We start from the raw sequence: 288,358 nt of genomic DNA on the forward strand, positions 1-288,358 counted from the left end.
CTTTATGTCTTCCGCTATGTTCGTATATACTTTATGTTCCCTTTCCTAGTGGGCTTTGGAGAACAAATGAAATATAATGTCCCCCCCAAGGCTCTTCGATATAAAGTGTCCAACTGCAATCAAAGTAAAATGAACCAAATTGAATAACACATTCGAGAAGTAGTTTGACATCAGGCATTTTAATAGGTAATAATATGTTACATATTGTATATACTTGCATTATGATTCCCCACAGCCTCTCCCAATAACAGCGAAAGCTGATACGATGCCTTCTCGGCGATACCCCATTAGAGTTAATCATCAGCCTGTTAGAGAAGGAAGTCATAATTCCCAGGATGATGAACTCACAAAGATTCACTGGAAAAATAAATATCCAACATAAGGCATTAATCAACAGAGCAGAACTTTTAACCTTTTATGCATACAACTTTCGGTAGGAACAAATTGCATTAGAAATCATTCAGTGGAGGTGATACAGCAAATTCCAACCCCCCACCCTCCAGGACACTCTCGCCCTAGGGAGAAATACATATCATTTTGTCAAATTGGCAAGGACCTTATGGCTCATCAATTTTTCAGATAGTATTAAATGATCAACCATGGAAACATGGACCATGAACAAATTGGGTGGGGTTTCCCGTGATTAGAGGGCAGGTTTGGCGCATCTTGCAGAATTCTGTTTCCCTGCGCCTGCTGCAAATCTCTCTAACTCTCTCTCTCTCTCTCTTTTTAAAGAAATGAATAACTGCGTCTGGGAACAGTGGATGAAGATTTGATTTTGAACTTTGTCAGGAATGTGTGTACGCCTGCCTGCATGGTTTTTTTTTATTTTTGTTTTAATTCTCTCAAGTATTGGCTGTTCCAAAAAGATACATAGCAGGCTTTAGCAACTAGAGGCTCCTGAGCCAAAGACTGGCTAGCCTCCCCCGCCAGCTGCCAACCTAGAGGAAAAATGGGATGAGGGGTAAAGGTGCCTGTGGCAAGGCCACAGAACTTGTTAGCAGGTCACTTTAGGGCAGGGGTGCTGAATCTGCCTCAAGGCTGAATTCAATTTCAGATAAGTTCATAGAGGCTGCATTCCAGTGGTGGCTATGGCCAAAATTAAAAACAAAACCACGAGGAGCATCTATACATTAAGGGAAATTGCGTTGTTTACCTGGGGCTTTTGTGCTTCCTCGTTCTTTGGCGCGATTGTTAAGGGCTGCATTACTTGGGAGAAAAAGGGTGACCAGGGGTTTGAATTGAGTACTTCTCCTCAGTTCCATTGAGACAGAGCCAAATAGTAGTGGAAAATCCTGTTGTTTCCCAGCTATTCCCACTTTAAAAGTGGTTCTTTTCATACCAGGATTTCCAGAGGATTCCTCAGGAGATGTCCTGGTCATTGACGACATCATGTAATTGACTCCAAAACTTCCATAAGTGGCCAGTCACAAGTATGGAATAAATCTCTCATTTAGAGGAGCGCCAAGGTATTTGAACTACCAATAAGCAAGCCTTAGGAGAGTCATTTCAATGATTTAGAATGGGAAGAAAACCACACAGAAGCCAAGATGCCACCAAACAGTCAGCGGTCTGGGGAAACTGGAGGGAGGGCAGGGAAGTAGGCATCACCATCTGGGGAAATCTAGAGGGCAGGTTGGGACATCAAGCAGGACAGATTTTTCCAGGGTGCTTGAGGTTTAACACCCGTGCTTTAGACTTAAGAGCATAGGATCCTGGCCCATACAGCATAAAAAGCTATTTTGTGACTTGTAGTAGCCACATTTTTGTTTAATCCACTTTTGGTCACCTTCCTCATCACACATTTTATCTCTTAGCCAAATTCCTTTGGGTTGTTGCAGATGGATCAAATATTTTACTCTAAAGTAGTCCTGTTGAATGAGCACTTACATTTATTTCACACCCTTCACAGAAATGTCGACAAGCACTTCACACGTCGGAACAAAACAAGTTAAATATAGCTGAACAAAAAAAAAGACTTCATGTTGGGATATCTTGACATGAGCAATCCGTAGGACCAGTCTAAGTAAAAGTGGTTTGTATTATGTATTTACATGTATTAATGCATGCCATAATATCTTCTGCTCTTATTTGTTGGTTGATGGATTTTTATTGCAAACCACCTAACAGATTACCCTCCAAAATGAGTTATGAATTTTAGGGTATGTATAAATAAATAAATAAATAAATAAATATTCTGTTCAACTAGTGGTTTTCATAACATTTCTGAGTATTTTTTATTTTTTTAACATTTCTGAGTATTATGGTGTGAGATAGGTGAGGTCTATTTTTATGTTCAAGGTTCTGCGGCAGGTGATCTCAAGGTAAATTTGGGTGGAATGGACAGTGTCGGAAGCTGACAGCCCACCAGCACCAATCAGGTTGTACTAGCAGGAATGCCTGCTAGCACAATGGGAAGGTAATGTTTCATACAGCAACCCTAGAAACTAGCGCAAAGTACTGGTTCCCTTCTGCAAGCTCCGCCCTCTTTTCCATTCTGGAAGCACTAGTTTGGGCTAGCTTCCTATTGCACTAGTGGCCATTCCCTATAGTGCAAGGGCAGTGTTGGAAACTGCTCAATGTTTCTGTAACTTGAGCTACCAGACCCCAACCCAGTGCTGGTCTTAGATATTTCATGCATGAAGCGAAAGGATATCCTTTCCTTGCTCTTTTCTCTAAATTATTATTACACATATGGGCAAGCTGGAGGCAGGAAAATGGTGTTCCTTCTGGAATCTCTTGCCTCAAGCACCAGATTTACCTTGTTTCATGGTAAGGCCAGTTTGTCCTGACCCAGAGACTGATCATTATTCTTTAATACCTCTGAATACTCAGAGCATATGTACACTGCAGACTTAACCCACTACTTTACCAATGTTTCTAGACTCTTTTCAGGATTAAGATCGGCTCCTTTACACGTGCTTTTTCTGGCAGTTTTTCTTTCTCTTCCTTTCCTTATGTCCTATTTCACAAGCACTAGGTGGCGCTGTGGTGTAGTTACATTGCGGAATACACTGGGCTTTAGCCCGCCATTCACAAATATTACCAGACTTTCCTCCTTAAAAAAAATGCTAAAATGATTGCAAAGTACGGGAGATGTCCTGGAGGAGGATGACATCTGCAAACTACTGCAAATGAAGAATCATGAGTGCACAATAAATGCCTCGTGCATTCCGATACCACGTGGAATGAACTTATTCTATTCTGGCTGGTCATTATAAGAAGTTCATATCTATTTTTATTTATTTATTTATTTATTACATTTTTATACCGCCCAATAGCCGAAGCTCTCTGGGCGGTTCACAAAAATTAAAACCACAATAAAACAACCAACAGGTTAAAAGCACAATTACAAAATACAGTATAAAAAGCACAACCAGGATAAAACCACACAGCAAAATTGATATAAGATTAAAATGCAGAGTTAAAACAGTAAGATTTAAATTTAAGTTAAAATTAAGTGTTAAAATATTGAGAGAATAAAAAGGTCTTCAGCTGGCGATGAAAGCGGTACAGTGTAGGTGCCAGGCGGACCTCTCTGGGGAGCTCATTCCACAACCGGGGTGCCACAGGGGAGAAAGCCCTCCTTCTAGTAGCCACCTTCTAGTCTAAGAACTAGTAACCGTGTTTCCTGTGTATCTAAGAACTAGTAACTGTGTTTCCTCCCCACCCAACCTGCCAATTCCCTTTTAAACCCATTTGTATAATGTCAGGGATCCATTTTGCTATTTTACCAGAACCCGGAGCTGCACCAACTGGAGCCTGGTGCAAAAAGAATACTCTTAGAATTAAAGTATTCTGAGCCCAGGAATTTGTTCTCAGTACCACAAATGAGCAGTGCTCATAGGCCTTCCACACAAAGATCAAGCTTTCTTCATTTGGTGCAGTGGCTAAGGTGTTGGAATGGGAGTTGGAAGATCTGGGTTCTAGTTCCAACTTGGCCATGGAAACCCACTGGGTGACTTTGGGCCAGTCAGATACTCTCAGCCCAACCTACCTCACAGGGTTGTTGTTGTGAGGATAACATGGAGAGGAGGAGGATTATGTATGACGCTTTGGGTTCATTGGAGGAAAAAAGGCGGGATATAAATGTAATAAATAAATAAATTTTAAGGGAGGAGGGTCATTTTGTTGCTGCTGCTGCTGTTAAATGATTGGGAGCCAGAAATCCTTGCCGATCTCCTGCAAATAACCCAGATATGTACCAGAAGATTCATATCTGCTTTCTGCCCTATCCTGTTTTAGATTATAAACCCAAGGGCAGGGAGCATCTTTTTATTGATCTTTGTTAGCCACTCTGGGAGACGTTTTGGCTGGATAAAACTGCTAATAATAATAATAATAATAATAATAATAATAATAACAACAAAAATAATGTAGAAATCTCCTTCTATGAAGTAAAATGGCAATCGTGTAGGAAATGAAGGCAGGAGACAAAACGGGGCGGAATGAGAGAGGAATAGGGGATAATTGCCTTAGCTTGCATCCCTTTGCATGTTTAGTCAGAAAAAAGGCCTACAACTCCCAGCATTCCCCAGGATTGCACAGGATTGCATCCTAAAATGGATTTTAGTGTTGGCATGAGGCAGAAAAATATGCATGAGGCATTCTCTATAAAACTGGCTGACAAGACTTCAGTCCTAAGAACACATACAAGGGAGTAAGCCCCATTGATTACAATCAGGCTCAAATGTAAGCTCCACTGTAATCAATGGGGCTTACTCCCCTGTATGTTTTCTTAGGACTGAAGACTTATTAGCTAGTTTTACAGAGAAGGCCTCATGCCTATTTCTCTGCCTCATGCCAACATATCTTTAGGATTGCAGTGTTGACGTTATGGAGTTGTCTTTTTCGGGGCGGGGAAAGTCCTTTTTCATTGCTATAAGATATCCTTGAGTAGAATATTATGATGTTGTTGTTTTGCAAATATAATACCCATGTTCTGCTGGGGGGGAAATGCTGGGAGTTGTTGTAAGACTTCTGTCTAAACACACATATGAGTATGCCATTAGAAATATTGTTTAAGGATGTGTAGTTTTCAGGTCAAGACCTTGTACCCCTAGTGATGGGCAGTCCACTAGATTGTGGGTGTCCTGGATGTTATTGATCATACATAGGCTTCAATGGGGCAAAAATCAGTGTAAATCTGGATAATTTAACAAGTTTGAGGATAGAGCTGGTCAAAAAGATTGAATAGAAATCAACAATCTTAAACCAACAAGGTGTCACTCATTAATTGTAAATAATCACTATATTGTAAATAGAGCTTTCAAACTGATTAAGCAATTTTAGCTAATAATTTTCCTTAACTGTTTATTTAATTAATAGATTACTTTTAAATATAATTCCGTATTATCCCAAGCCCAAATAGATTTTGCTGTTGATGGACATGTAAGCTAATTTACAATTCAATCAAGGGAAAAATCCCACTAATGGTTAGAAGGAAAGCTTATTTAACATTTCATTCCATTACAGTAATATGACGCAACCAAAATGCCTTTTAAAAAAGATAAAGTTTTAGTTGTCAAATTTATTGATGAATGAAATTAAGCTTTAGTAAATTAATCTACTAATTAAGCTAGTGAGTGGTTGCAGCCGTGATTGCAAATTGGTTGGAACACTGGGTTGTATGCAATGTTAGTCTTACTTAGAGTAGACCAATTGAAATTAGTGGGGCTTATGTTAGACTAACACTGGATACAGCCTACTCTCTTCTTGTTGTTTTGACAGACCAATTGTTCATGCCAGTCTTCTACCGGCTGTCCCTTTTCCATGTGATTAATAATACACATTCAAAACACCACATCATAGCCAAAGTCATTTCTCTTTGGTCAGATCCTTGTCTGATTTTGACTTCGCCCAGAACAAAATTATGCAGAGCTCTTTCATTAGTTCATGGCTTTCTTAAAATTTCCAGGCTATTCTTTCATGATTAATTCCAGGGGGAATAGTCTTTCCCAGGCTGAAGTTGCTCATTTATGGAACTCGTTTATGCCTTTTAAGATTAGTAGCAATGAGAATGTAAATCCGTCTCTCAGACTTTGTTCTTATTTCCCCCCCATTGATTTGTTCGAATGTGTGAAGTGTTCTTTGACATTTAATGAAAGGTATTATATAAAAGGAAGCAATCATTACTCTGCCTTGTTATGTATTACACAGAACTAGTGGCATTCTAAAGCATTCTCAATTATTTTCACTTATGACACTCATGACAAGCTTAGTGTGAGAACATGTTCATTAGTTAAAGGTGAACTTGAGAAGTGCACCCATTTCAAAATGTGCTCTGTGCTCCCGGTGAGCGTTTAATTTGTTTCTTGGGAAGGCTTTGGAGTGTGCATAATAACACTCCCTCCTCAGTGTTATTGTTATTCCACACAAATGTCATCAAGCAGAATCGATCTGGTGCTAAATATCATTATATAGCATTTCCAACTGCAAAAGTATCTTTAAGGTGGAAAGGTCATGGGAGAAAACTATTTAACTTAGGTATCATGCTAAGAACGATTTCATTCCTACAATTGAGCTTCAACTGAAAATAAAAATGGAAAATTGTGTCAGACTACACCGTACGGAACATCTTCAGCAGATACTTCTATTGTAAAAACAATCTCAAGTAACTTTCTTAAAGCTGTCAAAGCAATCTGAGGTTTTAATTGACAAACCATCTGCTTTTTAAAGGATTGGTAATTTACAATGCAATCCTACCTATTTATTGTTACTCAGAAGTAAGTCCCATTATGCTTGGTTTGACTTACTCCCAGGGGGCTGTCTTCACAGCACCATGTTGGCACCTCTCCACCACCAAACCCCACACTATCGCTGGTGTGGGGTGGCAGCAAGCAATCTAAATGAAGGGAAACAGTGCAGGCTTTCCGGCGGCCATTAGGATTAGGTTCACCGGATCCACTCCCTTTCCTCTGCCTGGGCAGATGGCAACCAATCATGGCTCGTCATCCACCCAGCCACGCCTCCACCACAAGTTCGTACTCACCTCACTCCGGAGAAAAAAATCAGAGAAAGTCCTGACTTTTTTCCTCCACAGCTTCACTGGAAAGCCCTGGGGTGGGTGCGTGGAAAACCCCAGGGCTTTCTGTGTGTTTAGACAGCTCCTAGGTGAACATAGGCTTGCAGCCTTCATTAATTTTTTAAAATTAAATAAATGCGCATATTTTCTCCTCTCTCAGAACTGTCATCTATTAGCAGCCATTTTCCCTGGCTGCAGCAAAGTGAGAGGTGAGTCATTTGGGCTGGTGAAACCAGCTGCCATTTGGGCGCCATGGCACCTAATTATTAAAAATGTGTGTGTGTTTATGAGGAATTAATATCTACATTTTCATGTTTTTGTTGCTCTGTTCCCTCCCATCATTTTTTTTTTCATTTTATCAAATCTATTAGATTGTAAGCCTGCAAGCAGAGAATGTGTTGTTGTTTTTCACCTTTGTACAGCACCTAGAAAATGTTAGGTGGTAATTATTCCTTATTATATTAGTAGCAGTTACTTATTATTGATACATAACATAAATATCTGCTCCTTTTTATGATCTTGGAAGAAGTATAAAATAACTTACCATTTATAAAACAAAAGTAATCATCATTCTTAGAAAGAAAGGCCGTCTTTGATATTTTCTATTTCATTCTTTAGTAACACACCCCACAGTCAAAACAGCCTGAAAAAGATGAACAAGCGCAACTCGCAGTCAAGGATTAAAAATGGCCACATCACTAGGGTGACCATATGAAAAGGAGGACAGGGCTCCTGTATCTTTAACAGTTGTATAGAAAAGGGAATTTCAGCAAGTGTCACTTGTATGCATGTTGCACCTGTTGAAATTCCCTCTTCCAACAGTTAAAGTGCAGGAGCTATACTAGAGTGACCAGATTTAAAAGAGGGCAGGGCACCTGCAGCTTTAACTGTTGTGATGAAGAGGAAATTTCACCAGGTTCTCCATATATACAAATGACACCTGCTGAAATTCCTTTTTGAATACAACTGTTAAAGATACAGGAGCCCCGTCCTCCTTTTCATATGGTCACCCAACACATCACCAACGAAATGAAAGCATTTTTGATGGACACATTGATTATGGCTTCAATCCTATGCACCCTTACCTAGAAGTAAGACCCATTGAAGACAGTGGAACTTACTTATGAGTAAACATGCATAGGATTGTGCTGTAAATCAATTAAATTTCATCCCTAGTGGCCATAGGCAAGGATTGGGTGTTTTGTTTTGTTTTTAAAAAAATGCATCCACATTTCACAGCGCTGGTTCTCATGTCATGGCTGCCACATGGAGTCACCTAATATCACTTTCCCCAAGTAGTGGCCCTCCCTGGGTGGTGAGGCATCCATGTGCAGAGGCTGATCACATCTATTGAACTTCTTTGCTCATGTCACTGCAAACATGCCAAAAAAAAAAAAGTATGTTCATGGTGGCATGAAGAAAATTATCTAAACTGTGTGGGTGAGTTGTTACACCTCAGTGGCTCACCATGGAGTGTCATCTTCTAGATGCAATGATTTAAACCAGTCTCCCACCACATGTGAAACATAATGAGCACTGGTGCTTAAACAGTACACCATGAATTCACCCTAATGTATTGAGAGAACTATGACGTTCAATAAATGTATTATATAATAAGTTTGGTATCTTAACTTACATTAGAATAGTCCACCCAGGGCTGTCCCTATCATCAGGCAGAGTGTGGCAGTTGCCTCAGGCGGTAGAAGCTGGGAGGCGGCAGCAAGGAGTTGGAGGACAGAGCTGGGGGCCATGCAGCCTTCCCTGTGCTGCCTAAACTAGTGTGCTGCTTTCAGAAGTGGTGGAAGATGCTGACCCATAGCCAGTATTTAAGAAAGATTCAACTCCTGTCAGCTTCTGTGCATAGAATTAGAGAGGGTGCCATTTTGTCCTTTACCTCAGGCAGTAAAATGTCTTGAGCTGGTCCTGAGCATGCTAGATGTGCTGAATGACAACTTCCATTATTTACAACGAGAAGGCCATGTTGATGGCATCATGGGAGTTGTAGTCCAACACATCTGGAGGGTCCCAGGTTGAGGAGGGCTGCATTAGAATGTCTCAGTCAAACGTCAGTGGAATTTACAATGTGAAAAAACCTGCATGTTTCAGATTAATGGACTCTTATCTACAGAGGTGATCTCCAACCTTAAGAATGCTGAACACCAGAGGCACAGTCTAGCCAGAGGGAAGCACTAAGTCCCATTGATTTCAATGGGGGCAGGGTTTTAGCACATGCTCAAATAACTCATTGGAAAACCAATGAAAATGACTCAATTTAGGCTCCACCTTGCCCTACAAAACTTTTTTGTTTATGGGATCAACATCTGCCAAGATTTAGCAGCACACCTAGGACTCCAGGAACGTTTTTGGAGGGGGAAGGGTGTCCAGAAGGAAATTAGGTGCCTCCTATTTACTCTACCATGGGTTATTTTGTTCTTGTCCTAGAGCCAACTATAGACAGTTTCAACCTTACATTTAAGGCCAAACTACACCTTACATATTGGCTTTGGGTAAAATTAGCTTCTCTGTTCCAAAGCATTCCCAGAAGGCGAAAGTTTACAGGACAGCAAGATGGGGGTGCTTAACCCTTTCCTTCCTGCTGTTTCCCTGCTAAAACTCCTTGAAGTTTCTTCTCTCTTGGCCCGCCTGCCACATGTTAGACCATGTTTGCGAATGTGAGGAAAACATGTGCAGGGCTGACCTAAGACATTTTGCTGCCTGGGGCAGAAGACAAGATGGCATCCCTCATTCCATGTACAGCAGCTAACTGGGCTGACAGTTGAATTTTACCTTCAACTCTGGCTGCCCCTGCTGCCCCTGTTCTCCAACATCTTTCCACCCTCCTAGAAATAGCTGCCAGAGGCAGCCACCTCACTTGGCGTAATGGTTGGGCCGGCCCTATAAACAGGGCTATGGAAGCTCACTGGGAATAAAAGCCAGCGGGGCTGGTTGTTAATTTGCTGCATCTCTTTGAAATATACTGAGCACTTTGTGGGAAAGACTCATCGGCTCCCACCCACCCATCTTTCTTCTATCACTGATCTGAAAAAAGTTTAACCCCGCTTTCAGAAACTGCTCACTAGTTTAACCTCTCTAACGTGTGTGTCTCTAGAGGCTTTCCAAACTAAGCATTCTAAGGGAAGGAAATACTTCCAGATGTGACTTTATTTGGGACAAGCTTTCCAATATTTTCCAGGGTTTCTTCCCATGTAACAGTTAGGAAACTGCAGCTCAGGGGTCATGATTGATTTAAATCAAGGATGGGAAATGCATACCCCTCCACATGTCTTTGGGACTGCAACTCCCATAATCCCTCACATTGGATATGCTGTTTAGGGCTGTTGGGATTTGCAATCCAACAACATCTGAATGGCCACACATTCGTCATCCCTGCTTTAAGTAAAACCAATTCCAAACCAGTGTATATCCATATTCTGGGTTCTGTGCTCTAATCCACAAACACAGTTGCTCTCCTCTGAATGGGAAGCAAAACCTACCCACCCCCATTGGATTAAGGTCAATGTCAGTGCCCTGTAGCAGTTTTAACATTTACAAAAGCAATAGAGTGATATGAAAACATTTCCTGGATTATCATGCTTACAGTTTGATGGAAAACGGTTTACAGGATTCTTCTGGGGGGGGGGGGGGAGATGTTGTAAATCTGCCTTCACTTCATACACATGAATAAAAATCTGGTGCCCTGAATTAGTATTTAAATTCAAACCAGATTTCTGAATATCATTAGTGTAAACCAAATCTCCTTAAATGGAGCTAGGGGCCAGAATAGGCTTTTAAACATTTAAATATGCAGATGTAGCTTCAGATTACCACTTTCCGTCTTTGTTCAAGAGATTTTCCTCTCCCACACCTCTCTTGTCACACATAAAGATAATGCATCCTAAAAGTAGCTGAGCAGCGATAAGGCAGAGCCATGGCACGCTGCAACACACACCGTGTTCCAAGTTTAAAACAAATCAAGGAAAGCTGCCAGAGATCAACCCTGACTTGTGCCCAGTCAGTTCTGGCAGCCTTTGTGGCTGTGCTTACTTTATTAATAAATCACATCTCGAGCACACAGCTGCCATGGGGTAACCTTGCCGCAGAGCCACTCAGAATTCAGAATCTGGGATCACATTGTCCTGAATGATCCCCCCAAATAAGAGACCTAGAGTGAGTGAAGGTCATCTTTTGGTTGAAAAAAATAGATACATGTGGGATCTGCAACAAAATGTTGCAGTGTGGAGTGCTCCTGTTCAGGGTTGTTATTATTATTATTATTATTATTATTATTATTATTATTTATTTATTTATTTATATAGCACCATCAGTGTACATGGTGCTGTACAGAGTAAAACAGTAAATAGCAAGACCCTGCCGCATAGGCTTACAATCTAATAATATCATAGTAAAACAATAAGGAGGGGAAGAGAATGCAAACAGGTACAGGGTAGGGTAAGCAGGCACAGGGTAGGGTAAAACTAACAGTAGAAAGTAACAGTAGAAGTCTGCACAACATCAAGTTTTAAAAGCTTTAGGAAAAAGAAAAGTTTTTAGTTGAGCTTTAAAAGCTGCGGTTGAACTTGTAGTTCCAGCCAGCCAGCCATCCTGTGCTTCTTCTAGGATATTCCATTCCCTCTCCCTAAAATTTTCCACCTTTCCCCCAACAATCAGTCACTACTACATGCCTACTGAGCATAGCATGCTGAGTCGGCATTGATTTGGTCTTGGAGTTTATGTCTTCCTTAGGGTTTTTTTGCCTAGAGGTTTTCTTGGGGTGTGTGTGTGTTACTTCTGTAAACTTGGTTCCCCCCCCCCCCACGAACCTTCTGATACCTCCCTTTTGTGCATGGATGGGCAATCCATCCATGCACAAGGGTGGCTCCTTAAAATAAAAATACAGAAAATTATGTTGGGAATACCAATCATGGAATACCAATGTAACAAGTCATTTGGCCCTTCATTCCAAGTAAGCAGCCAGAGGTCTGGGCTGCACATGGCATGCTTAAAGCTTTGTTCACTATGCCACGGGGGGGGGGGGGGAGGGGGGCATTCACAACCTGTTCCGGCCATTCGGCTTGGTAGTGCAAGTTCTAACTGCTAGACATCATTTCTGTTGACAGGCACACTCCTTCATTGCCACAAACTGCAAACAGTGAGTCATTCTCTTGAGATGAGTCAGCTTGAAAGTGATTAGAAACAGGAGACTCTCCCTCTTACTTGACAAGGAATTTGGATCTCATACTTATTTGAGTTTGAGATTATTTGGTGGCAATCACCCACCATTCCAAGTTAATGTTCTCCTAGGCACATTTAATACTGTCATATATTTCTTCTAGGGTTAGAGCTGGTGGTATGCAACCGTCTTGCTCAGGCTGTCTACTGCTTAAGATGTCTGCCCAGGGTCATGATACTGGTGAGCGGGTTGCGTGATGTGCTCACCTTGAGGAGAACTGCTCAATCCTGATTGAATGCTGGGGTGCAAATGGGGATCTCTTGTTTGCGATGAACAGGTAAAACAACCCAACACACTCCTAATGGCAGAACAGGCATGCCTCTTCTTTCAGAGTGTAGACAACCAATTTAGCTTTCACAAGTTGGCTTTCAGCATTAGATTTACAAAACGGGAAAGGAAGTGACAGTATGAGGTGTGCACACCAGTAAAATAAGAGCCATGCTGCCCTCTGAGAATAACAACCTCACTTCCTGTGTTACTTTTCTCAACGTGCATCCTTAATGGAGGAAAGTAGCAAGAAATATGTGCAAGTTCATAGTTTGCCACTGCCTGAATACCAGCTTATTTAACCCTGGTGTACACTGGGGAAATCCCTCCCCCACTGAAATTGTCCGGCTCAACCTGGAAGAAACTGACATAGGCCTGAGCTGTGCATCTTTGGGTGGCTGCCTGGCACAAATTTTAAGATGGAATATCAGGAGTGGGTAATATAAGGGCACCTTTTAGGAGCTCAATTTTCAGTATTTATTATTTTCTAGCATTTCAGTGCTAAACTTAAAAATGAAATGACAGGAAACAAGGAGACGGTTTTAATTCTGTACAATCAAGATTGTGCAAAAATCGCTTCAAAAGTTTCAGATTTTGGCTTCAAGATTGTAAAATGTAGGCAAGATGTTCACCAACTTTTCACAAGATATATTCAATATATGCCACTAAACATGCACTTTAGCTGTAGTTCGAAGCCTTCCCATGGTCGCAGCTAGACCTAAGGTTTATCCTGGGATCATCCAGGGTTTGCCCCTGCCTGAGCACTGGATCCCCTATGTGTCAACTAGATGAACAGGTTTGACCCCTGGACGATCCAGGGATAAACCTTAGGTCTAGCTATGACCCATGATGCAAAGTTTTGAAACCCGTATTAAGTATAGTCAAATTCTGCTGCCATTACTGATGCCACCTGCAGCAGAATTTGCTTCCAAGAACAGATTTTAAACTATACTATGAAATGTGGTTATCATGGAAGGGGAGCAACTCGAAGACATTTCTATGTATGTACATTGCATGCAGCTTTCCAAGAGTGCTATTCTAAGGCAATTCCGCCTTAGACCAGATGCTGGGCTCTCCACCCTGACTAGGTGTCCTAGGATGAATTTGCAGTGTGTATGCATGCCTGGTGCAATTGCTTCACTGCTGCTGGAAGGGGAGGCTTATTTATTTGGATTAACATGCATGAGTTGGTGCTATGAATGGGTATTGAAGACTGACCTTAACCAAATTCTCCTCCGCACAGAAGATGGAGCAGAGTTGTTTTCCATTGCTCCGGAGGGCAGAACTAGAACCAATTGGTGGAAATTGCAGGGAAGCAGATTTTTTGCTTGGATCAAGAAGCAAAGGAATGCATCACTCTTTTCATACCACAAATTTCCCTCAGCCCTTTTGCCACCCCAGAGTTCCAAATTCGGTTTGCAAAGCAGGCCGTATATATGGGCTATACTGGGCCGTAGTCTGTTTGCCTCTAGTGGTGAAAATTGCAATTAATACCTGATGTCTCTCTAGCTAAGTCTGTGTTGGACTAGTTTCCAGCATTCCTGACCATTGACCATGCTGACTGAGGCTGCTGGGAGTTGAAGTCCAAGACATCTGGCAGGCACCAGGTTGAATGAGGATGTTCTAGCTCAAGATAGTGATGAATCCAATCAGAACCAACAGTGGCAAATCAGCCATCTTGTGATACCTATTTATTTCATTTCTATCCGCGCAATAACCAAAGCTCTCTGGGCAGTTCACAAAAAATAAACCACAAGGTACAGCATAAAACATAAAATAGGGAAACTTAAAACCACAATATAAAAGTACAACCAGAATAAAACTGAGCAGTAATGCAGAGATTTAAAATACAGATTTAAAAACAGCAGAACTAAATAGGATGCTAAAATACTGGAAAAATAAAAAGGTCTTCACTTGGCTCTGAAAGGTGTACAACGTAGGGACCTGACGAACCTCTCTAGGGAGCTCATTCCACAGCCGGGGTGCCACAGTAGAAAAGGCCCTCTTCCTGGTAGCCACCTGCCTCATTTCCTTTGGCAGGGATTCCCAGAGAAGGGCCCCTGAAGATGAACTTAGGGTCCAGGCTGGTACATATGTTCTACTTGTTTTATCATGTTGCAAAAAATGCAGGGGTACAATTGAAATTAGGTCATCCACACTACATTTTGGCTTCATTTGTACAGGCTCTTCTAATTGAGGAAACTTTGTTTAAAATTGAATGTGGGGAGGGGAAATGTGGGGAATAAATCACTTTTTAAATACTTGCAGTCTCAGTTTTGCACGCTCATGTTACAATCCAGCTGTTAATGATTTCTATCCCTGTATGCAGTTCCTGTTTGAGGAGAGCTACGTAACTCGTTAGGATGAAAATCCTCTAGAATCTTGCTGGAACTAAAGTGCTGATTTTAAAACTGCAATCTTTACACATCCTCCCTAGCAAATTCTATTGAACTTAGTGAAACTTACTTCCGAGTAAAGATGTTCCTGCCAAAATTAAGCCATATTAAGTTTGTAGGCCAAGAAGAGTTAGATTATTGGGGTGTTATTTTTGGAGGTGGCAAGACGTGTGTGAAGACAGACATAAAAAGCAACTTCCCAGAGGAGTGGCCATATTGATCCATTACAGCAAGACCGACCCAGGAGAATTATTGCACCTTAAAGACTATCACATTTATTATGGTTTAAGCTTTTGTGGACCAGAGTTCACTTTATCAGATGCATAAAGTGTTATCCTCAGTTGGGCATATGTGTGATGGGGTCAAATGGAAAGGCAATGCAAAAAAGTAGGGTCTGCGTCAGTGCAATCAAAGCTTACATATATGGGGAAAGCAACATTAGAAAATAAGCAAACCACTATTACTTGCAAAACTTGAAATTCAGAAATACTGGGTAGGGAAAACCAGAAAACGTGCCAGTTCAGGGGGGAAAATACTGAACTGAATCGCTGTATAACGTGAAGAATGTCTGAGATCAAGAAAGGAGAGACGTCAAACTGCATCCAGTTCGTCGTTTCCCCAACGCCGCCGAAGGGATTCTTCTTCCAACTAAACCCACATTTCCTCCAGCACGGATGTGTCCGATCATCTCGCCCGCCGGGAGCCCGCGAGGAAACCACCTCTCCTCTCTCACGTGGGGAAGCGAAACGGGACCCAAGGGGCGCTCCGGACGCATCTAAGGAAGTCAAGCTTCGGGAGGCGAGAGAGAGAGGAAGGAGGAGTTTTCCTTGGCAAGGGCTCCCGATGCCCATCACCGCGCAAGCCCCGCCCTCCGCCCAATAGGAAGCCTCTGCGGCGCTGACTGATGGGCCCGAGCACGAGTCCCCCGCTGGGGATGTCTCTCTCTCTCGTTAGCGCGATGGGGTTAATCGCAGACTCCGGGCGCAGCAAGTTGGTGCGTCTTTCCTGACGCTCGCTCCGGACGGTGGCGGCTGGAGGCATCGGCTGGACTGAGCGCTTCTTCTGGGCAGCCGGGTTGGATCGCTGGCGCTTTCCCCAAGGCAGGCGAGCGGGATGCGGAGGGCGTAAGGCGGGACGCGGCTGCAAACTCGCGGGGCGGGTGTGGAAGTGCCGAGGCGAAGTTGCAGCCCCGCGGCGCTCTGCCTTGACAGATCTCCGGAGAGGTAAGCGTAGGAGCCCTGCACTTGGGGGGCTGCCCTCCAAGCGAGGGGATCCCCGCGGAGGAGGGAAGCGCTGGCGGGCTGGCCGCAGACGCGTGTTCGTCTGTGTGTGCGCTTGCGGGAGTTTTCCCTCTTGCTCCGGGACTCCCCCCTCCTCCACTCGCTGCTTGGGAACAGCCAAGAAGCTCGCCCGGGGTTGGACCGTGCCCACGCTTTGATCGAGGGCGGGGTGTGTATGTGTGTGTGTGTTTACAAACGCTAAGGCGCTTTGTAGTAAAGGCGAGCGGCTTTCCTGGCGGGGTTTGCCCGAGATGGGAGAGGGAGAGAGGCGCAGGCATTGTTTGGAATGGATTTCACAATGGATGTGCTCCAGCTGTGGGGCAGGCAGCTGGATTGGGCCCCTCCGGGATTTCCCCATCTCGAAGCGGTTAGTTTGAGACGACAATTCCCAGCGTTCTTGACCATTGGCCGTGCTGGCTGGGGATGATGGGGATTAAAATCCTACACATCTGGAGGTCACCAAAGTGGGGAAGGCTGGCATAGAACCTGACAGGAGATACTGACCTAAGGGTTGAGTAACTTCTCCAAGCACTTGAAAGCCTCTCGCAGGATGCCCGACAGATCTCTTGAGAGTAGGAATTACATTCCAGACAGATAACTTTGGAGTCGATGACCTCCCTGGATGGATGCCCCCAAAGCCCTTAACTCCAAATGTACCTCTTTAGTGGGGTAAACCTGAGTGAAAGCCTGCTCTGTTTACCCCAAAACAGCCCCAGTAGATCAACCCAGTGTAACGCCGCAATCACAGCTTTACCCTGACATCGAGAGTGAGGCTGCAAACCAAGCTAGAGTGGCAGAGTGCAAGCTGTTTACACCAGGGTCCTGCCACTGCGTTCTATTCTGCTATCCCAGAGTAAATGTTTTGTAGATGGCAGTAAAAGAAATCCTTTGCTCAAAAGTACACATTGATTCGGTTAGTGTTTGTATTGGAGTAATTAAATATAGAATTAATTCACGGTCCGGTGTGTAAACTGATCTTTGATTCCTTGCAGTTGTGGAGTTCAGGCAAGTGACCAAAGCAGTGATATTGTTCTCGATGTCTTGTTTACTATTACACAACTACTACTATTCCGTTCTTGAATTCTTGGCTCTGATTACAGGTTTGATTTGTAAAGCATCTGAACTATGTCACTCTTACTATGTTTAGATTTTGATAAATGCCTTTTAAGCTTCAGGGACCATAAGATCACTTAACAGTAATACTTCACTGTTTTTGAACTATGTAGCAAGAGTGCATAACTTTTACAATTTGGATTTGTTAGGTCATTCTGGTATTTTCTCTCTTCCTAATTTCCAATATTACGGGAATTCTGTTCACAGCTTGCTACAGGCTTCCTGTGTGTCCACAGGAAGGTTACTTAACTGTTTCTTAGGGCAGTTCTTCTTGTGTGGATGGATGTCAGGGGTAAACTAATTAAAGCGGATGACAAATACTATGAAAAACTTTTGAACAGAAGAACGCTGCAAACCTACGCATTCTTACTTGGGAGTATATCCAGATGAATTCAGTGGAACTCATTTTCAAATTGATCTGCATCAGATTGCATGGTTAAAAGTGTATTTTAGAATGGCTAGGAGAACTATGAGGTAGGAGTGAAATGACTTTTAAACCAATGTCTTCCAGAAGACTACACAAGTTGCACATAGCATGTAGAAAACAGCTGCAATCTCATGCACACATGTACCTCGGAGTAAGCTCCATCAAAGGCGGTAGCGGGAGAAACTTCTGAATAAATATGCATATAAGTCAGTGTCATTCCAGGACAGCAAGAGCAAGTTTGGTTTATGAATTTTTGGGTAGAGGTTTGCCATCTGTGGCTTTGTGGTATTAGCTGAATTGGATCTAGCAAAGGCCACTATAATATGTCCTTTGGACAGAAAGCTGTACAAAATGAGATCCTTCTGATTATTGCTCTTACATTCTTGTGGCTATACCTTTCATTGCAGAAGTATTACACTAAGACCCAGTTTGCAAGATCAAAACAAGCCATCGTGGCTTAAGCATGTCGCTTCTTTTAATTCCTGGTGCAGGCTGGGTGCCATCAGCCTTATTACCCGCTCAGGTGCAACTTGAATCTGGGCAGCATGGCTTGTTTGAAGAGGAGACAACCCTCAAACAACCCATGACCTATTGTAGGGTTGTTTCCCCCTCAAACAAGCCACGCTGCCTGGATTTGGACAACACGACAAGTGGGCAGGTAATTAGGCAAACGCTGCTGGGCATGCACCAGCACACACCAGGCTTGTTTGATCATTAAAGCTTTGCGTGGTAGTGTTCTTTTTATCAATAGGTTGTAGCCAAATTTGGGTTGTTGGATGTTATGTATTTAAAGGGCTGATTCTTTAAAAGGCTGTCCTTACTTTGGACCATTTGCAGAACAGAGATCCCTGTTTTAAAAAATAATTGATTTGACAGCTTAGTAGTCAAAGTCATCTGTGTAGCTGAAGCAGAGTCAAAGGAACTGTGTTAATAGCTCAGTCCTAAATGTAGCTTCAGTACCTTTTAATTTTTTTTGCGTCCCCTTGGGATCTTTTAAAACTTCAGTGAAGTTGAGAAATAAATAAATAGATTGCCTTGTTGACCATAAGAAACATTCCAAAATCCATACCTTTATTAGGCTTACTAAAGATCACAAAATGTGCAAGCTTTTGAGATCTCCAGATCTCTTCATCAGATAAGATGTTACAAATAGCAGGTTTGGCACGGTGGTAATGGGGAGGAGTGTCTGTACATCAAGGTTGCTGCCAAATGTCACCAGTTCTGCCCTTATGAATGAGAAGAGAGTATTTGGATCATTATTTGTTTCATGAACATAATACAGAACAGCTTGATTTCCTTCCTTTCTTTTCCTTTAGAAACAAACTGAACACTTCAATAAAAATCCTCTGTTGTGTTCTGGCCCTAAGACTTGCTGTGCCAGTAAAAAAAAAATGCTTAGGAATGGAGTATACCAGACCTTGTCCAGAATAAGTTATTTATCAGTGCAAGCCTATGCACATCTACTCAGAAGTCAGCCCTTTTGGGTTCAGCTAACTTCCAGTAAGTAGGATTACAATAAGGTTACAATACTATATACATTAAACCAGGAGTAAGTCCCATTCAGTTCAAGTGGGGCTGACTTCTCAGTAGATGTGCATAGGATAGTGCTGTATGGCTGTAATCGTGTACCCACCTACCTGGGAATAAGCCCCATGGAGTTCAGTGTGATGTACTACTGAGTAGACATGTATAGGATTGCACAGCAACTGTGGCATATCTGTATAATTGGAATATTGTTCACTGATGCATATGCAGAGTTCCAAGGTATCTGTTCAGTCGTAATATATTAGCAGATGTTAATAGAATTGCTCTGTGGAGATAAATGTGATATGGTGCTTTTTTCTACTATGAATCATAGAATAGCAGAGTTGGAAGGGGCCTACAAGGCCATCGAGTCCAACCCCCTGCTCAATGAATCTGGTTTTTTTTTTCCCCTTGGGGGTTAAAATGTGCTTTCTTATGTTATCTTGATTGCTGCTCCCTTATTGCTTGAATGTATGTTGGTAGGTTTAGGATGGAAATAATGCTGCTTCAAGATTAAAAGTAGGAGCCATGATTTACACATCGTTTGGCAAATGTTTGGCACTGAAGCCTCAATTCATTTTAGCTAAGATTGCCAGCTTTTTTTTTTTTTTATCGGACTGGGCTCCTGTGTCAGTATGTCAACTTTTGCAGTGCCTTGTTTCCTTTGCACATATTTCCCTCAAGCTTACAGAGTAATAACTGCATCTTTCATAACAATGCTTAAGTCTTCATGCATTTCGTTTGGGTCTGCTAACTTTTTTTAAAAAAGCAGGGCTCCTGTGTGTTTAACAGCTGCACAACAAGCAGAAATTCTGGAGCCTTTTCTAGTGATGGGCAGGTGGGGAGAAAAGGTTCACCCACCCATTTTTTTTTATTTTTGCTTGTCACACAGCTGTTAAGACTAAGAAGGCCTCCTGGGACAAATGTTGTGACAGCTCTAAAATGTATTGTAATTACATCTGCTGCTGGGGGCAGGATGGGGCAATCCTAGGTGCTCTTGAGTAGGTCCCATTCAACTCAGTGGGATTTGACGTTTCAAGAAGTATGCATAGGAGCTGTAAAGGTTTGGATGGAGAACAGCAGTTAGGTTGGCTCTTAAGATGCCTAAGGATGTTTAGTAGCCTACAAAATGTGCCTCCTGGCTTTTGTAGTTAAAGCAGTGAAGCCTTCATTTTTGTTATTCAAAATATGCTGCTGATCTGGGTTGATCCCAGTGCAAGATTGCCTAAGCAATCTGGGTCACCTAAGAAAATGCAATGAAGAAAATGTATTGCAAGGTGGTGTAGCTCTGTGAAAGAACACGTGATCTGAATGCAGAAAGTATCGGGTTCAATTCCTGGCATTGCCAAATGAAAACAGAACGGGGATCAGGTTCTGGAAAAGAGCGGTGCCTGAAACTCTGGAGAGCTGCTGCCCGTCTGAGAAGACCATATTGGGCTAGATCAAGGGTGAGCAAGAGTTTTGCAGCTCCTACAAGGTCCCCTGCCTCAGTGGCATGGCCCTCACCAGAGCTGTGCTGTTCAGTCAGGGCCGGACCTACCATGAGGCAGGGTGAGGCAGTTGCCTTGGGTTGCAGATGCTGAAAGGCAGCAGCAAGGTGTTCAAGAAGAAAACTGTACACCCTACTGTACACCCTCTTAGTAAGCCTGCTGCCTTCAAGTTCAGTGGAGAACATTGTCCCATCATTAGTGTTGCAGACAGATTCATCTTTTGTACATGGAATGGGAGGGGGTGCCATCTTGCCCTTTGCCTCAGGCAGCAAAATGTCTTGGGCTGGCACTGTCTTCAATTCCCAGCAATTCTCCTGGGCAACGTGGATTGTCGGTTCTGCAAAGAAACAAGGTGCACAAGGATCGTGTCTCCTGTTTCTCTGCAGGATCACACCGGCCCCCTCAGCCTTCTAAACAGCTGTGTGGTGGGCTGGGAGTGCGATTCTTCTAGAAAACAAAGCACATGTTCCCAGCATGCCTGGTTCCCCAGGAGAATTGCTGGGAATGCAATATTGTGGCAACTTCCGGTTGCAGCCGCAGTGGTGAAGGGGTGTGGCCCCTCAACCCTCTGAAGATGATCACCCTTGGGCTAGACAAACTGCCTGATCGGCCTGAGCAAGTTTTCTGTTTTCCCAAATCCAATTTTGCTTTTTAGGGTTGTCAAGGCCTTTGTCGAAATAAATCCAAATACCATTTGGATGGAGATCTCGATATCTTCATGGCCACTTGATTAAAAAGCCCTATTAGATTCTCAATTCAGTATTGGAATAAAACAGAATGGAGCAGATATCATTGTATGAACATAATAGTCTCAGTATTCCTGCCTTGGTCTTCTCCATTGACATTGTTTATTTTAGTCGTCGTTCCACACTTGACACCTCTTAGTTAATATGCAGTGGATTTACTAATAAGCATGCGGTCTTAGCTGTATTTAATGAAATCCCTTTAGAGAAAGTTTGAAAATCTCCAACATTATTTTTTTAAGTCATCTATGGGGAAACAATAATATCCTAATTATTTTGGCCAGCTGTAATTTAATCTCTCCCAAGTGCAAGGTATTGGGATAGTGGCTGTGGCAGAGAGTGCTCCTGTTCCTATGCTGCCACAGTCTGGGAGCAGTTGAGAAATTAGAGCCAGACATTTTCCTGGGTTCTTCAGGAGAGCCTTGCCAGGCAGAATTTTTGTAGCGAAGGGTTTTCCTATCCTATGGAACTTTCTTTCCCCAATTGGTTGCTAGAGAGTAAGGATATTGACCTTGAGGACATGCTGCAAAGTTTATCTTTTTCTCCCAGGCTTTCTCTGGGAAAAAAAGACTTTCTCTGAACAGTGGGAGAGTCTTTGGGCCAAGCTGGACATGACGGTGGCAGATCTGTGTGCTTAAACCCAGATTTGCTGTGATCGAAATTCTGGGGGTGGAGGTCCAGGTTTAACATCAAAAAGGGTGTGTGGGTGAGGAGTGCTGAGCTCTCTCCCGGCCCCGCTGTTTAATTCCCTGCACTTGCTCTCTAGTGCTATTCTCTCAGCCAGACTCAATTCTGACCCTTATATACACCCAGGTGACTTTTACGATCTTCGGAGGAGGCCCCGCTTGTCATTCTGAGATGAAAGAATGTTGTCATGAAGAACTTCGACGGCGGGCCTTCTCTGTAGTGGCACCCACCCTCTGTAAAACCCTCTCTTGTGCAGTTCGGGATGCGGAAAACGTAATGCCTTTTAAACGCCTCCTAAAAACGTATCTCTTTAAACGAGCCTTCCTTGGACTGTAACTTATTCTGGTTTTATGCGATTTTAAAATTTTAAATTGGATTTTATGATTTTAGTTGTAAACTGACCAGAGAGCCTAGGCTGTTGGGCAGTATAACTATGTAATAAATAAATACATAAATAAATATTGGTGCGTGGATGAGGGGAAAATGGCACTGGGAAGAGGAGAGGCTTTGACGCTGTAAGACTTTGAGGTCATGAGTGAGAGGGTGCAATGGCATCCCCCTTTTTCCTGTTAAGTGAGGCACTTTCTGTGTGGTTTTGCCAGAGCTGAGTTTGAAGTGTAGGACCTGCCACCATCCCATCTTGATTGGTTCTCAGTGTGTTTAGTACTAAACACTTATTCATTTTATGTCTTTCCCACTTGATTGTATCAGAATGTGTGTGGGTTTCTTCCGTGGCTACAGTCCATGGCTCTGCCTTGGGAGATGTGGCTTCAGATCAATATTCAGTAAGGGTGCATCCTGCCTAGCATTGTTTTATGTGGTAACTCTACAGGAAATCTTGCAAGGAGCTGGTGTGGACCGCACCCTGTATTCTGCCCCCGTTTGCATGTGATGCGTGTTTTGCACGCTTCATCTGGCTGAAAATCTTGTCCTGTCCTACTTCTCAGCCATCTGTTCCCTCTCTGTGATTGAAGCCTCTGTTTTCTTATTATTTTCTTTTAAAAAAGCAAACTTGCAGTATAGTGGACACCTTCATTTTGTCAGCTGATTTCTTTTAGAGAAAGCTGAACTTGGCTACTTTGCTTGCCCTCCTGAGCCAACGGCATCAGGTTTGTTCGCCAAATCTTTAGTCGCCTAGAGATAAGCACACATTGCAAGGATGGGGGAATGCTGTCCTCTTGCCACTTGAGGAACGGCCATGGCTCAGTGATAAGAGTCCCTTCTATGGATGCAGAGGGTCCCGGGTTCAATCCCTGACATCTCCAGGTAGGGTTAGAGAAACTCCTGCCTAAAACCCCATAGAGCTGCTGCCAGTCAGTGTCGACAATACTGGGTCAGATGGACCAGTGGTCTGACTCAGTACAAATGACCACTTCCTATATTTCTATGTTCACTCTAATCATATGGCAGGCTGTCAAAAGACTGGCAAATCTGTTTGCTAAGTACTCTTGTGTTTGAAACTTTAGATGTTCATCTGGAGCTGGAGTTCTTAAAACCTGTCCCAGCGCCTCTCTAAGCCAAGAAAAGCTACTACTCAAGCCTGCATAAGGTTTAGATAAAACAAATAACTTTTTCCTGGCAAAAGCTTTTTTTTTTGTCCTCACCCTTGGGGCAAGCAGGTCAAAGAAAGAGGGAGGAAGCAGGAAAATGCAGGCTTATATTTTAAGGTCTCCGGTGTAAGGGTTGTAAGGAAGTAAAAGTAGTAGAATAAGAGAGTGCTTCCATTGTTCCTTGGCACTCACAATAAACACAAGCTCAGAGGACTCCGCCTTGTTGTTGCATTGACTGGGAGGAGATGATGTGATTGGCAGTTTTTGACTCCGTCCAGTCACAAACTGCAGCAGACCAGGAAGGAGCTTCCGTCCTGCTGGCGGCTGCCCGTGCCTCCCGCAATAGCTCCGCTCTTGCTTTCAGAACATGTCTGATGTCTGGGCCCAACAATAAAAGGAGCACATTTCCCCCAGATTTCTGTGCTCCACTCTCAAGGCACCACTGAATGTAGTGAAAAAGTCCACATGATTTTATCGAGAGCCTTGTAAATCTCCCGAAGTACCCATGGTTTCCAAACGCTCGCTGAGAAAAAGAAGCAACAGTCTCTAAATGCCACAGTTCTGTTCATCGAGTGTTACTGAATTGACAAGATGTTGACTTTTAATGTGGCTATGTGTCAGTAGTAATTGTTTGCCACATAGATCTAAGCTGACCTGATACCCTGCCTTGCCTGTTTCGGCTTTAAAATATTGACTTGCTAGAAAATATGGCATTTTTGATCCCCTTTGCTGGAATATTTAGTTCTTATTCTTTGTCACTAGAATGGGGCGGGCTATAATACAGTAGTAGACCACGCTTTGCATGTGAAAGGTTTCAGATTCCAGCCCTTGCATCTCCAGTTAAAAGATATTTAAGGCTGATCGCTGCCTGGGACCTTGAAAAGCAGGGCAGCACACACTGTCCACATCCCTCAACCAGGGAACCAAGAACCACTGGGAGGCTGCATCCTCCAGTGTCCCAGGAAGAACATCACAGCAAGAGTGAGACCACCCTGGTTCCATACATCTGCTAGAGAAGGAACAGTTTCAGGGCACCTGCTTTACCCTTTCCTGCCCGAAAGAACATCTTTAAGAACTTTGTAACTAAGATCTAGCATCTGCTTTCTGTTTCTCCAACTCCCTCCTAACCCCTTTTTCTTTTGTGTCATGTCTTTTGGGTTGTAAGCCTGAGGGCAGGGACTTTATCTTTGTAAGTTGCTCTGGGAGCTTTTTGGGGCTGAAGAGCTGGGTAAAAATGCTCCTGGAAGTCAGAGAAGGCAATACTGGGCTAAGTGGACCAATGGTCTGACTCAACAGGGCTGTTCAAACAACATGCTAACCCCCACTCAGTGGTTGAGTGTGGGTTGTTGTTGAACAGTGTGTTGTTTGTTGAGCCACGCGTTAGCATGTTGTCTGAACCCAGGACATTTTCCAAAGATTGGCTTGTTAACCATGCAGTGTGGCTTGATAACCACCCTGAACAGCCCTACAGCAAACCATGGGTTCTCAAGGTGGCTTGTTCAAGAGAAATAAGACACAATGCGTGGTTAACAAACAAGACACAGTTCAACAACAACCTCATTCAACCACGGAGTGTGGGTTAGCGTGTTGTGCGAAACAGTCAACATAAGATAGTATATGTGATTATATGAAAGCAAACATTCAGTTAGTCACTGAATAATATGGTCCATGTATATTTGTAGATGACTACATTGTTAGATGAAGAGCATGTAGTTAGGCTAGAGTATAAACATGCATTCTACACCTTTAAAATGTGACAGCAAGGCAGTGTGATGATTCTGATTCGCTCGTGATTTGAAACATTATACATTTATTGTGCATTGACCCACATAACTTTTTCAACTTTATATATTAAGGCTGTGTACAGATAGTAATGTTTGAAGAGCCATGAGTGCAGTAGCTCTGATCCAGCTTTCATACCTTGAAAACTGTTCAAAGGTAACGGGAGGGCAGAGGCTGTAAATTCATTTCATCCTATCCTGATCACCGCATGATACCCCTAGCCCACCCCAGCAAGTGGATGAGGTCGTGAAACTGACGAGATTGAATGTCAGGAGTGAAATTGATTAGATTGGAAAGGCCTGGCCAAAGAGGAAAAACTTGCCTTTAATGACGGAGCAGTGCTTAAGGAAGATCATCTTGCTCTGCTTATTTGCCTCTTTTCTTTTAAAGAACTTCATGTGTGTATATGTGTAGAAGTTGGGCACAAGTGTTGAAAGTCTGCAGAAGGATAAAGAGCCTGTGTGTGTATGCGTGTGTGATGAGTGGGTGTGTTCGTCATGGGCAACATCCGTTTGCAATAAAAGGTGGATTGTCCATTCAACACATCTGTCTGGCCAAAATATACGGTAGGCATGCTGTGTTTGACAAGTTCACAAGCAGGGGAAGGTTGCTATGTTGCATCCTGTGCAACAAGGCAGGAAGATTTTAGTGTCACTAAACAGTCTGAGCGGTGCAAAAGTTTATTGCAGCAACTTCTTTGGAGTTGTTCTTCATAGTTACCGCCACAGAGTTGATGGTGCATATTTGTGTGCATTCTTATGTGTGGCTGGCGACCTCTGTGGGTAAGAGAGTGTATACGAGCGTGCGTGTGTGTGGGCTTGGATATGGCCTGCCAGTTATGGGGACCCTGGATTGGGGGGGAAAAAGAAAACACCTTCCCCTCCTTACTGTAGAATCCTATGTCTATATTGTGGCTATTATTCAGTGGTTCTACATTATGATGACTTCAGGGCAATTAGCTCTTTTATAGTTTCACTGGACCGAAAAGCAGCACAACTCTGAAAGCACTTTGGGGATTGCCTTTGGATCTGTTTCTTGGTCTCTTTCCATCCAAAATGTTCTTATTTTCTCCTTGGGAGCATCAAGTTTTCAAATGTATGTATTTGAGCTGAAAGCAGCATGTCTCTTCCTAATGTAGCCATATGCAAAGTCCCTGATTCATCGTTTAGGGGGTTGCTGCACCGAACCTTTTTGCAGCATAAGCAAAAAATCAACTGTATGTGGATCATGAATACCACTTGCATTTCTACATGTATATTGTGGGAACAATTCATCTCTGCACCATATGTATTTTTTCAATGCCAAATGGGCTTTGCTCTGATAAATGTTCTTTTCGATAGGAAGCATTTAACTAAAGCTTAAGCAGATGGCCTGAGCCAGTTTCTTTGCTTTTGCATGTAAGGAAGGTTTCATGATAAGAATTTGAGATTAAATTGGTTTTGCTGAGACCTTGAAAGAGACCTCTTTAGATTGAAAGAGAATAGTTTATCTGAAGGTCGTGATCTGCAGCTAGCTAGTTTTCTTTAAAGTAAAAAGAAAAATGCCTGTCTGTCAGATTGCGTCTTTGTGGTGCAATAAACAATGGCAGAGAAGGCTTTGGCTGTGAGTTAACTTGGGTTGATTTCATTACAACTTTGTAAATTTAATGAAAGCTAGATGCTGCAATATTCTTCCTGAACACAGTGGCAATTTCTTTGGAGGGCGGGGTGTGTACAATGAGTTACCATGCAGAAGTATACATGTGCAGTGCATAGTAGATGTTGGGCACTTTTTAATCAATAAAAGAAAGTATCTAGCAGCTTCATGGTATTCAAGTCAAAAAAGATTTTTCCTTGCTAATCCCTCAGTAATGGACTAGGGATTCAAATTGCTTTACTTTCTTCACTTCTTCTTTGAAAGTCGTTAGTTGATACACTCTAGTACCATACCATCTTGCATTTTCCATGGAACAACTACCAAAATAAATGCCAAAGAGTGACCTGATTCACACATAACACTAATCCATGGTTTGTTTAACCCATGGATTGTTGAATTCTGGGTTGTCATGATTAATGCGAATGCAGATGTGCTAACAAACCATGGTTTGTAGAGAAAGAAAACTCATGGATTGTGAACTCTGTGTTGTTTAAACTGACCTTGTTCGCATGTAACAGCAACCCATTGGTTAAAAAACTGCTGGGCTGTCATGTATGAGCAGAGATAAGTAGGCGTGCTGCCTGCTTTTACCAGGCAACCTAGCATGATATCCAAATCTGAATTGCTGGGTTGTTTAAGGGTTAAACAATCCTGTAGTTAACCCAGGCAAGGGAGAAGCATAAATTAATAAATTTAGCTGTTAAACAACCAGTGAACCAGGTTTGCGTATCACGCTCCAAAATCTATGAAAGAGCAGGTCATGCGTTGTGGGATGAAATCAGAAGTGGTGGACACGCTTGTCACTGTTCGTGCCCAACAACCCAGCATTATCTTTTAATGTGGTGGGTTGTCTTTATATGCTAATAGGCCCATTAAGTATGAACTCAGAACCATAGGTTGTTCATAGTATTTTACTCCAGGCTACGGAGACAGTGGGCAAGAGTGGTCAAAAAATTTAGCCACTCTACCTGCACTCTACAGGCATTTGGGATGTGGAGAGGGAGTGGGCAAAATAGGAGGAAAACGAACAACCCAGAGATGGAAAAAACTATGGTATGTTTGATTGTCTGCCAGATAAACCCTGGGGAGGTCAACAAATCGTGGGTTAAGTAAACCATGGTTTAGCGTTATGTGCAAACCAGGACACACTCTTTTATACTATAGAGCCAAATAAGGGCAAGTACACATATTAGAGCTGCCCTGCAAAGGCCCATAACTTGGCAGTCACCAAAGGGTGAGTAGTTTTGTGCAGAAAAATCATAACTGGTGGTAGGGAAAATAAATTACTTAAAAACATGTGTTTGTTGGAGGGAACATCTGACCTAGAGAGAATTGCCCAGTCTGCACTGCTGGGCCTGATTTACACCAAGCAGGATATAACCCTTTGAAAACAGTATCTGGAGTGTGTCCTGGGCCCCAACAGTTTTCACTACTGTTATAAACCTTTTCAAAGCAGCAGTGTAGATCCTGCCCTGCTCTACCTGTGGAGATGGAGGCTATTTTGAGCAATTTAAAGGAGCTTACAGGTAGTATGTGTAACAGGCATGTTATGCTACATCTTAATTCACCCCTGGGCATTGCTTGGGTATGAGCTGACACACATATTCAGCAGAAGAGTATGCAGGCGTGGAGGGGATTGGCATGTGTGCCCTTTCACAGGCAAGGGAGCAGCATAAATTAATAGCTCTTCAATCCGTTGGGGTATATGAATCAAAGATAGCAATTATAATAGGCTTGGAAGGTCAGAACAGCTAGGTATTGCAGCACTGAATGGTATTGCAGCATGAAAAGAACTTTGGGTCATATTTTCGTTGCAAGATCATTTGCCCCAGAGTGCTTGGAAAGACCTCAGTATGACACACAACTGTGTGAAACCTCCAAACGGCACAAAAATTATAGAGATCATGGCCCAATGAAGACGACGAAGACATGACTTGGCTAGCAGTTCTGCGACCTCAAGGAGGGAAAAAACTCCCTCTACATGAGGTCCCAGGGAAACTGACAGATGACCTTAGGGCTATGTAGGCAGTCAAAAACAGAATGTAACCAAAGAGTTTAAAATGGAGGACCTGGAGAATAGAAGTCGTTGCTTAAAGGTTCATATTTGAGGAGCTGCTGAGCAAGAGGAAGGCAGAAACATGGTAGAATTCTTAACTCCTGGCTCAGCAAGCTTCTCCCTGTTCTGCCTTTATTTGAAAGATCACATCATTCTCTAGAATGAGCCCACAGAAGGGTATACAGTTTAGAGACATTATGGTTAGATTGGCATGATACACCCCCAAAAGAAATAGTCTGCCTAGTCCTCCGCAGTTTCCAAGTTCTGGAATACAAATGTGAAACTGCTCGGTTATTCTAAGACACCTGCACCTTTAGACCATGAACGGAGCAGTTGAAAGAAATGGGCATAGGTTACCAGTGGAAATTCCCATTTGACTGCTCAAAATTGTTTTTTAGATACATGCTGTTTCCATAAATCCGGTTTGTTTGTGTGTTTTATGTCAGTTGTTTTAAACTCTGTATACAGTATTATAACGTTTGTTTGTTTTTATCTTTGAGCTTCGGCTCTGGGCTGCTACAGAAATATAATAAATAATAAAATGATAAACATAATTAAGCTGATGGATAAGCACCAGGGAAAAAATGCTGACACATTCCATTGCAACTAATGGGTATCCAAACTTGGGTCTCCCCAATTAACTTTGGATGCACAAGGCAAAGACTCAAGATTGTAGCAAGATACCCTTTTTGCTTGGACCTACAAGGTGAAAAAGAAAGCTGCATTCTCACATGATTATTTTGTATTTGTGTTCTCCAAACACCCACTTTCTCAATATGATTTGCTTATACATTGCGGAAGAATGGTGTCCACCTTGGACAGTTTTTGTTAAAGAATGAGCAATAACCTAACCAGGGAGAACGCTTTTTATCCAGCCCAGTCTTTTGTAAATCTTTGTCTTTCTGTGGCTCTAGATCCGGAGCTCCAGCGACCACTCATGAACGCCTCCTCCTCCTTTTCCTTCTTTTGCTTTCAAAAGCAAGTGTTTTGCTTTCAGGCTAATAGCAGGGATTAGCTCAAGGCGCTGTTGGAGGCAGGAGGAATGCCTCCTACGCAGAGGAAGCACCTTTTGACTCATTGTTTTTGGAGGTGTTGCACTTAAAAGCCTTTTCCACATGTGTGGGAGAAGTTTCCTAATTCAGAAATGTGCATCGAGAATCCGGGTGAGCATCCTTTTATTAAAAGTTGGTGGGATTGATTTTATTGTGTTTTAGCATTGTCTTCTTAATCCCAGAAAGAAAATGTAGCTTTAGTTCTTCCAGAGGTGTTCGCTTATGAAACAAAGACTACTCAGTGTGTGTGTGTGTGTTTGTGTTTCATGGAGCAGTTTTCTAATATTTAATATAGTACATGTTGCAATCTATTTCATGTTGTGAATGCTAATGTTCAAAACCAATTTGTAAGCCTCCTCCCCATCTGTGAACATCCGTTATTTGCAGATTTGCACAACCCTATATTATTCCTAAAGGGCCTCTCTCATTTCAATCTGGTAAAGATTAAAATGGTTTGTTTTTCTGATAGGGAGTTTCCCAATGAAACTTTATTTAGACAATCTGAGGAGCTTTTATTATCTCTAAAACTAATTGGATCAAAGGTTATGAGACCCTGCCTTAGATAAGCCCTTTTTACCCGGGTAAGAAAAATGTATCCTCCTGCTGTGGCTCTGTTGCTTTTCTTATTTATTATGGGATGGATAACCAGACCCCTTGCTGTAATTCTGCATATAAGTCATGTCTAGGTTTGAGTGAATTTGTAGAAAGTAGATTTATCATCTATTATATTTGGGAAGAATCTAATCTGCCAAAGCCAGGAATTTTATTTTCCTACTTTTAAACTAAATTTAGGCCTAAGAGAAAGCAAGAGAGGTGTGTGTGTGTCTCACACAATGCTTTTGAGGGGTTCTGTCAAGCCTAAATATTTATTTTTTTGCAGGGAACATGCAATTTAAATTAGGAAATGGTGACTGGTTATGTGAATAGGTTTGCCATGTACCAAGCATGATATCCCAACTGTGAGTTACTGAGTAATCATCCCCATGAAGTCTTACTGAACTGATCCTATATGAGTACCTGTATGCTTTGCCGCATGGAAGCAATTCAGACGTGGTAAACTGCATGGAGGGAAAGGGTTAACTTCCATCTGCTAATGCAATAGCCCTGATGCAAATCCCACCCACCCCACTATATTTTGCCCTTTAAAAATGTATGCAAGAGATCTGAACATGGACTTCTTGCTGTCTCATCAAGTTGTGCTCTTAGATTCATCTTATTGCATCACATGTAGCTAGGAACACGAGCCAGGCTTTCTCCCATAGTGAGAATATTCTCCATTTGTTTCAAAGGAATTGGGATGTAGTGGCACTGGGTGGGACAGTGCAAGGTGGTAGCAGTATGAAACTATGTGGGTTTTCCTCTTCCCATCTTGAAAGGCTCTACCTAAACAGGAAGTTATGGTATATGAGTTGGACCACCTACTCATATACCATAACTTTGGTATTCAGCTGGTAGGTTGGCACCCAAAACTGTGACTGAGACTGACCTAAAATTCATCACACCAACAGTGCTACTGCCATACACACACACCCATGGTCAAACATTAAGAAGTGGGTCTCATCACACATTTCTAGGCTAAGGTGGATTTTCAGATTTGAAAAACCTGAAGAATCTGTTGATAGCATCAGTATAAGAGGCGGTAAGTCTATATGCGCCAGTTGCTGGGGAACATGGGTGGGAGGGTACTGTTGCAACGTGTCCTGCTTGTGGGTCTCTGATGACCAGCTGGTTGGCCACTGTGTGAACAGAGTATTGGACTAGAAGGACCCTTGGTCTGATCCAGCATGGCCCTTCTTATGTTTTTAGTGACAGCTCCAAGTTCTCATAGGGCTTTCCCATCTTTGCTACCTGAAAAACATGGGTGCATGGGAAGTCATCTTGTACCAAGTCAGGCCATTGGTTCATCTACCTCAGCATTGTCTACACTAGCAGTTCTCTAGGGTTTCAGACAGGGGCTTTCCCCAACCCTACCTGGAGATGCCAGGGGATGAACTTCTTTCCAATGAGCTACAGCCTCTCCTCAGACTTTTAACTGTTGAACTTGGGATCTTCTGCTCGGGAAACATGTGCTCTATCCCTGAGATGAGGCCCCTTCAATATATTGGTCGAAGCAAATTTTGGACACTCTTCAATTAAACTGTTCTTGAGGCTGGCATATCAAATGATATGCAAAATGTGTGTGTGTGTGTCGCAGAACGGAATGGGAAAGATCAGGCAGAAAAAAAGGGAATGCCTCTATCCTTTTCAGGGTGTAATTATGTATATTTTGTGGCTTCCTGTAATTTGACAGAACCCACAGTATAAAAAGAGGCAAAAAGTTACAAGAGTCACGTGGGAGTAGAGGGGGGCATGACTGTGAGTGACATAACACATCTAATCTTGGCGCTCCTCCAGTTCCCATAGCCTTTAGCCGGGATTTGTGGAAATGTCCTATTACACATAGCAACATTTGAGTAACTCCCAGGCATCAGAGTAGCTCTCTTCTTGGGATTTTGATTGTAATACTAAAACTGAAACCTATTTCAGATCTCTAGGAATGAAATGTCTTCTGTTTTACAAAGTGAAACCTTTCCCCCAAGGGTTTAAGTGGTGTTTTAAGAGGTGGGGCTCATGGATAATTTGGAAAAGATTGTTATTATTCACTTAGAATGGTCCAGTAATATTTGATCATACCATCATTCTACTTCCCTAATGGGAAAAAGAGCAATCAGTATGCTTTAGATAGTACACTGATTGGACAATCTTTTGTGCATAACTGTTCAGTTGGGTGCTTGAACAGACGGAGGCTCTCTTCAGAAGCTTGGATGAATGGGTGGAGCTCAAAGGTGGATGTCTGCTGATGCAATCCTCCGCTCTTTCTAGTAGAGGCTGCTGGCTCAGATTTCAATAGGGCTGTGATTCCACTCTAGATCAGAACCAGCCAGAACTCTAAAGGAGCTATCCAAGGCCTAAACCTAATTTTAGGGGATGGGGTTCAGCACGTTGGATAGCTCTTTTAGAGTTCCGGCTGGTTCTGATTAAAACCTAAAATGGATTCACAGCCCCACTGAAATCGGAGCGATCAGCCTCTACTGGAAGGAGGGCACGGATTGCACCATTTGCCTGGGGCTTGATTTGCAGCAATGAGCCTCATGTGGCGCAGAGCGGTAAAGCAGCAGTTTCTGCAGCTGAAACTCTCCCCACAGCCTGAGTTCGATCCCAGCGGAAGCTGGTTCTCAGGCAGCCAGCTCGGGTCGACTCAGCCTTCCATCCTCCCGAGGTCGGTAAAATGAATACCTAGTTAGCTGGGGGAAAGGAAATCACGGCTGGGGAAGGCAACGGCAAACCACCCCTCTATAAGGCCTGCCAAGAAAACGTCAGCGAAAGCTGGCGTCCCTCCAAGAGTCAGTAATGACTCAGTGCTTGCACGAGAGGTTCCTTTCCTTTCCTTTCCCTGATTTGCAGCAACCTGAGAGAGAGCATTCTCAGTGTAGACCCTCCAATTGTGGAACGCCTCTCTTATATACTTTCAGCACCAAGCCTTACAAGCTTTTGGCATCAGCTACCGACCTATTTGTTCACCTAGGTTTTTTTTTTATTGAATCTGTGTTGCTGTGTCTTCAAAGCTCACATATCTGTATTTCTCTTCTCTCCTCTTTTACTGATTTATTGGTTGATGCAGTATGATATTGGTGTGTGTGTGTTTTGTCCCTGCTTTGGTAATTATTTTATAAAGAAAAGTGGGTAATATCTTTTATAAATGAATAAATAAAACAATGCCTCTCGAATTAATAGCAGTACGTTCAGTGGAACTGTTTCTGAGAGTCCGCAGAGTTTGATCTGAAGTGTTGTTATGGAATGCTGGTGGAGCAGGAAGGATCTTGTGTTGTGGTGCTTTCCCTGTTGAGGCTGAAGGTTTTGAACGCTGAAGGGAAGGGAGCCCTGAGGATCTGGGCTGCGATAAGGAGATGAGGAATGGGAAGCTGTTTTTCATGCAGCAAGGAAAAGGTTAGACAGAGAAGAGGACAGAAAGCAAATGGGTGGAAAGCAAAGCAGGAAAAAGAAATGGGAAGGAAAGGGGGATAATACGAGAAACAGATGGTGACATTTCTGGAAATGCACAGAAAGCGGAGAAGCAAGGTCACAGTTATGACAAAGGATGTACATTGGTCAGTGTTCTATCTAAAGCAGCCTTCCCTAACCTGGTGCCCTCCAGATGTGTTGGACTACAACTCCCATCATTACCTGTCAGCTCTGGAAGGATGGGAGTTTCAGTCCATGACATCTGGAGGCCAGCAGACTGGAGAAGGCTGGTCTAAAGTGAACGGATTCCCTTTTTTTGGAGAAATAGGGGGGGAAATAACCCTAAACACTAAAGGAAGGAGACTGTTTGGGGCCAGGGGACTTTCTCTATGAGAACAGAATGGAACATGCTGTTTAATGTTGGAGCTTGATGACACTGAGAAGGTAGACTGGCTGCCTTTCAGCATGTGTGCACTGGGACAGTACCTGATGCAAACCAGAGCCTGACCTTTCTGCACTCCCGACGGCTGCAGGACACACAGGAGGCGGTTTTCAGCATTGCACTTGTTCTATCTTGAGATTACAGGGAACAGAGGGTTGAAAAACTTGGCTTGTCTCTCAGTCCTACCTCCTCTATTGCCTGGAAGTGCAAAAGTCAGTGCCGTCAACGGGACTGAATTCCACACAGCGTGCAATGGGGTTGGGGTGTGGATTTCTTACTCTTAACCATTTAGGTTTTGCTTTGTAGGCTGGGATTGGATTTAAGAACATAAGAACCTAAGAATTGCCATGCTGGATCAGACCAAGGGTCCATCTAGTCCAGCACTCTGTTCACACAGTGGCCAACTAGCCATCAGCCAGGGATGAACAGGCAGGACATGGTGCAACAGCACCCTCCCAACCATGTTCCCTAGCAACTGGTGTACACAGGCTTATAGCCTCGAATACTGGAGATAGCACACAAACATCAGGGCTATTAGCCATTGATAGCCTTTGCCTCTAAAGAGAATCTCTCTTTAGGTCCGAGGAGAGGCTGTAAATCAATTGAAACGAATGGATCCTATTGAAAAAATGTGGTTGCGTGTGAACAGGTCAGACATGGGAGGGCTTGGCAGACCTTTCCTGCGTAACTGCCTCTCTCCCACCAAGCCCTCTCTTTCCTCTGCAGCTATGTACTGACTTAGCCTGGAGTCCTAAATCAATGGGGAAGTAAAAGTCCCATTGATGCTAACCACTGGTAGGGTTGTGCCCTTTGATTCTGAGAGCTAAAGTGGCTTTATCTCCCATGACCTCTTTTTTGTACACCATTCCATGTGCCACAAAGACCGGCATTGCTAGATTATACGCTGACCTTAAGGAAAGAGTGATCTAACCAACGGCTACAATTTTCCTATTCAGGGTGTTCTGTTTAGCGCTTCTGTATCTGCTAATTCTCGATTCTCGACACTCTTCTGTTCATTGTTTTGCGAAGTGGACATGGGTGTCAATTTTAAAGCTGCAAAATGCTTTATTCAGAGACTGAAGCAGGGATGATATTTGGCATTTGCATTATTGAAGAAACTGTGGAGGTTGTTCCGGGAATTCGTGTCACTGGGGCTCCTTCTCAGATGGTTGAAGTGGTCACTTCTTGGATCTGGAAGGCCTACTCCAAAGGGGACTTCAAGCCCATGAAAGCTTTTGCCATATTAAATGTATTTTAGTCTTTAAGATGCATGTGGGATTTTTTTTGGCTTTGCTCTAACATAGGAACAGCCATGTTGAATCAGGCCAAGGGTCTTTCTAATCTAACATTCTGTTCACACAGTGGACAACAGCTGCCTGTGAGACATGAGAGCAATAGCACCCTCCTGCTCAGTTCAGAGAACTGTGTTTGGTTCTTTTAATTCTAAGGCTGTTAATTTTTTTGCACCTGGCTCTGGTTGGTTGACCTTGGAGTGCTGGTAAAAAATAAAGTAGATGTTTTAAAAAGTTGTACTGTTGCAGTTTGTGGCTTGTGCCTGAAATGTCTGGCACAAGAGTGCCTCTATCAGTACCATAAATTGCAGGTCTTTCTTAAGAAATGACTTGATTTCTCTTTAAAATGCAGTGTGCACATGCTTTATACATTCTATAATGGTAGTTATAGCATTTCAGAATAATTTTTTGGAAACCTGCACCATAAATTTATGACCGCACATTAAAACCTTTGTGCATGTGAATGTAGGCTTGTTGATTTATTTCTTTAAAACATTAATATCGCACCCTTCATCCTATCAGGATTTCAGAGAGGTGTCCAATCAATTTACTGGATTTGTTGCTGATTCATTTAGTAGGATAACTGCAGTCTTGTTAGACGGAAAGGATTTTTTCCCCTTTTTATAAAAACACACACAACTGTATCTGGCCACATGTAGCTCACATGTTTTTACTTTTGGAAACCCATAGACGAACTTCCAGTAAATCTGCGGTTACGCATTGGAATGGATTGTAAAGAACACGTTATTTTGTTCCAAAGTCAACAGCAAAGTGTTCTTCTATAGAATACGTGCAGAACGATAGTTTTAATTTCTGTATGAGTGTGTAGGAAGGAGAGAGAAATTCTGGAGTCGTCAGTTAACACATCAGAAAGAAGTACAAGCACTTCTTCCTGGCTTATATTCTTTCCAAGGGCAGAGAGATTTTGGTGTGTGTGTGTGTGTGTGTGTGTGTGTGTGTGTGTATGTGTATGTGTGTCTATGGCTGAAACTTTTTTGTTTCAGCAGGCTTTTGGAACTATACTGGACCTCTGTTAATGTATTGGATCCCCTCCCTTTAACCTGTTACAGTTTTTTTTAAAAAAAATTAAACATTTTTTAAATTTTACTGTAGGTTTAATTCTATTTTAACTTTTGTAATTTATATTTATGTGTTTTAATTGTACATGTTTTAATCTGGTAAACCGCCTTGAGTCCCAGTACTGGGGAAAAGGCGGGATATAATAATAATAACAACAACAACAACAACAACAACAACAATAATAATAGGGCAGGGGCGGGGAACATGGACTGCAACTCCTATCAGCCCTAGTCAACATGGCCAGTGGTGAGGGATGATGGGAGTTGTAGTCCACAACATCTGGAGGGGCACAAGTTGCCCGCCCCTGGTGTAGAAGGAATACTTTCAAACATGACACATCCACATCAAGATAATATATATAATTCTGCTTATAATAGAGGTCAGACTCTGGGTACCTGAAGGCCTGTCCAATGTCCACATCCCGTCTAATTCCTTCTTGGTAGAGTTTTTAAGGCAGAGATGAAGACTCTCAGGCCTGTGAGCCTAATTCGGACCATGGAGCCTTCCTATCCGGCTCCCAGGTCCTCCTCCGACCTCGCCACCCCTTCCTGCTCAGCCCTGCCGTTGACTTACTTATTTACTTACAAAGCGGCTGCGCGTTTCCTGTCTTTCTCTTACTTTCGCCCCTACTGCCTCTCCTACCCACTGCTCCAGCTGAGGGCTTTCCTTACTCTGCAACCGTCTCTTCCACGTCCCCCTTTGGGCTGCTTTCTCCCGTTGCCAAGTTGGAAAAGAAAAAGAAAACAGACCCGAGGAGGCTTTCTTAAAAGGGAAACACTGTTTTAAAAGGGCAACACTAGTGCTGGAAGATAGTTATGATTTGGGAGAAGGCTAACAATGATTTGGGTTGTGAGTAGGTTTCAGTTTGTGGGGGGGATGTGTGAGAAAGAATGGCTGAATGGGCTTTTGTGTATGAATGGTGTGTGTGTGTGTGTGAGAGAGAGAGAGAGAGAGAGAGAAAGGTGGCCCCACCTACTTTTGGCCCCGACACAGTTCCCCAGAGTCAATGCAATTCTTGGGCGGAAAAAGATTCCCCACCCTTGTTTTAAGGAATGCCCTGTAAAATGTGCTGGGATAATAAGGGTAAAATCCAACCTAAGCCCTACTTACAGTAAACCCATTGAAGTGAATGGGGCTTGAGTTAATCATAACTAACTTAAGTCCCATTCATTTCAATGGGTCTACTCTAAGTAGGAGTTAGGTTGGATTTTGCCTTGAGAGGGGCTGATGCGTTGGTACAGGCTAGCATTCCCCAATCTGGTGCCTTCCAGATATGTTGCACTACAACTCCCATCACTCTGTCAGCATGACCACCCCCCACCAGTATGCTGGCTGGGGATCATGGCAGTTGTAGTCAAACACATCTGGAAGGCAGCAGGTTGGGGAGGGATGGAGAGACCTCCCTGGGGTCTTTGGGGTGCCGGCTGCCACTGTACTTGGTAGGCCAAGCTGGGCAGTGTCTTGTTGACACGTTGTTTAAAATTAGTACAGTCAAGGCCTAGCCAGAGTTTGTTTCAGAAGAAGGACTTAGCTCAAAGTCTGCTGGCAGTAATTTCGAATTGGTGTCTGGGGATTGTACTAAGAATTTGATCAATAGTTGCTCGCCACTGCTGGTCAGATTCATCCTGTCCCAGCATGTGCCTTTAAAAAACTGCATTTTAAAGGCACAGCATCTATATGCGTGTCCCTTTAAAAAACTGAAAGGAGGTTCTTGAGATTTTGTATGGGAGACAGTGGCTTGGATCCAATAGAGTGATATCATAGCACGAAGGGGAGGCACTTCCACTCAGCCAAGAGTAGGCCCTTCATTTACACTGATTTATTCCTTCGCAATGCAGCCATGCTTGTTCAGAGGGTCCCTTGACCTTCTGGAGTCCTTTCCTGGGGGCTGGGGAGGTGCAAGAAGCTGCGGCTGTTGGATCCAAGCCTATAGTTACAATTCTCTCTACTGCAAGGGAGTAAGGCCCACTCAGGTTGAGCCCAGTAAGGCGTTCTTCTAGGGAAATGAATTTGGGAAGACATAGTTTTCTACTCCACAGTTGGAACGTTATTTTAGCTTCCCAAAGGTCTTGTGCAGAGATTATAAAATGTTGCTCTGTACATTTTTACATGCTCTGCTATTGCAGCTTTACTGGATTTTCCACATTGTGTTAGAACTTCTTCAAAAGTACTGGAATCAGAATCACTTTGCAGGAATTAATATACTGATAAGCACACTGACCGTTGCACAATATCAGGCAGTTTCCAGACCTTGGGAAGCGTTCTTTACTCTCCCTGATAAAAACTATAAGATTTGGGGTATTGCACTAAGGCTTGAAGGACAAGCAAGTGAAGGACTTTGAATTACAGTAAGGAACTAGAGAAAATGAAACCTGTTCTCCTGTTCTCTTAGATTATACCTCAATAGAAAGGTGTTAAGAAAAGAAAAGAAGATGCTGGCTATCTCTGCTTTTGGTATTGTGTAAAAAGAGAGCCTAAAATGACTTCTCTTTATGACATAGCTTTTAAAAGGATTATTTTTACTTCTCTTCACAGGTAATTACAAGTCTGGAAGACTCTTTCAAAGCATCTGCAATAGATCCTTTTCTTCTTTTTTCAATTGACAAAGAACTGTAAAGGAAGTCGGTCCGAGGAACCCTGGTGTGGCAAAAATGAATTCGAGTTGCATCATTCCAGTGTTTGCTTTGATGATTGGGTGTTTAGCATCTGCAGGTAAGTGGAGTTAAGTTAATAAAGACTACACTGTAATTCATACTGTGAACCACTGCCAGCTCCAGGTTTTTGAGGGCCCTTGGGAAAGATCCCCACAATGGGGCCCCACTTTCAGCGGGCCCGTTCAGAATACACCTTAAACAATGGCTTTAACCATAGTGAATAAGGCTTTTTGCTTTATGCAGCATGGTTAAAACTGTGGTTTAAGGTGTCTTCTGAACACAGCCTGGCTTTCTGGCTTAACCACCATGGTTAAAGTCATGGTTTAAAGTGTCTTCTGAATGGGGCCAATGAGTCTACTTTCTCACCACCGTTGTCCCCAGCTGCTCTTGCTCCTCATCCTCTTTCTTCTCATGGCTACCTCTTGCCAGGCAGAGAATTAGGCAGCAAGTAGGCAGTGGCATCTGCTCCTCCTCCTCCTCACCACCACTGTTGTCTGGGCCAGAGCAAGGGGCAGGTGAGCAAGTAGGTTGCCATGGTGAAGGGGAGGAGCAACTCCAAGAGGCTCTTGTCATTGGGGCCCTGCTGGGATATAGCCCCTCACAGGATGCCCAACCATGCTTACCTTTGACACTAGCCCTGTTGCAAACACTTGGAATTAATTGCATTTTTGTTTTAAACCAATAAGAAGTATTTAGATCAACTGTCTTGTATGCCCGGCTGTGGAACACCACTGGACTTCTTTGGATTGAAGGAGGCCCGTGTGGCTGCAGACCGTCTCTGGCTGGGACAATTGTGTGAGCGCCAAGGGCTCGTAGGCCAGCCTGGCTTGACAGAAAAGCTGCACCTGCAGGCAATTAGGGTAGACAGTGCCATAGCCCAGGAAGTTAAGACACAGGCAGGAAAAGATGCCAGCGGAACCAATAGTAGCAAAGATGGAGGCAGAAAGCAGATTGAGGAAGAACAGGGAAGGACTGAGAGGAAAAGCAAGGCAGTGAGTGGACAGGTGAAGAAGGCTGGCGAACAGACTGGCAGCCGGGTTGATGCCTTTTTGCAAACAACTGTCATGCATAGAACTGCCAGGACTTTCAAATGCCAACAGATGGTGGAGATACTGGTAAACATCCTCTTAGAGCAGTGGTTCTCAAACCCTTTTTTCACAGATCACTTGAACATTGCTGAGGGTCTTGGGAGACCACTTAGTAAACATTAGTTTTTTTGATTCTACAAATCAACTGCATACAGAGCTTCTATTTTAATAGCATTTTTCTTCAGCACCAGCTTCATTATCAAAGCCAGTGTCATTTTATGAAAAACATGGGCCTGTGGCCAGGGTCTTGTTAGCCTGTTTGATCATCTGGCCCTGGTGAAAATGACCTCAATCTCTTTGGACAGGATAAGATAAATCAAGTGCATGGTCAAGTATAGATGTTCTTGACTCTTCTGCAACCTTTCTGTGGACCACCTAAATGGAGCTTGCAGACCACCAATGGTCTGTGGACCACAGTTTGAGAACCTCTGCCCTAGAATCTATCGTTAGCATTTGCCTAGATTCCTTTCTTTCTCTGCCTGGACTGATGATGGAGTAATGGCTTTTGTAGGACAGTTTTTGCACTGGCTTTTAGTGTGAACATTGTCTTAATGCTGGAAAGGGCCATGGTTCAGTGGTAGAGCATCTGCTTTGCATGCCGAAGGTCCCAGTTTCAATCCCTGGCACCTCCTGGTAGAGCTACAATAGAATCCTGCTTGAATGACTGGAGAGCCAGTGCCAGTCAGTGTTGACAATACTGGGCTAGATGGACCAATGGTCTGACTCAGTATAAGGCAGCTTCCAATGTTCTTGTTTTGGTAGAAAACAGAAAGGCAGATAATTAAGAGGCAAGGCTTATGGATTTGCTGTGTCATGGTACCTTTGGATGAAGATATGAAGATACATATCGGCTGAGATACATAAATACCAGCATCAAGCTTCGTACAGCTTTCCTAATCAATGGCATTCTGAAAATGATTCTGTAGCAGCCAAGTTGTGACAGCAGCCTTTGGGCTTTCGTTCTGGCACAAAAGTATAGAGGCCAGAAATGGTCATCAGGGAAGTGGCCAAGTGGAGATGATGTAGTGGGGAGACTGGACAGCGGACACATGACTTGTTTAAATCTGAGTTGTTCTCATTGTGGAAATGATGACCAACGGCAATGGGAGACTTGTCTGAGCAATAAAGTGCATTACAAGCTGGCCTCTTTTCTTTATTTTCATCAATTACATGGAAAATAATGCTCTTTTTCAAGAATGTGTTTAAACCTTCTGGGACTTTCTCCAGGGTTGAACTTCATTGAAGGCATACAGCCAGTGCTCACTCCGATTCAGTCACGCTGCGTGATGGTTGGATGTTGTAATGGTCTTATTTTGTGGCAAATAAACATGTAAAAATAGGGTAAGTGTGTCTGGAGGCAAGGGTGGTGTTCTGCAAGGCAGGATATTGATTATTAACAACAATACTTAGGCTGTATTTCGCTCTTCAGAGTGTTCAGAGCATGTCATATGCATTATCTCAGTTATCCTTACAACAAAACTGGAAGGTGGGTCAGAATTATTGTCCCCATATTTCAGAGGGGTGGAAGGAGATCAGGTTGAGCGACAGTGGCTTGCTTAAGGCCAAAGTGAGATTTAAACAAGAGACATATTAGGCTGCATTCTTGTATACACTTACCTGGGACTAGCCTCCAGTGGGTTTTACATTTGAGTAAATATATTCATTCATTTGTTTAATTTCTATACCACCTCATAGTCAAAGCTCTCTGGGCAGTTCACAAAAATTACAGCCCTAAAGTACAATAAAAACATAATATAAAAGCTTTAGCATGCTTTAAAACACACACACAACATCACGATTTTAAATGACTAAAACCAGCTATTTTTAAATGACTAAAAACAGTGAACCGCCCAGAGAGCTTTGGCTATTGGGAGGTATAGAAATGTAATAAATAAATAAATAAATAAATATAATAACATACTGGGACCTGATAAAACAACTCACATTTAAAAACCCATCATATGACATCAAATCCCTGGAAGTAAAGAGAAGTCTAAACCTGGCACTAAAAAGATGACAAAGATGGTGCCAGGCAGAGAACATTCCACAATTGGGGCTACCACTGAAAAGGTCCTATAATTATTGTTTTGTTCTTGCAATGCTATCAAAGAATTGTTTAATTTTATCCAAACAGGAACCTACTCCATGATTTTGGCAAAGAAAACCTGTGTTACCTCATGACAAATAAATTAGTGGCATAAAAAGTAGAAATAAATCTGGGCTTTAAATCTCTCTCTCTCTCTCTCTCTCTCTCTCTCTCTCTCTCTCTCTCTCTCTCTCTCTCTCTCTCTCCAGGGTTATATCTCAGATGCAGACTGAGAAGTTTTGTCCTTTCTAGAACTATATTGGAGGTTGTTTACCTCATTGACTGAGTTCTAGAGAAGGATGTGGCAGGTCGTGTTTTAAAAAATTACTACCTGACCTGATCAGTCTAAAGGCCTTGTTCTGTCTTGCCAATCACAGGTCCCAATCTTCCACATTTCTATATCTATCCTGCTCTGAGACCTCAAAACTTGCACTCCTAAGAAGTTTGCTTGGATAGTTTCTGATCATGATATTCCTGGTTAAAGCCCCACATGTCCAACAGCTTTGTAGCACTTGCTCAGATTAGAACAGATTCCCCAAACCTCTCATAGTAAATATAATACTGAATAGTAATACTTTACATTTACGTACCAGTTGAGTACTGTACTCCTGCCTTCAAATGTTAACAAGTCCTCATAGTTAGTTTATTGTGTTTCGTTTTTAATTTTGTGTGGGGCATATTATCACAGCTGTTGTAGCAGGATTCCCTGAGGAATGGGCAGTAATAATTCTGCTTTATTTGTCTTTTACTTTTTCATCCCATTTGTTACTTCATCCTGATAAGAACACTGTGTTGTATCTCACTTCTGAGTCATGCAGCACTATGGTGATCGTTTGTATGGAAATGGAACAATAAAAACAAACAATTCATTTACCGCTCTTCCTTTTTTTTTGGTGGGGGAAAAGAAAATCCTCATGGGCCTTCTACACTAGAGTTGCAAAATTAAATTAGAAATCAAGTCACAAGAAATCCCTTGAGCAGCGTAGCGAACTGCATCTTGGGACCTGAATAAAAATAAGCACTTGGATGTTTCCCCCCCCTTGCTGACTACCCTCCACTTTCATTAAGGCTGAAATTATATTTCATTTTCTTTCGAAATACATGGTCAGTTTTTTTTGGGGGGGGAGCAGTAAGACACAGGCATGAACGCGGTTTCTTTTCCTGAGAGCGGAAGTAATAACATTTATTTATTTATTTATTACATTTTTATACCGCCCAATAGCCGAAGCTCTCTGGGCAGTTCACAAAAGTTAAAACCATAATAAAACAACCAACATGTTAAAAGCGCAATTACAAAATACAGTATAAAAAGCACAACCAGGATAAAACCATGCAACAAAATTGATATAAGATTAAAATACAGAGTTAGAACAGTAAAATTTAAATTTAAGTTAAAATTAAGTGTTAAAATACTGAGAAAATAAAAAGGTCTTCAGCTGGCGACGAAAGCAGTACAGTGTAGGCGCCAGGTGGACCTCTCTGGGGAGCTCATTCCACAACCAGGGTGCCACAGCGGAGAAAGCCCTCCTTCTAGTAGCCACCTGCCTCACTTCCTTTGGCAGGGGCTCACGGAGAAGGGCCCCTGTAGATGATCTTAAGGTCCGGGCAGGTACATATGGGAGGAGGCGTTCCTTCAAATAACCTGGCCCCAAACCGCTTAGGGCTTTAAATGTCAATACCAGCACTTTGAATTGGGCCCGGACCTGGACTGGCAGCCAATGAAGTTGTAAAAGGACTGGCGTAATGTGATCTCGCCGGCCAGTCGCTGTTAGTAAACAGGCTGCCCTGTTTTGTACCAGCTGAAGCTTCCGGACCGTTTTCAAAGGCAGCCCCACGTATAACGCATTGCAGTAATCCAAGCGAGAGGTTATCAGAGCATGGATAACTGTAGCTAGGCTATCTCTGTCCAGATAAGGTATATCAACCTAAGCTGATAAAAGGTGCTCTTTGCCACTGAGTTCACCTGTGCCTCAAGTGACAGTTCTGGATCCAAGAGCACCCCCAAACTACGGACCCGATCCTTTAGGGAGAGTGCAACCCCGTCCAGGACAGGGCAAACATCACCTCGCCGGACAGATGAACCACCTGCTAACAGTACCTCCGTCTTGTCTGGATTGAGTCTCAGTTTGTTAGCCGTCATCCAGTCCATTACCGTGCCCAGGCACTGGTTCAGAACAGTCACTGCCTCACCTGGGTTTGATGAAAAGGAAAGGTAGAGCTGGGTATCATCCGCATATTGATGACACCTCAGTCCACATCTCTGGATAACCTCCCCCAGCGGCTTCATGTATATGTTAAACAGCATAGGGGATAAGATAGAGCCCTGTGGAACCCCATGGTTTAGGAGCCACGGCACAGAGCAATAACCCCCCAGCACCACCTTCTGGAATCGGCCACCCAAGTAGGAGCGGAACCACTGCAACGCAGTACCTCCCACTCCCAACTCAGACAACCTATCCAGAAGGATACCATGGTCGATGGTATCGAAGGCCGCTGAGAGGTCCAGGAGAACCAACAGGGTCGCACTCCCCCTGTCTCTCTCCCGGCAGAGGTCATCCCACAGGGCGACCAAGGCAGTTTCCGTTCCAAAACCAGGCCATGTGGATTAACTTTCATTTGAAATGCTTACTTAATTTCTACAACTGCAAAGGTTTTAGGAAATACTAATGGCTTTGAACTTTACTGAAATCAGGAATGTTGAGAAGTTGGAGGTGTGTTATAAAATAATAATAATAATAATAATAATAATAATAATAATAATTTATTTCTTATCTGCCTCTCCACTTGGATCAAGGTGGGGAACAACAGTGAATATCAAACACATAAAAACTGATTAAAAACATAGTATACATGACTACCTTAAGAAGACTGGGGGTGGGAGAGGCAGGGCCAGGCCTACCATTAGACAGAGGGCAGATGATGGGTAGTGTGGTGGGGTCAGTAACCATTTGGCTGTTTCCCTCTCTTGAAGGATGGTGGCATGTGTTCCAGGCAGCCTGTCCTGCACTCCTTAAGGTAGTCTGTTGTCTCTCAAGTGAGGTGGAGGAGGATGTCCCATTACCGTTGTTGAAGTAGGATTCAGTTGCCATCTGGTGATCTTCTGTAGGTGGCATGGGAAGTGTCTGTCTGGTCTTTTGCCTCAATCAGCGATGTCTTGGGCCAGCCCTAGAGAGACAGAGAGTTTTAAAGGTGATGAAACTGATGGTCACAGATGCTTGGCTCAAACTGGACCAGTTTGGGTATGTAAAGTTATCAAATATACAAATGAAAAGCCTCCCTTTGAGCTCTTGCTTTTCTCGAACCAGGGCAGGATCCACACTACTGCTTTAAAATGGTTTATAACAGTAGTGACGACTGTTGAGGTCCAAGACACACTGCATATACAGTTTTCAAAGTGTCATATCCTGCTTGGTGTAGATCTGGCCCTGGTGCATCAAACGGTTAGAAGATCAATATAGGACTCGAAGAGCCTTGAAGGCCATTGAATCCAGTCCCTTGGAGATCTGAAGACCTGTATCTAACCTGCCCAATAATCACTCCAATTATTTCCTCTTCTAAATTTTTAAAGATATGAATGTCATCTGAAGTTATCTCCAGAAATTAAAAGGAAACTCAGAAATGTCACGAAGAAGTTTTTGTTTGTTTATTATCTGTGGAATTCTGTACTTACAAATCTCAAGTCTGCATTCCCCAAGGTTTTCTGATATTGGTCACCTCCTCTTACCCTGGGGTTGTGTGACTCCCCTCCCTTTATAATTTATGTTTTATTTTTATTTGCTTTTCTCTCGTTTTGCTTTGCTCAGTTGATTGATGTTTTACTAAGCTTACATTGCCATGGAAACCCACTGGGTGACTTTGGGCCAGTCACAGACTCTCAGCTCAGCCTACCTCACAGGGTTGTTGTTGTGAGGACAAAATGGAGAGGAGGAGGGTTATGTACACACCTTGGGTTCCTTGGAGGAAAAAAGGCGGGATAGAAATGCAATAATAAATAAAAATAAATACGAAGAGTAAAAAGTTAGATTTGCCAAGTGCTGAAATACTGAATTTATTTGACAGCGATAAAAGCATGTATGTACTTTGAAGTTTGATTGTTTAATTCAGGGGTGGAGAACCTCAGACCCTGGGGCCAAATCTGGCCTTCCAAGTATTCCTAGATGGCCACGCCCCCTTCTTTTGGCTATGTGCCCTTTCCCCCATACACTGATCAATTTTGTGATTTCTCGGGTTTTGTGTACTTTTTCTCCCATTCTAAAAAGTTGAAATGCCTCTCCTGAGGCTTGGTTACTGTTAGTAAGAATTTTAAACTACAATATGCAGGTATTTTTGCCTCACTCCTTTTGCCTTTGACCCCACCCCTTTCACTTTAGCAACACCCACCACTAGAACATGGCCCCCAAGATGGAATTCAGCCTTTGGGCTGAAAGGGGTTCTCCATTCCTGTTTTAATTGGTAGTTAACTGTTAATGATAAAAGTTTGCATTCACAAAATGCAGATATTTCCGATGGAATAAACTTCTGCAAATTTGGGAACTTTTCATATCTACTTAATGTGTATGCTTCACACAACTGGTGTCATGGCACAATTTTAAAGCCACGAGTACAAATCTCGTCAACCATGGAGTTCATTAGGTCAGTGGTCTTCAGCTGGTCCAGACTCGAGACCCACCTCGGAACATGGGACCAACTTTCACAATATCACAATTGCCCAACATGGTAGCAACAGCTTTACTGTGACCCATCTGGACTGATCTCGTGATCTACTTTAGGGTCATGACCCACCTGTTCAAGACCACTGCACTAGGTGACCTTGGGCCAGTCACTCCATTTCAACCTGACCTACCTCATAAGGGGGTTGTGAAGATAAAATGGGGGAGAGCCATGTTCTCCTCCTTGAGCTTCTTGGAGGACAGGCAGGATATGAAAACAACAAGAAAATACATAAAATGGCTGGAAGCCATGGAGAACTTTGGAAGTCGGTAAAAGAGTCCAGAACCATCTCCCTTAGTGATCTGGGCTACATGTAGAAGGTCCAATCGCTAATGACTGGAATCCCTTCCTAGAGAATTGTTATGTTCTCTGTCTTTAGTGAAGCTGCTAACAGATTTTTAGATGTTTGCTAGATTCATGTGTACTCAAAAATTGTTTGGTTGTTTTTCTAAGAAAGTAATCTGAAATTCTGTTCAGCACAGTTGCTTGATTCTCTATTACAGGGTGGGCAAAAGGTAGATATATACTAGGGTAGCACAGCTTTCCTTAATCTGGTGCACTCTAGATGTGTTGGATTGCATCTGGGTGGGTGGGGATGCTGGGAGTTGTAGTCCAACTCATCTGGAGGGTTGGGGGCCGACTGGTGTAGCAGATCTATATTCCTTTTTTAAAAAATTAGGCAGCATCACTTGCTTAAAGTGCTTCCCTAAAATGTAATACTTAGATCTTATTGTGCCATCCAAAATGTAGGGGGCAATGAAGTCCTCACTGACCATATGACAAGTGGTATGTTTGGCTTTTGCTTCAATGAAACACTGGTTCAGTGCTGGGTATTGGCTTGATTCTAGGCAATAATTTGTATTCTTCCATAGCTTGCCTGTAGCTTTGTTTCCCTATGCCTTCTATGCAGCGGAGAAAGAACAGGAAGGCTCACTGATTAAACATGGAAATTGGGCATTTAATTAAATCTGACTCTAGATGATGCCAGAGGAATTCTCAGAAGCACCAAATTGGTGTTGCACATGCCTAGAGCTGTGGTCTCCCTCTTCAGTTGAACTTCCACAGGGGGAAATGTCTGCAGCATTGGAATACTTCAAAAATGCTTTTTCAGTTTTGTGTCCTAGTGAAGTAATACCTGTCGTTCATTGTATCCAAAACACTGAGCCAAAAAGGTGTTCTGTACCACATTCCTATGCATCCCATTTCCTCTTTCCTCCTTTCATTCTGTTCTACTTCTTTACTGTGTGAACTATGATTTTTGTACCAGAACTAAACCTATCCAGGAACACTACTGAGAGCTGGGGGTGGCCATGTGTCTTACTTTACAGAGGACAGTCCTCTATTTGATGGTATCTTCTATTTGAAATGCTGTCCAGTCCAAATCCAGGGAGAGGAAGGACATTGAAGTTGCTCCTCAACAATCTCACCTGGAGCAGTTTCACAGGTCTCTCTGTCACAGTCTTGTCCAATATGGTGAGATGCGCTGCATTAGCGTATGCACATTTTATGCAAATCTGCATTCTCTCCTCTTTTTTGTTGGTGCATTTCCTGTTTTTGGTGATCTTTAAGTAGCCACCATAACAAACTCAAGCCAGACGTGACTGCCACTGAGGAAAAAGGTCGTGAAGACTTACAAGTCTTTGTACTATGTCATTTCCTCCATTTTGAACCTCCATTTTACAGACAGAAAATTCTGATGCTTATAATGTTTTCTTCATTATGAGTAAAATCCTTGTTTGTTCTTATAGAGCTATTGGTTATTAAGTATTTATTTTTATTTTGATACATACAGAATATTTCCCTCCATAAAAAACAGTATCCAGAAGATAATGGATTTCTCTCATTAATAAGGATGCCATTATGTTAAGTAACTTTAGTAATGTAAGTTGGCAGAACATTTGCATGCATCTAAACTAGGAGCCCATACTGCTAAAAGAGCACGTATTAGCACTTTCCAACCTTAAGTTCCCATATGTTGTCAGATGACTACTCTCACCAGCCCTGGTCCTCAGACGTTATTGGATTACATTGTCTCTGAGTGCTGGCTGTGCTTGCTGAGGATGATAGAAACTGTAGTCCGACAACATCTTGGTACCCATGATCAGCACTTCTAGCCAGTAATATGGATGAATATGGTTTAATGTTTAAATAGGTTTTACATCCGTGTATGAATGGATTTTAAAATTTTGATAGTTGAAAAAGAATATTTTTTAAAAGAAACACATCTGGTGTCTTTGTGCTTGATGCCATTTACACATGTAATCAAAACCTTGAGCCGTGTTAACAACAGTGTTGGCACATGCAAATATATTCCAGTGGAAAAGTTTATCATGTACAAGGACTGTGGGAGTTCAATCACATTTTTAATGAGCACATCAGGACAGCAATTGTTTTTCCAACAGCAGATGCTTCATTTCTATCCAAGACACTTGGGGCTATATTTTTTACACTACTTCATGTGTAACGTAATTCCTCCTGCAGACAATCCAGCTGTTTGATAGGTGTGCGAATTCCCCATGTAGTAACTGGTGTTTTACAAGCTGTCAGTTGTTTGGGTATATACAGTCCCTAAGCCAGTCTCTTAAGCATTTGTCTCCCAAGCTGTTTGTTGATCACTTTCTAAGCGGAATGTTCCATTCTTGCTGTAGTATTCCGTCAAGGGTTTATGACTGCAAAAAAAGTATTTGTACCCAAAAAAGAAGAAAAAAGAAGGGAAAAAGCTGTCATTTCTAATTCTTTCTAGAATGTAGAAGCACCATCTGTGTGGCTTACCAGAAACTCCATCCAGGGCGCCTAACCTTGTGATGAGATGTACCATTGCTCATTCATAGAAATTGACGTAAATGACAAATAGGGGCATAAATAAGAATATAAAAGCCATGCTGGATCAGATCAAGGGTCCATCTAGTCCAGCACTCTGTTCACACAGTGACCAACCAGCTGTTGACCAGGGACCCACAAGCAGGACACAGTGCAACAGCACCCTGCCACCAATGTTCCCCAGTAACTGGTGCATATAGGCTTACTACCTCTGATACTGCCAGTGGTGGAAGGACTTAATCCCAGCACCTTGCCAAGGCTCAGCAGTGGAACACGTGAAACAAGGAAGAGAAGAGGGTGCCTGTGCATGTGCGGAGTATCTTCAAAACACTTCTGAATTTAGGGAGTGGGGCTTTGGTGTCGAGGTTTTAGACAGGCGCAAGACAGTGCACTATTAGAAATAGATGCAATCTATATCCTACTGAAGTTGGGGAAAGCTCTCATTTAATCTAAAGCAGTTGTATCATGATCAAGGAGTGACTTGCCTTTGAAACATGGCATGCTATCTGAAGATGATGGGTTTATAGTCCAACACATCTGGAGGGCACCAGGTTGAGGAAGATTGCTTTAGGCTGATCTTCAAGAGAAGATGAATTCAGTGCTATCCTAGCTTCCTCTTTTCTTTCGACACAATAGACTTGATTCATTAAGTAGGGAAACATTTCCCATTTCTAAGGGACCTTGGTGACCTTCCTCCTTTTTCTTGGCCTTGTTACCAACCAAAGATTTGGAGGCAAGCTGCATTTAGATTTGGACAGGGAAAACCTTTAAGCTTTTGAATGCAATGTGAATAAGTGAAAAGTCAGTCGCTGCCATTAGGAAGAGAAGGCTGGGCTTGGTAGACCGTGGCCTGCTTCAGCAAGGCAATTCTCACATTCCGATATATTGCATACACTTGCCGTTTTTTATGAAGTTCTGTTTACACATGACCTGATCTTCTATTTTAATGGGCAAAAGAGGGAGAGAAACACACCAAACTAGGGATCATAAATGCCATAAGAAGCTATCTATTTGTATTAATGGACACATTTTCCACGTGGAATGACTTCTTCAGATTTTTGTAACTGACTTGGCACATTACAAAGCTGAAATGCATCCCAGTGCCTTTGCTTTATGTTACCCCCCACCCACCCAACTCCCCATCACAGCCTCAGCTTCATATTAAAAACTCTGATGAGGACTTAGTTGTCTGGGCCATCCATCTGCTTGTGAATAAATGTCACTGTTAGGAGAGAACAGGACATCTGAGTATTTATTAGTGGAACATTTTCCAAAAGATTTATCCTAGGACTGCAGTTACCTCATTTAATTAAAACTTTGAAGCTTTGTTTTGGAGGTAGTCTATTTAATGGTTCATGCTGGAAGCTAATGCATTGTAAAGCAGCAGTGAATAATTTTGGGGTTTTCCTTCCTGTCACTGAAATTTCATCTTTTAAAAAAGTGGTATTTGATTTGACGCTGCTCTGTGTCATTTACTTTTTGGACTGGTCCTGTTAACATTTTTTTCTGTTTAATGTTCCTAGACCAAAGTGTTGTCATGGCTTATGACCACCACTGAAATGACTCTTCTTCTGGGAACTTCATGTGGTGTGACTTGTCACTTTCATGGAAATGATTTGGCTTGGAGTTTGCCAAACTCTAGAAGAGCCATAATCAGGCACAAGACTGTCTAATGGGGGAACACAAATTCCAGACAATACCTGTTGGTTTTCTATCCCTACTTCATGACCTTGATTCTCTCCCTCATTATGGCGTCAAGAGTTTCCTAATCCAATCTTGTGCTCTTTAGTCCAGTTGGACATGAGAATGATGATCCCTCTGTTGGTCTACTGAGAACAAAGCTTACGTCTTCTCTCTGATCGTGCATTGGATCTCTCTCGGAACCCTTTCCTTCATTAGAACTTCAGCTTTAGCGTGTTAGCTAATGGCAGCTCGTCTTCTTCTTTTCCCCTTTCAGTAGGGGTTCCGCAAGGCTCGGTGCTTGGTCCGTTGTTGTTTTCTTTATACATGTTGCCCTTGGGTAATCTCATTCAATCTCATGGCCTCCAATATCATCTGTATGCCGATGATACACAATTATATCTTTCATCTCCGGATCTTTCTCCTGATGTTCACGATCGTATCTCGGCATGTCTTTCAGATATCTCAGCTTGGCTGCTGCATCGTCGTTTGAAACTTAATATGGCAAAGACCGAATTGCTTGTTTTTCCTCCTAAACCTTCTCCTCATCTCTCATTCTCTCTTACTGTCAGTGATGTTACACTTACTCCAGTCAAGGAAGCTCGTAGTCTTGGCTTTATATTTGATTCCTCACTCTCCTTTATTCCTCATATTGAGGCAGTAGCTAAATCCTGTCGTTTTTTCCTGTATAATATTGCCAGGATTTGATCATTTTTGTCTGTTTCTTCTGCCAAGACTCTTGTTCATGCATTGGTTATTTCTCGGTTGGACTACTGCAACCTTCTTCTCACTGGCCTTCCTTCTTCTCACATCAGTCCGTTGGTTTCTGTCCACCACTCTGCTGCTAAGATCATCTTCTTGGCTCGCCGCTCTGACCATGTAACTCCACTTCTGAAATCTCTTCATTGGCTTCCAATTCACTTCAGAATCCAATATAAACTTCTCCTGTTGACCTACAAAGCTTTTCACTGTCTAGCTCCTTCCTATCTCTCCTCTCTCATCTCACACTGTTGCCCCGCTCATGCTCTTCGCTCCTCTGATGCCATGTTTCTCGCCTGCCCAAGGGTCTCTACTTCCCTTGCTCGGCTTCGTCCATTTTCTTCTGCTGCCCCTTATGCCTGGAACGCTCTTCCAGAACATTTGAGAACTACAAGTTCAACCGCAGCTTTTAAAGCTCAGCTAAAAACTTTTCTTTTTCCTAAAGCTTTTAAAACTTGATTTTGTTCTGACTTTATACTGTTAGTTTTACCCTACCCTGTGCCTGTTTGCATTCTCTTCCCCTCCTTATTGTTTTATTATGATTTTATTAGAATGTAAGCCTACGCGGCAGGGTCTTGCTATTTACTGTTTTACTCTGTACAGCACCATGTACATTGATGGTGCTATATAAATAAATAAATAAATAATAATAATAATTTAGCATCTGCCTAGTTGTTATATCTGCTCTGACAGAATCTCCACCTTCAGGCTTCCTGTTTCTTTGCTACTGTTTTAGAGCAGGCTTTGTCAGCATGTCACTCCAGACTGGGCTGTCATACAGCAATAATGGTAATAGTAACAATGTTGTTTTGGTTTTTGCAGTGTTAAAAAAAATATGAAGGACTTCATATAAAATAAAGGATAGGCCATGGCCTCAGGGTCAGTTTAAACATTATCTAAAAGAGCCACAACTCCCACTGTCCAGGGATGAATGTTTTGGGGTTGGGCACTTCCTGATGCAAAAACATTGGAAGAATGAATGTGGCCTGTTCCACTGAGTTGCCACAGCTCTTCTCACAGCAGGGGGCTTCACCCCAATTCACCTCTATTCAGTTGTTCAGCCCTCAATATTTTATCTCCTCACTCCAGTTACCTTGCAAAGTTTTGGAGCAGCTTTAAACTGTTTTGTGAATTTGAGAAAGACACACACACACATACACACACTGGTTAATTTTAAAAAAATGGTTAGGCATGATTTTGTTATGTAGCCAGTCAATTAAGAATGTTTGTCCTCCCTCTTTAGCGCTACCTCGTTCAGTGTTGCTACACTCCTATTAATTTAAAAGATTCAGAGGCACAGGAAAGGGTGGCTGCTAAATAACATGAAAAATGGCACCAGCAAACTGCCTATTAGCATTATCTCTTAGCTCAGAGTCAGCACAGAAATCAAAATAATACCATATCTTAAGCCATTTTTCAAGCTGTTGATGGAATAACATTCTGGTCTTTTCAGTAGTTGAGTTTATTATATTTTATCCTCCTTATTCCAAAGGCACAGCTCCATTTCCTTCATTTTATCCACACTGTAACCCTGTTGTGTAGGCTAGCCTGAGAGACAGAGGTTTGTCCAAGGCTACCCATTGAGCCTCATGGCTTAATAGGGATTTAGACCTACATCTCCCCAAACAGACTAATCCAATACACGACACCAGCTGAAATAGGCTGTTTTGACAGCTTCCACTTCCATCCTTCTGTTATGTTTACAAGATCTAAACTCTACATCTGCAGCAAGAAGCATGCAAGTAAGTCAACACATGAATACCAGTCCAAGCCTAGATTTTATTGATATGATTCAGAAGAAAAGAATTCTAATGAAACCTTTCTGCGCGCTGCACCATTTAATGACGTTGTTAAATCTTCTTGTATGTAGAAAAGGCGTAACAGGCTCTAGTGTTTCTTCTTTTTGTCCATTTGAAATATCACAGATAAACACTCTACTTATGACCTACCTGCCAGGAATAATTTTATTCCTACCTAGATGTATCCCACTATGCATGAGCATTTATGTACTTAAAGGAATGAATTGGTTATGTACTTAAAGGAATGAATTGTCTTTAAAAAAAGAAAAAGAAAAGAAAAGGCATTCTCAAGAATGTGTAACCTGTGATTCAGTGTCCAATGGACAGCACTCTTAAACTCTATAACACCAAAGTTAGCATTTGTTGTAGTGGTCCTTTCCTGTGATTTTTACTTACTTTCTTTAGTGAGTACAGGGCAGTAGAGAATAGGGTTAATCTCTCTGGTGTCCTGTTCTGAAGATGGAGTTCTGAGTTCTTCAAGATGGCTGGTCTGCAGCCACAGGAAGTTAACTTGATGACAAAACATAACAGGTCTGCAGAGATTGCCTTTCTACTGGGAAAAAACAACAAAGAGTCTTGTGGCATCTTAAAGACACATTTATTCTAGCATAGACTTCTGTGGATGCTGTCCACTTGATCAGACACAATCTGATGTAGCATCTCATGTGGACATTCATCTGATTCATTTTTCTGGACACTTAGCTGATGAAGTGGACAGTGTCCACGAAAACATGCCAGAATAAATTTATTGGTATTTATGGAGCTGCAAGGCTTTTTGTTATTTTTGCTTTAATAGACTAACATGCCTAACCCTCTGGAAATTCTCTCCTAGTAGTTTCTCTCTCGCCCATACTCCCTGGGCAGAGGGGTCAGGTTGAGCGAGAAGTTAATATTTTTCACAGTTTTACAATCTCCTCTTCCCAGTGTTAAATGTATTTGTAAATAGTGTCGGTAAGATAGATATCTAGCAATACTGATTTTTAATAGAACTCTGTTCATAATTCTGTTTTTTTATGCCCAGTAGTAATGCTTCTAAAATTAATTCGTGAATCTAAATGAATGTCAAATGAGACTGACTTTAAAAGCAATTGGCCTTGTAACCTCTTAGATAATCTCATGGAATATTCTAGTTAAAGCACAGTCTTCTGATATCAATATAAATAGGCTGTTTTGCATGCAGTGAAAAAGGGATTACTTTGTATTTAGTTTGGATGCCTGTTTCCAGTCAATATGAGTGAAAATGACACTTGGCTTTGTTAAGTTTGGGTTGACTGTTAGTGGTTTATATGCGCTTTTGGCTGAGGACTTTGTACAATTAATACACTTCATTTCTCCATTAGCAGAGGAAATATGCCTTTGTACACCAGTTGCTGGGGAACATGATCATCAGGGTATAATTGCACTCATGTCCTACTTGAGGATTTTCCACAGGCAGCTGGTTGGCCACTGGACTAGATGGATCCTCTATCTGATTCACTGTGGGTCTTCTTATATTCCAACTATTTTGTAACAAAGATTTCCTCAGTGTGGAATAAATGTAATTGTCACTTCTTAGTTTACCAGAAGAGATTCAGTAGTTCATAATTACCTTCTTACCCATTAAAAAGTACTACTAATATGAGTTGGTAATACTAGTACTACTAATACTAATACTACTAATACTTGTAAAGCACTTCCAGAATTCAAAGCACTTCACATGCATTATGTTTTTTTTAATATATATATATATATATATATATATATATATATATATTTAACAAAGCTGTTTAAAAAAGTTAAAAATATATATAAAAACATACAAGTCAGACAGCGTTTCTAATAAATACATAAACACGATTTCTGTAGATGCTGAACCGAGCTTGTTTCCTTCAATTTACTGTGGTCAGAGGAAGATTTGTTAAACCAGAGTTGGATGCCACATCTGTACCATTGATGTAATCGAGAAAAGGAGACCATATTTCATTGAATGGGTCATAGCTAACTTGGCCGGACGAGACTCTGCGGTGGTAGGTTAATTTTTCAGAGCAGGCTATATCCCACACTTTCCCTTTCCATCCAGTGAGTGTAGGGCCCTTCGGATCCTTCCAATGTTTGGCGATTTCTAAACGAGCTGCCGTAAGGAGGATAAATACCAATTCTTTATGGGTAAGGGAGTTCACATGCATTATCTAACTGTAATTTTTACTACAACTGTGTAAAGTAAGTCATTGTCCTCCATACTGCAACAACAGGAGAATTATTATTATTATTATTATTATTATTTATTTATATAGCACCATCAATGTACATGGTGCTGTTTGATGACATACTGATCCTTCTGCGTGTCTCCCGCTCTAATTTTAGCATTGTAAATTAATCCAGAGAAAAGCTGATTTTTTAAAAATAAGACTGTATTTCCTGCCATGTGCAGGAAAGTTGTACTATAAAATGCCCACTAGAAGGCGTAGTTCCCATTGATCTGTATGGGCCACATGGTCTCTGCTCTCTTTCCCCGTGTAATTTCAACTCGATCCCAACGCGCAAGAAAGCAAGAAGCAAGAGCGACGGTATGCGACTGGTAAGGAAACACGATTTCCCCCATCTGAAGACACTCATATTTTAGTAAGTTTCCACTCTCAAAATTACTACATGAATCGGCCTTGACTTAAATGAAACAGTATGGAAAGAAGTATTTACCCCCTTTTGGTTGCAAAGAATATCTGAGTACACTTGACATGACAATTAATGACCAAGTATTTAAAACTTTATTTGAACAGAACTCTGTGTGTGTGTGTGTGTGTGTGTGTGTGAGAGAGAGAGAGAGAGAGAGAGAGAGAGAGAGAATGCTAATTACAAAAATCTAAGGTTTTTCACTCCTGTGCGCACTTACCTGGAAGTTCAACAGGACTTACTTCTGAGTAGACATGGGTCCCTTCTAAGAAGTCAGGGTCATGTTAAATTAATATTTGGCTCCAGAATTATCACTGGTTTGTTCTCTCTTCTTGGTCACCCTCTTTGTGACAATTCATATTTTGTAGAACAACTGTGTCGAAATTTAGATGAGGAATAAGTAATACATTTTTCTCCTTGTTGTGCTGGGGGAAGAGAAGTTTTGAAGGAGAAATATTGGTAAAAGTTTTTTGGTGTTCTGTTTTTCTAAAAAAGCAAACAAACACCCATCCTGTTACTTGTGTGCTGGCTTGAGAGTGGCAAACTGATTTTTATGGTTTAAATAATTCTGAAAAATGGAATGTGACTGGATAACCATAAATGTTTATGATCTCCTCGGCTACACTTAAGCAAAGAGAACAGCTGGCCATTAAATTAACAAATTACAGATTGAATTAACTTCTGTTGAAGCTGTATTTTTGTCTTCTAAAAATATCTTCATCTTGAAGCAATACAAATTCACGGGTGATGGAAACTGCATTTTAAAATATGTATCAAGAAGGGTAGGAGAAGGAGATAAAGATTCTCTTTCATATGTACTTAATTGTTGTGGAGTTGGGAAGTACTAGCAGCACGGAGTGAGAACTAAAATTGATGTTTTAGCGATTTATAAACAAAACATAAATCAAGGAAGATGGAAAGAGTGTGCTGGTTTATTCCTTACATGGCTTGTTTTTCAAAGATTTGACTTCCTTGATAACTTTTAAAAACTAGTTTGTGTTGGAGGGAGTCGCATCCCCAAACAGGAAAATTTTACTTGCATGATTTCAGTATCAATCCCCAAAAGGATTGCTGAGAGATAATTACAAGTTAAGCTGTGTTTTTAATGGTTAGGATTTCCTTTTTGGTTCCTCCCGGTTGTATAAAGGCACCATTTTCTGGAAGAGCTTGGAACTGAATATAAACCCATTATGTCTGCACCTGCATGAATTACAAGACCTTTGGGAGATGTCCAAATCCTATACATGGTGTTGGGAAATTGGGGCAACCTGATATTCATTCATAGGACTTTACATGTGCAAGGCCATTTGCAAATGTGGTGCCCAAGATGCATAGGCCATATACATGAAATTTACACATTGGAGTGTACCAGTTGCGTGATTAGCACCTATGTGTATTTGGCTCTAAGGTACAAGCTCTTTGAAGATGTGAAGTCCAATGAGTTAGCAGTAGCTGAGGCTTAGACAGCCCAGTGGAATCCCAATTTCCCCTCTATAAATAGGATTAAACATAGGATATTGATCTTATATCCCATTTCTATTCTATCAAATCTGCAATTAAATTGTGTAGGAATATATTCTGAAAGCCTTATTTGATTTTAGTTTGGCCCGTCCTCCTGTCTTTCATTTAGGGTGAAGACCAGTCTTCAAATGTCTACATTTAAGGAACCTGGTTCAAGGTGGGAGCTAAATAGGAAACAGAGTGTAGGAATAAACAGATAATTCTCATATTGGGGAAACGTAAACAGTGTGATCCCCCAAGGATCTACATTGGGATTGGTGAGTTTGAACAGGATTATAATTGATCTAGAGTTAAGGTCAATCAGCAGGCAGCATCAAAATATTCAGTGGTTAAAACAAAGTGGCAGCAAAGAGCCTCAAAAGGAACCTCTCAAAACTGGGGGAATTGGCATTATATAACTTAATGCAACCAAGTCTAAAGCGATGCACATTGGGGCCAAAACCCCAAAGTCAACCCATATGCTGATGCAGGCTGAGCTGGAAAGGGATCTTCATGGTGGCTAACTTAATGAAAATGTGTGTGAAAAAAGACAAATTCCATGTGTAGGGTCATTGAGAAAAGAATCAAAAATAAAGCTGACAATATCATCATTCCTTTATATTTATTTATTTATTGCATTTCTATACCGCCCAGTAGTCAAAGCTATACAAATCTATAGTGCGACCACACTTGGAATTCTGTGCAAAGTTCTGATCACTGCACCTCAAAAAGAATATTGTAGAGCTGGAAAAGGTGCAGAAAAGGAGAGCCAAAATGATCAAGGGTCGGGAGCAAAGTTCCTGTGAGGAAAGGTTAACTTGCAACATTTCGGGCTTTTTAGCTTAGAAAAAAGGAAAGTAGGGGGAGATATGATAAGAGGATCTGTAAAATATCCATGGAGAAAGGGGATAGGCCTCTCTCATGCTAGGACCCAGGGCCGTCCCATGGAGCTGAATGGTGGGAGACTCAACAGATAAATGGAAATACTTTTCCACATAGCACATAGTTAACCTATGGAATTCAATACATACAATGTTGTGATAGTTGCTAAGCTGGATGGCTTTAAAAGGGCACTAGACAAATTTTGGGAGAATAAGGCTATCAATGGCTTTTAGTCATGATGCTATATATTCCATCCAGTATCAGAGGCCGTAAACCTCTCAAAACCAGTTGCATGGGAACATAAACAGAAGGGTGCTGTTATGGTCATGCCCTGCTGTGGATTTCCGATAGGCATCTGGTTTGGTTGGCCACTGTGGGAACAGTATGCTAGACTAGTTAGGCCTTTTGTCTGATCCAGCCCAGCTCTTCTTATGTTCTTATGATGGAACTCATGGGCTTCCCAGGTGGTCTTCAATCCAGGCATTGAGCAGGTTTGGTCTTGGATAGCTTCATCGAGGTTGCTGCATCATGTGGCTTCAGGCAAGCCCTGGGATGGATTGGGTTGAAGGAGTCTTTTCTTGGAGTCCATTTAGAGGGGAGGCTAGTTCTGTGGTCACAGTGGTAGAAGTGAAGGTTGACATCCAGAGTGATCTGTATCCTGGGATGCAAGGATATTGAGATGGGGTATGAAAGCTGATTGAAGTAGAGAAGGGCTGACTTTCTGGGCTTTAAGTACTTAAGAGCCATGCTGGATCAGACGAAGGGTCCATCTAGTCCAGCACTCTGTTCACACAGTGGCCAATCAGCTGTAAACCAGGGACCCATAAACAGGACATGGTGCAACAGCACCCTCTCACCTATGTTCCCCAGCATGTGGTGTACATAAGCATGTTGCCTCTGATACTGGAGGTAGCACATAGCCATCAGTTCTAGTAGCGATTGATAGCCTTCTCCGGGAATTTAACCAACCTATTTTTAAAGCCTTCCAAATTGGTGGCCAATCACTACATCTTGTGGTAGATAATTCCATAGTTTAGCTTTAGTTACAGAATATCCAGATCTAGGGCTTCCCTCGTGCATGGAAGACTTTACATTGGAAGGCCTTGCTGAAGCAGTTGTGGAATGAGCTTCCCAGAGCAGTTTGCCTGGCACACATTGAGCTAGTTTTGCTGCCAGGTAAAGACCATTTTATTCTCCCCGGCATTTTAGTTTTTCAATTTGTTTTTATCTGGTATTGTATTTTTTATTATTATTGCTGCTTGCTCTTGTTTGGCTATTTTTATTTTTCTATTGTAGTTTTAAACTTTTAAACTTTTATATTGCATTTTATCATTTGTGTTTTATTGTCTGGTATTTTATGGTATTAATTGTTGTGAACCACCCGGAGAGCTTCAGCTATTGGGCAGTATAAAAATGTAATACATAAATAAAATAATAAAGTTCTAACTTTTCCCAAGTCCTGAAGTGCTGGCTTCAGAACAAAATATCTTTTGAGGACAGTATCTTCCTATAAGGTGTTTGGGGATATCAGCCAAAAACATCCAGAAAATGGGAGAAAAATACACACTGTCTCTAGCAATAAGGGTTGGAACTGAGGTTATAAAAGTTTTCTTTTGAGGTATTTTCAGTATTACTTTGGATGCAGTGATTTGGTTTGAAATTATACCTAACTTTAATTTTCTGTGACGATAATTAGATAATGTAGATGTTGCGTAAAAACAATGCTGTGTCCCTATGAGAGCTCAGAGATGGGTTTTCCTCATGTCACAGTAGGGTCTTGCTACACTGTTTGAGCCCAAGCAAGGGGAGAATGATGGGGTTGCAAGCTAACCTCTTGAAACCTTCATGGGTTCATACTTGACTCCAGTTCATGCTGGTGGAAGCTTGAAGGATTCTCTTCTCCATAAGTAGGAGAGAGGAACTTGGTTTCTTTTGCCTACCCATTGTGACTAGCTTTTATCAAAGTATTAGATTCTTTCTCTGAAAAGAGGACCAAAGTCAGGATATAATTCCTGCACTTGTACTGCTGTTCCTTCAGCAATTCCCTCTCTGAGAAGCTGCTTCAAAGCTAAGAAGCACTCACAAGTGAGGTAGGTAAAGGCTGTGGTTCCCCCATGCTGGTCTCATGAGGTCTCATGAGCTCAGTCACAGCCCTTGGCTCTCTGGCACACTCTGCAGTAAGTAATATTTCTTATTTGTCCATTATATTTTATGAGCTCAGTATTGCATTCATAATGGTGTAAGGCAGGAATGGGCAGAAAGTAAATCTCCAGATGTTTTGGACTTCAGCTCCCAGCATTCTTAACCATTAATGGGCTTCTGGGAGTTGACATCTAAAACATCTGGAGATCTACCTTCTGCCTACCACTGGTGTAGGGGACTTAGAGGAAAGATTTCCATGTGAAATTGTCTGTGTAACTAGCATTTAGTAATTGTCACTCTAGGGCTGTCTGCTATAAGATTCTGCTTTCAGTTTTATTGAGATATTTGCATATGGTTTAGAATGTGACAAAATGTGTATGCATAGCCAATTCTGACACGTTGCATTATTTCTCATATATCCTTATAGCTAATGACACTTCAACTGCACATGTGAAAAAGACTTTGGCCTAATAGCACTCTTGATGTTTCAGCAAAACCACCCTGGTATGGATAAGATACGTAAAATAAGCCATAAACACTGAGTAAAATTTAACAGAAATATTTATATATAATGCCATAACAGATGGTTCTACAGCTTTTACATTTCCTCATCCTGTTGTAAAACATTCCAGTTGTTTTGCATACAGTATATGCAACCCCTTCAGAAAGGAAAGGAGTTCAACTTGTGCTTAGGCATTTTTATTTATTTATTTTGATATTTTTTATATAATGTCTTTTCAAAGCTCAAGGTGGTTTACATCAAAATAGTATGGAACACTATGAAGCCATAATATAAACATAATAATAATAAAATTTTATTAATTAATAAAATAATAAAAAAGCTCTACCTTTCCTTTTCATCAAACCCAGGTGAGGCAGTGACTGTTCTGAACCAGTGCCTGGGCACGGTAATGGACTGGATGAGGGCTAACAAACTGAGACTCAATCCAGACAAGACGGAGGTACTGTTAGCGGGTGGTTCATTTGTCCGGCGAGGTGATGTTTGCCCTGTCCTGGACGGGGTTGCACTCTCCCTAAAGGATCGGGTCCGTAGTTTGGGGGTGCTCTTCGATCCAGAACTGTCACTTGAGGCACAGGTGAACTCAGTGGCAAAGAGCACCTTTTATCAGCTTAGGCTGATATACCAACTGCGCCCTTATCTGGACAGTGATAGCCTAGCTACAGTTATCCATGCTCTGATAACCTCTCGTTTGGATTACTGCAATGCGTTATACGTGGGGCTGCCTTTGAAAACGGTCCGGAAGCTTCAGCTGGTACAAAACAGGGCAGCCCGTTTACTAACAGGGACTGGCTGGCGAGATCACATTACGCCAGTCCTTTTACAACTTCATTGGCTGCCAGTCCAGGTCCGGGCCCGATTCAAAGTGCTGGTATTGACATTTAAAGCCCTAAACGGTTTGGGGCCAGGTTATTTGAAGGAACGCCTCCTCCCATATGTACCTACCCGGACCTTAAGATCATCTACAGGGGCCCTTCTCCGTGAGCCCCTGCCAAAGGAAGTGAGGCAGGTGGCTACTAGGAGGAGGGCTTTCTCCGCTGTGGCACCCCGGTTGTGGAATGAGCTCCCCAGAGAGGTCCGCCTGGCACCTACACTGTACTCCTTTCGTCGCCAGCTGAAGACCTTTTTATTCACTCAGTATTTTAACACTTAATTTTAACTTAAATTTAAATTATACTGTTTTAACTCTGTATTTTAACCTTATATCAATTTTGCTGCGTGGTTTTATCCTGGTTGTGCTTTTTATATTGTATTTTGTATTTGTATTTTTAACTTGTTGGTTGTTTTATGATGATTTTAATTTTTGTGAACCGCCCAGAGAGCTTCGGCTATTGGGCGGTATAAAAATGTAATAAATAAATAAAATAAATTCTGTGACAAACCAGCTTGTTCAGCAGCCAATAATAATAATACAAGACAGCCCCTTGTTACTTGCAAGATGTAGCAGCTGCAATCTGGGTTAACTTTGCCCGCTTTTTCATTTTAATTTGGATTTATGGAAGCACTTCTGGTTGATCTCTGAAGGAAGTATCGGTGGTCATGGTCAAATATTTGTGCTCGCCTCCTATTCAAATGTTTCTATCTAGGCCCTCCCTAAAATCATATCTGGATTTCCACCAGCCTGCATCTCTCAGACGCACATCCCTGCTAATGTCTAGTAAAAATAAATAAATGGTTACATCATCACCTTCCTGTCATCAGTTCAATTAAATGGCTGCCACTAGGGTGACCATATGAAAAGGGGGACAGGGCTCCTGCAGCTTTAACTGTTGGATGAAGAGGAAATTTCACCAGGTTCTCCATATATACAAATGACACCTGCTGAACTTCGCTTTTCTATACAACTGTTAAAGATACAGGAGCCCTGTCCTCCTTTTCATATGGTCACCCTACCTGCCGCTAACAGGAGGCAGGAAAATCTGAATGCAATGGCGTTATCAGAGAGATGTAGAATTGACAGCAACCATGATTCCCTTCAAATATCCACTTATTTATTTTTTATTTACATGACGATTTATATTTGCACCTTCCATTGTATGAGACCTTAAATCAATACAATGATGAAACCATAAAACAATAATCAGAGCAGCAGCAGTAGCAATTACACCCTAATAATACTGAAATTAAGCATTCCATGCGCCTTTCTGTGATTTATTCAAAGATTTATTCTGTTGTGCATGTTTCTTTGCCAGCATTGATCCTTTTATATAAGTAAGGGGTAGATTTGGCTGCTAGTCGTGATTGGAGCAGCGCTCAAAAGATGGAAATGCCACATTAGGGACAACAGAGTAGTGGTGAAACAGCTATCTTAATTGTTTTCCAATGAAATAATATAGCAAACCATGCAATAAGCAATGAGCATGAGCTTCTTCCTTCTTAAAACATAGTTTTTCATGGCTGTGTCATTATTTTCAGCAATGTGAATGGGCAACCGGTGAATGCCCTGAGGTTATAAACTGTACACATTCCATAATCCATCAAACTCTATGTGTTCCAGCAGAGTTGGATTACACTACTGTATAACTCCTACTAATTTCACCTGCCATTTCTTAGCTACATGATGTATTTAAGAGTATGCAGCCTGCCTTTTTTAATGGAGAGGTAATTAATTTTGAAAGTTTATTATACACACACACACACAAAGTAAAAAGAAAAACACCCTTTTAGGTAAACAGAATTTTAATTTGATGCCTTTAAATGTAAAACCATTGAAGTAGTTGCCTAAGGAGAGACCACTCTCATTTTGGGATTAGTTTTGCTTCATAAATCACAAGCTTATAGCAGCAGGCAGTCACTCCAAGAGGCTGTTAAAGAAGCAAAAGTTGTATGTGCAAAACCTTAAAGCGTGACTTTTTTTTTTAATGGCATTAATGGCTTTAAAGAAGCCTTTGGCCATTATGAAAAACAGAAATAATAACCAAGTTAATAAGAAGCCAACCACTTTCTTTTCTTCTTTTTTCTTTTTAAAGTCATTTAATGTAGGTTTTGACTCTCAGTAAAATTGGCCATGTGTGAATGATACAGAAGCATCAAACAGTAATTGTTGATGTACATATGTAGATGCATCTTGTGGCATAGAGTTCCTGAACATGTACTACTTCAGACAGCAGGTGGTGGTGGGGTGCACTTTGAATGTCCATACGGATATACACATATACTCATCAAAAGCTTCCTGCAGGTGGAATACTGGGATATCATGGAGAAGGGTATTACAGAGCTAGTAGAGTGTAGTGGTTAAGAGAGATGAATCAGGAAGTCCCGACTTTGAACACATTAGGAGGTCTTAAGCAAACTGCTCTTTCTCAGCCTCAGCCCTCCATCTACAGTATGGAGGAACTTGCCTTATAGGGTCATTGCAAGGATTACAGCTAGATAATGTGTGTAAAATGCTTTGCACACTTGAAAGCACTATACAAGTGTTAAGTATTGTTGTTGCTATTGTTATTATTTCCCCATAATTTAACTCCCTGTATGTATTTTATTATTTATTTATTTATTTATTACATTTCTATACCGCCCAATAGCCGAAGCTCTCTGGGCGGTTCACAAAAATTAAAATCATAGTAAAACAATCAACAGGTATCAACCCGAAGTCAGAGTATCTCAAAGTTTTTGAACTCCAGGCCTTAACTTACTCTACCTTTTGAGCTTTCTGACCCTTTAGCAACCATATATTTAGTAGGGAAGAACACAGGGTCATTCCACAGCAGCTTTATTTGGCCCAGTGCTGTGTACATAAGAATCTGTGGACTGGGACATTAATCCAACCCTGCCATTTTTTATTTTATTTAATTTATACATTCTGCTCTGTCAGGAAAAAGCCTCTCAGAGCAGCTTATACATTATTTAAAAGCGATGATAATACATAAAAACAGAGCAGCAGGATAAGCCTGGTTAAAACAGATGTTACCATATGTGCTGAGCACATGTATGTTTATACATATCTGCAGAGTGCAACCTGGTTTGCACATCACGCCAGGAATTGATGAGGCAATGCAGCAGCGAGTATGTGTGCTTTCTCTTGCGCACTTGTTTCTGCTTTCAATCATCTTTAATCAACAACCTATTATCATGACATCTGAACCCAGAACTCTGGGTTGTTTAGGGGGTAAACAACCAGAGTTTAATCCAACAACAAACTATGAGTCATGACAACAATCCAGGAAGACCCCACTTTGTCCAGCAAAGTGGAAGTAGATGAGCGGTTGAGAGCCAGTATGCTCACTCCTGTACACTCACAAAGAACCCACGGTTTGTTAACCATAGGTTGTTTGATTGTGCAAACTGGGACTTCTTCTCCATGTTCAGGAAACAATCCCTTCCAGAGCACAAATCTGTTCAATTAAGTTTGCTAGGGAAACCATTTCCTACTCTAGCTCTGTTCTGCTGGTGTATAGGCTACTGTCTGTTCAATAGAGCTGGCTCAGAGACTGCTGTGTTTTCCAATTAAAAAGGAGCACTGCAAGAGTAACTTAGGATCATTTAGTCAAGGTAGTAGAGTGTCCTCATAAGGTACTTTAGAAGAAGCAATGGAGGAAGCATCAGAGCTTTTCAAGAAATAGTTTTATTGATAAAGTCTAATCATAAGAACAGCTGTTGACTAGGGAGCCACAAGCAGGACATGGTGCAACAGCACCCTCCCACCCATGTTTCCCATCAACTAGTGTATACAGGCTTACTGCCTCTGATACTGGAGGTTGCACTTAGCCATCAAGACCAGTAACCATTCATAGCCTTCTCCTCCAGGAATTTATCCAACCCCTTTTAAAGCTATCCAAGTTGGTGGCCATCACCATATCGTGTGATAGTGCATTCCACCATTAAACTATGTGCTGTGTGAAGAAGTACTTCCTTTTATCTGTTCTGAATCTCCTACCAATCAGCTTCGTGGGATGACCCTGGGTTCTAGTATTATGGGAGAGGGAGAAAAATGTCTTTGTATCCACATTCTCCACACCATGCATAATGGCAACAATGGATAATTATGGAACGCTGTTCCAGAGAGAGAGAGAGAGTTATGCTGCCAAGTAGGCTGTGCTATGACTGCTTTGGTTCCAATGAAGGATTTGAAGGGCTGTAGGGAGACTTTGATTATAGGGATGTGCTCCGCTCCGATTAGGAGCGTAGAAGCAGTAGCGGATTGGCCTGCTCCGCCTTACCCAGAGGCGGAGTAGGAGCGGACCGCGGACCCCCTAGAAGCAAGGCGAAGAGAAGCGACCATTTTTCGGAGCTCCGAGTTCAGTCGGAGCGCTCCGGTCGCCATCTTGAAAACATTTCGCCATAGGATTGCATTGCGGCAAATAATCGCGCATAACTACGTTGTTTTTGAAGCTATCGTTCTGGAAATTCTTGTGCACAGAGAGTCGTGGATGGGGGTCATTTTGAGACCACTCTCACCTCTCTGCGTGCTGTGGTTCACGTGCAATATTTTTTTAAAAATCGGGTCAACCGCGGGGCTCAAACTGCGTTTCGGCTTTTCGCCCATAGGATTGCATTGAGGGAAAGAATCGGGGATAACTGGGGGGGGGTTTAAGCTATCGTTCTGAAAATTCTTGTGCACAGAGAGTCGTGGATGGGGGTCATTTTGAGACCACTCTCAACTTTCTGCGTGCTGTGGTTCACGTGCAATATTTTTTTAAAAATCGGGTCAACCGCAGGGCTCAAACGGCGTTTCGGCTTTTCGCCCATAGGATTGCATTGAGGGAAAGAATCGGGGATAACTGGGGGGGGGTTTAAGCTATCGTTCTGAAAATTCTTGTGCACAGAGAGTCGTGGATGGGGGTCATTTTGAGACCACTCTCAACTTTCTGCGTGCTGTGGTTCACGTGCAATATTTTTTTAAAAATCGGGGTTTGGGTTTTTTTTTTTTATTATTATTATTTTTTTGGAAGCGATGACAGGCACATTCAACTCCCAATCCTGATGAGAATTCATCTCCTCAGAAAGCATCCTCCTCCAATCCCAGCGTTGGAGGGGGGACTAAGGCAGACCCACCCTGAGAACTTTCTGTTTTGTGTCTCTTTGTGGGTTGGCGTTCGTGGAGGGAACACTTACTTAGCTAGTGCTCCTGCTTTGGAGATAGATTAATTTAATATAGGTTTAGTTTGGCGCGTGTGTGTGTTTGTTTGCTTCTTTCTGACTTGTAGCTTAGTTTGCCCTGTGTTTTCCCCTTACTTTGATTTAATATAAACTTTATTTTTGAATTTTGGAGTGTGTGGTTGGGTTGGTTGCCCCCCCCTTCCCTGTATTAAAGCCTGACTGTTCTGCTTTTGTGAAAGCTTTCTTTTGAAAGCATACACACACTTTTTGTCCCATTTCCCTACATTTATATTCTTAAACATATTTTATTATATTCTTTCACATAGTCCATTAGTATATATTCTCATACATATTATATTAGTATTCATATTTTGTTCTTCTTATAGTAGTGGTTGGTTCTTTTTCCCCCTCCCCTCTCTTAAATCCTGATTGTGTTTCCTTCTATCTTCTATATACCAAATATACCAAAAAAATTGGATTCTCTTTTTCTTCTCTGTGTAACTTCGACGGAGTGGGCTGCTTTTGTCAAGTTCAACAGGCAGCCACAGATTGAGCATTTTGGGGAAAGCATACGCACACCATTTCCCTATTCTTAAACATATTATTATTATATTCTTTGACATAGTCTTAGTAGTCTATTAGTATACATTCTCATACATATTAGTAGTAGTATTCATATTTTGTTCTTCTTATAGTAGTGGTTGTCCCATTTCTTGTCCCATTTCCCTACATTTATTAGTAATATTCTAAAACATATTATTATATTCTTGTAGATATTCTTAGTAGTATATTCTCATACATATTAGTAGTAGTATATTTTATTGTTCTTGTCCCATTTCCCTACATTTAAACATATTATATTCTTCTTATACATATTCTTAGTAGTACCTTATACATAGTATTAGTAGTATTAATATTTTGTTAGTCATCATGAAAAGAGAAAGCAGGCGTGCTGAAAGCAGCAAGGCTCAGTCTGCCAGCAGGGCTTCCTCTCCTCCTGTGAAACTCAAACGGGCAACTCCTTGGCTGACTGCTCCAAAACAGAAGCAGGACAAGCAGCAGGCAGAGCCACTCTCTTCTGCAACTTGTGCCCGGCGTTCTCTTTTTGAGGGTGGGAATGGGAAAAGTGCCCGTTTGCAAGAGGCACGTGGCAGCAGTGCCATTAGAGGAGGAGGAGTATCCCCAACTCCTTCATTCTCCTTTCAGCCCACGAGCCCGCTGATGGACCTAGACGAGGTCCTCAGCACAGTGGAGGGGGGGGAGGAGGAGGAGGCGGTGGGCCTCCAGGATGTGGGGGCTGAGGAGGAGCAGCAGCAGGCCGAGGCTCTCTCCCCAGTCTCATCCCACACCCCTGTTTCTGTGGCAACACCAGAGAGCTCAGGCGGGCAATTGGTGGTGTCACCACAGAAACGAAAGACAAGCATCGTGTGGGACCACTTTGAGTTGGGAGCGGATCCCCGCTTTGCTGTCTGTCGCCACTGCAAACTCAGCCTAAGCAGGGGTTCATCGACAGGGCATTATGGAACCAGCAGCATGAAGATGCATCTTCATAGGCAGCACCAGGCGATCTTGCTGGGGAAAGAGGCGGGCAAGGCGACTGGTTCCAGGGGAAAGCCGAAGGCTGCTGCTGGCACTGCCACTCTAAGCTCTCCATCTCCCATCCCCACAAGGGTTAGGCAGGCAACCCTGCAGGACATGGGGTGGGGGAAGTATTGACCCACAAGATGGCGTTTTCCAATGCCCACCCAGGGTGCTACTGTGTTGGGGCATCTGCCGGGACTGACTCCTCCCCAATACTAGATCTATGACATGTCACTCTGCCTGCCCCTCTGCTAGCCTGTCCTCCTCGGTGACCGACTCGCTGGGATGGTTTGCGTTTGCAATGCGTGACTAACTGCAATGCTGGCTTAGAAACCAGCCATCACTTCCTTGTGCCCCCAGAAATGCCCGCAGCCTGCCTGCCTGCCTGCCCGCCTCCCCCGGGGTGCTGCTGTGGTGGGGCATCTGCCAGGACTGACTCCTCGCCTACTCTGCCTGCCTCTCTGCCCGCCTGGTGCCTGGTTTGCTCCCAATCGTCCTCCTCTGTGCCCCTCAAGGCGTAACTGCTGGCTTAGAAAGAAACAACCAGCCATCTTTGCCTCACTTTGCGCCCACTTATGGGTTGGTTTGCTATGCGTTAGTGCTCAAGCCATCCTTGCGGCACTACAATGCATGCTGCCTGCCTGCTTTCCATTGATGGTGCTATATAAATAAATAATAATAATAATAATAATTCTCCCCTTCCCGCCTTGCAGCGATGGTGTATGTGTCTTGCTTTGACTCAGGGGAGAAGTCCTTCCTGCGCTCACTTAGACTTTATCAAATTCAATAATCCCTTTTTCAAATGTGCCAGAAGATTTAGGGTTATCTCGTGGCATGTTGGGATTGCCTTGGAACTGGCCCCATTGAGCTGTCTGCAATTGCAACTTTAAATCCCTGACATACTGGAGTGTTCAAATTTCAAAAGTTCCCCTAACATCAGGGGATGATGGGATTGCCTTGAAACTTGGTGTCCATGGGGACACATGGGTAAGCTGTCATGGGACCAAAGGATAGGTTTCTAACGTGCAAATTGACGTAGTTGTAGAATGGGACTTGATTTGGGGTGAGTTAAAAAGTTTAAGCCGCGCCAAAAATCAGGGGATGATGGGATTTGCTTGCAACTTGGCGTGCATGTGGACACATGGATAAGCTCTCCTGGTGCCGAGTTTGAGGTTTCTAACATGCAAATTGACGGAGCTATCCCAAGGGGTGTGAATGGGGTGCCCGATTTTCATAAATTCCCCAAAAATCAGGGGATGATGGGATTGCCTTGAAACTTGGCGTGCATGTGGACACGTGGATAAGCTATCATGGTGCTGAGTTTGAGGTTTCTAACGTGCAAATTGACGTAGTTGTAGAATGGGACAATTTGGGGTGAGTTAAGCCATGCCAAAAATCAGGGGATGATGGGATTTGCTTGCAACTTGGCGTGCATGTGGACACATGGATAAGCTCTCCTGGTGCCGAGTTTGAGGTTTCTAACATGCAAATTGACGGAGCTATCCCAAGGGGTGTGAATGGGGTGCCCGATTTTCATAAATTCCCCAAAAATCAGGGGATGATGGGATTGCCTTGAAACTTGGCGTGCATGTGGACACGTGGATAAGCTATCATGGTGCTGAGTTTGAGGTTTCTAACGTGCAAATTGACGGAGCTATCTAAAGGGGTGTGAATTAGGGTTATGGGAGGTGCGTTAGAGGGTAGAGCCGCGCCAAAAATCAGGGGATGATGGGATTTGCTTGCAACTTGGCGTGCATGTGGACACATGGATAAGCTGCCCTGGTGCCGAGTTTGAGGTTTGTAACATGCAAATTGACGGAGCTATCCCAAGGGGTGTGAATGGGGTGCCCGATTTTCAAAAATTCGCCAAAAATCAGGGGATGATGGGATTGCCTTGAAACTTGGCGTGTGTGTGTATACGCCCATGAGGTGTCATGGTGCCAAACGTGAGGTTTCTAACTTCAACGGAAAAAAAGTTGTTTACTTTTTTAGCTTTCAATGCAAGCCTATGGGGGGGCAAAAACGGAGCTCCGGATCCGATCCGGAGCTCCGAGCGGAGCGGAGCGGAAGTGGGCGGAGCGGGGGCGGGGCGGAGCGACCCGCTCCGAAAAATGGCGGATCTGCAAGTGAAGCGGAGCGGGGGGTCCGTGCACACCCCTATTTGATTACAAAGACTCTCACCAGGTTAAGGTAGGCCTGAAAGAGGTGATTGCCCCATATACAAAAGAAGTATGATTGTCCAGGCTTTAGGTGGTGTTCAAATTACTTTGCAAAGGGCACACAAAATCTCAGGGCTCTTCACAGGCAGTCAATAAGTGATACAATGTTAGTCTGATGAGATTAGAAACCAGAGGAAGATTGAGCACTATTTCAAGTTTTGGCGGAAAACTTTCAAGTGCAAGCTTTCTAGATCCCTCTAGCCTTCCTTTCAAGACACAATTTAACCTTTTGAGCAAAGGTGTTCAGAAGGAGACATGCAACAGTGTCAGCCACAGCATACAAAAACATAGCACCTAAAAGGCCTTTCCCTGATCTTGGGAAAAAACTTTAGCTCAGAAACAGCTAGGGGGAGTGTTCCAAAGTCAGGGCACCATACTTGAAAAGGCCCCATTGGAAGGACGCCTGAATGGAGAATCTTAGACTAGGTTTGCACGCCCTGGCAACCCATTGTGGGTTGTTGTGTGAAACAAGCCACAGTGGGTTGTCATGTCATCCGAACCTGGACCACTTTTTCCAACAAGCCACCCTTGCAAACCTTGGCTTGTTCTAGGGGTTGTTTTACTCACAATGGGTGGGCATGCTGTCCAAACGCTGCAGAGCCAACTCATCCTGGCTTGTGGCAATTGGGTGGCAATCCCCCCCATCGCTTTTCCTAATTGTGCCTGCCCAAGCCATTTTAGGCCTCCTTCACCAGTGACTGACACTCCAACAGTGCCCAAACAGCACTTTGGAGGGGCTGTCACTCATTTGTGAATTCCTTTTAAAAAAAAAAAAAAATCAGCCCCTGAAATGGGTGCAAATGTGTCTGTAATTCATACATATTAATTTGCCCCAGTACTTTGCGTAAATATGTTAGTGACTTAAAAAACACACAACTATTATTATTTTGTCTGCCTTTTAAAGTTGTGCAAATGCCTTTGTATGTTTCATCTGTCAAAGGGAAGGAAGTGTAGTATGAAACATACAAGGAAATGTACAAGACAAGACTGCATATAGGCTAATTTGACAGCCGTTAATAGTGACAAGTCATGAAAAAGAGACAAGATCACTCACTTAGCAAGGTGATCCCAAGGTTTTCAGTGTTGAACTGATACTTATGGGTGCTCTGCTTCCATTCCATACCTCTCTGAGTCTCCAGCAAGTCTTTTTAAGATAGGTGTAGGTTCTACCCCTTTTCACAGCTGCCATTCACAGTAACTGCTCCGATACCACTGCAGATGTAGTTTAGCCACAATATGGGTTTTCCTCTCAATGTAAACAAAGGGACTCACACTGAATAAATTTCAGAGGCAATCCTTCACCCAGAATATTGGGTAAACTAAGGATTTCTTGTCAACAAGTAAATGTATTTAAATATAAGGTAAATATTAAGGTATTGATATTACATAATAGAGGAAATCATAAATAAATTCCTCTCTTGAAGTCCAAAATTAATAAAAAGCTCAATTTCTTTATGATGTAAAGTAGGGGAAAGAAGGCCAAACTCAGGAGTCTCTTTTGAATATCATTAAGTAAAACCCAGTCTCAAATTGTTCCGAGCCCATGAAAGCAATACAGAAATGATCTTGTCTCGCAATAGATTGCCTCATAAAAATGTTTAGTGGCTAGTCAGGAGGTTTGCTGGGTGCTCATAAGGCTGTATGTTCCCTCCCATTCTTTCTGATCAACATTGGCGATCCAGGCCCTTTTCAGTTTTGGCACCCACATTATAGAACACACTTTCTAGGACAGCCTGCCTGTACATGTCTTTCTAGGCATGCTTCAATTAGAGGCAAATTACACTGTTTGATTGGCTGCCATGCTGGGGGGGGGGAGGGTTTAACCCTGTTATTTTCCTTCCTCCTCCTCCACCTCCTCCTCCTCCTCCTCCTTCTTGCTGTTAGCTACAGCTACCCAGACCTGGTGGCCATCAAATGTTTTGGACTATCCACCCCATCAGCCCCAGTGGTTGTGGATGGTGGGAGCCACCTCATGATGCCCTTGAGGGAGAGGTGAGCTGGTGCCCATTTTGCACAGCTAATTTCCAATCTCTTAACCTTTGTGAGAGATTGGGTGTGTTGCATTTGCAGTGCTTCTGTGACTTTAGTACTTTCAGGAAGTAAGATTATACAAAGCCAAACGAAAACCATTGGTGAGATATGTCAGCCCCCATGAGCATCTTCAGTAATAGAACTAACCTGATTAATTTTTCAATTAAATCTTTAGTCAAAAGTTGTTGTGGGGTTGTTGTTGTTTTGTATCGTCAGTTTCTTGCTTGGATTCATTTATTGCACAAGGCCTGTTTTACTGAGCAAGGCAAATGGTGGTGCCATGGGAACTGTATTCTGTTTGTTGCAAAATGAGATATGTCAAAGTTAAACAAATTGCGTTTGGAAGCTAGGGAATACATGTGCCTTTTTTCTTTTCTTTTTTTAAATCAACCCACTCTGTCTAGGCCACATGCTGTTCTCGACAACGGTATCCATGCGTCTTCTATATATTAGTCCTGAGAGTTGGAAACCAGCCAGGGTTAAGATGAAGAGTTCCGTCCCACACGCATTAGAAAAAAATCTCCCAGGTGGATATTTATATGTAATAAAAGCTCCAAACACTTCATATGCCTCCCTGCCCACCCCCCTGCAAATTCTTGAGCTTACCTCCTGAGAGTAGAATGATATATGTTTGAGGCACCAAATAAATCATATGCTCACTAAGAAGAATGCTTAAGCTGCCATATTTACCAATGTAAAAATGAGATTCCTATGTGAGGTGAACTAGCTGTCGTTGTTACCAATGAGTGGAGAATTGTCTTAAACAGGTGCAAAAAGGCAAGTAAAAGCTGTCTTCTGACTTGCATTTGAAGAATGGGTTCCATGTTGATGTCGAAGAAAAGCAGATAGAACTCAAAATAGATCATTATAGATAGATAGATAGATCCTATTAATTCAAATGGATAGGCTTAGGTTCTCTAACGCAGTATAAGATTTTCCTCAGAATTGTGTCTTTACAGCAGCCTGGCCTCCTGATGTTTTGAACCACAACTCCCAGCATTCCTGACCATTGGCCATGTGACCAATTGGAGTTGAAGTCGAAAACATCTGGAGGGCGCCAGGTTGAGGAAGGCTAGTTTGGGGTATCCACAAAACAAAGTCTCTTCTTTTCTCCCCCTCACCCCACTTCCCGGTCTAACTAAAACAAGCATGGCTGAATGCTTACCAGGTCAAAATGGAAAACACACATTCTTTCCTGGTTTTGAATACACTAAGCCAATGCTAAGCTATATATTTTCTGGCAATCTTCCAGCAAAGCAGGCTTTTTAATTGAAAACAACCCCTGCTTATTGCTGACCTTCAGAATATTCATGGCTTTGCTGGGAATGTGGGCCAGCATTTGTTGTGCTCAGGCACTTAAAAACACACACAATGTCCACAGGGATTAAATTGTGGTAGTAAGTTGTGTGGGGAAGGGATATTGCTATAGTAACCCAAAGATGGTTTATGTTCATTCTTTCATGGTTTTTCTGTTGTAAATGGAAAACACAGCTGTGGATCTAAATTGGTATGATTTTGGGGGGGATATTATTTATCAGCATCTCTGGTGTTTTTTAAACCCAAGTCACAGCATTCTTTTTGTAGCATACCTTGTCAAAAAGTGAGGAGCTGGAACATCTTTATGATGACAGATGCGCTTAAATCACATCTTGGGGATGCATGGACTTTACAAAATGTCCTTTGCTTTATTTTAGAAGATATCCTTTTACATCCTGTGCTTGAGTCAAACTTCCAGTAGATCCATTGATTTCAATGGATCTTAAATTTGTCAGTTATGACTAGGTGATGTTCTATTGGTTTCAGTGAGTCTGCTCCAAATATGACTTAAGTCTTGATTAGGGCTGGATGAAGCTGTCAATTCCAGTTTTTCTCAGTATCTCATTTTTCAATTCTTAGTTCATTCTGTCCTGTTTCCATATCAGTTTGCAACTTTAAAAAAAAATCTGCATGAAAATTTGTTTGTATTCTTGTGTACATTTCTCTTAATATACACATTTTTGCATAATGAATGCACTTTTTCAAAGAGGTTTCCCTTATATGATACTTTTGTGCATATTTTATTCACTGTCATATGCATCTTTTATGCAGGTTTTCCCCCCCATGTATTTTTACATTTTTGTACACAGCTTTTATTTGGAGAATTACATCACAACATTTTGAGAAGTATGAATACCAGCTCCAGTTTGGGTATTCAGGAAGTATGAATTTGCTAAGTTCATATCAAAATGTGAACTGAATGAAATTCTCCCCCACCCCAAGTCTGGATCCCACCCATAATCTGTTATCTCAAGGTCTATTTTAATGTACTGTTTCATATTGGCTGTAGACCAGTCAAATCTGCAAATGATTTAGGCACTTTTTGCATCTTGCTGAACAGAGTGAAAGGCCTCAACTCTGGGGGTTGTAAAAGATTAAACATGTTTTTTTTTTAATGATCAAGAGTTTTGGGGGGCATGGGAAAGGAGAGAGAACATGTTAAATTTTGTATTTATGTAAGACGCATATGACATTGAAAATGTCAACTAGCCGCTCTGTTTGGCATTAAACTGCTGCTTATATTTAGCAGTGACCGAACTACTTTACAACTAGCATTGCCATCCTGTAAGAGAGAAAAGATTTACCCATGCAATTTCGACCTTTTTGTTTTCATGGAGTTTCCCCCATGTAGACATTTTGCTAGACATGTTGGAGAAGTGTAACATAAAATATCTGTCTTTGACCAGGCTGTATGATGGATTAGAGAGCATCACATAGGTGAAGACAAGCCAAAAACTGTGTGTGTGAATCTACCCATAGTGTGTGAATCTACCCATTCTCAATTTTAGAAATAGGAAGCTAAAGCTTTGAGACTTGCCCGAGGCCACCCAAAACATCCATGACTAAGTTGGGGCAGCTGCTTTGGTCTGGCAGAAATCTGCCATACATTTTCTAGGTCGCTAGGTTACAATAGCGGCTGCAAGGTTAAGCTACAAATCAGGAAGTACCCAGCATAAAACTCATCTGCTTTTGGGACCAGTGTACTTCCACTTGTTCATAAATGATCTGGCATCAAGAGTGAGCAGTACAGTGGCAAAGTTTGCTGGTTAAAACGAAAACAACAAAAAAGGATTGCGAAGAATTCTGAAAGGATCTCTCCAAACTGGAGGAATGGACATTGCATTAGGGGTGTGCACGGACCCCCCGCTCCGCTTCACTTGCAGATCCGCCATTTTTCGGAGCGGGTCGCTCCGCCCCGCCCCCGCTCCGCCCACTTCCGCTCCGCTCCGCTCGGAGCTCCGGATCGGATCCGGAGCTCCGTTTTTGCCCCCCCATAGGCTTGCATTGAAAGCTAAAAAAGTAAACAACTTTTTTTCCGTTGAAGTTAGAAACCTCACGTTTGGCACCATGACACCTCATGGGCGTATACACACACACGCCAAGTTTCAAGGCAATCCCATCATCCCCTGATTTTTGGCGAATTTTTGAAAATCGGGCACCCCATTCACACCCCTTGGGATAGCTCCGTCAATTTGCATGTTAGAAACCTCAAACTCGGCACCAGGGCAGCTTATCCATGTGTCCACATGCACGCCAAGTTGCAAGCAAATCCCATCATCCCCTGATTTTTGGCGCGGCTCTACCCTCTAACGCACCTCCCATAACCCTAATTCACACCCCTTTAGATAGCTCCGTCAATTTGCACGTTAGAAACCTCAAACTCAGCACCATGATAGCTTATCCACGTGTCCACATGCACGCCAAGTTTCAAGGCAATCCCATCATCCCCTGATTTTTGGGGAATTTATGAAAATCGGGCACCCCATTCACACCCCTTGGGATAGCTCCGTCAATTTGCATGTTAGAAACCTCAAACTCGGCACCAGGGCAGCTTATCCATGTGTCCACATGCACGCCAAGTTGCAAGCAAATCCCATCATCCCCTGATTTTTGGCATGGCTTAACTCACCCCAAATTGTCCCATTCTACAACTACGTCAATTTGCACGTTAGAAACCTCAAACTCAGCACCATGATAGCTTATCCACGTGTCCACATGCACGCCAAGTTTCAAGGCAATCCCATCATCCCCTGATTTTTGGGGAATTTATGAAAATCGGGCACCCCATTCACACCCCTTGGGATAGCTCCGTCAATTTGCATGTTAGAAACCTCAAACTCGGCACCAGGGCAGCTTATCCATGTGTCCACATGCACGCCAAGTTGCAAGCAAATCCCATCATCCCCTGATTTTTGGCGCGGCTTAAACTTTTTAACTCACCCCAAATCAAGTCCCATTCTACAACTACGTCAATTTGCACGTTAGAAACCTATCCTTTGGTCCCATGACAGCTTACCCATGTGTCCCCATGGACACCAAGTTTCAAGGCAATCCCATCATCCCCTGATGTTAGGGGAACTTTTGAAATTTGAACACTCCAGTATGTCAGGGATTTAAAGTTGCAATTGCAGACAGCTCAATGGGGCCAGTTCCAAGGCAATCCCAACATGCCACGAGATAACCCTAAATCTTCTGGCACATTTGAAAAAGGGATTATTGAATTTGATAAAGTCTAAGTGAGCGCAGGAAGGACTTCTCCCCTTAGTCAAAGCAAGACACATACACCATCGCTGCAAGGCGGGAAGGGGAGAAGGGAGGGAAAGCAGGCAGGCAGCATGCATTGTAGTGCCGCAAGGATGGCTTGAGCACTAACGCATAGCAAACCAACCCATAAGTGGGCGCAAAGTGAGGCAAAGATGGCTGGTTGTTTCTTTCTAAGCCAGCAGTTACGCCTTGAGGGGCACAGAGGAGGACGACTGGGAGCAAGCGTGCCGGAGGGTGCTGGCCACGAACCGCAAAGCCCATCTCCCAGGCACCAGGCGGGCAGAGCAGGCGAGGAGTCAGTCCTGGCAGATGCCCCACCACAGCAGCACCCCGGGGGAGGCGGGCAGACAGGCAGGCAGGCATGGGTTGGCGGGCCCAGAAAAGCTGGTACCTTGCACAAGTAAGCCATAGATCTGTGGGGGAGTCAGTCCCAGCAGATCCAGCTACCTCACAAGGATGGCTCCCAGGCAGGCGGGCAGGCGCCTCCACTGTAGTGGCTGTGCTCAACTCGGCGGGCGCACTACAAGACGAGTTGAAGTGAGAGCTCACTTCTCAGGAAATGTAGTGGCTGTGCTACGGGAGATCGGTGGACTGCTGGAGCTTAGCTTTTTCTCTGAGGGGAAGTCCATGAGTTGAAGTGACAGCTTGCTTCTCAAAGACAGGGTTACAGCGGAAGAGGGGTGGGACGAGACCGGGGAGACAAGCTCGACCAGTGACTACTACTAATCCCCACATCCTGGAGGACCACAGCATCCCACACAAAGTGGCTGTGGTGAAGTCAATGGCTGTCATGAGTCGAAGTGAGTGCTGACTTCTCAGGAGGAAACTTAAACTGTCCCTAGTATGCACTAAGTGGCTGTGCTATGGGAGTTCGGTGGACTGTTGGAGTACCAGCCACAATTGGGGAAGTGAATGAGTTTCAGTGAAAGGTTGCTTCTCAAAATCAGCACACAGATCAAGGACTCCATTTGATCCCCGAGCTATCTAAAGGGTGACCCGTGGACTGCTGGAGTTTTCCTCCGGTTCCCGGTGGCTGGGATGGGTCTCGGCTTCTCAAAGCCATGGCACTGCTGCATATGCAGTGCAGCTTCTCGAAAGAGAGCTGTCCCACGGAAAAACGGTGCATTACTGGAGCTTAGCTTTTTCTCAAAGGGGAAGTCAATGAGTTGAAGTGAAAGGTTGCTTCGGAAGTCTATGGCTTTCATGAGTTTCAGTGACAGCTTGCTTCTCAAAGAGGGCGTTACAGCGGAAGAGGGGTGGGACGAGACCAGGGAGAGGAGCTCGACCAGCTGCTGCGACTAATCCTCACCCACATCCTGGAGGACCACAGCATCCGCAGTAGTGGCTGTGGTGAAGTCAATGGCTGTCATGAGTTGAAGTGAGTGCTCACTTCTCAGGAAAATTAAACTGTCCGTACACACTAAGTGGCTGTTCTATGGGCGATCGGTGGACACCTGGAGTACCACCCGCACATAGGGGAAGTCCATGAGTTGAAGTGACAGCTTGCTTCTCAAAGATAGGGTTACAGCGGAAGAGGGGTGGGACGAGACCGGGGAGAGAAGCTCGACCAGTGGCTACTACTAATCCCCACATCCTGGAGGACCACAGCATCCCACACAAAGTGGCTGTGGTGAAGTCAACGGCTGTCATGAGTCGAAGTGAGTGCTCACTTCTCAGGAGGAAACTTAAACTGTCCCTGTGCAGTCAGTGGTTGGGGAGAGAGGCACGGCCAGCTGTGCCTCCACCGTAGGGGCTGTGCTCAAGTGTCTGAACTTGGAGTCGAAGTGAGAGCTCAAAATTGCTCCATATGAGACTGGGGAGAGAAGCTCGACCAGCTTCTGCTACTAATCCTCACCCACATCCTGGTGGAACAAAGCATCCACCGAGAAGTGGCTGTGGTGAAGTCAATGGCTGTCATGAGTTGAAGTGAGTGCTGACTTCTCAGGAGGAAACTTAAACTGTCCCTACGCACTAAGTGGCTGTGCTATGGGCGATCGGTCGACTACTGGAGTACCACCCGCACATAGGGGAAGTCCATGAGTTGAAGTGACAGCTTGCTTCTCAAAGATAGGGTTACAGCGGAAGAGGGGTGGGACGAGACCGGGGAGAGAAGCTCGACCAGTGGCTACTACTAATCCCCACATCCTGGAGGACCACAGCATCCCACACAAAGTGGCTGTGGTGAAGTCAACGGCTGTCATGAGTCGAAGTGAGTGCTCACTTCTCAGGAGGAAACTTAAACTGTCCCTGTGCAGTCAGTGGTTGGGGAGAGAGGCACGGCCAGCTGTGCCTCCACCGTAGGGGCTGTGCTCAAGTGTCTGAACTTGGAGTCGAAGTGAGAGCTCAAAATTGCTCCATATGAGACCAGGGAGAGGAGCTCGACCAGCTGCTGCGACTAATCCTCACCCACATCCTGGAGGACCACAGCATCCGCAGTAGTGGCTGTGGTGAAGTCAATGGCTGTCATGAGTTGAAGTGAGTGCTCACTTCTCAGGAGGAAACTTAAACTGTCCCTGTGCAGTCAGTGGTTGGGGAGAGAGGCACGGCCAGCTGTGCCTCCACCGTAGGGGCTGTGCTCAAGTGTCTGAACTTGAAGTCGAAGTGAGAGCTCAAAATTGCTCCATATGAGACTGGGGAGAGAAGCTCGACCAGCGACTGCTACTTATCCCCACATCCTGGAGGACCACAGCATCCGCAGTAGTGGCTGTGGTGAAGTCAATGGCTGTCATGAGTTGAAGTGAGTGCTCACTTCTCAGGAGGAAACTTAAACTGTCCCTATGCACTAAGTGGCTGTGCTATGGGCGTTCGGTGGACTGTTGGAGTACCAGCCGCAATTGGGGAAGTGAATGAGTTTCAGTGAAAGGTTGCTTCTCAAAATCAGCACACAGATCAAGGACTCCATTTGATCCCCGAGCTATCTAAAGGGCGACCCGTGGACTGCTGGAGTGTAACCTCCCTCACCCTCAATTGGGGAAGTGAATGAGTTTCAGTGAAAGGTTGCTTCTCAAAATCAGCACACTGATGGAGTCACCCAGAGGTCCACAGCCTCTATGTAGTGGCTGTGCTGAAGTCAATGACTTCCATGAGTTCAAGTGAAAGGTTGCTTCTCAAAGGCGAGGACTCGCCTGTTTGCTTCTCAAAAAACCATACTTCTGGATCAGGGAGTACGTCTTCCACTCCCAGGGCACTCCAAAGGGCGACCCGTGGACTGCTGGAGAGAGGCAGCCTGGCTAGTGGTGGTGGTGGTGCCAGGCATTGCCTTGCCCCCTGCTTGCACCTCACCTAAACGTGCAGTCAATCATGGACAAACGGTTGTAAACCGCCCAGAGAGCTTTGGCTGTGGGGCGGTATATAAATGTAATTAATTAATTAAATAAATAAATAAATAAATAAATAAATGGAGTCTTTTGGAACTGGGTGGAAAACTATCCGGATGAGTTGACTAAGCTGTACCGGACGCCACAGAAATGAAATGAACTCAAGTGCGGTGCTTTGCCCTCACAGTCAGTCACACACACGCACGGTGACAAACTCTGCCTAGTGCCTACAGAGAAAAAACCAGCCTGCCTGAACTGTAGTGTGCCTGCCAACCCAAGGAGGGGTGGAATTAAAGGGAGCCTGCCTGTCACTCCCACGAGGGCTTGAGGGTGGGGTATCCCAGCAGGGGGAGATTGCCCTTCAGAAAGACCAGCTGCTCCACCAAGTCCGGCTCCAAGCGAGAGCGGTGAGGGGTCACTATGTCGCCCGCCATAGAGAACACCCTCTCGCTTGGAACACTGGTGGGTGGGCAGCTGAGTCGATCCATGGCCACCCGCGCCAGGTCCGGCCAAATCTGAAAACGGGATGACCAGTAGGCCAGGGGGTCCATGGAGGAGTCCTCGATGGGCTCTGACAGGTAACGCTGCACGGTGGTTGCAGCGTCATCCTGGCTGGTGGCTGGGGAGGGTCTCTGCCCAAACACGGTGTGCAGAGCCTCTTCCCAATACCCCTCGCCTGTGCTGCTGCTGGGAGGGATGCAGGTGAGGCTGCTGCTGGTGCTGCTGGTGCTGCTGCGGGGAGGGGTGGCCTGCTCCTCTGCCTCACTCTGCCCCACCCTCTTGGCCCATGCCGCCCGCACTTCGCCCACCAGCGTTTCCACCCAGTGCTGCCTGCTATTTGGCCCACAAAGCCCATCCTTCACACGAGGGTCGCACATGGCTGCCAACATGTGGACCCTGTCGGTTTGGATGGGCTCCAGCCTCCGCGTCACGCCGTCCCTCAGCCTAGTCACCGCTTCGCGGACCTCGGGCTCGAAGCGCCTGCCGGTGACGGGATCCCTGTACTCCAGAAAGTCGCCCATCTGTTTCTGGAGATGCCTGCATACAGGGATCACCTGGCTGAGGAGGGCAGAGCTTTTGCTCAGGGTCTCGGTGGCGTTCAGGAACGGCTTGAGGACCGCCACCAGCTGGGACATGGCGTCCCACTGCTGCTTGCCCAGGTGGTGGACGCCCATGTCCCTGACCCTGAACAAGTCGTGGATGGCACGCTGTTGCTCCACCATCCGCTCCAGCATCAGGTAGGTGGAGTTCCAGCGTGTCACCACATCCTGCACTAGCCTGTGCTGCGGGAGATTCAACTCCTCCTGCTTCTCCCGCAGCAAGCGACTGCCCTTGACGCTGTGGTGGAAATGGCCTGCCACCTTTCTGCAGCTCTCCAGGAGGTTACGGATCCCGGACAGGGGACCGAGGTTGGGCTTGCTGCTGCCCATCCCAAGGCCATCCCTCACCACCAGGTTCAAGACGTGCGCGATGCAGCGGACGCCCTCGAATCCGCCGTCGCGCACCGCCTTCACCATGTTGGCTCCCCCGTCCGTGACCATGTAACCGCGGGTGACCTTCTGCCCAGCTAGCCACCCATCCACCATGCGGTTCATGGCCTCCGTAATCTCCCCTGCCGTGTGGGACTGGTCCATCACTTGCGTGTGGAGGAGGGCCCAGCAGTAGCCCTCCTTGCCAGTCCCTGTAGTGCTGGATCCTTCCTGCCCCACGGCTGCCCACCAGTGTGCCGTCAGGGACAGGTAAGCGTGCACTCCGCCCTCGCTGGACCAAATGTCCGAGGTGAAGTGCACCATCCGTGCCTCTGCCTGGCACAGACGACCCAGCACTAACTCCCTGCAGGAACGGTACAGGGAAGGCACCACCCGCCTGCTCAGGGTGGTGCGACACGGCAGCTTGTAGTATGGCACCACAAGCGCCATCAGCCTCTTGAAGCCTGCGTTGTCGACGAGGCTGAATGGCTGGTCGTCCAACGCCACCATCTCACCGATTGACGTGGTGATCTGGGAGGGCGTTGGAAAACGCCATCTTGTGGTTCCATACTTCCCCCACCCCATTTCCGGCAGGGTTGCCTGCCTAACCCTTGTGGGGATGGGAGATGGAGAGCTGAGACTGGAAGTGCCAGCAGCAGCAGCAGCAGCAGCAGCAGCAGCAGCCGCCGCCTTCGGCTTTCCCCTGGAACCAGTCGCCTTGCCCGCCTCTTTCCCCAGCAAGACCGACTGGTGCTGCCTCTTAAGATGCATCTTCATGCTGCTGGTTCCATAATGCCCTGTCGATGAACCCCTGCTTAGGCTGAGTTTGCAGTGGCGACAGACAGCAAAGCGGGGATCCGCTCCCAACTCAAAGTGGTCCCACACGATGCTTGTCTTTCGTTTCCGTGGTGACACCACCAATTGCCCGCCTGAGCTCTCTGGTGTTGCCACAGAAACAGGGGTGTGGGATGAGACTGGGGAGAGAGCCTCGGCCTGCTGCTGCTCCTCCTCAGCCCCCACATCCTGGAGGCCCACCGCCTCCTCCTCCTCCTCCCCCCCCTCCACTGTGCTGAGGACCTCGTCTAGGTCCATCATCGGGCTCGTGGGCTGAAAGGAGAATGAAGGAGTTGGGGATACTCCTCCTCCTCTAATGGCACTGCTGCCACGTGCCTCTTGCAAACGGGCACTTTTCCCATTCCCACCCTCAAAAAGAGAACGCCGGGCACAAGTTGCAGAAGAGAGTGGCTCTGCCTGCTGCTTGTCCTGCTTCTGTTTTGGAGCAGTCAGCCAAGGAGTTGCCCGTTTGAGTTTCACAGGAGGAGAGGAAGCCTGCTTACTGCTGGCAGACTGAGCCTTGCTGCTTTCAGCACGCCTGCTTCCTCTTTTCATGATGACTAACAAAATATTAATACTACTAATACTATGTATAAGGTACTACTAAGAATATGTATAAGAAGATATAATATGTTTAAATGTAGGGAAATGGGACAAGAACAATAAAATATACTACTACTAATATGTATGAGAATATACTAATATATATATATATATCTACTACTAAGAATATCTACAAGAATATAATAATATGTTTAAGAATATTACTAATAAATGTAGGGAAATGGGACAAGAAATGGGACAACCACTACTATAACAAGAACAAAATATGAATACTACTACTACTAATATGTATGAGAATGTATACTAATAGACTACTAAGACTATGTCAAAGAATATAATATAATATGTTTAAGAATAGGGAAATGGTGTGCGTATGCTTTCCCCAAAATGCTCAATCTGTGGCTGCCTGTTGAACTTGACAAAAGCAGCCCACTCCGTCGAAGTTACACAGAGAAGAAAAAGAGAATCCAATTTTTTTGGTATATTTGGTATATAGAAGATAGAAGGAAACACAATCAGGATTTAAGAGAGGGGAGGGGGGAAAAGAACCAACCACTACTATAATATGTATGAGAATGTATACTAATAGACTACTAAGACTATGTCAAAGAATATAATAATAATATGTTTAAGAATAGGGAAATGGTGTGCGTATGCTTTCCCCAAAATGCTCAATCTGTGGCTGCCTGTTGAACTTGACAAAAGCAGCCCACTCCGTCGAAGTTACACAGAGAAGAAAAAGAGAATCCAATTTTTTTGGTATATTTGGTATATAGAAGATAGAAGGAAACACAATCAGGATTTAAGAGAGGGGAGGGGGGAAAAGAACCAACCACTACTATAAGAAGAACAAAATATGAATACTAATATAATATGTATGAGAATATATACTAATGGACTATGTGAAAGAATATAATAAAATATGTTTAAGAATATAAATGTAGGGAAATGGGACAAAAACTGTGTGTATGCTTTCAAAAGAAAGCTTTCACAAAAGCAGAACAGTCAGGCTTTAATACAGGGAAGGGGGGGGGGCAACCAACCCAACCAACCCAACCACACACTCCAAAATTCAAAAATAAAGTTTATATTAAATCAAAGTAAGGGGAAAACACAGGGCAAACTAAGCTACAAGTCAGAAAGAAGCAAACAAACACACACACGCGCCAAACTAAACCTATATTAAATTAATCTATCTCCAAAGCAGGAGCACTAGCTAAGTAAGTGTTCCCTCCACGAACGCCAACCCACAAAGAGACACAAAACAGAAAGTTCTCAGGGTGGGTCTGCCTTAGTCCCCCCTCCAACGCTGGGATTGGAGGAGGATGCTTTCTGAGGAGATGAATTCTCATCAGGATTGGGAGTTGAATGTGCCTGTCATCGCTTCCAAAAAAATAAAAATAAAAAAATAAAAAAAACCCAAACCCCGATTTTTAAAAAAATATTGCACGTGAACCACAGCACGCAGAAAGTTGAGAGTGGTCTCAAAATGACCCCCATCCACGACTCTCTGTGCACAAGAATTTTCAGAACGATAGCTTAAACCCCCCCCCAGTTATCCCCGATTCTTTCCCTCAATGCAATCCTATGGGCGAAAAGCCGAAACGGAGCCCCGCGGTTGACCCTATTTTTAAAAAAATATTGCACGTGAACCACAGCACGCAGAAAGTTGAGAGTGGTCTCAAAATGACCCCCATCCACGACTCTCTGTGCACAAGAATTTTCAGAACGATAGCTTAAACCCCCCCCCCAGTTATCCCCGATTCTTTCCCTCAATGCAATCCTATGGGCGAAAAGCCGAAACGCAGTTTGAGCCCCGCGGTTGCCCCGATTTTTAAAAAAATATTGCACGTGAACCACAGCACGCAGAGAGGTGAGAGTGGTCTCAAAATGACCCCCATCCACGACTCTCTGTGCACAAGAATTTCCAGAACGATAGCTTCAAAAACAACGTAGTTATGCGCGATTATTTGCCGCAATGCAATCCTATGGCGAAATGTTTTCAAGATGGCGACCGGAGCGCTCCGCCTGAACTCGGAGCTCCGAAAAATGGTCGCTTCTCTTCGCCTTGCTTCTAGGGGGTCCGCGGTCCGCTCCTACTCCGCCTCTGGGTAAGGCGGAGCAGGCCAATCCGCTACTGCTTCTACGCTCCTAATCGGAGCGGAGCACATCCCTAATTGCAATGCCTTTTCTTTCTGTATATGTAAAATGATGCACATTGGGGCAAAAAATCCTAACTTTGCATATACACTGATGAGGTCTGAGTGGATGGTGCCTGCACAACGTTGAATCCAAGCCATGGTTTCAGATCATGGTTTGTTGGTCACAAACTATTCTTGGTTTGCTGGGGTGAGTTTGTACAAACAAACTGGAGAACTGATGTTTTATATGTGTGTTCGTATAGCTCTCCTTTAACCCAAGCCATCAAGAATAGGAATGGAAATCCAGACATGTGTCTTCACTGTGAAGTGTATTCAGACTTCAGGCATCCAATATGGCTGCCATTCCCTTCACCAATATGAATGGAATCATATTCTTCCACATGTGGAATGTGCATTTCCAGCTACTGTCTTCGGATGGGTGCATGTCACTACATGTGACTATAGCTGCATTGGTGCCAATAAATTCTGGACTCTTGGAACGAAGCAAAGACTTTGAATAGAGCCTCGGATTTGTATTCAGGGAAATGTGAGTATGTTTGTGTTGCCACACATGATTGAAAATTCAGTCTTCACATCCTTCCTTCTCAGGCTATATAATGTAGCTGTATGGGAAATAGAAAAACAACCAAAGAATAGAAGGAATACTACAGGGCATCTTGACAAAGTTAACAAAGGAAAGAATAAAAAGAAATACAGCAAGGCAGCTAATTTAGGGAGTTGGATCACTGTACTTTTGAGCTGGGTTAATTCTACTTTTATATCATACTGGAGAGCTGCTTTATAATTTTATTTTGGGTGGGGGGGTGGAGAATGGCCACAGTTTTTTTTGTTGCGTTGTTAACTTTTGGCAAAACATTTTCTCAGAAATTAAGTTAAAGCTTAGGATATTATGAGGAAGGAGGGTTTATTTTGATTAAGCTCTTAAAAGAAGATTGGCTTTCAGATTTTGTGTAATGAGATTGGTTTAATGGTAGTGAACTCCTTTTTAAAGGGTCAGTTATAGGAATTCAGCCTTCAGCTGAACTTGGAAACATGTTTTTATTAAACAGAAGAAGGAAGAAACCATCTTTCTTCTTTATGCCCATTGCTTTCCTCTCAGGGATGCTTCACATACTGCTGTTTTTATGCATGGTGAGAATACTTGTGCAGAAAAAAAATGTATTACAGTGTGTGATGTGCAGTGCAGGGGTTTTACACAGAGATTATCCCAGTGTCTGAAATGTGCCATGTGAGATGTAGACCTCCTCTTTTGCCTTTTGAAGAGCCCATCCTGCGTGGCAGTCCTTGTTATTAACTTCAATAGAGAGTGTGTGTGTGTGTGTGTGGGTTTTTTTTTAGTATTCAGAGCCCTCTGCATATATTACCTCAGAAATCCTCACAAGAACCAAGTAAGGCAAGTTATTCCAGATTGGGGGATGGGGGGTGGAGGTGAGACAAAAAAGATGCCCTAGTTAGTATGTTTAAAAATCTCTCACATGTAGCGCCCCCTTATTTTTGTAGGATCTCCATGCTGATACATGGTCCTTCTGAAGACCAGCTCACATTATTTCACTTCCTCAGAAAAAGAGGCTTGGAAATAGTGTAAATTGGGGATCCTGGAGACAGGCATCAACGCTAATACGTTACCTCCTTCACACAGCTCCAGTGATGGGGTTGCTGTGTGAGGAATGTTTAAATGTATGAACCAGGGTGGTGGTTTGCCTAAATGAGCTCACAGCTGAGGTGAAATGAGTACCATGAATGTCTAAAGCAGCCTTCCCCAACCCGGTGCCCTCCAGATGTTTTGGACTTCAATTCTCATCAGCACAGCTGTTTGGCCAATGGTCAGGGATACTGGGTGTTGTAGTCCAAAACATCTGGAGGGTACCAGGTTGGGGAAGGATGGTCTAGATCATGCTCCTAGCTAGTACACCTCATTATACCTCATTATACAGCTCTTGTTTAGAAATGTGCAAAAACTACATTGTAGGAAAATAGCTGTTAATTTGTTGTTGTTGTTCTTGTTGTTGTTTTAGTATAAGTCTGCCTGCTGGTTCCTAGTTAACTGGATGCTAGGAGTGAGATAGGCCTGTTAGAAACTTCTAGCTGCCTTGCCCTACCTTGGATAGGCACTTCTTGAATAAGCCCTGGTATCTTGGGAAGGGTGGTTGCATTAGAGAGGTGGAGGAAGTGATGGATATCATGGTGGGATTTCATGAAGGTTTGGATATACTGCTCTTAAGTTTAGACTGGGGGAGTGATCTGTCCATTTCCTGGCAGCTTTTTGGGAAGGAAAGGGGATGACAGAGAAGAGAGAGAGAGAGAGGAGATGGCCTCACACACTCCTGGCTCTGGTCCCAGTCACTTCTGGCTTCAGCGCCATCCATTACCGGCATATGGGCCCTGACAGAACGTGGCCCTTGACAGAAAATGGGGTTCCCTAGCCTTGGTTTACACATATTGGTGATGGATGTACAGCCTCCCTCTATACACTTGGGGATCTCATTATACAAGACAAATCTGTTGATTTTCCATCTTTGGTTTCCAGAATCATCTGTTAATGAGTTTGGGCAGTAGGACAGTAACCACATCGTGGAAAGAAGTGAGGAGTTTCTCTCTCTCTCTCTCTCTCATTTTCAGGATAAGGAATGTACAGACGTGTATTTATTTCTGTGGCCATCTAGAGACTGAAGCCTGAGATGTGTTTACTTTTGTGTGTGTGAGTTTTGTTTGCTGATTTATGAATTCCTGCACAATTTGATACAAAAATAAATACAGTTTTGCTCTGGCCTCATGCCTCTGGTTTTATAATGTCTAGCATTTCCTTACTTATTGTCTTTAATTTACCAAATGGTTTATTATGACTCAGTTTCAGCAGTACAATAAACAAAACGACTTATGTGTTGGGGTTGAGGCATTTTGGTATCATTCTATTAAAATACAATGGTTTTAAAATCCATGAGGTTTATTTATGCTTCATATACTGTATAGAGTTCGTTTTGTTTTGTTTTGTTTTGTTTCTCCCTTGGGTCCCTATATGGGACTTCACTGTAAAACTCGCTGAAAGTTTCCTGTCCTTGTTACTTAAACAGAGCATTTCCATCTATTGTTTTCCCTTCAACTTCCTATCCTTCCTATGATTAAGAAGGTTCAAATCCAAGATAAATTTATGGGTTATCTCTGGAGGTGGAAATGATGGGGACCAGGAGAGTGAAAGAGAAAAGCTTTATATAATAAAATTCAGTCAGGTACAACAAATAAGCCCAACAACATTGCTTTTATGAGATTTGTCACTTTCTCAAGATTTTCCTGTTTTTTGCCTTATTCACCTTGGACAAAGCCGTGGTTTAAGGTGTCTTCTGAACAGGGACAAGGTATCTCCTCCCCTTCCCTCAGGGAGGGGTTTCCTTGAAGCTCCTTCCCTTAGCCAGAGCTGAGTAATTAGTACGCTGGCTGAAGCGCTTCCTGAATATCCCTCAGGTCATCAGTTCAGTACCTGCTGTAGGCTCCAATCTGACATAAGGGTTTTAGGGGAACAATGCACGAAATATAGTTTAGATTACAACCCTAGTTTTGTTTGAATTGGGGATAATAGGGCAAGCTGCCGATGTAGCCCCACCCTCTCAGAGGGGCTTTGGAGTTTGGGGTGGGTGGGTTACTGCTTGAGGAACCCAACTGCACCGCAAAGATTTTTTTTTATAACTTGAGAAAGGAATTTTCGATATAATTTGAGGACATAGCTTGTTGTTCAAAGAGGGAGGGCTAGGAGGACTAGAAATGCTGTTGTGCTTGCAGAATCCTTTGGGTGTACCTTAAATAGCTCTGTGGCTTGTGGCACTGTGTTTTCTGGACTAGATATGCAAATCAAATAAAATTTGACCACAGCCTTTTGGCGTGATTTCCCCTCCTCTCCCTCCTCCAATTAACTCAAGAAACGTCGATGCATAGATGTATCATTAGACAAGAGCTGTGGGCACTGATGAAGCAATATTGCCTTTCCAGTAGGATGGCAGCCATGTTCCCAGAAATGTACACCCTTGTTCACTGTGCACTTGCCCTCTGCTGCATGGGTAGGAGCAGTTGAGGTTTTAAGGACTTCATAGCAGTGACCATAGGGCCAGGAGTCTATCTAAACGTTACTGTGGGATAAATTCTTCTGTGTTGCATAGTCACAGAATGCATGCTCTTTGAGTGCTAGAGGGAGTTTTTTCTCTTGATGCATCTTAAAATATTCATCCTGTGTTTCTGGCACAATAAATGGCACTCAAATTTCTCCCAGTCTGACCTTGTTTCAGAGACCAGTGATGTCTCTGTATTCATAACATGTCATTCTTGTAATTGTGTTCTGTATAGGCAGCCAGCAGTACCTCTCTACAGAACACAGCTTGTTCAAAGTATAGCAGCACAATAAACATATTGATGTAGGCAACAATGACTTAATTGCAACAGAAAGTTGGAGTGCATGCCATGTATTTTGAAAGGGTAGCCGCTAGAGGCAGGTATCTCTAAAAGAGCCTAGTGATGCTTGGAAAAGATTGAGAGAGGATGGTACCAGAAGGAACAGTGGATCTCTCTCTCTGTGCACGCACACGCGTATGCACACACACGCACAGCAAGCCTGTAAATTAGGAAGAGATGAGGAATGGCCTCTGCATCTCCCCTGCTCCCTGGTGTCTATTTTTATTTCTCCAAAATGGATCTGTCTTGTTGAGCTCTTGGATTAGTCCTCAGAGTTGTGTAACAATTGATGAGATTATTTCGTGATGATGTCTCCTATTAGAAAAGGCAGTAAGCAGAGAAAAACAAAAAGGCAAAACAGAATGACCATTCACCAGTCTCACATGCACACAAGGCTATCTTATAACAATAAAGAGACCATACCCTTCTTTAGCGAAAAAAGGTAAAATAAGTTTATTCATAAATGTTCTTGCATAAAAATGCAGGTACAGCATAGAGTTTCGAAAGAGGTTGGTTCATTATACTTTGTGTTCCATTAAACAGACAGGAGTGGGAGCAAATACAAGTGCTTCCAGCAATGGTGAAAGTCAGAGAGAGGTGGGGAGGGAAGGAGCAAAAGGAACAAATCACAGGAAATCATACTATAGGCTATATTGATTCTGTGGCTAGCTGTGATCAAGATTCCCATGAACTAGCTAACTGCAACACTTTTCCCTTCCAGCAACTTACAATATTCCCAACAACAATATTATGCCTACCTTGCATAGTTTACCCTGGAAGAAAGTCTCATTGCAGATGGAGTCAACCTGGGATGGCGTATTAGAACTGTGCAGTACCAGGCTGAGATGCTCTTAAGAGGTATTCAGTCCATCATGGTGTTGGGACAGACATAGTTGAATGCCAGATAGCCACTAGTGTCTCCCTTTTTGCTCCGTCTTGTGACCTCCGGCCCTCCCATAGGGCTCCTCTCCATACCCTGGAGCCAGTTCTTTGCTTGGATCCATTCTCACTTCTGAGGTCAGGGAGCGGCTTTTGCCATAATTATCCCTTGGCTGTGTTTGGAGGAGGTGATGTATCGATGTACATTCTAGCTGGGGCTTTGCAAATTTGCTATCCATTCCTGTATACAGTGCTGAACTTCGAAATTTTTCTTTTTTACCCTTAAGATTGACAGACAGCATCTAGGCACGCTGATAAAAGGTATATGAATAATGCCAAATAGCAGCTTCTCAGCCAGCAGAAGCCTAGTTTGCACGCTCTCAGGAATTACAGATCCGGTTGTTCTTTTTAAACCCAGTTTCAAAGTAATTGATGAAGAGGGACTGAGACTCTGCAGCACTTTCATTCATCAGCTGAACTGCAACAAATATTGTGGATAGGAGTAGTGTTCTGGCAGGGAGCTTGGTACATCTGCTCTCAAAGACGTCTTTGTTTACTTGGTACAGATGTTGCATTTTGGGATTTATTCCATGTGCAGTGCTCAACAGATGTGGCATCAAAGAGGCTTCTTAATTCATCCCCTTATTTTGTTTTGCGTTAAACGTTTAAAATAAACAGCTACAGCTGCAATCCTCTATCCGCTTACCTGGGAGTAAGCCCTATTGAGCTCAATGGGACTTCTGAATAGACATGAATAAGGCTGTTCTGTAAACTGCAGTTGCAGACTTGGTTTACAATATGCTGTGTACATTGGCAAAGCATTTCCTGTTTCAGCAGAAGAAGCGTTTCTGAATATATAATGAAAACCTTGTTTGAATTTATTTGCTGCATAATGCGAACTCTACCACATGCGGTTTACTCCTTCCTTAAGCAGAAGCTCCTTTTATTTAACAGTTACCTTTTTTTCAAATTAGTAATTCTCTATTTCACTTCATAACTGACGTTGCCACAGCTTTGCTTTTTTGGCACTATATAAGTAAGGGAGGGTAGTGTGTGTGTGTGTGTGTGTGTGTGTGTGTGTGTGTGTGTGTGTGTGAGAAAAATGCCCTCTAAAACAGTTCTAGATTCAAAAAAAGTTTTTGCACTTGTTCCCTGAAGAGGGCATTGCCGGAAACTTAGGAGCAACAGATAGCTATTAAGACTGATCTCTTCCAGCAAGCCTATCCAGTGGAATTTTAAGATGTTTTTAAAATGTTTTTAGGATGTTTTTAAGAATGTTTTTTTAACAATGTATATTATGTTTTAATTGATTGTTATGTATTTTATCGATTATTGTTGTTCTCCACCTTGATCAAAATGGAGAGGCGGGCAAGATTTTTTTATATATTATTATTATTATTATTATTATTATTATTATTGGCCATTTCTATCATGGGCAATACATTTTATGCCCCATAGCGGCAGGCTAGTAGTATTATAAAAGACATCTGTATCCCTACCTTATTGGGGAAAGGAATAGTAGAAAAGGCTTATTTAGGAACATGAATGATGTGACTACAAACGGAGTAACTTGCAGTAAGTGAACCTTCCTGAGACACATTGCAGATGAGTTCTAAACTAGTGGGGTATGGCGAGTTCATGGCCATAACCCATTAAAGATAAGAGTACAAATAACTTCCCAGGTTGAGCCCCCACCTCCTTCCCTTTCAAAACGAAGTTCAAGTGGAGCAAGTGAAGATCGTTGAGGCCTTGAACAGAATAGATCCATCTTCCGCAATCTGGCGCCATGCGGATCTATTGGGCTATACATCCTATAATCCCAAATTGGCCACATTGGTTGGGGATGATAAGAGTTGTAGTTCAGCGCATCTGGAGGACACTAGTTTGGGGGAGGCTGGTGTGTGTGTGTGTGTGTGAGGGGGGGTAAGAATATAAGCATATGCTTTTGAAAAAGGCTGGACTGAGACAAAAAGATGATTACATTGCTCACATCCATTTTCATTGGTGGCAGGAGAGACACTGCAGGGCTGAAGAGACCAGGGGCCTCCTCAGTATACAGCCGGCACTGTTCACTTGCCTTTGGGTCTATTTTATGTCAGTCATCAGCATCTCTTTGCTGAACAATCATTGCCATTTAGTGGAGGTTTTTTGCAGTAAAGGTTTCGTGGAGGGACTGCTTTTAGGCATGAAACACCTTCAGCGCCATTCAGTTCCCCAATGGTCCATGAATTGGGCAGATGGCAATTTGTATCTTTTCAAAAGTGACAGTATGAATATCCCTGGTGCTCCTGAAGCCTGCTGTTTCCCGTTGTCTTTTAGCTCTTGAAGAAAAGCTCTTGAGTTTTACATGCATACAGTCTGACACTGCAAACATTCTCTCCTATGAAGTTCTGCTAATGAGCATGCACTTCCTTCCTATGTGCACCAGATCCCACTGGGGCAATCTTTAAATTTGAGGGGTGGTGGTGGAATCCAGAAGGACATCGTTAACACACTCCGGAGGTTGCAGTGCATATTCATGCAATTTGAGGGACTCAGTCACACTTTTCAGCTGACAACCCTGAAGAGTTCTCTCTGGAAATGGAACACACTATATTGGCCAATATTAAAATTAGAATAAAATCCACTATATAGTTACCTATTGGCCTCAAGGTTGTAATTTCCCTCCTTTTCTCACTTCTTTGTTGCTTTATTACAGCACAACACACGTTAAACATTAGTTGCCTGGTGATATGGGAAATCAGGACGCTAAAATTATACTCAATAATTTCCAGATGTTAGTATGAAAACTGTTGTTATTACGAGCACATAGCTATGGGAAGAAGAAAAAATCTTGTTATCTCAGAAAAGGTAATAATGTTCTCCTTCAACACTGGAATGTCTTTGATTGCATGTAATTGTATTCTAAATAATGTTCACCCACCCAGTAGTGTCATGACAAAGGGATGAGTAAGGTAATACAGATGGATGGGGCAGGGCAGGTTCTCTGGGTGTATCTCATTTCACTGAATGTGAACTGACTGGATACAAAGGCCAAATAAATGGAGGGAGTTCTCCCCCATAGTTCACAGAGGCATCAGCATCATTTGATGGGTATTAAACCAATTTGTATAGAAAAGTCTACTGTGTCTTCATCACACTGCTGTGGTTATGAGTTCCCCAGACCTCTCCCCAAGTAACTGTTCAGTATAGTTGTCATCTTACTAGTTGTATAATAAAAACAATCCATCTTTATTGGGCTTTAAGATGTTTGACAGATTAAAATAAAATAAAATTATAACTGCAAGCAAGGTGCAAGATGTTTGTCTAATTTATTTATTTTTATTTTTACACAGCCCTTTGACTAAAGTTTTCAGGACAATTACATTTGAAATGTCTGTAATGACATTGGGTTGGCTATAGGATTTGCCTTCCTCAAATGAAGAGGCTCTGCTCATGGAAAGTTTTTGTGGATCTCTTCACCCCCACATCACAGCTGTGATGTGCCGTTCAGTAGGGTCTCCTGACTCTCTTGACCCAACTTGCACAATTAAATAACCCATAGTTGTTTAATCAAACCCATGGTTTATTATTGGGTTATAACTCCCGGTTGTTTCTCTTTCAACAACCCAGAGTTCTGGATTTGTATGCCATGGAGAACAACCCAGGGACAGGGTGTCCCTAGGTTATTTAGCATGCTGGAAGTGGTCAAGTGGAGAAGAGGCAGCATGCTCGCTTGCTCCCAAACAACCTGTGGTTAACAAACCATGGGTTTTTATTATTGCATTTATATCCCACCTTTTTTTCCTCCAAGGAACCCAAGGTGGCGTGAATAATCCTCGTTTCCATTTTATCTTCACAACAACAACCCTGAGAGTCTGTGACCAGCCCAAAGTCACCCACTGGGTTTACATGGCCGAGTGGGGACTAGAACCCAGATCTCCCAACTCCCAGTCCAACACTGTATGACATTTTCACAGGGCTGGAGAGGCTGCCATGAGAAGGAGGGGCAGGGAAGTTCTCTTCCGCCAGCGCAGTTGATCCATCCCATTCTCATTTTAGGAAGGCAGCTGAGGTTTAACCATTTTTGAGGACAGGCAAAGAAAGCCATCTCCACCACGCTGAAATGGATGGGTGAAAATCAAGTGAAGTAGAACTGATGATTCTCTGAGCCGTGAGCCCCCATTTAGTTAAGTAAGAAAGTAAGAAAAATGAGTACTTTCAATCAGCATCAGCAGAGTCCGAGTGGCTTTCTATGAATGGTGAATGGTTTGAACACGTATAGGCAGATGCCAGTGGTTGAGGGTGGTTTAGAGAAAAAAGACCAGGATGTGGTTTCAAATAAATTTTTGGCACATTTTGCATAGTCGTTGGTATGCGGCTTGGCAGTGGACAAGTACGCTGTCAAAGCAAGAAATGGTTTATTTTGATGTTGAATGCACATTGTTGGGAAGGATGACTCAAAGGCTGTAGTACTGGAGGGCCAGTGTTGTTGTGTGTTTGTATTGTGTATGGTTACATAGACATATAGGGTAGTGAGAATGTCTAGGTCTGTCAGTAACTGTTCTGGACCAATCCAACAAATAACTGACGCACCAAACACACACTCTGGCTCGTTGCTAGAGTAATCCATGATTTGGATGACTAAGGACTGAGTAAAATTTTGTGGCACTGAGCCCAAAGCAGACATTACTTGAAATGTGTGCCTTAACGGCTCTGTGGGGTTCCCCCCATTTTTACACTACGGTAGGCAGAGGATCCCCAATCTGGATCATAAAAACCTTCTCCACACCCTCCATGTTACTCCTGCAACTACTCTAGAGTAAAAATGGAAAAAAAGAAGAAGCTGTAGCTGTTAGACACACATTTCAAGTAATGGCCCTTAGAATGTGGGATACGCTGACCAGCTCTGGGGTAGCAGAGCGATTACAGGTGACGAAGCAGTGGGCAGGAAAGGATGCCAAATCCATGGGTGTGAATGACATTCTGTGGCTTTGATGATGCCTTTTGTCCCCAAAGAGTACACTGTACTAGAAGTGCCTCTAGGGAAAGAACTGCATCAACAATTAATTAAATTGGGCCGAGAGGCATTCTGAGAACAGGCTTGGGTGAAAATTGTTTGTGCTTTGCGTGTGGTTCTCTGACTGCTACCAAATATGGATGGATGAAAGTTTAATATATTACAATTTCCGTGGAGGTGCCCACTCACAAAATGGCTGCTATGGTGGGCATGGCCAGTCACAGAACACCCATTTCATAGAGAAGCAAACTAGTAAGCCTAAGAGACATTTAACCTCTCCAGGAACTGAGAATAAGTCACAGGCAGAATCTGAACCCGGAACGCAAAGCCACTGTTTTGACCACCCCTTAGTTTTCTGCTCCAACAGACAACCCATTTCACAGGCAGACAAGGCAATTATTTCCCTCAAATCATCTCTAAAGTTAATTTATTCCACCACATTTATTTCCACAAAGTAGTAGGAATATCATGTACAAATCACACACAAGAACCCCACATCCCATACAAGAACCCCACATTATACACACACAAGGACCCCACATCTCCTTCTGGATCACACCTTCTAAACCACTCTCCCCCACCCACCTGATTTTTTGGACGTCAACTACCAGCATGACCAATTGCCAGGAATGCTAGGACTTGTAGTCCAAAAGCACCAGTTTGGGGAAGCCTGCCCAAACCCTTCCTCTCTCTTTCTTGAGACAGACACACACACACACACACACCCCTGTCCATTCACAGACATGCAGCCATACACCCCATTCATCCATCACATAAGTACACACACATCCCTCCTTTCTCCTCCAGTCCCCATCCCAGCACTGGCTCTCTCCCCAGGTTGCTCTGCAGCTCTATCCAACCCTCCCCAACACACCACAGCCCTCCCTACCAGTCCCACCCCCCACAGTCACCCTAGCAACCCTTTCCCCAAACTTACCAGGCATCTGGGCAGCAGCAAGGGCCCTTTCCCATTTTTAGTGAGACGTTTTAGTGGGTGGCCCAGTGCAGCATGCTGCAAATTGAGTCTCTTGGTCTGCAGCTACCCACCATTCTCACTCACTGAAATCATACTAACAAAGTGTGTGGTTGTATTAAAGAATTGCATCCTAATGATAATCCATAATTTAAAACTCATGAAGCATAGAAACTACAGCCAAACTAGGTACTGCTCAAACTCTGCAGTGAAGATAGCGTCATTGCCTGTGTCCTAAAATCTAGTAATGTTGCATCTTGCTCTCCTCTAGTAGTCATGTCATTCTGTAAGTGCTAATAATCCGGGTGGGTGGATGGGGGGGAATTACCCACAGTGGTAACAGGAGTAGTCTTTTGCAGATAATCTCCATTGCTGAGGGGGTAATGGGGGACTCCTATGGGAGGAGGTGTATCCTGAGATACAGCTATGGTTTACATTTTTGTTTTCAACTTGAATGCAGCTACACTGAATTAATTCCTGACTAATGTTGAAGTGTTTGAGGTAGGAGCTAAAACCGCAGTACTCCTTCAGTGACCTCCGGAATGAAAAACATGCCGTATCTCTGGCTATCGCTGTGGGCTTGTGCAGTGATTTGGAGGAGCAGGGCTGCTTTCCATAAATATTTGCCTTCCCTTCGCTTCCTGCAGATGTACTTTATATGTAAACTCCTCCACACCCTTCAGCTGTCATATTGTCTTGCTATGAAAAAGTGTGGTACTATACCATGTTGTAGAGATAATTTGCAAGGACATCCCCTGTATTTTGGGCTAGAGAGGGCTGTTATCAGCTTGATAAATACATCTTTATTTTAGCGGCGCCAATGCCTACTTTTAAAATATTCTCGTATTTTGCCTTAACGTCCTCCTTTTCTTATGAACACCATAATTTGAAGCATTAATTTTTGGCTTCTGATACGCAGAACTCTGTACAATCTTGTATCTCGCAAGAGAGCAGAGAAATCATAATCGTTCTTGCTTTGAAGATTAAGAGATGGGAAGTGGAAAGCTGTTTGCTTAAGATCACCCCATGAGTTTCTAGCTGAGCTGGGTTCTGAACCGTTCAGTCCCAAGTCTAATATGTAACTGCTGGACAACATTACTTCTGTAAAATCATTACAATTTAATGAATTGGTTAAATCCTGGTTAGCTGATAATTATTTAGCCTGTTGGAGCACATTGCAGAAGGCTACAGTTGTAACAATGCATGTAATCCAAAGAAACTCAAGTGAGCCTAAGACTATAATCCTACGTAAATTCCGTTAAAACTCATAAGGCCATATCCTATGCTGCCACTGAACCTCTGCTAGTCTTGTTGTGTTAGCAGATTGGCTTGCTAGCACAACAGGAACTGTGGTTCCTGAAATAAGCACAGAAATGAATGGCAATGCTTATTTACAGAATGGGGCAGATCATTGGAACTCCCTTACTGGAGCTCCGCTGGCCTGCCCCATTCTGGAAATGAGTCTTGCCGCTCGTTTCCTGTTTTGGGAACTGCTAGTTCCTGTTGTGTTAGCAGTCAGTTCCACTAGCTTGGCTTGGGGGCAGTATAGGATACTGCCCACAGGATGTAAACGAGTTTAGGGTTGAGCTATAAATTCCATACATGGATTTTCAGTCCACTCCTAATTTCTTACTGAGACCGAAGGCCCACTGAGTGCAATGGGATTGATTCCCTAGAAAGTGTGCATTGGAGTGCATCGTTATAGCACAATCCTAAATTGAATTACACTGCTTTAAGGAATAATTAAGTTACACTGCTTTCAGGAATGTAAGCATAGAATTGCAGCCATATGCACTTAATTGGGCACTCACTTTTCACTCATTGAAATCAATAGGAGAGTTCTGTTTTCCTTTTGATTGCACCCAACTTACTTCATTCATATTATTGTTGTTGCTGTTTACAACTTGCATATTATCAGCTTGTATTATAATAGATATCAAACTGCCAAGGAGAAAACTGACTAAATTGTGCCCCCATTTAATTTATGCTATAGCCTTTTCCCTCAAAATGATGTTGATTTTGTCCTTTCCTCTGCAGGTCCTGTGCCTACAAATGAGTGTGTTTTGTCACCTGTCAACAGCTCACATCCAGTTCAAGCCTTGCTTGAGAGTTTTACAGTCTTAGCTGGCTGTGCAAGCAAAGGGACTGCTGGATTGCCGCAGGAAGTTCACGTCCTCAATCTTAGGAGCCCTGAAGAAGGCTTCGGCCACCATGAAAGAGAGGTAAACGCTGTTGTTTACGTATCACTGTTTAGGGCCTTTAGGCAACCTTGCCCATAAGAACATCATAGATGTTTAGGAGTCCTGGTTGGGGCAGAGCAGAAGGGAGGGTATTATGCAAACTAAGAGACCACCCACACATATTCTGGGGCACACCTCATATTGCATCCTGCAAGGTCTCTAGATAGTGCTCCCTTCCTCTGGCTAGGCCAGGCACTCTGTCAAGTAGAAGTCAAGATGGTAGGCCTCTTAACTAATCTAGGCCCAAGCAGGTTTTACTAAGTTAAATAATTTATTCATTATTTGTGTATTAATCCCCCCCCAAGGAGCTTAGGATGGTGTACATGGCAACAAAGCCACCCCCTCCCCGAGTTTATCCTCATAAGAAACCTGTAAGGTAAATAAGGCTGAGAGACATGCTAACCCACACTCAGTGGTTGAGTGTGATTTGTGGTTGAACCGTGGGGTTGGCATGTTGTCTGAACCCAGGTCATTTTCCACAGAGTGACTTGTTAACTATGTAGCATGGCTTATTTTTCTCAAACGAGCCACCTTGAGAACCCATGGTTTGTTGCTGGATTGTTCAGGGTGGTTAACAAGCCATCCTGCAGAAAATGTCCTGGGTTCAGACAACACACCAACCCACAATTCAACAAACAACCCACAGTTCAACAATAACCCACACTCAACCACTAAGTGCAGGTTAGCATGTTGTGTGAACAGCTCCAGAGTGATCTGGATAAGGTCACCCAGTGAGCTTTGTGACTTAGCGGGGATTTGAACCCAAATGTCTCCATTCTTAGTCCAACACCCTAACCACTTAACTACACCACACCAGTTCTCTTATTTGTAGGAAGGATTTTGCTGAAGGCTTTTCTTGCCAAATTAGAGGCCAATACCACATTGCACACAAATGTGTGTAAGATGTCCCTATTGCCATTTGTTTTAAAAATTAGAAGCTGTTTTCAGAGAGGGAATCTAGAGTGGAAAAGTGGTGAGGGAGAATGGTGCTTATCTTTTGCTCTGCCCACCATTTCTTTCCTCCAAACACACCTCCCCACAACCACTAGTGTCCCTGCTCCCCAGCAGGAATTCATTTGTGTATTTGTAAGAATGGGGGATTCTTGGAGCCAAGAAATGACAAGCTGAGAGAGTCTTAAGCCTTCTTCCCTTTGCCAGTTGTCTGCTCTAAATCCCATCATTCCAAAGGGCATCTGCTGTTGTTGTTTTTAAAAAGCATCTCTTAGCATGTTTTCTTGTATTCAGTCCCTAAGGGCACAATCTTATGCAAGTTTGGGCAGAAAAAAGCCCTAGAACTCCCAGCATTCCCTAGCCAGTCACATGGGCTGGGGAATTTTGGGAGTTGTAGGACTTTTTTCTGTATAAATATGCATAAGATTGTGCCCTAAATTGGAATACTTTGTCAAATATTTGGCATTCGTCCTGCAGCTCCTTTTACTTCCTCTAGGACTTAGAAGTCTTCAAATTTCCAAAGTGGTCAGTTCATCATATAGCTTCATTTAAGATATGAGGGAGGGGGAGGGGGAAGAGCAATAAAAAACAGATTTTTAATGAGAGGAGGACCTCCTTTTCTTCAAAGTCAATTTGCTTGTGTTTGAAATTATCCTTAATATTCTTGGAAGCTTGCCATAATCACTATAAACAAATATTTAAGTTCATATTCCTTTAGCCTTGGTAATGGGTGTTCAGTTCTGGTGAGGAATGCTGTTCAGATAGCAAGTGTTACTAACTTCAATAGCTCTTGTGCACTGTGTAAATGAGTCATTAATGCAGGCTTCACGCTGAGGGATTAGCAAATAAACCTTTGTTGTAGTTGCTATGAAAAATACAGCAAGGAAGAGACACTTTTCTTGATGTTAAGCTTGTGCAGTATTGTTATTTGCTCTGAGGATAGATCAAAACAGAACTGCTGGAGAGAAAGAGAAAGAAGTTTTCAGAGCATGACAGCACTCATCTCTTGTGCATGCCCTAGAAATGTTCCATGGTAAACTAGGGTGCATGATGAACTCAGCTGAGGGGAAGAGAACAGAATGAGCCATGGTCTATTACTCAGGTTTGTGGGACAGGAAATTAATGTTGTGATCCCAATCTTGAGCTACTAGATCCATGATGTATACCAAGTAAGGTTGCGTAGTATTATAGTCTTGATATGGAATGCTGTGCCAGCACGATGCCACAAGCAAGGATGTCATATGCTGGTGTTGCAGGGATGTTTTCTTTAGGGACACAAAAATTTGCCACTATAAATGTTCAGGGTGGACTGGAAGTGGGTGGCTGTGCAGCCTGGCTTCATCAATATATCCCAAAGCCTCTTCTTTAATTAAGAAACAATCCAGGATGTTAACCAACTTCTTTTAAAAAAAACTTTTCTTTCATCACTTTGAGCAGCAATGAGAAGGTTCCAGATAAGTTATTGACTTCCTGTCAGAAGAGGTTCTGTCTGGAACTCCAGTACTTAGAAAATCACCAAGGCTGCAATCATTTAGAGTCAGGGCTTAACTATGTCTATCCTTGCGCTGGCCTGTGTCTTGCAGGTTTCTCAGGGAATGCAGTGTCAGCAGCTCTCAATATGGGGTGGCATCCCATTTGTTCTCCCCCCCCTTACAACCCTCCTGTGTGATCAAAATATGCTCTGGAGGGTTGAGGGGCTTCCCAGAGAAGATGGGGGGTGGGGGCAGAGTGGGAAGAGAGAAGGAAAAGTCCTGTTATGTGAGCAGAGCTCTGCTCATGTGCCTGAAGTCCTCCCTAAACCCTTTTTAACTTTCAAGCAAATCTACCACCTGTACAGGACTCCGCCATTTTTTAGTTCTACCTTATCTAGTACAATTAAAAGTAGACTCTAAAGCACAGGTTGGTATCTAGGAAGAGGTAGCTACCTTTGCTTCTTAGTAGCTTGATTTTCCAAGGAAAGTTTCCTGAACCTATCTTTCCTGTGTTTTTGAGTGTGTTGTACAGTGGCCCCTTGTGTACTGTTGTATAGCACATTCCACATCCGCAATCTAGTTTGTTTCCTGTATCTTTCTCGAAGCCGGGGTCATTGTAGCCTTTAGGGATGGCAGTTGAGAAAACGAGCAGGAAGCCAGGAAAGAGCTTGCAGGCAGCAGTGGGGAGCATAAGAATATAAACAACTGGGTTAGCTCAGATGCTTTTGCTTATCAGAGAGAGAGGACTGAAAACAAAAGCAGAGCAAAGGTTATCTTTACTCTCATTGTAAAGACTAAGGCTTAGTGCCCAGTTTTGAGTAAAGTCATGGTCGCCATCACTTCATGTTGAGAGCAAAGTTGCTTCATCACTTGTGGCGCTTCCTGTAGCCTGCCAACCTGTTTAGCAAAGGCAGAGATTTATATGTTGACCGTGCGACGCTTCCAAGATCTTGGAGAATAAACAGCGTTTTCTGTCTGGTTTCTTGTTTGTCTACCCCTGCTAACCCGTAAAAAGGTGGCAAGCAAGCTTGCACATGCATTTGGTGATCTCACGGGAATGGTGAGGAAAATCTTATTTTTAAAAAAATATATCCCGCCCGTCATCTTTTTAGAAGTGTGTGTCTTGTTTTGTTCCTTAAACTTGTCATGCTATAGGTTCTGCTAAATTACATATGCCTTACATGCTGAGCAGGAGTGCAAATGCCTTCTTGCAACAAATCCCTCATAGGCCTCATGCATTAAACATTCTCCCACCATTAGCCTCGTTCTCATAAATATACAACATATTGTGGTTACATTTTTTGACACTCTCTCAGAACATGCAGAAAGCAAAAGTCTCTCAAACATAATCACAGGGGTGGGGGAGAAGGGGTGTCTGTGGTTGTTGTGTGTTTGTTTCATTTTTTTAAAACCATCATGTTGCAAACATGCAGCCTCTGATGGAGATAATGAAAATTATTTTTGCCCATACAATAAAATATTACGGAGAAGTGTTTGCAAATAGCTCGAAAATACATTGTATCTGAAGTATTTCCAGAGTTGCAGCAGAAATATTTGCTGGTTGGTGAGACTTGAGTTATAAAACCTGAGATATAGAAAGGTAATGCCACAGCATGGTTGTTTTAAGTTAAAGATGTTTAAGCTCTATTTGCCTTAATTTTGTCATTGTGCTCAGAAATGCAATATAATCTGCAGAGGGTGGGAATAAAAAGTGTTGTTGTTAAGATTTAAGATCTTTCTTAGTTTCTTCAAGACCTGTTACTCTAATCCTATACATGTCTACCCAGAAATGTCTCAGTGTCCCTAAGCTACATGGTTAAGCTTTTTGAACTAAACATTATGGCTTAGTGTGTCATGTGAGCCATGACTTAGCGTGTTGTGTGAACCATTCTAACCATGGTGGCTCCATAACCACAGTTTAAACACTTACTAACCATTTGTGTGAACCGCCCAGAGAACTTCGGCTGTTGGGCAGTATAAAAATGAAATAAATAAATAAATTTGCTGCAAAAGAGCTAGCGGGCTAACCATGGCTTAGAGTGTTGTCTGAGCAGGCCCATTGAGTCCAATGGGACTTACTCCCAGGTAAGTTGGTATAGGATTGCAACCTAAGACTATTAAAATCTCTAAGTTAGGAGTGCTTGGGGTAGGTAGAATTATGGCTCTTCTGTTAGTGTGTGCGTGTGTGTTTGAGGGAGGGAATAGGGTTGGAGTGCTTTTGTTGGCTTTAGAGATGTTCCCTCCTACATTTGAGGCATGAGAACAAAATAAGTGGGTTAAGGATGCGTTTTTTCTGGTCACTTCTATATTGCTTCCAGTGGTTCCAGGGGTTGGTATATGATTGCCTATTTCTTTCATAGGGAATAGTAAGCAGTCATCTTTGATTATAGAAACCTAGAGACAGAGTTGGAAGGCACCTCAGTGGTAATCTAGTTTGCAGGCATTCCTGACAATTGGCCATCCAGTGTCTGCTTAAAAACCACTAACAAGGCAGGAGCAATTGTGCAGCGTGCTCTAGCATGCTGCCACATTCTCAATAACATACTCTAGGTTGTTGTTGTGTGTGAACCAGACCAATGTTAGTCTAACTTCAGCCCCATTAATCCCAATACATCATAGTATTTATTTATTTAAAATATATTTTGGCCGCCTTTCAGGGCAGAAGCTCTCCCAAGGCAGCATACAGCAATAAAACTGGTAAGATATTAAGAATGATAAAAACACAATAAAAACTAGAATGTTAAAACTCACCATGCAATACTCCTCCATCATAAATTTATCTAGCTAATTTTCAAAAGCACCGAGGGTCCTGTGATTGATGTTGTTCCATTATTTCACTTATGTAATCGTTAGGAAATATTTTCTGATCTCATTCATAATCACTCCTAATTTGTATGCTATCTGTACCGCAATAGCTGGAAGTAAGAGGTGTGATTCAATTAATGATGTCAGCTAGTTAATTGCCTTGATTAGTTCACAGTGTTTTTGCTATATTTATATATTAAACACAAGGTTCTATAACCCTTTTTACCCAGTGAGTAGATCTTGCCTACACAGAAAATCCAGTCTTGTTTAATGTGGCCTCTTCATCTTATTTACTCTGGACTGAAGTCTCTTCTGGGTTATTTTCTAAGCCAGCTCAAAAATTACTGGTCATTGAATCTGGAACCCTTTTTGGGTTTAACCACCAGAACTTTCAAAGGAGGTTATATGGGTGCCAGATGGCTGTTTAGAGCCTTGTATCCAACAGAAACATCAGGCTAATCATAGTTTACTCTTAAAGAGATAAGAACCAATTATTTTCAGGCGGAGTGCGCCTTAACCACAGCTCTGTTCCCCCCTTAAAAATTGGACAGTAGGAGTAGTTATATTTTCTGGAAAATGCTGGACGGGGGTCTCAGATCATGCCAAGGCACAAAGGGGGAATTTAAGTGCATTTTTTAAAAATGAAATTGTCTAGCATTTGCTGACGTGCTTCAAAAATATTTTGGGACTGATTTGTGAGTAGGAGATGAAGAGAACTTGGAGAGTGCCCAGGTTTATATTGAAACTGGGAGCATTCCATTCACAATCAAGTCATTACAAGAGGCAGTAAAATAACACTTTGGCTCAATTCAGATGTTAAAACAAACCTTTGGGGTTCCCCCCACTCCAGCATGAGTCTTGGGCATGAGGAGAGAAGATGTAAAGCTGTCCATTCCTGGTTTATTCTAAATGCACTCTCCTAATTTTTCCGAACTTGGGAACTGCAAACCACAGTTGGTTAACAAGCCAGGATGTCAAACCAGAATGAAAACAGGAATCTGCAGCTTAAACAAACCAGGAATGAAAATTTTAATCTCTTTCCCAGGGGGAATGGGAAGTGCATGAGCTTGAGCAAACCATGGTTATAGGCAGGTTACAAGCAAACCATGGTTACAAGCAGGTGCAGGCTCAGGCTTGGGTACTGTTTCATCCCTTTCCTCTTTGCACAAAGAGGAGGAAATTAGAAGCTTCTACTTCTGCTTAGTGCCAAAATATGGTATGCCATTGGATCCAGTTGCAGCAAGCCCAAATTTGCCTACAAACAGACCTCTAAATCAGGATCAAACTGGGTTGGGATTCTGGTTTGTGGACAAACCGTATCTGCTGTCTTTTAACATAATGGCAAACTGTAGTTTGCTAGTAAGCAGGGTAGGAACCTTCTAATCTCCTCCCCTTGCATATGAAGAAAGAGGGAAAGGGAGGAGAAACGAATGTGCAAGCTTGAAGTTTCCACTTGCTTGTACTTATGGGGTCAAATGAACCATGGTTGGCTGTTGCATGTAGCAGCTAAATACGCTTCAATATGCTCCAGATATCTCTTGCTTGAGTTGCCTACTCCAGAGTGGGGGTGGGGGAGGAATCAGTAGAAGTGCTACATTGTCCTACATATATTGTTATGCTTGAACGTTCACAGCACATTTCTTCTCATCCTGTAATACTGAAATATGGACATACCTACCAGATCCCGCTCTTAAAAGCTCAAATGTTTTCAGTCTCCTGTGACTCATTATACTAGCTTTTTCTGCTGGCTCTATGAGGAGGAAAAAAACCTTTGTTTTACATTTACAACATAACTTTTCATTCTAAATTTGACATTTCCTGCATTGACTGAAGTATTTCTTCTTCTGAAGCGCACCTGTAAAATGATCTACTTTCCTCATACCCAGCTGGAGAAGTACGTAATTTGTGGACTGAACTGACCTTTAATTGGACAGAAATGCCAATATCCTTCCATGGAATTGTAGTTAAAAAAACACACTGCTCTATAATTAGCTAGAGACAAAAAACTGTTCCTATTAAGTGACCTGTCGAGGTGTATTAGTTAAAATAACTTCGAAGATATTCAGCATTTTATGTTTTGTAACGGACGAAGGCTGCAACCTTATGCGGGCTTACGAAGCAGTAAATCCCATTAAACGTGGAGGGACTTACTTCTAAGTAGAAATGCATAGGATTGGGCTGTAAATACCTTCTTTTTATGTTTAGTTTTTCAGCAGTTCCGATATATGCCTTTTTTTTTTTAATTAAGGGGAAAATGTTTGCCTATGCTTGGACATGATAAACATGAATTACAACTTTGTTCCTTTAAGTGTAGCAACACTTCAAAATTGCTAGTTGGGAGCAGACCAGAGGTATGTTTATTTGAGATCCAAAGCGGCAGAAGAGAAGGCTAGGGGAGTTTAAAATTAAGCCGCTATGGAAGAAGGGAGGAACAGGCAGGTCCTGTTGCATCGTGCTATTAACGAAATAGACAAGGACAATGGCAAACAGGGGCCTTAGCTAGACCTACCTGTTAATGCGTGACGGAGGGGTGAAGATCTCGCAATGTTTTTATCACAACATCCCCCTCTGTTTACACGCGGCTTGCGATGACCTCAGAGGGAGAGGCGTTGTGCCTGCCATTTTTAAATTTTTAAAGAGGCAGCAGCGCACGAGCGCGCATGCGTAGAAGGTAGGTTTTTTTTTTAAATAATAATAATAATTTCCCCTGCTCCCCCCACCTCACCCCGGATGGGCGCCTGCACCCCATGCTCGGGTCCCGGCTCCTCGCAAGGAACCTTGAGGAGCTGGGACAAACCTCAGATCCCGGCCACACGTTCCACAGACTTGGGCCTAAAGGGTATGGCGAGATCCCAGGCCAAGGGAGGGATCATCCCTCCCTGGTCCCGGGATCCCTTGTGTGTCATGTGGACGTACAGGGACGATCCCGGGGATCGCTCTGGGATTTCGTCCCATCTAGCTAAAGCCATGGACAATCCTGTTGCCTGCTTTCTCCTGCACACACTCTAAGGGCCAGTTCAGGTGTAACAACCACGTCTTATTAAGCTAAGAATAAGCCTTGAATCTGCACATTCCCTGCTTGCCTCTCTTCTTCCCTGCCTGTGCCAGCTTCAGGGCTTCTATTGTGATTCGTTTAAGCCATAGTTTCCTGTTACATCTGAAATGGGTAATGATGGTTTAATCTTGGCTTACTAGCTAGCAGGTGATTCCAGGAACTGATCCTGATTTCATACATTGGATGTACACCAGGATTAAATCATGGTTTTCTGTTTCAGATATAACAGGAAACTCTGTCTTAAATGAATGACAATAGAAACCCCGAAGGAGGGAAGAGGAGGAGGAAAAGGGACAGCGCACACCTCTAGCCCCCTGCTCTCATTTTAATAAATCGTATTTTTATTAAGCTAAGTTAATTTACATCTGAATCATCATTAATTGTTCTTCTTTCCTCGGGACAGCCCCTATTTTCTGGTACCATTTTTGCTTAGATTGAGATGCCTTGCTAACATTTTGTTAGAGTTAGTTTCCACAGGTGCCATATTCCAGAGTACACAGTTACTTCTCCAGGGTCTCTAGAAGTTACGTTTCTGAGAGGTAGATGCCAAGTGACATTTTTATAGCAGTCTCCTCATCATTAACAGTTTTATTGTTAACTGAGTAATTGGTACTCAGGTTGGTGCAGCACAAAGGGAGCAACAATTTGACTCTGGGGAATGAAAAGAAAGCTCAGAGAGTTGCCTTGCTATTGGTTAAGCCAAGGTTAGCTGGCTTACATGGCAAAAACTATACAGTGAAAGATAAATAGCTACCAATAGACAAAACAAAAGTTATCATGAGGGTTGCCCAGGTGGTATCTAAACCTGTTGACCTGTCTAGTTGATGGGAATACTTTAGGATTTTGCCATATTTTCCACCCAAGCTCTGGGCTGGTCAATTTGCAGCTACCATCAGGGGTTATCTGGCCATTTGGCAATCAGATAGGCATTTGCACATTTCCGTAGCTCCAAGGGAGCAGGTTCCTTTAATATAAGAATCAATGGAGGAAACACATCCACACTTACTCAGGCTCCTCTGCAGCCATCCAGGGCATTCGTGTAATTCCTGGCAGTTTACCATGCCTGGATTCTGTTGCTTCTTCAGAGGGTGTCAATAAAGCCTTCAAAGCCCTTTAAGTGAATCACTTTTATTTCATTTTATGTAAATGATTTTTATCCCACCTTTCTATACTGAAGGTTACTCGTTTCGTCCGTGGGACAGTTCATTCAACCAACATGATCAAATGGCAGAGTTTCTCCTGGACTGAACCACTTCAGACAGCAGATGGAGCATTGAAACTTTGAATTCTCAATGGCTGCGTTCAGACAATACAATAGTCAATGGTGGGGTAATAATCAGCTCAACAGTTGTTTATCTTGGGTGTACTCCCCACACAACATGATAATAATCAACCGTGGTATGGATTCGGATCAGCATTGAGTTGACTATTAGTCCACGCTGAGTTGACTCACTCATCTCCCACCCTCTCTCCCTCCGCGTCCCCCCACTAGTATCCCATCAGCCATTGCTGCTAAAAATCTATCCTGCCAGCTTGTCTAGAGTGGCAGCCATTGCTTTGACTGCTCTTGCCTTGCAACTTTGTGGCTGATGAAATAACCAATGGAGGCTGAGGAAATAACCAACTGTGTCTTCCATATAACACGATAACCAATGGTGGTTCAGTTAGCCAACTCTGCACAGCATTGGTTATTTGCGTTGGTTATTTCAGCTAAATACCCAACTGTTAAAAAGCTCCCTCTGCACAACATAATAACTCATGGTGGGTTAAATAACCAACTGTCGACTAGTTAAACCACTGTTGGTTATCGTGTTTTCTGAACCCAGTCACAGCCTCTCTCTCAACAACAGAGTGATACATTGTATCAACACAGCTGCAAATAAAGTGTGGTTATTTGCTTTATATTTCTGTATTGGTAGTTGCTTTCTGCTGTTATTAATGGATCACGCTAGGTAGTGTTGATCTTTGAAATTTCAGATTTTGTAGTAAAAGCTTTGCAAAAATAAAATGACCAGGCCCCATGCTGTAGCTCTGTAGAGAACAGTCTCTTGATCTCTGTGGGGTAGTTGGCATAAGTTGCCCTTGTAACTTTAAATAGAATTAAAACAAGCAAATGTGTTCTATTTAATGGGTAACAGACAATCTTTGCCTCCCAAGGATGCTTTTAACTGTGCAAGAATCCTTTTGACCACTGTGTGTTGTGGTGAGCTGAGACATATGGATTGTTTTGGGTTGTCTATTATCGTTTTGTGAACCAGAAGATTTTGCAGGTGATTGTTTCATTTTTAAAAGCACAAATCCTTATCTGCTTTAAGACATAGAAACAGTGGCTTCAGGCGGTCTCAGTCTAAACTCCTGGCTTCATGTATACATTGTATTCACTCCACTTAAAAACTTTGTGGTTGCTAAGGGCAGGTGTTCCTACCAAACTAAGGCTGCAATCCTTAGCTAGGCATGCTGAATCCAGTGGGTCTTACTTTGTGCTCCTAATAATGCTTTGATTACCTGGAAAAGATGGTGACCATTAGCCAAAAACTGATAGTAACGTTGGCTAGAGCTACCACATTCTTGCTCCATTTATCATAAGCAGGACTTTGTGTGTTCTGTGAATTTGCAGGATCATTATACATACAAGCATAGGATCTGCTGAGGAATGTGGATATCCTGGAACTTGGATAGCCACTGAAACATCACCAGAAGAAGGAGGAAGAGGAAGAGGAAGATTGTTGTTGTTGTTGTTGTTATTATTATTATTATTTCCACCACCGAGAGAGAGAGAGAGAGAGAGAGAGAGAGAGAGAGAGAATGTGTGAGAGTAGAAATTTGCAGTTTAAATTTCCCAGAAGGCAGCCCTCACCATTTTTAAGTTTTCATCTCCCCCCAAGATCTCCACCAAATGTTCCTCTTCAATGAATATACCTCTCATTGATTTCTGTTAGGTGATCACTCAAACTATAGCTGGCCTTTGTGGGGAGAGTGAGAGAGAGGGGAGAGGTAGACCTTGCCCTTTCACCTGGAGTTGAAGATACGTGTGTGTACAGGCTGCTAGAACCCTTCGCCACGTGAAAGAGAACCAGAAGGAGAACAATGAAAGGAAATCATTAGTGGAAATAGTCTCCCCTCCCTCCCCAGGTCTGACAGTCCTCTTAGATACAATATGTTTTCTTTGTCCGTTTTCTTAGTTTTAGGGCATGTCTAGACCTGGTGATATCCTGGGGATCACCCTGGCATCATCCCTGTGCATCCACATAACGCACAGGGGATCCTGGGGGCAGGGAGGGATGACCCTGTGGGGCAGCTTTAATCCCAGTTTTTCCCATGGTCTCAGGATCATCCCGAGACCGCGGAACGTGTGGGAAGCTGTCCCGGTTTCTTCCGGGCTTCTCGCGAGTAAACGTGAGGAGCTGGGCACGGGGCACAGAGCTCTTCAGGAGCTCTGTGCCCATCGGGGGTGAAGGGGGGGAGCATGAGGTTTTGTTAAAATTACTTTTTTGAAGGCGTGTGCCTGCGCTCATCTTCAAAAAAAATTGAAAATGGCGGCCGCAACGTCCTCTCGGGACATTGTGCGCCACGTGTAGACTGAGGGGGAGGATCTCACGATCACCATGTCGCGAGATCCTTGCCCTCCACCCCCCTGGTGTAGACTTGCCCAGAATCCAAAGGCAAGCCGTTCAGCTGCTCCTCTCTTCCTCTTTGATCCTATTCTCCCCAGTGTGCAGCTGCCATTCTTACAAGGAAAGAAGCAGCTAGTAGCAGCCCTATTGCAGCTGCAGCAACCTGTAACTGGGTGAGGCACTTTCCACTGAAAACAAGATCAAACAGTGCCTATGTGTGCACTCCCCCCACCCAAGTAATGTCCCTCTGGAAACACAGTTTTTCATAGGACAAATTTGGTTCCTAGATGGGACATTAAAATCATGGGCTACCTGGAACTATAAAGGACACATGGTCCCCCTACCAGGAACTGAGATTTCAGGGTTTGAAAAAAACAAGTCCCTACTACTTAGTGTTGCAATGCAATTGCACACCTCTTATCTTTCGTGTTTTTTCCGTTCGCCATTCTACAATTTGTCTGTCTAATAAGCATTGTCAGAATGTGGGTTTTTTCCTTCAGTAAATCATCTGTTAAAAATTAAGCACAAAATACTATTTTTTTCCACATATGGAAGTATACGTTTATTGCAGTAGAATGTGTTCCTTGCTATATCAAATCATACTTTTTCTATAACGTTTTCAAGGCTTCAGCATTGTCAGCAGTTAATTTTGCAGCTCTGATTGGTTTGCTGGAATCTTCATGTGCAAGGATGAAGGTCGGCGGAGGGAGGCATAAATTCTTTCCCTAAGAATTCTTCATTTGGCTTTTGGGTATTTTGTGTGTCTAAAGGAATAACTAGAGAATGACGGGATCTAAAAAAGAGACCAAAGATAATTATTTGACATACTGTAATCTCTGGTGATTTTCAATGATAAATATATCTTTTTGGGCCTAAAGAATTCTAAGAAATTGTACCTTGAGCCAATTTTTAAGTATTGCATCCTGTTAATAAATCATCAGTATCTGAAGCTGAATAAATGGAACTCAAATTGTTGATGATACATATGTAGTATAGAGGGAAATTCAGGGCATGAGTATGTTTAAAAATATTGCAAGCAGAATAATGCAGTATTGAACGTTGGCAATTAGTGGTCAGAATGTGTCCTCTTCCCCCCTTCCTTCTGGGCTTCTTGAAATTGCTTAGAGGGAGAGTTGTTGATCTTCACCCCCAGTTACTAGGGAAGGCACAAGCATCTTTTTAGGTATTTCCAAGCTAGGTTTTATGGGAATCTTGGGTTAGGAGACAAAGCCAGCCTTTGTGCTTCCAGTTAGAGCTTGCACTTGGCCGTATTCACCATCAGTTGTTTGGGTGCTTTGCAGTGCAGGGAGCCTATGAGCAGATACATGCATTCTGTGGGATGCATCTAATGTTGGTCTAATGCAAGTCTCACTGCTTTCAGTGGAACTATTCAAAGTAGGACCAACATTGGCCAGGACTACCACAACACTCAACATCTAAGGTCCTCCTCCGGCTGCCTGCTCCGAGGGAGATTCGGAAGACAGCAACAAGGGCCTTCTCGGTGGTGTCCCCTCCCCAATTATGGAATGGTCTTCCTGACAAGGCCCGCCTTGCGCCAACATTGCTATCTTTTTGGTGCCAGGTCAAGACTTCTCTCTCTTCCCAGGCATTTTGCAGCATGTGATGAGTTTTAATTGATCCCGGATCTGTTTTTTAGGTTTGGCTGATGGCTCAAAGTTGTTTTTAGATGTATGTTGCATTTGTGTATACTGTCTGTTGTCTGTTATGGTTTTAAATGTTGTTTATCATTTTTAATGTTTTAATCTTTTTTAAACTCTCCAGGGTGCTTCAGCTATGGAGTGGTATAGAAATGTAATAAATAAATAAAAATAAATCCTGTTTTTTTATATATTTTACCTAGGAAGCTGCCTTATAGTGAGTCAGATCATTGCTCCATCTAGACGAGTATTGTCCACACTGGATGGCAGCAGCTCTATGGGGTTTTAGGCAGGATTCTTATCTAGCTGTACCTGGGTATTGAACCTGGGACCTTCTGCATGTACTGTATATGCTCTGCCACTGAGCTATGGCCTCTCCCTTTACACTTGACAAGGAGATCAAACCATGTCATAGACTACACTCCTGCTCTTTTGATGGGTCTGCGGCCAAGATGCTTCTAATCACATCTACCCAATTGCATGCTTTTGTTTAGCCACACATGAGTAGACTTTTTGCATCCTTATGACTTAGTTTGCGTCCTCCTGTGGTAGAGAGCACTGTGCAGAACTGGTCAAATTGTGTATAATAGCTTGCATCTTTCCGTTGGCTGCTTGTTCCTAGCTCTGTGTAGAGTTGTCATCCATTTCATGTGGTGTGTGTTTTTTTAGTTCATATTTCAGGAGCTCTGTCCTTAATAAATAGTAACTGCACAATAGGTGCAGCTTATGAAGGCGGATTGTGTATCTAAACAGACATCAATAAAAATATAAACTGAATGAGGAAATCTTTCAGGGCACTAATTAGCAAAAATCTAGTGTTGCTTGGAGGACTACAGATCAAATCCTGAGAAACCCTGATCCCAGTTGCTAAGAAGCAGGCCAGAGGGGCTAGTGAGGAAATTAGTGGCAATAGAAATGGGACTTTTTGGCAGTCCAAATGTTAAAAGTGGATAGTGTAGTGTGGTGTAGTGGCTAAAGTGTTGGACTGGAAGTCAGGAAATCCGGGTTCTAGTCCCCACTTGGCCAAGGAAACCCACTGGGTGACTTTGGGCCAGTCACATACTCTCAGCCCAGCCTACCTCACAGGATTGTTGTTGTGAGGATAAAATGGAAAGGCGGATTATGTACGCCGACTTGGATTCCTTGGAGGAAAAAAGGTGGGATATAAATGCAATAATAAATAAATAAATAGTGGTGTAGCAAACATGTGAAAAAGAAAGTGGTATTGGTGGAAATGTGATGAGGTAAGGTGGCCTTCCCTAGCATGGAAGTTTTGGATTACAACTCCCAGCATTTCTGGCTGTTGGTCTTGCTGGCCGAGACTAATGGGAGTTGCAGTCAGAAACATCTGGAGGGGACTAGGATGGAGAAGGCTGGGACAGGGTTTAGAAGAGTTGAGGAAGTGGGATCTACTTTATAGACTATCTCAGGAATCAATGGGTTAACCTTCTTTTTGCACCTGAATGGCTAATTAGGTTTATATAAGTACCCTTCAAGACATAATGATCCAGTTTTGTGATTTGAAGATATAAAGCATGAAATTTCTTAGGCTTAGAAGTCCATTTTTTCGCTTATGCTTTTCTGAACAGCTGTCTCAATATGGGCACTGTAACTTGATATATTTTTGCCCTGGTTTATTAGCGCAAATTTGTAATGGTTGTTTTGGAAAAATGTGCTGTGAATTAATCCGGAGTCCTTCACACTAGAGTGGTTAGTTCAGCATTAGAAAACCTTGGGCATTAACTTTCATAACAGCATTTGTGAGCATGTGATTTGAGGCCTTAAAGTCAGCAAAACCAAATTATACTTCAACAGTCCTTTTAACTTTGATCATTTTTCAATATTCATGCCCTAGTCTGTTCCTATAATACAAATTGCTTTGCCAGAATAATGGGGCACGAGCCCATGGTCTGTTTTTGTAATTTGGTTGCTGTGGTGATGCTCGGCCTTCCATGAAACTGGTATCTCCCGGGAAACGGAAAGTTTGCAGCTGTCTTTACCTCCCTGATATCATTTGTGTCTGCAGTTCCCTTTTGAAAGAAATCCTTAACTGTATAGGCATGTAAATCCCATAGAAATATTCACTAGATAATACCAATTTTTCTTGAACAAGGTATATTAGCTATTAAATACATACATTGAACTCCAACTCTTCTAATAACTAGGGCTTTGCCTTTCTTATCTACTGCTATATCCATACTGGAAAAATGGAACTAATTTTCTAATGAAACTTCCATTTGAATTTTAACTGAAAGTGTGCCTGTTATATTTGTATCTTCCTTTGAACTAAGAACTGGCGCCTGGATTTATTTTTTTATTTTTTTATTTAAAGCATATTTGGGGGCTGTACGACTTCAGAATATGGATGGTGGATTGTATGATTTGATGCTACTTTAACAAATATTTTATTATTATTATTATTATTATTATTATTATTATTATTATTATTATTATTTATTTATTTATTTATTTATATAGCACCATCAATGTACATGGTGTTGTACAGAGTAAAACAGTAAATAGCAAGACCCTGCTGCATAGGCTTACATTCTAATTAAATCATGGTAAAACAATAAGGAGGGGAAGAGAATTCAGACAGGCACCGGGTAGGGTAAAACTAACAGTATAAAGTCCAAACAACATCAAGTTATAAAAGCTTTAGGAAAGAGAAAGGTTTTTAGCTGAGCTTTAAAAGCTGCGATTGAGCTTGTAGATCTCAAATGTTCTGGAAGAGCGTTCCAGGCGTAAGGCCTGAAAAAATTTAAAGGCCTGAAAAATATCCGTCAAGATAAACAGAGCTCTAAGATGCAACTTTACGCTACGTCTAGACAGTAGATCGTGCAGCAAGTTAAAAGGCCTAAGAGAATAAAATGTTCTTTGTCTGATGCCAGAAAAAAATCCATAAAGTAGATGCCATGCAGGCTTCTCTGTAGAAACATTCACCAATTGTGGGGATACCACTGAGAAGGTCCCCTCACTAAAAGTGAGTATGGGTGGAGGCACTCAAACCAGGTAGGGATGTATGAGAAGAGGTTGGCCTTCAGATTGTGTGGTCCTAAGCCATGAAGGGTTTTATAGGCCCAAAACAGCACCTTGAACTGAGCCCGGAAATGAACCAGAAGCCAGTTGGACAAGCATCTGTCGGGGATGCTTTAGGGTGGATTCCTGCATTATTATTATTATTATTATTATTATTATTATTATTATTATTATTTATTTATTTATTTATATAGCACCATCAGTGTACATGGTGCTGTACAGAGTAAAACAGTAAATAGCAAGACCCTGCCGCATGAGCAGGGGGTTGGACTCGATGGCCTTGTAGGCCCCTTCCAACTCTGCTATTCTATGATTCTATGATTCCAGTCAGTACTCTTTCTGCCATATTTTCCACTAACTGAAGTTTCTGGAAAAAAATAGGGTGGATTCCTGCATTGAGCAGGGGGTTGGACTCGATGGCCTTGTAGGCCCCTTCCAACTCTGCTATTCTATGATTCTATGACTGTTTTCACATGTTTTGCCTGGATGTGGAGAAGGGCTTTAATGATCTCTCCTTTATTGGCACCACTCTGTCCCATTATACCATTCTCAGTGGACTAATCCCAGGCACTTCATGCATCCTCAGCTTGCTCCATTTGTTTGTCCTGTCCCAGTGTCACCTGGAATGTATTTAATTTCTAAGAGGAGTGAGAGGGAAGTTAAATTTAAAAAAACAACCATCTTGTTTACCCAGGCCCTTGAAAGAAATATGTTAGTATGTAGGGAGTGGGGAATTTTGAAAACTATGCCCAGTATTCCAAACATTGATAAGTGCAGGCCGCTGTCCACCCACCTAGCCACCGCACACACAATTGATCACTTACAATCAGGGAAGGGGTTTGAGGATAATGGTTAGGACTAGACGATTCTCTGCCATTGAGCAGATCTTTTGCAGTTTGCCCACGCGCTATCATGAGATCCAGAACATCTCATCTCTTTCCTGGAATTGCACTTATTAGTAAACCTCATTCTGAGCTTGCTAGGCTTCTCCTAGACGTCCTCCCTAAAGACGGCTCAGCCCACACATCCTAGACTCTGCAGCAGAGAATGGCTTCTTTCATGCTCCTTCCCCCCAGATAGGTTCATGCAGCTTGTGTCTCTATTGATTGCACAGGACCCGTACAGCTGTAATATCAAAAGCCGCTAAGAGAAGCTTGTTAGCAACGTATTCAGAAACTGCACGCATGCGATCCAGGCCCCCTTGAAGCCAGGCATGCTTTTAGGATGGTGGGGTGGCTGTTCACCTTTCCTCCTTTGCGTATTACACCATGGGATGTCACTGCAGAGCTGCAGATCATGAGGCTGGGGTTCCATTTCAATGCTAATTTGTTGGGTGGAGGATCATCAAAGGCTTTGCAATTGCTGCTCAACGCAATTGGCAGACTGGGTTAATTGAAATAAAAACGGATACCGTGCTAGCTTCTGGGACAACCCAGTCAGCAACAGACGTTTGCTACCTTGTCTTCTGTTTGATGAGAGCGAGGGTGCTTCTAGGTGGTGGTGGTGGGGCTCCTAGCGCTATCAATCAAAAGACATTTATTCCATCTTTCTGGATTTTCTTTGGTAAGGAAAAAAAGGCCAGCCTCCCACAATCTGGTACCCTCTAGATGTGCTGGACTACAACCTCCATCAGCCCCAGGCAGCATGGGGAAAGGCCAGGGTTGATGGATCTTGTAGTCCAAAACATCTGGCAGGCATCCAGTTGCGGAAAGCTGAAAAAGATGGAACGCATAGTGGGAAAGCGTGGGAGGGTTGCAAATGACATCTGCCCCCTACCCCCTAGTAGAACTCCTTGAATTGGGCAGGGCAACTGCACAATGAAAACTTCATCTGGAAGCCCTGCTATGCCCCAGGAGTGAAAGCTGTGAGCTAGGAAGTGCTAGGTTCAAATTTCACCTAGGCCATGATCTCAAAAGGTGGCCTTAACCATGCCCTGTCCCTGAGCCTTATCCCACCCCTTCTTCATGACACTGTTGGCTTCAGGCTTTGCGGAGACGTTGGGCAAGATGCCCTCAGGGTCCCCTCTCTCTGAGAAGCTCCTCTGCTTCCTCATTTCTATTGCTTCTGCCTATTTGCTTGCCTTCTTTGTGCCTCTGACCAAATCTCTGCCACCGCTGAGAAGGAAAGGGCAAGGGAGGTGGAGGGGGCTGCCCCTTCTCCTTGCTCCTCTCCCTGCTCACTTGCCTGGAGAAGGCACCTGAACAGGCAGGAAGCAGGAAGAGGAGAAACAGCAGGGTCAGGGTACTCTGAGAGTCAACAGTGAGCTCCTGTCTCAGCCTATGCCCCAGTGCTGCCAACCCCTGACATTTCAGCCATGAATTCACTTGGGTGGTCTAAAGCAGGGATGGGCAACATGGTTCTCATAGGAACCATTGCAGTCCTGGACACCTTTCTTGGCACTCACCAAGGCGCCCCAGTACTCCCAGGTTTTTTTTTAATTAATGCTTTTTCTTCCCAGCATCTGAGATTGCTGTGAAATAGGTTTCTGTGAAAACTGGGTTCAAAGGAGTGTTGGGGCTCAGTTCCCACCTCTTGTTCTCAGCCCTTGGGCAGATTACTAGTCCTTTGCCATGCCTCCTGTGGCAGCCATATTGTGGTGGTGCCCATGACAGTTTCCTCAAATGGCCCAATGTACCTGTGGCCCCAAAAGGCTGCCAGCCCTTGGTCTAAAGCAGGCCACTCACTCTCAGCTTCAGCCCCACCCCAACTGTAACACAAGAAATAATGATCTAAATGTATCAACAGGACTACGTGAAAGGATTATCAAAATGATGTATGCGAAGGACTCTGAACAGTCAAACAGATAAATCAAGGAATGGTCATGTTTTAATTAACGGCCGTTATTTGTTTTTGTTTTTACAGGTTGCTTTACATTTGACTCCGATTTCTTCCGTTCATATCCACCAGAAGCCATTGGTGTTCTTAATGAACTCTCCTGTGCCCATGGTGTGGAAGGTGAAAACGGAACGGCTTGCCCAAGGGATTCCAAGACTTTTCATTGTAAGTACTCAGGGTTTCCTGATGGCCCTGTAGCCCCTTCATAATGGCACCATATGCAATTGACAGATGAGGCTAGACTAGAGAAATGTTAATTAGCTATCAGGTTTCAGGGCAAAGGCTCCCAGGGGCAATTTGGTGGCTTGTGAAAGCAAGTTGAGATTATGCCGTTCTTTATTTGAATTTTTGTTTAAAATGAGGTGGTATTTTTTTCATTGGAACTGCCCTTATTGTGTGATTGTTGACCATAGTGGGCTTCCTACTTTGAACTGCTGTGTGGCCTATGACAGATCATTAGCCCTTGGAGTTGCAATAGCAGCAATGCCAAAGGCCAAGAGCAGAGTAGGAAATGCTACTAGCAAACAACTTCTTGCTGTGTGGTCTGCAACCAGAATCAGTTTGTGCTCAGCCTCTGGCGCATAGTAGAGAGGGTATTTTTTTTTAGTTTGAGGTTTCGTTACAGCACAAAACTAGGTCTAGAATGAAGTCATGTATGCTTCTCAAATACTGGAACGCCACTTCTGCAGAAAGATCCAGCTATTACCTACTGTTTTGTAAATCAAATCTCCGTAGTTTGCCAGGATTTTCAAATTTGTTAGTTGTAAAGCTAAGCAGACGGGTTGTTTGGATTGCATTTTTAGGCTATGATATCATGTCTCAGGATGAATCCTTAAAGATTCATTATTTAACATCCTAATTTCAGAAACAAACATGACTGTTGCTGGTTGCCGAAGAGTTGCGCAGGGCCCAGTTCTGCTTAGTAAGGCAGAACTCACGGCATTAAATAGGGGAAATGATGCTCATCTTGGCTTCAAATGAGAGGGGAGAATTTCTCCATGTGCATCTGGAATCAATGATTTATTAATGGGAAGTCGTGTTGCTACTATTAGCAGTTCCAGGGGCCAATAGCAGCATGGGATGGAGGCCTCAGAACAAAACAGTGCACCGCAGAGCTGATTTGGATCAGGTTGCTGCAGTTGCTGTTAGGAAGAATCTGAATCCAAGGATTCAAGGATGTGCTTGGCATCATGTGTAGTTTGACCCTGAAGTGGCCTTTTGATCCCATATGATTCTATGATGGTTCATATTTGGCTTCCCAACTTTATTTGTTGTCTTATTAGTCACCTTTCTGTTGAAATGTTAAAGATGAGTTGCAACACATGACTTACTTTCAAGAAGCTGGAAATGATCTCTTACTCCCCGTTATACAGCGCTACCCGGGCCGTTCTATAAAGGACCTGAATTCTATCCTGCTTCAAGGCTATAACAAAACAATTACCGAGCAGGTGACGAAATTTCTTAATCTGGTTTCCAGATAAGACCAACAATGGGACCTTTTTCCTTTTAACCTAACTCTACGTGGTTTTAATTAAATGTATATTTATGGTTTTACTGTAAACTGCCTGTTTATATGTCTGATGGTCTGTTGACCGTAACAATAAAGATCTGATTTGAAAGATGACTTACTTTGATCCTAAAATTGAGGCACATTGCTGATGCCACATGTGAACATTCTGCTGATGCCACACCTATACAGAATTTGCTTTCTAAAATATTTAATAACTTTGTGACCACTCCTGTCACATTGGGCCCTTTCAGAAGACACCTTAAACCATGGCTTTAACCATGGTGAATAAGGCTTTTTGCTTTATTCATCATGGTTAAAGGTGTCTTCTGAACGCTGCCATGGTTTAAGGTGTCTTCTGAACATTGCCAATGTTATTTTGGGGACTGAAAGCTTAGATTTCAAGGCTCTGAAGAAAAAGTCTGTTATACGGAGTTGTAAATGACATGTGTGCCCCATTTTTAAACACAACCAAAAAAATTATCCTATATCCAGAACGTTCAGAAAAGTCTCTAAAATTGAATTGTAGCACTATCAATGTGCAGGATGCAGAACATTTTACTTTAGCCAAGCCTTCCCCAACTATCAGCCATGCTGGGTGGGAATGATAGGAGTTGCAGTCCAACATATCTGGAGGGCACCAGGTTGGGGAAAGCTACTGTAGCCCTTTGTACTGAATATTTTTTTGGCTTGGGTATCTATCCCATGCTGAATCCACTTTAACAAATGTAGTCTTTTGAATTTTAATCCTTAGCACATTTTCCTAGCAAGTTCCCAATTTAAAGAATTTGTTCTAATTATAAAACAACATCAATGTCTACAATGAGAAATATGTGTGTCCCACATATTCCCAGGGTGGCCCACACTGTATTAATGTCAGAATTATTGCGTCTGTCTCTATGGAAGCATTTACTTAGATGATTCATAGACTTCTGGCTTCTCTTCCTAAATGTGAAAGGACATTGCTTTATTAACAGGTTGTTATTTTCCATCAGTAACTCCGATCTTCTGAGGTAGATCTTCTGCTAATACAAAGATGAAGAACTAAGAGCATCTGTACTTTCAAGGTTGAAAGAAAAGCACCCTGGAATAAGTGGCAACGAGATTAAATGCCTTCAGTTAAATTGCTACAGAAGAGCATAAGAACTGACTTGATAGCTCAGGTCCAAGCTCATCTCAGTGGCCATCTGGGTGCCTGTAGGAACCTCTCCAGCAGCACATAACCATGGTAGCTTCTCCCGATAGATGTCCTTAGCATCTATCCATCAAGATATGCCACCTCTGAACATGGTCAGCTGTCATGGCTAATAGCACTTTACCGACAATTTTTCAGGAATACTTACAATAGTCTTGTAAGATGGGACAGTTTTATTACCCTCATATCACAGATGGAGGGCTGAGACTGAAAAATAGTGGTTTGATAAAGAGCACAAGTGTGTTTGTGGCTAAGGTAAACCCGAACCAGCAATCTCCTAAATTAGCCTTCTCCAATCTGGTGCCCCCGGGACGTTTTTGACTTCAACTCCCATCCGTCCAAGCAGCATCACCAATGGTCAGGAATGCTGGGAGTTGTAGTCCAAAATATCTGGAGGGCATTAGGTTTTGGAAGGTTGTCTTAAATCATAGCTTATTTTCTTAGCTATGATGCCACGCCAATGTAATATTTTCTGTGCTCCTCAACAACATTGGCTAGCACACCCCATAATTTCGTTTTTGCTTGTTCATTTGTTTGTTTATTTAGGTGTTGCATTTTACATGGGGTAAATAATAAGATGCTAATTAAATCCCTCTCACAAATACACAGCCGCCACTATGAAGAATGATCTCATGTAATGTGTCTCCATTGCAGGTTCAGACTTGGCGTTGTATCTAATATTAGCCCTACTTAGAGAAGAACCATTGAAATGAATAGGGTTTAAGTTAGTGGCTTATGGGAAAGAAGTTTCCTGAACGTGGAGCAGAATCAGAGGATTTTTCCCCTAGGTCCCCATTGATGTTTGAAATTGGGGTAGAGGTGGCATTAACTCTCTCTATCTTTCTCTCTATCCTAGAGATTACAGCAGGAAATTTTATTTATTTATTACATTTATATACTGCCCCATAGCTGAAGCTCTCTGGGCGGTTTACAAAAGTTAAAAACAGTGAACATTAAAAGTATACAAAATTTAAAACCATCAAAAACATAAAAACAACAGTATAAAAACAACAGTATCCATTTAAAAACAACAGTTCTGGGGTCCATTAAAAAAACAACTTAGCATTGTTAAATGCTGTTAAATGCCTGGGAGAAGAGAAAAGCCTTGACCTGGCGCCGAAAAGATAACGGTGCCAGGCGAGCCTCATTGGGGAGATCATTCCATAATTGGGGGGCCACCACTGAAAAGGCCCTCTCCCTTGTTGCCATAAGGAACAAAGCTATGGGCAAAGCATGTAAGGTCCAAGGCATTTTAGTCACCATGGTAGTCTGTGAGAGAACACAGCAGAGAAAGCAAAAACTGTCCCTGTGGGATCTCTCCCTGGCCGTCCACTGTTAAAGGAACAGTACCCCTGGTTCAGGAGCTGGAAAAATTGTAGTAAGGGCTAAATACTCAAAAGCCTGCCAAAACAGTGGGGGAAATATCCGTGATGCCATGTAGCATTGCTTTATAAACTAATGTATTAAATCTGTTTAGTTAAACTAACTTCTACCCACACATGGGTCAGTGGAAATGTACAAGGAACATCTTTTTAAGAGCTTCATACTTACAGACATTAACTACTTTCAAATACAGGAAACTATTTATGCTTGCTCGTTTTAACGTTTTGCCATCTGCTCTCCTAACTGGCTGGTTTCATAAGATTCTGCTCTGTAGATGACTTTGTCCTTGTGGAACCACAGAGACCTAATAATTTGTTGGTCACGTCCTTTTTACATTGCAGTGTAGAGAAGTCAGGGATAGGCTGATTCCTCTTTTATTCAATAACTCTGCCTAGAAGATCCGCTGAAATTCTAATATCTTTCTTACCTAATTGATGATTCTTATTTATTTCCCTGACAAGGTAGCTAAATTACTTCCATGTTCAATATAAATTGGGAAGCAGATGGTAAAGCTGGAGCAGGGAACCTTTTTCAGTCCAAGGTGCGAGTTGTTTAAGAGAAGCTCTCAGAGCCTGCATTCCTGTGGTGGGTGTGGCCAAAGGCAAAATGGGGGCAAAATTATAAACACCAGTATAATGTAGCTTAAAACTCTTACTGCCAGTAACTAAGCCTTAACTTTAAGAGAGGTATTTTGGCTCTTCAGAATGGGGGGAAAAGCTACACAGAAGCCAGGAAATCACCAAAAGGGGACATGGACATCTTGGGACCCCTGGAGAGTAGGATTTGGCCCCTGGGCTGAGGTTTCCCACCCCTGTAGTGGTAAAAGAAGAACTTCCTTTTGGTTCCCTATAAAGTTACCTGTATTTCCTATATTTTTAATGTGTTTTATTCCGCCTGTATCAAATTTCATTGATCTGTGACTAAGAATTCATCCAATTCAACACATAGGCTGCTTTCTCATTGAAAATCTCCCCCACCCTGGTGCTTCCTTTTTCTCTTTTATGGAAAAGAGCTTTCCCCTTACAGCAATAAAAGATGTGTGTGAGGTCGTGATTTTGGCGGGGGAAATGGCCTGAGGAGAAAGGGTTAAAGAGGTCTTTAAAAAGAAACATAGAACTACATGTAAGGTATAATACAGTCACTTTGTCTTTGACTTTTTAGCATCATTAGTTCTTATACAGATTTTATTTGTACTTTATCACAGATACTTGTAAATGCTGACATCATTCTTAGGGGTTTTATTACCAGGTTTTGTGTGTCCTCTGTGTATGTATCTGTGTTGAAAGTTGACTGACTAGAACTACAACATGTCAACACAGTATTTTTAAGGTGATTGATGAGAGAGCAAATTCACAATTATCTAGGAGGATTTTAAAAGCTGTTTCGCCTTGAAAATGCTGATATCTACACTAGTGTGGCGTCTCCCCTCCGCATACCCTAATGTCTTGTTAGGAAGTAAATTATGTTCTTCTGTACCAAGGGATTGATTTAAGAGCAGGAGTAAATCATTGTAAAGGGTAGATTGTTTGAGAACTTTAGTAACTAGTTAATTTAAGTAAAGCTAAAAATGAAATACACACACACACACATACTAGAGTGAATTAGCTGCAATCCTATCCATACTTACCTTGGAATAAGTTTCATTATTCTAGGAATAAGTTTCACAATGGGACTTACTTCTAAGTAGAACTACATAGGATTGCACTGTAAATTAGTCCATATGATACAGTAGTGTGGTCCATAATATGCACCAGGTCATCTTCCCACCTACCTGTAGGATTTTTCACCTGAGCTAGGAAAGATTATATTTGTTTGAGCATGGAATCTCAATTCTGCTTGAAAATAGGAGTTAGATCACAGAGTTAGGAGAGTCTTGTGGTCTTTGTGTAGCCCCTAACTACTGTGATCCTTTGCTAGCACAGAACCTATTTTGGAACTATCTTGAACGCTTTAGCTAGGACGTAGATGCCGTTGCTCTCTCCTACCAAGCAGATGGGTGGTGGTGCACTTCCCCTGGTCAGTTCTCGTTTGCCTACTGCTCAAGCCACTTTAATCAGGGTGGCCAGATGCAAAAGAGGACATGGCCCTACACTCCAGCAGTCCTATAGAAGAGGGTATTGTAGCAGGTGCAGCTTGCATGAGAAGCTGCGATACCTTCTGAAACTCCTTTTTCTGCACAACTAATAAAGGTGCCAGAAATATCTGTCTACCCTACACATCACTGAGAACTTTCCCCCTGTAAGTTCTTTGCTTTCTCTCTGAGCTTTTCTTGAATTTTGCTAGTTTCTGCCTTTTATTTCTTCCTTGGATTTCCTTTGTTTGCTCCCAACCTCACTCTGAGCAGAGGTGTGTGCTTGTATGTGTAGGTTGTAAGTTGTAAATATGAACTGACTCATTGTAAAATACACTAGGAGCGCATGGCCAAACTGATACTTGAATTTAAATCTCTGATGTTCCCATCCACCACTTTAGCCCCCATAACCTGAAGATAACCTGCCAGACTAGAATATCAAGGGTACTGCATGAACATACCCATATAAGGACAGTGTTCTAGCTTCCCATATTTGGCCAGGCCAGTGTCCTTTGCTGTTTAGAATTGCAGTGAAAAGGAAATTCATACGAAGAGGTAAACAATTAAATCTGTATCTTCAGAGTGGCTTGAAATAACTGGTTTGTGATGCAAAGCAGTTTTATTAGCAGAGACCTTAAAGACTGGAGATACACAAAACCTATAAGTGTGTGTGTATGTGTGTGTGTGTTTTTCTACTGGTTTGAAATATCCCCATGCTGTAGCAGTCTTAGAAGGCAAGGGAAATCCCAGCCGCAGAGTTGCTAATTCCTCCCCCATCGCTCTTTCTTTTTTCTTTTTCTTTTTTGCTTGAAGCAAGTTTCCACACGAAGCCATTGGCAGGAAGCCATGGTTTTTATGTTTGATTCTTGTGTCAAAGAGGTGGCCTTTGCAGGTGTTGCTCAGCTGGTGGAAACTTTTGCTTCAAGCGGTAGCCCTTTGACTTCCATGGCTCAAGGTCTTTCCTGCTGGAACGAGGCTGTTTGTTATGGAAACTACAATGAAACTTCCCTAGATACTTTACTCTGTGGCCACAGAGCACCATTACTTTTGAATATGCAGTAAAGCCCACATGTAATGGATTACTCCAGTTTTCTCCAGTGATTGGTGTGAGCATGACAGCTCTCTTGTGAGTTCCTGCTATATGGTGGCTGTGTGTTCTACTTTACAGAGGGCAATCCTGTGTTTGAAGGTGTCCTCTGTTTGAAGGACTGTCCAGTCCAAGTCCAGAATAAAGATAAAAAAGCATAATGAGAAGGGAGAGCATGCCGGGGGTGGGGGGGCTTGAAAATGCCCATCACCTGTTAACACCTGGACAGCAGAATAAGCAGGTACACAGGTCACTTGATCACAGTCATCCCTACTGTGGGGAGATGAATTTCTATTTATAGCAATTCTAAATTTGCACCTATTCATATAAATTAGTGCATGTAATTTTTATGCAGATATGTACCCCCTTTTGTCCTCTTTTTGGTGAGGCATTTCCTCTTTTTTGGTGGTCCGTAAGTGGCCACCTTAGTTCACACTCATTCGAAATCCTCACTGGTTTCATTGGAAAGGCTTTAACAAGCATCCCCTTGCCTAGGCAGAGCTATAGAAGTTAATGAGGCATGTGCCTGAGTTTCCTGTGACTCTGAAGGAGGGGATTTGTCTGCACACCTGTAACCTCTTAACCCCTTGCTTGCAACTATTGCTTTTAGTAGGGTGGTGCAAGATTTGGCCTCGGCTTCAGAAGTCCGAGGCTTCGGTGGCCATTTCACAGAGTAGCTGCCATGTCCTGCGCAGCCCTTGTGCCCAGGGAAGAAAAGCCTCCAACTCCCAGCATGCCTTGGCAGAGAGGGGCAAACCTACCTTAGAGTGATAGGCGCTCGTGGCCTCACCCCTGTTTTGATCCCTGTGGATACAATCTTTCCTCTCTCATCTCACACTATTGCCCCGCTCGTGCTCTTCGCTCCTCTAATGCCATGTTTCTCAGCTGCCCAAGGGTCTCTACTTCCCTTGCTCGGCTTCGTCCATTTTCTTCTGCTGCCCCTTACGCCTGGAACGCTCTTCCAGAACATTTGAGAACTACAAGTTCAACCGCAGGTTTTAAAGCTCAGCAAAAAACTTTTCTTTTTTCTAAAGCTTTTAAAACTTGATTTTGTTCTGACTTTTATACTGTTAGTTTTACTCTACCCTGTGCCTGTTTGGTGCATTCTCTTCCCCTTCTTATTGTTTTATTATGATTTTATCAGAATGTAAGCCTATGTGGCAGGGTTTTGCTATTTTATTGTTTTACTCTGTACAGCACCATGTACATTGATGGTGCTATATAAATAATAATAATAATAATAATAATAATAATAATAATAATAATGAGCATAGGGAAGCTGGTAGCTGCGGGGCACTCGTGGACACTGCAGTGAGCCATGCAGGGTCTTGCACAGCCGCAACCACACAGCTGGGTGGGTGATTCACCGAGATCATCATCAGTGAGGGCACGAGCGCCCATCGCTCCCACACCCTGGTAGGTCCGTCCCTCCCTGCCAAGGCATGCTGGGAGTTGTAGGCTTTTTCTTCCCTGGATGCAAGGCCCGTGCAGAATGTGGCAGCTACTCTGTGATATGGCTGCTGAAGCCTTGGACTGAAAGTCAAGGTCGAATCTTGCACAGCCCTAGATTTTAGCAACAATGTGTTACATCTGGGAGTTTCCAGGATAGGCCCACTGAGGATGCAGTGATAGACTTTGAGAGGCGCACTACCTGCTGCTGATCTGTATATAGGTAAGTAACCTCACTGGCTTTAAAGGAATTGCCTATAGGTTAGAACAGTGGTCTTCAACTGGTCCAGACCTGAGACCCACCTCAGACTCCCAATCAGCTACATGGGACCCACTTTCACAATTTTCTCTATGCCGAACATGTCGGCAACAGCTTTGCCGCCACCCATCTGGACTGATGTCGCCACCCACTTTTGGGTTGCAACCCACCAGTTGGCAACCACTGGGTTAGAAGATTTACAAGACATACACATACACTGTGGCCTACTTAAAGCTGGTAACTGATGTGTCCTGTATGCCTTTCTCGAATGGTTAAGCTGTGTCATTATTTCTGGTGAAGCCTGGTTTGCTTCCCTCCCTCCCCCAGAATACGTTTCAAAAATGTTGGGCCTCTGCCATCAAACCACAGGCAGCTCTTTGGTTTGCACTGAATTTTGGATGACTGTCAAAACGCACTGAAAAACAAGTGCTATTTCTTTTCCTGTGCCTAGTATTTAACGGGAAATCGGGACGCTTCATTTCCAATCACTTGTTAAATCAACCCAGATGTGAGCTGAGCACCAGGCTATGAGGAGAGGAGGGTAGAGTTGGAAATGTATAACTAGTTATAAAACGTGAATAAATAGTGACCTTATATGATTCCAATTCAAAGGAGAGAAGGAAAGGGGCAACTTTGCTAAACGTAATTTAAACATATATATGTAACTTAATGGGATTTTTTAAAGGTTCGTTTTTTAAAATCAAAAGCCATAAAACAATTAACCATTTCCCCAAGCTTTGCTTAAATAATTTGGCAGGTACTTACTTTCCTCCTCCTCCTTCTTAACGTGTGCGCGTTAAGAATATTTAACATTTGAAGTGAAATATATTTTAAAAAATCACTTTCTCATGTTGCTAAATATATTTTAAACATTTGCCAGGAATCTAAATTCAGAATGCAAAGTGATCTTTTTTGTGTAAGCTCTTCCACTTCAGTTTTATTGTGCACTTGGATTTATTTATCCTATATAGAATAATGGGGCATAACATGTTTACATGTATAAATACAGGGCATTTTATTGCACCTTTTATCACGCAACTACATATATTTCAGATTGTCCTTACACTCAGCAGAACAATGCAGACAGATCTCCTTACTAGGGTGTCACCTGTATATTGTGTTACATTACCACTCGCTAAATAGTCATTTATGTCCATCCAAAGTCACATCAGTGCTGTATGGGAGATGATCTACCCTTTTCCATTATTGCTGCTGGTTACTTGTATTCCAGGTCTTTCAGGCACTGGCTCAGTGCAACTGCCTATAGGATCTGGTCATATGACTCACCACACTGCTTAATCAAATCAGACATTCATGAATATACTGATCGCATACCAGTTCAGTAATTTAAATAGAAAATCAACTGATTTGCTGCTATTCTGTCTACACAAATAATTGCTCCTCTGTAGTGATCTTTTTTTTTTTTTTACTGGCAGCTGGCACTAAATCAATTTCTTAGTTTAATTTGATGTCATAAGGAGATAAAAGTATGACTGGAGGTAAAATAAATGGATAGAAAGATGGATGACAGAAGGGATAATTTGGGATCTTGTAAGTAAGCTTTCCCCTGCCTGGTGCCTACAAATGTTTTGGACTCCATCTCATTCCTGGCCATGGGCCATGCTGGTTAGGAATGATGGGAGTTGTAGTCCAACATATCAGCAGGGCACCAGGTTCGGTAAGGCTTTTGAAACTATTGCCCTCCATAAATGGACTGCTTATGACATGGTTTACTCAGGTGTTCAATTTGTCCCTAATATGAGGATCTGGACCTCTCTCAGCTGTCTCTGGTTCATAAAATAATTCAAGCTGAAAATGCCATTAGCAATGTTTAAAGTGCATTTTTTTTCTTAATAAAGCAACATAGTTTTTGAAACAAAAATCCTGGCAAGAAAGATAAACAATCACAGTATCAAAGATATAGACTCTCCTGTCTATCATAATCTATTTCTGGTGCAATTAAAGAAAATTTAGTAAGGATCTCCACTCCCATCTGGTATGAATTTCCATACCTAACTCCTGGAGAAAAAATGTGTACTATTTCAAAAGAAAACTTTATTCCATACACTTTTTTTTAATTATTATTTTTTTACAAAAATATCTCATCAGTGATTTAGAATGAGTTTCTTTTTTTGGAGAGAGAAACTGGTATAGCATTAAATCGCTTTGACTTCCTAAAAGCCATTTTAATACTGGTCCCTTTATGTAGCATTTTATTCAACACACCACAACACCGTGATCAACATCTGTCTTTCATGAGTACCTAATGAAGTTCCTTTCTGTATTTGAAAGATTTCTTATTATTTCATTGTTACAGGGAAAACCTAAACATTTGTCACTGTTAGACTTGCCACAGAATGACTTTTTTAATACTCATAAGTGAAACTAGATTTGATCTGTTTTCATGTTGGACTTTCACTCTGAGTAACATCCCTTTCTTTATACCCTGGCATGTAGTTAGCTTCTTAGGTGATCAGGTCTTTATATGCCATTCTTACGTAACTCAAGTGGCATTCCAGTCTACTGCATCTACGTCCATATTATGTGTATGTGGAAAGAGCTTTGAACAACCTCTGGGCCAAACAAAGAAATTACTATTATTTATTTATTTATTTATTACATTTCTATACTGCCCAATAGCCGGAGCTCTCTGGGCGGTTCACAAAAATTAAATGGCTAGATCTGTACAGGGTAACAAAAGATCAGACTTTTAATTAATTTAGTAATTAAAATTACTAAACAAAAGTTAGATTTATTAAGGAAAACAAAACTTAATTCAGGCATATCAAAAAAGGCACATAAAATAACATTCAAATTAATACTTTGGGCTGGTTCACACAACACAGTTGGCTCACACTGCATGTGTGCAGCCGACACTTTGAATGTGATACCCCCAATTAGGGGTTGAGCTCTATCATATGAACTCAGCCATTGTGGGTTATTCAAGCATTAAATAACTTTCCTATAACCAATTACTAATATTGGTTATGTGAGGGTTGTTTAACCCTTGAATAATCCACAGTGGATTATTCCATTGGGCCATGTGTTTCCACCCCTGATCAGCCTGATCAGGGGCTGCATATTCAAAAAGGCAGCTGCACACACTTGGCTTATGCCATGTCTGCTTGTGGGTTATTTAACCCACGATAATCCACCATATTGTGCAAACCAAGTCTCTATCATGAATACACTATTGATTGTATCAAATGTTAGTCCTACCGAGAGTAGACCAAATGAAATGAATGGGACTTAAATTAGTCATGAGAGTTTTAGTATGTGAGTAAAAATAAAATCTAGTTTACTAGCTCATTCAAAGAGAGCAAAGTTTAGTCTGTGTGTTCCAATAAACAGAAGCTGTTGGCAGATGGGTATCACAATCCCACATGAGAAAGAACTATCAGTAGCACCCTTTGCCAACCAGGTCCCCTCCACATGCTTTGGACCTTGACTCCTGACCATTGGCCATCATGCCTAGGGCTGATAGGAGTTGAAGTCCAAAACATCTGGAGTGCACCTGATTGGGGAAGGCTAATTCAGAGAATATTCTGAAGTTTAAAAATTATCGTAATTAGCCTGTGCCATCCTTGAGATGGGCACAAAAGCTCAGGCAATTTCAGAGGGATAGGAAAGAAAATATAAGAATAATGTTGGTATATATTCAGGAGCAAACTCTGATTACCTGGCAGCAGAAAAGGAACCCCTGGCAGAATGGTTTCCACTCCCCACTGCATCCCTTCTCCCATCTGCTCTGGAGAATTGGGGACCTTCCAGAGCAGGACTGGAAGGTACATTAGAGTCTGCAGGAAGGGACAAAGCAGTGGAGATTGGTGGCTCTGATGTCAGTGGGGCAGTGAATCCACTCTGGGTTTCAGTCAGAACCAGTCAGAATTCTAAAGAAGCTATCCATAGATTTCTGACTGACATCTGGAGCGGATTTACTGCCCCACTGACATAAGAGCCACCAGCTTCCACTAGAAGAAAGCAAGAGGAAGTCTTGTCATGTGAGCAGAAGTCCACTTGCACAACATTGGATTTAAGTCTAAGTTTGGAAGACACAACCTTTCCCTCCATGCAAGGTGTTCTTTTTAGGCCTTCCCTCTGCTGTATCGCCAATGGAACTGAAGCTTCACGATGCAACAGATGGGGTGGGCAACGGTTTGTCAAATCCTAGCACCACCAAAGGAAGAGGGAAGAGCAGGACCTCCCTGCTCAGCAGAGGTATTAAGTGTAGCAGCTGAATTGTGAGAGACATCTGACAATAGAAGGAACAACAATGTACATATCACCCCAAAATGGATGCAGATGATGTCTATTGATGCTGGTGGGATGGTAGACTCTAAATTGTTTTAGTCATTTATATGCCTCTTCCATTTTTGTAACTGCTTACAAAACTTGTGTTATTGCATCCTGTTTTGGGAGATCAGCTTCCTGTAGACATGTGATACATATTAACAAAATGAATCGAGTGTCCGGCCATATTCACAATCTCAGAGGTAGCATGAGATGAAAAAACAGAGGCTGTGGTAGCTGGCCCTGATCTGAACCACTTGACCCTGGGCAGTTTTCAATGAGGAACACTTTTGCTGCAATTTCTCCTCCGTTATCTCTACCACTACCTCAGTGGTAGGACTTTTGCTGCTCACTAAAAATGAGGGCAGAGAATGGCAGGAGAAAAGGCCCGGCGGCAGGCAAGAGGCAAGTGATACACTCAGCATGTGAGACTTTCAGTGGATTTGCGGCCTGGGGCAAGATCTAGACAGATCAGCCGCAACCACCCAGAATTTGGGTCCAGAGGTCTCAGAAGCCCATTTGTACTACCAGGTTGGATGGGAGTATGTAGGCTCCATGCACTGGGGCTGCTTCAGGGCACGGCAAAGTGAGTTCTTCATCCGGCGACCAAGCTGAAATCAAACCCAAGTTGGCTGGCCTGCCACAAATCTGTTGAAAGAGAAGGTAGGTTAGCATTATTCGCGTACAACTCAGCTTTGTTTTCAGGTTGGTTCTGGGGTGAAGCAATGGCTGTGTATTGGATCCAAGTCACATCCACTGATTCTACACATTCACTGCCTTTTTGGGGATTCTTGGCCTTAAGCCTGAGGCTAGCAACTGTAGACTGTAGATCAGCCTTCTCCAACCTGATGCCCTCCAGATGTGCTGGACTACAGTTCTCAGAACCCCCCAGTTAGCATTGTAGTCCAACACATCTGGAGGGCATCAGGTTGGGGAAGGTTGCTGTAGATGCTCTAGCATCAGAGGCTTCTTAAGGCACAGAAGAGAACAACATCTTTGATTAGCAAGCAGTAGGAAGCCTCATGTAGATACTAGGAGCCCAGTGCTTTGTCTTCACTAGGTCAACAGAGCAGTGCTTTCCGTATTTCAAGCTCCAGTTTCCGTCTCAAGCCACTGACTCTGGAGACTACCCTTTCTAGTCTGGACCTGGGTGTGGCAACCATGGAGCAAAGCAGAAGAGATGAGCAGTGAGTTTGGGGTGGAAGGCGAAGGCAATGTTAAGATGTGTCACTTCTGTTAGAGTTAGGCTTCTTTATGGGATTCCATTGTTTCCCAGTGGATGAATAGTTTTAAAGACCAGCCAAAGTTCTCAGATTTAAAAAAATTCTCATCAGCAGAGGTTTATCATCAGATGCCTTGTTTGGGAAGCAAAGTATGGCGGGCCAAAACGTTGTTCTGAGAAGAGCAAAAGAGGTCATAGCCGAAGATCAGAGAATGGGGAGGAAAAGGCCCTTTTATAGAGCTGCCTGTCTATGAAGGCTAGCTTGTTTTCAGCTCATTTTGATGGCTTGCGAACAATTACATTTGTAAGGTGCATCAGGTGCTCATTTACAAAAGTGAAGCGTAAGTGATGGCAGATGGTGCTTCTGTAGAGCTTGTCAGAGTGATTAGCAAAGACGTTTTCATAACCACAGGTCTTGGCAGAAGGGCTGTTAGCCAGCCAGTTGGCGGGCCAGGTAGTCTTCAGACAAATAGCAAGCATGCTTTTTTTGGAGTCATTGCTGAACTAGAGAACCCGGTGAACTAGAGAACTCAAGTTTCCATCTGGGAAGCATAGTCTACTCATCCAAAGATTGAGATCTCATACTTTCCTTCAACAATCTCCTGCTTGCACATATGGGTGTGTTAAACCTGAGGGTCAAGCGAGTTAAAAATAATTTAGAGCCCCAGAATAACGTGGGATGGTTTTCCCTACTCTAACCTGGTGCCCTCCAGATGTTTGGGGCTACTGCTTCCATCATCACTGACCATTGGCTTTGCTGGCTGGGGCTGATGAGAGTTGTCGTCCAAAACATCTAGAGGTCAGGCTGTACTGCTCTGTTATTACAGAAACCCATAACTACCGTGGCACGTAGGTGATAACAATATGGGTAGGTGGGAATAATAACCCTACACACAAACATTCCAGTGACTGCGCTAGAGCCGGGAAGGGAAGCTCATTAATATTGTGCTTCCATGTTGTGGAGATCCGCTGTACAGAAAGAAGATTGCTTCTCCCCCTACTGCTGCAGATCAAATGTACCTTCTTCCTCATTCAGCCACTCCCCTTGTTTCCCAGTGCAAACTTCTTAAATTGCATTCTCTGAGGTGAAGATCTAAAATTGAGCACTTGGAATAATAATGGCAAAATGTCTCCCTGCATGGTTTTGTTGGTTTAAACAAGCATTCAGAGTCGCTCTTCTCAACTTAGGTGATATTACTTCCAACTCCCATCATCCTCTGGCAGTCTCTTTAGCCCATCCTCCTCCGCGTCCCTGTTAAAAGATGCTCAGGAGCTTAGCCAGGCAACTCCAGTTGTTGGCCTTGGAAGGCTACCTTCTCAATTCACAGACACCTTTCCCATTCTGGATATTTCAAGAGCCGCCTCACTCTCCTTGGGCAGATCAGTTCTATGGAGGAAGCAGTTAATGTTTGATGAAAAGTGGTGAAACAAAGTGACGGCTGCCTTTTCTTTCCCTCTTTGGAAGAGTTCCTTGAATTCAGTCCAAAGAAAATAACACGCTTGGCTCATTTAATGTAGCCTTAAGCCCTCATAGTAAAACTTCGAGACCTGGCAGGCTCAACAGAGTCCTCCTTTGCTCTTGCTTCCTCTGCTCACTTTCAGACTGCAACATTTCATGTGATCTTTTTTTTAAAAAAGCAGTTGCATAAAGCTTAATTAGTGCTAATTATTTTGCATTCTGCATTGGAAACGGCAGCAATGGCTGTTAATGCAATAACTTTCTCTCTCCTTCTTCGAGCCTTTTCGAGTCGAGCTCTTTAAATTGGATGGGATCAGAAGAGAGAAGTATGTGTTCAGCCAACACGTTGCGATGCTGTGTTTTCAGGCTGAAAGCCAACAATTCCTGCTGCCAAGCCTGGCCTTAAATGGATAGGACACGTTCTTGGGTAGCATGACAGTGATGGGTCGCTGAGGGTGAGCAGGAAGAGAACTCAGGTCTATGAAGCATGAGATGAATGAAATCCCCCTTCCCAATTATTATTTCCATGTTGACCTCAGATTGTATCTAATACCAGGCTACATCTTCCAAATTGCCAGAATGGTTGGTGGAAATTCCTAGCAAAATAACTACTAACACTTGTTCGCTCTGATACTAGGCCATGAAATTCGTAAACTTAACTCTCTCTCTGAATTTAAGACAGCTTTAAAGACTAGCCTTTTCCAGCAGGCCTACCCAGATGAATGTGAAACCAAGAATTTTAAGATGTGTTGATTTGTTGTACTAATGTTGTTCCCCGCCTCGATCCAAAGGGAGAGGCAGGTAATAAATAAATAAATATATGATGATGATGATGATGATGATGATGAAATAACTTTGCTAATATATTTATATTGTGAGTTTTCAAATGCTGAAGATGACACTACTCAGGAGGCTTTTAAAACACACACACAAACACACCAACCAGATTGTGGCACCTAATTTTAAACAGATGGCTTTTCTGGATGGCAACAAAATGTATATTTTGAATTAGTTTTCAAACAGACCATATGGTAGTAACAGCTTATTGATTCTCCATGCTTTCTTATCTTGCTTTGAAGAGGTCAAACATTGGATGTTGGCAGTTAAAGCCTTATAAATTAAAGCTCTTATAAATTACACAGCATAGGATCAAACTGGACTTATTAATACGTGGCTTACGTTGCCAGCCTAACCTGCAGTCTGAAGCCTTCTGTAGTGTGGAGTTTTGGGACAGTGCCGTGGCTCTCTAGATGCCTTAAGACTGCTTCTTGCTTTTTGGGTCTGATACTATCGCATGGGGATAGGCAACTTCGTGTCTTCCAGATGTTGTAGACTGCAACTTCCACATGCTCCAACCAGCATGGCCAATGGTCAAGAGTGATGAGATGGTAGTACAAAACATCTGGAGGGCACCACATTGCCTAAACCTGCACTACACTATATGCAGTCATGGGCTTCAAAGGAGGTCATACACAGGGCATTTGCACTTATCTATTTTAAAAGCTACACTGGGAGCCCATTTCCTGTGTTTTTCAGCAGTCTGTAAGCTATTCAATCAAGCTCAGTCCTATCTTAGAGGAAGAAAATATAGGAAAATAGATAACTTTTCTTTCATGTCAAATCCCACTGTATGAAGGATTGCATCATAGGAAACTTATTCCGGTGGGAAAGTAGGGACTGTAACATTTGAGCTGAGCACAGAAGCGACAAGTAGAGATAGAAGGATGTGATGGTTTCACTAGGCTCATTAGCTGAAGCACTATGACCAACAAATATCTCCCAGGCAACTAAGTCAACAGTGCATTGCTCCAAATAACAACATGTTGCAAATGGATTTGAAAACACATGGCTGACTTCATCTGGAAGAGCACAGATGTATCCTTAAACAATAGATACATTTCAGCAAACCATTGTTTACACAGAACTGCAGTGTCCTTAACCAATGCTTCTTTCTTTTTTTAAAGCTCAGATTTGGTTGCAAATCTGCTACATTCCCACACAATAAAAACCAGAATGAACTATTTAAATAATAAATCAGACATTAAAAAAATGAAGGGTTATTATGAGCCTCTCCATTCTTCACATATGGTATCCTGGAATGGCATTTCACGGGTTATATGTTTCTGTTCTGACTTACTCTATGGACACCAGTATTCTAAAATTTCATTTAAGGAAATGAATATTATTGACACAAATATAGTATTGGTGGATGTCAGAAATTCGCTCCAGTCTGCAGAAATGTAAGGAAGATTTGTTTTGTTTTGTTTAAAGTTCCATTCCTTTATATCTCTGACCTGTCTGATTGAAATGTTTAGGATCTCATGGACATTTACATGATTTTCATATGTGATGTTGTGGACAGGGCTATACATGTGGGCTCTCCCACACTAGAGGCATTCAAGAGGCTGGACAACCATCTGTTAGGTATGCTTCAAGGTGCATTCCTGCATTGAGCAGCGGGTTGGACTCGATGGCCTTATAGGCCCCTTCCAATTCTACTATTCTATGATTCTATGATTTTCCACTGCTTGAAATACTCCTGATTCTTTGCTCAGCGCCATCAACCAATTCTGCGTGTCGTTTGCACTGGTGAATGTGATGCTCTTTTATATTTCTAGTGTTCTCTTATTATGGGGCGTCTCCATTGGGATCACATAGCACCTCTTCTCTTGTGAAAAGTTACCCCTTGTTTCAAGAGTTCTTTTTCATCCAGGCAATTAAAAAAAAAAAGCAGCATAAAAACTCATCTCTCTTTGCCAGACTAGTTCAAAAAGTTTGGACTAACATTGCTTCAATTCTTGATGATCCCTTTTATTTGTTGCTGGTCATGTGACCATCATAAAATTTATATTTTAAAAAAAGTTCTATTCGATGTAATGCTTCATACATCATTTAAACTAGAGATGCTACAAGAGCATGCCTCTTCGTCTATAAAAGAAGGTCTCCAAATATTATGGTTTTACATTTCATTAAACCTTTATCTGGCAATTTATCTCCTGGTAGTCTGAACACATTTTCCATAAGCTGGGCAAGTGAGAGACTTCTGGAGCCAGAACCCTGAGGATCTATCCCTTTTGCCCAGTTGCTAGCAGGTGTGGGGATCTTTTGAATTGCAGCGATTGCAATATTTTGGATCGGTGGAGAATCACGCATACACTTGGCTCATATGTGATGTTCACAGGCATGTGCTGGCACAGAGAACTTCAGATTTACAAAACTTAACAACTCATCTGGTTTGCAGTTCCAATGGGCTCCAATGCTTCATTCTTAAAAAGAGCTGGTGGTGGTAAGGGAAAAGCACTCTGCACATGCTCATGGACATTTTCTTTATTTTTATTAATTTATTTACACTTCTTGTTTTACTTCTCATATTCCAGGACTCTTATCATATAGAAGGTCTCTCCCATAGCAGGAATGAAAAAAGGCATGTCAGCAGATTGTTCCCATCGTTCCTCAGCACATTCTTATTTTGCTTTGTCACAAGGTTACATTCTCAAGCATAAGGTTATGCATGAGGGGGACGGGGTTGTTCTCAGGGCTGACTAACGGACAATTGGAGTCAGGAGCCACACCAGAGATACAGCCAAGAACCAGAACACAGCAGAGCCAAGGAGACAATTGTTCAGGCAAAGGCCTGTGCTAAACAGGAAGCTTTTTCTTTACGGATGTATGAGAATTTCATCTTTTGCACGCAAAACATTGTGAGTGTGCCCCATTCAAAGCTTCGAATGTGAGCGCAATTATGCTTCCTCTGAAAACATTTGTAAGTTGTCGGATGCGTGCTCATGTTTGCTTCAGTCCCGATTCCCAGTTCGATTTGTGCAAATTTCCTCAGTAGGCTGAAATGGCCCCGCTTTAGTCTATGGAGGAAATTTGCTCAAATTTGGAGAAACTTACGCAAATCTCCTGTTTGATTTCTGCTTGATTTCCACAGGCTTTCCATTTATGCAGAACAAGCAGCAATCGTAATTGGGAATAGGAATTGGGCACGAGATGAGCTGTGAGACCATGTTCGGAGAATCCTGACCATCTCAAACATTACTCGTTCGCCCTACTTTGTTTGCTCTTTCACTCAAGCCCATATCCAGACTGGATTGGTAGAGCAGTACATGAGAAGTTTTTGCTGTCCAGGCAGTTGCTCCAAACTGCAGCCTTGACGGCTCCCCACATAGGACAGCTGTGCACCCAGCCAAGGGTTCCTGATTCTAGCCCTATCAGCCCTGACAGATATGCAGAACCAAATTATGCTATCACAGCCTGGTGCCCTCCAGATGTTTAGGACTACAAGTCCAACCATTCCTGACCATTAACCATACTAGCTGATCTTTATACGAGTTGTAGTCCAGAACATTAGGAGACCACCAAGTTGCCACCCTTGGTGTAGTGCAAACAAAGCTCAAGTAATTGAGGAGCTGAGTATCTTCCTAAATAAAAGATTCATGAAGGGATTTTCAAGTGTTGGAGGGCTGCTCCAGTGCCCACAGATTCCTGGTATGTTTTGAAGGCTTTACTGTTCTGATCCAGGTGTGTGATCGGTTCACTGCAAGCTACAAGTTAATACCATCCAAGAATTACTGAAATGCCAATTGTTGACAGAGACGTGAAGGAGGTGACATGATAGACAGGAGGCAGTGAAGCTCTGGTCATATCCTCTGCGTTGACAGAAAAGGAGCATAAACCATAAGAACATCTCCCTGTGACACCTCGCTGCCATCAGAGCGTTTGCTACACAGATGTGATATGGTGTGAGCTCTCCACAGCAGTTTAAATGTTGGTTTGTAAGCCAATGACTCTTCACATAGCAGGCTTAATAACAAGAATCCTATGTCTCAAAAACATTGTTATTTATTTATTTATTTATTTATTTATTTAAGGATTTTTTTTTATGCCGCCATTCAGCCAAAAAAGGCTCTCATGGCGGCTTACAAAAGTATTTCTTGACAGTCCCTGCCCACAGGCTTACAATCTAAAAGACATGACACAAAGGAAAGGGGATTGGGAGGGAGGAGGAGGAGGGGGAAAAGGAAAGCAAATTCAGGCACTATAATCTTAGTTGTAAAGTTCAGCAGTTACAGTTGACAGCAGGAGGGAGGGGGCTCTCAGCTGGAGCTGGACCCAGGCACGGTGGAGAGGGGCCTGGCTGCTGCTTCCTCCCTCACTGGTGGCCTCTGCAGAGACAGTTGGTAGCAGGAAGGAGGGGGCTCTGAGCTGGAGCTGGACCCAGGCACGGTGGAGAGGTGTCTGGCTGCTGCTTCCTCCCTCACTGGTGGCCTCTGCAGAGACAGTTGGTAGCAGGAGGGAGGGGGCTCTGAGCTGGAGCTGGACCCAGGCATGGTGGAGAGGTGCCTGGCTGCTGCTTCCTCCCTCACTGGTGGCCTCTCATATCATATGGATATGATCAGTGGATAGACATTTATAATTATTTGACCCAGAAGCTCTTAATAACTCCTATCTGTCTCTTAGTGCCAGAGAAGTTTCTTTCATTGCTCCAGTGGGGTTGCTGGGATTTCTTCTGATGGAACTGAGCAGAATTTGACATCAGAGCATGGTTTAACTCAGGCTGTCCCATGAAAATGCTGAATTTGATTAGAAAATGCCAGCATCACTTCCCTGAGGAAGAGTGTTATCCCAATAGTCCTGGCTCAATATATGGCACCTCCACATGTTAATTCAAGCCCTTTATTGGTACACTGATGATGTTCCTCTGAAGATGCCTTACTTGGTTTCAAACTGTTTGTGAACCTGAATGTCACAAGTGAAGTAGAACGAAGTCTTCCCAGGGATATAGATAGAGAAATGGTGATCATGTAGTATAAACCATCCCATAATAATTGTGGCTGCAGTGCAGTGAAAGACACATTGAAGTGGATTCTATAAGGATGGGAAATCTCAATAAATGCAACAGATAATGCCTGTATCCTGCTTTCCGTTACACAGAAAAACAGGATCCCTGTGTAGACTTGGTGTCTTTGCTTTATATTTCATTGACCTGATTGGCAGTGTCTTGCAGGTGTCTCAGTTTACCCTTGGAGTTCTCCCACCTTCCAAGGGCTCTTTGGTTTATTTTAATTTACTGTTTTGCATGTGTTAAGAAGCTAATAGGTAAAGCCGCTTCCTCCACTGAAATCAATGGGGAAGGCTGATAATACAGGACATTGAAGTGCACAGAGACCTGTATTAGGAGCTATATCTGCAGCAGTTACTTTTGAAGTTCCTGCTTCAAATGGCATGATCATAAGCTGTTAGTTCTACAGTAATTTTTCAACCCCTTCCGTGGGTGGGATCACAGATGTCTCTTAAAGTAATGAGTGGAAATATCTGGGTTGGATCTTCTTAATTAGGTAGTATTTGTGCTTTTGTTTTGCTCATTCAATAATCAATGCATACAGTGGAGAAAGGTCTGTTATCCTTAATTTCTAACATTTTGGGCACACATTAAAAAACCACCTGGACACCTATTTTTCTGTCAAGAAAGTAGCAATGAATGCCCCCCCCCCTTTCAACAGAAATACATTTTCACCTGAATGGAGCTTTTATCTTCTGTAAGTTCACTGAGGAGAATTCAACCTTATATTCCCTCTTATGCCGTATTTAAAGTGAAAGCACCTTGTCCAAATGGTTTACAATATTGTCTGTTTAACAGATGTTATGGCAAGAAACCCTGCAATGAGCAGGTTTCGGTGTGACGAATTGAAATGACTGTTCCAGGTGACTTATCACATTAAAAGGATGTTTCTGTTCTCCTCAGGTTTCAGCAGGTTCCTTTGTGCTGTTTGAGAAGGAAAACTTCTCCTTGTCGGCCAAAATAGAGGAAAAGCCCCTCCCACAAGGAAATAAGTATCTGTTACAGTGGGCCCAGAAGGAATATGGGGCAGTAACATCTTTCACTGAACTCAAAATATCCAGAAACGTTTACATCAAAGTGGGTGAAGGTAAGTCTTGCAAACAGAACTAGTAAGAACGTACATTAGAGAATGGGATTTTATTAAAGTGTATTTTACAAGCTCTTGTTTGGGAATTTACTTATCAGCATTGCTTCCTTTGCACACTTGTCATGGCAAGAGTTGGAGTACTGTGTGTGTGTGTGTATAGCACCAGTTATAGGGAGCAGTAACTGGAGACCACTGTGCCAAATCTGGCCCTCTAAGGGGTTCCACTTGACACACACACCCAAGTTGCCAACCCAGAGGTGGGGATGAGAGGTGGAGGGAGCAACTGTTATGGCAACAGGATTTGCCAGAAGGCCAGTCTGAAGGACTGTGAAGAGTTTGGCCCTTCATCTCCCTGCTTTTCAAAGTGGCTCTCTGGACAACTAGTGACTGATCAGGAAGTTGTTATGATTAGATGTGATAGCGTTATAAAGTTTAGACTTAGTACTGCTATACTTACTTTGTGTTTGTTACCACAGGTCCTGGTTTTAACTCAAAATGTGGTGGTTATTTAAGTATAAGCATATTTGTTCCGAAGTTGAATCCCATTGAGTTCAGTGAGCTTTGTTCCCGACTAAGCGCTTAGGATGGCAGCCTTAGCTCATGACTGATCCTTTCTCATTACAATCTTGTCAGGAAGCTATGTTAATTCTCATGGCAGAGATGGAGAAACTGTGCCAGAGTTAGATTGGTTTGTCCTGAGGCTGAGAAAGTCTTTCCCCATATTTACAGCAGTAGAGCACCTCTCAGTGTAATCCATTTTTATGTCACAGTGACAACGGTGTCATTCTTTGGATTTTGAGAGAAGTCCTAGGTTCTTCGTTTCAGTCTCCAATTTGTGGTCACTGAGATGGACTTTATTTTTTAAACAACATTTCTGTGCTGGGCAGTTCGTAGTAACAGGATTTGGGATGAGTCTTGTTACTTCAAATTGTCCATGGTGGGTCTACCATATAATGATGCTGCATTATCACCTATATATATTTCTTTGTTTAATTAGTTTGTCCACTTGTGCATTTGTTCTGTAACCTTTGTGAGTTGCTGAGTTGCTCCTTCTGTCTTCCTATACCCCTGTTGCACAGAAGGATTTCACAAGGCATTAATTACTTAACAATAGTTCAAAATCCACCTCAATTAACTTAGCGTTCCAGTTTCAGTGCTGAAACGCCCTCTCTCCTTTCAGCTTTGTTAGCTCCCGGACTATAATCCCTTTGGTTCCTGATTATCCTAGTGTTAAACCTTTTAAGAAAAGAGTTACAGCTGGAGGAAAATCTTGCTGCTGATATATAACCTTTAGCAATAATAATTTTATTCAGGAAAGCTGATATGTGATGAATGGTTCTGATACATTCAGAAAAAGTGTCCTCATATTGTAACACCAGCAGCACTCCCGCTTACGCCAGCTTTGGTCATGTTGGCTAAGAATCAGATGGTAACACCTAATTTGTATAGAAAGGAGCAAAACACGCGTTTTCCCCAGTTTTAAGGCAGAGACGCTGCCCAAAGAAAATGGTATTAGGTTATGCTGCTTCATTTCAGGCAGGCAAGCAAACTGGCAGCATACTTTGAAGGTCTACTCCCAGTGCTTTTCTTTCCTTGGCAGTTGTTGCTCCAAGCATCTACATAAGGGAGAGGGCCTTTTCAATGGTGGCCCCCCAGTTATGGAATGATCTCCCCAACGAGGCTCGCCTGATGCCAACATTGTTATCTTTTCAGCGCCAGGTTAAGACTTTTCTCTTCTCCCAGGCTGTTAACATATGCTGAGTTTTTTTTTAACTGACCCCAGAATAGTTGATTTAAATGGATATTACTGTTTGATGGTTTTAAATTTCTGTATATTTGTTTTTAATGTTCACCGTTTTTAACTTTTGTAAACCGGCCCGAGAGCTTCGGCGATGGGGCGTTATATAAATGTAATAAACAAACAAACAAACAATCCTCATCAGATATCTTACTATTTCCAGTTCCTATTAAATGAACCATGCAGTAAAGAAGGACAAGTGACAGTTACTAATATTAATTAAATTTGTGTCTGAAGGCGAGTTTTAGATGTGTTGCACAAACATATTGAGAAAGATCAGGTGATTGGTAAATGGATAAATACTTATTATAGTTAAAGAACAATTTCTGTCTTTAAGGAATTCTTTCTACATTCACTTGTCCACTTAGGAATTGCTTTTCCATGAGAACTCATAGAAAAACCGTAATGTTTAAGCATGTTCTATTTAAACGAAACACATGTGATGTTTAAAGGCTTACTACTAGGGTGACCATATGAAAAGGAGGACAGGGCTCCTGTATCTTTAACAGTCGTATTGAAAAGGGAATTTCAGCAGGTGTCAATTGAAGTGGGTGAAATTCCCTCTTCATCACAACAGTTAAAGCTACACTAGCTATAGTAGTGGCCAGATACAAAAGAGGGCAGGGCATCTGCAGCTTTAACTGTTGTGATGAAGAGGGAATTTCACCCTCTTCAATTAACACCTGCTGAAATTCCCTTTTCTACATTACTGTTAAAGATACAGGAGCCCTGTCCTTTTCATATGGTCACCCTACTTACTACCATAGGTCCTTATTGCCTGATCTTCGCCAGGTGACATTTCTGTGTTAAGGACCTATGTGATTGGTCCCACCAATCACATGGGGTGGCAGGCCATAAATTGTTATAGAAATGCTGTAGATGTATCCACAGAAAAGCACATTCCCCCCCACTACGTCTCTAATGTCTACAGGCCCCCCCAGTAATGACAATTAATAAACAAGATGCAGCAGTCTGGCTGAACCTTGGATGGGAGTTCACCTGGGAACCCAGTGCATGGTGTCTTAAGTTCCAAGATGGAAGAAAGGAAGGATATAAGTGCAATAAAATGAAGTTTGAAAACACTGACCTGGAAAGTAGGAAACTGCTATTGTATTATTTTCCATAAACAAGGATGTGAGAATTCCTAGTAGAATAAATAGACCGTAGGTATGTAACAAAGGTGCCCCTGTTTTGAACAACAAACTACATCATGGCAAACAATGTATCTGTCTAATAAGCCTTCACTGAGATTCAGAAAGGAAAAGTAGGACCTGCAGTTTTGGAACAAACCAAGATAATGTTTTGAATTGGTTTAAGATCCTAGCTGTTGCATAGATAAGGATAGTCATGATAGCTATAGCTTACCTCTAGTATCGGTGGTAATATGTCTCAGTATATCAGTTGCTGGGAAATATGAGTGGAAGGGTGCTATTGCACTCAAGTCCTATTTGTGGACTTCCCATAGGCGTATGGATGGCCACTGTGGAAATAGAATGCTGCACTTGATACCCTTTGGTCTGATCCAGCATGGCTATGCTCAGGTTCTTATGTTCTTATCTGATGTTCCAGTAGTGACTGATTTTGGGTGCTGAACTAGATCTATCATTGCCCTTGGTCCCAGTTGACCACTCGTATCTATCTGTCTATCTATCTATCTATCTAAAAATCAACTCTTGAAATTAATAACTGGAAGAAAATTGTATAGATCAGGCTCAGCAGAATTTTATATCAAATGGCGAAATTTGACCGGGTCAATGCCTCCTGTATCCCAATTGGCTGTGGCGCTTGTGGGATATTTTGGTGTTGTTGTTTTATGTTTGTTAGTATAATTCTAGCATCTGTAACTGGCACAAATTACTTTACGTTCTTCTTTCTCTTGGGACTTTACTATGAGCTTTGTGATTTTGTGACAAAACTGCATTTTCCATCAGGCTGTGCTTTTCTACATGAAATTTCACTGTAAGATTTCAGAGCACCCTAGTTTAAACTGAGGGAGCGGGGGTGGGGTGGAGGAGTGAGAGACAATGTAAAATACTCTTGGTACATTTTTGGAAATTGGAACAAACCAATTTTTTAAATGGTTTTCATTTTGACTCCCCTTTAAAATTGCTGAAAACAAAAGGATAAAATCCATTTTGATCCATCTTTAAAATGATTACTTTTCTTTGGAGTCAAAGTCTACACCTGAGCAACTAGCAGTGGCTCATAGTAACCTAGGAAGCTGTCTTACGCTGAGTCGGATCATTTGTCCATCAGTATTGCCTATTCCAGTTGCTCTTAAAGCACTGTGAACCGCTTGAAAATTGCTGTGGAATTTGGCAAGACCATTGAATCAACCTTTTTTTTGTTCTACAAATCAAAGCTCATATTTAAATAACCTTTTTCTTCTTTACCAGCATTTTCATTATGAAAGCCACAGGCCCTAGGCCTGGCTTCTGGGAAGAAACCCTTTTACTTCGTCTGTTCAATAAACTAGTTCTGGTCGAAAGATCTGGTCTACACTGACTGATAGTAGATCTCCACTGTTTCAGACAGGAGTCTTTCCTAGCTGTATCTGGAGATGCCAAGGATTGAAACTGGAACCTTTTATATGCAAAGCATGTACTTTATCCATGAGTGTTGGCTAAGAACAGATGAAGAGCCATGCTGGATCAGACTAAGGGTCCATCAAGTCCAGCATTCTGTTCACACAGTGGCCAACCAGCTGTTGACCAGGAACCCACAAGCAGGACATGAGTACAACAGTACCCTCTTGCCCATGCTCCCCAGCAACTGGTATACATAGCCCCACTGCCTCTGATACTGGAGGTAGTACATAGCCATCAGGACTAGTAGCTGTAAAGTTAACTAAATAGTATAGGAATTAGAAAATAGCAGCAATAGTGATGTTAAAAGTTTAAGTAAACAACTGAAAGGAACTGAAATATTGCTGAGACCCTTACTTGGAAATATTGTTGATTGGAACAGGGGAGGTTCCAGAAACACATAATGAAAATACAGGAAATCACTTACAGTGAATTTGTGGAGATTTTCTTGGAGAAATGGTTGGCAAGCCATTTGCCAGTTTAAAAATATTGTGTTGCTAGTATTGAGAATTAAATTTGCATTGCTTTTTTATGTGCATTAATTTGAGTTCAGCATGGACAACGTCAGGATCACTTTCCATCATCTGTGTGGGAGGAGTTGGCAGAGTTTCTGCTGCTTTGAGATCCCATCTGGCAGGGTACTTAACAGATGTTTGGGGAGTGCTCTTCCAAGCTATATGAATAGATTTAGTCTCTCATAGTTTACATAGAAGGATCCTCTAGAGAAGAAGGCAAAGCGAGCATTCAAAAATCATTTGATATGAAAAGGGGTTGAAAATAAAACTGCCAATCTTGTAGCGCCTTTATGCAAAACTGTGTGTGACCACACTTGGCATACTGTGTAAGCAGGGGTCCCCAACTGTTTTGGGCCCATGAACATATTTTGGAATTTGAGGAACTGCTGTTGGCACCACCAAAGATGACTGCCATGGAGGATATGGCTAGTCACATAATAGCTATCATGGGAGCCTGGCTAGTCTAAAATCTGTGTGTGAGGGGAAGAGAAATGGCGAGTCTAGAGACACGAGGAAGGGGGAAAGATCCAAGCAAAGAGGTAGAGGGGAAAGAAAGAGCAAGGCTAGAGGCTTGGGTAGAGAGACACAGCAAGATAAAGGGGTGAGTGAGAGAGAACGAGCAAGGCTAGGGACTAGGAAAGCCAGTGTGGTGTAGTGGCTAAAGTGTTGGACTAGGAGTCGGGAGATCCGAGTTCTAGTCCCTGCTCGGCCATGGAAGCTCACTGGTTGACTTTGGGCCAGTCACAGACTCTCAGCCCAACCTACCTCACAGGGTGGTTGTTGTGAGGATAAAATGGAGAGGAGGAGGATTATGTATGCTGCCTTGGGTTACTTGGAGGAGAAAAAAGGCAGGATATAAATGCAATAATAATAAAAATGCAATAATAGGAAAGGAGAGAAAGGAGGCTAGGGATGGGGAGCTTCTTTAAATGAGCATTTTATAGCACGCTCATTATTGGACACTCATGGATGTTTGTGGGTCATTCTGATGATGCCATCAGCCTCCTGTGCATCTCCCACTCCATTTTCCCATTCTAGCACTAAAAATAAACCTCAGAAAACCCAGCTTCTGGGATAAATCGATATTTGCCTGGTTTTCCTGCCATGTGCAGGCAAAGTTGCACGATAAAATGCCCACTAGAGGGCACTGTCCCATTCAACTTCATTGAGGCTGTACAAGCCATGCATGAAGCAGAGCCATGGTAAGGGAACGCGATTCCCCACCCTCCCACCCCGGTATGAAGGAGCTGGGGGAAGGGAGAGAAGTAGCAAGGAAAGGCATTTGATGAAGAGAAATAACAAGAGTAGAGGCTGAAAGTGAGGGGAGAGAAAGAGCAAAGGGGGAAAGGGCTGAAGATTTGGTGGGGCCAGGAAGCAACTGTTTCTGTCTCTTCCTGCTCACTGAGTAATTGATCAGCAACTGGTTCAGGAACAGGAAGGAGAACCCGGCACCCGAACGTTTTTGGCATAGTATGTCGTCTGAACAGGACCAAAATTAGCATTCCCTCACCTTGAAAAGCTTGTTGGTGTCATCCTATGCATGTCCTTTACTGGCAGGACTTTTGTGGTTAGAGAGGAACAGAATCCTCCAGAAAATAAATTTCAGTCGGTTGCATCCCCCTTTAAATTGGGCACAAGTCAAACTGAGCTTGTTCTGCCCTTCAGTCATTTCCCTGCCAGTCTTCCCTCCACCTTCCCCTCCCCCAAAAGCCTTAACTTTGGAGGGGGGGCGGTAACAGCTGCAAATGATGCACAAAAAGTGTCCTGCTGGGGATCATGGGGCTTGAAGTTCAAAAATTAAAGCTCAGCCCCATGATCCCCAGGAGGAAATGATGCTCAGCAGAGCTCAAAAGAGGATAGGCCTGACTTGGGAATGATGTCAGACCTTTTGGGTGGCGGGGTGGGTGGGAATCGACGTTTCAGGCTCCCACTTCGCTTTGAAGTCTTGCACTGTCCACTAACCAGGTTTAAGCATTCTGGCTGCCCCAGGCCTCTGCTGCTGTACAACTGTAATCCTTTCCAAGCCCCATTAAAGCAAATGATGGAATCAAGATAGTGTATTAACTGTGATTCGTAGATGGGAGGCCCTTAAGTTATGATCCAGTGGAGTTGGCCCACACTGTTTTGTCCCATGAGAAGGAAAGTGTCCTGAGTTTTTCATGTAGCTAGTAATAGGAACCCCACACAAGTTCCAAATGGTAAAGAATATTTCCCCAATCTATATTTGTCTCCTGTCTGCTGCCTATCAATTATAACGTCTTGGAATCTGCAAGTGGAAATGCACTTCGTTTATAAATTCATTATTGTGTGCTAACAGATTTTCCTGGAATTCTGTCCTCGGTTTCTTTTGAGTAATAACCTATTTGAGCAATAACCAGTTGGCTTGTCACTATGGTAAACTTAACCTTTACAACTGTATTTGATAATCTAATAACGATTCGGTAGAACTGCAGCATGTGTTAAATACTTCTCCCTCCTCTCTTTCTCTCCCTCTTTAGATCACTTTTTCCCTACAAGATGCAAAATAGAAAAGAACTTTATTTCTCTGAACTACCTTGCGGGATATCTACAAACAAAGGCAGCAGAGGGTTGCATTGTGTCCAGCATTGGCAACGAAAGAGAAGTTCATATAATTGAACTAATCACACCAGACTCTCATCGATACACGTAAAGGCCAAATCACATTACATTTTCCAAAACCAGAAAGAGCTTCACCAGTTTGATTTCAGCCCATTATGAAGCTTTAACAGCATGGAGCAGCTGTCAGAGCAGCCCTCCAGGTGTTTTGGATTTCAACTTCCATCAGCCCCAGCCAGCATAGCCAACGGTCAGGAGTGCTGGGAGTTGTAACCCAAAACATTGCACAACATCAGGTTAGGGAAAGCTGGTGTAGAAGAGAAGTGAAGTATGGCAATAAGAAGCATTTATTGGTGTTCTCTCAGAATAGATATGCTAGAAAATCTGTGAATGCATAATGGGGGTGTGGGGGTGGGGAGTGGAAATAGCAAAACTCTCTAAAAGTAGAATTGATATAAATGCCTTTCGATTGTGGTGCTTTGAAATAAAGCGTTCCAACATCCTAGGGCAAACGTTTTGAACGAGGGAGAAATCTGGTGCTTAGTATGCAAAGAATATTAAAGCAGAATGTGGTATTTTGCCTTAAAATTATGAATCCAAGTGTCAAATTTGTATAAGGTCAAAAATACTGCTAAGAGGAATAAAGATGTTGGGCTTTGGTCTAAAACTCTGAGGAGGAACCTTAGTTGATTGTGCCCTGTTCAAACTCTGCTTCGCCCCTAGAGTGCTTCCATGATCTCTGGAGAACTCGTTAACATCTAGTACCATAAGTGGTAGGAGGGGGAAGCAGAGGAGACCAAGATCTACCCCCCCCATCTCACCCCAGTTAGGGTGGCCACTTACACATCGCCAAAAAAGAGGACACCAATTTGCATAGTGTTCACATATGCATATTAGGTGTACATTTAGAAAGAATAACTATTATTTAAAGAGAAGTACAAGACATGTTACTGTAGTAGAAAGACTGACTAGGAGGCCTGTGTGCCTCCTCATTCTGCTGTGCAAGTGCTGCTAAGAGTTGATGGACAACTTCAAGTCCCTGTTGACTTTCCCTTCTTATGGTTCTTTGCCTTTAAACCAGACTTGGGCCTAATCTACACCAAGCAGGATGTTGCACTATGAAAGTGGTATATAAAAGGCAGGAGCCACGCCAAGCAGGATGTAGCGGTATGAAAGCGGAATATGGTCTGTGTCCATGGTCCCCAACAGGTGTCAGTGCACTTCAGTACCGCTATAAAGCAGAAGTGTGGCTCCTGCCTTTTATATACCGCTTTCATAGTGCACTATCCTGCTTGGAGTAGATTAGGCCTTGGACTAGACAGCCCTTTAAAGAGAGGAAACCGTCAAACAGAAGACTGTCCTGTGCCAGCTCTCCAAAACAGAGGACTGGCCTCTGTAAAGTAGGACAGCTGGCCACCCTGCATGATTTTCAGGAATAGAGTAAGCGCCATGGGTGGGCATTCCAAATTTGGCTCAAAGTTTAACTTAGAGAATAGATCCATTTGCTTGTGCCTTAAGCTTCCATTATCCTATTAAGCAGTAGGCTAATAACTTCATGATATTGGTAACTATGGTAAAAAATAATTATCGCATGGGATGTTGAAAATATTCCATTTCTTGTCACTTTCCAAATATGTTTTATTTGTTTTTACACGTTTCCCAATAAGGTCAGAAGTAAAGGCCTAGAGGAAAAGCTTGGGGAGTAGTAATAGTTGTCCTCAGTAGTTTAATGTTGGTGATCTATACAGCTAGATTTACATATGCAAACATGGGGAGAAAAACAACCAATGGGGTAAATGAGGGGAAAAACAACATATTTATTTCTTTTAGTTGAGGACGCTTACTCCTGTCCTCGCCACATAGTGAAATGTTTTGAGAATCCATTAAAAGCTATGAGGAGGGCAGCTGTTGTATTTGTAACTACAAAGAACTGCCTGGATTGCAGATGGTCTCTATGCTAAGTGTTTGCCCTTTGAATCAAAGATGAAGGCAAGCAAAACTAAGAGAGAGGTGACCTAAACTGGATGAAAAGACTTGTGTGTTCTCTATGAGTGCTTCTCAAACACCTTTGGAAGTGGATTAAAATGTGGCATTATATTTAGGACCTCTTACTAGACCTTGCTTTGTTTTCTTTTAGTTCTGCAACACTGCAAAATCCCAAGAACAAAAGGTTCCAGGGAGGGGGTGGGGAGTCCTATTTGAGCTATCCTATATGATATTTGTCCTATCATCAAATACAAATGAGCTTGCATGTTCTTCTCTCTCCTTTTATCCTATAAATCTAGATTGTACTCATCGATTTCACATCTGTCAATATGTGAAAAGTTGTGGGGTGGGTCTCACTTTTTGGTGTATATTGTAATGCTCTGATATTGGCTGAGTTCGGACGACACGCTAGTCAACTGGGGGGGGGGAATAATAGGAACAGAATGGGAATAATAGGAACTGTTGATTAGTGTGTCATCCAAACTCAGCCATTGAAGAGGTGGTGTGGCGATCCCTCTGGCTGGGCTTGGCTGAGCAGCCCTTATGTCACAGAGGGATAGTGCCTGCAGAAGAGTCCCTTGCCGCCATTGGTGGAGCTGGTCGGAGCCCAGAGAAGGGCAGAACGGCCTGTGGAATAAGCGGTAAAATCAGCAGAGGCCTAAAAACAGGAAGAGGCGGGCACCTGATGAGGCAGCAAAGAGCAGCCCATTCAGTTGGAAGGGGCTACTCTGAAGTAATGAAGGGGACAGAAGGATACTGAGAAGAGGAAGAAAACTGGAAGAGAGAACAGGTGGAAGGGTGAACTACTCACAATCAAGAGCTAAAGAGTGAGGAATCACAACCTGATTTAAAGCAGCCAGCAAAATCTTTGACAGCTGCCCTTTAGAATACCTATATATCACTTAGAATTTGAAATAAAGCCACAGTAAGTCGACATGTGCAAGTATCCTAGCAAATAGACTTTCCAAAGCTCAGCAGGCAGATGCATTTCTCCAGCTTATTATTTAACTCTTCTTCCATGGTGATCTTGCCAAGTTGTTATTTTGAGATGTGATAAGGTGACATTTGCTTCAAAGGAATGAAATCAATTAAATATACATCTAAAATTTGCAGTGTAGAAATGGGAAAACATTGCACGCGCGTGCGCTCACACACAGCAAGTTCTAAGTGGTTTTCTTTAACCCACACCAAAACGGAGAGAATGAGTGGCCAGCAACCTTTAAACGAGAAAGGAAAGCTGTTGGGCAGTAATTATTAGCCAAAAAAACAATTTGTTTCCATTGTTATGTAAAATTGTTTTAGCATGTGTGGCGTAATAGTCTGTTTTGCACATGTTGTACTGTCTGGGATAAACTCCAGCATTTTAATCAGCTGGCCAGACACTGGAAACATGATGGATTGGAAGGAGGTTGATAGCTGAAAATTTCTGGCATGCTGGCTCTCACTCTGCCTTTATTTTCCACATTCAGTGCTTTCCAGGTGGATATCATCATTGACATTCGACCATCTCGGCCAGACACCACACTTGTCAGGGATCTTGTACTTATCCTGAAGTGCGAAATGCGTGTCAATTGGGTCATCAAGTCACATGACGTGAAGGGGAAACTGGAAGCGATTGTAAGTAGATACGGCACTACTACTTCTTTTGGAGGAGGCACAGTGCTGTTAACAGCTTACGCTTTTATGTGAACAAGTGAGCACATGATAACAAACATCAGTCTGAATTGTGTCCTCCTCTTTTGCTAACATTTCTGGCTGTTAGTCCCCCCCCCCTCCTGGCGACTGAGTGATGAGCGACTCAGTTCGTTAGGGGGTGTTGTGTCACTGAATCCCCCTCATTTCTGAATCTTTCCCATCCCTGAGAGACATATTGCCTGCTGCAGATAAAGACTTGATAGCTCTTTTTTAACACCTCACTGACGAAATAGCCAAGGCTTTTTAAAGAAAATGCCCAGAGGGATTGGAAGCAGAGGATTCCCTTTATGTAAGTCTCCTCTATGAGTTCCAGCTACACAATCATAGAGGCCAAAGGGACTAGATGACCATGCAAGTCTCCCCATGCACATGTAAATACAGCCAATTCATAAATGAGTGTGCCACAACCATTCAGTAGAAGTGTTGCAGTAATCCTATACCAGAAATCCTGGCCTATCTAAAATCTACACTGAGTGAACTAGGAGAGCAGCTAGACTTAAATCAGGCTCCCCCATTGACATCCCTTAGAGCATCTTGTGTTGGATGGAGAAGGGACAACTCAGAATTAGCTTTTAACATGTTACATGCTGGATATGATTGGCCCATGGCTAGATTTGGTTAAATGTTGTTGGCCAATGGGCAGATGTACACGTTGCATAGTCAATAGGTTTCTTGGAGCTGGAAGTAGCTCTGAACAAAGGGTCATCATACCTAAGTGGGGGGAAATCCTCCTATCCCATCATCTTACAATAACTGTATATTTACTTGTATGCAACCAAGTGCTGGTATGTGATCAACCATTTTTGAGATACTGCTTGGATGTGTTGCTAAACGGCAGCGTTGCCTTCGTGGCCTGTTTATGGGCTTCTTATGGATCGCTATTGAAATGAGCTATTAGACCAGATGTTGGGTTTGTTCCAGCAAGGCTTTTCTTATATTCTTATTTGCTTGAACCAGTTTCACTCTGTACAATTTTCCTAAAGTTTTTTCATTCAGTGCAAATTGTGGTGTTTGTGCAAGGCATTATTATGAAGGCGAGAGGAAATGCTAAAAATTGGGTTGCCTCTAAACAAAATTGAGGGGTTTATTTGGCATAGTGGTGATTTGGATGTGCAGAATCATAGAAGGTAATACAGATAGGTTGGTCCATTTTTGTGAATCTTTGAAGGAGACTGTAATCCTTACTCTCTGAAAGACAGAGGCTGCAATCTTAAGCATACTCACTAGAGAGTGAACACACCAGGATTTCCAAGTAAACATACAGAGGATTGCACTGCAGGGCTGCAATCCTTTTCACATTTACCTGGGAGTAAGCACCTTTGAGTGCAGTTGGACTCACTTCCAAGTAAATGTACATAAGGTTGTGCTATTAATCACATGCAACCCATACATAAACAATGTTTCTGCATAGAAAATATACACCTGAAGCAACCCTGAACCAATGGCCAAAGCAAAGGACTTGCTGTAATGCCTACTTCTGAGGCTTAGGAAGAAAATGTTAGTTTATCCATCCCAGCCGTAGTAGGGCTAAGGTGAATTTAGATTTGAGAACTACCCTTTCCCTTCCAAATTTGTTTTCTTAAAGCATGACCACCTACCAAGTGGGAGATATTTTTTTTAAAAAAAGTAAAATCCTATACATGCTTCAGAGTAAACTTCATTTAACCAGTAGGGAAATCAATTTCTAGTTTGGGATCGTATTTTTATTTCAGACACACAAGTCCAAAAATATGCCCTAATATAAGTGCAAGAGCACAAACAGAGGTCATATAGTGCAAAGAGGTAAACAACCCTTTGAAACTGGCAAGTTCCAGTTATGACAATAATCTTCTGGAAAAAATATATTTGTTCAGCTGTTTTATCTAACATTAAAAAGAGCGTGAGGGAGAACAGGAAATCCTGCAAAATTTAAGGATCGTAGCAATCTCAATCAGTCCGAACTCGCCTGCTTATTTGAAACATGTGTAAAAAATTGTATCCAGATTTGAGTCCGCCGAAGAGATCATCTTTTGGGCAGAAGCTGAAAAGGCAGGCACAGCTCAAGAGGAAGAGATCATCCTCCCCTCGGAATGGGATTTGCTAGTACTAACAATAGCCTTTTTGTTAATGGAACTCCTTTCAGTACCACCTGGTTCACAGAGAGAGAGAGATTGGTATGTTCTATAGGAGAACCAAAGGCCCTTTCAAACAAGGATTTTGAAAGATTCCATTTCTTTAGCTCAGTCTTGAATTCATAGTGCTAACTTTCATTCTTAAGAACGACGACGTGGTGTTTCCCCCCCCCCCCCAGTCCTCAAAGGATTAGGGATTGCCTTTTGAGTGCTCTTTATTTTTTGGTTTGCCCCCTGTCCTGATTTCAGAAGGCATTTTGGCCATGAAAAAGGTATATTTTCTCTGCAAATTTTACGTGCTGCAGCGGTCTTCCATATTCATCCCCCATACGGTAGGATGACTGTTGACCATATGCTGGGAAATATTGACATGGGAATGTGGCAAGTGTAGGCACAGTGACTCATTCAGTGGTTGCCCTGTTTTGGTTGGCCCTTTCACATTACTGCACCATACAGAGATATTGTATATTGACAACTTACACTAATGTTGTGCAAATAACTTCACTGAACTGAAGCTAGTGAGCCTTTTAGTGGTGCTGTGAAGCTTTCCCATAGAGTCCTAGCCAAACACCAGGCTTTATCTCGGTCACTTCATTCCAAGCTTTTTCTTTTTCTTTTTCTGAGCAAGTGTGCTTGAAAAAGGACTTGCTCTCTCAGCCCAAAATATCTCCTATTGCTTGTCTCGCTTACTCTGTTCCTCTCACAGTGCATAACAATGAAGTGCTTCTCTTCATGGCATGATTATTCCCAATGGTGTACTGGTAAATTTTGATGTGCAGGCACTTATCTGACAGGTCTCATAACCACACACCTGAAGAGAGTCCAAAATGTAGGCAGCTGTGTGGATCCTTATCTATACATGTGGTGGAGGCTGGTGGCTCCGATATCAGGGGGGCAGTGAATCTGTTGCAGGTTTCAGTCAGAACCATCCACTCCTTTAGAGTTCTGACTGAAAGTCGGAGCATTTTCACCGCCCCACTGATGTCAGAGCCACCAGCTTCCACTATATACATATAAGTGTGCATCCACCTGTGTGCCCACCTGTATGTACACACACACAGAGAGAGAGAGGGAGAGAGAGAGAGGCTTTCCCCCACAACCCTGCCCAAAGAGCATTATCCTTCTGGAATTTTTGTTGCTTATCTGAAAATCTTTGCGTTGACAAGCAAAGAGGAAAATTGGTTTCTTGTATTTTGATACAAAGCTCTGGGTCTGAAAGAAAGCCTGAGGATAACGTGCAAACCACCAGTAAACCTTTCAGAGTTCTATAGTGGGAAATATTTGGCCACATCAATGACAAGCAAATTTAGAAACAAAGTGGAATGTTTAGTAAAAACGAAGCAGGTATTATGGGCGACGAAATCAGTCTCAGAAATCAAAGTGACGCCAGAATAGCATGAAAGTGGTATTTATTTATTTATTTATTTATTTATTGCATTTTTATACCGCCAAATAGCCGAAGCTCCCTGGGCAGTTCACAAAAACTTAAGACCATTCAAAGTATAAAACAAACAGTATAAAATGCTCAAGGGGAAAAAAAGTTGCTTTTCCTCACATTTTAATTTTTACCACAAAAGAGGAAAAACATTAGGATGATCAAATGTAACATCTGCCTAAAAAAAAAAAAAAAAGGTCTTGCAAGACTAGGAAAACCGCTGTGTAGAATCCTAATGTTTTTTTGTCTCCTTTATGCACAGGCAGCAAACAGTGTTGGCTTTGGAAAAGAAACTGAACGTTCTATGATGATGACTAAAACCATATTATCTGATATCCCCTCCTCTCATGAGAGTCTGATCACATGGGCTTATTCCCGTGGCTATCATCCAGTTACCTCTTATACAAAAGCACGCATTGCTAATCGATTTCACCTACGGCTCGAGGACACTGGTAAGGAAGAAGGTTGGTTTATATCAAGTACAACAACATTCTTGAGCTCTCCTCGCCCAGTTTCCAGGAGTCTTGGATTTATCAGACTTGTGGCAGTTTTCATGAGAGAGACATTTTTGCTCTAGGGGACACTAGTTGGGAATGTTACGTCAGTGAGATGAACGTGTTAACCTTGCACGTTCTAATTTTTAAAAAGTCCAGTGGCTTTCAACTAGGGATGTTGAGACATCTGTGATTTTTGTGCCTGGGGTACAACCTCCTGCTTCCTAGGTAACTGCAAATAATTATCTTAGGGGCTAAATATATATTAATTTTAATTATTTGTTACATTTACATTCCGTCTTTCCTCCAAGGAGCCCAAGGCAGCATAGATGATTCTCCTCTTCTCCATTTCATCCTCACAACAACCCTGCGAAGTAGGTTAGGCTGAGCTTCAGTGACTGGTCCCAAAGTCACCCAGTGAGCTTCATGGCCGAGTGGGGATTAGAACCAAGGTCTCCTGAGAGCCAGTCCACGCCACTGCACCACACTGACTCTCAGCTTGGGAAGATTTTCAGGGGAGGCGGGGGGAAGCATGGGGCAAAAGGGACAGCCCTAACTCTAAAGAAATTGGAGGGAGCAATTTAATGTTTCCAAATTCCTGTCTTTCTCTAGAAGAAATGAATGATGAGGAGGACCACTTCCTTCCACCAGAGCTGCAGGAACTGTTGCGTGGGGTCAGCCCACTGTCCCCTCCAATCCCACCCTTGGGTGGTGGAGACGTCCATTTTGACTTCCTCCCTGACGATCACGAAGGAGCGCTGCCATCAACTGATACCATGGACACGATCATGGCCAATCATGGCTTTGACAAGCTCCTTACAAAAGTTACGGAACCAGAAGAAGTGCAGGGGAGCGTTGATGTTGCCCTGTCAGTAAAATGTGATGACACATCAATGACTGTCGCTGTAGCAAAAGACTCCCTGGAGGTTGGTACGGTGTCTTTATTTCATATTAGAGTAAATTAGGGTAGAATAATTTGAATGTTGAATAAACGGTGGAGTGTGCTGCGTATGAGAAAAACAGCGACAATCCCACATAGGGATAGCTGGGAAATTTGTTATGTCTGAATTTACCAGATTTACACCTGCTGAACCAAACTTGCACACCAAAATTCACACTTTCCCAAATTTTGCAGTACAGTTCTCTACTCAAAAAAATCTGCATATCAGGAGGAAATCCACATATACTACAGAAATGTGCACACAGAAATGACCATAATATTGAAAATAATGCAGAGGTTCTCACACCTCTGGCCTGATTCTAAACAGTAGCATGTGGAGACTGGGCTCACATTTCCCTCTCATTCCCCATCCTCACTTATCTTCTTGATTACCAGCCTGCCTGTTTCCTGGCCTGGTTACTAGCTTGCATTCCTGACAGCATGTTAATTGGATACTAAATTTCACAAGATGGACAGTACAACTGCTTAGTAGTAAGCTTTTTAAAAAAACCCCAAAAAACCCACCATTGTCATATAGAGCCCTGATTGTAGCTATGGATATAATTTTGCTTTGTGTTCTCTTACTACTTAGGCTAGTGGCTACATTGGGGCGCAACTCTCTCTGCTGGATCCTAAATGCCGAGCTAAAGCAAACAGGACCCATTTTATCTTGGAGTCATCGCTGCATGATTGTGGGACTCAACAGATAGTCTACCCCTTTGATAACGTTGTATATCTGAATTCTGTAAGTTTCTTAAAGGAAAAAGGGTTGTTTGGGGGCCTGTATCATGTGTTATAATCCAATATTGTCCTGGTTCGCACTTTAACTATAGGTTAAAGAACCCATTATTAGTTGTGGCTGCCTCCCACCCGCTCACTGCTTCTGCTTTTGTAAACAATCCAGGGACACCCCGATTCCTGGGTTGTTTGTCAAGATTTGCAAACCTAAAACTCTGGGTTTTTGACGGGGAAGCAACCCAGAATTTTAACCCATGGTTTCTTGTTGGGTTGAAACTGTGGGGTCTTTCCTCCTCCACAACTCAGAATTCCAGATTCGCATGTCAAGATGAACAACCCAGGAATGGGACTTTTCCTAGGTTGTTTACAAAAGTGGAAATGAAGTGGAAGCAGTAAGCAGGTGGGAGGCAGTGCACTCACTCAGTCCTGACAACCAATAATGGGTTGTCATTATGTGGTCACTGTTTTTCTGATGTTTATTTATTTATTGGACCTGATGGGATAGTAGGTTTGCAGCAAGATGTCCCAGTCATTTCACATATATCGGTGCAATACTCTCAGGCATAGTCCATGAGTCACGGCTGCTCCCTGTTTCTACTTTGGGGGTATGACGCGTTCCTCAGAGCCTGGAAATCACTAAATGCATCCCATCAGGCAGTGCAATAAATGGAAGCGTATTGAAAAGATGGTCCACCTGGTGCATCTCCTTCCACCGCCCCAGAAGAGGAGTTCCCTCCTGACATAAATCTATGCCAAGACGTTGAGTGGGCTGTACAGGCTGTGCAACACATAGCAAGAATGCTTTCCAGTTGAATTGCAGTGAATCAAACACCTTTAAAGCATTTTTAGTGGATTAATGCAACCTTCCACCCACATCTGAGCCAATCTCTCAACATCCCCTCTCACCACCCACACCAGTGCTCCTCCTGTCCTCATTTCCAGACCACAGGGACAGAACTAGAACTCTCTGCCCTGCCTTCTCTCAGCTCTTAGAATATCCGGGGAGCCAGGGGGGCAGGGAGCAGTTGACATTAGTGCTGCTGAGCCCTCTGCTCTTCAGGGCTAGTGATGGCTGCTTCATTTCTCTTTCCCAGACCTAACGGCAAAAGTCTTTCAAGGGCAAACTAGATGCCATGCGGGACTAGTCTCCTGACCACCACCACCTCCGCCTCTTCCTCCTGTACTGAAATGCAGTTGCAGGGGGCTACAAATCTGATAAGAAATGCAGGAGGAGGGGGGAGAGCACTTAACCCTTTCCCTACAGTCTCTTGTTCTAATAAAAATTACTCCTGCCAAATGGCCCTTTGTGTTTAGAACTGAACCCTATTTAACACAGTGTTCCTTTACGGAGGCAGCATGTGGGGAATGTTCCCAACCACGGTGCCCCCTTCAGAGCAGAGGTCTCTCCTAAATAGAGCTATGTTAGGAAGGTTGCCCCTTGAGGTTGTATGCTCTCCCCTTTGCTGCGTACACATAGGAGGCTACACATGCACCTCTTCCTGCCTAGTTGGCTGGAGGAAATTCTTAAGATCAGGAGACTGGTTATTTGCAACCTTGCATTGATCTCAAATCTAGTGCTGCTTAGGGTTGAACTATACATTAGAAGAAACACCGGCTGTTGTTGCTCCATATCTCTTTGCCCTCACTTCGTTGTAATGCGTAATTACACTTTGTGTTGTATAGTTTCGTATGCCTCCTTGTGCTCACTACAAACCAATGATAAAAGGCAGGAATGGGGAAATGTATAATGTGGCAATGTCAGATCATGCATTGTGTTGTGGTACACATCTCAAGCAAGAGATGGCAAAGATACTCAGAGCTGTCTGTCATAACCTATTTATGAGTTTGAACCTGGTACATCAACCTGGCAGCTCTCAAATAAGTTTTTATTGTAAAGGAAAATGTTTGTCTGTACTTTTGTTCAGGAGTACTTAGCAAGGGAACCTAGTTTTATGAAGTACATTTTACAGTGGAACAGTTTACCATCAGAGGTTGTGGGTTCTCCATCTCTGGAGGTTTTTAAGAAGAGGCTGGACAGCCACCTCTCATGGATGTTTTAATTGGTTTTCCTGCACATTGGCAAAGGTTTGGACTCGATGATCTTTCCCTTCCAACTCAACAATTCTGTGATTCTACATTTAAGATAAGTTTAGCAGCTGAACTTTGAATCCAAGTGTAGGATCTGATTTTCAAAGCGGCTATGCAAGCAATAGAATTTTATCTTCAGCACTACCTCAGCATTTTCACTGTGATCTTGAGTAGACGTTGGCCAGCTCTGGTTAAACAGGCAGAGGCATCTCTTGGCTTCTGAAATTTCAGTGCATGGTGGCAATTTTGGCAAATATACAAGAACTTGTTGTCCAACTCAAATATAGCTAAGGCAACCTGATCAGACAGAGCTAGATCCAATATTCTTTTTTAAAAAACAAACAAACCAAAAAATCCTCCAAAAACCCTTTCTTGGCCAGACCTTCTGGCTGTTGATCCAGAGATATACCCAACCAAAACCATGGATCAACAGGCTATGGAAAAATACACATCTGGATCTCAACTCAGCAGTTGGCCCACCGTCTTTAATGGTGGGGTTAACCCAAAACTTGCCAATAGTTATCTCTTACTCAAGATCCAAAGCACAGATATTTCTGAGTACTGAAGCTCAGGCCAGTTTCGTCAAAGCTGATAGAGAAATGCCTGAAAGTAACTGTCTGAAAATAGCAACCGCTTGAAAACATTAGAGTACTCTTTTGGAGAGCAAGCATCCAACATCTGAGCAAACAAAGATGAAATTGAGTTAAGGAAAAGCTGAACAGTCAGGAAATGCAGAGGAGTGGGGTATGTGGAGAATGTTTGCATACAAAAATAAGGCAGCCCAGTGGAGGAGTTATAGTAGCGGAGTTAAAAGAATCATAGTTGCAGGAGTGGCGGGGGGGGGAGTTGAATGGATACAGGAGTGAGGAGAAAAATGAGAAAAGTAAGTAAGTTAAAGTAGAAAAGGCGATTGCAAATATCTGTACCTTTAAAAAAGAGACCAAATAAGCAGAAAGTAAAAACTCTTTACCAATTGTTATTTTATATCTATTACTGAAAAGTGTTGCAAGTCCAGCCCAGTGAGCCATTATTTTTTAACAGTGCTGAATATATCGCTTTACCAGAAGCAACGATAGAGTTTCTGGTATATTCATCTTCATACCAATGCCCAGGCTGTTTTTTTGGCCTGTACAATAGTTTTATTACTCAACTTGACTCCAGGTTTGGAAACAAGCTGAAGACATTTCCTCACACTTGCTAAGCTTGCCTTTAGAGAGCCAGTAGGGAGTGGTGAATAGAGGAGTTCAAATCCCTGCTACAAAAGACACTGGTAACCTTAAACAAGATACCATAGAGTTTGACGTCATGCTAAACCATGGTTTAGGGCTACAAACACAAAGGAGCTCAAGTGAAGCCACATTCTCCCCCTCCCTTGCATTCAATTTCACTTTGCCCAATTCCTGGCTTGTTGTTACATGCAAAGAAGGAATCTTGGTTTAAAATAAACTCCAGCTTAAACTTATTACATTCTTCAATAAACCAACTACAAATCCTGGGTTATTTAGATGGCTTCCTTGGTAAACTAGAGTTAAATTGTGTTTTACATGCGAACGCAGCCACCATTTCAGTCTAATTTCCTTCACAGAATGGCTGTGAGGATAAGAAGGAATGAGCCACCTTCAAAGGGCTGGATAAAATGGAATAAACAGTAATCGGTGTAAGGATGCTCTGATGGCATTAGATGTTCCCCATCTGCAACTTTTCTTGGTGCATATTTCTGACCATTTGGGTTAAATGCTATGGAACTAGGACCCAAATAGAAAATACTTTTTTCCCTTCCTTTGTTAAAGATTGTTATTCAACTGTCATCACCAACTGAAGCCAGTGGCTGGGCGGTTGATTATGAAGACATGGAATCAGGGGATAACGGATTCCCTGGTGACACAGATGAAACAGAAATCACGTTTTCCAGTCGGCCTGAAATTGTGGTGGTATGTATCAATTTCCCATAGTCTGGCTACATAAAGAAAATGCGCTTGTGAAATTATTGTTCGTTAGAATTTTGATTCTGAGGTAAACTTTCCTTGTGATGTAGAGTGAAGCAAAAGTTTCCCTCTGATTCCAGGACAGTCTATGGCTCAGTTCAGACAACACGTTTCTCAATGGTGGTTTTAGAACTCCACGGTGGAGTTTTTACACCACCACTGAGAAATGTGTTGTTTGGCGGAAAAACTCCACCCCATGGTGATGTGGTGGTGTTTTTTTTTTAAATACTCCACGCTCAATATCCATGCTGTGCATTGGAGAGTTCCTGCACAACTGTTGTGTTGCATGTTGTGTGGAGGGCTCCATGGAGTTTTCTGTTGCGTTGACTTTTCCCACTGGGTACAGAGTTCCCTGGCAAGAGCAAGTGCCACTCTAAGAAAGCTGCTGGGATTGGGTTTTCCCCCCAGCAATAGCTGATGGGATACCATCGGAAGGACCGGGGGAGGAGAGACAGTGGAGGAACTGTCAATCAAATGTCACAATGGATTTTATTCAATTCCACGGTAGCCCACAGTCACACAATGGTGGAGTTAGAACATATTGTGTGAGGAGTACCTCCTAAAAACTCAACCATTGAGTGGAGTTTTCAGACTGCGTTGACTAATATGTTGTCTGAATTGAGCCTATGTCTCCTTTGCAACTGAAGCTGGGGTGTCCACCATTTACCTCCTTTTCAAAGCATTATGAGAGGCTTTCTGCCCAATCCTTCAGATTTATAAATGCTGGGGAACAATAGTATGAACATCGCAATATTTCTCCATGAGCTTTTTGTTTCCCTAGTCCCCCACCCCAGCCAAGAACCTTAGATCCCCAGCCAGCATGGCTAATGGTCAGGGGTTATGGGAGTTGTAGTCTAAAACAGTCAGTTTGCCTACATCTGCCTCAGGGCATGCCATGACCCAATATTGCTTTTTTCTATCCTTCCCTAATCTACTCATTGTTGGGCTAAGAATGTAAACAAGCACGACCACATCTTTCTGATTTGCTGTGTGTACATGTAGGGTTGATGGAGTGGTTTACTTGATACAGAGGGCTTCACCATGAAAGATTCTCAAAGTTGCTGCTTTAGAAAGGTCAGAAGATTGTTTGGAGGGGGCGATCAGTGTGTACGAGCCATGGGCAAGCTACACAGACAAGCCGGATGGGAGGGGGGAAATCAGTTCTGAGTCAAGGAATAGATGAGTCCAGAGCAAATACTTGATTTTTTCATTAATGAAATGTTTGTGAACCACAGATTTTTTTTAATTGAGATAAAAATAGATTGTGCTATACTCTGCTTTAATGTGATTATACATTGAGGTGGAACATTATCACCATTTCTCTTCCGCACCTCCAGTGATGTTATTCTTTTTTCTTTTTCTTGCTTATTTAAGTTAATTTGCCTTGTTTTGCCCATCCCAGTTCAACTGTACATTCCATCAACCGAAAGCGCCGAAGCCTCCTATGTACTGGCCACGTGAAACACACTTCGGCAATGTGACCTTTGGCATGGAACTTTACGAGACGGCCCTCTTCAATACCCCAACTCAAGGGTTCTTCTCTGTTGAAGAGAACGGCCAGATTTTTGTTGAGGTAACAAACTCTGACAGAAGTTGAAATCAATGAAATGTTTGCCAGGAACATGGAAGCTCAGCTAAGTCTGTTCTTGTCTGTCCTAAGATGGCACTGCAGTATCGCCTCAGGCAAAAAGATGTACTCTCTTGTGGTTTCTGAAAGGGGAAATTGTAGAGATCATGAGGAAGGGAATCCCTTTGTGGTGGAGACCAAAGGATCCTCTCAGCATGGGCAAGCCCAACACAAATATGTGTATCCCCCTCATCAAATCCTCAAGCAAGCAACGGTCATCGAAGATCGTTGGTGCTTTGGGCAAACACAATCAATCATTAGTACAAAGAGCTGACAGCAAAGAATAAGAATTCATTTTATGTAACAGTGTGACTTAATTCCACCTGCAAAAGAGAGATCTGAAAATAATAACCTATTGTTCGGGTTTCTCTCTCCTCTCCCCTCTTATAGACAAGGATGGATTGAGAGAGTGGTGTGTGTGTGTGTGTGTGTGTGTGTGTGTGTGTGTGTGTGTGAATGTGTGGGTGCACACACACATTCAAATACCTTATTTATTTATTTATTTATTTGATTGATTGATTGATTTATATACTGCCTTTCCAGCAAAAAATGGTGCTCAAGGTGGCCAACAATATGATGATGATTAAAACAAAAAATAATTAAAACAATACTAAAAATATATAATAAATTATAAGTGATGTGTACACACACACGCACACATATTTACTCTGCCCTTCCTCCCCTGAACTTAGATTGGATACACGGTTCTTCCCCTGTCATCTTATTTTATCCTCATAACAATCCTGTAAAATACGCCCATAGTGACTGATCAAGCCTCATGACGGTAGTGAAGACTGAACCTCTGGGGTGTATGTAATATTAGTCCTATTTAGAAAAGACCCATCGAAATGAATGGGACTTAATTTGAACGAATATTGGATTCAGACCAGGGTCTCCCTTGTCTCTCTGACACTAACCACTACACCACACTGGCTCTTTGGCTATTGAGCATTTCATGCTCTTGCCCTGGATTCTTGTACGAGATCCTGTATTTTCAGCTAAGGGAACTCCCACTAAGGATCTGCATCCGGATCAACTGGCAGGGGCAGTGTGGGAGAAGTAAGCAGGTGGAGTAAGTGTATTGTTGTCGTGGCTTTGATCTGCCATTTCAAGTAAAAAGGAAAGGAACCTCTCGTGCAAGCACTTGAGTCATTGCTGACTCCTTGAGGGACGCCTGCTTTCGCTGACGTTTTCTTGGCAGACTTTGTAGCGGGGTGGTTTGCCATTGCCTTCCCCAGTCGCAGTTACCTTTCCCCCAGTTAGCTGGGTACTCATTTTACCGACCTCGGAAGGCTGAGTCGAACTGAGCCGGCTGCCTGAGAACCAGCTACCACTGAGATCAAACTCAGGCCGTGGGGAGAGTTTCGGCTGCAGTAACTTCCGCTTACCACTCTGCGCCGCATGAGGCACCGCCATTTCAAGTACTGGACCAATAATGTGCTGCCAGAATATTCAAAGCCTCTAGAATAGCCAGGTGGCCTCCTTCATTTCCCACCTGTGGCTAAATAACCCCAGCTAGTCCCCATTTTTAGAGTGTTTAGATTTGCAAATACTCCAGGTGCACTGTAGAGTTTTCTCTATAGTGTACATGTTGCATGCATTTCCCTTTTGGAAGTGAAGGGAATAAAGTCATGATAAATTAAAGATCCAATGGCATTGCCATTTTTCCAAAGAAGGTATTGTAGATGAGGATCATAAGAACGCTGCTGGACCAGACCAAAAGCCTATCTAGTCAAGCATCCTGTTTCCCAAGATGCCCCTGAGAAGTCCACAAGCAGAACAAGAGGACAGTTGCCTTCTCCTACGTATGGCAACTAGCATTGAGAGGCATGCTGCCTCTAATCCTGGAGGTAGTTTTTAGCCATCATGGCTAGTAGCTATTGATAGCTCATTTCCCCATAAATTTGCCTAATCCCCTTTTAAAGCTATCTCAGTTCGACGTACCTCAGTTGGACATACCTATAATGCTAGCAGGAAAATATTCCTAACGTTCCAGTATTTCCGCATTAGTTCATGTGCGCTTCCCATATTTATGTACTTGAATTGCTTTGCTTGAATTTCCATGTCTGTCTTCTTTTCCCACTATGGGCCTTACACACAACGCAGCAGCATGCACGGCACTTTGTGACTGGTGCATCTCAGCCATGGCCAACTCCAGGCCCACCTTAGGGTCAGGAGAGCATAGAATCCAGCTGCTGTGCCACAACTAGCCACATGGCCATGGAAGCAGAAGCAAGAGCCCTGAGTGTTTTGCGGCATGGCATTGGCAGCTGGCCCGGGTGTTTTCCCAGCCCAAGGTCCACTTTGATGGGGCACAACTCCCTGTCCTGGCACAACAGAGGGTGGGAGAAGGTAGTACTATGTTATGCAAGACTGAAATGCTTCAGATAAGTTGGGTGTTTTTAAATAAGTTTGTTTTTACCCTCACAAAAGAGCTGACATTCCTTTAAGCCTCCAGGATGAATCCCACTGGCTTTGGATCTTCATCTGGACAGCTGTTGTATTTTTTTTTTCATCACCTGTCCTGGCACAAGCTTGTTTTTCTCTCTTCTACGCTGTGGAATATATATATATATATATATATATATATATATATATATATATCTGAGCCTGACATCTGTTCCCCATCCTCCAATGACAGGAATTATTATTATTATTATTATTATTATTATTATTATTATTATTGTTTCGAAATGCTTGTCTCTTCGGTCGATAAATTGCCCATGACATCATCTGCAAGTGCTCTCAATTTCTTGCTTTTGCGTAAACACTTCTAGCATAATAGTTTTCCTTACTGATGAATCCCCACTTGCCTGTGGATCTCTGCTTCATGATTCCTGGCGTCGTGGCCTTTGGAGAGGCATTTTTATATTGATTTTGAGAGAATTTTTTTCGCATATATAGCCTGAGCTGCAAGGACATAGGGTGGGGAACAGCATTTTTTAATATACATTTCCTCCTGGTGATGGGCTCAGTCTCCATGTTAAACAGATCAAAGACTTTTGGGAAATTTGAGCAGGGGGAGAGAAAAACAAAAGAGAAGTGAAAAAGTGAACGTCAAAAAATATAGAACTAGGCCATTGCCAGAGCCTCTTTCCCTTTACCAACTGTATGAAAGACAGAAATCATCAGGTAACATTGTCCCCATTAATTGCCTCTCTATGAAAGATTATTCCAGATGGAGGAGTAAATAACAATTCCCTATTTTATTGCTCCACTCCAATAAACTGGGCTTTCTTAAATCTCTACCATGTAGGCCAGTAGCATACAATCTTCTGACTCTTGCTAGACCCTATGAGAATAACAGCCTTTAGGGGGGAAATTCTACCATATGTAAATAAGTTTCTAATCCTCATGGCTGAAGACAGGTGCTTTGAAGGAAACAAGTAAAACGAAGAGAAAATCTGTTAAGTGTTATATAGTGCAGCCCTAAGCATGCTTACTCAGAAGTTAGTGCTGTTGAGTTCTATCAGGCTTGCTCCTTAGTAAGCATGTTTAGAGTTGGAGCCTAAGCCCCCCATGTTTCCAAATCTATGTATCAGGGTTTTTGGGGGGATGAAATGCTTTTTTGACCTCTGTTCACAATTTTCCCAAGTAAGAGTATTATAAGACTTCTCTGTGGCTGCTCCCAGGCTGTGGAACTGCCTGCAGAGGGAATCTAGGTTGGCTCCCTCTCTCCTGACCTTCCACTTGCAGGCAAAGGCCCCTTTATTCAAGCAGGCCTTTGGTGTGTAAATGGCTCTGCTGGTTTGGATGCTGTTTTTATTCTGTTATTGCTGTTCTTTTTATTGTGTTTTAATGCACTGTTTATTATTATTTTAATCAAGATTTGGTTATAATGGCAAGCCATCTTGTGCCATTTTTCTTGATAGAAAGGCAGGTTACAAATCAAATAAATAAATAAATAGATATTGGGGCATCTCAAATGACATGCAAAACAGGTTAATGTCATTCATGTAGGTATCCAAAGTAGCAACAGCCAACTGACTTGTGTTCTAATACTCAGTTGAAGTTGCCTTCCCTTGCTTCAGCTGCTCTTCCTTGTTCCATTATAAGGCTTTTCTATAGAAGCTATTCCAGGGCACAGCCTTTTTGGGGTTTTCTATATGAGGCATTTTATCATTTGGTTGTCATTCCCTACTCACAGTTGTTATGGGATCTGTAGATGATGTTGTCACCCTCCAGTTTCATTTCTGTGTCTAACTTTTGGAGAGGTTTTTTAGAGCAGGGGAAATGCGGCATTTAATTGTGAAACTGAAAGAAAGGTTGAGTTCCTCTTCTTTATTTGTGCTATTCTGGTATACCACAGTGCCACCTAGAGGTTATGTAGTGGAAAAGAAGGAAAATAAATGCTTATTGTGTAGTACTTGGATCTCAATACTGCAACAAAATCCTAAGTAGATACAGTTGATGAACAGCGTTGTGTAGAAAAGCTCTTATTATCTCCATATTATAGAAGTGAAAATGTACCTTAACATCATGTATAATTTAATTTTACATTTTAGTATTAGCTGTATTTCATTTGGGAAATCAGCATTACAGCTACTGAATGAGTCAAATCAACCACTGAGTTGCCTTTCTACTATAACCGGAGATGTTTTTTACAGTATCTTCAACATTAAACAATATTTCTAAAGGAAAGGAAAAGTAGCATAATAATAGTAAAATCTGTTGTTGTTTTTTCTGATGCAGATTTCTGTGACCAAGGCTGAGAGATCCCTGGGCTTTGCAATCCAGATGTGCTTTATTTCTCCACATTCATACCCTGATAAAATGTCAGAGTACACCATTATTGAAAACATTTGTCCTAAAGACGAATCTGTAAAATTCTACTATATCCCAAAGGCTAACTTTCCCATCCTCAGTGCACAAACGGACAAAAAGCGTTTTAGTTTCATGTTTAAATCCATATTCAACACCTCCCTTCTCTTTCTGCACTGTGAGGTGACCTTATGCACGAAGAAAGAAAAAGATACTCCAGGATTGCCGAAGGTCAGTACTTGATACGCTTATTTAAGGTTCCTTTTTTAGTAAAAGTCCAATCTCCAGGGATAGGCAATTTGATGCCTTCCATATGTTTTGGAGTACAATTCCCATAATCCCTGACCATTGGCCATGCTGACTGGCATTTATGGGAGTTGTAGTCCAAAATATTTGGAAATATCAGGTTGCCTATCTGGAATCTCTATCATTATACAAATGTTTAGAATCAATTGTAATAAATGCCATGTTAAGACATGTGTTGGATCACAACTCCTATGATACCCAGCCAGAATGGCAGGCTGGGGTTGCAGGGAATTATAGTCCTACACATTTGAAGGGCACCACTTTGGGGGATGCTGCTTTATACAAATACTACCATATATATATATATATATATATATATATATATATATATTTGCATTTTAGTTACCATGGTTAATGTTGGCAAATAAAGGAAGTGTCTCTTTCGAGAATAATCATGATTGAAGTCACAGTTCTGGGGCCTTAGGCTGTTGCAGCATAGAGTTATGATTTAATATGACCAACTCGGTTTTCTGAAAGCATTTTGGCTCATACAGAACAGTGTGCTTTGGGGAAAACGTAACTTTTTTAGCAAGTTTTCACCCTGAGATTGTAACTACCTACCAGGAAGTATTTGTTCTCCTTGCTAAGAATAGGTTGCTGCTGTAGATATAGAATACTTACTTATAATATGGTACCTCTTCTAAAAAGAAATATGGTATCTTTCCATATGCATTATCATCATTATCATTATCATCATCAGCCCTCTACTACAGATAAGGAGCTGTGGGTGCATATTAAGCTACTTGCCCAAGGACTGTCAGTGGGTCCATAACTGTGATAAATTTGAACTCTATACTTCTGAGCTTACAGCTCATTTACCTAACCACAGTGCTAACTCTCTCTAACACAGCTGCTGAAGCAATTTTGTATAGATTTGTATAGACAGGGATGCTAGATGTAAATAAAATGTATTCCCCCCTCCCTCCCCATTACCAAAAAGATCTTCTACAGAAAGTTCAACCATATAAATTAATAGGTTTGACTAAAATGTTAAGTTTGCAGTTAACAACAGTGGGATCATGTTCATTGAGTTTTCCCAATGAAAACTGTTGTGGCTCTTGACAACATGATGCATATTTTCCACTAAATGGTTACAGGTGATAAATAGATTTTACTTTCCACTGTTGGAGTGGTCCAGATTTATCTAAGCTATTCATAATACTCATAATAATAATACTCATAATAAACAGTGCATTAACATTAATTTTCCAGATTCTGCTGAGATATAATGATGCTATTGTTTTTGAACCTCCATGTGTGAATTATTACATTGGCCTGCCTTAGGAGGATTTTGAAGCGAAAGAAAGGGGTGTTGGAACTTGTTTTCTGCATTCCTTTTATTACTTTTCTCACATTTGCTTAGCATATTCATTCATTGGAAGCATTCCACAATTCTGTGTAAGGTAAAAAATATTCTTTGTTCTGAGAAAGGAAGCACTTCAATTATTTTTAAGTGGATAAGTTCACCCTTTCACAAATAAGTACTTGGACATCATTCTTAGAGCCGGTCTCGTCCGCTGCCACCCATTTTGCCCATGCCATTTTGTATTTTTCATCCCATGAGTTGAGCCCCTGACACTGAATTTCCTTGCCTGCAGTCCATGTCAATGGTGTTACCTGAGGAAACTTAGGCCATTTCTCTGGTTCACATAGTAAGTTGTGCTAACCAAGATGGCAGGTGGATGGAGGAAGCTTTCCACAGCAATGCTGAAGCAACATCCACACAGGTATTATTAACATCACAGTGAAGGGAACCTATGCAACCTTGATGCTTGGTAGCTATTTTAAGTAATCGCTGAATTGAGGCAAAGTTTACATCTTGAAGTGCAGCTGTGGATGCTTCCATGGAATATGACTGGGCTGACTTGGGTTTTGATAATCCTCTTGTTTTCTATTTGGTAAACATCACGGAGTGCTGCTGATAAAAAGGCAGCTGTGCCTCTGCTCTGATAATGTAAATGTTTTGAGTTGAGCCCCTGATCTCACCAGCCACCCGTTGTCTACATCCTGCAGTGCGTCCTTCCTGATGAAGCCTGCACCTTTCTCAATGTTGACATGATCCTAGCGATGATGCAGAATAAGCAAACCTTCACCAAGCCCCTTGCTGTGATAACTTCTAAAGCGAAGCCAGAAGGTATTGAATGCATAGTGAATCTATTAACAGAAGTACATTTCATTATGCATTAGCACTTGAATTGTAAAAATGTGCCTCCAGGCTCATATAGTTCTGTATTCTAATGTCATTATTGTTCCTGGGCTACAGGGCGCCATCGTCTTTGAGTGCTAACATTTGTTTGCTCTTTTATCTCCCTTCCATGTTTATGAAAATATAGTTTGGCTAGGGACTGGGAAAGGAATGTATTTTGATGCTATATAGCAGTATGGGATTCGTAAACATTAAATAACACTCTGCAATTGGTTCCAGCAGTTCATTATTGTTTAGGCACCAAAAGCTGTATAATCTAATTCTTTGTGGCTGCAAATATTTATTTAAGCATTGTAATTATAGTGGAACTTCCAACGTATTGAAAATATTAAAGTATGGTGTGTTTTTGTAAATGAAGGGGGCAGCCACAGGGAAAATGGCTGCACCAGCCATTTAGATAGTTCGTATTAGACGATGAAAGCCTGGAAGGATTTCATTAGTTTTCTCCTGATATTTTGTATGGCTGTATGGAGCAATTTCTCTTCTTTATGGAAAACTAAGGAATAAGTACATGACATTGCACTCTGTGCCCTGTAGGAAAAATACATCTCCAAAAAATACTTTTTTAAAAAAATAGACAAAATGCCTAACAAGACCACTTGGGGCGTGAAACTGCCTATTTCTGTAAGTTTTCTTAAGCAGGCATATTTCATTCTGAAGAAGTGAGAAATCACACTACTCTGAACTATGGTGCCCAGAATTTTTGTACTGGGCTTCCAGGTATCTCTTGCCCAAGCTAAGTAGTGATGGGTGGAAATTGGTTATTTCCCCAGAAAGTGAATTTGTTATTTCCTTGGAAGGTAAAGTAACAAATTCAACCATGTAATCTTGGATGAAAGCTCTTTTTTAATTCAAGATCTCGTTCTGTGTACACAAGTTTTTCAGCATATGCCCTATCAAAGTGCTTCTTGGGAGCTGTAGTTTGGAGTCATGTAGTGCGTCATTACGTTATGCATCACCAAGTCTTAAGTCTTTAGTTTATTGGAAAGAAAGCAGGTGTGTGTGTGGGGGTGTGTGTGGCCAGCTTAATGGTTGCCACATCCTCTATGACTTTATTATCATTGCCACTGTCCTCTCCCAGGAACATATTTTGTTCCAGAAAGTTTAGTTAATGTCCAAGTAAGCAGCAGACTACATCTACCAAAGCCTTGCACTTCAGCAAGCCAGCCAGGGGCATCAGTCTTGCACCATACCAAAGAGACCTCCTCCTACTTCGATTCCATTTCCAGTATAACTCTTGCAAACAGATTCTAGTGCCACTCACCAGCACCCACTAAAGTAAGCTTTTAGTTATCAAACAAGTAAAAAGTCCTTTCACTAAAGGGTTAAAGGCTTATCACATTTCCTTAAAATCAAACGAGTTAAAGTAACCAAGTATTTCTGACTGGCAAAATTTGTGCAGATAGAGCTGAAGAGAGGATTGTACTAAAAAGGAACTCTTCCCTTCCTCAATCTGTTGTTTGTTCTGTCTATCTTTTTTTTTCAACAATAATTCCTCATCTTGACATATGGTAACTGCTAATTTACTTTTTACTGAACTTGCCAAAGTTTTGAAATACTGGAGGATAAATTGGTACCATAGACTTGTGTTAGTCTTACAAATATCACAAGTTTATCCTAAATAACCTCTGCAAAATTACCAGAATTTTATTTTCCACGGAATCTTTGGACAATTAGTACCCTACTCCCCCATGTTTTGATCACTTGAACATCTTCTGCTTCAATGTAGTTGAGGATAGTTCACATTCCTTATCATTTGAAGTTATATACTAGGGTTTGACTTGCTGTATAGTAGGGGATATGTTAACTAGAAGGGGTATGGCCTGTACCCAGAATTCAGAATTTAGTATCCTGAACTACTAGGGAACAACATTACTTTAAACAAATAATTAACAGATTAAGCCTAGATTGCCACTTTGGCAGAAAAAAAAAAATCACTCTTTCGTGCCAGACAATACTGGTGAAAAGAATGGGCCTCATATTTTTTCAATCACTGATTAAGTCAGCCAACGCCAAGGCCTTAGTCAATCATTTTTCTGTTCAGGTTCATACTTGCTTTTTTCTGAACCATGACTGGGGAAAAACAATGGAAGACCAGGGGATGCAGATAAGACCTTGTACTGTAATCTAGGTTTGACTCTACGGCAAAGGGTGAATGTAAAATATGGTTGAAAAGGGCAAGATGGATAAGGCAGGTCAAGTTACAAATCCCAGATCAACCAAGCTGGATCTATGTTTTCAAAATTAGAATAGATTAATATGTATGGCAAAAGCTTGAGAGAGAACAGTTAACAATATGGCTGTATGTGCAAAATACCCTTTCCTTGGGCCCCTTTAACAACAGCAGCAGGGAATGCACATTGACACTATTTTTAAAACCTCTAAATCAGCACTGGCCTTGCCTGCTCTTGTTTGGTGTTCACATGGCACTTTAATTAGAGGGTTTCAGTGGTTTCATTTAGAGATCAAAATCTTTCACTTGCATGCAAAGATTGTTTGAAATGCTGGAATGCTTTGCAGGGAGATTTAAACTCTGAGGATCAGAAGTCCCTTAACATCAGTTCTGCAGAACATGCTTTTTTGGCATTGAAGCCGTTTATGGTATACCATAGAGAATTGCCGGGGTGGGGGGTTGAGGAACAACTGTTTCTGTTTAACTCTCTATGAGGCTGCAGGGAGTTTTGCAACGTTTTATTCTGAACACAAATGAATCCACCAAGGATAATGCAACAAAGATTTGGCCTACAAACACAGTACAATTAAAAAGGCATGCTTGTGTCTTTGCCTTTCTGGACTTACTCTGCAGTCTTCCAGGGATTTCAGTAACTAGAACAATCCACAGTTGGCTGAAAAGGAACTGATGTAATTTTGGTTGGGGTTCTGTCTCCCACAAGGAATCTAGTGCATGGGTAGTTTAAGTTGAGTAGTTTCTTTTTCTTTCCTTTTTTGTAGCAAGATAAGAAAGCTATGGTGCGATAGAGAACACGGTGCACTGAGGGCAGACTAGATTAATGGTGGGATGTTTGGTGGAATGTTTCCCAGAATTTTTCAGATGTCCAGCTTAGTGGGCAACAGTACATGGACAATGTGTCTTTGTTGGCATTCAGCTTCTCTATCATGAATCAAGCCGTCTTTTTCTCGAGGTTAACTGCCATTGTGAACCAACAGCAAATTTGTAAGGCTTAGAAAATAAATGATAGGAACCTACTAAATGACTAAATAAGAGCATTTCCATCTCCAAGACATCAGTTATCATCTACATTGATGCAAAACAGCCCAGCTATTGTGTGTATTCTTGCAAGCCATATTATTGGATCCATTCCTGTTAGTTCTGTACCAGAAGCCAAACAAAGAGGCTTGTAGGCTCCATAGATATAGGGAGTCAGGACAGAATGTTCCGTTCAGTATGTCTACTCTTCCCTCCGAATTTTATGCACATGACTCCCATTAATAATGATGAGGTCGTGTGGTTGCGTGCCTAGGAGAAAAGAAACCCTTCCAGGTTTTATTTTACAACGCTAGTTTTTGCAGGCTCAGCCACTTGCCTGATTGAACCAGATCCCAGTAAAATTAGGGAAGCATTTAGAAGCCTTTGACCAAGGTCAGTTTTTCTTTTAATAATGCATTTCTTTAGGTTCCCTGTATTCAGGTGTCTCTTGCTTGCTCCACAATGTAGGGGTGAGCAATGCGTATTAAAGGATGTTGCAAGACTGCACACAGAGTAAATAATTGTGAGATGTAAATGTGATGAAATAAAATGTATTGCAGTAGAGCTAAGATGGTACAGTGACTTTGGTGAATTGGTCCTGTTAAGACAAGTACAGGTGGTTATTTGGCCACCTATTGGACAGTATCCGCAACATAACTTATAAAGAGTGAAGTCCTTTCTTCCATGCCTGGGACTTTTATAGGGTCTTCATAGATCCCTCCCCCTCCCCAGTTTGGAAGAGCATTTCTATGCTTTCCCAAAGAAGCAGTAGAAACATAAAAAAAACCAAATATATTTTATGTATGGCTACCTATCCTCCCACTGCAGTATTTCCACTTTAGGGGTACTTTTCTCTTTGAAATATATTGAGGTATATTCACACACACACACACACACACACACACACCAATTTTTGTTTTTGTTTAACAATTTTTTAAACAACTAAGTTTAGGCTACAGCAAGGTTTATGCACAAAGTTGCCACACCAGTGCTCCAGGATCGGGGGGGTGGGGGGGTTTCCACTTGGGTGGCACTACAAGGAGTTATGTGTCCGTTGTACTTTATGGACACAGTCTTGTGTTCAAGCCCTAATTCTCTGTAGAGAGGCCATAATGTGATGTGTTTAGATCGCTACATCCGGCCCATTATGCTTAGAAAGAACAAGGCACATAAGGCTCTTACGGCTGAAGACAAGAAAATGAATAAAATGATGGTTGTCCCAAATCCATCATCAGCTGGAAGGAGAAGCCAGCATAAGGGATGAAGACAGTACTGGCTAAATCTATGTAAAGCTGCTGCATGCTCTGTTGCAGACGAGTTCTCTTGAGGGCTAAGATTAAGAGAAAAATGGATTGCCCCCTTCCTTCTTTTCATGCTGGGAGCCGTATGACTTCTTCCTGTCTAAAAATGCATAGGATTGCGCTTTAAATATATTACAGACTCTTCATAGGGATTGCTGATGTAGTGTATAAAATTCTGCTGGAGGCAAGTATCGTTCATCTCTGCTTTTCTTTCTTTTTTTAACAGATAAATCTTCCTACGCCAAACCTCCTGAAGGCTTACCACGTAAGTTACACGTGCCTCTTCATTCTAGAGGTACACACCCAAGTGTTCTGATAGAAAAGAGTTGAGCTGATCGTTGCTCTAAAATAGCCTTCCCTAACCTGGTGCCCTCCAACTGTTTGGGACTACAATTCCCAGTGTTCCCAACCATTGGCCACGCTGGCTAGAGCTGATGGGAAGGTGAAGTCCAAAACCGCTGGAGGGCAACAGGTTAGAGAAGGCTGCTCTGAAACTTTGAATTCATAAGCCACTCACTTGCACTTTAAAGGATTTAGGCCTGAATGTGATTAATTCTGTACTTGTACAAATGCTACAGGATGTCCCACTGGTATTTAGCCATGGAACTATGCACAACAGAGCAGTGCAAGTAGTTTCTGTGGAGTATTTCATAAGAACACAGGAAGATGCCTTATACTGAGTCAGACCATTGGTCTGTCTAGCTTGGTATTCTTGACATTGACTAGCAGTGGCTCTCCAGAATTTAAGGCAAGAACTTTTCCAGCCTTACCTGGAGATGCTGGGGCTCAAACTTGGGACCTTCTGCACACAAAGCACATACTCCACCACTGAGCAGGGTCCCCTCCCTGCAGAAAGCTCATGTGGGGAGGTGATCAAGTGGCGGCCTTGGACATCAGATTTTCAGGTTCAAATTTCCATTCAACCATGAATGGAGGCTTTGAGTCTCAAAGCGCCTTACAGAGTTGCTGTGAGGCTAAAGGCCTAACTACCCATTTCAAGTATACAAGCAAACTTGTACAAATTTTCTCCCCTCCCTGAGGAAAGAGCACTTTGGGAGGGGGCAATTTAGAGAAGTGAAGTGGACGGTGATGACGCTGAGCCTTTACCCCACCTGCTGCTTCTCCACTCCAAATTTCCTCCCTCCCCAAAAGTGGCTTTTACTGAAAAATAAAAGGAGGGCTGTTGAAGTTCACTTCTTCATGGATTTGGGTGTAATGTGTAGTTAAGCCCTAACGTGCTGCTCTGGGCTCCTTGGAGAACACGTGAGATATAGATGCAACAAATGCAGTCCAGAAGAGCACAGAAATCAGCTCTCCCTTTGTCAATATAGATGTGAAAGGAGGTGGTGTCTGTGGTAACAGAACTTTTCGGCAGTCAGCTTGGATAGCAGGGTAAGGGATAGCAAGTCCTGCTACCTCAGAGTGGTAAATGGGGAAATACGGCTGTATAAGTCCTCGTTTCTTGATCCAGATGTAGCTGTATATTTTGTTATTGAGTCCTTGCTAGAAATATTGCATATAAAGAATGAATTAGGACTACATCACTGGTGGGTCCCTGTATGAAAGAAGTCAAATATCAGAATGACCGGAAGTAGCTGCATTGGTTCAGCACACGTTCAGAGCAATGCATACAGGAACCAGATGACTGCTCTTACAAATTGCCGTGCCCCTCCCATAGAGAGCTCAATATTTCAGCCTGGAACTGATTTCCATAATTAAAACTACTGCCAAATGTGAAAAACAATTGTTTCTATTTATGACTTTGCTGACTTTCAAGCTGGCATGGCCTCCCAGTTAACAGCCTTTCCACTCCCCACCTAATAGGCTGAAGCTGCTGGGGAAATGGAGAAAAATTGGCAAGACGCTTATTTAATTATTTGCATTTTTTAAATAATAATAATAATCACACCCTGCCCCAAAGGCACATGCTGGAGGGATCTGTGAATTTAAAAATAAGTCTACTAAAATTAGAGAAGCAACTGTTTTTGGTCTTTCAGACTTAAGAACAAGTGACCCCAAACAGGAAACTTAACAAGCCTAAAATCTGAGCTGGCTTCAGGTTGCTCAGGCCTACATTTTTAGACTTCCATCATGCTTTCATGTTTTGTTCTAGTAGTGTCACACTATTCACAGATGTAATAAGCATTGCGGCTTAGTCTTTCCTTTAAAATTGGTATTGTGGCAAGGAATCTTGATGCGTGCTTCAGTACATAATGCTGCCTGTCACCCCCCCAACTGGGGGTCCCAATACCAGGGAAAGGGGGCTGGCCTTCTGAGGGGTCCTGACCCCAGCCCTTTCCTCAAATGGCCAATTATTTACTAGTGTCCCAGCTTTTCTGCAACTTTCCACCCATTGTAAACAGTTGAAATGCCTCTCCTGAGGCTTTATTACTGGCAGTAAGAGTTTTAAGGTAAAATATGCTGGCATTATTAGTGTTTTGACCCTGTCCTATTGGCCCCACCCCCTTTTGCCTTTAGTCCTGCTCACGCCAGGAATGCGGCCCCAGAGAATTTCTCTAAAATGGAATCCAGCTCTCCGGCTGAAAGAAGTTCTCTATCCTTGCGCCAAAGCCTTCCACTTCTCAAGGCGGTCTGCCAGCAAGCTCCCTCTCACTGCCTTCCTTTCCACCCTCCCCCGTTACGAAAGCTGGCCCTGGTGTCTTAACCTTGCTCAAGTATCTCTCTTGCTCTCTCCCTTTCTTCATCAATAGAGGAGGGAGGGAGAAGGCCAGGGGCACCTGGGAATGAGAGAGAGGCTGGCAAGGAGAGGAGGACGATGAATTTAAGTTTCCAGTTGGTGGGCCTGCTACTGGGCCAGATGTTGTGAAGCCCTGGTTATAAAATGCAACTGGGAGGGAAAGAAAACCCAGCACCTTGCTTTGTTTAGCCTTTCTAGATGCAAGGAGAACGTTCTAAACAATTTGATTCTGCTTTCCAAATGTAAATACTGGTTCATTTATTCATTTCTACCCCTCCATTTCACAGCTGTCTTCTATGGCCTGGACAGTGTGACGGTCGTGGGTATTGCCTTTGCAGCCTTCGTGATTGGTGCACTGCTGACGGGAGCATTATGGTTTATCTATTCCCACACAAGTGAGTATGACCACCCTCCAGATCGCACAGCACACTTGTAATTCTGGGTATCTTCGTTAGGCACAGATTTGGGATGTGAATCAAAAGGCCCTCAAGGATGACGATAGGTCACTGTCCTGTTCAAAGTTATGCAGAAGCAACCCCGTTTGCCTCTGTTAACTGCTGAGGAAATTAAAAGAGCATACTAAGCAACTATATTACGTGAATATGTTATGCTTCCATCCCCTAATTTATTTAAAACTTAGATCAAAATCATAGCGATGAAGAGGAGTATATAACATGCTTCTTCTCCAGCAGAAAAGTAGAAAACAGTTTGTTTGTTTATTTAATAATATTCTTCATAACATGCAGTGAAAGAGACTGAGGCTACAATCCTATATCCATTTACCTGAGACCATACTTTTGAGTAGGCATGTATAGGATGGCACTGTGAATTTGTGTCCAGTGGTAAATTCATGCCCTGGTATGTGTATATTCTCAGAAGAAGAAGAAACATTACTGAACAAATGGAACTGATATTCTGAGTCAGAGAGACAATATTCAAAGAATAAATCATTCTGACACTCTTGGGTGGAAAAAAGGCACGCTCAAAAATGTGACCAGCCAGGACAGTTGATATGCTAAACGATAGTATTACTGTACTTGGAAATATAGCACATCACTCATGTAGTTCTTAGCTTTAGGGGTTAAAAATTAATAGAAAGCAGAACAAAGAAGAAAATACAAGTGAATGGCTATGTATGGGCATGTTTCTTTGGATTTAGAATTCATTCCACACTCCTTTTCAAATCAGTAGGGGAGCCCTGTTTGATTTATCACTGTACGCTAATGAATTCTGCTCAAAGCCTAGAATAGTGTTTATTAATATGTTGATTTTTTTTTTAAAAAAAGAAATACATAAGGACCAACTTGCAGGAGAAACTGGGAGTCTTCCAATGGTTTTTGTTTTTTACTTTTTGATCAGCAGTGCAGGGAGACGAGGCAATTAACCATTTCTCTACTGCTCCTTTTCTAGATGGAAATTGCCGTTCCCTACCAGGTTTCCAAGATGAAAAGCAGCTGAGTGGAGATGGGGAGGTGCTTTTTTTAATGGGGAAAGTGGCCTCTAAGGAAAGGGTTCATCACCCTCTTCCCACTGTGCCACTGTTCCAATCAAATTCAGAGCTGCAGAAAAAGTAAAAAAAAAAAAGTAGACCCCCTCCCCTTCCCCACCCCCACATTTGTTTCTTGTGCCATGTCTAATCCGCACAGCAAAATTTGGGGGTGGGGAGGCTTGGGAATTAAAAAATAATAGTCACAGTGGGGCAGAGCAATTAAGCATCCCGTCTAAATTTCATAAAGCAAAAGGGCAGACTTCCTCAAGTAGCTAGTACAGAGAGGGTGGAATATCTTTCCTGGGCCTTCCCACCACACTCTTTTTATATCTATCCCGATTGAGATGGGAAGTACCAATCAGGGAAGTTTTTTTTATTGTGGCTCTCTACCTGACTTCCAGTCCCAATGGCTGATAAGAAATCCTCCTGGCTTTTTGTGATGCTTCTGTTTTTGTAAATCGCCTTGGTTGGTCCTAGAAAGGGGGCAGGGAAATGCAATAAATAATGATAAATCATAGGCTTCCTCTCGGAGACACTTTTTATCATGAGGTAGGCCTGTGTGGTTCTGTTCCTCCCCTTTTTTCCTTGGATATACCCTTTCCTGGGCACAGCAGAATAAGGAATATTTTGCCAAGTTGTCTGGTTTAGGTTTTGTTTGCATTGGAGCTATGGAAGTGAGGAAAAACAGCAGTTTTGTTTCTGTTTTGTTTTTAACTTGGGGAGGATCACTGTGACCCAGTTTTAGAACTTCTGCCATAGATTAATCAGAGCTTTGGGAGACGTTCCCATTTGGTTTTCCTAAACAACATGGCTCATTTATTTCTAGTTGGACTGGAGCTGGTAGACCTGGTCTCAACTCCCTGCTCAGACATGAATCACACTGGGACAGTCACTGGTTCGGTTTAGACAATCAAACCTTAGTTTTATAAGCCAGGATACGCACGAACATTGTGCACCAATGAATCAATGTAGCCCCATCCTGAGTTCTGCTTCTTGGTCATGCTAAAGCATGCCGGAACGTAAGGGCTTGGCTTTTGTACAAAGATATTTGTTGCCTTTACAGCTTTCACCAAATGCATTTCATTTATAATTAGTAGGAAATGCTGTGCTTCTTTTGGAAGTAAAAATTTTGCTCAGCTTCAGGGAGCTCTCAGCAAATAGTTTAGGAAAAGATGTTTCCCTGTACAACTCCTTGCACCCCCTATCTTGTACGTGAATAGGTCTCGGAAGTGCAAAGGTCCAAGAACACCTCTATAAGTTCTGAGTCTGAAACTCAAGGCAAGCAGATTCTGAATGTGTGCATTGTATACACATAGGTCATCCTTTCCTGTTAAAAATGTCTGAAGATTCTTTCCTTTTAGCCTTTACGACTGTGCTTCTAATTAACGATTGTGCTTCTAATTAACAAGATTTTTGCTCATCCCACAAGAAGTGTCTAATAGGATCTGATTGAAATAAACTGTCAAAGCAACAAATTATATTTGGCAAATAGGGACAGCAAAGCAAACAAGTCAGATTTCCTGGACAGGGATCAGTACTGGCAGCCTTCCTGCGTGTGAATAATAAAGTACATGTTGTTGCACTCAGATGTTTACAGTCTGTAGATGGATTGAAGCATGTTTACCGCCTATAGATGGGATGCAGCCATGTTATGAAACTGCCATATCAGCCTGAGAAATAGAAATCTGATGTGTAAAGACTGCTGGACATGGGCCTGGGAAATTAGGATTCAAATTACAACTCAGACGCATGCTTGCTGGGTTGTGTTTAAGCTCTGTTTTCCATCTGTAAAATAAAAGCAATAGTAACCTACCTCACAGGATTGTTGCGACGAATCAAATGTGCTGTCCACCATCTGCCTTAAGGCCAAAATTGTTTTTGTGTGTAACTAAAAGGACTCCCTGCTCCCCAAAATTCTGACTTTTATTATTTGATACCAGCTAAGATTCAGTGTGTGTGTACATTGGATGGATGACAGGTAAATGGGCTGTGTTGGAAGCATGACTATACCATTGAAGGACATGCCCCTAAATGCACTTGGTTTAGAAAATGATTCAAATGCTTACTGAAAATAAAAATGACTAAGGTTGCAATCCTATGCATTTTAGACAGAAAAAGACCTTCACTTCCCAACATTTCCCAGAGGAGTTGGAGGACTTTTTTCTGTCTAAACAGGCATAGGATAGCTTCCTAAGGCTGTGATCCTATACCTATTTACATGGAAGTTAGTCCCATTGACCTCGATGTGCCCTAGTTTTGAGTGAACATGTATAGGATTGCACTGTAAGTATGAGTTAGGCTTTAATCTACTAACAGTGTTTTAAAGGTATATAAATAAGGTAGATGTTGACTTTGAGAGAGAGAGAGATGCAACATCTTTCGATTGCTGCTCACCTGAGGGTAATACCCAAATGGAAAAATGCCAAACTCTTAGCTGAGTCAGATTAGATTTCTAAAGTGTGGGATCTACTAATATTTATTTTATTATTTATTTATTGCATTTATATCCTGACTTTTTCCTCCAAGGAACCCAAGGTGGCATACATAATCCTTCTGCTCTCTATTTTACCCTCACAACAACAACCCTGTGAGGTAGGTTGGGCTGAGAGTCTCTGACTGGCCCAAAGTCACCCAGTGGGTTTCCATGGCCGAGTGGGGACTAGAAGCCAGATCTCCTGACTCCCAGTCCAACACCTTAGCCACTACACCACACTGGCTCTGGTTCCAGTTTTTTGAGCGTCCCTGTCCTCAGTGAGTCTACTCACCACCATTGTCTACTCATCCACTTTCTCATCATTATTATTGCTTGCTTGCCAGATAGAGAGACAGTGAGCAGGTAGGCAGTGGCACCTACGGCTCATCCTTCACACCATCATCATGGTCTGGGCTGGAGTGAGGGGCAGGTGAACAAGCAGGTTACAATGCTGAAAAGAAGGAGGACCTCCAGGGGGCTTTTGCCAAGGACCCCTGCTGGCATGTGGGCCCTTGGCCAGCACCCAGCCATGCCTACCCTGGATGCAAGCCCTGCTACTAATCATAGATAAACTGTCACAACAAGTACAGAAACAGCAGGGGAGACCACCAAAAAAAGAAAGAAAGAAAGAAAGAAAAAGAATGGTGGCCTGTAATTACATTTTTGGAAGGAGAACTTTTGGCTTGGGTAAGACTAAATGAGTATAAAACTATATGTTTGTATTGAGCTTGGAAGAGGAATGGATTTCTATTTAACTTTTTATATTTTTATTTTTATTTTATGCCTGAGCAACAGAGAGAAAGTTCTGGGTTCCAAATGGGTGTTATTTTTTTAGTTGTATACTTTGCATAATTTGTATATTTTGGATGTTTAGCTGTTTTATAAGACTATAATAACTAGGTTCAGGGGGGTAAAAAGAAATAGAAAAGGTTATAAGTCCAACTACGTCACAATGAGCTACCCATGTCAAGGGAGGGATGCCTTACACTCTTAAAAACTAAGGATATAGAATGAATCAAGTTAAAAGTCTGAGACTGTTTTGAACATTCATGAGAAACTATAGTTTTATAATGGAGAGGGAAGAGTAATTATAAAAATATCCCTTTGCCAGTTAAACAGCTTCAGAGGAGTGGCAGGAGAGGTATTGTCAAAGAGCTTAGGGGGACTGGAAGCTAATAAGCTGATTTTGGGAATCAGTGACCTTTCTCCCAGGAGAAGTCTTCCAAATGCCTCTTACCCCTAGGAACAACAGTAAAGAAAAGGTTCTATTAATGCAGTATTAAGAGCCATTGTTCCAGCAGCAGCAGCTAGTAAAGCGCTGCCCTCCCTCTGCCCTCTTCCTTATTTATATGCTTGAAAATTCCAAGCTCGAAAGGGCAAGTTGGCCCATGAGAAGAAGCAGATGCCAATGGAAAGAAAGGAGGGCACAGCCAGCTGAGAAGGAAAATTTAGGTTGGCACCCACCCAATCAGCTACAGCCCATCTTTACAGCCACCTTTCCATTTGCCTTCTCACCCATTAGTCGCCAACTCACCAGTTGATGTAGATTTATGACTTGTAGGCTTATCTCATGTATCACTAATAATGGACGCCGAGTGACTGTACTGGAGGACATGTTAAATAGTTCCACGAACAGAGAACAACCAACTCTTTTCCTTAGGAGAGTAAGATGGCAGATCAAAGATTTAAACTCCAGTAGAGGCCTGTGCCACTGAGACCAGGGGGCATAACCCTAAACTTGAAAAGAAAGGATCTGTGGAAAGTTATCCAGAAAAAAGAAGGGAGGGGGGAACAAATGAGACAGTATATTTTTGGCATCCAAATTTTGACAGCTGTGCGTGCCGTTTTCCCCGAAGACGAAAAGGTATTCATCTATGTAAAGTTAGAACAAAATGCATACAGATCATATCTGATATGCCGTGGTTGCAGCACAGCTCTGTGTAATAGTGTGGTTTATAGAATGGGTGACAGCGTAGCTGTAATAGAATCCAGCAGCAGGGAATGTAGGCCAGTTCTACATTTTGCAGATCACTTTCCTGGCACTGGGTTTGAGGGGCCCGATTAAGGGAATGGAAGCAACTGCAGCTTCTGCGTTAATATGGAGGTAGGGTGGCTTTACCCTCCCCCCCCCACCAATGTTCCCAGTTTTTAGTGGGGGCAGATTTTCTTAGCACTGCTTCTTTGACATGGTTTTTGCAATGTTAGAGATTCATGTGCATAGACTGATGGGGCCTGATAAATCCTAATATACGACTTGAAAGCATTTGTTGTTTACTGCAGACTTCTCCAGCCTAGTGCCCTCCAGATGTGTTGGATTACAATTCTCCTCATTCCCAGTCAGCATGGAGTTGTAGTCCAAAACATCTGAGGGGCAACAGGTTGGGGAAGGCCAGTTTCTGGCGATTTCTACTAAAACACACATGAGTAGATTATGTTGCAAAAGCATCAGGCCAGGTTTTGATCCCTGTTGCAGAAAATGTGTCTTGTTTGCATATGGGTTCACAAGAATACCAATAATATGTATTATATTTTGGGGGCCATCTCTGCCTTCGACAAGATTATTTTGGATTTTAAAATGCCTGACTCAGTCCAGCTCTCTGTTCCTCCTACAATCTAAATAATTATTTTCCTAATCCCTCAATAATTGGCTCACGAGAAACATCATCCCCATCAACTCCCTCCAACTTGGACTACTGATTTTCCACCCCATTTCGGCTCCTCAGTATGCCATCCCATTGCTGCTGCCTTTGTGGCTTCTAGAGGCGCCTTCTGGGAATCATTCACAATTTTTCCTTTTAGTCGATATAAAAAGCAAGCAAATGTGGTATAATGCAGGGTTGCTCAACTTGTGGTTGTCCAGATGTTTTGGCCTGCGACTCCCATCATCCCAACTCAGCATAATCAATGGTGACAGATAATGAGTTGTAGGGCAAAACATCTGGAGGGTCAGAAGTTGCCCATCCTTGGTATAGTAGATAGAATGTTGGACCTCAGTCAGGGAGACCAAGATTTGAATGTCCAGCCAGCTGCAAACCTCAGAGTAGCTTTTAGGCAAACACATTCTCTTTTCCTAACACAGGGTTGTTGTGAGGATAAAATGGAATTAATTCTCATGTTCACCACCTTTAATGCTTCTTAGAGCAACACTAGGATACAAATGAGATAGACATATATAAATTAAAAGATAGTGTTTCTCCACAAGCTAGAGTACCCAATTGATTTTCTGCCCTCGATACCCATCCATGTAACACACATAAAAGCCTGCAAGGTTTCTGCCTCCCGTCGGAATTGTGTGACTTCAGTCCCTTGACAAAATAGCTGTAAATAATTCTGGCCGTCCTCAAGTTAGCTGGAAACCAGCAATTTTGTCCAACAACTAACAACACAAGGTGAGTGCTTCCATACAAATGCTGTCCATAGGTATAAAAATCAAACCACATTTTTAAAACACATTTTTCTACTTGAAGCGGCTTTTTACCATTTCTGTTTACCATTTCTTTCTTTTGGGGAAGGGACAAGATTTAAGGAGATTGTAAGAAGTGTTTCTTGTAACACAGAACTCTTCTGTTTGTTTGTTTGTTTTTCTCATTTCCATCTCCAGGCGAACCGGCAGGAAGACAGCAGGTACCCACATCCCCACCAGCCTCTGAAAACAGCAGTGCGGCCCACAGTATTGGAAGCACACAGAGCACCCCATGTTCCAGCAACAGCACTGCCTAACGCAGGGGGTAGGGTGCAAGTCCACGGAGCAACTTTAGGAGAGCAGAAGAGGTTCAGAAGGAGATGTTTGTTGTTGTTTGCTTCGATTGGTTTGGATTCTTTGACAAAACGAGGAGAGATTTCCTTCACTGTTGTGTCTCTCCAGGGTAAACACGGTCCTTGAACCTCTTGCGGCATGCTTGGCTAACACACGACAAAGCTACTATTTATATACAGCTGTGGATTGTGTAAAGGGGTCCACAGGCTCTCAATGTGAAACACAAGCCAGGTTCTTCCCCCACCATAAATGCTGCTTTGTCTGTACAGAATCACAGCGTCGGGTTCCGCAAATGTCAAGGAGACACAAGGTGTCCATTAAGGGATTTCAGTCTCATAAGCTGGGGTAAAGATTTTGTTTTCCATCTCCCCACCCCCCACGTTCCGACCTCCCTTTGGTAAAGGGATTCCATCTCATCCGAACAAGAAAGTTTCAAATGCAGAGTGATTTGCCATTTTTTTAAAAAAATATCATTGATTTCTGCAGCTGCACATTTCACGGTAGCTACTTGATTATTTGTATGATTGTTGAGCTTGACACGGTGCAGCATTTTGCCTGCTGTCATGTTGTCCTCCGCTGAAAAGATTTGCATTCCTCAAGTGTAGTCTTCGGTAGCAAGCAGAAACCAAAGCATCAGAACTATGGGTAAAAAAAAAAGTTTGGATTAGATATTTCTAATGACTCCCCTATATACTTATTCATACACCTGAAAGCTTGTTTGTATACATAATGCAACTTTAAGTGTTGTCCCATTTCTCCCCCATTCTCACTGCCCTTACTGGGAACTACTAATCTTCATTCATAACCAAACGGTTAGTCTCATCTCTTTATCCAGAAACCCTTTCCAGCCTGGTGTCTACCACCTGCTACCTGTAGTCCGGCAATTTTCATACAAGGCATCATATGGTTGGTCCACCTCCAGGGCTTGCTTCATGCATGATAGCGCCTGTGAGCACAAGCCGCTCCTGCACATGCAACAGCTTTCCCGTTCACTACAATACTAGGCACAGCTTCCTGTGTGTGCAGAACTATCCCCAAAATTACAGTGAATGAGGAAACCATGTGCACATTGAAGCACCAATGGAGCTGTAATCTGAGGGTTATTGCATGTACTATAATACCAAATATACATGCTTAGCACTTGTGTGTTCAGGATGGGGTTATGTTATGGGCGAATTTTAAGCCTTTGGCACACCTAAATATACCTCTGAAAATGTGGAAACGGCTAAAAATCAGGAAAAAGGTAGAAAAGAAAATCGCAGCCGAGACATTTTGAGCGCTGTCCATTATGGGACAGATGGTTTTGTTTTGTGGGCTCAAAGTGACCTAGAAGGATATTCTTTCTAGACCTGCCTATGGAGTACAAGCATTTCTAATTTTGGCTCAAGTACATCCAGATTTATCCACTGTTTGAAAGTGACCCACAATGTATGCATAGACATCACTGTCTTTTTAAATTAAGACTAGGCTGTTCATTTTCTCATTTTACCCCCACACCATAAGAATGCTCTACAATGTCTACATTATCAACAACCAGCTTTTTTATTATTTGGGTCAGACCTCCATTATTTATTGTTCCAACTTTTCCTCAATTTTATGGTGATTGTATGTTTTTAGTATTCAGGGGAGACAACTAGTGAGCAAATTGTTTTGCATGACTCACCATATATAGGAATGAACTGACTCCTACATTTTGCATCCAATGGCTAGTTAGCCATCTCAATTGGATATATCCTAAAGTAGCATTTGGAATGCAAAAAGAGCAAACCGGTACCAGTATTCACAATATTCTTTAGAACTCCTGCCTCCCCCTAGCTGTAAAATACCTCCCTGATAAAAACTGGAGGATGTGATTTGAAACTGTCATAATATTAAGTTGCCACTTTCTGAACTGAATCTTGGCCTTCTGGATCCTTCCTCTTGAAAACAAATTAAGTGCTGCTCTCCCTTTGCAGACTATCAGAAGTGCTGTTCTAATAGCCTTGTTGCTCCCCACCCCACCCCACCCCTTTGCTGTGGCAACATACAGTTCAGCTTGCAGGAGAATTCTTCTGCAGATTCAAGCTATGGGGGATCCATTCATTCTGTGTCTTTGGTTTATATTTATATCAATAGATAAATCAGATCAGAATAAGTATGGCAGGTATAGGTGGCATGGGCAAGAAATCGGAGGTTATCTTTAATTAGGTTTTTAAATATAGTTTGAACTGAGTCCTGTAAACACTTCCCCATCTCAGCCCAATCCCTTAGGCTGGCTAGTTCAGGTCTAACTGTGCTAGAACTGCAAAAGGGATCAGAAAAGGGTTGTGGGGCATAAGGCGTGTCACTATCTGGCTGTTTTCCCCCCGAAGGGGAGCACAAGGGGAGTTGGGGATTTACTACAGCTTCAGCCTCTCCTTCCAAAATCCCCTTTGCTACTCTTACGACTCAAACCAGCAAGATGACTGAATTAGGTTTTGTCAGCTGACCAGAAAATTCCCATCAAACCAGACTGTTTTGTTCCTATCTTTTAATAGCAGCTTGATAAGCAGATGTATAATAAGCAGGCCAAGTTTTTCGCATCTTGGAGATGAACATGAACTTCTGGTAATTACTGCATACCAATGCACAGCCCCAGAGGTTTGTTAAATCAGAAGCCTGCATCCCTAAAATTGGGTACCCAGTGTCATTCTGTAACCTTTCACCTTTGCTACCCTTTAAGCCCATTTTATGCTGGCCAAGAGGACAAATGTGTGGGTTTACTCACATGTGCAGGGCCAACAGAGTTGAGGATCTTAGCAGATTTGGAATGTATTGAAAAGAAATTGGAATTATTTATACATGTAAATTGCTGCCTTTCTCAAGTGTTTGCAGGACTGGATCAGTGGGAGGTATCTGGACAACCAATATGCTACCTGTGTATTTAAAAATAATGCGCTTTGCCTAACCTTCAGCTGAATGTATTATGTAATCATATTATATGTATGAAAACTTTTTAAATGTCTTCAAAGAAGACTAAAGTCTTTAAGTTGATCATAGCTATATTTTATTACATTAAATGTGGGCATAAAGATATATATATATATATATATTTAAATATAAGTTGCTTTATATCAGATGTTTAATTTCAGTTACTGTGAATTCTTCGATTTTGTACATTCTTTCCCCTGTTTAACCCCTTTCCCTTCAGATTAAGAAAAAAAAGTAGAGAAGTATTATAAACTTGGTTGTGGGGATGAAAGATTCAAACTTTGCATAAAATAATTAAATGTATATTTTTGAGAGAGAGAGAGAAAGATGCTGCATTATCAATATTTCTATCAAAATTTACTCTAAAAATCTATATTCCAGATGTACAAAATAAACAATATTAAGAGTAGACAAGTGACATTTTTCTAGACTTATATACAAGATTAAAATATAATTGATTGACTTTGATGCACTTAATTAAGAATACTTCAGAATGCTCATTTTATTATATAGTGACTATATTATATCTACTTTATTAAGAGCTTGAGTTAATGAAAAAATCTTACTGGTTAATTGGACAGGAGAGGAAATGTCAAATGCAAATGATGGCCATAAAATATTTGTTATTGTTCCATGGGTTTAAAAGGGTTATGTACATTTCTTTGTTCATATGCCTTCATACAGGGATGTGCATATACAAATCTCTTGCTGATGTGGGCTGCTCCATTAATTGGAGTGGTCATGGTCACCAAGGCCATGCCAGCATTCCATCCCTTTCCTGAAATGAATGAGAAATTCTTGTGGGGGGCAGGGGAAGCTTCTGTGCCCATTACTGGATCAGGGTGATAGGCTGTCAAGTCCAGAGTATTGCTGTTTATTTCAGTGGAGCTGTAAAGTCTTGAGAGTAGTAATATTGGAGGGCTGAGGTTCTACTTATAAACTAGACACACAGCAAGAAAGTGTATAGCTTTGTCACATGATTGTACAGTGCCTTTTCCCACAGTCCTTGAAGTCTGTATTTCTGCTACAGATGTAAGCTCTAAGTTTTTATGTCACTTATTTACTGCAAGAATCTTTCATGTTATGTGCTATTTCATGTTGTGTCGCAGTGTTGGGGCATGTGTGTGTGTGTGAGAGAGAGAGAGGGGGGGGGAATGTGAATTTTGTCTTGCCTCACTAACAAAGTATAAAATTGTGCAAGTGGCCAGCCTGGGACCTGGGACACTTTTTGGTCTGTCCATATGGAAATTTCTCTGTTCCTGGTTTGGCATTTCAGAGGGATTTTGTCAAAAGCTTTTTGGAAGTTCAAGTATATAACAGCTGCTGGATCACCTTTGTCTATAAACTAGTTGAAACTTTAAAAATATTCTAAAAGTTTGGTGAGGCAAGACTTCCCTTTTGTAGATGCCATGTTGATCCTTCTTTAACAAGGCTTGTTCTTCAATGCATTCAACAGATTTAACTTCAATAATGTTTTCTACTAAATTACTTTGGACTGCTATAGGGTGGCAAGTCTTTAATTTCCTGCTTCGCCTTTCCCCAATTCCTCCCCCCCCAAAAAAAAAGTTTTACATTGATTACCATCCAATCCTCTGGCTTTGATGGTTGATTTTATAAGTTGCATGTTTTTGTTTAAAGATCAGAAATTTCACATTTGAGCCTTTAAAAACTTTCTGGTGATTGTCATCAAGCCCCAGCAACATGCTAATTTGTAATTTTTCAGCTCCAAGATGTCAATTTTGTTTTATTTTGACATAGTTCTTGAGATTCCCTCTCTGAAAACAATGTGGGTATCTCATCACAAACTTTCACAATAAAGACTGATGGAAATCTTTCATTCCATTTCTTTCCCTATCGTCTTTCAGTACTCCTTTCCATTTATTTTTCACTTAAAGATCCTACTGCCTACACAGCTGGTTTCCTAATCCAGATATATTTACAGAAATATTTATTGGTTGCTTTATGCTATTGCAGTTAGCTCTTTGAATTCCTTCTTTGCTTGCCTTATCAACTTACATTTATTTAACGCTTGCCAACATGCAGTAGTTCACTTCAATGGAACTGTTAAAATTGGGAAGGCAGAATTATTGTTTCAAAAGAAATGATTTCTCACTGTAAAACCTGTTTCAGAACTATATCAACTTCACTGTACTTTGCCTGTTATGTCCATATATTATCTAATGAATAGCTCATGCCTTTTCAAATATTTTCGCATTTGGCAGCTGTTACTTTACTGTCACAAAAAGTCAAAATGTCATGCATCGTGTAGGGTTGACACAAAGTTCTGCATATCGTTTTGAAAGCAAATTGTATGTTCTCCCTCCCCTTGACTGTTTATGGTTGTGTGAGTGTGTCCTTGCCTTTTCTATGATATGTATCTACCTCATGCTTCGAAAGAAGACCCTACTGCTGATTGTAAGTGTAGTCCAACAGATACTGCTGCTGGGTATCCACCCTCCATTTCAAAGGGCCTTGTATGGAGCTGCTGTACCAGGCCTATTAGAATAAATGGATGATGCACAGCATTGGCACCTGCTGGTTTGCACTCTGTATGAGTAGAGTATTTTTAATGAGGCAACTGTTCTGTTTTGTTTGTCAAACCTGGGGTGTTCGTGAAGTGACTCAAACCTTGTCTGAAGTCTGCCATTTCCAAAACAAAATACTTGCCCTATTTTTTAAAAAAATTAGCCTAATTTCCTTGCATCTTTTTTTTTTTTTTTTTTTTAAAATGAGTGGGAGAAATATGCCTGCTTAATCCCTGTGGCCAGTTTGAACACCCCATTTGTGTTTGTTTCTGTATTTCGTGTATTCCCAAAATCTTCGTGTAACTGATAAGTTGTACAGTTTTGATATTACCCTTGTCATGTTACCTTAAGTCCTCTGTGCTTAATAAAAGTATACCAGTTATTAATAAAATGTGATGCCTATTTTCTGAACTGTAAACTATTCCGAACCATTTTGTACTCTACAGTACTGCAAGACGGTTATCAAATCACGTTTTGTTCAAGAATAATAATGGCTTTGAACATAATGGGAGAGAAGAGGCTCATGCTTGCTAGATAACAGGAGTGGGCAACTGTGATGTTCAGCTGCCTATTATGTATTAAATGTAAATATTTGTCAAGTTATTGGTTATATTAGGCATACAATTCCAGGAAGTAACTCAATGTACTTACAACTTGTACTAACAGGTTGGGTTGGTAAGGGGGGGTTTGAATGCCTGAGTGCTAATTGGATGGTGGAGGGGAGTGCTTGGATTGGCTGTGTGAGAGTGGGAGGAGCTGGAGAAATGTAGCTGCCGTGTCCCTGTAAATAAAGCTTGCAATGGAGCAAATGGTCTACCATGTTTAAGCAAACTCTGCTCCTAGACCGTTTGCTATCAATAGCAATATTAGGCAACTAGAACAGCAAAGTAAGATCACCCACACTGAAAATATTACTAGAAAATATTAATAGTTTTTTTAATCTAGATTGTCTCCTGTACAAATATGAGAATTGAATCATACTGTCTTTAAAAATACATATGCTTAAAAGGTGCCCTATGCTCATCTATCTAGAGTAATGCTAAGCCTATTTATTGGAAGTGTCTCACTGAAATCCATGGGACTTCATTTCTCCAAGTAGGCATAGACAGAATTGGGTTGTTAATTCTTACTGTTTCCACGAGAAGTTAAGTTTGGTTTTCTTTCACTACTTTGTACCTATTAGCCCCAGTCTAACCATTTTGGCAGGCATTGGAGTGCTGGTGTCCACCTTGATGTCCATTGCCCACAATGGCTTCTCTAACCATGTCAACAGAGGGCAGCTCCCTGCATGCAAAGTCAATGGAAAGCCATTTGTCCAGCCAAACATATCCAAAATTAGTCATTGCAATGAGCGAGAGAGACATCCAGCCAAAACACGCAGTCACTTCCTTTATTGGCACCATCACAGAATCCTCCTGCCTGAAGAAGAAATTTGCATGGGCTGCATGGCAATTTTGATCCGCAGCTGCCACCACATACAATGCCTCACCCTGTTGAAGTGAGAGGTCCAATGCTAGAATTACCAACCTGCTGCCACCACTTGTGACATTTCCCTTATGTTTCCACCCTCAAATACACCAGGGCAATTATCTTGCTGTGGTATATAAATGCTAGCTCCAGTTTTTCATGGGTATTGACCTCCACTAATCCACACTGAACAACAATGACTTAATTTTCTTATGAAATAACGCTTACAGTACATGTTCTAAAGTCAAATTATATAATGAAACCAGCCCAGACCAAATTACCTAATCTCATTTCAGCTTCCAGCCTAACTCCCCCCACTTGGAACTCCCAACTGTCATAACTACCTCTGCCTTACCTTCAACTGTCAAAACCTTCTCTAAACCTCATGGACCAATCCCATCCCAGGAATAAACCTCAATTACCACAAAGTTCCACCATCGGTACAGCTAACTCCAGCAATAAATATCATCTGAACATTAATAAAAACAAGTCCCTGTTTTGCCACAAGCTGCATGTACACGCATAGCTCATGCAAGTCCCTTTTAGATGTGGCAGTGCTGTGCTACCAGCCAAATTTGGAAATGAAACCACATTCAGCTAGCTGCATGGGATTGTCACATTCAAAGTCACTTTAAGCATTACTGGCTTCAACAGGATTACTGGGTTGCATTCAGACTGAGGGTAAAATCTAATGTAAGTCCTACTTAGAGTAGACACAATGAAATCAATGTGTCTATTGATCTCATTTGGTCTGTTCTAAGTAGGGCTATGTCTGGATCCAAACCCACTTCCATAAATACATTTTGGCTCTGTGTTTAAAATGCTTAATTAATCCAGTGTGTTTAGAAATATGCTTTAATTTCAGCACCCCCATGAATCATAAAGTTCTTTTGTAAATAAGACACAGGCCTGTGTGTGGGATGGGGAAAACCTTTTGCTTTCCAGATGGTGCTGGACTACAGTTCCCATCATTCACATTGGCAATGCTGGCTGGGGCTGATGGAAAATGGAGTCCAATATGATCTAGAGGACCACAGATTCCCCAGCCCTGGTATATATGCTCGCAGAGGTGTAGTAGACGTATACATAATAACCAAGGAAGGCAAAGGACGTTTTCCCTTATTAGAACAGAGCTTCCACCCCCACCCCCACCCTCTTCAAATCTGATTTAGCACAAAGAACTAAACCTGTCTTTCCATTATCTTGAATATTTATTTTTTGGGGTATGATTAACAGTTTGAAAAAAGTTTGTGTCATACATTTTTCCCCCCTTAGAAGAAAAAATGTTTACAATCATTCCGTTGTGATATGTTGATTGCATGACTCGTTTTGAACTTTATAAATTGAAAAATCAGAATATTTCTAGGAGAACATAATTTAAAAGTGTTGGTTCCTGCCAGCATTTTGGGTAACAAAGACTATTACTAGGTGTCAGCTGCGAGAAGAATACAGACCAGACCTTTTCTTACTCTAAACAAAGTTTAAACATCTAGCAGCGTGGCCAAGGCCAATGTTCTTCTGATAAAGCTCTATAATAAGTCATTTTGTAATTGTGAGGGTGGAATTTATGAGGACTGAAGTCTGCCTGCTGCCTTTGTTTTTGTTCAGTATTCCCAGTGCCTTAACTTGAGAGCAGACCTTCTGAACTTATGTGCATTTACATGGATTGGATTGCGTACACACATACAAAAATCAAATGACATCACCCACCTACCTAAAATGGTCAGAGCTTAAATTACTCTTTCATGGATTTTCTCATTTACTGGAAACCTTAAGGGAAATCTTTGCAGCCTGCGCGGAAGAGTTTATGCTGAAGCAACGTTTTGGCTTGCTATGCTTAAATGGATGGTTTTTGCTTTTCCGACACCTCTCACTTTGTCCACTGGAGTAGTTTTCTTATCGTTTTGAACTACAGCTCACTAGAAGCACTTGATAAATATCCATGAAAGGCTGCAAGTTGTAATTTAATCATTCAAAGAATACCTATTAAGTTTTTTGGGGCTTTTATATCTGAAGGAGACCTTTTAGGGAAATTTTTGGTGGTGTTCTATTTTATTTTTAAACTTTCTATTGATTTGTTTATTCTACATTATAAATTGATAACACAGTTCCAGCAACTAAGTGACTTACTACATTAAAAAAAAAACATTGTTAAAACAAATACAAGATTCTGTTTCACTGGAAATAATAATGGTTATCTTGGAAGAGGAAACAGATCAATATACAGGAGTCTCAGTCCTGTGGTCGGCTTAAACTGAAGCAATGTAAGCAATGACTGATACCTTTCCCCATCTTTCTCCCTCTTTTCTTTACTCCATCTTGCCCTTCCTACCAATCTCCACCCCTTGTCATGGAAGGCATAGATGATGCACCAATCAGGAGACTAGCTATTAAGGATGTTGTCTTTCACCAACAGTAACAGTAAACTCCAGTCCGTCCAGACACAACGCTGCCCAATCCCCCCTAGTGAGGAAACTATATAATTACCTTGTTCAGATGACTTGCTAAGCCACAGTGGTTAAGCATTTTGAGCTAAGCGTATCGTGTGAACCATGACTTACTGTGTTGTGTGAACCATTCCTAACCATGGTGGCTACATAACCATGGTTTAAACACATGCACACTCCACAAGGATTAGCGGCCTAACCATGGCTTAGCCTGTTGTCTGAACACGCTGACTGACACTATCCACATACTCTCCATCTCAATATACTAGCGTCATAACAAAACTTCTAATAGTTATAGGAAGTTTACAGCACTGGTACTCTGGGGGAAGAAAGGCAAATCCAGGCCAGGGTACTCTAGGGCAGTGGTCTTCAACTGGTCCAGACCCATGACCCACCTCAGATTCCAAATTTGCAACACTTTCACAATTTTCTCCATGCCCAATATGGCAGTAACAGCTTTGCCAGGACCCATTTGGACAGATCCCATGACCCACTTTTGGGTTGTGACCCATCAGTTGAAACCACTGCTCTAGATCAATACTATGTCACTGGTGATCTTTTAGAGGAAGGGGGCATGTGCTGGGGACATGGTTAGTCTTTTGTGTCATTTTTTTCCTGGAAATGGCCCAGTTTTAAAACTGGGCTGGCAAGTTAAATGCTAGGGAACCTGAGCAGAACCAGACACTTCTGCTGTACTTGATGGGAATCCCTCTTCCCTGAAAGACAGCTTGCCCACCACTACTGATCTTCCCCTGTAATGAGGAACTGCAGAGGTCCAAATGCAATAGCCTTAGCAAGTGCCCTGCATGAACTGAGGCGGTGTTCTACCTAGAACATTCCCAGAATTCTCTGTAACATGCAGATGTTTTATTAGCAGAGAATTCTAGGTGGAAAGGGTTCTGTGAAGGTAAGAAGCATGAATCCCACTGTTCTGGATTAATGGTCTTGAACTAGTGATTTGAGACTTATTGCTGGGTTGTGGTCTGATTTAAGGTGAATTGTACCAGCAGCATACAAATTGGTGGTAAAAACTTGAAAAGCATGAAAAGGCTGAGGACGGCTGCTCTAGATCATGAGTGGGCAAAAAGCAGCCCTCCAGATGTTTTGACTTCATTTCCCATCATTCCTGATATTGGCAATGCTGACAGGGGATTCTGTGAGTTGAAGTCTAAAACATCTGGCGATCTACCTTCTGCCCACTCCTGCTCTAGAGGACCAACTGCATGGCTCAAGGAAATCATTGTCTAAATAGTTATTTTTGTTCTTCAATATGTCATGTTTAAAAGCAATGTACAGCTGCCTTGGTGAGTAATCAGTTCCTGATGTGCTCATCACCTAATACCCAGATTTTACTAGTTAAGTGGGAAATGGTTCATAGCTCATCCATTATTTTTTAAATGTTGCATTCCCTGGAGTCACATGCTAAGACAACAAGCTGTTCTCTGCAGAAGATGCTTGTTAGAAATGTTAACATTCTGAACCAATCAAATAAATCTAGGTTTTCTAAGAGTATATACATAAAGGAAACATTTCACCAATATTAATCTTTATGCACACATTTAAGTACAACAGTTTAAACTGTCTGTCAGGTTATGGCAAAGAAATCTTTAAATAATATTGAGGAAGTGGGTGAAATGCCCGGAAATTTGAGAATTAAGATTCCTTGAAGTGTTGCAGGTTTTTTTTTTTAATATTATGTTATAGTAAGAGGCTACATCATAGCACAACAGGAGACTTTTAAGCTAACAGCCCCCACCTAGATGGATGTTTACTTGGAAGTAAGTCCCACTCTGTTCAATAAGAGTTATTATCAAGTAAATGTGCACAGGCTTGGCTGCAATCCTGTACACAGTTGCTGTCAAGTAATTTGTTTACTTTTTATTCCATCTTTTCTTCAAGAAGCTCAGGATGATGCAGATGGTCCCTGTTCTATTCCCACAACAACCCTGTGAGGTAGGTTATGCTGAGAGACAGTGGTTGGTCCAAGATCACCCAGCAAACTTCAGGGTTGAATTTGAACCTGGGTTTCTTGAGTTACAGTCCAACCATTACATCACACTCTTCAGAGTAAAGCTATAAAGGTGCAGGCTCAGAGGGAGAGTCTGTCCTTAAGGCAAGTCCACACCAGTGAGGTACAGAGGTTAATGGGAAGGCCTAGGGGGTTATCTTGATGGAGCTTTCCCTGCAGCTTGGGTGCATTGTCAGGTCCTTTGCGACAGCTGACGCCATTGCCAGTACATACCTAATCAACCATTTCCACCTTGAAAAGTTGCAGTATCGCAGTCATTTTACTGCATTCTTTTTAGTTGAAGTGGGTCCCGTGCTGTTGTTCTGCCATGTGCCCCCACATTAAACCTTGAGCGTTCCTGTGACCTGGCCATGATGTGGGCAAGGGGTGGGGCTGCCCCTTCCCCCTCATCACTCCTTTGACAGTCATAATTAGGCACTTCCTTATTGCTATTACTTCACTTCTGTGTTGTTATTTTAATTAGATCCTCTGATGCTGCGTCAGTTCGCTTCTCTGATATTTAGTTCTCTGATGTTGTGTTATTTAGCTTTGCTTTTCTGATGTTGTGTTAATTAGCCTGGAGGAAATAGGATTGGAAGCTATAACTCAGTGACAGCTTGCAAGAAATGGGGCTAAATAGAGATGGTGGGGTCCTCTCAAGGTATGGGGCTGTCCCTTCCCCTTCGCCCCAACACTTCTTTCACTAGCCCATTCCATTGTTATTTAGCTCTGATGCTGCCTTACTTCACTTCTCTGCCGTGTTAGTTCACCTCAATCCATATCTGAAGGGAGATTTTCTGGAGGGAGTTTCTATTTTTTGCTTTGTTCTTGCACAGCTGCATCTCTCTGATCTATAAAAACTGTGCATTTCTGGAGGGAGATTTTATTCTTTACTTTGCCATTGCACAGCTGTGCACCTCCAGTTTGTAAAACTAGAAATCGGCAGCATTAGTTCCTTCCCACTTATATAACATAGCAGGGACTGCCTGCAGAGAGGCAGGTAACAAGCCTCTCTTTTATTGATGGCGTTGGTTCTGTCTTGCCCACCCCCACCCAGAAGTATGTTTTTCCTGACACTGAAAAACTGGGTTTTAAAGATGGCTGGCTCCGCCATGTAACGTTGATGGAGCAGAGCCAACTGTAACATACAGAATAAGAGCAATGTGCATCCCTCCTGTACTCATCAAGATGAGGCCTAGGCCTAGGCTAGGACTGGGGAGGCTGACTCAACTCTCCACTCAGCCATAGAGCTCATAGGGTGACCTTGGACACTCAGTCTTTCTCAGCCCAACATATCTGACCGGATTACTATGAGGATAAAATGGGAGAGGAGGAACCATGTATGCCACTTTGAGGTCCTTTGAAGAAAAGGCAGGACATAAGTATTATAAGTAAATTAATAGCACTGTCTACAACTTCTCCATCACAACTAATATGTTGTTAATAATAATAATAATAATAATAATAATAATAATAATAATAATAATAAATGTTCCCTTTGGAGAGAATGAGTTCAGTAGTGTTAGCTCCTGGAGTTCACCACTGAGAAATTCACCTGTCCTGTCAATTCTAGCTTGTTTTTACAAACGGTAAGGACACAAATAAGATGCAAAAAGTAAAGCAAGCCTAAGTTGCCATATTTTGATACATCCTATCTAGTATTCACTCTTGCCTACAACATTTTACAGGTGTGGGAGACCCAGGGCACATCTCAACATCTTGCACTTTGAAAGATCCAGTGTGTACGTACATTGTTAGGGAGAAATGGGGTTTATCCACATTTCGTTTTTCAATGTCACTCACAAATTTGTGAAAGGATACTCTTTTTCTTAATTATCTTATGGTTTTTAGTAGAAGCATGCTTTAGCAAAATATGAACCCTGGGGCAAGTATATCCTGATGGGATTCGAGCTAGCGGTGACCAACCAAGAAAAAGATCTTGGAGTTGCAGTGGACAGCTTGATGAAAATGTCGGCCAGTGTGCAGCTGCTGTAAAAAAAAAAAAAAAAAAAAAAAAGGCAAACTCTGTGTTAGGCAAAATTAGAAAAAGAATCGAGAATAAAACTGCTGGTATCGTACTGCGTTTATACAAATCTGTGGTGCGACCACACTTAGAATATTGTGTACAGTTCTGGTCACTATATATATATATATATATATATATATATATATATATAGTAAAGCTGGAAAAATTGCAGAAAAGGGCAACTAAAATGATCAAGGGACTGGAGCATTTCCCCTTATGAAGGAAGGTTACAACAGTTGGGACTGTTTAGCTTGGAAAAATGGGGACTAAGGGGAGACATGATAGAGGTGTACAAAATTATGCATGGTGTGGAGAATGTGGATAGGGAAACATTTTTCTCCCTCCCTCATAATACTAGAACCCGGGGTCATCCCATGAAGCTGATTGGTGGGAGATTCAAGACAGATAAAAGGAAGTACTTCTTGACAAAGCACATAGTTAAACATTGAAATTCACTACCACAAAATATAGTGATGGCTACTAATTTGGATGGCTTTAAAAGGGGGTTAGACAAATTCCTGGAGGAGAAGGCTATCAATGGGTACTAGTCCTGATGGCTACGTGCTTCCTCCAGTATCAGAGGCAGTATGCTTATGTACACCAGTTGCTGGGGAACATGGGCTGGAGGGTGCTGTTGCACTTGTGTCTTGCTCATGGGTTCCTGGTCAACAGCTGGTTAGATATCATGTGAACAGAATGCTTGATAAGATGGACCCTTGGTCTGATGCAGCATGGATCTTCTTATATTCTTACGTTCATATCATCTGCAATTGTTCATCTTTTTAAAGATTGGTCTACCTGGTGTGATTTTATTTTTGGCTTTCTACTACTTGAACAAGCCTGTAAAGAGAAAGGGGGAGGCAGGGAGAGAGTAGAAAACCTGTCTGAATTATAATTTCCATAGCCCAGAGGGACTCCTGGGAATATAATCAAGTGAGGATATTATCCCAGGCCACTAAGCCAGGGGACTGGAGAGCCTGAGTCAGTGGGCGAGGAACCTGTGAGACACCCACACCCACACCCACATCCACACACACCACCCCTGATGTTGGTGGATTGCACATGCCATCAGCCTTAGCTAGCACAGCCAATGTGAGGGATGATGGCAGTTGCAATTCAACATCTGGAGGAACACAAGTTCCTCTTCCCTTCCCTAAAGTCTCATTTGGAAGAAGTAAAAAGTGTAGGAGTGCTTAATTTCTCCTTTGTTGGCCATTGCTCCTATTGGTGCTGTGAGATTACCAAGGGCATATCATCAGAAAAAAAGAAAGTCCTCGGCATTGAGATTGACTAAACTGAGAAGTCAAGCTACCTAGAATTTCCCTCAACATGTCAAGGAAAGCATGCTCAACCTGTTTTACCGCAGATGCCTAACCTAGATTGTGACCTGAGACTTATAAAAGGCATGTATAAATACAGTTACTGCTCTGTACAACACCTGCTAGAAGGAACATCTGCTCAAAGTTCATGCATTATATAGGATCAGAGCTCCATTTTCAAATTAACCACTAACAATTGCTGTCAGATCAGCAAAACTCCACTGCAGTCAAAGGAAGAGATTACATCTACACCAGTTGAAGAACTGGCTTAAATGTGCTGTTCCTTATTTAGCTTTAAATACCAGAAACATTAATCTGGCAAGTAGCCATCTTGGATACAGACTAGTAAGTGTTTCAGCATTGTTCATTAGACTGACTTCCCCTTCCCCTTTAACTTACATTTCTTTTGATAAATAGAATTATTCCCCTGTCCCTCAGATCATACATTTTGTACTGTTAGTCCAATGTCCTCCTTGCCTCATGCTGCACACACCTGATTTTAAGTATGTAGCGCCAAAACGTTTCCAACAAATTCTTCTTCCCTTAACACATCAGGTTCTCAGATTTCTAGCTGTAAGGGCCTTTGCTCAAAACATTTGGTTTCAATATTTTTATTTCTATCAGAGGGGATTAATCTTTAGATTAGCCTATACAAAGTACAAATTCTTTTTTCTTTTTAAAGTAGGGTGCATTTGATGCCTGGAGATGGGTTATTTTGACTTAACGAAACAAGGTAGATCTTAAAAATAAAACCCCTCAAGGGAATGGGTAAGCACGTTCCAGGTACGCTGGATGATGTTGAACTGGGGAACTGAGAAATTTGTTAATGAATGATTTAACTATCAATTACACAGCAAGGTCTACAGGTTCTCCTTGCTGCTAGAAAAATCTCTAATAGCTACTGTTCCAGGAGTGGGAAACTTTGGAGGGTCCAGGGGGCAATTTTCCACTTTAAAATAATGTGTGCAAGGCTAATCATACTCCCAGAAGAGCCAGAAGAGCATGATTTGCCCTTTAAAAAGGTGCACACTCACCATGTGCTTTATTTTAAAGGGGAAATGCATATATTTGCTGCCACCATGCTGCTGGCATTTTGGGAACACTGGTGGGAGGGGACGCAAAACATGCTGGGGGACACATATAACTCGTGAGCCAGGTCTTGCCCACCCCTGACTTTGAGAACAACAGCTGAAGTCTTCAGGCTTTGGCCTGCATTGCCTGCCACAGATACCCAATCAAAAAAGAAGGAAAGATGTTCCTCATGAATCCTTTCTGAAGTCAACTCCTTCTATCCCATTTCCACTAGAAGGAACACTTAGCACACACGTAAAGGCTCCTCTCCCAAACCTGCTTGCCATGAAGGTTTGTTATGATCATAGACTACACAAAAGGCTGCTGCCTTCTTAAAATATCCAACCCAATTTTAGGAGACCACAAAGCTTAGTCAGCCCTACTTGTTATGTATGTTTGTTGTGTGTTACCTAACGAATATAGGTAATTGTGTGTTAACTAATTTCTATGCCAGTCAGTGTTATAAGAATGGGCTGTGAGGCAATTACTGTGGAGGGTTCTACAAGATGGTCAGAAGGTATAAATTCTGTGGGAAGAAGAGAAGGGAAGGAGGACACTAATTTAAATTACTGCACCAGCAAAACAAACAAACCCTATGCTCACTTTGGAAGACTCCCCAAACATATTTTATTAGTGATAATAAAAGGAAACATTCTCCTGGTAGGATCTTTTCATAGCAATGGGACAGTCCTTGACATTCTCTCTGTTCAGCATGAGTGCTTAACCCCAGGGTTCCAAACTGTGCATTGCCTTCTAATACATCAATGGAATGTAGCATCCATAGTCTATTTTCCCATAATTTCATTGTGACATTATGTGCATAAATCTTCTAAATTCTATTAGGAATTCCCAACTCCCTTCAGCCGAAGAGACCAACAATAGAGCCCTCACTGCAGTGCTGACCTTTGTCGGAGATCTGATTTTCAATAAAAGCTTCTCTTGCATACTTCCCTCCTTTCATTTCTGACAGCTACCGATAATTCTTAGCAGCCTATTTTTGTTCTTTCCTGTTTCCTCCATATATGCCCCAGGCACTGCAAAAGACGGTACATTGACCTTTGGGAGAAAAGACTCACAGGCTGTAAACTAGGAGACGCACAGCGAGGAACTAGAAACGGAACATGTGCTAGAACAGATTTCTCTCTCTCAAGAGCCTCCTTCATGCATACATAGTGTGAAAGGGAATCATGCCGAGAACTGGGGCTGCAGCTCCCTTAGTCCATTGGTTAATCTGGCCATGGGAATGACATGGAGAAAGACTGTTGGGCTCCACCCACAACATCCATGTGCTAGACATCGATACCTGCAAGGGAAAGGCTTTGTGCCTAGAATGCATTCTGGAATCCTGATCATGCATGATTCCAGAACATGGGGGAACAACACATGTAGGCTTTCTTCCCACATGCCTAGCACGTGGATGTCCCACGTGCCCCATTGTAGGTGTGATTTGCCCTTCATGATATGAGCGAGCTGATGCAAACTGTTCAACCACCTATTACAGCCACATCTTTACAGCAATTATGGTTCTAAATTGTGCAAGAAAATTGCATGATTAGCGCAGGCTCCCCCGGCAGAAGTTACAGCATGTGGAGGATGGAGCTGAGCACATGAAGGAGGGGGCAGGGTCAATGATGGCAGTCCCCCTTCACTCTTCACATGATGCTAACAATGCAGGGGCCAAACAGAGTTTTTACTGTGAAACGGGCCTTCTGCTCATTTCTGCGCATTTCATCTACTGTTAAAGCCGCAAGAGCAGGCCGGGCTGGCTATGTGTGGCCAGTGAGGAACACTTTATAATGTTTTATATTGTTCATTTTATTGTTGATTTTACTGTGATTTTATTTCAGTTTTTATCACTACTGTAAAACACCAAGATAAATTTATTTTATGAGGTGTTTAATTCATTTAATAAACAAACAAACAAACAAACAAACTGTAGCGTTCAATGAAATCCCTCTTAAATCTCAACAGCTCAAGTGAGAGCCAAAGTGGCTTACTGCCTCTGAAACTGTATGTTGCACTTAGCCATCAGGACTAGTGGCCATTGACAGCCTTCTCCTCCAGGAATTTATCAAACCTAGAGTGACCGTATTTTGGAAACCAAAAAGGAGGACAACATGGCCGCCCTATAGAGGGTTGCCCACCAACATGTCCAGCCCCCAAAGGGGCGTGCCCACCCTAACATGGCCTTGGTCACAGGTCTGATTTCACAGCACACAATTAAGACAAACCTGTTCTACATAACATGTTAATGTTAAAATCACTGGAATAAAGTATAAGTGAGACATTCAATGTATCTGAAATTAACTTCACTCATTCCTACTTCTGTATCTTTTGCTGTACGTTGAAGCTTTTGCTATACTGTGTGCTCAGCTACACCAAGCAGGGTATTCCACCATGAAAGCGGTATATAAAAGGCAGGAGCCACACTATTACTTTATAGAGGTATTGAACTGCACTGCAGGATCTACACTACTGCTTTATAGTGGTACTGAAGTGCACTGACAACTGTTGGGGCCCATGACACATCTATACCAAGCAGGATATAACACTATGAAAGTGTTATGAAAGTGGTATATGGTATGTGTCATGGGCCCCAATAGTTGTCAGTACACTTCAATACTGCTATAAAGCAGTAGTGTGGCTTTTCTCTACCGCTTTCAAAGTGGAATATCCTGCTTGGCATAGATGAGCCCTGTGTGTGATATAGTCTTCCCCCTGCAAGGAAGGCACCCAGTCTGCTCCTTAGCTGGCTGGAGGGTTTCCCTTGGTGATGCTCCCTCTGAGCAGACAACGCATCCAGGAGTCTGCAGGACCACCCATCTGCCTGGAAGAGAGGGGCAGAACTCGGGTGGCCACAAAATGGGCCTGGCTAAGGAGGCCAGCCCAATGTTGGGCACCCTTGTAAACCACAGGCCATAGCCCCCCACTAAAACCACCAGTACTGAGCAGAACACTGGCCATGGCTGAGGAAGGTTGCTAAGTGATGGCGGCATGTCTTCCATTGTGACACGACCCCCAGCTGGAAAGGCTTCAGGAGGCCTGTGGGGGGAGGAGGTCTTTGTGGGTAGTGAGGAGAGAGAGAGAGGGAGCGGAGTAGAGAGTGGGAGTGCGTTTGAAGATTAGAGAGTGCTAGAGAGAGTGGTAGAGGGTGATAGAAACAGCTTAGAGAGTTAGTGTCATTTGGATTATAGAAACATCGTAGGATAGAGTTAGAATTCTAGTTTCTAGACAGTTAGAGGCAGTTGTTAGAGGGAGGTTTTGGATCTAGACGGAGACATTGAATCCGCAAAGATGTGAGTACAATATTTATAGTCTCCTTCTCACCCTAGGGGGGCTCTCCCACCTCTCCTCATGGCCAGGTCAATATATGTGTGTGCACGTGTGTGTGTGTTATAAATGCTTGAGGTCCAAGGCCTGCCCTGCCTGTTTCACAGCTCCTACTGCTGATCTAGGGTGGGGCTGGAAGGGTTTTTTTGGGGTGGTTTCTTAATCTTACCTGAGACCCCTTCTCCAGGGTACCCACTGTTGAACCCTGTAATTGGCCCAGAGAGTTTGGGCTTTTGGGTGCTGTCAAAATACAGTAAGAACAACAACAAAAAGGACACTTGGCAGAATTTTCTCCAAATTGTCTTCAACATTGAGCGGAGGGCTTAGCAATATCCCCACCCCCCGCCTCACCCTCAAATGATGCTAGGTATGTGGGGGTATTTGGGGGACATATTAAACCGAAGGACACCGAATGGCCATTGAAATGCATTGTGTCATTCTGAATGGCCATAGGAAACCATTGAAGGAGTTTAGGGATCATCTACAAATTAAAATCAGTGAAGAGAGAGCCTACTCTTGGTATTGGGAACAAAGAGAACAGAGAGTATTCTGGATGAATTGAAGAAGAACACTTGAGGTTTTGTTGGGACTACAACATTTAAGGTTGTTCTGAAGAGTTTAGAAAGCTTAATAGGAAGGAAGAACTACATGGGAAAATACCTGAATATGCCAACTACTCTTTTCTAAACAATTTGCCAACAGGTTCAACTAAAACTATTTTTTCTTTATACGAATCTCAAATGTTAATATTTAATAAAGAATAGACATACAAATAAAAATGGCTGCATTCCTCAAACCTAGCATCATGCTATCAGGTAACAAACATTTTTTTAATGTTTAGGTTCCTTCAGTATGGCCATATGAAAGCATTGGGCTGTCAGGCAGCCCCAGAAAATCAGGCGGAGCCCCAAATTTTTCAAAGAGGCTTGTAATAACACACTAAGTATGCTAAGTGTTTTTGCTGCAAGTGTGCTCCATTGGAACAACCCCTAAGCTGCGCACGGGCACATGAGGTTTCTACAGAATGGCCGACAGCCCTAGAAAATCAGGGGGAGCCCCAAAATTCTCGTAGACGTTTGTAATGAGACCTTCAGCATGCTAACAAATTTGCTGCAGGCGTGCTCCATTGGAATGTCCTCCACGTTGTGCACAGGCACATGACGTTTCTTCAGAATAGCCATTGGAAAGCTTGGCACTATCTCGCAGCCCCAGAAAAACACGGGGAGCCCCAAAATGTTCATAGACACTTGTAATGAGACTCTAAGCATGCTAGAGCACGCCTGCAGCAAAAAACTCTTAGGATGCTTAGTGTGTTATTACAAGCCTCTGTGATAATTTTGGGGCTCCCCCTGATTTTCTGGGGCTGCCAGATAGCGCCATGCTTTCCTGTGGCCATACTGAAGGAACCTAACGGGCCCATGCGCAATGTGGGGGCCATTCCAGGGGAACAAGTCTCCAGCAGAAACTCTTTGGATGCTTAGGGTCTTAGTTCAAATCTCCATGAGCATTTTGGGGCTCCCCCTCTTTTCTCTGTGCCTGCTTGTGACACCCTAATGCTTTCCTATGGCCATTCTGAATGACACCTCATATTATGGCTATGCGCAAGGGGGGGGCAAGTTCAATGCAACATGTATCAAGCACAGAGTCTTAAGATGCTGGGGTTGCTCATTTCAACCTCCTCAAGCATTTTCAGCTTCATTTAGTTCTTAAGGGGCTTGTGGTATCATTCCCACGTATTCCTATGGCTACTTTGAAATGCAGGCCTGCATTGTTGTGAGGAGAGGGTGCTGGGGGGGGGGGCATATGTAAATATGGTAATAATCTGTGGCAGTTTTTGGCAACCCCTCCTCCACTTATTTTGGTCTTTTTGAACTGGTGCCTATGAAGCATTGCATGAAACTGCAGTCACCTTCTCTTTATTGTATTCGGTTTTCTTTTTATGTTTGGAGATGATCCCTAGAAACCACTGTGTTGGGGGTCATAGGAATTGTTCCCCAAAACCACTTTGTTAGTTTGTATTTTGATTCTGTGTGGTTTTCTATGAAAACTAAATGTTTAACTCCTTTAAGTATTTAATTTAATTTATTTATTTATTTATTTATTACATTTATATACCGCCCCATAGCCAAAGCTCCCTGGGCGGTTTACAAAAGTTAAAAATGGTAAACATTTAAAAAAATTGTTACCTGATAGCATGATGCTAGGTTTGAGGAATGCAGCCATTTTTATTTTTATGTCTATTCTTTGTTAAATATTAACATTTGATAGTCGTATAAAGAAAAAAATAGTTTCAGTTGAACCTGTTGGCAAATTGTTTAGAAAAGAGTAGTTGGCATATTCAGGTATTTTGCCATGTGGTTCTTTCTTCCTATTAAGCTTTCTAAACTCTTCAGAACAGCCTTAAATGTTGTAGTCCCAACAAAAACTCAAGTGTTCTTCTTCAATTCATCCAGAATACTCTCTGTTCTCTTTGTTCCCAATACCAAGAGTAGGCTCTCCCTTCGCTGATTTTAATTTGTAGATGATCCCTAAACTCGTTCAGTGATTTCCTATGGCCGTTGGGAATGACACAATGCATTTTAATGGCCAATCGGTGTCCTTCAGTTTAGTATTCAACTGGGGCCATAGCTAGACCTAAGGTTTATCTCAGGATTGTCCTGGGGTCAAACCTGTTCATCTAAGTGCCACACAGGGCATCCAGCGCTCAGGCAGGGACGAACCAAGAATGATCCTGGGATAAACCTTAGGTCTAGCTATGGCCACAGTTGATGCCGCTGCCACTTGAGCTAACAGCAAAAAAGGAAGAGAGAGACTCTCACAATAAAACTGATAGCAAAAGAAGGACCTAATAGGTGGCTGAAAGACTTTCAGAGGCTGCAGTTGTGGGTATAAATTTTTAACAAGCAATTGGTTTGATAGAAAGCATTACAGTTTTTGACAAGCAGTTGCTAATTTTGCATTTGTAATGAAGTTATAATAAAATAAAATAAAGTTTAACATGCAGTTGCTATATTTAAAAAACAACAGTAGATTCTTAATAGACAATTGCTTACTCTACAGGTCTTTATAGAATCTTAGAACATAATAATGGCTAAATTATATATATTTGCAGTTGATAGCAAGCAGTTGCTAATTTTTAATTTTTAAGAAGTATGATGAGGTTAACAAGCAGTTGCTATATTTAACAAACAATAGTAGATCTTAGACAGTTGCTTTCTTTCTTTTTTTAATACTTTTATTTATTTTCCACACAAAAACAGACACATAAGAAAAGGTACCAAAAAACCACAAAAAACACTACAAACTATACAAACTACTACACCACACATACTAGGCGTGTGCTCGGACCCCCAATCCGCTTCTCTTCCAGATTCACAACTTCTGGATTGGGTCTGCTCTGATCCCCCTATGGTCCGCTCCGCTTCGCTGCAAAGCTCCGGATCTGAATCAGAGCTCCCCCCCCCCCCAATAGACTTGCATTGAAATCCAAAAAAGCCTACAACTTTTTCCTGTTAATGTTAGAAACCTCAAACTCAGCACCATGATAGCTTATCCATGTATACATGGATTTTTGAAAATCGGACACCCCATTTTCAGAAATGGGATTTTGACAGATATAAACTTTGAAGCAGGCCCCCTCAAAGATGCCATCTAGATCCACATTCATGGCAAGTTTCAAGCAAATCCCATCATCCCCTGAGTTTTGGCGGGGGGTTAACCTTTTAACTCACCCCAATTCAAGTCCCATGCTAGAACTCCATCAATTTTCATGTTAGAAACGTCAAATTAGGCACCATGACACCTGATCCATGTATACACATGCATGCCAAGCGTCAAGCAAATCCAAGCCTCCCCTGATTTTGGGGGATTTTTGAAAATCAGACACCCCAGTATCACAGGGAAGCTGCAGACAGCTCAATGGCCTTCCTTCATGGCCATTTCAAAGGGAATCCCAACATGCCATGAATTGGGGAGTAGATAAGCCTAAATATGAATCTTCTTCCACTATTGAAAAAATTATTGGAACTTCAAAAAGTCTAAGTGAGTGCAGGAGGGACTTATTCCCTGAGTCAAAGCAAGACACACACAAACCATCCCTGCGAGGCGGGCACAGAGGAGAAGGACAGGCAGCACTGGGAGCAAGCATGCCAGAGGCTTGTGGGGTTGAACCAAAAAAGCCCATCATGTAGTACAGCTCCCAGGCCCCAGGCGGGTAGAGAGGCAGGCAGAGATGCCATAGATCTATGGGGGAGTCAGTCCCGGCAGATGCCCCACCACAACAGCACCCAGGCGGAGGAAGGCAGGCAGGCAGGCAGCAGACATTTCTGGGGGCACAAGGAAGTGAGCCAAGGATTGTTTCAAACTAAGGCAGTAATGCAAACCATCCCTGCAAGGCGGGCATAGAGGAGGAGACCTTCATGCCCCAAAGTTCCTTGGTGTGGCATGAGCTTCTTCCGCTCTCAGGCCCTTTTTCAGCAGGGCACGCTTTCGCCCACCTCTGTTAAAGACAAAGGAATAGCATTGCTCCCTTGACCTTGTACAGATGGAAGAAGGGAGACTCATGGGCAAATGGCAGGAAGGGACTTCAGTGCCAACACTCTGGTCTAACGCTCGCTTTCCTTTCAGCGCCTCTTCAAATCGTATGGATTTGAAAATGCTGAGTTCATGCTGAGGGGCTTGCTGACCGGAGAGCCAACCGTCGGCCATTTATTATTCATTCTGGAGGTGAGTGGGGTTGCAGGAGGACTTTGATTTTGCTTGCAAGGCATGTGAGGATGCCCAATTTAAAGCTCCGAATGCAAATGGGAAGGTCCTGCCTGGATTCTGAGCTCCTGCTTCTCTCCACAGCACATCCATTACTGGGCCCAGTCCGTGGATGACGTCGAGAGGTGGAGGGCCCTGACATGTGGGACAGCCCTCCTCCAATTTGCTCAGAAGATAGAGAATTTGGATGTGAGTAGCAATACTTGCTGGCATGGCTGGAGCCCTGGACTGGGACCGTAGGAGAATCCAAAGCAGTGGACCCAAGCTGCTCTTGGAGGAAAGGGAGCTGTCTCCTCCATGGAAGGAGCAGGGCTGGGGGCCACCAAACCAGGGCCACTGTCAGGGGGGGGGCAAAGGGTTAAACCCCCATCCCATTGCCAGGTCCCCTTATAGCTCCCATGGAGGGCCTTTTCTACAGAGGCCCCGTGAGGCTAAGGGTCCACCCGAGAGAGAAGTGTGGGTAGAGATCTGTCTTGTTTTCTTTCCCCCTAGATGTTAGGAGAAGAATCCACCATTCGGAGGCTCCTGGGGGAAGTTGGAGGGCTGCTCTCTCATGAGAGGGAGGAGATCCGGCAGCAGGCCAGCGAAGCCCTCCTGGCCTATCAAGAGCTCCTCCATCGCCAAAGGGGTAAGTTGGCAACAGAGGAGGAGGAGATGCAGAGCAGGGGCACAGAAGAGGCTCTGTTCTAGGCTACCTGAGGTCCAGAAGGAAAGAAGGAACCGTAGCCTTCCTTGTCTCAAGACAGTTTATCAATATTTGCCCCTAGCACCCCACAGCCTCCAGTTTTGAGGAGAGAGATTCCCCCAACGAGGCTGAACAACCTCTTTCCCCGATCTCACTAAAACACCCCCAAGGACTGTTGCTTTTCAGTGCGACCTCTGCAGTTCCCCTTGCTTTCAGGCTCTGAAGTTCTTCTTTTCTTCCCTTTCATCCAGAGGCTGTCATCATTGAGGACCTTTGAGGTCAAGATGTCTGGAGACCTCCCAGTGAAGTAACGGAAGAAAGGCCGAAGGCTGGAGCAGCTGATGGAGGGAGCAGCCCAAGAGGAAAGAGAGGCCCTGCACAGGAGCCAAACGTCGATCCTGATAAAACGACCGCCAGGCAAGAATGCCAGGAGATGTCATTGGGCATTCAAGAGAAAAGAAAGTGTGGAAGGTGAAGCAGAACACCTCAAGGTGGAACGAGTGTCCCAAGGATTTGTGCAAAAGCATGGAGAAGACGTCTATGAAATTGTTGGCCCGGTTGTGAAATGCAGCAGCATCGGAACATTCCTGAAGCCAGCAACGCCCAGGAAGAGGCAAGCCAGGCACCTGGAGACATTAAGATGTAACAGAAGAACTGTATACAGAGCAGCCTCCAGGTTTGCCAAACTCTGAGCAAGGAAATGCTGGGTGCAAACCCAAGAACAGACTTCAAGGACTCCACTTTGAGCGATGGAGAACCAGGTGGGTTGTTGCACTAGAAGTAAATAAGGGTTTGGAGAATATTACAAGAGAAGAACCAGAAGAAGACGCGGCAGGAGGAGAGAAGTGGCCAGAGCAAGAGGAAGACTCTGTTGGAAGAGCCTTCCTAAAGAAGGTCAGCTAGAAGCTACAGTGCCCTGGAATTGGGGCTGAAACACCAGAAGCAGTTTTAAAAACTGACTTTGGTAAATGAAGAGCTAAGCCAAAAGAGAGAATCTCTGGAGAACCCAACAGACGTGCTAACCTCGGAATTCAGTTACAGAATCAGCTGAGGGAAAGGAGATCATAGAGCCACACTGTCAAATGAAGCACTAAGAGATGCCATTTTCAAAGCTGCAAGAAACAAGCCTCCCCTGTTAATAGGGGGCACCACGGTGCAACTTTGCCAAGACTTGAGTCCTGAGACCCTCAACAGAAGAAAATCTTTTAACTTCTTCACTGAACAACTCTGCAGAGCTAACATTCAACAATGCGGTGATCCTGTGAAACGAATAACCCACAAGGACAGCAAGACTTCACGTATTCTCCACTCACAAGGTAGCAAGATCTCAACTTGAAATGCTCAAGCTGAATATTGAAGGCTTGTCAGAATCTGAGGAGCAAGAATCTGACCCTCAAGTTAGGGTGACCATATTTTGGAAACCAATTAGGAGGACAACATGGTCGCCCCCAAGGGGGCATGTCCAGCACCAAGGGGGCGTGCCCACCCGAACATAGCCTTGGTCACATGTCTGATTTTACAGCACACATTTAAGACAAATCTGTTCTACATAACATCTTAATGTTAAAATCACTGAAATAAAGAACAAGTGAGAGATTCAATGTATCTGAAATTAACTTCACTCACTCCTACTTTTGTAGGTTTTGCTGTACTTTGAAGCTTTTGCTATACTCTGTGTGTTACATTCTTCCCTTCCCGCAAATATCTTTTCTGACTGTATCTTCACTCATTGCAAGCTGCTGTTATTGTTAACAAGGTTTGCTACTGGCCCCAGATCTGTTTCAAATTTGGTATGGCTAAAGCTCTACCTAAAAGCTATCAGGGTGCCAACTTTCAGCTCTTTATCTTTAAAAATGACAGTTTAAAAAATAATAATGTTAAAACCTCATTTTTTAAAAAAATCCTAAAAAATCAATGGATGAACAGATCTGTTTCAAATTGGGTGTGGCTAAAGCTCTATCTAAATCCTATCATGGTACAAAGTTTCATCTCCTTATCTTTAAAAATGACGATTTAAAAAATAATAATTTTAAAGCCTCAATTTTAAAAAAAATCCTAAAAAAAAATGGATGAACAGATCTTTTTCAAATTTGGTGTGGCTAAAGCTCTACCTAAATCCTATCCTGGTACAAAGTTTCATCTCTTTAACTTTAAAAATGACGATTTTAAAAATAATAATTTTAAAACCTCAATTTTAAAAAAATTCCTAAAAAATCAATGGATTAACGGATCTTTTTCAAATTTAGTGTGGCTAAAGCTCTACCTAAATCCTTTCACGGTGCAAAGTTTCATTTCTTTATCTTTAAAAATGACGATTTTAAAAATAATAATTTTAAAACCTCAATTTTTAAAAAAATCATAAAAAATCAATGGATGAACGGATCTTTTTCAAATTTGGTGTGGCTAAAGCTCTACCTAAATCCTTTCACGGTGCAAAGTTTCATTTCTTTATCTTTAAAAATGACGATTTTAAAAATAATAATTTTAAAACCTCAATTTTTAAAAAAATCCTAAAAAATCAATGGATGAACGGATCTGTTTCAAATTTGGTATGACTAAAGCCCTTCCTAAGAGCTACCACTGTGCCAAATTTCATGTCTTTATCTTAAAAAATGACAGAGTTATAAGCATTTTTGTTAATTCCCATTAGAGCTACTCTTTGAAGATAAATCCGGATTTCCCCTCCCGGATTTGCCATCAAAAACCCAGACAAGTCCGGGCAAATCCGGTCATATGGTCACCCTAATCAAACCCCCCTTTAAAACCATCCAAGTTGGTGGCCATCAGAACATCTTGTGGTAGTGAATTCCACAGTTTAACTATGCACTGTGTGAAGAAGTACTTTGTTTTATTTATCCTGAATCTCCCACCAATCAGCTTCATGGGATGACCCTGGATTTTAGTATTTTGGGAGAGGGAGAAAAATGTCTCCCTATCCACATTCTCCACACCATGCATAATTTTGTACATCTCTATCATGTCTCTCCTTAGCCTCCTTTTTTCCAAACCTGTGATCTCTTTCTTGTTTGGTCATCGCCAGCTCAGATCCCATCAGGTTATACTTGAAGTTGAGGTTTTTTGCCCTAGCGTGCATCACCCTACACTTGCTCACGTTGAACCACATCTGCCATTTGGATGCCCAATCTCCCAGTTTGGAGAGCAACCTTTGGAGCTCCTCACAATCCCTTTTTGTTTTAACCACCTTAAATAAGTTGGTGTTATTGGCAAACTTGGCCACCTCACTGCTAATTCCAGATTCCATATCAGTTAGACTCAAACCTTACCGAACATATGCAAAGTCAAAATCAAGCAATACAAAATGTACTTTTCACTTTCATATTTATATTTATAAATCTGTACTTGTGATCATGATTGCCCCCAAAGTCTATAAATGAATGCCATGCTCTAGTAAGTCCACTCACATGGATTCATCCCAACGTTGTTGCGTATCTGCAACTTCTCAACTACTGCCTCTTCTGAGGGAGACCCACCAAGAGCAAACCAATCAGTTCTATCTTTGCACCACTGTTTGGGCTAATGCATTTTACTTTGTATTCTGGCTTTCCTCCAAGGGACTCAAAGCAGCTTTTTATCCTCAGAACAATCCCATGACGTGGGCTAGGCTGCCATTGCATACTATTACAAACAAAACAAAATTAATTTGTATGAAAACAGCCTTGGGGCCTGTTATCTAGAGTATTGCATCCAGTTCTGGGCACCATAATTCAAGAAGGACGCAGACAAGCTGGACCATGTTCAGAGGAGGGCAACCAGGATGATCAGGGGTCTGGAAACAAGGCCCTATGAAGAGAGACTGAAAGAACTGGGCATGTTTAGCCTGGAGAAGAGAAGATTGAGGGGAGACATGATAGCACTCTTCAAATACTTAAAAGGTTGTCACACAGAGGAGGGCCAGGATCTCTTCTCGATCCTCCCAGAGTGCAGGACACGGAATAACGGGCTCAAATTATGGGAAGCCAGATTCCGGCTGGACATCAGGAAAAACTTCCAGACAGTTAGAGCAGTACGACAATGGAACCAGTTACCTAGGGAGGTTGTGGGCTCTCCCACACTAGAGGCATTCAAGAGGCAGCTGGACAACCATCTGTCAGGTATGCTTTAGGGTGGATTCCTGCATTGGGCAGGGGGTTGGACTTGATGGCCTTGTAGGCCCCTTCCAACTCTGCTATTCTATGATTCTATGTTGAATAGCAGAATTTCAGAGAGGCCTCTCAAACTGTAACATTTTACAGCTACATAGAACTGCACCCATCAGCCCTGTAGGAAGATGACTACAGGACGTTGACTGTCCCCACCCCACCCCACATACTTAAACCACAGTGTCCTCTGACCACGTGTTCTGATGAACCTGCTGTTTTGATTTAGTCCAGAATGTTTTATTTTCTGCTTTGTAGTTCTCTTGTAGTTTGAATATGCCTTCATCAATTTAACTGTGATGTAAATTAATACATTTTCTGTGCCACCTTGAAGGCTCATTGGGCCAGGTGGCATAAGAGAATTACATTAAGTAAAGGCGCTTGGCATTAGTAGAGTGACATCTTCCATGATGGGTAGTATACTCTCAGCCATAGGAGGATCATTAATTGGTTCCCTGGCCTTAGCTAGACCTACCTGTTATTGTGCGACGGAGGGGTGAAGATCTTGCAATGTTTTTATTGTGAGATACCCCCTCTGTTTACATGCGGCGTGCGACGACCTCAGAGGGAGAGGTGTTGCGCCCACCATTTTTATTTTTAAAGAGGCAGCAGCGCACGAGCGCTCGTGTGCAGAAGGTAGGTGGTTTTTTAAAAAAATATTATTTTCCCCACTCCCCCACCCCACCCCTGATGGGCGCAAAGCTCCTGAGGAGCTTGGTGCCCCGTGCGTGGGTCCCAGCTCCTCGCGAGGAACTGCAAGGAGCCGGGACAAACAGTGGCGCCCGAGACCGCAGAAAAACCAGGCCTAAAGGGGAGGGCGAGGTCCAGGGGCAAGGGAGGGATTATCTCTCCCTGATTCCAGGATACCTTGTGCGTCATGTGGATTTTGCCTCATCTAGCTATGGCCCTTGTTTGCTCTCTTTGTGATGCTCTGGGCAAAAATGGAAAGCTTTTTGACTTGCCATATGTTTTTGGTGTCATGTTACTGTAAATCTGGTTTTAAAAACTTTAATTAATTTTGTGATTTATATCACACTTTTTGATTAAAATACTTAAAGCAGCTCACTAGGTTTATGAAATTTGTTCTTTTAGTTTATGAAATTAAGTTGTTTTCTGTTGCTTCTGGTTGGGGGTATTACTAATGTTATTTTATTGTTCAAAAAACGCAATCTTATTCATCTGTTAAGAAGTAACTCACATTGCATTCAATAGGGTTTAAAGTGGATTTTTATGTATGTATGTATGTATTTTATTTACAATATTTATATACCACTCCCCATTCAGAATTTCAGAGCGGTGGGCAAAATAAAATAGAATAAAAACAGAATAAAAACAAGTACATTTTAAAAGAAACAAAGTGCAAAATAAACCACGGCTAGTCTACTCAGAAGTAAGCCCAATTGAATTCAATGGAGTTTACTCCCAGGTGCTTGAATATATACAATTGCAGCCTTAATGTACTTTAATGTATTTTAAGCATCTTGAGGGTTCCGGTTTGGGACAGAAAAATGTGATAAAAATTATGTTTTTAAATAAATAGACCGCACAACTTCTGGCCCAGTAAGAACAGCCCACATGGAGCGTGACCTGGCAGGCTCTTATCAACTGCATGGTTTATGCAGATTGTTGCTGTGTATAAAGCTCCTGATGGGTCACAGTCCTGCATAAAAGTTGCAAGTACTAATTTATAGTACAGAGGCAAATTCAGAAGTAATTACTACAATTTGAATAGAAATACAATACACCACCATAGGTGCTAACCACTGATGGGCATCTTCAAGACTCATCAGCAGGCTCTCCCTTCTTAGGATTGTTTATTCTGAAGTTGACTGGACAACCCTTCAAATAGGGGATGCCTAGGGAACTGTCTTCTGTAAAGTAGGACAATGATCAAATTATGTCAAACAGTTCATGGGTAGAAAGATGGAATTAGTTCCTCCAAACCTGAACTGTTTGTATACAAAAGATACATCAGCCTCACATTTTGTTAGAGCCCCTCAGTATGCCTTGCACCTTAGATCACAAAAAGGTCCTTCCATCTGTATGTTCTTAAGGTCACTGCCTTAAAGATTAAAGGAACTTTTACTTTAATCTATTTTTACTTTTACTTAATATAAAAGTCAGTTGTTGAGCACCTTTTCAGTCCACTCATTCATTCCTCTCTTTCCTCCATGAGTTGAATCTGCAAAGGTAATGTTCACTGAAATGTCTATTGGTATTTCCCTCTAAATTATAATGAAATGAGGCAGTTTTATTAGTGCCAAAGGATTGGTTTTTGGGTTTCGCACCAGCAGCTAAAACCAAGAAACAGTAATTTTATGGGGAAACGATCTATTAACATAACAGATTTCCCCTTTTGTTTTGAAATAATGTACATTAGCTACATAAGGGGACAATATCTTTCATTCAAGAGAGCCGTCACACTATTATCTCGTCTGTTTCCAGTTAGCATCTGGTGTAGATATAGTACCATGCGTTTGTCAAAACAGCCATAATTTGTATAGGAGAATAAGTCTGCACACGTATTAAATGTCATGCTGAAACTTAAACACTCTAAAGAACAGGAGGCACCAGCAAGGGGCTCTCATGGTGAGGAAACATCTTTGTCACGGGTAAATTTAAATCAACTGTGTTTTGTTGACTCTATTTCAAAACGAATTGTGTGTTCCAAGACAACTTTGGTATTAAATGATGAACACCATATCCTATATTTTTATATTCACTTAAATGTCGTCCCCCCCCCGCTCGTTTTAAAGTGAATGCTAGGCTAGATCACTGGGAGAACAAGAATCCTAGCCTAGGCAATGTAGTCCAGTGGCTAGAGTTTTTGGACTTAGACCCAGAAAATTCCTCAGGTAAATCCTGGTTTCATAGGCTCAAAGCATTACCTCAGCAATTAGCAAACTTGCCTGAGGCCTAACTCTAAACGACAATGTAATGTGTTACTTTACAGAGTTGTTAAGATGTCAAACAAAATAAAGGCCTTGATAAATTCTTGACAAAAGGATTCATAAAAGTTGTTGCCATGTTGTTAATGCAGAAAAACAGGCCAGGCAAAGGTGGTGGTGGTGGGCTTTAATGTGAATGGCAAGCATATGCAGGAGGATAGCTGAAGTTCCATCAAGACTTAGCACTCCATTTAATTTATTTTTAACCAGGCTAGAAAAATGTTAATATAATGGATGGGCTGGTATCAAAACCTGAAGAATTTTAATCTAAAACAAATATTGAGGGTAGGGATTGCTTCAGAGACACACAAACTGTTAACTGCAATTGGTATCCTGAATTTGCCTCAAGACCGCTTCATGGCTTAACCACACATTTTTGTAGTAAAATCCATAACAGTTCACTTAATTGCATGTTCTTCATAAAACACTGTGGAGAGCAATGACAGGCCTTGGGTCCCTCCATTGTGTGTCTGTCAGTGAACTACACAACATGAATTTACCTCATATAATATGAGATTTACAGCAAAAACACATGACAAGAACATATAGGCCTTAGCTAGACCTAAGGTTTATCCTGGGATTGTCCCGGGGTCATTCCTGTTCATGTAAATGACACACAGGATATCCCGGGAGCAGGCAGGGATGACCCCGGGATGATCTCAGGATAAACCTTAGGTCTAGCTAAGGCCATAGTATGCTCTCTACTTTTATAACAGCTCTGTCTCCTTGCGAAGAGTGGCAAGTTTCTCTCAACAGAGCTGTGAAAAGCAAGTACAGGAGATTTTGAGTTCAAGTAAGGGAAAGAACTTTAGGATGTCTTTTCAAACAGGATCAAATGTACTTTACTCCTCATAGTAAGGCCTTCTCCTGACTGAATGAATAAGGCCCACTTGAGAGATAAGCTTTTGAGCTAGCTTTGTCAGGTAGAATGGCAAATGACAAGTTTTGTTAGGCAGAATGACAAGATGACTTATTTTCACTTCCATGAAGTGCCAAGTGGGTTACAAAGTCATACATTTTTGTACCTTCAGGAAAGTGACAGCCTAGTCAAAACAGTTTTAGTACTTCATACACTTATAACATTAAAAGTTGGGCTTACATGCTGTTGTCCATTTACCTCACAGATGGCACAGGAAAAGCTATTGGAAAAGCAACTAAAGATGCCGTGTGCCTTTCGAAAAATGAAGCATTCAGAGCACGGAAGGGTAATGTTTTTCTTATGTAGAAAAACAATGCATGAGAAGCTGCCAGTCTGACATTCTGTTCCAAAACGTAACATTCCAGATCATCTGTCCATATCTGCAGATCCAAAGCTGTAACACAAAGCCATTCCTTACATTGTATTTTCCTTAAATATAAGTACATGTTGTGTAGGGAAATAAATGTTGGTTCCTGCTCCAAAATACTTGTTTGTGGTTGCTGACCCTGTGGTTTTATGGGAAACAAGCAATCATTCTCACAGCCTCCTTACAGTACAGAAGTGTGCCTTTTTTCTAGACATGAATAAATTCACATTTAAGGAAATGATCATGTAAGAAATGGCTCACAGTGGTAATGCCCTGAAAGTTGGGAGTGTGAGACACACAATACAGTAATGTAGGGGGCTTATCCAGATTATAAACACATTTAAACCAAAGACAGATGTACATATCATTAGTGATGAACCACTGTAGATCTGCAGTCACCCCTTCCAGCATAGAGGGCTGAACTTCCAAAGTGAATGAAGTGTGAAAGCAACCAGTGTTTCCTCTTTCTAGGAGAAGCTGGCTGTGCAGAGTGCTGATTGGTTGGCCATTTTCATTCTACCATTTCATTCTACAATTCTTCCCCATTTGATCAGCCATGCTTGGTGAAACCAAACCCATTGCTTTTCTTTTTCTCCGATAAGCTATTATTCCTAGAATATTAAGCTTCCATGAGTAGGTAGGGTATTAAGATAGGACAACACAGTGGTATAGAACAGTATGAAATGTGCATTATTGTGGTGCATATAGCATACCTTCCAATATTTTACTAATAAAAGTAGGAATGCTTTCATAGATTTGTCAACACTCCTGTTCTCACATCACAGATCACTGTCTAAGTCCGCCACCCCACCCAAATGACACATTGCTAAAGGCTCTTCCCCTCCTGGAGTTGGCTGTATTAATTCATCTCTCTTGTCCTACATTGGCTTCTGAAGTGGATGTGTCAGTAAACTGATCATAATAGTTTCTTTTTTAAAAAAAAAAAAAAAAGTTCAATTTTATAGCTGTAGCCCAAACATCAGAGCATGGACAACTCTAGCAAGGTTCTTCCTGCCCAAAAAGGGTCACTGTTGGCTGATAAAAGTGCATCTAGCCAAAGGGGATAATTGTACCAACTCTCCTAAACTGCAAGCCTGACCCCTTAGCAGAAGTGCAACCCCTTCCAGAACAGGTTGAAGACGTCTCAACTGAGTATAGAATCCACCCACTAATATGACCTCTGTCTTGGCTAGATTGAGTTTAAATTTACTGACCCTCAGCCAGCCCATTATCGTGTTCAGTTTCTGATTTCAACATCTACTGCCTCACCTGGGTTCAATGACCAGATAGCCAGAGCTGGGTATCAATTGCATACTGGTGAAACTTCAGTCAAAATCACTGGATGACCCAGTGATTTTATGTAGATTGTGAATAGCATGGAGGATAAAGTAGAGCCCCGTGCAACTCCAAAGCATAATTGCCAAGGGATGAAAGAATAATCCTCCAGCACCACCACTTAGAATCAAACATGTAAGCAGGAGAACTGATATGAAACAGTACCTCCAACACCCGGCTCAGACACTCTATCCAGAAATATACCATGGTTGATGGCATCAAAAGATACTGAAAGAGCCTCAAGAAACACCAGGACAGCATTTGCCCATCCCTCTCTTAGCAAAGGTCATCCCACAGGTTGAACAAAAGAGTTTCCATTCCAAAACTAGGCCTGAAACCAGATTGAAATGGATCTAGAAAATCAGTTTCATACAAGAGTGTCTGGAGTTGTTTGGCAATAACCTACTCAAGCACCTTGTCCAGGAAGGGGATGTTAGCAATTGGGTGATAGTTGTTTAAATCTTCCAAGTCGAAGTTAGGTATAGGCTTTATTACACCCTCTTTTAAAGAGGCTGGTATCACCAACCCCTCTCTCTAAAAAAAAGAAATTTACAACCTTCTGCACCCAGCGAGACAGCCCATCCCTATTACATGTACTAAGCCAAGAAGGGCAAGGCTTGGGCATACAGGTGGTCAGCCAGACCTGACCAAACTCCTTGTCCACAGTCCCAGGCTTCATTAACTGAACATCTCCTAACAAATAAGGACCAGATGGTGCTCTGGGGACCACCACTAAATGGACTGCATTAACTGTGGTATCCAGGTTGTGATGGATGCAAGCGATTTTATCTTCAAAGTATCTTACAAAGTTATCACAGCATGCTATCTTGTTTCTATAGTATATCTCTCTGGGCTGGATTGCAACAGGCGTCAATTCACCTGGAAAAGCTCTGCTGGACAACACTGAGAAAATATGATGGTAGTGGGAAATAAATCTTTCTTTGCCACCATCACTGCCACCAACATGGAATAGGTTTGAAAATGAGCTGTAACCTGTGTCTGGTTGGTCTTGACATGACTCTTCCTCCACTAGTGTTCTAGCCATCTTCCACTTGCTTCATGTACCACAGTGCTGCATGGGCTCTGCTCACATGAGCAGGACGCTATGTCTGAGTAAACATGAATAGGATTCTGCTGTAGATGTTGCATTATGGGTCTTCCTTTGGGAAACAGGTCATTTCAGCTCCTCCCTGTCACAATGCTAACATTGATAAAGTCATGCTTTCCTGCACTGAGAACTCATGCTTTCCTGCTCTCTCATGGGATTGGGGTTTAGGCTTTGGGAGTGGATGCCAGATGCATCATGGAGGTCACTCATTCATGGTCGCCAGGAAAGAGCCGAGGGAGAAAAAAAGCAAGACGGCATTGGCTGCAGTGCTACATGGAGTTTTTCATTAACATTCCCCATGGGGTTCCTATTCTTTTCCATTTAACGCACTCCAAACATGTCCTCAAACCAATGTATGACATCACCTTCGGGGAGTCTTTTTCTGCCAGCTGTGCATGTGTTTTGCAGCAAAAGCCATGAGGGAAATCAGAGGAGTCCGCATGGGAGGAAACCAAAATGCTTAATGAAAAACAAGGGCATCCAGATGAGATGCTTATTTATGGAGAGCAGCGTGCAATACTTCATCTCATCTTCCAGCTGCTGCGTGTACCATCATTTTCAGAAATGTATCATGTATTTTTTTTTTTTAAAAAAAAAGGATAGTTCTTTCCCATCGATACACTGCTTCATTCAAATTATATGACCCTCAAGCAATCTGCATTAAAAATATTTATTTATTTTATTTACTGCATTTTTATCCTGCTTTTCAGTCATTCGTTGCCTCCCGAAGTGGTTCACATTAATAAAAAGAGAGATAGAGAGAGGGAGACAGGCTCTGTCATCAGGCTTATGAAATAAAATGTCAAGACACACAAGGAAAACCAGGATACTTGAGAGAGCACCTTCTCCCTTACCAACCTGCCTGGTCATTGGAGGGCATGCTCCTGGTAGTTTCAGATGGACCTATGTCCCGTTTGGAATCCACTGGGAGAAGAGCCTTTAGTGTGGTGGCCCCTTCTCTTTGGAACTCCCTGCCCCTGGAGGTCAGACAGGCACCAACACTAGGCTGCTTCCAACGTCTCCTGAAAACAATATTTCGAGAAGCCTGCCTTAACTCAACTGACTAACCACGGTTTTTACTGCTCCTTTGTTTTTAAACTGAACAATTTTAATTTACTTTTTAAAATCTTTATTTCTTTACTGTTTATACCTATGTGCACTGCTCCAGAATCTATTTTAGATATGAAATGGTACATAAATATTGTAAATAAATAAATAAGGGTAAGGGAGTGGGGGGGGGAAGGAAGAGGAGGGGGATCAATATTTCAAGGTCCAAACAAGGTAGTGAGCTATAAGTGGGCATTTCTAGGCACTTCGGGCCAGTCTGACCTTTCCTTGCTGGTGTTCTTGCTTGCTTGAGATTCTTGTTCCTTTGGCTGACGGATGGGTCCAGAGCGTTCTTTCCTGTGACCAACCATCAGTTGGAGCCAAATGTTCTTTCTGGCAAGAGGGGAAAGCAAGCTCCGTGCATCTGCTCCTTCTCTTGCTGGTAGATGGGTCACACTGTCTTCCTTGTGGTGTGATGTTATTCTTCAGAAGCAGAGGGTACAGGTCACCTGGCTGATGGCAGAAGCCAAAGTGTGCTTCCCTTCTGCTCTCCAGTCCAAATAAGCATGGCTTTTATTTTGAGTAGGGATGGAAGAGCAATTAGTTCCGGTCCATTTTTGACTAGGAGTTACCCAGTTTGAACCTTTCGCACTCGGATGCAATCTGTGGTCAAAGAGCTTTAGCACACCAGGGTTATACTGTGCAACCACTGTGAATTGTGTGCAAAGGACTCCGAAGTTTTCCAGCTTATAATCTGCTTTTATTGTGAAGTACTCTGAAGTTTTCCAATTTATAATCTGCTTTGATTGTGAGGTACTCCCATGCATCCTGCTTTAATTGTGCTTCAAAGGCAAAAGACCCAACCTATTTTGGTACTACTTTTGGAGCGAATCATTTGTTGTTTTCCGAGTGGCCACTGGGGGCGCAGGAGCAGGATTTGATATGTTTAAAGAAAAATTAAAGAAATGCCTACATCTGCGTAAGTTTTAAAGATAAAGGCATCAAAATGGACACAGTAATAGATATTAAAGAGAGCTTTAAGCATACCAAATTTGAACCAGATTGGGTCATCCATTGATTTTTTTAATGATTTTTTTACATTTCCCCCCTTAAACCCCTTTCCTGGTATGCAAAGGATCTTAGGAATGCTGCCACCTGGGGTGTGATTTCGCTAGCAGCAACAACAACAACAATGACAGCTAAATGCTGTAGGGGATAATTCGAGGGAAACAGGTATGTGGGATGAAGCTCAATGTCTGTACATTTCCGAGTTTGCAATGTGATTCGCGGACCAAAAAAAAAAGCATTTGGCAGCAGGCATACATTTGAAAAAGTGCATGAAAAAATGCGTACTTGTGAAAAATGCACACAGATCTACTTTAATCGACGGGAGAAAATGTGTACATTTCAAAGATGTGCACACTTGATGCATACATTTGGAAAAATATGCACGAAAATACATACGGATTTTCAGGCGCAAAGGAAAACAAATCAAAGTTTGCAGTCTGATATGGATTCAAGTTGGAACAAGGTATGACATGGAATTTGGAAAACTTCAGAGAGCTCAGATTTTGCTGATTCACACATCTCTAATTTTGAGAAATAGGTATGGACAAAAGTGCCACATTTTCAATATTCTGAGTTGAATAATGCCAACACAAACTTACTTTGTATTGAGGGAATTAAATATGAGAATTGGATCAGTATTTCATTCTGACAAAGAATCCCATAAAATGGGACTTGCTTATACATCAGTTCTGCATGCCACCATCTGTTCAGTATTTATTTTAAATGTCAAAAAGAACTTCTCAGTCCCTTTTGCTTTATAGGGCCGTTCTGACTAAGAAGGAAATGAGCTGAGGTTCCCTTCTTTTCCTGTGCATCGTTAGCAAAAGTATTTGTAAATTTAGGCTACTGGGGCCAGATCTACACCAAGCAGGATATGACACTTTGAAACGGTTTAAAAACTGTATCTGCAGTGTGTCCTGGGCCCCAACAGTTGTCACTACTGTTATAAACTGTTTTAAAACAGTAGTGTAAATACCGCCAAGGCCTATCAAGTTACATCGATCTGAGCACCATTCCTAGCAATTGCCCTCATTTCAATCTGGAGAGACCTACCTCACAAATGGGAAATGGTGGCCTTAAAAGTACTACCCTAATTTTTTAAGCTGGGTAATGCAAATGGGTAAGAAACAGAAATGCAATCTTGCTATACTAGAATACAGAAAGGAGGACAGGGCTCCTGTATTTTTAACAGTTGCGTAGAAAAGGGAATTTCAGCAGGTGTCCTTTGTATGCACACACCTGGTATAAAGGGTTACTCTAGTATAGCTCCTGCAGCTTTGACTGCCATGATGAAGAGGGAATTTGACCAAGTGTTGCACACATACACATGACACCTGCTGAAATTTACGTTTCAATACAACTGTTAAAGATATAGGAGCTCTGTCCTCCTTTCCATATGGTCAGACTATTGTAAAGACCAATGCACTGCAGTGGACTTGCACACCTCACCTGCCAAGATGAATGCAGTCCTCCAACCAAGATGAAAGCAGCCTATCTGTGACCTGCCAGATGTTTCACAAGCCTGTAATTTGTGTAACACTAGACAGGCAGGCAGGTTCTTCAAGTTCTGGATTGGCAATTTGGAAATTATGGATTTAGAAAGCTCTCTTATGAGTCAGACCACTGGTCAATCTAGACCAGCCTTCCCCAACCTAGCCCCTTCCGATGTTTTGGACTGCAACTTCCAGTATTTCAGATTATTTGACATGATGGGAGTTTAAGTCTAAAACATCTGGAGGACACCAGGATGAGAAAGGCTGATCTAGACAATATTGTCTACTCACTGATTGGTGGTTGTCCAGGGCTTCAGACGGGAGTCTTTCCCAGCCCTACCTGGAGATGCTGGAGATTGAGTCTGGGACCTTTGGGATGCAAAGTACATTCTCTACCATTGAACTACTGTTTGGTCTGCATCCTACAGCTACATAAGAATATATTAAATTCATACATATACGATCTGAAGAAAAACCCAGAGTTTCCACATATAGAAAAAATAGCTTCCACACACACCCTACTCCTAGTGGAGGAGATGAGAAAGTCACCAACCGGAAAATTCCAGTTGTTATGGATATCTTTGCTATAAACCCATTTTATTGTCCTGAACAAGTGAGACCTTTTTATTAGGCTGACAATATGGAAAGGAGGACAGGGCCCTTATATCTTTAACAGTTGTATTGAAAAGGTAATTTCAGCAGGTGTCATTCGTATGCATGCAGCATCTGATGAAATTCCCTCTTCATCAGAACAGTTAAATCTGCAGGAACTATTCTAGAGTGACCAGCTACAAAAGGGGACGGGGCTCCTGCAGCTTTATCTGTTGTGATGAAGAGGGAATTTCACCAGGTGCTGCTTGCATACAAAAGACACCTGCTGAAATTCCCTTTTCTACACAACAGTTAAAAATACAGGAGCCCTGTCCTCCTTTCCATATGGTCATTCTATTTTTATTCTCTCAGCATTTTAACAGTATATAAATTTAATTTTAACTTTGCTGTTTTAAATTGGTATTTTAAAATTGTATTTCTGCACTGCTGCTGATTTTATCCTGGTTGTGCTTTTATGTTGTATTTTATATCATGCTTTTATGCTGTTTGTTTTATACTTTGAATAGTTTTAATTTATGTGAACCACCCAGAGTGCTACAGCTATTGGGTGGTATAAAAATGCAATAAAATAAATAAATAAATACCTTTTGAGGGTGACAATGTGGAGATAAGGAGCATCCCCCCTTGCAAATACGACACAGATACCAAGACAGGGCAGTTCCCTTGAGCTGTCTTTTAACAATCAAGCTGCTTAGGAATAAGGGCCTATCCATGAGCAAGGCAATAAAGTCAGGAAGTTGGCATGGTTGGAAAGCTGCATGTTAAAGGCAGAGGAAAGGGGAGACCAAGAAGGAAAGATCTCTGTGGCTCTCTCTTATCAGGGAGAGCACCAGCATCTACAATCCAGAGTTCCAGGTTTGGATATCACGGAAAATAACCCACGAAGTAGGAAGCAAAGTGGAAGCAGTGAATGATCATGAGTCAGTGCGCTCACTTAGGTTGACCATATGAAAAGGAGGACAGGGCTCCTGTATCTTTAACAGTTGTATTGAAAAGGGAATTTCAGCAGGTGTCATTTGTATATATGGGGAACCTGGTGAAATTTCCTCTTCATCACAACAGTTAAAGCTGCAGGTGCCCTGCCCTCTTTTAAATCTGGTCACAGTATAGCTGCAGTATAGCTCCTGCAGCTTTAACTGCTGTGATGAAGAGGGAATTTCACCAGGTTCTCCATATATACAAATGACACCTGCTGAAATTCCCTTTTCTGTGCAACTGTTAAAGATACAGGAGCCCTGTCCTCTTTTTCATATGGTCATCCTAGCTCACTCACTCCTTACTAAAGCCATGAACCAGTATTATGTGTGATAATGACTCCAGGTCATTATTGCACCTGGAGTTCTGATTCAAATTTACAGAAGCCCTGAGAGTCACACAAATATTCAATATAATTTTCTAGTTACTACTTAGAGCAGAAGAAAAGAAAAGAAAAGAAAAGAAAAATGCAGGCTACAAAAAATCCTCAACGACCTATGGCAGTGATTGAATAGATAATGACCTTATTCCAAAAGACTTCGTATGAAACCATACCTCATGCTGATGCCCTGAAAGGGGTGATTTACTTGTTAGCATGTGGAGATTGTTTATGGGCTGTCCGTGCTGAGGATGATGCATGCGACTCAGCAAAATGTCAGATCTTCACCAGATAATCTCTTATTTTCACTGTCTTCACTTGGTAATTTATGGGTTGTGTTTTCACTTACAGGCATAGAAAAGCCATGATTTCCCTTCTCCCCTTTTGGATTTAGGACTTGTTTGAGAATGTGTTCTGAACTGTAAAGAAACGCATTGATGCATTCATAACCTATGGGGATTGTACAGTTTCTTATAAAAATCATAAATCTGTAATTGGTGGCTAAGCATCCAAGAGACAAAATCTAAGGCATTCACCTGGTTTGCCCATAAAGTTGACCCGTGTTTTATTTAACCCAGAGTTAACCCACGGTTTGTTGCCCTACTCAGGGTCACAGAGAGGCCCAGGCAAACACAGACTTCAAGAGCATTCTGGAGCCCCTGCATATTGTGTCCAAGGGGTGATCCCATCTATGTTAAGAACCTGAGTTAGGGTAGATAATATAATGACATAAAAATGACATTACCTGCTCTCTGTTCTTAAAATTGCCCCAAGTGATGAATATTGAATACGCTTCAACAAAGATGATCAGGGGTCTGGAAACAAAGTTCTATGGGGAGACACTGAAAGAACTGGGGATATTTAGTTTTGAGACAATGGAACTAATTACCTAGGGAGGTCGTGGGCTCTCCCACACTAGAGGCATTCAAGAGGCAGCTGGACAACCATCTGTCAGGGATGCTTTAAGGTGGATTCCTGCATTGAGCAGGGGGTTGGACTCGATGGCCTTGTAGGCCCATTCCAACTCAACTATTCTATGTGTCCTCTTTTACAGCCCTCTATTTGAAAAGCTGTCCTGTCCAATTCCAGCGTAATCATAAAAAAACACATACATAAGATCTATTGCCCATCAACAGATCTATTGCCCACTGGAACAGCAGACTGAGCAAGACATTCTTATTAAAATGTATCTTCTGAGTTTTGCTGAATCATGCAGCAGATACAGCACAGGCAGTTCCTTCCTGTCAGGATGGCACAGGGAGTACATGTTCTTCAGAGAATGATGTCTTCGGGAGGGCCATGGCTTAGTGGTAAAGCGCCTGCTTTGCATGCAGAACGCCCCAGGTTCAATCCCTGGCATCTCCAGGTAGAGCTGGAAATATTCCTGCCAGTCAGGAAGTGTTGACAGTTCCAGAGTAGATGGACCAAAGGCCTGACTCAGTATAAAGCAGCATCCTATGGTCCTGTGTCTTACAGTGTTTGAACCAAGACTATGGCCATAGTTAGACGGGGCTTTATCCCGGGGCGATCGCCAGGATCCTCCCTGTCCGTTCACATGACACACAGGGGATCCTGGAATCAGAGAGGGATGATCCCTCCCTTGCTCCGGGATATCACCCTCCCCTTTAGGCCTGAGGAGGGTGTGGCTGGGCACCGCAGTTTGTCCCAGCTCCTCACGATTCCTCACGAGGAGCTGGGACTCGCGCGCAGGGCGCAGCGCTCCTCAGGAGCACTGCGCCCATTGGGGTGGGGTGGGGTGAGAGGGGGAAGTAATTATTTTTAAAAAATCATTTACCTTTTGGGCAACAGGCATTTATGCGCTGCTATCCCTTTAAGTAAAAAAGAAAGAAAATGGCGGGCGCAACGCCTCTCCCTCTGAGTTTGTCGCGTGCCGCATGTGTACTGACAGGGAGATCTCACAATAAAAATATCGTGGGATCTTCACCCCTTCACCCCGCTAGACCACTAGGTCTAGCTAGGGCCTATATGCTACTTTGGTGACATGACAAAGAGCTAGGAATCCTAATTACAGATCGTTCTTCTGCTAGGCTGGAAACCCATTTTCAAAGACGGATGATTGTACAGCAACTAAAAGAAAACAATCTCAGGCATTTTGGTATGTAGAATTGTCACTCTTCCCAAAATCAACGAGGCTGGCTGGCAAGATTTCTTCCCTCATTCCCTTTCCTGTTCTATCCCCTTAGTCCCTCAGCACACGCAGGTGTTTGTTGCAAAACATGCCTGGAACTTCCCTTGTTCCTTGCCTGTTTAAATAAGATGTCCCTGCCAATCTCAGTTTCTGGGGTTGGAGCCTAAAATATTTTATATATATTAGCCCAGCTGGGGGCAGGGGTGGAATTCATTATATGCATCTGTAATAGGAAATAAGACTTCTCATTTGTCAGTGCAGCTACACTTATACATTTAGTGTTGCTGACATTCTGTTCCTAAACTATCTTAATGTTATGAGACAACACCATTCCTTTCTGGGTATTTATTTTACGTTCTTGTGAATAATATAGCTCTTTGGAAATATTTGTTTTCTCCAGTATCATCAGTCATATTGTGATAGGCTTCCTTTCAGAATTCTGTGAGAAGGACTATCGGTGTGGGTTGCCTGAGGTGAGGTAATACCTAACCAAAACATTGAACATGATACTGGCCTGGTTCGCACAATTGTAGCTTGTTAACCCCATTGCACATGCTGGTCTCATGCTGACTGGATTTTCCTAATTAATTTCACTGGCATGGCTTACTGTGTCATCCGAACCTGGGCAGTGTGGCTTATTTGAGGCAGCAGCAACCCCCAAATAACCGACGGGTTGTTGTTGGGTTATTTAAGGGTTGCTGCCTCCTGCCCCTCAAACAAGCCATGCCAATGGTTTCTGACATCACAGCAAGCTGTGCTGGCAAGGGTAGTTAAGAAAATCCGGCCAGCACGAGCCATGGTGTTAACAAACCATTGTGGTTTATCTCCCTTGCTGCAATTGTGCAAATTGGCCCAGAGGGTTAATACCCCAGCAATGTGTTTCTAATATAGTAACTAATTGGTAGACCATTTTTCCTTAAGTTTTCTGAATAGCTAGGAAATAACCCCCAAGGAGGCAAGAAGCAGACCTCCCTTCCCAGCTAAGGATGATGTAGTCTAGGGACGAGCACAAAAGAAGTTCTGGATCTCTGGAGATTTGCAGCTGACCAGCTAGCATTTCTCACTCCTAAATGTCTCGGAATAACAACAACTAAAAAGCCTTTCCACTCCAAATTAGGTAGCTGAAAAGAGATGCTTGAGGGAAAACCAGTAGTTTTTTGTGTGAAAGAACTTGTCAGCTGGGTTCTAGCACTGATCACAAATTCCTGGGCTGAGCAGGTGCTCAGGGCCATCCTGTTCCTTAATCCTTAGCAGATTTCAGCCTGCCTGAGCCCCAATTTTGCACTTAGATCTAGTTGGTGGATCTCAGGGTTCTCATAAAATGCAAAGTAGATCCCACAGAAGTCTTTTCACTCCTGATCTAGTTGTCTTTGTGTGAAAAGAATGGCAGACAGAGAAACAGAGAAAGATGCAGAGGCAGAGAGGGGTAAGCATTTTAGGGTACTTGCTGCCTGCCTGGAGAGCTGACGTAAGAGCAGTGGACAGTGGCTGACTGTTGGGATTTTTAAGCTGTGTGTCTGCACATAACCAACATATTCGTAAATAAATCCAAATACTACAAAATGCCAATAATGCCAATTTCAGCTCAATTTTTACCCCAAAGAGCATTTCCTGCATATTTTCGCATTTGCTAAGATATGCAGGAAGCTGAACATTTATGAAACACACACACACACACACACACACAAACACACCATGACATATGTCCCGAAGACAATAGGAAATCAGTGCTGGTGTGTGTGCTGTGTTTTCAATTAAGCTCCTGGTGACTTACTCATAATGCTGCCATCTTCTTTGGTCAAAATTTGTCACTAATGAAACAAACAATCTAAATCATGAAGCTGGGATATTCGGCTAAACAAACCATGCCTTGAATATGACTCCTGCATGCTCAATTTTCTGAGCTGAAACATTAGAAGGAAAACAGACTCATCATCTGAACCCCCCCCCCCCCCATAAAAGTATTAAAACAGTATGAAATCTGTGAAGCACAACAAATGAATGGGTGTGTATTTCGCTAATGCAATTCATGTGGCAAAGCCAAGGACCATTGTACTGAGTTATCTAGCCTTGGACAAGATAGCTCCATCAAAAACAATACAGAAGGTCATTAAACGTAACCTCTCTCTTCGTAATGTCCCTGAGTTGATAATGACTGTAATCCAATGATGATAAAAACCAAGTGCAGTTTGGTCTACAAGGTGTTCATAGCATTGCATTACACAAAATATTTCGTTCTTCCTTTTCTTTTTAGAGACAGCCATCACTGTACCCATTATCGTTGTGTTTGTGTGCATTTCTGTATATTGTGTAGAGGCTTGGCCTAAGGGGGAATGGATGGCATGGAAAAGCACTCCTATTAACTTTTGTACTGTAGTCGGCCAATCCTGCAAGGTACTTCAGCAGCTCACACAACTAGTCAGGTTCCTTCTTGAGAAAAGTCTGTGAATCTGGATGTGGAAACAGAATAAGCCTTTTAAAAAATTGTCAAGCAATAAGAATGGGGTATATAAGGACGCTCCAGAAATAAAGAAATATAGAAGGACACTCTGCATAAACCGCCCAGAGAACTTTGGCTATGGGGCGCTATATAAATGTAAATAATAATAATAATAATAATAATAATAATAATAATAATAATTCATATGCTGCTATTGTCACAGGCCTTAGCTGCAGAGTAATACCCTGCAAGCAACTGAATGTACAGTTATATCTCTTGCATAGATGGTGAGGAACTTTATTGAATTCCCATCTCCAGAGTTTCGCATGCTCAGCATACGTGAATAGATATTAACATTAAACGTTTGACATGGAAATCTTGACATAGATTGACAAGGCATCTTCTTGGAGCAATTAAATTGTTTCAATACATTCTCCTTTGGCATGCACATGACGTTCACCTATCTCTAAAAAAGAAAGGATTAGATTCATGGAAATGGGTTGAATCCAGGCTTAATCATACTTACAGTAGACTCATTGAAATCAATGAGACATAATTTAGTCATGACTGACATAAGTCCCATTGATTTCTAAGAATGACTAAGGCCTAATCTACACCTGCCATTTATCCTGGGGTGGTCGCGAGGTCGTCCCTGTGCACAGCTGATCCCAGGGTGAACCAGGGATGAGCACTCAGTTCTCCTGGGATAGCTCGGACTGCTTTTTCCCCTCCCCCCGCCATCTTGGGACCATCCCGAGCTCCACTCGTGGTGTGGCTCTCCCTCCCCGGGTCTTCCTTCTTCCCCATGAGTAGCGGGTCTCAGGAAATGGGCTGTGCGGGCGGAGTATGTGCGCATCGGGAGTGAGGGGAGAGCATTTTTGCCAATTGTGGGATGGTGCTTGGCGTCTTCCAGTGGCAAGTTTGTTGTGCATTATTTATTTATTTATTAAAAAAGGCACCCCAGAATTTACTCCTGGGACATCTTGCTGGCTTGTGGCCCCTGAGGGACAATGCCAGAAATGGAAAACTCTGTGATCATCCCTCCCCATTCCCCAAAGGGTTGCAGGGGCAGATGAGCCCTAAGTCTAGATTCAACCCATAGTTAACCGATGGATATTAGCCATAACTGCTAAATCAAACCTCCATATACATAGGCTGTGTGCCTCCCGGTACCAGGTGGTGGAGCATGGAAGAAGGACTAGAAGGACTAGACGTGGCCTTCAGCCCCTTCCAGAAGCTCATGTGTAGCCACTGTTTGATATAAAATGTTTGAATACTACTCCAGTAGTTGAACTCCTCCCACAAGGCAGTTCTTATGTACTTACAATCTATTTTTGGAAACTTGTAGGGAAGCAAAATTAATTTGAGTTAGGCAAGCACTCAAAGAGGTAACATCGGGAGGCCTGCTTTAAGTCCTCTGTCAAGAATTGTTGGTGGGTTAAGGGTCTTGGCCTGTTATTGAGTAAATAAGAACTTTCAGCACTCTGCCTAGTATCTCTTTGTTGCCACCATTGGGAAATAATCCTCAAGTGATGGAAATAGCCCATATGCTATTGATTTGCCGAGGCCCATTTCAAATATGAGGCCAAAACCATTTATGATTGTTTCTGTTATGTTTGTTTCCGGGATGAATGAATAAGATTTTAGTCATGAATGGAGTGGCAGCCTGCCGCCACCGCCCTGAACCTTAAAACGACATACAGCCCTTGGAAGCAGTGCATATGATTCAGGGATAGTTTACTGCATTATACTGATATTTTGGTGTGATACTTCCTTTTGTAGTTATAGTTCAAGGCAATCAGGTTTGATGAAAATGGTTATTTTCAGAAGGTTATGTAACTGAATGCCTCTATTTTTAAGAGAACTGACGGAGTTAAATGAAGGGGCTCATTTGAATGGTGGTGGTGGGGTGTTTGGTTTGTGTCTGAAAGAAAATTAAAGTCATAAAAATGATTTAAATAAAAAGCAGATGCTTTGGACTTGAACAAGAACATGTTTGGGGATACAAAGTACTAGACTAGTACAGCATTGATGAGTAATGCAAGAATTTTAATTATCATGTGTCCCAGCATGTCTGGACAACCAGCAAACCTGAGTCTGCCCCTATACATAGAAATAAGGGTGGACCCAAAACATTTTTAATCAGCTTTAAAAGGGGAAACACTAAAACCACCAACAAGGAAACATACCTCTTCGCCCCAACCCCAGCCAACATCTGGATCTTAAATCCCAGGGCTCTAGATTCCTCTCCTGGGCACTAATCTGTCTGTACAGTGCAGTCCTCTACATGTCTAGTCAGAAATAAGCCACAATGGCCAGGTTCAGACAACACGCTAAACAGCCTTTGGAGAATAATCTGGCCCTCCATCTATGTTAATGTCTTATAATTTTGTTGTGTATTTTAAATGTTTATGGTTTTGTTTCCCCCCCTCCATGTATATTTTAAACTTTGTAAGGCCGCCTTGAGGCCCAGCATTGGGCAAAAGGCGGGATACAAATAAATATAATAATAATAATAATAATAATAATAATAATAATAATAAACCACAAAATGGTTCAGGAAATGCATTAACTTTAATGCATTCCCTTAACCATTTTGTGGTTAAGCAGCATGGTTTAGCGTGTTGTCTGAACCAGGCCTATGAGTTCAATAGGATTTACACCTTACAAATGTGCATAGGACTGTAACCTTAACTTTTAAAAATGGCACAAAGAAAAGAGGAATCAAAAAAGAATGCCTCCCTCCCTTTCAGCACCCCAAGACGTGACAAGATAATCCAAATTATTTGCATAAGCGTTGCACCTGGGACTAGATCCATCCCCAAATATTTCCAAACACTGTATCTTCCACTTCCTACTGAATTAAAAGAGCTCAAACCTTTGTAGCAGTTTGTCTAAGAGTGTCATCAGACAAGCGTTTTATAGCACGCTCGTTATTGGGCACTCATGGATTTTCGTGGGTTCCTCTCCCAACGACGGCCGCCTCTTGCACACCTCCCGCTGGTTTCCCGCTCCTTCTGCCATTTTTTTGGTGGTAAAACAGTCCAAACAAAATGCGACTCTTCTGAATTATAACAAAAGCGGTCGCCATTTCTTGCCATGTGCAGAGAAGTTTTGCTATAAAACACCCACTAGAGGGCGCTGTCCCACTGCACTGTGGTTGCAGTTTGTTTCCCCTTTCTCTCCTGTGTGATTTCTCTCCTCCCTATAGTGGAAGAGCAGCAGGAAGACAGTAAGGAAATGCATTCCCCCCCCCCCCCCCGCACCCGACTGATGATCCCCTGAAAGGATCATGGCAGAATATGAGGTGAGATCAGATTTGTTGAAATTCTCTCCGATCAGAACAGATTGACAAAGTTAAGTTTAATTAACAAATCACAGAAATCATAGAAGAACACTCAAGTAACTAAAAAGAGAAAACTTCTTAATACTGGTCCTAGCTGATAAATATCTATATCTTATGGAGCTGCAGGGAATTCATCGTAAGAGGTAAGAGTTGAGTCGGAAATCCAGAGTCTCTCTCTCTGCTTTCCTAGCAGAAGATGTAGCAAGGAATCTTGGGAGCGTAGTTTCTATTAACGACTAGGTAGATTGTATTCTGTGCAGGACTTTGCCTACAAAACTGATGCAGTGGCATGACCTGGTTTAGGATGTAGGGCAAAGTGAACAAAAACAAAGGTCAACCACTCTTAGCAGCATGATCTACAATTAAACCTGTCTTATCCCTAACTCTCCATGACAATAACATTTTTTTAAAAAGTCTACTCACTGAAAGTGTAGAGATATAGCTTGATCTCTCCTGCTGCTGCAGTCTCCAATCTGGCCCAAGTCTATCAAAGGCAGTTGCGGTATTCTGTCCACCGACTCTAGCAGAATGGTAAAGGGAGAGAGTGAAAGTGAGACCTAAGAGTTCTCATTGGGCTCCGGAAACTCCTAGGGGCTGTCTATACAACTGATTAGCACTGCAGTGGCTGCACAGTGGCACTGCGTTGGTTATACAATGCAGCCGCCAGCTTGCAGCTACTGCGGGGCGTTTCCCAGAAGCTGTGATTTTAAAAAGTCAGGGACTTACCCCGACTTTTTCCTTTGAAGCAAGGTCGCCACAGTCCTTCCACCGTGTGACTTTGCTTCAGCATTGAGCCGGGGGTATTCTGGGGCAGATGGTGATCGCTGATAGGTCACTGGAAGCCAGGCAGAGGGCAGGGGGTGGGCCCGATGAGCCGGATGGCCACCAGAAAGCCCAGTTTCCCTCCTGACATGGGGATTTCCCAGCCCCATTCTACAGCAGCGATGCTGTGGGGTTTACTGGGAAAGAGCAGCACAGCGGCACTGTGAAGACACCCCCATAGTTGCCTGGGAACCCAGCCTAGCAGCACCAGCATCCCCCTCCCCCAAACAACACACACACACACACACCCTTCTCCCAACACTCCAAGAGCATGCTCTGTTGGACAATGGCCCGAGCATGCTGTTTGAGGAGCCTGAGTGCTGTCATATGCACTGCCCTACTATCAGATCTGCCATCTTGGGTCTATGGAATGTGCTGGACTACATGTCCCAATTCCCAGCATGTTCCAGAGGTCATACAGGGCAGCAGCCAGTACTTTCCTCCACTGCCACCCAAAGTCCAGACATTAAAGACATCTTCCTGTCCTATAACCTTTCCTTCTCTCCTACCCAAAAATGTTTTCCTTCCCCTCCTTGAAGGTGAGGAGTTGCTCCTCAAATTATAGCCCTGTGTGCACCTCCGAGAAAGCCGCAATCCCCACCTCAGTAGATCTGTTGGAGCTACTGTTTAGTACCAAAATAGTGTTCTGTGCTGAGGAGGGAAGAATGAGAGAGCCAACAGACTACCAGGGTATGTCTGAAATAGTTTCCGACTGTGATTATCTGTAATCCTTCCCGGTTTTTCTTGAAACACAAAATGTTAAAAGAAGTGCAGCAGATGGGAGAGGATGGTCTACGCATCAGGCGGACAGAAGGTAAATGCTTTAACATTTGGAAACTGCTTCCTAAATACTAGACACTGATTCAAAATAGATGGCAAGCGTTAGGAACTTGGGATAACTAATGTGCTGTACACAGGAATTGCCAGTAAATAGGATTCCAAACCCAGTAGGAACGTCTGGTTCCCTAAATGGCAACTGGAACGTAAACGAGGAAGGCCTTGTGTGTTTCCTGAAATGGAGTCAGACTGTCAACAGAACCTGTGAGTGGAGAAAGAGCCACACTGAGGTGCAGGTGAAATACGAAGCTTAATCCTGTAGCAAAACAAAACTGAGAAATTATTTCTTCACCAGTTAGAACTAGAGCCTAAGCCTTTGGCCAAAGCATTCTTCCATTTCTCTTCCCTCAAATAACCCATGGCTTGTTTTAGGGTTATTTAAGGGTTGTCTAACCCTCAAACAACCCCTTCCACTTGGGTTCACACAGCATGACAAGCCATGACAAGGTGGGCGGTGGGCTGTTGTGATGTACAAACAAGCCCAATGTTGTGATTGTTGTAACCCTCCAATGTTTTCCCAACGTTTCTTCCATCTTTTCTCTTTTCACAAAAAAACCTTTAAGGAGGAAAAGATGGAATATCTGTTGTACGATGTCTTTTGATTGGTAGAACATCTGTCTGAATGCACCTCTAGACACATTGACAGTGTTTGGAAATTATATCTCAACTTAATAAGCCAAGATATGAACAGGCCTTGTGCCCATACATACAGCTTCTTCCCTCCTCCTCAGCATGTCACAATGAAAATGGGATAGTTACAATTAACCATAGTTTCTAATTTGATATGAACTAAGAAACTATAGTTACCAGTTTGGGAACAAGCCAGGATCTTAAGCCAACTTCAAACCATGTTTAAGATCCTGTCTTGTTCCAAACCTGGTAAAACCATAGTTTCTCAGTTTGGATGATATGGAAAATAATGATTAATTGAAGACCTCCCTGGCTTATTCCAGCATGCCAAGAAGGAAGGAAGGAAGGAAGGAACAGGTAGCATGAGTGTGGATCACATATGCAAAATGCTTGTGCACATCTTGGCTTATTAAGTCAATATATGATTATTTGAATGCAGTCATTGAGTGTGATGGAACTTTTTAGTGTTGTCAACCTATGGAGAAAAGGAATTATACTAGGAAGTAAGGCAGGTGGCTACCAGGAGGAGGGCCTTCTCTGCTGTGGCACCTGGGCTGTGGAATGAGCTCCCTAAGGAGGTTCTCCTGGCACCTACACTATATTCTCTCAGATGCCAGGTGAAGACCTTTTTATTCTCTCAGCATTTTAACAGTCTATAAATTTAATTTTATCTTTGCTGTTTTAAATTTGTATTTTAAGTTTGAATTTCTGCACTGCTGCTGATTTTATCCTGGTTGTGCTTTTATATTGTATTTTATCATGTTTTTATACTGTTTGTTTTATACTTTGAATGGTTTTAATTTTTGTAAACCACCCAGGGAGCTTCGGCTATTGGGCAGTATAAAAATGCAATAAATAAATAAATAAAGCAGTTATTATGCCCTACAAAAGTTATTTGCTAATTTATTCACTTTCAACCCATATCGAAAGCTGTTTGCCTCCAGTTCTCTCTCAAAAGATGATTCCCCCCACCTTCCAGACCCTTCTCAAAAACTCTACTTGCATCCCTTTCTTCCGGTCCCCTATGTCTCCAGTTCCTTCCATTCCTAATCCTTCCTGGAGATCTTTCTTCACTATCTAATCCCCACTCCACATCCTTCTTCCAGTTCCCTTTTCAGATCTGTCTCCAACTGAACTCTCCCCCTTTTCCCTATTTTTCTTTTTACATAGAAAAGATAAAACGAATAAAAGCTGCAAAAAAGAAAAGAGGAGCAACTACTTCCCAAATCTATCCTACCCCCTCAACTTTGTTTTCAGGATGAATGAAATGTCATCCAAAAAGCAAAGTAAGGCTGGAACCCTATACACACTTATCTGGGCTCATCTACACTAAGCAGGATATTGCACTATGAAAGCTGTATGAAAGCTGTATGTAAAAGGTAGGAGCCACACTACTGCTTTATAGTGGTACTGAAGTGCACTGACAACTGTTGGGGCCCATTGACACATATCACAGTAGTGTGGCTCCTGCCTTTTATATCTGACTTTCATAGTGGAATATCCTGCCGGTGTAGATGAGCCCTGGGAGTAAGCCCCAATGAATTCAGTGGGGCTTACTTGTGAGTAGATATGTCTAGGATTGCACTGTAAGTGGAACTTCACCTCAGCTACTTCATACACACGTACGTGTATGTGTGTATGGGAGAGCTCATGTACATGAGCATGCCATGTGTGAGAGTGCGCTGGTGTCCATACTCATGGTCGATAGAGGTGCCTGGGTGCAGGTCCATTTCTCTTCCCCCTTGCCACTACTGAAAAAGCACATATTCATATCCACTTGTTTGTCAACCATTCCGAGTACATCTAATGTGCTGTGTGAGCTGGATGCACCCAACAATACATAAATCCCTTAACCAAGGACTGAATCTGTAAAAATTTAACAGGTTGGATCTGATGTACACTGAGGTGGTGTGGAGAAGGGCTGGGCTTCTACCCTAACACTGCCTTGCTTTGTATTTATTTTTTCTGAAACCTCCCATGTGGCGTGTTTGTTTTTTGGCCACAGCATGTTTCCTCCATGTGAAAAGATGTTTTGTCAGCAGTTTATTGTCATTAGCTGGTCTAAGCTGGGAATGCCTTTTTATAAGCCAGCGTGGTGCTCCCCTGATCTCCAGGGTGCACTTGGTAAGAGAGGATTCTGTGTATAATGGATGCAGGGATACGGAATTTACAATGAAGCATGCATTTTGTGTAAATAATTGTGTGGATTTGATACACATGTTCCATATTAGGTTTCGTAAGTAATGAATGTAACCCTAAGCAATGGGGAGTAAAAGAAATGTTATTTATTAGGAGTCTCAGGTTTGGTTATATAAAATACAGTGGTGTACGGCAAGACCAGATGGTCTGATATTATAAGCCATGTATTGAAAGCATTGTAAGCCCAATGGTCATTTAAAAACTGTGCAAATGTTGCAGTACACATTTTGGCTGTGTAAAGATTGTAGTGTGTAGTGCACATACTATCTGTCACATACTTTCTCACATATGTTCCACCCACCTGCCATGGTTGGTCTTGAAATGGTAGGAACATCAGAGGCTGCGTAATACAGAAAGCTCCATCCAACAAGCGTTTTATTGCACTCTCATTACTGGGCACTCACGGATTCCTCAGAGGTAGCTTACATGATGTTGCCTGCTTCTCGTGCGCCTTCCGCCCCTTCTGGCCTTCCTTGCGCCGCAAGAAAAACCAGAAAAACTCCGAAATATTTTTTAAATCGAAGTTGCTGCTCTCCCCTACTGTGTGTGGGAGAAGCAGCATGTGCACAATGAGGGACTGAATGGCCCTCGTGCACCTTGTTTACTTCCTGTTTGAAAACAGGAAGTAACTGAGTGTCCACAGAGAAGCAACATTAGCCAGCATTACTTCCAAGGTTTGATGAATCTTTAAGTCTTCCTCTTGGTCCATTTGGCTCAGGAATGCCAACTCTGACTAGCAGTGCCCCCCACCAAGGACTCAGGTAGAAAAAAATAATTCCTGTCACCTTCTACCTAACCCTTTTTTTTAAAACAGGAGATGTCCAGGGTTGAATCTGGGACTTTCTGCACGCAAAGTATGCAATCTACCATTGACCTATGGTAAGTGCGATACGAAAGTGGGTTGTTCACATATCACTTAGGGGAGCCAAAGAGATATGTGAAAACAACCCACTTTCATAGCATATAAGTCAGGGATGGGGAAAGCGTGGTCCTCCAGATGTTTTTGGACCACAACTCCCATCATCCCTCACTACTGGAAAGGCTGGCTAGGGCTGATGGGAGTGGCAGTCCACCAATACCTGGTGGGCTACACATTCCCCACCCCTGACATAAGTGATGTGAAACAGTTGACTTCAGATGTCTGATTTCAATGGCGAATTCCAAAGAAATAATAGAATCATAGAATAGTAGAGTTGGAAGAGGCCTATAAGGCCATTGAGTTCAACCCCCTGCTCAATGCAGGAATCCACCTTAAAGCATCCCTGACAGATGGTTGTCCAGCTGCCTCTTGAATGCCTCTTGTGTGGGATTGCACACAACCTCCCTAGGTAACTGGTTCCATTGTTGTACTGCTCTAACAGTCAGGAAGTTTTTTTCTGATGTCCAGCCGGAATCTGGCTTCCTGTAATTTGAGCCCATTATTCCATGTCCTGCACTCAGGGATGATTGAGAAGAGATCCTGGCCCTCCTCTGTGTGACAGACAGCCTTTCATGTACTTGAAGAGTGCTATCATATCTCCCCTCAGTCTTCGCTTCTCAAAACTAAATATGCCCAGTTCTTTCAGTGTCTCCTCATAGGGCTTTGTTTCCAGACCCCTGATCATCTTTGTTGAGGTGTATTCAATAGTCATCACTTGGGGCAATTTTAAGAACAGAGAGCAGGGAATGTCATTTTTATGTCATTATTTGGGTGCAAGAATGTCCAACACTTGCACTGCCTCAAGCACACAGCTTGACACTGAATGTATTGGGACAAAAAGCACGACATTCCATGAGGCCTTTTATGCTCTCAGACATACATGGTTCACGTTGCTGAGTGAAACTACAGACTACGTTAAATACGTAGCATGCAGGTGATTCTCACCAATTTTTTTTTACCTTAGTGTAAGCATGTGTGGCCCCAATCTGGATGGGGACCACCACGTACGGGTAGGGGACGTTTAAATGTTCCTACTCAGCCACTTACTTCACTAAAATTCATCTCCCCACACACGTACGCCACAGGGATTTTTAAAAGGGGAAGGATTTCTCTTGGTGCCAGTGAGTTGGGCCTCCATACACTTACACTAAGGTATACAAAATAGTGAGGACCAGTCCCACGCTACATATTTATTATAGCATGTAGTTTCTATGTAGCATAAATTTTGGCAGAACATTAACAATTGGTAATGCAGTCAGCACTAATGTTCTGGGGGCTTACACATTCTAGAAGCCCTGAGGTGGCTCCATGGTGAAGCCATTGTGGGGCTTTCAGAGAAGCTCTGCATTTAAAAGTCAGGGACTTACTCCGACTTTTCAGACATCCAGCATTGCTTGGAGCACCAACCTGCAGAAGAAAATTAAAGGGGCCCCAAAGGGAGGTGTAAGCTATGGGCCCTACCAGGATATTGGGCGCCCTGGAATTTGCCAAGGATGCCAAGTGTTGATCTGGCAACTATGATCCTGACATACCCACTTGTTAATTTCTACCCAAAATGATATTTCTGCAGAGTCTTTGTACCCAGATTACAGAAACCCCCTCTATTTACAAAGAGAGATTTTTGCTATATTTTGCCTAGAATTTATCATTGGCTGCTCCTGATTAACTTTTCTCTTGTAGACATATTAACTCCAGACAGGCAGCGACCGTGTGATAGTCCACTAAGCCTAATACATACGTTAAACTCTTCCATGTCTTTGCAGCCAAGTCAGGCATGACAGCACCTTCTCCTCACCCCAGGCTTTTGGAGTTGACCTTTGCTAAGTGGAAGCATCACAAACTGCCACCACAGGTTCAAGAACAAGGAGGATCATGAGAGCAATGCTGTTACTGCAGTCCGAATTCTATTTGGAGTATTATTATTATTATTTTAATAAGAGAAGGAACGAGTCAGCAAACCCCTCTGCCCTTCAGCGTTCCCTTGGCTACATTCTTTCACCAAAATGAACCTTAGATATTTTGTTGTTGTTCTTAAGAAGAATCTGAGGAATCATCAGTTTTGCTGGGTGGATAAGGCTGCCCTCAGTGCACTTTGACCAGAAGACATAAAGGAGTGTGTTTAATCATTTGGTGACAGAAAAAATGAGTAGGAGAAAGGGAGGCAGTCAAGGGAGGTTGACTGATGTGTCTCTTCACTCCTGCCCTCGAATAGTTCCGTTAAACGCATTATGCTTCAGCGAAGTCCAACCTTGTTTTGTTACAGTGCATTTTGGAGATTATGGCTGAGGCACGTATTTCATTTCCTAGGTCGCCTCCTAAAACCCTCTATTAGAAGTGTATCATTAGTTCCATTTATGAACATTTATCTTTTAAAGAGCCGTGATTTATTGTATCAGGGAATGTTCCGGGGCTTGCAGCATGAGATGTGATGGCGGCTAGAAGTTTATAGAGTGACTGCCATTATCTTTCCTGTGAGAACGAAGCCCTGGTGAGCTCTAAAATCCTTTCCTTGCTGCTTTCACTCTTTCGCTCCAGAAATGTTCATAATTCCTAGATATTGCTTTTTCTCCAGATTCACTAACGTAACACTAAAGAGTTCCAGGCAACCGCTTGTACCATTCTCGTACGTGATTGCTAAACTTGTATAATGTAAAACAGAAGTTTTTCTGTTTGAGTCTATCTGCTGAAGGCTATTATTGCTTGTCTGTTTTATGCAGCTGTTTGGTTTGTTTATTATTGCTTTTTCACTGTACTTTCATTGAGTTGACCTAGGGGCTGTCTTCATGGTGCCTGGTTGGCGCCGTTCCGCCACCGAACTCCATACTCTTGCTGGTGTGCGGTGGCAGCAATTTGTCCTAACAAGGGGATGCAGCATGGGATTTGCAGTGGCCATTAGGCTCACCATCCCCACCCCTCTCGCAGCTTCCAGCGACCAATAGGAGGTCGCCTTCTGCCCGTGACTGCCCCCGGAGTGGCTCCAAGTGAAGACAGACTGACAGAAGAGCCAGGCTGCCCTTGCTCTGACTGGAAAAGTCGGAGTAAGTCCCCGACTTTTCCGCTGTGCATCTTCGCCTCTTTGCCCTGGGGTGGCTTTGAATCTGTGGCTGCGTCATCTAACTGATAAAGCATGGATTCAGAGCCACCCCAGGGCAAAGACAACGACAAGACAGCCCTCTGAACAATGGAGATCTTAAAAGTTTGCCAAGGCAAAACAAAGGATGTATTCCATTAACTGACCATAATCCAGTGAATAGCCAGGAACGTAGGTGTCTGCCTTATACCGAGTCAGACCATTGGTCCATCCAGCCCAGTATTGATGATACGGATTGGCAGCAGTGTTTCAGGCAGGGATTTTCATGGACCTCCCTGTAGATGCCAGAGATTGAACCTGGGATCTTCTGCATGGAAAGCAAGCACTCCACCACTGAGCCATGGCTGCTCCCTGGGCTACGTGCACTAAAGTTCCAGTGAAATCAATGGAGCTTGCATGTGAATTGTGAATCATGTGCTGGATTGTGACCACTCTATCTGGAATGTGACTACTCTTTTTAGAATGTATTGACCCACTTTTATCTATTTCATATTTTCACCCCACCTTTATTCTAGAGGTGACATTCATTTGGCTAGGAGCTAAGCGTTCTCTATTTATTTATTTAATTAATTTATTACATTAAATAATGTAATAATTTAATGTGTTATAGGCGATCAGTGAAAAGACCATTCCACTATGTTAAGGCTGAAATTGGGGGTGGGTCATTCTGACGTTCATAAAATGGAAAATGTTTCACCAATCTTTCTGAAATGGAGATCTGCCAGAAAGAAATGCTGGTTTTACATACCCTGTGCGTTTCAAGAAAATTTGTGAAATATTGATGGCAGGATGGCAATTCAAAGTACCAAAATGGGAAAAACCTCTCTGGCTCAAAATGGATCTTTTCTATTTCTGGGTGGCGATGACATTTGTGCTCACTAAAAGCTCCGAATTGGGACCCTTACCCTTCAAACCAGTGGTGGGATCTTGTCCCCCTGTCCTTCTAGTTGATGGAATGGCTTTTCTTTTTTCAAAATTTGCTTCCATTGATTTTTAATGAACATTTCTTTGCCCCATTAAAGTGAATAGAGACTCATAACTCCTAAAAGAAGCATGCTCAGTAGCATCGCTCTCCCCCTTCCTCATGTCTCAAATAGATTGGAATGTTGGAAATAAGATGGCTGCCTGGCTGAAATAAGATGGCCGCCTGGCTCATTTAGGAGCCATTTCCTTCTGCAGATAAGCCAAGGCCCTGCCTGGGCCCTCTCCTTCCCCACAGTGCTGTGGAGGCCAGGGAGGGAGAGAGAAACTATCTGCCTTGCTTGGAAGGAGGCCCTTCCCTGGCCTCCAAGGAAAAAGAAAACCTGGCTGGCTCAGGTAGGGGTTTGATTGACTTTGTTGTGTGTCTGTGATTGTGAAGAGGGAGGGGTGTGTGTGTGTGTGTGTGTTTGAAGTGGTAGTGCATCCTTCTTAATTCAAAGTAAAGAATATATGGCAAACTTTCCTTTGGGGTGGCAGTTCCTCACCCAAGCCTCTTAAAGTTTAAACTTTATGGAAAGAAATATTTTGAGACTAGGAATGAAAGGAGGTTAATCTTGGCCTATCTGCCATGAGTTTAAACTTCTTCAGGTAGTGTGTGTTTCTTTAAAAGGTGCTGAACTACATTTTAAGCTTTCTTTTATAGATTTGTGTGTGTGTGTGTGTGTGTGTGTATTTTGAATTTGAACACAGATATAGGTCTCTTAAAAAAATCTCTGGTGTGAAGGAAGGTGAATAGTTTTGGTTGTACATAGAAAATATTTTCCTTTCTCTGTGTACCTGCTTCTTATAAGCTAAATCTGCTGCTTTATGTTTGTATGAAAGGAAAACATTTTCTAAAATGTACATCCATGAATCTTATACCCAAAACATTACTTCATACCAGAGAAATAGTTAAGGGACCTAGTTTTTGCTACAACCTGGCACCCTCCAGTTGCTGTAGACTTAGATTCACAGAATCATAGAATTTAATGCCCCTCAGTAGTTGCAGTAGTCCAGGGCATGTAGTCCTCTTCATCCTCCTCTTCATTTTATCCTCACAATGACCCTGTGAGGTAGTGTAGGCTGAGGGAAAGCCGGAAAGGGGGGGGCATAAGGAATTACATTTATATACCGCCCCATAGCCTGGGTGTATTTATTTATTAAATTGATATTCCGCCCCATAGCCAAAGCTCTGCAATAAATACCTAAATGTATCGTTAACAATGATCTCCAGTTATTGACATAGCAAGAAAATACGAGCAAGGAAGCAACATTTGGTGATGCCTTTCATCTGGAAGTTATGTGACATGTGGGTAATCAAGCAGTTATATGAAAAATGCTACTCTGATCCTTGGTTTAAGTGGATTCTTTAATGTCAATATAGTAAAAATTATACATTTTAGTGTTATTTTTTAAATAATTACACTATAGTGTCATAATTTAATTTTTAAAAATAGTGTAAATTGGGAAATTATTTTAAAAATATTTTTTCTCCCCTGTGTGGGTTCTTTGATGTCTACTCAAGGTCCCACTACAGCTGAAGCTTTCCCCACATCTCATACATTTATATGGCTTCTTTCCTGTGTGGTCATCCGTTACACAAAGCCATGAAATTCAATAAACAAAAAACCTACGGTTTACAAAACACTGTTAAAGGCTCTACAGTTTTCAACCAAATTCCAAAAAGCAGGGAAATTGGGAGTTAAGGCTCACAGGCCTATAACGCCACATCCTCCCTAAGGAGGCAGAAAGTGCCAGTGAAATTCTTATTCTCCCAAAGCAGATATAAACCATGAGGACAGGATGAAGAATAGGATATGCAGAGGTGACTGTGGGGTTGTGGAAAACTGATGACGAACAACTTAGGGCCCCCTACTTCTCTTTTTTTGTTTAGAGCAGCCCTTCCCCAACTTGGTGCCCTCCAAAGGTGTTGGATTACAACTCCCATCATTGCAAGCCAGTATGTCCCATGGTCAGGAAAGCTGGGACAGCAGGATAGGGAACGCTGTTCTATATCCTTACCAAATACAGGGGCTGCGCAATATTTTTTTCTCACACACATCTCGCATAAAGCAGCACGATTGATAACAGAAGGGGCACTATTTGTTGGAGATGTAGAACCAGAGCAAGGGCTGGCACTTTCAGCTTTTGGTAAATACCCTGCCCTTCAAAGAACCAATGTTTTTTCTTAAAATGTGTTCATACAAAATATACTGTTCACTCCCCACAATCCCTTCACAATACATCATCTCATCAGAGTGACAGGAACAGAAAAGGATTAGTTTGCGTGTCTTGAACTCCTTTCAGATGAGATTAGTTTGCAATCCTATACCACTTGGTGGGAAGCCCTAGTAAACTCAGTGGCACTGGCTTCTGAGAAGACATGTATAGGATCGAAGTATAAACCATCCTTCTCCAGCCTGGTACTCTCCAGATGTGCTGCGCTGCAACTCCCATGTTATGGTGAGGACAAAAATCATTTTCATCAATAGTTTTTAAAATAATCCTTCCTTACACATGAATCTATTAGGTGGTAGCTCTGCCTTTGATCTCACACTGCTGAACACGTAAGAAAAATCCTCTGCGGTCACAGCATTCGCAGCATTCTTGATCACTGTCCATGCTGACAGAGACTTTTATGAGTTGAATGCCAAAACAGCTGGAGATCTACATTTTGCCTGCCCTTGCTCTAGAACAGCATTCCCTGATCAGTTTTCCAGAACCCCACATTCACCTCTCCACATGTTTGAGAGTACAAGTTGCAGCATTCCTGTCCATGGGACATACTGACTTGCAATGATGGGAGTTGTAGTCCAACACCTTTGGAGGGCACCAGGTTGGGGAAGGGCTGCTTTAAACCACCCAGAGAGCTCCAGCTATTGGGCGGTATAGAAATGTAATTAATAAATAAATAAACAAAAAAAGATTAGTAGGTTGCCCTAAGTTGTTCGCCATCAGTTTTCCACAACTCCACAGTCACCTCTGCATATCCTATTCTCCATCCTGTCCTCATGGTTTATATCTGCTTTGGGAGAATGAGAATTTCACTGGCACTTTCTGCCTCCTTAGGGAGGATGTGGCGTTATAGGCCTGAGAGCCTTAACTCCCAATTTCCGTGCTTTTTGGAGTTTGGTTGAAAACTGTAGAGCCTTTAACATTGTTTTGTAAACCGTAGGTTTTTTGTTTATTGAATTTATATACTGCCCCATAGCCAAAGCTCTCTGGCAGTGTACAAAAAGTTAAAAACACTGAACATTAAAAACAGATATACAAAATTTAAAACCATCAAAAGCATAAAACCAACAATATCCTTTTAAAACAACTATTCCGAGGTCAGTTTTTTTTAAAAAACTCAGCATATGTTGTTAACTGCCTTAGAGAAGAGAAAAGTATTGACCTGGTGCCAAAAAGATAACAATGTTGGTGCCAGGCGAGCCTCATCGGGGAGATCATTCCATAATTGCGGGGGGGGGGGTGTCCTCTGAAAAGGCCCTCTCCCTTGTTGCCATCCTCTGAGCTTCCCTCAGAGTAGGCACTTGGAGGAGGACCTTAGATGCTGAGTGTAGTGTATGGGTAGGTTCATGCCAAGAGAGGCGTTCTGTCAGGTATTGTGGTCCACTATGTCGGAACACGCATGGAGAGGTGAACAGTCCCATCTATTTGAGGTGAAGGGCTAATTGAGGAACAAGTCAACCCTGGGACCTTTATTGCAGGTGGGCAGCAGACTGAGGAAGCTGCAGCAATGTGGAGTTGAAAGAGGATCAGCCACATTTTAACAGGAGAAGTTAGGCCATGAAAGCCAGCTCCGGAATCTGGTGGGGAGGGTACCAAAATTACTTGGAGGCTTTGTGTGTCTGTAGTAATAAGGCATGTATCTAATAATAATAATAATAATAATAATACATTCTTAATACTAATATTTACTAAGACACTAAAAGTAACTAGACCAAAAAATAATAATGATGGTGTTTCCTTCTACAGAGATTACATTGCATGCATGAAGGGGGAAGGAGCACAGCTGGAGAGCAAGTTCACATATACTGTTTCTGCTGCCAACCTCAATGCCTACATAGTCCCCGTCACATGAACAACAGTATGTCATTTATGACACTGGGTTCAAGCATGAATGGATTCCCAATTGTGTAGAGAGAGCCCTATGCGCACAGACCTCCATGCAGACGATAAACTGAACATGTGGAGATCCAGAAGCAGCACATGTGACCCCACTCTTCACCCTCATGCATTCAAAGAAACCTCCTAATGAAGTCCTAATGAATGACACTAGTTATTTTATTTATTTTTATTATTTTATTTTATTTATTACATTTTTATACCGCCCAATAGCCGAAGTCCTCTGGGCGGTTCACAAAAATTAAAACCATAATAAAACAACCAACAGTCTAAAAACACAAATACAAAATACAGTATAAAAAGCACAACCAGGATAAAACCACGCAGCAAAAATTGATATAAGATTAAAATACAGAGTTAGAACAGTAAAATTTAAATTTAAGTTAAAATTAAGTGTTAAAATACTGAGAGAATAAAAAGGTCTTCAGCTGGCGACGAAAGGAGTACAGTGTAAGCACCAGGCGGACCTTTCTTGGGAGCTCATTCCACAGCTGGGGTGCCCCAGCGGAGAAAGCCCTCCTCCTAGTAGCCACCTGCCTCACTTCCTTTGGCAGGAGCTCACGGAGAAGGGCCCCTGTGGATGATCTTAAGATCCGGTCAGGTACATATGGGAGGAGGCGTTCCTTCAAATAACCTGGCCCCAAACGGTTTCACACTTTCAGTATCTCAAAAAGAGATAATGGGCATTGTCCACATCTCTTTTAATCACTTCATTGATTCAATGGATAAAATTAAGAATAATAATCAATTAACAGTTATTCACTTGGTTGGCAACACTATTTTTAATACATTTCAACAAAATGAGAGTCCAACTACATGTTATATTAAATGCCTCTCTCTCTCTCTCTCTCTCTCTCTCTCTCTTGAAGGTCAAGTGTGTGTGTGTGTGTGTTTAAATGGTAGCCATGGGTGGGGAGGTGTGTTGGTGCTGGTCTGTATTGTGACCATAGCACAGGAAGTGGACAGAAAAAGTCCATCTGAGCCAAAGTTCTGATTTGGATCAGGGGCTCCATAGCTGCTATTTAACTAAACACACACACAAAAGCATTTAATCTAGTGTAGTCTAGGTCTCAGATATAAACTTAAATAATGCAATACTTTTCCCCACTTGGAGGAAGTGCAACCCTAGCTCAAAAGGTCCCAAGGTGGAGGATATTATATCTTTGGAGAAGTTGGGAGAGGAGATACTTACTTTGCCAAGAGGTGTTCCTCTTTTTAACAGCTTGGCAAGGTGCCTGAAAAGCAAGAGAAACACTTGGCATTGAACAGATGAGGAGATAAAGCTTTGCAAGGCCTGCAAAGGTTGTCAGGATTTCTGACTAAGCTCAGATCTCATCAAGGCCCATTTTCTCATTTCCATGGATCTTGTTACAATAGCACTAGATCAACAACATGTTTTCAATTTGTAGGGTTCTTGGGACTCTAAATGCATTTAGTAACTAAAGCTCATTCAGTATCTCTCTTCATAATGATGGCCTTTGCCTCTAGCTAAACGTAATGTAAACAGGTAGTTAATTGCAAGGAGGGAAGGAGGGAGGGAGAGAGAGAGAGAGAGAGAGAGAGATGGGAGATACTTATAAAGTATGTCAAAGGAAACCGTGAACAAAGTTGTAACAAAAGAAGACTTTAGTATTGATGAAATGGGGTAAAGTGTGACAAGAGGAACGGGGCAGGAGAGGATTTCAAAGGTCTTAATAAACATGGAATACTTTAAGGTGGTCTCCAGGTACCTTCCTCTCTGTGCCACCATGGTAACTTGCCAGAGGACAGAGCTACGAGTGTGTTCTTTGCCTACTGTCTTGTTTATCGGTGTCATCACTGCAGAGGGCATAAGGGTACTATTGCAGCAACTGGTTTAACAGGAGTCTAGAAATACAATAGGCTGCCATCTGTTCTTATTTGCTACACCAGACTAGCATGGCTGCCCTCTGGAATTCGTTCCACCTCATGCATCACAACAACTTGCATTGTGATACATCCTTCACTTATCGATTGCTATCGCTTATGTTTTGTTTACAATTAAAGTAGATCAACATGGAGTTACCATAGAGGGAAGCAATGGATCCAAACTTTTAAACAGATTGGTTCCTATTTGCAAAGAGTAATGTCGTCTCATGCTTGTATATACTGTATTTCTTCGATTCTAAGACACACTTTTTTCCCTAAAGTAACAGCTCTAAAAATTGGGTGCGCCTTAGATTCGATGGCGCCTTAGAATCGAAGAAATACGGTAATGCCATTCCAGACGTGGCTCTTGCACGTGGAAGGTTTGCATTTCCTTCAGAAACGAAAGGGTTACACAGACAACTGGGCATACGGAAAGATAGCAGAGTCTGGCTGCTTACACCTGTCAACCATGCGGACAGCGGAGATACAGAAAACATAAAATAATTCAATCTCAATTTAAATTACAAAAATATTAAAAGTTTGATGGATCAAAGTCAGGACTTGTTACACATGAGAAAGTTATGAACGTGCTAGATTTGATTTCCAAACCGACTAATTTCAGGTTTCAGAGGCATCCCTATAGTTCTTGTAAAGCTGTCAATTTTGGCCTGGCTCTGTGTTGCTTGGACACAGGCTATTCCTGATTCTCAGCTCACCTCCAGATTTACGGGCAGCCCTCCCAGGAAGAACCCTTCAGTGCAGTGAAGAAAGCAAAGGCCCTTTCTTCAAAGGTCCCTGCCACATGGGCAGCTGTTGCTGCATAGGCCTTCCTTGACCCTGCTGCTTGCTCTGTACATAGTGGCGACCTGTTCTCAGCACAGAGTGGCTTGTCAACACATCCCCACAAAGTGAAGAGGGTCAGTCAAGCCATTGGCAACATTCAGTATGACTGGGCCCATGCCTCAGTGCTCAGGGGTGAAAGGGGATGACCAGCACTTGAGGTAATCCACTTCTGTGCTTCCTGGCTTGGATTTTCAGAGCAGCAGCAGTGGGAGGGCCGGAAGCCACCATTTTGACATTCTCCCAATGCCCGAAAGGGATGCTAGCTCAGCCAGCATCAAAATGGGGGAGGTTTGCAGATGTTTGCTGCAGCTTGTAGTATTGCCATTGCCCGTATTAATTATTATTATTATTAATATTATTATTATTTATTTATATAGCACCATCAATGTACATGGTGCTGTACAGATTAAGAACACAGGCTAGGTGGGTGGTTGACCTTCTCCATGGCATTTTACTGGGGGTGGGGGCAGCTTGCTACCTCATTCCAGCCATAGGAGGTAGGATAGCCCATGCTCTGCTAACGCTAGCAGTAGTAATTCAAGAATAAGTGAGAGAGAATTTGGCTGTGTAGTTGCAATCAATATATACATCGGAGTGCTCCATTTTGATCTTCATGCCTTTATAGCTCTTTTGTCTTTCCACCCACTTTCTGCCAACAACAAATAGTTCCTTCTATTCATTGTTTGTTCCCTGGCAAGTGTCTTAAAACAACTGGCTGTTATTTTAATAATGTATTAGTTTTATATGTTTTTAATCAGTTTTATATATTTTCTAGTATTTTTATATTTGATGTTGTTCCCCGCCTTGATCCAGAGAGAGAGGTGGGTTGTTGTTGTTGGTATTATTATTATTATTATCATTATCATTATCATTATCATTATTATTATTATTATTATTATTATTATTGAGCCTACAATTTATATTGGATAAAAGAGTACCACAAGGATTTGGTTACCAAATTATAAAATCCAATCTTCTAATAGCCCATCCATTTATTTATTTATTTCATTTATATACCACCCCATAGCCGAAGCTCTCTGGACAGTTTACAGAAGTTAAAAACAGTAAACATTAAAAAATATACAAAATTTAAAACCATCAAAAACATAAAAACAACAGTATAAAAACAGTTTAATACTCTATACAGAGAGTTGATTTGTGTTATGCTCTATAACTATTGCAAAGACATTTTTGTGTATGTGGAAAATGTAGTTTAGGTTTAAAAGAGACATGTCAGCTTTCCTCTAAATGAAATAGAGCTATAAGCAACTTCACAGTATTCTTCTGAATAGTTGAGGGTTGTGTGGTTGTTTTTAAACTTCACCTTCCATTGAACTAATGAAAGATTTAGTCATGGCAAGTGGGTAGGTTTAAAGAAGGTCAAGTTGCACTTTTAATCAAGTCACTTTGCCAAATATTTACTAAAATAGGACAGATGCTTGTAAAAGTATAAATAGTTGGTTACTTATTTAAATAAAAAGATCCTTACAACCCTTATTTGGTATGGTCCTTTGATACTGTTTATCTTTTTTTTTTTTTTAAATAGGAGGGTTTCCATTGTAGATTCTAGTAGTAAAAAGAGAAACATTGCCAGAAAGAATTTAGTTATCTATCCTATAAATGTTGATGCAAAGCACACAGCTTTGTTACGTTCTGATCTGCTATAAACATGTCAGCCATGAAATTTGATAATAAAATATTTGTTTAGTGTTAAGAATGCTACAGTTGTGACGTGTGCAGCCAAACACTTCACAGCATTGAGCCATTCAAAGGGGGGGGGGGTGTCATGGTAGGGGAAAACTAAATTGTTAACGTGCAGTAAGTAATCCAAGGTTGCTGTGTGTTTTTAAATGTTTTCAGGTCAAACTAGTTATCAAGATGGGTCAACAAAACAGTATCTCCAGTTTTTACGCTGACTGAGAGACGCATTTTCAAGTCTGATGAAAGACTTGGACCAATTCCATTCTCCAGCTGGACATATCGAGTAACCCTTGTTGCAAAAGGAGTGTTTATAAAGATTAGACAGGATCCAAAGAGGCTTTCATGCACATACTGTATGTGTGTATGTTAGTGTGCTCATCTGAAAAGGAGGGCAGGGGTCCTGTATCTTTAACAGTTGTATTGAAAGGGGACTTTCAGCAGGCACCATTTGTGTGCATGGAGCACCGGGTGAAAGTCCCTCTTCATCACAACAGTTAAAGCTGCAGGAGCCCTGCCCTCTTTTGTATCTGGTCGTTCCAGCTATACTAGAGTCCAATCCATCTCGACTAATAAGCCCAATCCAGAAAGGGAAATGGTGGCAAACCATCTGTGCTTCATTTCAGGTTGCAGTACTCCAAACCACTAGTCTCTCATCTTACAGCTGAAGCCCAAGAAAGTAGGTTGCTGCTTCCTGCTCCTGCAACTTTTACTGGCCATGATCTTACTGGCGAGTGGGGGGCAGAAAAAGGTTGTCGGCAGTATAGCAGTGATGTTGATGCTGCTTGGTTGGTGTTTTTGCTGCAGATTTTCTAATGGGAGTTCTCTTCTGGGTATAATGAGACGGATGGTGTTCTGCTGCCTGAGGTAGGTGTGTTGCAGTTTCTTCACTGAATGTTCTTTTTTACTTCCCCCTGCTGTGTTGATGTGCTCCTGCTGCTGCTGGCAGAACATAGAATATTGACTAGAACCACAGCACAGTGATAGAGCACTTGCTTTGCATGCAGAGAGTCCCAAGTTCAATCCCTGATCTCTCCAGACCCCCATCTTGACGGCGGTGCTCTGGTACCGCGTGCCCTGAAATCCCCATGTTTACGCTCCTTCACATTGTCCCCACGCGAAGGAGAGAATGCAGGGGTTGTGACAGGAGGGGAGAGAGGAGCCGCTCTACTGTGCCACTGGATGGGTGCTGCTGTGGCTTGGCACGTCCCTCCCCCTTTACCTTGCTCTCCCGGGAGGATGGGCTGATCTTGGCTCTCCCTGGAGGAGGTGGGGAGGAGGCCCAGCATCTGAAGGAGAAAGGGTTGTAACAGGAGCGGAGGGAAGAGCTGCCTCCCCTCTGTCCTGGTGCACCAGCACCCTGTCCATTTTTTTTAATGGTTTGGCCATCCCTTCCCATCTGTCCGGGCCCACCGCACTTGGCTCCACTTTGGGGTGTGTGTGTGTGTGTGTGTGTGTTTTCTTTAACTGCGCTGCTCTGCAGAACTGCAGAGGTACGCAACCGGCCGAGCGGCCATTGGGCTTGCTGCACCGTCCCCTCCCCCTGTTGCTGCTAATGGTGACCCAATCAGGGTTCGCCAGTGGCTGGGGACATGCCTCTGGTACAAAGCCAGAGAAGGGGTGGTGGTAAAAAGTCGTGGTAAGTGCCCAAACTTTTTAAAGTGAGGCTTTGGGGGAATGCCTCGGGAGAGTTCCGCGATGGCGGCTGTGTCATATAGATGACCTTGGAGAAACTCCATAGATGACCTTGGGCAAACCCCTCATCAAGACAAGCCCCAGGTAAGTATGGGGGAAAAACCCTTTCTGTAACAGTAGAGAGCTGCTTCCACACAGTGTAGACCAAGGTGCTCAAGCTTTTTGCTGTCAAGGGCCGCGTTTCCCAGCAGGTAATCTGCCAAGGGCTGCTTGATGGTGGAGGTGTGGCTGAAGTGGACAAGGACAGAACCAAAAGTGAGTGGATCACCTCTTTATTCTTTCTCTTGCTCTTTTTTCCTCTCTTCTTCCTCTTAATTTCCAACCACAGGCTCATAGGCCAGGGACAGATTGCTCTTGCTAGAACTGAACACATGCGGAAGATTTTTAAAACTGGGCCGAGGTCACCCACCCTTTGTGTAGACAACAGACAGACCGTTGGTGTGACTGGGTGTAACATAGCTTCCTATTATCTTGCGTGCCATGGCAGCCATCCTGGCCCAACCAAACGTTCAGGCTGTACATATGTGCAAAATCCCCAAATTATTAAAAGGAGTAACTGTTGCTTTTTGCATTTTAAATTACAACACAATTCCCCATCCACAACAGAGGGGGAGGGAAAGGGTCATTTGGTAATGTTAGGAACAGTCTGTTTGCCCGTTATTAAATTGTCCTGCATTATTCCAAATAATTGTTAGTCATCTTGGAGTTAATTTGCATCTTCCTGGACTGGGGCAGGCAGAGCTGTTCTGCTGACAGATGTGAGGTTTCTGGGTTAAAAATGCCTGCAATTTGTCTTAATTTTATTTACAGAGCTGGTGAACCCTAAGACAGGGTATCACCAATTAGCCCTTACTTTGGAAGGTAACTATGTCTGAAGGCTTCAGCTTGGAAGGGATTGTTAGCGTCTTTGGGGATGAGGAGATAAATATCCAGCTGTGTTTACAGAGATTTGATGTGGGAAAAGCAGTTTGGCTTTGTAGAGACACTTGAACTCTGAGCTGTCTGTCTGGAGCTTTGCATGTCATGTCTGGACAAGACTGACTGCTATTTTCGGGTCCAGCTTGTGCAACTAGTCCCCATGTTACTGAACCTGTGCTTCAGTATTCCCACTGGCTTATTTCCATTTCAAAAGCTTTAATGGGAACCAAGTCCTTGTTGAACCAAGAAATGCCTCCCCAGTCTTTAACTAGAGCATCCTTTCAGATCTAGGTGGGAAACCAAGGCAGTAAAGGGTCATAGCTCCATGATAGAATATCTGCTTTGCATGCAGAAGGTTCCAGGTTCAATTCCCACATCTCCAGGTAAGGCTAGGAACAATGCCTGCCTGAAACCCTGGAGAGCTGCTGCCAGTCAGTGTCAAGAATACTAGGCTAGATGGACCAATGGTCCAAATCAGTAAAAGGCTTTTTCCTAAGTTCCCAGCAATAGGTGATTTGGAGGTTTCAATCTGGGAAGAAACACAGTGTTTTCAGAAATCCTGCTAGCTGTGAAACCAATTTGCACAGGTCATGATGAGTAGAAATTACATCACAGAAAGATCTCTAAAACTCACCTTTTCCTGAGATGGTTTCAAAACCATACAGGTCAGTGTCGATGCTTTGCTAGTGAAGATTTGTTTCAGCTTTTGAGTGGATGAATATACAGTGTGTGACAGATTCCCCTCAATCCAGTGCCCCCCTCCCCGCTCTCGGTAGCCTGTTCAATCCAGCCCCAGTGAAGTATATTGTTTAAAAAGCATTTTAAAGCAGATTGCTTTACCAGATAGCATGTGACTGAAGCTCAAGACAAAAAATGAAATAAAAAAGAAATAATCATGCCTAGAGACTTATAAACAGAGAAGTGGCTTTTATACAATTTAGATCATCATCATCAGAAGAAAGAAGTATTAAATCTGAATGTTATAAATAATGACAAAATATGCCAATTGCAGTTCTAGCAATGTCTAGGAAAGACATTAGCCAGCATTGTGCAAAGACAATATGAAGTTAGATTTGATTACGGAAGATGGAATCAAATGTCAGTTTAATTGAAGACATCAGGACAGACTCTGGGGCATATAGTAACACATTTATTTTAAGCCATTAAAATAAATTGAAAGAAGACCATGAGCTTTTCTACACAAGGCTATTATATCAGCTCTTAATCCGCTGTTTCTACTTTCAGTTTTGTCACAGAATTAAGATTCAAGTGCTACACAAAGATTATTTCCTTTTCTGCTATATAACCTCTAGGTGACACTGGTATAGCAGAATAGTGCAAATGCACAAGTAGAAACAGTGTTGTCTTTCGCTTTAAGTATTAAATGCTACATTTTCCCTGCTCTAAAAAAACACACCCTGAAAGTGCTGGCTAGACCCAGAAGTGAAATTGGAGGGTCATGACTTTGTCTAAAGAACCTGCAAACAACCATGAATAGGGAATGAGTATAGATGTCTCGTGTAATATCAGAGGCTCCATTTAGCTTTGCACAAGCCCTGTCTGCCTCCTACAGTCATCAGGACTCACAAGGCTTCAATTGGTCTATGCCATTGAGGCAGGAGGGAGGGAGATGATGGTTTCTTCAGTCCTGAAGATCCCCCCCCCAATTTAAGACAAGACTGAAGTTATGGGCATTTTTGTTGGCCTTATGTGTGTGTTGAAATAGGACGCACTTGCTACTTTCTCTTTGTAAATATGCATATGTGTGGATAATGACATCTGGAATAGCCTGGTCCCTAGCTCTCAGAGGTGGTGTGTTTCTGCCCTGGTTTTAGCATATTAACACTCTTATTGTATTCAGACTACGCTGCCTCTGGGCTTTGAAGCCAAGGGTTGGCAGAAAGCAGACTTCCAGATGTTTTGGATGTCCAACTCCCAGCATTCCTGAACTTTGGCCACATTGGCAGGAGATTCTGGGAATTATGGCCCAAAACATCTGGACATTTACCTCCTGCCCCTGTTTTAAGCTATTGGTAGACATGGTATAGTTAGAGTGGCCATGTGTTTCTGGTAAGACTGGAAATATTCTTCTTTTTGTTTGTTTACTAACTAACAACGTTTGTAGTACACCACCTCGTAACATAAACAGCCTACAGTAAATAAGTAGAACAAGTTAAATACAAAGTCAAACATAAAATCAAAAGCAGCAGAAATATAGCAACAGGAAATACAACTCACAGCAAACCCCACAGTTAAAACAGATTTTAACACTGGCCTAGGTGAACAAATAAATCTTCATTTGGCACCAAAATCCCCACAAAAATGGCGCCAGGTAAACCTCTGTGGGAAGCCTCTTTCATAACCGGGATGCCACTATTGAAAAAGGCCCTCTCTCTCTCTCTCTCTGATGATTACCCGCCTCACTTTGCTTGGTAGAATAGGGCCTCTGAAAAACTTACGGTTCATGTTGGTACATATGGGAGGAGGCGGTGTTTCCTTTAGGTAAATTAAGGCACTGTTGTTGGCCATTCTAGTGATCGTGTTCCTAGTGACCATAGCTGTCTTTCACAATAGGATAACCTTTTCCCCCTTTTCTGTTTAATTTACACAAGACATTATGGCCAGGCGTGCTAGAGAATGGGTTAGTAAACCTTTGGTTACACTGAAAGCTTCATCCCACATACCTGCTTCTCTTAGATTATCCCCGTAGCGCTAAGCTTTCGCGGTTGTTGTTTTTGCTACTGGACGACAGCGATCCTTTGCATACCAGGAAGTGAGTTTAAGGGGGGAAATGTAAAAAAATCATTAAAAAATCAACGGATGACCCAATTCAATTCAAATTTGGGATGCTTAAAGCTCTCCCTAATAGCTATTACTGTGCCAATTTTGGTGTCTTTATCTTTAAACCTTACGTAGATGTAAGCATTTCTTTAAAATCCTGCTCCTGCATCCCAGTGGCGGCTTGGAAGATACGCTCAAAATGTAGGGGTTAAATCTGGCGAATCTTTTTGCTTTATTGCGCAATTAAAGCAGGATGCATGGGAATACTTCACAATCAAAGCAGATTAAAAGAATTGCATGCAATTCGCAGTGATTGCACAGTACAATGTTGGTGTGATAAAGCTCTTCGCATGCCACACAGTACTACAAGGGTTTTCTTTAAGTAATATCTGGTAGTTGTAATAATTTGTGTCAAGCATCTTGGTCAGTGCTCAAGTTATTTGTGCCCCCCCCCTTTAAATTACATTCTCAAATTCCACTCTTGTGTCCTGCTCTGGCTGCAGCAGGCTCTAGATGCAGTTCAGGTTATTACAGAGGTGCTTTAAATCCAAGCTGAGGTCAGAGCACAGGCAGGTAGTCAAGAGGATCAGGGAACAACAGGAGTGGTCACAAAACAGGCAAGAGGTCAAAACATGATAAAAGAGTCAGTATGTTATGCAGTCCAGAGGCAGAGTTGTTAGGAAACAGGGCAGAGGCAGGGTTCAGGAGACAAGGCACAAGGCAGGATGGACCAAAGCTGTTCCAACACTGCCTCATTTCTAAAGCAGGCTTTTAAGCCCCAAAGCTGCTGGGCCCCACCCAGAGCTCAGCTGCAGTCATCAGAGCTCTCCTTTCAGAGCCCTACTCCTGAGGACTCCCTTTCTGCAGGCGAGCACTCCGTCACACAGGAGCCCTACTCGCCTCTCGCTTGAGGCGACGACGCTTCTGGGGTCAGGGGGCTGCTCAGAGTCCCTTTCTCCTGGCAGGGATTGACCTGCAACTACCTCCTCCAAGGGCTCCGGCTCCTATAAGTCTGCTTGGCGGTTCCTGTTGCATGTTACGATAGCCCAAATTAGAGATTACTGTTGCATGGGCAACAGTGGTAGAGTCCTGTGGAGACTATGTGAATTGTCCCTTAGATGTAAACATTCACATTAACACACATTCAATAGCTATTTGACACATGAGCTGTTGTTTTGTGCAAACATGCATAGATAACCAGGCACAGGTGCTGTATATTTGTCATTAGTGCAAGATATGAGCAAGAAAGAGGCAAAAATGGATTTACCTTTCCTTTTTGTTCCCTGGTTGCACAGAGATCTTAATCTCTTTACTTTAACATTGCTTGGAATAGAATAAGGAATGGTGTGTTGTAATGGCTATAAAAGGAATATGAGCTAAGTTTCGGACACAGCAAATAGATCAGTCCTCTTGAAACGTATCCTGGCATTACAAAGAAATGTGGGATTGTTAAATCCCAGAAGGGATTGTCTATTTGAATGGCTGAGTTTTCTAAAAGAAAGATAAAACTAGTAAACGTAGTATGTTAATTAGATTAAGAAGTTACGTTCTGTAATCCCTAAAGCCTACCTAGAAGAATTTCTTCAAACAGATGCAATGCAAGCCAGATGGATGGAAAAATCATTAATTAAGGTTCTGTCCATGTTTTTAATGTGTGTGTGTATATGTGTGTGTGGAGAGAGAGAGAGAGAGAGAGAGAGAGAGAGAGAGAGAGAGAGAGAGAGAGAGAGAGAGAGAGAGAGAGAGGACAAAATGTTCCAATCAAAAAGTAGCTGTTTGATGTAATTTTACTGAAGTGAAAATATTCTGACATACTGCTACTACTGGATCAGTTGCTCTAAGGGATATAAACTGTCTGGAGAGCACGCCAAAGATGAACTGCATCTTTCAATAAATAAATACAGCACGAAGGCCACTGTGACATTAAGAATTCTAGTTATTTCCCTTTGCTAAGTGTATTGTCAGCCTATTAGCACACTGACAAAAATTAATCAAAGCACATCTTTAGCACTCATCTAAACATAGTCATTTGAATTATTAGATTTTTTCATTTGATTTCTTACAGTACAATCCCATATATGTATACTTAGAAGTAACCTCCATTGAATTCAATGGGATTATTTTCTATGTAAGTGGATATCAGAGTGCAGCTTTATTTATTTATTACATTTATATACTGCCCCATAGACGAAGTTCTCTGGGCAGTTTTCAAAGACATCTTTCTCAAAAAAGAAAAAAAAAGAGTCAAGGGTCACAACAGAACTGAATCAGTTCAAGTTGAACTCAGTGGGATTTACTCCCATGTATACAAGACGGAGCTATAACCTTGATCCGTGCTTAACAATGCATATTTTTCTTGAATGAGAAGAATTTGTTAAAATGAAAGAAAGAGGGAAACTCACTTTTTTTAATTATAGAGTAAGAGAAAATATTGTTACATATTTTTTGCTGGGGAGGGAATCGGAAGTCCATCTTAATTGTGTATGTTTTGTATGTTTTTATGTTGATGTTTGATTTTGTTTTTTGTAATGGTTATTTGTTTGTTTTGTTTGTGTTTTAGAAAATAATAAAATATTTAAAACATGAACAATACATATTTTATACTGATATGGATACTTGTACCTACTCAATTATGGAGAGGAAAATGTGTAACTAAGGGTATAATCCTATGCATGTTTGGATAGAAAAATTCCTACAACTCCCAGCATTCCACAACCAGCCATGCATGGTTGCACCCTTAAGCTTTGGATAAATTTATGTGGCGTTAAGGGCTTAGAAATAGTCCTGCAAAATCAGCTTTGGGCATACCTCTGGAAAGTGGCTAAATGTTGGTCAGTTTGTGGACAGTGTAAGAATCAGTGAGGAGGAAATGATTACGTAGGAGCCACCAGGGTTAATTATCCACAATGTGTTTCTGAAAGAGCTGTTCCTTTGCCAAATGTGTGCATGGGTTGTGGAACTGCAGTATTGTGCATAGGAGGTTTTTTTTTAGAATTCCTAATAGCTGCTGTGGTCTTTGGCGCCCCGTCAAGAATTAGTGACATGATGGGTAAAGCATCAATGATATCTACTCCCAACTATGATGATTGTGTAAGTAACTTTAGTGCCAAACCACACTCAAGGTTAACAATTGACTTTAAGGCAAAAAATGTAAGCTCCCAATTGGAAAATTATACCTTGGAAATACAGCCACAAATCAACAGAGAACATTTTGGATTCTTAACCTCCTGTAAGGGATAGAAGAAGTGGAAGAGAATGTTGGACAATAAATTGGCTTCGGGCTGCTTACTCACATTACATTAATTGCACGGAGGCCGCAGGAACACAACTCCTTCGCCCTTCCATGAAGCTGTCATCAGAAGCCCTGGGCCATGTAGAAGGAGCCCGCACACTGTGGTTCCTCTCTGCGTCAATGTTTCCCCTATTTCTGGAAGGTGTGATGCTGTTGTGGGAAGGAAATGCAGTGTGGGCTCCTCACACATAGCCCAAGGGTTCTGATGTTCCTTTCACAGTATAGGAAGGAGCTGCGTAAGAGCAGTTCTCACAGTGTGGATGCGAAACATAGGAATAGTCCTGTTAGATCAGATCAAGAGGCCATCTAGTCTAATGATTTGCCAACATTTGCAACATCCTACTTTGGTATGTGATTCCTCCCCCACCCACCCACCCATTTTTTGTCATGAATTGCCTGCCATTTCCCAGACATTCTTCAGGATGGTTAATGGGATTTTGCTCTTGCACAGCCACGGGACCAGTTCCCCCAAACCCATCTGCTTTGAAGTCCACATACAGAAGTTATTGAATGTTAACTGCTAGCTCTTAATTAAATTGTCACTGATTGACAATGATGTGACCGTTGTGACCGTATCACTCAACCAAGCAACCTTTATTGGGTGACTATCGTATCTCTGTTTGGGTCTACCAATTCTCTTGATTTGTTTCTTGCAATCATCTTACTTGGCAATTGCCCCACAACCAGATCTAAATCCCTCTTTTGCACCCAGGTGTGCGCTGAGGCTTCACTATCCAGCCATGGCTGGTGTTAATGAGTACAGGTCAGGTGAAAAGAGGCAATGTGCATGCATGCAGCCCCATCAGAACCAACTTGGAATATAAATTTATTTGTCTCCTGCAAAACCACTGGAAAGCTCATAAATGCTGAGTGGTACCGAGCACTCACCCACCACTCATTAAGTCCAATATGTTTCCAAAATGGAAGCCAGACACCTCTGGGAAACTCACATGCAGGAGATGTAGGCACCAACCCTCCCTATTTCTTGTCCACCAGCAGCTGGTGTTCAGAGGTGTTCCACTTTTGAAGATGGAGCTTCCATCAAGGTGGGGGAATTTGTGGCCCTCCAGATGTTGTTGGAAAACAACTCCCATAATCCCTGACCATTTCCCATGCTGGATGGGGTTGATGGGGGTAGAGCCCAACATTCTCTAGATCACCACAGATTCCACAACTCTGCATTAAACTGTTATGGCTTATAGAATCATAGAATCATAGAATCATAGAATAGCAGAGTTGGAAGGGGCCTACAAGGCCATCGAGTCCAACCCCCTGCTCAATGCAGGAATCCACCTTAAAGCATCCCTGACAGATGGTTGTCCAGCTGCCTCTTGAATGCCTCTAGTGTGGGAGAGCCCACAACCTCCCTAGGTAGCTGATTCCACTGTCGATAGACTTGCCTTTCGTTAATTTGTCCAGTCCCTTTAAAGAGCCATTCAAGCTAATCTGCTTCACCACATCCTGTTGCAGTAAATTCTGAAAGTTATGTAATTCACTGAATTAAATAGAGCTGTACTAAAGATATTAACAGTCATTTTACTAGAGTGAGCTGTTATAGAGTATAATTTTCATCATGCCATTCAAAATTTGACAGTGGCAGTAAAAAGATAAGCCTTATTAGGAAAAGGAGTGAAAAATTATAATCATAACATAAGTGATTTTCTACTTGTGAACAAGGAAGTTGCATTAGAACAAAGCTATAATGGCTAATTGTCATCCATGTTAATAAGAAGTGCTATGCTGGATCAGACCAAGGGTCCAACTAGGCCAGCACTCTGTTTGAACCCTCAAAGTACTTTCTGATTTAATACAAATGCCTCTTGCCCCCTTTCTCTTATAAACCAGTGGTTCGACAGTCACATAAATAGCTGGAGCGACTCAAAAGTCCATTTGAACCTCATGTATGAAAATGCTTTAGTGTTTGAACAAAACACTAGATGGCGGTCGTCATTCACCCAAGATTATTCCACCTTCTCTCAAGCTCTCCAAAGTTTGGTTGAAATCTAAGCAGGTTCTTGCTCTCTATCAATAGTTCACATCTTACTTCCCTCTTCCAGAGCGTTGTTTTTTCCCATCTGTTTGCTATTTTGTGAGGTGAAAGCACCCTCCATTTTTGAAAAAACAAACATTCTTAGAGATTAAAATACTGTAGCATTAAAAATATATCTATATGTACATAACATTCCTATGTTAACCCAGAAGTTTGGGGCCACCAAAGGTTTTCCTAATTTTTTTCTCACTGAAGCCGATAATCCTGGTGGGAATTTTGAGAACCTATTGGAGAATAGGTTCTTAAATTATATGTACTGCCCGCCTGAGGGACGGGATCATGGGGAGAAACTTCAATAGAAGCACACAGCCAGGGCCTGCGAGAAACTGTTACAGTTTGGAGTGCTTCTGTCCATTGTTCCAGCCTGTCAGGAATGCCTTCATCCACTATACTCCACTCCCACTACCACCCAGTTTTCCATTCCATCTCCGGACAGTCCGACAGCATTCTGTGGCCATTGAGCAGGCACAGTCCTCATCTGGTTGTTTTCAGGGTTGTCCCCTTTAGGGTTTCCTCCCTAAGATTGTATACTTCTGCAAACCTCCGACCCTGCTGATACCTCCTTCTTGAGTAGGAGTGGCACCATTTTAGCACCTAAGCAACGGCACTCACAACCTGACTGTTACAATTAGATGGGATGATGATGATATGATGCGAACTGCCTGCAGTCATTTCCACAGTAGCAGGAGTAAACTCTTTGCATCGTCCACGATCATACAAATGGCTGTGTTTTTTCACCTGGAGATTAAAGCAACCTTTTCACAGAACTAAACCATCCCTATGATGATACAATTATTAGATGATCTGAGCATGTAGACATGTGACCATCATCTTTATAGCAGGTTGTTTGCATATGAAAAAGGATAGAGTTGGAAAGCACTTCATGTATTTTAAGTGACAGGCAACACAATCCCAACCATGTCTACCTAGAAGCAAGTTCCATTGGATTCAGTGAAGCTAATCCCAGGTAAGTAGGACTGCAGCCTAAATGCAGCATATTGTCTGTGATGTTCAAATAATTTATCTGATTCCTCCCTCCCCCCCAGTCTTATGAGCCGTTGCGAAACTAGCATGTGGGGTGTTTGAAAAAGAAAGAAAGAAACACTGATTACTCTACCAGGATTGTGCAGCTCTCATTTCACTTGACTGTAGTAGCAGCTAAATGAAAATCCAGATTGGTTATATAGGCACACAAAGAGAAATAAACAACTCTTGCATACTTCACAGCAGAGGAATGTAGTTAAGGTGGCTTTGGGAACTTGTGAATTCATCACCCACTTTCCTCGGCCATCAAAACAATACTTTTGTGAATCATTAAGAAAAATTGTAACTTTCCAGTGTTAGCAGTGCATTAGGAAACTGCTTAGGTATCACTTTAAGGGAGTGCTTGCTTTTTTAAGCAAAGGATTTTTAAAAAAAATCATTATAGATTTCTAATAACAGGAACAGCCAAACTTCAAAAACATCCCAGTTCTTGGAATACTGTAGTAATGAAGAAGAATGCAGTTTATGGACTATTTGTTAAACAAGAATGTGTGGAATGGGGTTTTCATTCTACTGGGCTCTGTAAACAATTTTTGGAATAACTGTAGCCCACCATCTTTCCCCAAAATTCTCAGGCTACACAGAATCATATAGCTGGAAGGGGCCTTGTAGGACTAGTCCAACCTACAGCTCGACACAGGAAATCCGGAGCTAGAGCATCCTCAATAGACAAGCCTCCACTGAGAGCTTTATCACACCAGCGTTATACTGTGCAATCGCTGTGAATTGCATGCAAAGGACTCAGAAGTTTTCCACCTTATAATCTGCTTTTATTGTGAAGTACTCCCATGCATCCTGCCTTAATTGTGCAATAAAGTAAAAAGATTCGTTGTATTTAGCCCCTACGCAGTGGGGAGAGGCAGAGCAGTGGGCAGGGGAAGTGGGGAAGCTCTCTTTCTTCCTGGACTGCGGGAGCGAAGGCGACGAGTTCTCAGCTGCTCTAGCATGGGTTTTTATCCCTCGCCTTCCTTGGGGAGGGAGCAACAGGTGGCTGCAAGGGAGGGAAAAGATGGAGCGTAATCAGAAAGCCCCTGGAAGAGGCTGGGGCAGCTGAGAAAGGAAGGGGGATGGTGGTGTGGGGAGGAGCAGGAGGGAGCTCATTGCGCCAAACCATATTGCTGCAGAGTGCCAGGTGCCCTCCCATCCTGTCCGACCCCTCCCATGAAGACTTCTCTCAGGCAGGCAGGCAGCCAGCCATGTGCCAGTTTCATCCAGCTCATGGGAAGACTGAATGGATGGGACGGAGAAAGGCGACACAAACCTGAGCTGGTTGAGCATCACTAGACAGTAGCAGTGAGCCGAGCAAGCCAACACGATTCCTCACACACCTGATTTGATTCAAATCAAATTGATTTAAATCATGGTTTAAATTGCTTCTCTGAAGGACTCACTTTAACGATTTAAATCACAGTTTAAATCGCTAGTGAAGAAGGTTCTATTTAATCATTATTTTCCATAGAAGTACATTAGTATTTGATATAACGTCAATGCATATTCAGAAATGTAGGTTTTATTAGCAGGTAGTGAGTGACACACTAATTATTCTGAATTGTTTGCAGATTAATTTTTCTCAAAAATGGGGTGATTATTCAGTCATTTTGGTACTAAAGCAGACTGAACTTGAGAAGTCAACAACAAACAACAAAAGACCCACATGGATTTTTCAGTGGTTAACTATTTCAGTTTTTAGATAAATGTAAAGTTCTTTAAAAAGTAAAATTTAGGCAATTTCATCCACAGCAGGTACAGAAACACTATATTCCAAATGGGGTCTTTTTTATGGCCTGCTGCTGCCATGCTATGCATTTCCCTTCTACAGTGGATGGTGCATTGAGCGGGGGGGCGGGGGTGGACTGCAGTGGGAAGGCGGAATTAGTCTCACCCCCAGTGCCTGCTGTGATGGTGGATAAAAAACCAATGGCTACAACCCCTAAATTTAAAAATCCATTGTGGCAATTTCTAGTTTTAATTTTTAAAGGTAACTGTTATCTATAACCAAAAGTAAAACATACAAGGACAACATCAAGATAACTGAAATAATCAAGCTTCTCCAAGACAGTCTTCTACATTTGCCAAGGCACGTCCCATTAAGAAGGGGATTCTTTTTGCTGAATTCAATTGCTGAATTCACATGATGCACCTAGCATGGCTGGGTTCAGACAACACGATAACCCACATTTCAATAACAACCCATGGTGCAACAACAGCCCACACTCAACCACTGAGTGCGGGTTATTGCGTTGTCTGAACCCAGTCACTACCTTGAAATCCTTGTTAAAAAGCAAAAAATAAACAAAATAATCATATATATAGTTTGACAAACGGACCAATTAGTAGCATTTTTTTTTAAAAAAAAGATCAGCAGGATATTGGGTCACAGATAAACCATGAAATTCGGTACCACAAGATATGGTGATGGCCACTGATTTGGATAGTTTTAAAGCGGATTAGACAAATTAATGGAGGGTAAGACTATCAGTGGCTAGTGGTCATGATGTTGATTTGCTACCTCCAGTATCAGAGGCAACGTATCTCTGAATATCAGTTTATTTGCTACCTCATCCTACTGCGGCTGTAGTCAAGGCCTTAGTTTATGCATGGGAGTGAATAACTGAAGTGCATAAGGGAAGAACTTTACCAATGCCTCCAGGGAGGATTGAGTTAATGGGCTGTGTTGCAGGTTACTGAAGTTTATAATAAAAGAAAGTTTTGCCAATGCCACTATTGCCTATTCACACTGGAGAGGATGGCCTTTTGCCCATGTGTCTTGGCTTGTGACTAAGGAAGTCAGTGGGTGGAACCAGTGTTGCTGGTTTGTGCTTAAAGCAAAATCTGGCCTGTTATAAAAATTAGAGTTTTTTTAGGGCTTTAAATCATGCGGAATCTATCAGTGAGGTTTCAGCTTTGTTACGCACACACACACCAGCCCCTTTCTGGCTGGTTGCATTTATGTATGCATATCTGAATTATGTCTCACTTTAGTAATCTCACTTGTGTGTAATAAATATCTTGGCTTATTTTTATTTTTTTATTTAGTGAATGCATTTGTACATAGATTCACATGCAGGGAATCAGTAGATTTATTACAGATTTTTCCTGCTTTCATTATCCTATTTCCTTTGCACACCAGATGCAGGAGCGAAGGGGAGCAAACAACCTCTGTCCAGATGCAGTTAGAGGCAAACCATTCCTGATCCACTGAGATCAGTTCCTTATGTTCTCTGAAAAAAAGTTGAAAATACACTGTGTTCCCAGAAGAACTTTCAGTGGTTAAGTTTAGCACTATAATTACTCTGAGGATTCTGAGTAGATAGCAACAGAGTGGTTTGAACTATAGTGGTGTATAGGACTCTTTGGGTGTCCTACCTCTTATAAGAATTCAAGGCGGTGTTTCCAAAGTGTTCCGGGGAAAGAGAGATGCAGTGAAAGTCTGTGTTTCTTCTTCTTCTGAATTTGACATTCATTCATTCACTCAGTTATTATGGAGAATCTATGCAACATCACTGTCAAATGGATAGGATGGCCATATGCAAAAGAGGACAGGGCATTGGAAGCTGATGGATTTGATGTCAGTGGAGTGGTGAATCCACTCTGGGTTTCAGTCAGAACTCTAAAGGAGCTACACACCTTGGATAGCTCCTTTAGAGTACTGACATAAACCTGGAGCGGATTTACCGCCCCACTGACATCAGAGCCACCAGCCTCCACTGGGGGAAGGTTCTTTCATAGATGTATAGAATCACACTCCCAAAAAGCTTCTAGGAGCACATTTTTTTCCATTGCAAAATTGCCAAAATATTTGCCATTTTTTGCCGGGGGGGGGGGCAAATTCGGCTGGGAGCAGAGGGCAGCCATGGGGCTATTTTTTTAGATATTGAATGTAGATGTTGAAAAGCATGGGGGTGCAAGATAGATAATCTTTCAGGACCCCAGGGAGCCACACACCTTGTAGAGAAGACTAGAATCTGATGTAGTTCTTATATGACTTTTTAATTGTAATTATGTGTTAGTTGTTCTTAGGTAGAGAGCCTCGTGTGGTGCAGAGTGGTAAAGCAGCAGTTTCTGCAGCAGAAACTCTCCCCACGGCCTGAGTTCGATCCCAGCGGAAGCTGGTTTCAGGCAGCCGGCTCAGGTCAACTCAGCCTTCCATCCTTGCAAGGTCGGTAAAATGAGTACCCAGTTAGCTGGGGGAAAGGCAATAACGGCTGGGGAAGGCAACGGCAAACCAACCCGCTATAAGGCCTGCCAAGAAAACGTCAGTGAAAGCTGGCGTCCCTCCAAGAGTCAGTAATGACTCAGTGCTTTCCTTTTTCCTGTTCTTAGGTAGACTTTTATCTACTCTGAGGGCCCATTGGGGTTGGAGGGTATATTTCCATAAATAAATAAATAAATAAATAAATGCTTAAAGTTGGCTAGATTATGTCCAAGCAGCCTGACCACTACTTAGGACAGTTCTATGAATTTCAATAGGAGTGATGTCAGCACATGCTCTAACTTATTGCTGCAACCCAGCAAATGTTTACCATTGGCTCAATCATGTCTTTTGTTTATAGTAAAAGCTCTACTTTTTAGTAGTGCTGAGAACTTTTATGACCACCATGACCTACTGTTCACATCCTGTTCCTTACAGCATCTTCAGGTTCTTCATTACCAGAATCCCCACCTCCACCCACCCTGCAGTCATGGAGCTCTTGCCAGACAGTGCAAGAGTCTTCAATATTACAGCCTATTTTCCTCCAGCCCTCTGAAAGATAAATATTCTTTCTTTAGCTTCGGTATCCTTTTTGGATTGTTGCAGTTGTGCTACCTGACATTTTATTTCCTTTGGTCCCTTATTAAAAAGTTCCCATACTTATAAAAACCGGATTCCAGAAACATCCCTTAAGCTTTCCAGTAAAATAATAAGCAAGGCCTTCATTTTTCCAAACCCTGTGTTATAACTTTGGATGACACCAGCTAGACATTAATTCAAACAATCTGTGCTTGGCTGGACCAAGACATGGATATTTTCTCTACTTGAGGTCCCTGTCTCAGTATTACTACTGTTTAACATTGCTTCAGCTAGGAATATGAGGGGAATTAGTTATTGTTCGTTATGGACGTTGTGTAAGGTTAGGTAAGGATGGTTTAAATCTTCCTGACTAAATATCATTTATACTTAGGGTACATTTATACTAGTTGATAGCTTATTTCTTTAAGATGAGAACAACGCATAAGAATCATTTAGTTGCCAAAGGCCTCAATCCAGACACACTCATGTGCCACAAAACCCTGTGACAGGGGCCGAATAGTGTAGATAGAAAAAAAATGGCCTTACACACCCAGACAAAAATGAATGGATAACATCAGGTGCCTTCATGACTGAATGCACATCACAATGCAAACATGTATCCTGTTTGTACATGCCATTCCTGTTCCAGAGAGCAAATCCATGTGGGGGAGGCTACTACCACGCATGTATCTCACTAGCTGGATCAGGATATCTATATGTAAAAGATGGAGACTGGAGGGATGGTCAATTATTCCCACGTTTTGGGAAGCATTTGTACAGGTAGAAAAGTAGTATTATAGGAAAGCAGTATGTCAGAGTGAAGGTTAACAAAGAACCTTTCTCGCTAAGATGCTAGCTTTCCATGGGGTGGCTGTTCCACAAACAAGAAACAGGTTAAGTTTTTCTTTCTTTCTTTTTTCTTTTTTAATCCCATTGACTAGGTTTACATAACACCAACCCACACTCAGTGGTTGAGTGTGGATTGTTATTGAACCATGGGTTGGACATTTTCTGCAGGATGGCTTGTTCACCATGCAGTGTATCTTATTTTTCTCGAACAAGCCACCATGATAACCCATGGTTTGTTGTTGGGTTGTTCAGGGTGGTTAACAAGCCGCCCTGCGGAAAATGTCCTGAGTTCTGACAAGAGGCTAACCCACAGTTCAACAAACAATCCATGCTCAAGCACTGAGTGTGAGTTAGTGCGCTGTGTGAACAGTTATACGTGGGGCTGCCTTTGAAAACGGTCCGGAAACTTCAACTGGTGCAAAACAGGGCAGCAAGGTTATTAACAGGGACTGGCCGGCGAGATCACATTACGCCAGTCCTTTTACAACTTCACTGGCTGCCAGTCCAGGTCCGGGCCCAATTCAAAGTGCTGGTATTAACATTTAAAGCCCTAAACGGTTTGGGGCCAGGTTATCTGAAGGAACGCCTCCTCCCATATGTACCTACCCGGACCTTAAGATCATCTACAGGGGGCCTTCTCCATGAGCCCCTGCCAAAGGAAGTGAGGCAGGTGGCTACTAGGAGGAGGGCTTTCTCCGCTGTGGCACCCCGGTTGTGGAACGAGCTCCCCAGAGAGGTCCGCTTGGCGCCTACACTGTACTGCTTTCGTCGCCAGCTGAAGACCTTTTTATTCACTCAGTATTTTAACACTTAATTTTAACTTAAATTTAAATTTTACTGTTTTAACTCTGTATTTTAATTCTATATCAACTTTGCTGTGTGGTTTTATCCTGGTTGCGCTTTTTATACTGTATTTCGTAATTGTGTTTTAAACTGTTGGGTGTTTTACTGTGGTTTTAATTTTTGTGAACCGCCCAGAGAGCTTCGGCTATTGGGCGGTATAAAAATGTAATAAATAAATAAATAAATAAATAAACAGTTGTTAGACTGTGGCCATTTTGACATGGAGCAGGATTGAAACATGCAACCAATTAGTTATAGTCTGAAAGTGTGAGATTCAAAAGCAGCAGGGAATCAGGTAAATCTGGCAAATTTCCTGATGTTTTCTTTCTACTAAAACAGCATTTTGTACACTTTTGATTGGCAAATGAGGTTATCAGAAAGACAGCAGCTCATCTTCCTTTTAGATTGTTATTAAAATATGGGGTAAATTCTACTACTCTACAAGTTTCTCTTCTCATTTTCTTAAAAGTAATGAGAACTGGTGTTTTGGATATATTCTCGTCTCCAAGAGTCAGCATGTGGCCGCTGGAGGAGGCAAAGCAAGAAAGAAACATTTGTTCTATAGGATTGCTGGAAGTGCCATCTCTGCACGCCTTATAAAATTCTTGGGTCTAATTTATTCTTATTGCATGCCATATACCTTTCATAGTTAATGAAAGTAAGTGGAGCATTTCAAATGGCTTTATTCACCTCCCCCTTTTGTTGCACATTGTTTTGAGACTAGGCCAGAGAAAGTGGTTTTGGTCCAGTAGTATCCAAAAGAGCTTGAAGAATGTTTTGCTTAGGGTTATATCTCCCCACTGGAAAAAGTTATATCGAAATGGATGTACATTCTGCTGTACAATATAAATCCTTTACACATCTACAGATTTGTGATGCAGTGTAATTACAGAGCTGGGCTGTAATAGTTATGATATGCAAGACAAACTGTTTACAAATTGGGAGGGGGAGTATAATCTCTGTGGTAACCCTGTGTGTTTGAGCAGCAGGCCAAGCTAATTTCTACATGGCTCAACTCCATTCAGTGGTGAAATTGACCTAGTCAATTAACACCTAAGGGAAATAAGTAAGTAAGCACTGAAGAGTTCTCAAATATCTTAGAAAGGGCAAGGCTACACACCAGTCAAAGAGAAATGGTTTTTTAAAAAAATCTCCTTGAAATGGGAATGGAAAGAGCTTAATTTTTTATGCTTATTTTTAAACGGCTACATGATAGAGTAGACACATCCCTTACCCCACATTCATATGCTGGATCCAGATTTAGGTGTGCATGCGTGTAGAGGGAGATAGAAAAGGAGTAACCCCCCCCCCCGTTCAACACATGATGTGTTTCTTTGAAGCAGGTAAATAATTTAAAAGTCTAATAGTTATCAGAATTGATGGCATAGGCACTATCCAATAACTGCAGATGATAAATACAACCAGTGGAGGCTAGTGGCTCCAATGTCATTGGGGTGGTGAATCCGCTCTGCGTTTCAAAGATCTATCCAAGGTGTAGAAGCACCTTGGATAGCTCCTTCAGTTTCAAAGATCTATCCAAGGTGTAGAAGCACCTTGGATAGCTCCTTTAGAGTTCTGATTGAAACCCAGAGCGGATTCACCACCCCACTGATATTGGAGCCACGAGTCTCCCACCTCATGCTGCATGTGTAAGCCAGGCCCATCATGGCAGGGAATGAAACGTAACTGTGTGTCCCATGGCAATGACAGCTCTACAGTTCTACTTCCGAATCTCTGAAAATTTATAATTTAGTAGTCATAGGTTTGGACCCAGTCACGTTTCGAGTAAACCCATTGAGATCAATGGGATTTTAGTTATTCATTACGAACTTGAGCCCCATTGATTTCAGTGAGACTATTGCAGGGGCCCACAACTGTTTTGGACATTTGGGAATCTGAGGAACTGCTGTGGACACTACCACAAAAATGGCTGCCATAGAGAATGTGGCTAGTCACATAATGGCTGCCGTGGGGGCCTGGCTAGTCAAAAGTGAGCTAAAGAGGTGGGGGCAGTGGAAGAAATAGTGAAGCTTGAGGCTGGGAGGGAGGGGGAAATAGCAAGGGAAAGGGGTAGAGAGGAAAGAAAAAGCAAGATGGGAGACTGGGAGCAGAGAGAAATAGCAAGAGGTGGGGAGAGAAACAGCAAAGCTAGAGGCTGGAAGCAAGGGGAAATTAGCAAGGCAAGGAGGAGAGGGAGAGAAGAGCTAGAAAGGGTGAGAAAGAAGACTTTCTAAGATATATATATTTAAAAGAGTCCAGGAGTGGGGAGCTTTGTGAGTTCTGTTGAGAGGTCCCCACACGTGCTATGGGGCCTGTGGGCATTGCGTTGGGAACTCGTGGTCTACGTAAGTCTGGATTTAGCATTGTCACAGTACAGTAAGAAGGCGGAAGGAAAACGCACACATTAACTATTGGGATCTGAAGTCAACAGAAATAAAGACATACAAATTACAGCTCAATCTAAAGTACATCTGACATCCCCTCCCCCGAAAACCAGAAGTGTTTGTATAGGAATGCAATATATTTTATCAAAAATCAAGACTAACGAAAAAGCCTCTATAAGAGAGTTTCAAGTCTTTCCAGCAGTGGAGAATAAATGCACTCTGGGGGTCACATCACAGTTGCTGGTTTCCTCTCTTCCCCACAGTACCGTAAATTGATGCTGGTTTTTGTTTTGAATACAGGCAACATTCTTGGAAAGGCAAAATGAAACTATGGTGGCATAGCTAGAATAGGGATTTCTCCTAAATCTCAGATTGCATTTTTAGTATATTATTCCATTAAGCATTAGTTTGTGCTGTGATTTTTATTTTATTTTTTGGTCAGATTGGAATTTTCAGCCTTGCTTTCAGCTGTGTTTGAGCAATTTCAGCAAAAGAAAAAAGAACAGCAGGTGAATTATAATTGCTTTCTGGAGAGAATTGAGCAATTTATTATTTAAAGAAGAATTTCCTATTAGGCACAAGTACTATTTAAAAGGCTTAGGCAATGTAAGACATTGTGGGTGTCCCCTTATGAACTTTTTAAAAGTGTGTGTTTGTCTGGGAATCGGGAGATCCGGGGTCTAGTCCCCACTTGGCCATGGAAACCCACTGGGTGATTTTGGGCCAATCACAGACTCTCAGCCCAGCCTACCTCACAGGGTTGTTGTTGTGAGGATAAAATGGAAAGGAGGAGGATTATGTACAAACCACCTTGGGTTCCTTGGTTGAAAAATGGTGGGATATAAATGCAACAACAACAACAACAACAACAACAACAACAACAACAATAAAGCCATGGCAATGAATAAATATGAAATGCATATAGATGAAAATACAACTTTCTAGCAATTGTACATAGGCTTCAACAAAAGTGGTCCAGATATCCAAATAGGTATCTATTTGAAGGTGGCATGTATATGCCATCCATTCAAGTGCTGAAAGTGTTTTAAGGTCCCCAAAGAGTTGCATTATAAGAAATGAGCATTTATCTACCAATGTTGTAATATCAGTCTTTTAGCTGTCAAAAAGGCACAGAGAATCCATTTATGCTGGCCATTTGTTAATTTCTTTGAAGCAGGTAAATAATTTAAAAGACCATGTACATCAGCAAATATTAACGACTGTTCCAGTACAAAATTTATCTGTATAATAACCTCCTTCCCAACAGAAGCAACCATGAGTATTGCCTTATATATGTTTAAAAGAAGCATTAGCTACATTCTATTGCCAGTAATTAACTGAATCTGGCAATCCCTTATTAAAGAGGCATTGCAGCGTCCAATAGACATAAAACGATAGTTTTTGCTGAATAAGACACAGCCTGCAATCGATAGATGTGACAGGTATAGATGCCAAAGCAGCAATTTCATTAGGCAGAAAGGGACAATCCAATTCCCTATTCCTGCTTAAAGCCCTGCATATCATATTTATTCATCAGTAACAAGTATTTTTAGACATGGATTATGGGTCACTTTGCCTGATCAGCCTCAATAAATGCTTCCGATAATGATGGAGACTCTAATGTTGTAAAAACAGCAGGGCCAACCCTAGATGCTAACAAATGCTGCACTATTGCCATTCACTACTATTGCCCTTATGCAACTTGCAAACTTAGAACAAATTGCTAAGACTTGGGTTAATAAATAAAACTACAGTGGAAGGTGAAAAACTCTATCTCCAACCTAAGACATTACAGATTATACAGAATGACTTAGATTGGAAGGGTGGTTGCGAATATAGCATTCCTTCCCTGGACCCAAAATTTTGAGAGCCCTTTCTAATAACGGTGGAGGCTGTGATCTCTTGTGCATGCTTAAATAAGTATACCTATGCTACAGAGATGGTCAGGAGACTCTGCTGAGTGGGGTGCAGATGGGCACAATGGGGGATCCTGGAAAATTGAGCAGAGGCACCTTCCCTGAGTGGAGCCCTTTCGTCAACGGAAGGCAAAACCTGGGTACAACCAACTGCCTTTATCTGGGGGACATAGGATTTGTTGGTTTTCTGGCTCCAAGCTCAGAGATAACGCTTTGAGCTCGGAGCCAGAAAACCACGCTCTCCTCCCCTTAGCAGCCAGCATGAAGTGAACTGGGAAGCTGCCTCTCCGTGCTCGTAAAACTGAGTGCAGAGAGGGGATGTTCCCAGGGGTGGGGAGGAGGCTGTGGAAGCTGCATTTGACAGCTTCCAAGCAATGTGTGGCCTCCCCCACTGAAGCTCCTTGGGTAGATGCTCAAAATTGAGCATCTAGCAGCAACTGCAGGGCGGACAGAGCACAAAAGAGAGGAACCCTTCCATCCTCTACCCTGCATTGGATACTTGTACGTCCCCAAGTTCAGGGGCTTAGGTGTACCCAGGGTGCAACCCATAGGTTTGCACCCTAAGTGAGTTGAACCCATTTCACATTCACTGTCACAGTAATCCTTACAAGAACCGTAGCAAAGGGCAAAGAAACCAAGCTGAACTAGGATGTCCAGGTGTCCTCTTTTGTAGAGGACAGTCCTCTATTTGAAGGACTGCCAGAGGATCATCCTTTATCTGAAAGTGTCCTCTGAAGAGCTGTCCTGTCCAATTCCATAAAGAACCATAAGAACAGTTGCCTATCAACAGTTGGCACCTGGACAGCAGACTGAATAGGAAGGCACCCAGGTCTCCGGTCACAATGTTCTGCATTATGCTGAGATTTACTTCTTTCCATTCAAATTATAATAATGATAATTTCTATATTTGCTTACATGTAAAATCAGCATATGCAAATGTTATGCAAATCTCCACCTTCATTTTTTGTGATGCATTTCCTCGTTTTTGGCAATTCATAAGTGGTCACCCTAAATAAAAGGTAGATCAGCATTACTGTCCTCATTTTGCTGACTGAGAGGTAGAAGAGAAAAAGGACACCCAAAAAATCAAACAAGAGACCTCACAATGAAGAGCAGCATCCCCACAAGCAGGGAACCGGGTGCACGAATGGAAAGTGCTTCAATGTGATGAAATTTACCTGAGATGAGAAATTCACACCCAGGCCAGCACCATAAGGTTGTCTTGTGATTAATTTGCTACATATGTTGCCAGGAAGGCAGCTTCAATAGGTCTCTCCTCTTCCCTCCTCCTTAATCTGGGCTTGAATTTTGCTTTTAAAGCTATCAAACAAAGACTGTGGGATATAGCCTTCTGCGACTTACGCGCTCGCTCTCATGTTTCTTGCTCTCCCAGTGCATTGCACGTTCATTACGTTGGGCCTCTTCAGCTGACTGACTATCTAAAGAACTTGTCGGTCGCTAAATATCGTATTGCCTTCTCCAAGGCCAGATGCAATGTTTATTCTATTGAATTACTTCAGGGCAGATATGCTGGTATCCCTTATCAGGAACGACGGTGCCCCTGTAGGAATACGGAAGTGGAGACGATGGAGCATATCCTTTTGTCCTGTAGCTTTTATAATCAGGCCCACCATCTTATGATTACCCCATTGTTGAGCAAACTGTCCAGAACTTCAGGCAAATTTTATGTTAAGTTTCTGTTGGAAGATAAGTCCTCAAGTGTAACTTTGGCTGTTGCTAAATTTCTTACAGTGGCGGCCAAGATTAGAGCTCTTTGTGTATTAGACTAAAGTTGATAATAGCTCTAACTGTATGATTTCATGTCTGATTCTTGTGTTTGGTTGTTTGTTGTTTGTTTCTTTTCTTTTTATGGATCTATAGATCGCAATAAAGAAAGTTAAGTTAAGCTACATATGTAAATATGATGGAAACTTCAGTCTTGCTCACAAACCCACAAGCAGGAGGAAAGTGTCAGGTTGCAGGAAAAATGAGAGCACTGCCAATACTCAGTATGGCACTTTAAAAAACAACACACACACACACACACACACACACACACACACACACACACTTTATCAAGGCACTGCTTCGTTTTTAAAAATACAAAAAATTAACCCCTCCTTTGCAGCACACAAGCTATGCTTCTTCCTGTGTATCTCTCTTTCTATCTCCCACTCCTAATATTATAGCACGATATAGAGAACAAAAGAAAGAACAAATAAAAGGAATGGTGGGAATGAGAGAGAGAGAGAGAGAGGAAACCGCAGTTGAGGGAAACTGAGTGTTGAGTATTATTACATCTTTAGTCCTTTAGGATGCAATCCTACACATACCATGGGACTTACTTCTAAGTAGATTTGTATAAGATCACAGTTAATGAGAAAGGGTTTGATTCAGATGTATGTTGGATCAACTATGCTGGTGGAAGTGGACTTCCCCACCCCCTTTCCATGCCCCCCTCCTTCCTGCCCTTTGGAAATGATACACATAAAATCAGGAGAGATCTCGTTGAATTAGGTGAGGGGGTAGGGAGGAATTCCCCAAAATTATGTGGAGGGACATTTGTTTCACAGGCCACTTCCTCTTGTGGAAGACAGATCTTGGATTGAACTCAGGGTTTTGTGACATCTTAAAGGTGCTACAAGACTCTTTGTTGTTTTTCCTGCAATAGACTAACATAGGTTATCCATCTGGAAACTGTTAAATGATATACTGGGATGCTTCAAGACATTATTTCCCCCCAAAATGTATGGTGCCTGCAAATGCATATCTATGGTCTGTTAAGTTCACCTCTAGATGTAAGTTGAACATGTTCTGCTGCCACTCACTCATGTCCCATGGAATTCTTGACTTCCAAGCCATCAGATACACATTGAGTGGCTGTTGGTAGCACTTTTAAGAGAAACTCGTTAAGAAGTTTAAGTATTACCCCTTTTTTTGTGTGTGGCCAGATTATAATCTGAAATAGCTGGTGTCAAAGGAAGATTTTCTGGAGTTTTGAGTCACATTAGCTTATTAGTTTCCCAACGTTGTGCCAGCAAGATTAGCAATAGAGATAACATATACTCATCACAACTTCTGGGGCCTTGCACCTCAAGTAGTTTGTTTGGTATTTTACTACTACTACTACTACTATATTCATTTATTTCTTACCCACCTCTCCTTCTGGATCGAGGTGGGGTACAGCACAAATACAAAACACTATAAAATACATAGTTGATTAAAAACATATAAAACAAATACATTATTGAAAGGCATCTTAAAATTCAACTGGGTAGGCCTGCTGGAAGAGATCAGACTTTATGGCTTTTTAAATTCTGGAAGACAATTACGTTTATGAATCTCTCCCAGCAGGACATTCCACAGTCTGGGAGTGGCAGAAGAAAAGGTCCTCTGTAATGGTTGTCAGCCTAGTTTTGGCTGATTGGAGTAAATTCTTCCTAGAGGACCTGAGTGTGTGGGGCAGATTGTATGGGAGAAGGCAGGATCCCGCAGGTAGCCTGGACCCAAACCATGTAGGGCTTTAAAGGTAATAACCAACACTTTATACTTTGACCAGAAACTAATTGGCAGCCAGTGAAGAGATTATAATACTGGTGTAATATGGTCACTCCTAGATGTAGTGCTGACCAATCTGGCTGCCATATATTGCACTACTTGAACTTTCCGGACTAGGCACAAAGGTAGCCCTACATACAGCGCATTGCAGAAGTTGAGCCTCGAAGTTACCAGTGCGTGCACTACCATCTTTAGGTCTTCCACCTCTAGGAAGGGGCACATACTGTTAGTGTTGACTCTTGTTGGGTTAATTTTAGATGCAAATCCAAAGAGGACAAAGTTGACCAAAAAGCTACTTCTCATTATCTATGGATTTGTGCGCCAAACTTCACAGTCCACTTGCTGCTAAAGCTATCCAAATTCAGCTGAAAAGTCTTATTTGTGGGTAGATGAACACTGCAGGCCTTTTGAGTTTTGCCAGAATATTCATAGCTGCTGGTGTGTCTGAGGCAGAAAGGACGCATGGCCCAAATTCCGTCTATAACAAAGAATATGCTTCTGGTGTCAGCTCCCTGATATAGTTTGCAGTCCAAATTTAACTGCTAAATCCGTAACAGCATTAGTTCCTCTTAGGGTGCAATCCTACAGGAGAAAACCTCATTGAAATCAATAGGATTTATTTTTGTGGGTAGACATGTATGGAAGGATTGCAATGTTAGTCTTTCTTGAGGAGCCTAATGGACAAAACTTCACATTTGATCCATGTTGGCGTCATTATTATAGTTGAATCTTCTCAGAGAACTGCCTCTTTGTGGGTATGTGGATCAAAATGCAGCATATTATCCATCTAGTGGTGTTTTCATTGTTATTTGTGGTCTTTGCTCCAGGCTTCCCTAGGCAGCCTCTTGCTAGACTAGTCTATTTTCTTTAAAATAAATAAATAAATAAATAAATAAATAAATAAATAAATAAATAGGCTTCCTTGGGGACTAATGAAGGCCTCATACTTTATAATCTTGGACCAGCACTGGTGTTTACCCTAGGCTGTCAAATCTCAGAATGGCCTAGGGGAGTAACACTATATTTTTCCATAGTGAATAGAGTATTTCAATTAAATAGTAAAGGTTAAAAAATCAATGAAATTTGTAAGAAGACATGAGAAAGTTTTCTATTACTTAAATTTTTTCCCCCAGTGATATGCATACATACAATACAAAATGGTCTTTGACACATGTTTTTGATGCAGGCTGATTCTGAAGAATTACAGAAGCAATGTTTCCTAGGATTCACTTTATGCTTGCGGAAAGAAAGGAGCTGTTTTCTATGCATTTTCCAAGCCAATATTTCAGAATGTGCCTGAAAGAATTGGGCTGCAAACTCAGACAAGTAAAAGAACTATAAAAACCCTGGTACTATAGTAGCACAATTCATAAGAATAGCAAATGTGTCCCCTTTTAATATATTTGTTGAGAAATCTGAAGATGTGTTCACCCCTATTATGGATTGACCTTGAACAGTACATCTAAAATTACCTCTTTTGGGCAAAGGGCTCACCTTGCTATGGGAAATCAAGGTTCTAATGCCCTCACACACACATGGCTGTTTCACATGTGATATTTCCCTTACATGGAGATTATCTTCATGGCAGAGATGTCACTGAGACCCACATTTCTAGGCATGGAAATATGTCTTGTAGTGGTTGCCTCAACTATTAGGCAAGCATTATGAATCCTAAAACCTTCTCTGGTTCATGTCTTATTATGAGCTAAAAAAGAAACTTCCTTCCTCCTAACCACCAAAAGATCCTCCAAACCCCCATTCCTTCCAACTAGTTACCTAGTTGTCATTATTCCAGGACGAGAAAGCAAGAGGTTGAGAAAAAGGTCTGTTTAGTGCCTGGTGTGTTGCTATGTAGTGTGCTAGAAAATGTATTTCTATGATGTTCTAGGACTCCACAGACACATCACAGATCTGTAAATCTTACTCTAGATCAGAGGGTGGGGGAATATGTTTCTCCAGATGTCATTGGACTACGACATAGACTCATAGAATAGCAGAGTTGGAAGGGACCTACAAGGCCATCGAGTCCAACCCCCTGCTCAATGCAGGAATCCACCCTAAAGCATCCCTGACAGATGGTTGTCCAGCTTACTCTTGAATGCCTCTAGTGTGGGAGAGCCCCACAACCTCCCTAGGTAACTGATTCCATTGTTGTACTGCTCAAACAGTCAGGAAGTTTTTCCTGATTCCAGCTGGAATCTGGCTTCCTTTAACTTGATCCCGTTATTCCGTGTCCTGCACTCTGGGAGGATCGAGAAGAGATCCTGGCCCTCTGATTGTCTCCCCTCAATCTTCTCTTCTCCAGGCTAAACATGCCCAGTTCTTTCAGTCTCTCTTCATAGGGCTTTGTTTCCAGACCCCTGATCATCCTGGTTGCCCTCCTCTGAACACGCTCCAGCTTGTCTGCATCCTTCTTGAATTGTAGATCCCAGAACTGGACGCAATACTCTAGATGAGGCCTAACCAGGCCGAATAGAGAGGAACCAGTACCTCACGTGATTTGGAAGCTATACTTCTATTAATGCAGCCCAAAATAGCATTTGCCTTTCTTGCAGCCATATCGCACTGTTGGCTCATATTCAGCTTGCGATCTACAACAATTCCAAGATCCTTCTCGTTTGTAGTATTGCTGAGCCAAGTATCCCCCATCTTGTAACTGTGCATTTGGTTTCTATTTCCTAAATGTAGAACTTGGCATTTATCCCTATTAAATTTCATTCTGTTGTTTTCAACCCAGCACTCCAGCCTATCAAGATCACTTTGAAGTTTGTTTCTGTCTTCCAGGGTATTAGCTATCCCACCCAATTTTGTGTCATCTGCAAATTTGATAAGTGTTCCCTGCACCTCCTTGTCCAAATCATTAATAAAAATGTTGAAGAGCACTGGGCCCAGGACTGAGCCCTGCGGTACCCCACTCGTTGCTTCTCCCCAGTTTGAGAAGGTTCCATTGATAAGTACTCTTTGAGTCTGATTCTGTAGCCAACTGTGAATCCACCTAATAGTTGTTCCATCTAGCCCACTTTTAGCTAGTTTGTTAATCAGTATATCATGGGGCACTTTGTCAAAAGCTTTGCTGAAGTCAAGATATATGACGTCCACAGCATTCCCACAGTCCACAAGGGAGGTTACCTGATCATCCCTAACCAATGCCCATGCTGAGTGGGGTGATGAGGGTTGGAGTGCAACATCTGGAGGGTTGCAGGTTTCCTACCCCCTTATCTAGAGGAAGAGTTTTGACAAATTTCTGGTGGCTGTAATATTAAGGAGAAATATAGCTTAAATTGGGAACAAGATGGTGGGGATAAGATCTGGCATGACCAATTTAGGGACATTATTATACTATCAAATTATTACTCAATAGGATCCACCTTTTTGATCTGTTTTATAGCCATGTTACATATTTAAAAATATGTAATTACAACCATCCCAGCTGTCTTTTCTCAAGCATGCTGTAGCTGGTTTCACAAGCTCCAAGTTAGTGTGTCATCATATATTTCCCAAGTCCTGGATCATTTCTGCTGCCCTTCTTTGGTTTCTTTCCAATTTTACTACCACCCTTTTCATAGCAAAGAACATAAAATGTAAGTGTTCCAGCTGTGGGCCAGTCTCAAAAAAAAAAAAAAAAAAAAAGTGGGAGGCAAGAGATCACATATGTGGGAGAGAACAACACTACTGTGTTTATTCTTTGGATTCTCCTAACTTTTGTAGCTAGGCTGCATTTCAGTAAGATTGAGCAAATCAATCTAGAATTTTAATTGGTCAAAGATATTCAGATACCTAAGTCAGATACCCTTCCCCAAATATCAGGGCGACTCTGCTTTGTTTTAATTTGGGGGGGTTCACATGACTTATGGACACTTTATTGGCACAGGAGACCAGTTTCTTCCCAATGTAGCAAGGGCATTTCCTGAAGCTGTAACAGCCAGAGCTATTCTTGATTTCAAGATTAACTGGAGTTATTTTAAGATTTCCTCCCAAGGCAGTTAAAAAAAAGTAAAGGTGAAGGCTATCAGTGGCTACTAGCCCTGATGGTTGTGTGGTATCTCCAGTATTCGAGGCAGTAAGCCTGTGTGCACCAGTTGCTGGGGAACATGGGTGGGAGGGTGCTGTTGCATCATGTCCTGCTTGTTCATCCCTGGCTGATTGGCTACTGTGTGAACAGAGTACATCTGAGTACAGCAGGGCACATCTGATGTTCTTATGTTCCTAAGAGAGGAATGTACTTCCATGGCCTGAAATAGTGTTAGTAAGAAGGTGCAAGAATCTCACAGGCAGTAAGTGTTTGGATATAAGATGAAGTCTGAAAGAACTCACCAGGAAGGTTTTTTTAAAAGCTGGGCAGAGCAATCCAAAAAGGATGAGGGAGGGAGAAAACATGCCAGAGAAAACAGCACATTCCGACAGGGCAGAAGGCCTGGGGCTGTTGGTGGGAAAATATTATGCCAGCTCCATGGCTGCCATACCTTTTCCATTGTTCTGAGGACATCAAGGAAACAGTGGGGCTTTGGATCGGGCAGATCCTGAGCCTCCATTGATCCGTCCCTAGCATGCCCTTTAAGCACCCTTTTTGCAGAACAGCAAGAGCTGCAGTGGTTTCTGTGCCAGCGAGGAGGCTTACAAGGGCAGACCTGCTTCCAAGCGATATATAAAATATACCAGCAGCTTGGGGTGGGGAGGATGATTTAGATGGGGAAAATGGCACTGAGAAGGGGTTGCATATCTCCTCTCCAAGAGCTGCTATTGATCTCCCATGCCCGGGGGTGGGTGGGGGTGGGGTGGCTGCTCTTAAGTAAAAGCAAAAAGCCAAATAGCCATATCCTATTGTTTAATTGGGTTGCCTCCCTACTTTCTATCAAGAGTGCTACATACATCTCCATTTTCAAATCGAAAGTTTCATGTGTTGCAGTTATTCAGTGCTCCAATCAGATTGTGGGCTGATTTATGTATTAACCTCCTAATGAGGGAAGGGGTATATTTAGGTGGCCTTGTGCCTATTTTGAAATTACAAAGAACGGAGCATTCTTTCTTGTATTAGGAAGTCACTTCAGGAATTGGGCTAGAAGCAGCTCATCAAATTATCTGCTCCACACTCCCAGAGAGGGGAAGAGGAGCAGAAGCTACCTTCGCTGCAGAACCTGTCCTTCTCCCTAAAGAAGCAATACCTTTGCTTACCCTGGCAGCAGCTACTCTCCCCCTGACTAAGCAAGAGCAGCTATTGCCAAAGGAAGCAAGCTACTGTTACTTTTAAAATATTTATTTATTTATTACATTTTTATACCGCTCAATAGCCGAAGCTCTCTGGGCGGTTCACAAAAATTAAAACCATAATAAAACAACCAACAGGTTAAAAGCACAAATACAAAATGCAGTATAAAAAGCAAAAATAAAAAGATAGGCATTAATGCTACCTAGGGTAAGCTGATATGGTGTGAGGGTGATTGCAGTTCTGTTTCTCTCCTCTCTCTAGGAACGAAGGGCAAGGAAAGGTTAAGCCGGTTCTACAAGTCTTTTCTAACTCCGTCAGCTGCTAATGCCAAGAATTCTACTCCTTTCTTCAGTATTCCAAAACAGAAAGGGCTTTAGCTCTTCTAATGAGGGAGCGTTGATGCTTAAATTACCCCAAATGTAATTGTATAAAAATATTAAATACCCAATTGCTGGATATTCAGCCAGTTGAGTAGGTAATACTTCTGCAAATGGAAAGCCACCTACCCATCCTGCTGCCCCAAAAAACCCTAACTCAGTTTTGAGTTTACCATGGAAATTAGACATTTTTGCTAGGTGTTAACTAATATTCTAGCAAACACACTGGCATCATACGAGAACGATGGAGGAAGCAATACATCTATAAGCACTGGCAGAAGGCTCTGCCTGCTAAAACTTGGCCACAGTTCCTTTAGATAAATAACTTCTCAGTGACGTGCTGTGCTGAAATTACATAAACAGCAGAAATTACTGAGACTTAGGCCCCTGGGTTTTGAGGGTTTCAAGACTTTCTGCAATCAATATTCTTACATCTGCAAACATTTATCTCTAACAGCTGTTGCCAAAAGCAGTAAAAACAAAAAAAGCCATCTCTGCACTCTTCCAAAGATCTTGATCCAAATATTATTCTATAAAAAACTGCTTTTCATCTGCAGCTATATGTAGTTCATTATTTCATCACTGAACCTTATTTAGAAAGGTTTTGATACCAAAGATAAGATGTATAGGAGCATGTATTTACATAAGTAATTAACCAATCCATCCTATGTGTCTACTCAGAAGTAAGTCCTGTTGAGTTCAATTGAACTTACTCAAGTATAGTACATCTAGCACAAGCTGACAAAAGCTAGAGTTATTGATAGAGCTATGCTGCTGATTTTCATATTTAATAATCTTTGTTTAAAAAATGGTTCACGAATAGCACCAGAGTTGTAATTATGTGCTTGCGATGTAATTCTTAGTTTGGCCTGCATTCATTTCAATGATAAAAATAAAACAAAAAATTAGGGGGAAAATAGTTCTGCAATTGAGGAAATACTCTAAAATGAACTTTATTAATTTCATCTCTCAATATAAAGAATAAAGGATTTCACAAGAAACTTTATCAAAATTTTAGTATAGCAGGTGTTTTTTTGCAAAAGCAGCCCTCCTCTATTACAAAAGATCATCAGGTATATGTACCCCTTGCCTTTTCATACTGCAGTGAATGTAACACATGCCCCAGGCTGCGCCATGTTCATTTGAACACAAAACCCCTGATACCATGACTGTATTTCATGTAGGGTTCAGGGATGTATTCCAACATAATTTAGCGTAGATGACCTTCTCCTCAAGATATGATGGATATAGAAAATGCATTGAATATTTGAACTTGACTATTGAACTAATATGCATCCTAATCCTATATGCATTTCCTCAGAAGTGAGGTCAGTTTACTTAGAAGTAAACATACCTAGTATTACAGTCTGCAATCCTATGCATTGTGCCCTTAATTATCTTACTTTCTTGTAATACAATAGTTTTGTAATGAGGGTATGAGTGTAATGAGTCTACCTGAAAAGTATTGTTTGTAACAAAACAACAAAATAGCGGCGTGGGCGGGGGGGGGAGAGAAACTGAAGAAAACCTTTTCTCATCAATATTTGTTTATGCGCAATATAGTAATTTTTACTTTTATAAAAGATAAAGTTTTGTTTTGTTTTGTTCATTCTAGCAAAACCACCAAAGTTTATAACACAATTGTTCTGACAGACATATATGCTATGCAAAATAATTAGTAAGCTAGTGGTTGATAAATATTGACAAAATATTCATGTTACATGAGACAAATACAGACTATATAAAACATACAACGCAGAGCAATGGTACCCTTCCCAAATGTTTATGGAGTAGGGAGGGAAAGGTGTCATATTCCCTAAGAGAAAAGGTTTCAAGAATATACTGTCATCACTTATAATTACTTCAATAATTCACCAAAAGCAAACCTTTATAGGATGCCCTCATTAATTTCAATGGCCATTAATGGCATGTAAATTACATCAGTTTTGATAGTTAAGTAGATGGGAAGAAGGGAAAGTTG

General features: G+C 42.3%; 2 protein-coding genes across 3 annotated transcripts in view; one reads left to right on the forward strand and one right to left on the reverse strand.

Moving 5' to 3' along the window:
* Positions 1-15,969: 15,969 nt before the first annotated feature.
* TGFBR3 (transforming growth factor beta receptor 3) lies at positions 15,970-189,732 on the forward strand. The gene is made up of 17 exons (XM_063136429.1): positions 15,970-16,140; positions 39,608-39,784; positions 100,484-100,668; positions 120,143-120,280; positions 142,786-142,969; positions 150,366-150,534; positions 153,900-154,047; positions 157,934-158,123; positions 158,778-159,091; positions 159,698-159,850; positions 163,722-163,862; positions 165,319-165,489; positions 170,236-170,535; positions 172,624-172,744; positions 177,552-177,590; positions 180,311-180,418; positions 187,587-189,732. The coding sequence occupies exons 2-17, from the start codon at positions 39,724-39,726 to the stop codon at positions 187,703-187,705; spliced, it is 2,541 nt and encodes an 846-aa protein (XP_062992499.1). The 5' UTR covers positions 15,970-16,140; positions 39,608-39,723; the 3' UTR covers positions 187,706-189,732.
* Positions 189,733-287,135: 97,403 nt separating this feature from the next.
* CDC7 (cell division cycle 7) overlaps positions 287,136-288,358 on the reverse strand; it is a 23,806-nt gene continuing 22,583 nt past the window's right edge. For both annotated transcript variants that reach the window (XM_063136447.1, XM_063136443.1), the window contains exon 12: positions 287,136-288,358. This exon is cut by the window's right edge and continues 1,420 nt beyond it. The gene's annotated coding sequence lies outside the window, so the exon portion shown is untranslated.

The sequence above is a fragment of the Elgaria multicarinata genome, chromosome 1 (assembly GCF_023053635.1).
Source record: "Elgaria multicarinata webbii isolate HBS135686 ecotype San Diego chromosome 1, rElgMul1.1.pri, whole genome shotgun sequence".
NCBI lineage: Eukaryota > Metazoa > Chordata > Lepidosauria > Squamata > Anguidae > Elgaria > Elgaria multicarinata.

Excerpts from the sequence above, each read along its gene's own strand:
- TGFBR3 (XM_063136429.1), top strand. The coding sequence starts at position 39,724 with ATGAATTCGAGTTGCATCATTCCAGTGTTTGCTTTGATGATTGGGTGT. Across the intron at positions 159,851-163,721 it reads ACGTTGTATATCTGAATTCT|ATTGTTATTCAACTGTCATC; the intron begins GTAAGTTTCTTA and ends CCTTTGTTAAAG. Across the intron at positions 180,419-187,586 it reads GTTTATCTATTCCCACACAA|GCGAACCGGCAGGAAGACAG; the intron begins GTGAGTATGACC and ends TTCCATCTCCAG.